Raw genomic sequence first — 216,865 nt, forward strand, 5'->3', positions numbered from 1 at the left:
TACAGTGCTGCCTACCTAGATCGTGGTCATCCCCTTTATAATGCACCCCGATATGCTCCAGGTGCACTCAGATTCTCTTCCGGCAGCAGTTCCTGGTGTGGCAGAAGTGCTAAAGTCCAGGGCTCCAGGATTTTTCAGACACCCCCTGACAGTGGCCATGGGCCCCCTCAGGGTTGAGTTTCCATGCTCCAAGCCCGTGAAGTAATTTTAGGGGGCTTCCCTCTTCTGTCCCAGCCGTCTGCCACAATGTCTATAGATATATACAGTATATATATATATATATATAGTGGACAATGGCCGGCCGTTCATCCCGGCCAACACTCCCATGCCACTAGATGGAGCCCTTCCGGCAGCATGGAGGTGCCCCAAATTCCAGCAGGGCATCATGGATATTGGAGTTTTCCTTCACAGCCCTGCTGGATACCATGGGGGCCGCAAGGGGATGCTGCAGGGAGGCTCAAAGACTTATATTTGTCCTATAACCCAGAAGTACATCCTAGTCACATGGACAGAGGAAATGACGTGCTTCCGGGAATCAAAAAGAAGAGTTTTAATCTAACCCAGAAGTGCTAGGAAATCACATGGACTGAGGGTTCAGAAGCACTTCCGGGTCATTGACTATAAAGGACTCTGGGAAATCCCAGACGGGTGAGCTGAGCTGGGTGGAAGGGTGGCAACGCGTCTGGGAGTGGTGGATTGTGTATTATTGATTATTGGTTAATGAGTATTATGGAAAGGAATATTTGTCCTAATAAATTAATAATTTGGACTTTTATCTGGTGTCTGACATCGGATCTGAGGGTTCAAGGGGACAACAGCACCTCTGTCACAATATATATATATATATATATATAAAGAAAGCAAAAACACTCATGCCTCTGTATGGGTTAATAGTCTACGTATTTTTCTGTTAATTTGCACCTTTCCCAGTAAAGTAATCATGTATCTCATGTAAGCTGTTACAATAATGTAGGATTTCAGGGCCACTGCTGCATGCCATTAAAGTCCCATATTTCTGCATTGAGAGTTGGGTCTGCGTATTTGGTGTTAAGTCAAACCCGTTCAGTGTAGTGGTTGGACTCTACAAAGGGTGCCAAGGTCTCCTCTCCTGTTTATGATTTTGAGAGTATCCAGTTTGAATCATTACAGTGTGCCGTTTACTATTTGGTGATGCTTTTCTTTTAGTTTCATTAGCTGGAATTAAAATTAGCATCTCCATATGTGAAGTTATAGTCACTTTTTGAAAAAAGATTGTACAGCAGGTGTTTTTTCTACAGGTAGTGACTGAGCGGCAATTTCACCTGAAGGAGTTCAAATACCTCAGGGTCTTGTTCAATAGTGAGGGTAGAGGTGATTTTGAGATTTACTGGAAAACTGGAGCAGCTGAATTTCTGTGACTGTTATATCAGATTGTGGTGGTGAAGTCTAAATTAGCCATAACAGCACATCCTGCCATCTGTTGAAAGAAGGTTGTAATATTGGACAGGTACACAGCGCTTACAACTATAATTACAAAAGAAGGATGAGAAGATGGAAAAATAACTTGTACCCTTACTTATTGTCACATATATGTGAGTAGGAGGAAGCTGAGTGGACCAAGTTGAGGCAAAAACCCTCCAGGCCAGGGGGTCGCAGGGTGCACTAATCCTACTTCTGTTATCTTTGCATGCCAGATATGGAAAAACCTACCAGACATACCATCAATGATGTCACATCCGGTTCCGGCATCATGAATGATGCCACATCCGGTTTTGGTGCCACGAATGATGTCATTTCTGGTTCTGGTACCACAGACGACGTCACTTCCACTTCCGGCTCCACGTATGACATCACTTCCAGTTTTGGCCTTTAAAGTCGCCCACATCCCAGCAGTTCAGTTCAGGACTCAAAACAGTGCACATGAGTACTCCTTCAAAACCCTTTTGTAGCCAGGGACAATATATAGGTGGCTGCCCAAAACCTTTTTGTGTGTGTCGAGGCTGTTCATTTCACAATATGTAACTTGCATGCTTAAACATTGTTGTATATATGTATATATGTGTAAGATTATATACTGTAACTATTTATTGAATTAAATAACATATTTACTCAAAATGTCGGCATGACCCAATGAGAGAAGACGCAGAAGCTGAGGGAATAATATGAGTTATGTGACTTTCTCAGGTAATTCAACTGCCACTGACAAAAGTATTTCTGACTAGATTTCCTAATGTGTCTGGGATGCGATAATCCTTTTTTTGTGTATTTATTTAATTGCTAACTGTTTATCCTCCGCCAAAGGATCAATTTGTGTCGGAAAAGACATTTAGGTGAACTTCAAACAATCAAAATTAAAAGAGAAAGTTCATACTTTTGAAAGAATGGTTTTCTGTGAGATAGCCTGATGCAAGTGATAGCATGATAACTATGGTAAGAAAATGAGATTCAGAGCTGGAAGAGCACTTTTGAGAAAACTCCCATCAGAAACAGATTAATGATTGAATCATTGTTGGGTAGTTATTTTTGTGTTTTTAAAAGTAAATGTTATACTGTATACCTAAACCTTTAAATAAGACATTTTACCAGTTAATGTACTGTATATGCTCTATAACTGGACATAAACCACTTAAGCAGCATCCTTTGCTGATACAAACAATAAAGTGCCTATGAATGAATTACATATACTATAAATATATACATATAAATTTATAGAGATTAATAAAAAAACAGGAGTCTAAGACTAAATTGTTGATACAATCAAGAGACAAAGTATTTTATTTTTATGAAAAACTCTACATTCTCCTGATTTAAAAGAGGAGCAATTTAAAGTTATTGTATACAAGAAGGTGCCATGCAAGGGACCAAACCATTACCAGGGTCCAAGGATGGTTCCCTGTCTAGTTAGGCATTGATGCTGAATTAAATAAGAGCCATAGGAATTTGAAAATGGATGGTAAGAATGGAAGGAAAAATATAAAAAATGTAAAAGATTGAAGGCTAAAGATAGTGATAACAATGGTGGAAGGCAGACAACCTATATATGGAGGCATTTAAAATAAAAAAAAAATATGTTTCTCCCTGAAAATATGAACTTCTACTTACTCCTAACATTTACTAATTTAGTCAAGAAACTGAAAGTAAGATGTACCTTATATATTTGCATATACTGTAAGTTGGGTCTTGAAATCAGAAAAATCGATCATAAAATCAGACTCCGACTTACACACCCATTCAAAAATACGACACTTAATTTTTTTTTTTACATCTTCCTCCTTCCTCCAATCTTGCACCAGTTTCTCAGACACATCAAATTTTGTTGCAGCAGCGCAATTACCAATTTATTTCGCAAATTCAACAGCTTTTCATTTTAAACCAGCTTCATATTTTCTTCTGATGGAACGCTCCATCGTAGATAAGAGATGCTCTTACAATAAAAGTGTATAAGGGTGTGAGATACAAAAAACATTAAAGAGTGTGGTCACGTAGGCACAATGCATAGAACAAAAGGCAGTGTGCTCCATGGTTACTCTCTCAGGTAGACGTTAGCATATCATAATCTCTTGGACCAATAGCGTGAGTTTTCCGCATTCGACTTATATGACCGACATTATAAAATACCAGAAATTATACAGTAAAATCAAGCCCCGACTTATCCGCGGGAGAACTTAAATGCGAGTATATATGGTACCTGTTTTTAACTATAAAGAGAAAGCTATTTAGGGATAATGTATAATATTTGTGGATTTGATTCTATATTATTTCACAATGTATTGTACTGTATTGTAAAATCTTCCATTGAGTGGCTTCAAGCAGTATCACTAAAGTGTTATTTACATGGAAATATTGTATGGCCCATTCCATACCAATTTTTTATAAAGGCTGAAGAAGTTGTCCTCTGCGACAAACAATCAGTTACTTGCAAAACTCTTGATGGTATATAAAAGAAGAAGAAATCTTTCATTTAGCTGTTGGTTTTCCTTTTTCCTGCTAGAGAAAGTAAGGAGTTGCAGATTGTCTGGTTGATATTCTTTAATGGTGTATATATGCCTCTTTATTTCTCCTTCCATTAAAAACGCCAACAATCCCAATCAACCCCCACACACTCACCCCTGTGGACACACTGTAACAACATTTGTTTTTAGCCTTGGGTGAACATAAGTAACAGGGAGTCCCAGAGGACATTTCCTATGGCTTTCTTTACACAACAGTTGCACAAGTTAGTTTGAGTTTAGTCAAGGAGCAATATAAACATCAGAAAACATCAGAAAAGAGATTTCCTGAAATTCCAGAAGAAGTTTCCAATCTATCAAGTAGCTTTGCCTTTCTGCTAAGTTCACACAATGCATTATGTAAATGGTTTTCTAGAAGATGGCAGCATTGACCATAATTATGAAAAATGCAAAAAATATTAATGTCATTATTAGGCACCATTCAAAAACAGAAACAAAAAAACAAATTAAATACATTTCTAATAAATGGATAGGGGGAAAAAATCAAATACAATAATGAAACAGATAAGACTAAGAAAGTCTAGTAAACAACACTGGTTCCCAAGTGTGCAATTATTAAAACCCAGCACATGACTCCAGTTCCCTTGGTACTTACTAAAGTAGTCTTCGTGGAGCCATTACAAAATTGAAGTCCTTGTTAAATAACAACTTGCACCAGGGCTCAGCTGCAGTTTGCAAGAAGGTGTGTGGAAGACTTTTAACCAATCCATAAAATGATTCAGTGGAGTGACCCTACATAACTTTGGTCTAAGACTGTTACAAGGAAACCCATTATTGATTACTACCCTAAAGATATGACTATGACCCAAGTCCGTTATTTTTGTTTATTTACCTGAGGAAAGTATTCAAAAATAGCCCTGTCTGGCTTGTCACCTTGGTTATGACATCTTGATGTGTTACATGCAATTGTTTGTCATATGCCTGTACACTGAAAAAAGTATAACCTCCATTCAACTTAGAATAATTAAGGTAATGATTCACACCACTTAATATTTTCAATCTGAACCAATATATTTCTTTTTTTTTCTTATTGAACCCACAATTTTTAACTTAAGGCAAATCATTTATAGTGATTGGGTATAATTCACATGTTTTATACTGAAGTAAATCTATTTTTTAAGTTGAGGCAAATCATTTAGAGTGATTGGGTGTAATTCACTTGTTTTATACTGAAGTAAATCTGTTTAAGTTGTTACAATTTAAAATGATTTATTGGTCGTAACCTGTTTTTATGCTATTAGAAATATTATGAACATAACACATTCCAATGCTATACTTTTTACATATTTTGTATTTAAAAATCTAGTGCAAATACACAAGCATTTTACAATGTAAATCTTAAATATACAACAAAAAAGTATTAAACATTTCTACAGCTTTCTTGAAAGTATGTTTTATTGCGAATTCTTATACTTAAGTAACCCTATTTCTCAACTGTTAATTTTACCAGAATTCCTCCGTTATAAAAGTCTCCTGCTGAAAATGAGCAGACCTGTATAGCCACGTCCACTCCACTCCACTCGGGAAACTGTTCTTTTTTGGCAGTTGGAAAGCCAGCGCGCTGGAAAGTTCAACCGGAAGAATATACAAGCGGCCCCTCAAACAAAGCACACGAACAACCTAAAACATTAGGTTAACTGAAATAGGATTTTTATGTTTATTCCCTTCACCATAACTTACTTTGGTTCAAACATTTTTTTTTACTTTCATTGAGCTATGAAACCAAATATTTCAAGCTACAAAACTAAATTACTAATCTTAAGTTGCTTGAAAGAGAAAATTTACGTTGAATGAACAACATCAGTGTTATACTTTTTTCAGTTATAGCTAAAACAATAAAAAACTGTTGGCTTTGCTTCAAAAAACATGAATTTTGCTAATGTAACACCCAAAACATGTATCAAAAGAAGTAAGCAAATCTTTAAAATGTGTAAATAAATTCCACTATTGATGACTCTAGCAAAATATACTGCATATATATGAGGGTAGGTCAATAATTATCCACACTTTTGTGAGCATTTTGTTCGGACTGGCTGTGCAGCTTTCCCTGTACTCATGTGGAAACATGGTGTGTGTGTGGTCACAGTAGTAAAGTTTCAATCTTGATCAGTTACTGTAGCTTCTTTTGTCTTCTAGTAGTAAACATTACTCTTCTACATACAGTATTTTACATTCACATTTACATGTATTTGCTTAGCTGATGCTTCTTCCAAAACGACTTGCAAAAGAGGTTCACATAATCGAGTAACATCAGTCTGGGGACAGTTTGGGAACAAGTGTTACAGAACAAGTTTACAAAATTGATTTCCACAAATGTAGAACAACAATACCCAGATTTACAAAACCTAACAGATATCACTTAGACAAAAATGTGTCAAACAAAAGAGTCTTCAAATGCTTCTTGAAAATATTGATGGAGTCACAGCTTCAAATGGAGGTGGGCAACTCGTTCTGCCAGTCAGGAGCTACACATGAAGAGTGCGTGGTCTGAGATTTGATACCACGCAGAGGTGGCATCATTATTTAAAAATATCTAGTTTTTTTTTTTTAAGAGCAGAAGTTGCACAATGATTACCCTTGATATGAACACAAGTTACATTGAGAATGTAAAATGTGGGAAGATAGAGAAATAAGGTTTATATTTATTACATCTACTGTCACATAAATTTCCTTAGAATTGTCGGTATCGTAAAGTAGAAGCCATATATAAACCAATCTTATATAATTTCTCTTATTTAAAAGGTAAATAAATACAATTTGTTTTTCTGCTTTCATTTCATGAAACAGTGACCAGTAACTTTCAGTTTCCTCAGTTAAGGCACAATACAGAAGTACATGATGTGACAAGCAAATATATTTTGAGTTTCTGTTCTGTACAAAAGGTGTGGTCATTGCAAGCTTTTGGTGATAGACTATAAATTTAGCTGTACATCTTATAAAAAGGAAAAGATGCATTCAGTTTGCATGTGAACGTGCTTATTGATGAGGTTTGTGGAGCTTTATCACTTACAAAAACAAAGGAAAATAAAATTTAATTAAAGCACCTCAAGTGGTAGGAAACCTTTTATTTTTTGGTAATTTGCATTCCATGATGTTCAAGTAGTTATTTCTTTTCTGTAGCTGTATTACTCATTGTCTTTGTTAGAGTTAACTTGGCTAGTAGTGTGATTACTTATAATAATGATGAAGAATTAACCATCCACTGAAGAAGCTAAATTAATTAAATTTCAAAAAGAGAATTCTGTTTTCAACAATGATATTTTTTTAAAAAACCTTTAAAAAACAAAATCTAAATAGAAAAAGTTTTGTAATTTTTACATTTTATTATTTAATGTTTACTATAATATTTTAAACCTCATATGTTCTGTTTTTTCCTATTAAGAAGCTGTAGTTTTAATGTGTATTAACAGTTTTTATTTTTTTGAAAAGTGTTAGTATCATTATACATATTCTTCAGTGCAGCATGTACAGTTAAGAATCATTTCCCCAGGCTGTTAGAGGTTTTCATTAGCTAATTACATTTATAACATATCCAAATAAAGCTTAGTTGCTGTCTAGCTGGTAATGCTGCAGAAACTTGAGCTGAACTAATTGCTTCCAAATCACAACTTGTATACTTAAAAGTGTTTTATGTGTTTTGATTCTCTTCACTGTGATTCACAGCCACTCCTGTTTTTTTATAAGCAGCAAAGCAGGCTTTCGAATTACAGCTCAATGCCATTTTATGCTTAGAGAATATATTTATCATATGCTGTTACCATTTGACAATTTAGGATTTGTTAATGGATGGTTCCTTGTAAATATATTTAAATGAATAAATAATTATTTGCACTTTTTTTACACTTTGTTTCTTCAATGCTTTTATATCATAGATCTGAAGGGACAACCGTAATGAATTTAAGAAAAATGAAACAATTAAAGGTTTAGAATCTCAGAAGGCAAATCCATTAAAATTTAAAAGATAATAGAAGTATGTTCAAGTAGCAGTAATAATTGGTTACTAGTTACGAAAGTGGCTGAACTGCCCCCCAGGATCGGAGCTTATCACCCATGATCTAACATCTGCAGGGTGAATATTAAGTCTCTTAAAGTCCAAAACTGCCACCTGCTGTTTAGTGCTAAATATTACTTTAATCATGTAAGTGTTCAAACCTTCAGGATAATGTGTAGCAAATAATCATCCTGCAGCAAAGCCATTTGTTATCTTAAAACATGATTACACAATATCAATTTATTCTTGATTATTCTTGATATAGAACAATATATCTTTAGTTTAATAACTCCGTGAATTGGTGGGCTGAAGAAGCATAAGGCTAAATTTATTTGTTTAATATTTCCACCGACTTTGCACAGATGAAAATAATTCCTGTGTGGACCAACATATACCTTCAGCTGTAAAACTGTTACAAAATCTTTGGTCTGTTTAAATAATTATTGTAACTAAAGGATTATTTTCGTTCCAAATGCCTTATTGTCCTAATTAATTTGATTGACTGGGCCATGAATGTGTGCAGTGAAGATCAGCTTAAAGACCAACCCAAGCCTAACTGAAGCACTCCACTGTGTGGAGTTCTCTTCCCATTCCCTCCCTTAAAATTTCTTCATTACTCTTTTAATGTGTTTCTGCAGACAGTATGGTTGGATGGACCCTTGCTCAAGTTTCTCTCATCACTGGGCAGAAAATGAGTAAACGTATACCATATAACTCTATAGTAAAATCCATTATGTATTAACTAAGTAAATTGTTCTCATATTTTTAGCACAGTATCTACTTTGCTTCTTAAATACTACATTTGCATCCCATGCAGCAGTGCTTCCCAACCTCGGTCCAGGGGGCAAACAGTGGCTGCAGGTTTTTGTTCCAATCACATTCATAATCAGAGTCAACACTGAGCTCATTTAATTAGCTGGATTAATTATAATTATTTTTCTTTTCTTCTACAGTCAGAAAAGCACAGCAGAATGATTTTTACATTTATAAGACATTTAGAAATATTTCTGCTTTTGCTAGAGATTTAAATGCTTAACTCTCTTTTGTTGATTCATTATATTTTGCTCTCTCTCTTTGCAGTTTTTCCCCTTCGTTGTATCTTATTAATTATAATTGAAAAAGAGCAGAGCAGACACGCAGGCAAACAACACTGAACAATCAAAGGCTGCAACTACTTTAGCGTCAGACCCACTTATTATTAAATAATGGATTAATTAAACAATTAGAACACCTAGAAAAATAGAATGACAATGAAGATGAAAATATTGTTAAAAAGAAAAAAATATATTATTCTCATATAACTGCTTGGTACATTTTAATATATATATATGTCTGTCTGGAAAGACACAGTTGTCTAAAACGGGTTGGTGTGAGAATACAACAGTAAGTGAATATATATATGTCTGTCTGGAAAGACACAGTTGTCTAAAAAGGGAGGGTTTGAGGACACAACAGAAAGTGAATGAAAAGATGGAACTCTGGAGAGAGCAACATATAATTGTCCGTGAGTGAAGAAGACGCATTTTTGTCTCGGATGTGAATTGCTGTATGTAGCGTGTAAAGCAGTTTGCTATGGTGCATGCGGTCGTGCGTCGTAACCGAAAACTCGGTTTTTAAAGACTGCTTACTTTATTGTGTTTTAACCTCAGTTGTAAAGGATTGTTTTAAGGATCCCATGGGATACCCCTCGCAAACCGTTTTACAAGCTGCATATGGCGATTCACCTCTGCGAGAAACATGCCTCTATTAACAGTCAACGTGGCTCGGAGGTGCATGTGGCCTCTATGATAGACGAATATAAATGACGCCGTTTTTTCTGTGTCATTGCATCCGAGTTGGTGGGCGTTGCTCTGCGAGTTATCGTCGTATCCAATGGTCTTGGAGTTGGTGGGCGTGGCTCCTTCCTGCGTGCGCCATAGGTGTCTTACTTGGTGGCTTAGTGAATCCACGCCCCTTCTGGCGTGCTTTCCATGGGTGTCTTGTCTTAGTGAATTATCTATACTAATAAAAGGCAAAGCCCTCACTGACTCACTGACTGACTGACTGACTCATCACTAATTCTCCAACTTCCCGTGTGGGTGGAAGGCTGAAATTTGGCAGGCTCATTCCTTACAGCTTCCTTACAAAAGTTGGGCAGGTTTCATTTCGAAATTCTACGCGTAATGGTCATAACTGGAAGGTATTTTTCTCCATTTACTGTAATGGAGTTCAGCCAGTTCCGTGGGGGGCGGAGTTTTGTGTGACATCATCACGCCTCCCACGTAATCACGTGAACTGACTGTCAACGCACTACGTAGAAAACCAGGAAGAGCTCCAAAACGCGCTGAAGAAAACATGCATTATATAATTGAGAAGGCAGCGAAACAATAAGAAGCGAGCGAGTGACATATACTACCATATTAATGAGTGCTGCTACTTCGGAAAGAAAGGTGTAAACCTAAACTTTAAATTAAGTTAATAGACAGGGTGCCGCTGGTGTTTCTCATGCCCACGGGTAATGCGGGATACAAGTTTAATGAGAGGACGCAGGATATAAATGAGAGTTTTGATAACTTTGTAACTAAGTTAAAATTGCAGGTGAAGGGGTGTGCTTATGCAAATTCCGAGACTGTGTTTGTGGGGGATTGACAGTTAACGCGGTTGGGGGAGTCACGTCATCATGTCCCCTCCCATTTACCTCATTTCGCTCCGAGCTGAGCTCCGCGGCTAACGGCGTCTTCCGAAGCAACTTCATCACACTCCCACCAAATACTCACAGAAAAATCCACAAGTTAATACACACGCTGTCTCTAGAGTTTCTCCAATGTATTCCTCGCGCCCCATTTATACCCTCTAATCTCCCATTTCAATTCAGATACCTCCAATTTCCAGTAAGGCTCAGCTGCGCGATGACAAATAAGAAGTCTAAAGGACAGACCCTACAAAACGATGCCATTGATTTCAGGCAAGATTGCTTTTCTCCTGGACAACTATACTTGCATTCTCAAAAGTGAGCTCGCAGCTTGTCATATTACAACCGAGTGCAGCCAGAAACTTTTAAGTACCGGTCTTAGATAACATTAAATTAAGCCGTAGACATCGCAACATCACACAAGATAGCAGCTCACGAGAACTTACTGAACGCAGTACGAGTGATCACTTCCATGCATCAAACCTGTTCAAAAAACGCATTACACAATTTACAAGGTGATGGCTTTCTATGGCGTTCGTTTATAAAGCAGCGGAGAGGCTGTGTGAAGGTAGCTACACAGAAAAAGCAGAGCGCCACACTCTGAATGTATTGCTGGCATCACCGTTATACCCTCTGATCTCCCATTTGAATTGAAATGCCTCAAATTTCCAGTAAGGCTTCGCAATGACAATTAATAAGTCTCAGGGGCACACCCTACAAAGGTGGCCATTGATTTGAGGCAACATTGCTTTCCTCCTGGACAAAACTATACGTTGCTTTCTCAAAAGTTATATATATATATATATATATACAATACTGTCAAATAAATGACCCACACACCATAGCGCAACATGAGAGGCTTCACCTTTAGCGCTGACGTCTTAGGTTCGATTCGCGAGAGTGGGTGCAGTGCGTGTGTACTGCCTGATGAGTGCAGAATTAGGGCGAAGCACGTGCCGCGTACTGTTTGCATTATTTGATAGTAAAACTATTTCAATATATTCAATATATATATATCAGCTTAATGATTCATTTTACTCTCGCAACCCCTGTTTGGGAAGAAGTATGAAAAAATATGAGGTTAACGCAGAAAACCAGATCACCAATTTAAGCTTTAGGAATCATAGATACTTTATTCGACATCAATGATTGTTTTGGTAAAGCCATACTCGGTGTAATCCTCCTTCCATGTTATAATATTTCCGCGACTAGCCAAGATTAAATGAATGAAAAAAAAGTAAGAGCGCTTTAGGTGACGCAGGCAGGCAGGTGACAGCTCAATAGCTCGAATTTGGATATATTACAGTAGGTTCTATTTAGTCGCCAGAAATATCTTTGGTAGGAATGGAAGTTGGATTTAGTCTTTAAATTTCTATGGTGAAGAAAAATTTCTGCAATGATGATTAAATTTAACTTTCATTCCTACTAAACATATTTCTGTCGACCAAATAAAAATTACTTATATTTAAAATTTAAATAGAACTTGAACAAATAATGATAGTTCATAATACCCACGCAGCACTAAGTGCACGTAAGATTACGAGTCATCCGTTTTAACAAGCAGCATATTGCACTGATACGAAATAGCCTGCCCATTTAATTATTTAGGAATGGATAGATAAATTAAGATTTTGTACAAATAATGTTTTAAATTTTTCTTCCTCAGTGGATTCTGGCACCCCCAGCAACAGCTCCTCGCACCCCAAAGGAGATATGTGTGTGTATATATTGTGGCTCCCGCCGGGGCGCCAGGAGGACGTGAGGAGGGCTTGTGCCTCCTCCAGACCGCCAGGGCGCCCGCCCTGGTTCTGTTGGGGGCCACGGGTTGAGGGCATGGAAGCCCTTCCCTGTAGGGGCCGTGGTCACCGCCAGGCGCTCGATGCCGGTTTATCCCGTCGCGGTTGCCGGTCGGGCAGGAGCCCGGCCGGGACGCCTTGGAGGACCGGAGGAGGGCAAGGGCCTCCTCCAGACAGAGTGGGGGCGGCCGTCCTGGTTAGACAGGGGCCTCGGTACAGGGCTTTGAAGCCCAGCCCTGTAGGGACCCGTGGCCACTGCCAGGCGGCGCCCGCGCCTAATATCCCGGAGCCTGGCACTTCCGCCACACCAGGAAGTGCCGGGGAAGACTTTGGTGGCGCTCGGAGAGCCGCCAGGAAAGCAGCCGACACTTCCGCCACGCTGGGGCGTATAAAGAGAAGAGGCCGGAAACACCTGGGGCTCACCTGGGGCATTATTTAGGGGCGCCTCCCTCCAGTCATTTGGTGGAAGTCGGGAGGAAGCAGACTCGGGATCCGGAGGTAAGTGCCCTGCCCTGCATTCATCGGCCCTCGGGTCGGTCTTACCTTCATTTCTACAGGGAGGGACGAACCGGATCCGCGCCCGTGGCAGGAGCACGAAGCGCCACGGGCTGTCGGCAGCGCGGCGACGGGCGCAGCAAAGAAGGCGGAAACGGAGCCGCTGCGGCTCAAGGAATCGCCGCAGTCACAACGCCGCTTAAGAGGCACGCCTCCGCACTCGGAGCAGGGGAGGCAAGATGGCCGCGGGCGGAGGTCCCCCCGCTGACAGGCATGGATTGGCCGGTGTGTCTTGCGTGCCGCCGATGATTGGATAGAGGCGGGCCCAAGGAACGCCAGTCTCGTGCCAAACCGAGACCCGATTGGGCCAGAGGGAGGGCCCAGAGGAGGCAGGCGCGCGCGGAGCTGATGGACAGGTAAGCCCACCGACGCCTGTCTCTCTCTTCCACCAGCGGCTCGGCGGTGTCGGAGGAGTCCCTTCGCCCGCCAAGCCGCTCTTTAGAGGAATTGCTGCGTGTTCGCCGCCAGTGTGAGCAGCTGCTGGAGATGGCGGTCGGCCGAGAGACACCGCGTGGGACGGAGGATCGGCGCGCGCTGGAACCGGAGGCAGGCAGAACACGGCGGGAGTGGTGAGTGTTGCCGCTCCCTGAGAGCAAGTGGGGGTTCACAACATGGCCGTGACTGTTTACAGGACGACCGGCCCGGTAGGCAACTTCCCAACAGCGGATGCGGCGGTGCAGACAGCTAGCGAGGCTGGGAGATCGAACACGCAAGGGCTGGTAGGATCGGGCTGCTGAGTGCCCTGGTCCTAGCGCCCTGCGCTTCAAGCCCGCAGCTGTCTCCTGTCGCTCTGCCTGGACGCAGACGGGCTGGATTTGAGTTTTGCTGTGCTCAGACCCAGACCGCCAGAGCGCCCAAGAGAAGAAGGAGGAATCGAAGGGTGAATGCCCATTCCTCCGATAGGGAGAGGCGCGGGCGCTGCGCGCTGCTCGAGAAGGGCCGCCCTCTGGATGGACAGAGGAGATCCCCTGGGCGGCTGGGCGAGCTGCCTGGCGAGCGGTGCCGAGGCCGACGAGCCGGACGGGCATGGAACCTGCGGCGGAGGACTTCAGCAGGCAAGTTGGGGCTGTCGGAGGGGGGCAGGAGCACGGTCGAGCACGGAGACCGACGGGCGCCGGGTGAGTGTCCTGGCTGTGCTTCTGGCCCTCTGTTCCTTTATTTTACAGGCCCAAGCCCCGACGAGCGCTGAGGCCGACGCCGACAGGGACCTGCCGCCTGAACGGGCCTCCGCGGGAGGGCTCCACGCCGGGAGGACTACGTGACTTCGCTGGGGAACAGCGGGCGTAGAGCGGCGCAGACCACAGGGGACGCTATGCCGGGCGAGGGTGCGAAGACAGATGTCCCAGGGTGCCGTGTTGGGCCCTGGGGACATAGTAGGACCCTCGCTGGGGACGTGCTGCCCTTTCGGTTGTGCCGCTCGGACCCACGTGTCCTCGCTAGCGGTGGGGGCACTGTGGCGCCTCGGCCGGACGCCAGGAGGACGGGAGGAGGGCTTGTGCCTCCTCCAGACCGCGAGGGGCGCCCGTCCTGGTTCTGTTAGGGCCACGGGTTCAGGCATGGAAGCCCTTCCCTGTAGGGGCCCGTGGTCACCGCCAGGCGGCGCCTCGATGCCGGGTTTATCCCGGCGGTTGCCGGTCGGGCAGGAGCCCGCCGGGACGCTTGAGGACCGGAGGAGGGCGAAGTGCCTCCTCCAGACAGAGTGGGGCGCCCGTCCTGGTTAGACAGGGGCCTGGGTACAGGGCTTTGAAGCCCAGCCCTGTAGGGACCCGGGCACCGCCAGGCGGCGCCGTGCCTAATTATCCCGGAGCCTGGCACTTCCGCCACACCAGGAAGTGCCGGGGAAGACTTTGGTGGCTCCGAGAGCCGCCAGGAAAGCAGCCGACACTCCGCCACGCCTGGGGCGTGGCTAAAGAGAAGAGGCCGGAAACACCTGGGGCTCATCCGGGCATTATTTAAGGGCCTCCCTCCAGTCATTTGGTGGAAGTCGGGAGGAAGCAGACTGAGCTGGAGAGCGAGGACAGGAGGCGGCCAGGACAAAGGCACAGAGACTGTGGGCCCTGGACTTTGGGGAAATCGGTGCAGAGGCACTGGGGTTGCGTGGAGTGCACTGAACCTGTAAATAGTGTAAATAAACAGTGTGTGGAGCAAAATATGCTGTCCGTCTGTCTGTGCCGGGGCCAGGTTTCACAACACATATATATACACATACATATATATATACAGTATATATATATAGAGAGAGATATAGATATAGATATACATATATAGATAGATATAGATATAGATATACATATATAGATAGATAGATATAGGTGTATGTAAATGTGTGTCTGTATATATGTAGATATGTGTGTGTGTATATATATATATATATATATATATATGCCAGCAACACTCATGACAATGACAAAACAATTACATTGTCAATCATGTTACATTATTATTAAAATGTTTCCTTTTCTTTTTCATTACTTCTTTAACACACTACTTCTCTGCTGCAAAGCGCGGGTATTTTGCTATATATGCATATGTATATATGTGTATATGTATATATATATGTATATGTATATATATGCATATATATGTATATATACTGTATATATGTATGTGTGTGTGTCTGTGTATGTGTGTGTGTCTGTGTCTATATATATGACAGCAACACTCATATCAGTGACAAAACAATTACATTAACAATCATCTTACGTTATTTTTAAAATGTTTCCTTTTCTTTTTTCATAACTTCTTTAACACACTACTTCTCCGCTGCGAAGCGCGGGTATTCTGCTAGTATATATATAGATACTGGAAAATGAGCAGGCGTATAATTGTTCTGTAGTGGGCAAAAATCCTTTTGGTTTAACGTTGGAGGGTTGTATCAGAAATAGTGGTTCACACACGTGTAATGCTTAACTATCTTTTCTTTATTTAACATCCGCACCAATAACTAATACTTCCGTTTTCCTCCTACAACACGCCACATCCGCTTCTGCACAGACATCACACGTACGTTTGGTGCTTTTGTGATTAAAGTCATATATGAAGAATGTTTAAAACTTTATAATATACTTTGAATTATATTTGGATGTTGTATGGGTTTTGGTATTTGTTACTGTGTATATATTTTGTTTTATTTTTGTTTCAAATTTTAATGAAGTGTAAAAAAAAAATATGGATATGTTATAAATGTAATTAGCTAATGAAAACCTCTAACAGCCTGGGGAAATTATTCTTAACTGTACATGCTGCACTGAAGAATATGTATAAAGTATACTAGCACTTTTCAAAAAAATAAAAATTAATATACAGTAAAACTACAGCTTCTTAATAGAAAAAAACTGAACATATGAGGTTTAAAATATTATAGGAAACATTAAATAATAAAATGTAAAAATTACAAAACTTAAATATATGTAAAAAATAAATGGAACATTTACTGGTCTCTTTCTATTTAGGATTATATATATATATTTTTTTTTTACACAAGTGCAACATATGGTCACATTTTGACGTTTTTTTTTTCTTTTTTCCCCTCAAATTGACTAAATAGCTATACGAAATGTTTTATTTATTTTTTTTTTTTATTCATGAAGTAGACTAAAACGATCACCATTTCAACTGTGGCGATTCATACACAAATTAAGAAGAATAGTGTGGTGAGACAGGTGTTCGTGCAGTGACGCTACCATTATTTAGAAAGAATTTGAAATGGAGTCAAAGAGAGGGAATGGGAAAGAGTGGGAAATAAAGAAAAAAAAAATCTTGAAAAATAGGCTGAAAGATGCATAAAAGTAACAGGTTTGACATTGCAAGGAGGCAGTTATTCTGAGCAGGCAACAGGTACAAAGATTGACAGTACAGTATGTAGAATTGTAGGTAGTTTGAAATTGATATTTTTTGTTGTTATTATAAAATATTGTACTTATTATAGTGTTTACATTTATGAAGTATTGTTCCACACTTTATCAGAGGTTGTCTTCAAACTAAAATGTAAGAGTAAAATGTATGTATAAAAGCTGAATCTACTGTCTCCTCATTCACAAAAAATCCAAGACAAAATAGTGTATACTGTATTGTGTGGCCTGGGTTAGCTTCCCAGTCCAGCCCTGAATACAAAACAAAAGCAATGCACTCTTTCATAATCAAAAAGCACTGAATTACATTTTTATTGTTATAAGTTAACATTTAAGACAGTACAGTCATTTTTTTGGAGCATTCTTATTTAGTAGAGGTTTAAAGGTGTGACATGACCTATCTGCTGTTGGGCACAAGAAGTAATCCATTACTATACGGGACATCAAGCCATCTTCGAGGGACATTCATGCCCATACCTTCTGACATTCATACTGGGCTCTTACTCAATCTAAGATTCTGAATTTGGACTTTAAAACCAGAGGTATCCCAGAGAAAGCAGTAATTAGTCTGAGATTCAATATTAACTGCTGTTAACAATCTACACACTATTGTACGTACTTCACTTTCTGGTATCTTTCCAGATATGAAATAATATGGCTATTGCTATTCTAGTAAATTGTGTCTTTGATGAGCAACTATTATGGCAAAAACACCCCCAGTCAAATGTTTTTCCACTTTTTCTTCAAATGTAATCAGTTGAAATGAATGACCTAAAATGATGAAAAGGTAAGCAGTAAACTGCCAGAGGTTTAAATTTCAAGTTTATTTAGTATAAACTGAAAAAAGTAAATTTCAAAATATTACAAAATGGGCCCTCATCAGGTAACATCTAATAGGTTACAACCTATTCTATGTTCTGCAGCAATTAAAATAAATTAAACCTTGTAAGTAGAAGCAAACAATTTGCACAGGTGTCCCAACATCTACTGATTACTTAACTTAACATACACACGTACCGGTCCCGGTACATAACGACGATTGGACGACGTCACAATCATGTCACAGCCATGTGTGCATGCCCCTCTGTCATGCACCTCGACATACTACACATCAAATGAAAATTCAGAGTCTCGACTTTCCAATGATATAAACCATTTTGACACACAACAACCACAGCACTGACACTAAATCCTTTTTTACAGAGAAGTAAATACTTTTAAGAGCTGACTTTTCCTACCTTTGACTACCTTTGAAGGCTCTCTGCAAGTCAAACATCAATATTTCCGAGCAATATTGATCTCATTCTGTCCGTAAGGCTGCAGGGAATATAATCCAGTAAAACGATTAGGTCCAAAACACACGATAGATCCTCAAAGGGACAAAAACTCCAGAAAATGTTTTTTAACTCGAGACTAGCTCCGACATTTTTTTTCATTTCTATTGGTCATATCAGACGTAATTTGTTTCTGTCGGCAATAACCATGCTAAAGCATGTTACACGGAAGTGTTAGCTTCTGATTGACACCTAAGTTGGCCAATTACGATGGGTCTGGGGGGTGACTGGCACCTCGTATAGCCAACGAGTGTCACAGACAGCTGAACGATGACGCACAACTCCAAACCCTGGTAGTATCTACCAGTTTGATTGGACGCTGTGAGTGACACTCCAAACTTACAGCCAATGAGCAGCTGAGCATGCCGATATGTAACTTGCCATACCAACTTGTAAACAAAACCGATCGGAGCTGCGCGAAGCTGGCATTTGTGCCAGTCTGCAGACTTGGTGCGTGGTTGTTTATTGTGATTTCACCTAGTTTTTTCGCATTTTAAATATGGATAAAAGTACAGATAAACGTAAATACACTCTCGATTAAGTAATAGAGGCATGTACGCGGTGTGACAGTGATCAGTGACCAGGATATGTCTGAGGCAGAGAGCGACATGTGACACGCCCTTGTGCTTTCTGCCTGCTAACGATTGCTACAATCAGTGGCACGTGGAAAAACGCTGAGCTGTATTGTAACAGTTTGTAAAAAAATGTATATAGTTTGTGTGCATTTTATTAAAAAAAATAAAAAATAAAATATATATATTTTTTTGGCCCATAAGACTTGTTTTATATTGAAATGTGTATTTTTAATTGTTTTTATTATGGAATATGAATTTCCATAACTAATAGAGTGACACTGTATGTAGATATAGATTCCTTTAGGTGTAAGCTTTCAGTAGAGCCCTTATTGATATATGTGGGTTGAAGCATTCAAAAGTTATTACACTTTTTCCATACGTTCCAAAATGTGGATAATAGATAAACCATAGGTCCCTCTAAAAAGCACCTGGACATGCCCACATAATAACTGGTGTAAAAATGACATTTTTACAGGTATTCTTTTCAAATTTGAAATGTGAGTAGTCAACAAGTTATTCTGTTGGTACATAGTGTGTTTCTGTCCTCACCTACCTACTGCAGCTATAGAGGCCTTTATTTTCACAAAAAAACTTAGGCGAGAACAAAACAATTCATTTTTTTTGTGAGTTCTAATGTGCATAACCTTTGATCAGTCACACCTACAGTGATTCTGACTACTAAGGGTGAAACTAGAGAATGTTACCTTTACAAAGAGACCAAACATGTGTTTATACTCCAGATAGTTCAATAACAGCAATGATTCTAATTTGGAGAGGTCAAATTACAAGCGATTTAGCAAAAATGACCCCGCTTGATAAGGGGTAACCCTGTGCAAATTCTTTGGCAAACAGTCGTAAATCAGAATTTTTGTTAGTTAATGTAATATACAGTATTAAGTGTTTATCAATCAGAAATAACCTGTAGTATAATAAAATATGAATTTTTACCAAATCAATGCATAGGTTGCAGTGATGTCCTTCTGGTTTCTCTTGGTTTCCTCTTGGTTTCTGAATGGTAGCCTTCTTTTGTGACAATGAGGGTCCGGCTCCACGCTCCCTCTTGCAATTTGGGAGCCTCTCCAACCCAACACTGTTGTTAACGTAATTGGATGAGCTGTGCAATGAAGACAAATCAAATTGAGCAAGGGGATGGTGTAAATGTGCAGAAGTGTAAATCCAAACAGTGTCCAAAGTGCAGTGCTTCAAAATAGTCAAAAAATAAATAATCCATAAAAACTAGGTAAATAACAGTTGAGGTTAAAATAAAAATCAAAGCCATTAAGACCATGGCAGAAAACTGTCCTTTATAAAAACCTGGTGCCTTCTCAGTTCACCTGGCGGCTATTAATGTGATGATTATGGCTTTGCTATGTATTATGCCCTGACTTTCAAGAAATGAATGAAAAATATATGTTAAAAATATTTTTTTACTATAAAGGCAATCTTTATATTTCATTGAGTCTTATTCTTCATTATGTAATAAACACATCTTTTATAAATATTAAAATACTAATAATCTTTAATTCAATGATGATATATTATGTTAAACTTAATCATTTTCATTAAGACTCAAATCTTATAAACTGTGTTTATAAATCCTGGGTAGTGTTTAAGGGGGCTGGGACACCACTTAATTCACTATGTTCCTAAAATAAATCTCCAATAAAGGATACTTTTTACTCAACAGTTTTTGTAAAGCCATGGCTACTGTAAAAAAGCTAAATCTCAATGAAAATCATAAATAAATCCATCTTACCCTAAGCAACCTGTATGTCTCTTATCCTTACAAGAAACAGAGATATTTTCTGTATGACTTCAATTATGTATTAGTTTACTGTTTCAAATTCTGCTTTAGAGAGGCCACTTTAACTTGTATATTTTCCTTTTTTTACATGTCAGGTTGCTGCTCCTATTTGCAAACTGTTCCTCAGTAGTCAGTTGGAGCTATTAAAGTGGCCAGAGGTGCGTGTGTCTTTTTGGCCCTAGCATATGTCTGAATGGGCTTCCTGTAAAAACTAATGCAGTGGTCACACGTCTCACACAGCACTGGTATAAAATATTTTATAAACAAGAATTTCTCTGTGATAAAGTAAATAACAATTAAAAACACACTTTCAAAGAGTTTGCCCAATCCCAAAACGCTCCTGAATGTTACATCCTACAGACATTTTCTAACTTGTTTATAAAATAAGAAGTTACTGCACTTATATTGCCACAAACATAAATGATACTTTTATACATTTTTGTAATTTCAGCATTTAAACAGGCTAATGTAAGTGAGATTTAGTTTTGTATTGTATATTTAAATGATGTAAAATCCACAATATTTCACTTGGGATATAATGTAAATATGTAACAGTATATAATAATATATATTTTTTGTTTCCTTTGGTCCCCCATTCTAAATGTTAAACTCTTCCGATTTTATAAATGTGTATATAAATTCTGTTTCTTTTTAAATGTATTTGTTTCTGACTTACTAAGTCTCTTTTCATGATTTTAGGAGGAGGTAGGAGTGCCAAAGAATTTTCTAAAACAATGGATCCAAACGACATCAAGAAAATGTTTGAACAGTTGATAAGTGCACAACAGGAAGAGGCAGAGCGACAGAATACAAGGGATACTCATCACATGAAAGAAATTGAAAAGTTGACTGGCCTGTTGCAAACTATTTTACCAAAGATGACCCCACAGGATGACCCCGAGGCCTTCCTGAAAACATTTGAGCGAGTGGCACGGCACTACAATTGGCCTGAAGAGACATGGTGCCCAAGATTAGCTCCACTTCTATGTGGTGAAGCCCAGTTGGCCTATGCTGGTTTGGATGATTCTCATGCAAGGTCATATTCTCAAGTCAAAGAAGCCATTCTTCATTGCTACAGGTCAACATCTGACATATATAGACAGCAGTTTCGTTCACTGAAGTTGCATCCTGGTGAGTCACCCCGCTTTGCTGCTTTGAAGCTAAAGGATTTAGCAATCCAGTGGCTTAAGCCCATAGAAGCAGAAAAAATGAAGTTACTAGACAAGATTGTATTGGAACAATTTGTGACTATATTACCAAAAGAAACCCAGGTCCAGTTACACATGCTGCAGCCTGAAGACCTTGAAGCAGCAATCACATTTGCAGAGTCATTTCCCACTTCCAGCAAAGATATTTCAGAGTTAACCATTGAGGTCCCCATGAGCTCAACGCCCTTACCTAATGATAATAATACTCTGTTTACTGGGAAGAAAATTGCTTGTAATGGAAACACCACACCTAGTCCCTCAGAGAAAGCTCAAGAAGTTTCTCAGATTCATTCTAATGAAGTTTTAAACTTCACAACTGCTGAAGAAGTTGATACCCACTTTAAAGTCCCATTTCAACAGACAGGTAAGTCAGTTATGAAAGTTAATCATTTCATCAATTACATTCTGTTAAGGTGGGCATTTAAACGACTACACCTTATATCACTGTATCAAAAATAGAGAGGAAATAATGGGAGACATCAAAAAGAAGGCAATAAAAGAAATTGTAGATATTTTCATTTTCTGCAACTTTTATTTGAAATATTTTGTAACATCTGGGGTCTGAAACACTGAAACTACATTCATTGATATATATTAAATAGGGCACTAGCCTTATGAGTGCCAAATATGACTGTGTTTGATTTGTTCAAGACTAATGTGTGTCACAAATACTCTGACACAAATTCAAGTACATCCAGACAGACATTACACTAGAAATGGCCAAAGTGAAAAATTTAACCTGGTCATGATCCTTTATTTTATAGTATTTATGGAGAAAGTTAAAAAATAATACATTAGTATCAGTATGAAGCTCTGTAGTATAATATAACAAAAACAAACCTGGTTATTCCACTTCAGGGTTGCAGTGGTCCAGAGAGTGTCCTGAAAACATTGAGAACAAGACAGGCACCAACCCTGGACCGGATGTCTATCTATCACAAAGCTAGCTCACACACAACCATACTCATAATAGCATGGATTCAATTTAAGAAAATTTGAAGAAAATCAGAATTTGATTTCTGCTATGCAATCAATAAGTGAGGTGGATGGAAAGGAGGTTTCCTAGTGAGATAGAGCTGGGTGTCATTAGCATAACAGTGGAAGCTACTGTTATATTTATGAAATATATTTTCAAGGGGAAGGACATAAATAATGAAAATGAGGGGTCCCAGCAGACCTGGGACACACCTGAAGTAACAGCGGTGGGTTGGGATGTGAAAGTTTTAAGCTGAACAGACTGACTGCGGCCTGAGAGGTAGGACCTGAACCAGTCTAGTGGAGTGTGGGTAATGCAATCGAAGATAATCTATTGAGAAGAGTAGTGTGACAAATAGTGTCAAAGGCTGCTCTCAGATCATGAGGATAAGAATAGTAATTAAACCAGAATCAGCTGCCATAAGGAGGTCATTAGTAATTTTTATACAGAGAAGATGGGCTAAAGAAAAGCTTTCATGATTTTGCTATAGATAAAACAAATTATATTTTGAAATCCTGTACATGTTTAGGGGCAGAATCAGCTATATTGCTAGTTACTGCTCCTTGGTACAAAAAAATATCTATCACTGAACTTGACCATCATGACTTTATTAAGAGGTGTTCATTAGTGTTTGCAGTCTTTTAAGTCATTAGAGCACCCTTTCTTTTTAAGGTGCTGGAAGCCTGCATTTGTTACAACTAGACTGTCATAGTGCAAAGGTTTACTAACGATTCTCAGTTCTTTTTTAAATTCCATATTATACCAAAATACCTACTGTGGCATCCAGTCTTCATTTTTAGGCAACCTGGCAATTATACTCAGGAGTTTTCTATAGAATTTTGTTTTGACTTCCTTGTCTGCATCTAAAATTCCTTCATACATAGCAGTGACACTAATTATGAAACATTTAACTTTGGATGGAGGCATGCCAGTCTATGTGACATTGGTTCTCATACTAATAATTATTTGTGAACTGCCTAGTTCATTGCAGAAGCTATGTTACATCTTCCAGAGTTGGGAGAAGAGCTGCTGTAATGAAGCCAACAGTTCCTAACGAGTCCAGGTATTTTTATACCTTTTACTTAGGATCTGTTGATTCTGATTTCTGAAATGCACACTTCATCAGTACAGTAGTTGTAAAGCAGGGGTGCCCAATGCGTTGATCGCGATCGACCGGTAGATCGCAAAGGTAGCTGCATTCAAAAAAAATTTTTAAACGTTAGTCTATCATATATCTTCCCTATGGCATTTGCCAATTGATTGACATCCAGGGCAGCCAGTCTGAGATCTCTTTTCTTCTAACACACTGCACATCCCGCACGCACGATCAAACGCGTGAGATCCTACAAACCACCGGCTGTGATCTACTGTAGTTAGCCTTCCAATTTAAATCGACTAAAGAAGGGATTTAAAAAAAATGTTTGGGAAGGGTATGAGCTGGATGTGGAATTGGAAGAGGATTTTTTTCTCACAATGTCACAATCGAAGTGCGTTTGTCTGATCTGTCAACCTATCATTGCTATTCCAAAGAAGGGAAATGTGAAAAGGCATTTTCGAACTGTTCATAAAAAACTACGAAACTGACGTCCTTCCAAAAAGCGATCTGAGAAAGAGAAAGGAGAGGGAAGTAAAATCGGAGTTAATCGGACAGCCGTCATTTTTCACTCGGGTGAATTCAAAAGCTCCTTGACTGCATTATTCGGCTCTACTTATTTATGCGAGTCAGTTTTTTCCCACATGAAGATTAGTAAATCCAAATACTGTAGTGACCATAAATGTATTGAATTGTTATTGTGTTATTGTGCCATAAAGGTTATTCAGTTATGCAAGGTACAACAACATACATTTTATGTATAAAGTATACTCAGTGTATATATACAGTATATAATGTAGGTAGATCATTTCGACCTAGTCATTTTAAAAGTAGCTCGCAAGCCGAAAAAGTGTGGGCATCCCTGTTGTAAAGGGTTTTGGCTATTAGGCATCACATGCTTGGATGTATAGATGTTTGCACATTCCCACTAGCAACAATAAATTCATTTTTTCTGTTGAGTATATCAGGTTAGCTTAGTAACCAACTGAACTACTGGTAAGAAAGGGCAAGAAGTGTTGCTGAGGACACCATAACTTGAGATTAAATTGAGGAGGATGTATTTATGGTGAAAATTCATATGCACTTTGGGTTCAAGGCATGTCCCCATATCAACCAGTATTTTTCAAGTTTACTTCCTTGGCCTATCGATAGATCATCCATCATTCTATAGATCGTTATCCCTTCTATTGATCATAGGAATACATCCACAGGGCAGTAGCAGCATGGCAGTAGCATTAAAGTGAGTCACATTTGTACTGTAAAGCACTGTGGAACTTTGTAGCAAATTAGATTTTCAGCCATGAGACCACCATACTCAGATGAAAGCTGATATTGCCATCCAGAACTGTTTATTTGTGTGGTTAAACTGAGATTACTTAACATGCATTTAAAGGATTCTTTTTTAAAAATTGAAAAGTTCAATGTAGGGTGCTGGGTCTTTATATATATTATAAACTAAGACGTCTACCATTTTAATTATAATAGGTAAAAAGAAACTTCATGAAGATAGATCATTTACATTAAACAAAAGACGTCGGCTTTTTGACAACGATGAAGAGCTGACGGCCTGTAAGTATGTGAATAAAATAAATAAAACATTGTTTTTTTATGCTAACAATATTAAACAATTATTATGAAATAAATTATTTAATCAGGAAAATGCATTATTAAAAAAAGCTCTAAGCTGCTGTGGCTGGCTGGGGCCCTTACCCAGCCAGGACGCCTTGATAGTGGAAGGGGGACCGGGTAAGAGAGTTTATTCAGGACTTTATCTCCCCCAGAACACTAGAGGGCAGCCCCCAGGCTTGCAGTGGGGCAATGGGTTTGGAGCATAGAAGCTCATCCCTGCTGGGGCCCGTGGCCATTTGCAGAGTCCTGTTTGGCAGCACTTCCATATGTGGTGGGAGAAGCTCTTTGGACACCTGGAGTGTCCTAAAAAAAGGAGCCAGCTGCTACTACTCGAGGAGCCAGAGTCAGGAGGAGGTGGACGAAGCTTGCTGGAAAAGGAATGGAGGCAGAAAGAGAGAGAGAGAGAGAAAATAAGACAAGGAAAGAACTGTGAATTGTATTTTAGTGCACTGTGCTGTGCTCTGCGGAGCGAGAAAAAAGCATATTCCCACTGTAATAAATAAAAGTGTGTTGTGCTACACTTGTGTCTCTGCCTGTCTGTGTCGGGTTAGGGCAGCTGTATGCTTCCCGGTGGTGCACACTGTAAATAATCCTAAATAAAATTATTTTTTCTAGATTATGATACGGAACATGAATCAAGAAATATTATATCACAGATATATAATAAACTGGAACCTTTGTCATGTATTGGGAAGAAAGAGACTGACTTTTTAAAAGAGTTAAAGTATGCTTATTTTATTTTTACTGAACTAATTATTTTTTGCTTTGCAATTCTTTAAATATATTTTCAACATAAAGAACTGTATTTTAAACATATTTGTTGTATTACTCTAAATTGTAAAGAATTATTTTAATACAATACTTTAATAAGTAAGCATTCTATCATTGTTACAGGCACTTCTTTTAAAAAATCTAATATATCAAAGGTATTTGTTTAAAATCATAGCATTCATTCTTTTGCCACTTGACTTGTGTTCTAAAGGGAGGAATTACTTTATAAATAATAAGAAAGGCACACATGTTCTTGCAGTTTCATGAGTCCAAATATGAAAACAAATTCTGACAATGAACTGAATATGTCCATTTTTCAGTCCAAGCGTGCAAGTACTGCATTTTAAGATTACGCATACTGTACATTGTGAAAAGGTGTATCCATGTAGTTTAAAGAAGAAAAAATAAAAGCAAAACTTTTCTTTGTAAGATTTAGCCATTTTAAAAAGTTCCAGCTGTGAATTTCACCTCACTGCTCATCTCCCCCCATGGCAACCTTTCTTCACCTTGAACATTATTGAGTGATGGTGCCCAGATGTGAATTGTTGCCTCTGTTCTGCAGACCCTTAGACAGTAATTACTGAAAAGGTCTCACATTTACAATTGCTCGTTCATAATGAGAGCATTGACAAATCTGAAAAAACAAAACACTGAAGCTTCAGCTATTTCAGTCATAGAACTCAGAAAGCATCTGCAGCTGGGGACTGATTGTGGATACAATGCGATTGCTACAAGATTCTGTATTAACATGGGACAGAACCAGATGCCGTCTTTCCAAATGCTATAAAGTTGGTTTAAAACTACTATCAATCACAGCTCCAAACTACTTCATTATATTCTAGGGTTAATTAGATGTCTTTGAGATAAAGTTACTAATTACTTTTACTTTCTCAAAAAAGTTATCCTAAATTGTTTTTTTTCATTTACCATATTCTCAGCAAAACCAATTCAGCTTGCACTGTAAAATTCAATAACTGATTGGTGGTCACCGATGGAAAATGTCGAAACTCTGCCCATGACAGCCACTGCGAGCAGACAAGCACACAGGAAGTGTATGCTTGCCTCAAGAAAAGTATACCAAGAAACTGTGATAAAATGTATTACTTTCTGGGTGCTTTTGTTCCCGAGTCATAAGCATGCATGTTCAGGTCTGCCATCAGGGTGACTCAGGTACTCACAAAGGGGCTTTTGTATATGACATAAAAAACTATTAGTAGCAGTAAATTCCAAAGTTTTCAACGACAGGTATTCACAGAAAGCGCTTTCTGGCACCCATCCCTACCCTATTTCTTTCATGCTTTTACCTGTGCCCTCAATAATCATTTCAAAAATGCAAGAACGACTAGGTATTTTTTTTTTTTTAATTACAAAAAATGCTTCACTTTAGAACACACTCTCATGTGGCAATTAATATTTACCCAGACTGTGAAGAAATAACTGACTAGAAAAATACTAAAATCACCCTTTAAGTGAATCTTGCTAGACATCTGGTTTATTGTACTTGATACTCAAATTAAAAATGCTGGTGTGACCAAAGCAGAGGATGTCATTTTTAGCTGCTAATTTAATAATTATATATTTTTTTTTATCTTTATTTTCTAACTTTGACTAAGTCAACAGCCTTTCTTTATTCTTTAATGTCAACATTACCATTATTTCTTACCTTATTTATTTAAAAAATATGCCAAATACTCAATTTTCCATTTGGGTTCTTTCTCATTTCATCATCTCTCTATAAACTTATTCTTCAGCTTTTCACTTGATATCAGTTTATGTCAGGTGTGGCAGTACAAATCTAAGGAATATTAAAGTCGAGTATCGTACATTTATATCTTCCTGTCATTATACACAACCATTGGAAAGATAAAGACCACAGACTTGGAATTTTTATGACAAAACTAGTGGACATTAATTGAAGTCAAGCTTTTTCTTTTAAGAGGAAGTTTACTTTCTTAAATAAATAATTAATTTATAAAAGCATGCTTAAAGTATTTACTTGTTTTTTCCTTTTACAGAGACAAGGTCTTGAACTTGAAAGAAAGGCATATTCATGAGGAAGTCTTCATTGGAATATTTGGCATGACAGGAACAGGAAAGAGCTCACTAATAAATGCTCTTCTAAATGAAATTAATTTGCTGCCCACTTCATCATCGAAAGCCTGCACCTCCTGCATTGTCCAAGTACAGGCTCATGAAAACAATGCCTTAACGTACAGAGCTGAGATCGAGTTCATAAGCAAAGAGGTTTACAGAATATATTACATTTTACAATTACATAAAATCTTCATAACCTCAAAATAAGTTCACAACCCTATACTGACATGCAGATCATTCTTTCGAAGTTCTTAGAATCCATGTTTCTATAGAAGTCCAAATTTGTATAAAAAAATCACTACATGGGTATTTTTTTAATATTACTCATATTAACCAGATAATTGTACATTACAGGTTTTATGTCTGTGTAGATTTTTTCAGGGTTGTGTGTTAGCGTTGCCTATTATAGGCAGACATAAATTTATATTTAGTCAGAATAAGCTGAAATTTCAGTTAAAGAAGATTCAGAAAAAAATGAATGAATCTGTACTATTAATATTAGTAGTAATATTGTAGAAGTATTTTCATGTCTACAGAGAACATAAAAGCAATTTGAATATGATGTTTAAGATGAGTATGAGGTAAAGGTATAGAATGTAATCTTTTACCTCTAGGTATTTCTAGGCATATGCTTAACATTTTAGTATAATTCAAGACATTTCAAACCTGCTTAAATAAAACATTCACATCCATTTATATTCTCTATGTATATGAAAAGATTAGCCAAATCATTCTAACTTTTCAAGCAACACCCATTTTCTTCGTCATTTAGTATACATCTATATATCAGTTCTTTTCATCTTCATTAGCAAAATGCAATAATGATACTCTCATGTCATTACAACCAATTTAACATGAATATGTTAAAAAAAAAACATTATATACATCTGCTCCGCCAAAAACAGTAGTGGTTGAGATTTTATTAGTAGTTGACAAAGCCATGATGGTGGTGCAACGGAAGCGCGGCTATTTCACAGTAGGGAAATTGTGAGTTTGTGTGTTTGTGTCCTGAGTCCTCCCTGTGTGAAATATTGTAGAAATGTTTTTTTTTTTTCATTTAACAAAAATTTCCACAGTGCATTGATAGCGAGCAAAGCAAACTATCGGGGTGGGGCCACCATAGGAAGCCAGAAGGGCACACCCCTAGTGTGTATGTATATATACAGTTAGGTCCATAAATATTTGGACAGAGACAACTTTTTTCTAATTTTGGTTCTGTACATTACCACAATGAATTTTAATTGAAACAACTCAGATGCAGTTGAACTGCAGACTTTCAGCTTTGATTCAGTGGGTTGAACAAAAAGATTGCATAAAAATATGAGGGAACTAAAGTATTTTTTAACAAAATCCCTTTATTTTCAGGGGCTCAAAAGTAATTAGACAAATTAAATAACCTGGAAATAAAATGTTCATTTCTAATACTTGGTTGAAAACCCTTTGCTGGCAATGACAGCCTGAAGTCTTGAACTCATGGACATCACCAGATGCTGGGTTTCCTCCTTTTTAATGCTCTGCCAGGCCTTTACTGCAGCGGCTTTCAGTTGATCGTTGTTTGTAGGCCTTTCTGTCCGAAGTTTAGTCTTCAACAAGTGAAATGCATGCTCAATTGGGTTAAGATCAGGTGACTGACTTGGCCATTCAAGAATTTTCCACTTCTTTGCTTTAATAAACTCCTGGGTTGCTTTGGCTGTATGTTTTGGGTCATTGTCCATCTGTATCATGAAACGCCGCCCAATCAATTTGACTGTATTTAGCTTAATTTGAGCAGACAGTATGTCTCTGAACACCTCAGAATTCATTCGGCTGCTTCTGTCCTGTGTCACATCATCAATAAACACTGGTGTCCCAGTGCCACTGGCAGCCATGCACACCTAAGCCATCACACTGCCTCCACCATGTTTTACAGATGATGTGGTATGCTTTGGATAATAAGCTCTTCCTCACCTTCTCCATACTTTTTTCTTGCCATCATGCTGGTAGAGGTTGATCTTGGTTTCATCTGTCCAAGGAATGTTTTTCCAGAACTGTGCTGGCTTTTTCTAGATGTTCTTTAGCAAAGTCCAATCTAGCCTTTCTATTCTTGAGGCTTATGAGTGGCTTGCACCTTGCAGTGCACCCTCTGTATTTACTTTCATGCAGTCTTCTCTTTATGATAGACTTGGACATCAATACGCCTACCCCCTGGAGAGTGCTGTTCACTTGGTAGGCTGTTGTGAAGGAGTTTCTCTTCACCATGGAAATGATTCTACGATCATCCACCACTGTTGTCTTCCATGGACGTCCATGTCTTTTTGTGTTGCTGAGTTCACCAGTGCTTGCTTTCTTTCTCAGGATGTACCAAACTGTAGATTTTGCCACTCGTAATATTGTAGCAATTTCTCGGATGGGCTTTTTCTGTTTTCACAGCTTAAGGATGGTTTCTTTCACCTGCATGGAGAGCTCCTTTGACCGCATGTTGTCTGTTTACAGCAAAACCTTCCACATGCAAGCACCACACCTCAAATCAACTCCAGGCCTTTTATCTGCTTAATTAATAATGACGTAACGACAGACTTGCCCACACCTGCTCATGAAATAGCCTTTGAGTCAATTGTCCAATTACTTTTGATCCCCTGAAATGAAGGGATTGTGTTTAAAAATGCTTTAGTTACCTCACATTTTTATGCAATTGTTTTCTTCACCCCACTGAATTAAAGCTGAAAGTCTGCACTTCAGCTGCATCTGAGTTGTTTCATTTAAAATTCATTGTGGTAATGTACAAAACTAAAATTAGAAAAAAGTTGTCTCTGTCCACTGTATATATCATCTGTTTAAAAGTCCTTATATCTATCTCAGGGACAGTTTTATATGACATATTGATTCTGTGATAGAAAGAGCCCTGTGAATCTGGTATTATGTTTGTTATTGATAATTTTTGCAATGCTAAAATTACAACTTTATATGTACAAATACACAGAAAGAAAGAGAAACAGGCAGACATAGAAGGGTGAATGTTATACCCAACATGAAGAACAAGATCCTCACTTATTTTGGATGTATAGCATGGTGCAATGGTCCGGGTTGGCTCCACCCTCCCTGGTTGCTCTCTGGGAGTCTCTTTAACCCAACACCAACAATAGTCATAGACCAGTGTGAGCCAGGCAAATAAGGACATAAACATTCAGCAAGGGGCTGCTGTAAAAGTGGTAAGGTGCTTTTTTAAAAACCAAACGGTGTTCAAAAGTGCATTGCTTCCAAACAAGTCCATAATATTAGTGCCAAAGTTGGAGGTTAAAATAAATCTGAATGAATAATCCATTAAAATGAAGGTAAAATCCAAGGCAGGAAACAGTTTCAAAAACTCACCATCTCCTCTGCTTACTCTGGATGGGACCCAGAGAAGAAGTCCTTCTGACAGGCACAAGCCAACCTTTTAAAACTAGAATTTCCAAGGCCTATGAAAAAACTTGTAATTCCAACCCACCTTAAATCCTTTCGCACCTCTCCATCAGCGTCTTTTGTTTTGCAAATTTGTTGATCAACACACGCAGCCACAGCTCAACTCTGGCAAAAAGTTCTCCCATATCAAGTCTTGTTTATCTGGGTGTGAGGTGCCAGGAGTTGTATAGGGTAAATAATTTATCATTATTTGGAACACATGCATTTCATGTGTGTTCTGTATCCACGACGATTTGGGTAAATGTAGAATGACAGGAAATATGAGAAATATAAGAAATGTTGACTACATAGCTAAAACAGAAATGTTTTCATGTTATAATAATAATGACCTAATTTTGACATAAAGTGTATAATGTGTGAAGACTGAAGTCCAAATATCAAATAAACACTTTCACAAAAGGTACACATATAACATAACAAGTGTGCTTTTATTCAAGAATATAACCAAAGAAAAAGAAATTGGGTTAGGGTACAATACTGGCATAACTGCTTGGGTGGTCCAGCGGTAAGAACTGCTGACTTATAATCAAGAGGTCACGGGTTCGATTCTGTCCTCTTATTGTTGTTATTATTATACAATTAAAACATACATTTGATTTGAGTCTGTAACAGCCGGTGTAAATTTATGGAATTTCTAAAGGTTAGCTTTTTTTATTATTATTCAGTTTAATTCTCTCAGTCACGTTCACGCTCCCCCCGATCTGACATTGCTGTTTTCAAATAAAGATGTGCTATAACAGAGGGAGACATGACTAGACCAACAAATGAGCTCATTCTCCTGGAGCTGTAAAGAGTTAATGCTGATCACTGTGCTCAAAAAACCACCCATTGTCTAACAATACCTTTTGTTGTTTTTATATGTTATGTTGGAATTCCACCATGGATTCTTTTTATATCTTTCTTATTATGAATTTCAGGAATGGGACGAAGAGCTGAAAGAGTTTTTGGAGAGCTGCAAAGATGACAATAATCATGATAATGATGATAGTGACAATGGAGAGGACAGTGAAATTGAAAATGCAAAAGAAAAAATTACTGCTGTTTATGGAAAAGATGGACTAACCAAAAGTTTATCTGAATTGACTAATAAGAAAATTCATGATTCTCTGAAGTCAAAGTTCATATCTAAATCGGTAAGCTTTTCAATTTTTTTGATTAGGAGCACTAAAATTACTGAAAATATTTGTAATTTAGTCTTGTCTGTTTGTCAGTAATGGACGCTTGAGTCAAACATTTCACTTATTATACATTCTAATAGTTGTGAAGTTTCCTATGGCAAAGTGCAGAATATTTTGCTAAAGAGGTCAACAGAATTTTTGACAGTGTATGGGATGCCACAAGGTGATGCAGACATGGCAGAGAAAGTCATCTGACCAGATATGGACCCTGATTTGCCTGTTGCAACAGTTTTGTAGGAGGAGCAAGTACCAAGACTGATAGTGAAGACTCATTGCATTAATTTTGCAAAACAAACCTAGGGATTTCTTTATCATTGTCATCTACATCTTCAGTGCCATGTATTTTCAAAACTTCAATAAGATTTTAGTGTAATGCATAGCATCTGAGCTTCCAGAGGTCCTACAATCATTAGCTGCAGACAAAAAAAGTTTTGTGAAATATGATACATAAAAATTACCTAAAATAATTCAAATATTTAAAAGCAAATGAGTGCAGTTTTCTTTATTACAGTCTATTTGGTACACTATCTTCACTTGAAAGTCCTTGCCGTGCTTTAGTAGGATGTGTTTATTCCTTACCTTGGGCCATCTATTTGCACAAATCTGACTTTTCCTTGCTGTGTAAACAGAAAATAAACACATAGAATCCCCTTACTCGGTCTGAATCAATGATTTATGTGGATGTTAAGAACAAATCATTAATATTGAAAACATTTTGTTCATGTAACTCTCAGATATATGGCAATTAGCAAAACAAATCTGTGATAAAGAAATCTAAAATATAGGATGTTGAGTATAGGGTGGATATTTAAATCACAACAAAAACTGGCTACATTTAGCTGATGCGGTTAATTTCACTTTGGAGGATTCTTTATGCCCCTGGTAGGGCCACCCAAAGCAAACTCGTCCTAGGTGAGGGATGAGACAAAGAGCAGTTCAACAAACCTCTGATGAAGAATAAAAACCTTGGACGACGTTTTCCCTTGCCCGACGCGGGTCACCGGGGCCCCCCTCTGGAGCCAGGCCTGGAGGTGGGGCTCGATGGCGAGCACCTGGTGGCCGGGCCTGCACCCATGGGGCTCGGCCGGGCACAGCCCGAAGAGGTAACGTGGGACCTCCTCCCCATGGGCTCACCACCTATGGGAGGGGCCAAGGAGGTTGGGTGCAGTGTGAGTTGGGTGGTGGCCGAAGGCAGGGACCTTGGCGGTCTGATCCTCGACTACATAAACTGGCTCTTGGGACGTGGAATGTCACCTCTCTGAAGGGGAAGGAGCCTGAGCTAGTGCGCAAGGTCGAGAGGTTCCAGCTAGATATAGTCGGACTCACCTCGACGCACAGCTTGGACTCTGGAACCAATCTCCTTGAGAGGGGCTGGATTCTCTACCACTCTGGAGTTGCCCCTGGTGAGAGGCGCCGAGCAGGTGTGGGCATACTTATTGCCCCCCGACTCGGAGCGTGTGCATTGGGGTTTACCCCAGTGAACGAGAGGGTGGCCTCCCTCCGCCTTCGGGTGGGGGGAAGGGTCCTGACTGTTGTTTGTGCGTATGCTCACGTGGGCAGTGACAGTGAGACCTGAAAGGGCGTGATTGGGAGGAATGGCCCCCCGATCTGAACCCGAGCGGTGTTTTGTTATTGGACTTCTGTGCTCGTCACGGATTGTCCATAACGAACACCATGTTCAAGCATAAGGGTGTTCATATGTGCACTTGGCACCAGGACACCCTAGGCCTCAGGTCGATGATCGACTTTGTGGTCGTGTTGTTGGACTTGCGGCCATATGTCTTGGACACTCGGGTGAAGAGAGGGGCGGAGCTGTCAACTGATCACCACCTGGTGGTGAGTTGGCTTCGATGGTGGGGGAAGATGCCGGTCAGACCTGGTAGGCCCAAACGTGTTGTGAGGGTCTGCTGGGAACGGCTGGCAGAGTCCCCTGTCAGAAGTAGCTTCAACTCCCACCTCCAGCAGAACTTCAACCACGTCCCGAGGGAGGTGGGGACATTGAGTCGAATGGGCCATGTTCCGTGCCTCTATTGTTGAGGCGGCTGACGGAGCTGTGGCCGCAAGGTGGTGGTGCCTGTCGTGGCGGCAATCCCGAACCCGTTGGTGGACACCGCGGTGAGGATGCCGTCAAGCTGAAGAAGGAATCCTGTAGGACTTTTGTCCTGTGGGTCTCTGGAGGCAGCTGATAGGTACCAGCAGGCCAAGCGGCAGCGGCTTCGGTTGTTGCTGAGGCAAAAACTCGGGCATGGGAGGAATTTGGAGAGGCCATGGAGAGCGACTTTGGACGGCTTCGAGGAGATTCTGGTCCACCGTCCGGCGTCTCAGGAGGGGGAAGCAGTGCAGTGTCAACACCGTATATGGTGGGGATGGTGCGCTGCTGACCTCACTTCGGACGTTATGGGTCCGTGGGAGGAGTACTTCGAAGACCTCCTCAATCCCACTAACATGCCTTCCAATGAGGAAGCAGAGCCTGGGGACTCTGAGGTGGGCTCTCCCATCTCTGGGACTGAAGTCACCGAGGTGGTCAAAAAACTCCTTGGTGGCAGGGCCCGGGGTGGATGAGATACGCCTGGAGTTCCTTAAGGCTCTGGATGTTGTAGGACTGTCTTGGTTGACACGTCTCTGCAACATCGCATGGACATCGGGGACAGTGCCTCTGGATTGGCAGACCGGGTGGTGGTCCCCTCTTTAAAAGGGGACCGGAGGGTGTGTTCCAACTATAGAGGGATCACACTCCTCAGCCTCCCTGGAAAAGTCTATTCGGGGTTCTGGAGAGGAGGGTCCGTCGGATAGTCAAAACCTCGGATTCAGGAGGAACAGTGTGGTTTTCGTCCTGGTCGCGGAACAGTGGACCAGCTCTTCACCCTTAGCAGAGTCCTGGAGGGTGCATGGGAGTTTGCCCAACCAGTCTACATGTGTTTTGTGGACTTGGAAAAGGCGTTCGACCTTGTCCCTCAGGGAATCCTGTGGGGGGTGCTCCGGGAGTACCGGACCACCTGATAAGAGCTGTTCGGTCTCTGTACAACCGGTGTCAGAGCTTGGTCCGCATTGCCGGCAGTAAGTCGAGCCCGTTTCCAGTGAGAGTTGGACTCCGCCAGGGCTGCCCTTTGTCACCGATTCTGTTCATAACTTTTATGGACAGAATTTCTAGGCGCAGCCAGGGTGTTGAAGGGGTCCGGTTTGGTGGACTCAGGATTGGGTCACTGCTTTTTGCAGATGATGTTGTCCTGTTTGCTTCATCAGGCCGTGATCTTCAGCTCTCTCTGGATCGGTTCACAGCTGAGTGTGAAGCAGCTGGGATGAGAATCAGCACCTCCAAATCCGAGACCATGGTCCTCAGCCGGAAAAGGGTGGAGTGCCCTCTCAGGGTTGGGGGAGAGATCCTGCCCCAAGTGGAGGAGTTCAAGTATCTCGGGTCTTGTTCACGAGTGAGGGAAGAATGGAGCGTGAGATCGACAGGCGGATCGGTGCGGCATCCGCAGTGATGCGGGCTCTGCATTGGTCTGTCGTGGTGAAAAAGGAGCTGAGCCGTAAGGCAAAGCTCTCAATTTACCAGTCGATCTACACTCCTACCCTCACCTATGGTCATGAGCTATGGGTAGTGACCGAAAGAACGAGATCACAAATACAAGCGGCTGAAATGAGTTTCCTCCGCAGGGTGTCTGGGCTTTCCCTTAAAGATAGGGTGAGAAGCTCAGTCATCCGGGAGGGGCTCAGAGTAGAGTCGCTGCTCCTCTGCATCGAGAGTAGTCTGATCAGGATGCCTCCTGGATGCCTCCCTGGTGAGGTGTTCCGGGCACGTCCAACTGGGAGGAGGCCCCGGGGAAGACCCAGGATACGCTGGAGGGACTATGTCTCCTGGCTGGCCTGGGAAGGCCTTGGGATTCTCCCGGAAGAGCTGGAAGAAGTGGCCGGGGAGAGGGAAGTCTGGGCCTCTCTGCTTAAGCTGCTGCCCCTGCGACCCGACCTCGGATAAGCGGAAGAGGATGGATGGATGGATGGATGGATTCTCCTGTGCAGGTAGAAACTCATGGATGTTACAGAAAAGAATCACATCTGAATAAATATATGCTGTGTGGGAAAGAAACCAATGTTATCTTTTATATGTCAGAGGTCAAGTACTTTCTGTAAGTATTACATAAATGCCAAGTATAGAAAACAGAGAGGCTATAATTAGTTTTTCACACACACACACAAACATTTTGCTTCAAAAGTTTATAAACTGAAAATGAGAATCAGGAAAAGCCAGAAGAGTACAAAAGTTCAGGGTATGTTAACTTGCAGATACACTAAAATCTTAATTGGGAAATACTTGAGTCAAAGACAGACACATAAAAATAAATGCCCTTTGCCTTTTGATATTCTCTACTTTATCATTATATTTTAAACCAGTGTCCTTTTAAAAAAGGGCCATCCTTGATATATTTATCGTGACATTTTTGAACTATCAATTACTGCGTTTTCGCTGATCCAGTGTCCATTTGAATATGACACGCTGACATGGTCCATAGGCGGTCTGCACATCATTCTCTTATTCTCTGTGAGGGTTTCCTTCTAAATCCCAGAGCTGTGCAGGTAAAGTTAACTGGTGATTTATAACTAGTCTACAGGGTGTGTGTGTGTGTGTAAGTGGGCACTAAAATGGAAAGGCCTCCTGTCCAGGACTGGTCCTTGACTTGTACTCAATGCTGTCATGATTGGCTAAGGTCTCCCATGACCCTGAATTGAGTAACTGTGATTTAAAAATGCTATGTTATTTCTGAGATATAGTATTTACATGGTTATGTTTAATTGAAATGAATAAATCTAAAATGTGTTTAATCGTGTTTATTAACTTAATGCAGGCTTCACAGCTGTCTAAAGAGATAAAGTCCTACATAAGGAGTGATTTAGATGAAGAAACTCTCTGTTCTTACTGGCCTCTGGTGAAACTTATTAAAATTTATGTGCCAAAAACCTGTGGCCTACCAAATAAATTAGTACTGGTTGATCTTCCAGGAAATGGAGATTCGAATAAAGAGAGAAATAAAATGTGGAAGGAGGTATGCATCCTGCTTAGCTTATATCTTTAAAGTGTAAAATATTTTGTCTGAAAATCATAAATATTGCAACTGTAAAAAACAAATCAGCACTTATTTTTATTCCTCAAATAGTATATTACCAGGTGTTCTTGTATTTGGATTGTTGCGGATATTAAAAGAGCTGAATCTGACAGCAATGTGTTAGAAATCCTGAACACAGGACTAGCAGGTATTGCTGGTGGAGGAAGATGTCAAAACATAACCATCATCTGCACCAAAACCGATGATACTGGCATCCCAAGGTGATTTAGGATTTTAGTGTTAAAGTATTACTTTAAACTCTTGTTTTGAGTTTAACTAAACTAATGTTTCATTTCATTCCTAGTGATGGAAATGCAGGAGAAGCAGTGAGTATCCTTTTATTTTAAAAGCATTTAGCATATTTATGTAGTTTAAAAGACATTGTATGTCATTTTTGAATTGGCAAATCATTCGTTCAATATTTGAAGTGGAGTAACATTAAAGCATGGAATTACTAGTACTAGTATTAGAATTAAGACTTACTAGTACTATTATCATTGCTTAAAATTGTGTTCCTTTGTCAAATTTTAAATAAACATTTTGCTTAATCATACAAAATTTTTTAACCTATTTAAAAATATTTGTTTACAGGATCCAGAAGATGAAAATAAAGTGCTGAATAGAAAAATAAATGAAAGAAATAAGAAAGCCAAAATGAAGATTGATAGGAAATATAAGAAAAAAGTAGAAGTAAGAGTTTCCATTTTATTTTTGTTACAGTTACCAAATATGTAATAATGCCTCATAACCTATTTAGTCAATACAACAGAACAATTTCTTTTTCGTTTTGCAAATCCCTGTATTTATAAAAATATGTTTGCATTAAGTTTAAGTTCCATAGCTTGGGTTTCTCAAACAAATAGGAGGCTAATAGTGGAGATTAGCCCAGTTTTGAATAAGAAAGCAACAGCACAGAAGAAGGAGCAGGTCCTGCCTCTGGGCATGTAGATAGGAATGACATGTGCTATGGTGTCTCCCTCAGGGAGATTGGAGCAGTATAGTTTAGAAATCTTTTTGCCACATTATAGGTATTGTATTTTTATCCATATTAAGTCTACTTGTTGATGATGCAAAAGCTCAGTTTTCAATTTTGCATAAAAACTCCCTTACATATTGCCAATAATTCTGCAGAAAAACAGATATCAGTGTCAAAATGCATGTAGATTTGTTTTAAAAACATAAAAATTCTATTGTAGTAGATCTAATGTTGATACTGTAAAGAAGTTGTCTGAACAATTTTGTTAGGTCCTTTTAGGCTTTAGTCAATAGTTTTATCGTAGAACTACAGTACACATAAATTAAGATAACTGTGAGCCCATACTAAACACCACGCTTCTGTAGTTAAGGTGGTAACTATATTTATTTGTAAGAAAATACATTATATTTAATGCAGTAACGGTGGCCTCTGGACGCTTAGAGTATTCAAAGCAGTAAAGCTGCTTTCTTGAAATGGCTGACTGGTGCAAAAGCAGATCAGGTTTTGCACAATTATATTAAACACCTGGCAAGTGTATAATTGCTTTGACAGATCTAAAATATGTCTTCAAACCAAATGAAAACACAACAGAAGGACCTAAACTCAGTGTCAGCAGAATGCTAAAATTAAACAAATTACTAAATTTCTTTTTCTTCTTTGACTATTTTTTGAGAGTTTTGCCTATCCCAATAAGCAGTAATGTTCAGACAGTGAAGTAATTCTGCACCGACTGCAATGGGTGGCAGCAGTTTAGAATGGAAAGGTAATCAGGAGAAATCACAAAATCAAAATAACAAGCCAAGGTTTGTAACCAAGAAGATAATATTAAAGAAAACAAAACTCAGAATGTGAACCAGAAATCATTTGGGGACAGTGTGGGAATTCATTCCAGAATACATTAACAAGAATGAACGCTAAAATACTTTTGTATGAAGAATCCACATGTGAACAATGTCATGCAATAATTAATAGAAAAGGTTTCAAAAAGACAGCAAGCACCCGTAACAAAACAATATGACTCAATAGCCTTCAGCATTGTTAATACTGCATTGAAATTAGAAAAAAAAGTAACCAATAAATTCATTAGTCCAAAACCCTGGAAATGATTTTCAAAAAAATAAAAGAGAGCAAGGGATAGTCAAAAGAAATCAGAATCACAAGGCAGTAATTTTTCCTGGACATAATCAAATTTTCTAGATATTTTCTCTGGGTAATCTCTCAGTTAGCATAATTTTGCAATTGAAAACATCATTCTAGAGATTGAAAGTTCTAACATCTTTATTTTTATATTTGCTGCAATGCTGTTTTGTTTTTCACGGACGTCACCATTTTGTTGCTTAGTTGCAACCAAGCAACAAGAGATTGCTAGAAGTGTGTCTCCATAAGGTGGTCCATACTGAATCATAAGCACAGCACTTTATAAGCTAGATCCACAAACTCATCCACTGTCCAAGTTGGTGAATATCAAAAGTTTTATTGTGCTGCCTCTGTAGTTGATTTTCTTTGGCTATTACTTTTTGGATTGTTTCTGTCTACAAGTTTGCCTTCTCTCTAGTTTTGATGAAAATATTATTTGTTTTTCTTGGTTTTGACCTTAGCCTGTATGAATACATTCATTTCCCAGTCCTTCTCAGCCTGAGCCTGCTTGTCTTGTCATTGGCAGCACGCATACCATATATAAAATAGTGCCTATGTCATCACATGCTAATAAATACATGCTCAAGGAATGGTGAAGCACACATTATAGCAATAGTGTTTTATTGCCTAAATTTTGTGACACTTCCCGAAAGCATTCCAGTCTGAGCATGTGGAATTATAAGCAAAGCAGTAATATGGAAAGGATACAAAGAAATTGTCAAATGCTATAGAATCCTAGCTGTCATTATTTGTCAGACATGGAGAACAAAACTGTCCTAAAACCTTGGCCACACAACAGTGCTACTGTACTGTCTAGTAATATAGTCTGTATATCTATTATTAACAAGACCTTGAGAAAAGATTTGGTCAAAAAACTAGCAAAGATCTAACACTGGAAATCAAGGAACCAATTATCAAAGTTAATAACAATAACCAAAAAATTGTAGTCAAAAAGAAATACTACCAGAAGACAATCACACAGTCAAAATGAAAGTCACATGTATTACTATGTTTGAATACAGTCTGATAGGTTGGAAATTAACTTGACGACCTTTATACCATTTTGCAAGGTGACATAAGTAATTGTATACTCCCACAGGATTATGAGAAGGATTAAAATAGTGTTCTTCTTTTGGCTGCTCAAGATCCCAAAATAGTGACGCCCAATTGAAAAAAAATGGCTGTTGAAAATGACAATAACAAATTAACAACTTCTAAGGAAAGCACAAAACAAATAATAGAATTTAAACTCTTGGGAACAGAAACATCCAAGACAATGTGATTTCAAATTTAATCCATCAGTTAAAACTCAGGAAAAATTAAAGATCACAATTTATAAAAGGTACATCTATACTAATAAAAGGCAAAGCCCACACTGACTGACTGACTCACTCACTGACTCATCACTAATTCTTCAACTTCCCGTGTAGGTAGAAGGCTGAAATTTGGCAGGCTCATTCCTTATAGCTTACTTACAAAACTTAGTCAGGTTTCATTTTATAATTCTACGCGTAACAGTCATAACTGGAACCTACTTATGTACATATATACGGCCATAGCCTGCAGCTCGGTTGCCGTGTGAGGCGGAGTTGCGTCCCTCATCATCACGCCTCCCACGTAATTGAGTGCCTGCCCATATAAGGCCGTCCGTCAGCAGCAATCCAATAGAAACACTCTGCCGCTAAATATTTGCGGGTGAAGGACTGTGCTTATGCAAACGAAGATGAGATGGTCAGGGTGGTGTTTGGTACAAACTCAGCGAAAGTGAGATTGAAACTCTTAAGTGCCGGGTCTTAGCTAACATTAAATAAAGCCGTGGACATCGCACGAGATAGCACAAGCACAGCTGAGAAACTTCGATGCATGTAGTCCGAGCAGCTCACGTGAACTGACTGTGAATGCAGTATGCAGAGAACAACGAAGAGCTCCAAAGAGCGCTGAATAAAAAACGCATTACACAATTGAGAAGGCAGCAAAAGAATATGAAGCGAGTGATGCATACAAGCATATTCATAAGTGCAGCTACTGCGGAAACAAAGCACGGTGTAAACCGTAAGTTTAAATTAAGTTTATAGACACACTGCCGCTGGCGTTTGTCATGCCTACGACGAATACTATATTCGCGAGATACAAGTTTAATGAGAAGGGTATAAACGAGACTTTGGATCACTTTGTAACGGAGTTAAAATTGCTGTAACAGAGTTAAACTTGCTGGTGAAGGACTGTGCTTATGCAAACGAATAGGAAAGCAAGGTGTAAAGCTTAACTTTAAATTAAGTTCATAGACACGCTGCCGCTGGTGTTTGTCATGCCTAAGACGAATACGATATTCGCGAGATACAAGTTTAATGAGAGGACGTGTTTGGCACAAACTCAGCAAAAGTGCGACAGAAACTTTTAAGTGCCGGGTCTGAGCTAACATTAAATAATTGCTGGTGAAGGACTGTGCTTATGCAAACGAATAGAAAGCAAATGTTACGTTATTTTTAAAATGTTTCCTTTTCTTTTTCATAACTTCTTTAACACACTTCTTCTTCGCTGCGAAGCGCGGGTATTTTGCTAGTATTACATAAAGCATGAATGTTCTAAATGGCAAATACCAAAATGATGACCAGGAAAAGGATATTTTTGAAGGAGATGGAAGTAAAAAAATTGTCTAAAACAGGGGTGGGCAAAGTCATTCCTGGAGGGCCGCAGTGGCTGCAGGTTTTTGTTCCAGCCCAGTTGCTTATTAAGAAGCATTTATTGCTCAAGTAATTCTTCTGCTTCATTTTAGTTGCCTCACTCATTAGGATTTTGAACCCTTTTTGCTTATTTTAGTCTTAAACAGCTGTTCTCTTGGTTTTTAATGGCTTTTTATTAGTTAAGATTCAAATGACAAAAGAAAGCAGCATTTCTCCATTTTGCTTGTTTCAATTTACACCTGTGTGTATTGTGCACTATTTGGCTTAATTAAATACTTAGGAGGACAGTGAAGAGAAAAAAGTGAAAGATAGAATATTATTCATACATTTTAGACTTCATATCATTTAGATGATATCATTAGAAAGAAATACAAATCTAGGATATGAGAATGGCCTGACATGGCAGAGTTAAAACACTAACAAGCCATGAAATTGAATTATTGGCAAGGGTTGTTTTCTAATTAAGCAACTGGGTTGTTGCAAAAACTTGCAGCCACTGCGGCCCTCCAGGACTGATTTTGCCCACCCCTGCTATAAAATCATGTCTAGTAACAGTGAACACCATTGCCACCAAAAATATGGCTGCAACTGTGAAAACAGGGTTACAAAAATAAAAAAATATGCTAGAAAATATCAAACAAAATTCTGCTTTGACAATATTTTAATAATATTTGAAAAACGAATCATAAGCGTTAACAACCGTGAATAAAAAAATATTTTTTAAAAGTAAATAAAGACAATAATAAAGCTCAAAAAAACTTAGTTCACAAATGCAAATATACAAAACAAATCCAATAAATACTAAGAAATTCCAAAAATAATAAGCAAGAATAATGGATTTAAATGTTAAACATGCAGACGGAGAAAACAAATGACCAAAGCACGACCAAAGCAAGAATCAAAATAAACAAATAAATAAATTAAAGAGTAGTTTAAAAATAGAAAAATGCACAAAACACAATTCCAAAAGTATAGTCAAAAGAATGTAACAAACATAAAAGCTGAGCAAATAAAACATAAAGGGTAAGAAGAGCAGTATATGTAAAACACACTAAAGAACAGTAAGGTGAGTAACCTGTTAACCTGGTTTCTTAAAAACTCCCGTTTATATGTGTGAGTCCCCTTAAACTTTTCCTTTGGCAAAATGGTCTGATGTCATAGAAATATGATATAAAAGATTAAACATCATCAATGACCGCCATGAATCTGAAAGCAAACATGGAGCCCATGTCTCTTGAGCAGTGTAGGGAATGTTATCTTCAAAAGTAACTTAGTTACATTACTCATTACTTACAAGTATGCTACACAGTATAGTTACCTATTATAAAATACAATGCATTCCGAACAGGGTGTGTTTTATTCATTACCTAATCTTCTTTTGATATGAAAAATTGTACATCTGACTGGCCAGCATCTATTATTTAATCCTAGGCTCATAAATCTTCATGAAACGGAGCTGAAACACAGCCAAATGTGATAATTTTTTTGTGTTTTATAAATACCTGTACTCCTTCATGTGCTATGATGTAAATCATGTTCAGCTGCTTTTTATATCCTTAAGCTTCTGTGTGCATGCAACACTCTCTTTCCTGCATGGCTGTGAGACTGGGAGATTTCAAAGATGTGGCATACCAGTATGTATGCTTCGTGCCTTATACCCAAGTGCTGCTGTTATAATAATAACACATGTATTTTAACTTCAATAAGATAAGAATTGTGTTTTGTTACTTACTACTTTAAAAAGTAATTAGACTACTTAATGCATGTTACTTTAAACCTGTTACCCCACTGCCCCCAAAATTGCGCTTCTGAGATTAGCACTGTATGTTCAACTCACTAACATAAATTTAACAATTTCTTAAATACTGAGACAGATTGTTTCATCCAGAGGAAGGAATAATGTGATCGCCAAAGTATATGTCTCAAGAAATGTATCTTTGTGGGCACTGTGGCTGCTGGAAGTGTGTGTGAAGGTAACACATACGCAGGCTAATAGAGTGCAACAGAAATGTGCAAAATATAAAATCCATAACTGTAACCTGGTTAAGGGTTTACATGGTCAAATAACTGGGTTACTCATGGAGAAATCTACATTTGTTAAATTGGCTTCTCAAAGATTAATGTCCTGGCTTCTCTAGCCTGAATAAGAGTTTTCATTGCATTTTAGAATCTGTATTTCTGTGAGTAACCATTCTATTAAAATGCATGTAAATGCATTACTAATACAGTGTGAATACAGTGCTGTAAAGTACATACTGTAAATACCACACTTGGTTAAGCTTTTATCACTTCAAACACAAACAAAATTCTCATTTATAAAAATCAACTGTCAAAAATTTAAAATGATCAATTACAACAGTACTTTCAGTTATTATATCAAATTGTGGGGTACTGCACTCAATATGTAATCTGTATATGTAACAAAATATGAACAGTGGTTGCAAGTAGCCAAAGCAGAACTTCCAGGCATTTCTGTAAATGTCTGACCTGACAGAATCTTAATTATGTTTGAACAGATCTATATGCTCTCAAGTATGTGTCCATTAAACTGCTATGATGTGACTTCAAAAAATTTTAGAATACCACAAAGTGAAATCTCAAAGCAAACATTTAGTTCAAGCATCAAGTAAATACAGTAGCTAACGAAGACTTGTATTCTTTATATTCTGTACCAAGTGTAGGCCTTACTGTAGTGAAGTTTGACATTTTTCGGGGTTCAAGTTTAACTTTATTGTCAAACCACACACAGCAATGCAAAGCAGAAAGAAATTGTGCCACCCAGCCCTATTATCTGTAAGAACAGCCAACAAAAATAAAAAAAAAGAGTAACATCAAGAATATTAAACAGATAATCACCAAAATGCATACATAATCACATACATACACCCTAAACAGAAGTTAATATGCACAGACATGTTATACAGTATATTACCCTGTATTAACAGAATAGCACCATACTGTATGTAAGAGTCTAACTGCTTGTGAGGTTAAACGTTTATGAAATCTGCCAGTTCTGGGCAATATACTTTGGTACTTCTTGCCAGATGGCAGAAGCACAAACAGTACATTGTGGGGGTGACTGTGCTCACTGATAATGTTGGTGGCCCTGGTTTTGCAGCATTTGTTATAGAGTTCCTCAATGGGAGGGAGAGACTTTTAATTCCAGCTTGGGATTTGTTAATATGAGTATATTGAACATAGTGTTATCGCACAAAATGTTAAACCCCAGTTTACACAACTATATGCCTAATATTACCTCATCCAATGTTTAAAAGGGGTCATAAACTGATGAACCCATTTGAATAGAATGATAATTTCCATGCTTGTCTAACAAACTTTTCTGTGTGACTTTCAATAAATTATTTTGTAAAAGAATACCCTCTTTAAACATTTCAATAAAGCTTGTAGTGGCCTTAAAAGAGAAATCTTTTTAAAATAATTATTTTATATGATTTACAGTATATACATTCTGTAATTTAAATTCTATACACACATACATATACACACTTACCCTTTAATTTATAAGTTATTTGTTTAATATTGTATTTTCAGACATTTCTAATGGGTTCTGAGGAGCATGGTGTCGAGAATACCCTGAAGGTATTTACAGTGAGTTCTAAGGAGTACTGGAATATCACACTAAAAAAAAAAAGTAGCCTTACAATTGACGAAACTGGTAAGATTTTCATCTTATAATCGTAAGTTTTTAAATATGCATTTAATCTCAGTTAATACTAACTTATGCCCAGTCTAGCTCATTATCTAGCTCATTATCATAATAAATCCTGGATAAAAAATACAGACTCTTCACACTTAGTTGATGCACTGGGAATGAACTGAGCAACGACAAGTTGTGTGGCAGCAATGTTATAACCACTTTGTTACCATCCTCACATTCTTCTTCTTATTAATAATAATAATAGTTAAATCTCTTTCTCGCAGGACGTATAACATTGCTCGTGGTGTGAAGGGGGGCAGCGAATGAACGCACTCTAAGGAGAAGCGGTTGGATCATCTGCTGGCTTGTTTCTGCTGCTGCTGGCGAGATCCGTATTCTGCTTGTCGCGCTGCGTGTTGATCATTTCAAAGCCTGTACAACAGCTGGTCACTTCGTGTCTCTGCTGCTCGTGTTGTGAGGGGGAGGTTTGGCTGAACGCATGCTAAGGAGTAGCAGTTGGATCATCTGCTGGCTTGCTGCTGCATGTTCTGCTTGTTGCTTGTTGTTTTAAGAGCTGGGAGCACATGATGTCTGTCTGCTAAAAGCATTCCAACAACTGCTAGGTTAGATTTCGGTGAACTTGTGTTAAATGTTGTCCCATTGCCTCGTCTCGCGGGACATCAGATTGTCTTCTGAGAAGATTTGAGATCACGTCTCGTCTCCCTAGTCTCCCTTCCAAGATTTTTTTTATAATAGGTGGCTGAACGCACGCTAAGGAGAAGCAGTTGGATCATCTGCTGGCTTGTTGCTGCTGCTGGTGAACTGCATATTCTGCTTGCCGCGCTCACATTGATCATTTAAAAGCCTGTACAGCAGCTATCCTTTTGCAACTTCGCATCTCTGCCGCTTGCGTTGTGAAGGGTGGTGGGGTTTGGCCGAATGCATGCTAAGAAGTAGCAGTCGGATCATCTGCTGGCTTGCTGCTGCTGGCGAGGTGCATGTTCTGATTCTTGCTTATCATTGTTTTAAGAGCTGGGAACACATGAAGCGTGTCTGCCAAAAGCATTCCAACAACTGCTAGGTTAGATGCCTGTGAACTTGTTTTAAATGTTGTCTTGCTGTCTTGTCTCGCGTGACGTTAAAGTATCTCTCACGGGACGTCAAATTGTCTTCCTAGAAGATCTGAGAAGATCACGTCTCGTCTCCCTAGTCTCCCTTCCAAGATTTTTTTTTATAATAGAGAGATAATAATATTATATTTGGCTGATGCATTTGTCCAATGTGATTTATTAAGTTCAGTATACATTCCAATTGTCACACAGTAAGGCAGAGACAGGAATTGAACCAGCAACTTTGTAGTTCACTGGCCAGTACAGTAAGTGCAGTCCAGTAAGTCACTAAAACAAACTTGCTAAACAATTTATATGTATTATTGACAATGTTATCATTCATGACTTTCTTTTCTCTTATACTTAACAGAACTCCCATCATTAAAGGGGTATTTGAGGGAGATCTATATCAGCCAAACAAAGAAAACAGTGGAAAATTATATTTCTGAGGTGTCTGGAATTATATCCTTTCTTAATGTCACTAAAGAATATGTTGGAGATAAGGTACATGATTTTATTTTTCTTGAGAGACATTCTTAAATTACCTGGATTCCCAGTTAGACAGAGCAAATGAATTACTTTCTTTTGTTTTATCTTGTTATATAGGATGGCCTCTAAGTAGCCTGTAGATGCAGGATTAATATAGAAAGGAGTAATAATAACAAGAGTAAACGGTAGCATTGTCATCAATGTTAAATCCTGACTGAAAAACTCAATCTTGTGAGAGGATCAGCATGATAGAATACTTATGCTATAGTTTTTATACTTCATTCTGTGCTTAAAAAGAGAACTGACATGTGTGACCTTCCAACTTATCAATTAATAAAAAGTCAAGGATAAGCAGACATATTACATATGAAAAAGGTTTTTTAACCCATAACATGTCATGTCATTAAGTGTGCACATAAATTATCTATTAAATTTTTCATGTTTCAGAAGTGCAATATATTTTGAAAACTTACCCATTGTAACCACAACAGGGTGCCACTACGCCCCAAAGCTCGAATACAATATCACCCAGAACAACTCTGGGTTTAAAATAATAGATTTTTATTTTCAACAACCTCTTTTTCTAGAGCACACAGCCCCAAACTCCACAATATCACTTTATAAATTCCTTCCTCTCCTTCCACTGCTCCTGGTGAATTTCGCCCACTGCCTCGTCACTCTGACTCTCTGATGTGAAGCAGTGCATTTCTTTTCTAGTTAGACCTGTGAATGCTTCCAGTGTCACTGCACTACATGTCAGGAGCACTTCCAGGATATGTGGAAACTGGTGTTGTCCTGCCCTGGCAGTGCCCTCTGATGGCACTCAAGGGCTGCACTTCCACTCTCTAATTCCCATGCAACCCTGCAGGTGTCCTGACTGGGATCAGCCTAGAGGAGCACTACCACTTTCTATTTGGAGGTATGAACTGCTCCTAATATCCATGTTCACCCAGTTCATTCACTATTTCTTGATCCCAGCCAGGACAAAGATTACAAGGCGTTCCAGTCGGGTTGTGCCTCCACTCCTGCAGTTTTTCCATTATGGCTTTCTGGCCAGGAAAGAAGTCATTCTCGATCCTGGCTGGGATGCCCCTCCATCTCCATGGCATTTATACTATGTACATATAGAGAATGTTTCAGGGTCAAAGTTAACAGGCCCTTTTTTAGAAAGTTTTTTTTCCCTGTTTTTTATCTATCAATTTTCCAGAGTCAATTAATAGATATATAGGGTGCACAGCAAGTATGCAGGACAAGGCTCATTTGCATACGCACACATGTTTAATAAAACTGAACAATTACAAGTTACCATTTAACTAGTACACATCAGTGGGGTAGAAAAAGAAAATTAGAGACATGAGGGAAAAATGGCAAAGACACAAAAAGCGCCACACAGGCAATGACTTGGAATGGGATTTGAAAACAAACTTCCATTTAAAATATTTCAGAATTTTAGTCTGATTGCAAATTTTTCTTTGTGATTTTATTGGCTTTTTTATTTTATTTTCAGAATAATGAGAATACATCTCTCTACATAAACTTGACCAAAAAACTTAAATATGAAATCCATACCTTGGATGTTTTCTTTGGCAAAATTCTACAAACTCTGGAGACGGAACTGAAAAATGGTGTGGATAAAGCTGAAAAGGATTGTCTAAAAAATCTCAACTCACTTTTAAAACCTGTAAGTAAATACATTATTAATATTTTAGCAGTATATATCTCTAAATTTGGCAAAAGGACAGCACATTGTGTAATTGGGCATTTAAGTTCATCTATGTTTTGTATATCTGACTTATTATTTGACTACAAGGGATAGTTAGGGAATGCAATTTATAGATCTGCTTTGGAAACCTCAAAGTTTGGAAGAGATACAAGAAGAATGGAGTATCAACTTTAGGGACTGTTATACTGAGCTTATAAAGAGAATCAAGGGATCTTAGGATAAAGTACAGGACATCAGGCTCAAACTCCCTCCCTCCCTCCATTAAAGCAGCTCATGAGATATCAGGGTAAGGAAGGTGGCTGCCTGGGTCCAGACAGTTTTGGTCACACATAAGGCTATACAGCATATCCAAGGTTTCCATGATTTTTAACCTTTTAATGGTTGAAGAACATTAACAGATGCTGTGTGGGCTTGGACCACCAGGAGCAGCAGTTAGACATCTATTTTGGATAACTTCACAATAGGGAGAGGGGTCTGCCTAGAATGCTTATTTATTCTGGTTACTGGGCAGGGTGGTCAAAACTTAGAAGGTAAATATATGTGAAGCAGAAGGAAGTATTGGCAGGGTTTTACCAAGAATATGGACGGATATTTCCTCAATAAAATAGATAATAACGCTTCCTTGTTAGTCATGTCTGAATGGGGAGTTAGATCTTCTTAACAGGGCAAAATCACTATAAATCATTTATTCAAAATGTATAATGTTGCTTATAACATTCTCTAAACAAATTAAAGTGCCTACATTGCCTTGGCAGGAAAAGATGAACTTCAGTGGCTATCATCAGACCATTAAGGCTTTGTGCAAAAATTCTGGAAGCTTTCGTTCATCCAGAGGAGATTTCATTGATCTCAACAATAAACTGACTTCTCCCATTTATGCAACCGTGAATAACACCATCAAAAGCACTTTCCAGTAAGTTTATTCTCAATTGTCTACTCAATTATGTACTTTGTTATTTAGTAGGAAATGTTAATCCTATTACCTATTAATGGACTAAATATTCAGATTAGTTTAATAAATTTTGTTTTTTTGGTCATAGTGCTGCACAATATTATTTTTATTTTTTATTATGGATAGGATTAGAAATGAGTACATTAGAGGGTCAGCTCAACTTGGACGGTTGGGAGTCAAAGTCAGAGAGGTGAGATTGCGCTGGTTTGGACATGTGCAGAGGAGGGATGCTGAGAAAATTGGGAAAAGGATGTTAAGGTTAGAGCTGCCAGGTAAGAGGAAAAGAAGAAGGCCTAAGAGGAGGTTTATGGATGTGATGAGAGAGAACATGCAGGTGGTGGGTGTAACAGAGCAAGATGCAGAGGACAGGAAGAGATGGAAAAAGATCACCGCTGTGGCAACCCCTAACGGGAGAAAAAAAGAAGAATTATTATTTGTCTGATGCTTTCATATAAGGTGACTTACAACATCTGAGATATGATCTATTATATTTTTTTGCTTTTCCAATTGGAGCACAAGCAGGTAAGGTGACTCACTTAAGGTCGCATGGTATCAGTAGTGAGATTTGAACCCACAACCTGACTGTTTGATGTCCAAAGTCTAAAACCACTATGCTATACAAATGAGTAACAAAGAGATAGTATTTGAACACATAAAATACTATGATACAAATATATAATTAATGCCTACCTGACACTGGAGGAGCAAAAAGTAAAAGATGTTTTCTGAATGTTTCAGAACAAAGTAAATTCTAGAGGACTTCTGTTGCAGTTTTTTCTGCAATGGGCTGGCATTCCTTCTTATGTCCATTGCTACCTGGGTAGACTCCATTGAAAGACCCTGAATTTTATCAAGTGCGTCTGATTATGTTATGTAGTATTGCAGTTATAATGTTGTGTATCATGTTTTATTTTTTATTTTTTTGTTTTAATTTTGTCTACTTTAACTTTTTTATATATCTGTTTAAAGACATCACTGGAAGAAAGTTTATTCTGTAATCATGCATTTACGATTTTCAACAACTAATACCTTGCTTGACCTGTTAATGGCGCAATAAATGATTATGACATAATATTTTTTTCAAAATGTAAATATTGAGCTATATTCACAAAAAGCTGCTTAATTTCTCATACTACATCTTTGTGGAAGGTTTTTCATTTTTATACATACTCTGCCGTCATAGAACTTTTGCTCTCCTGCAAAAAACCTAAAGGATGACCAATAGCTTGCTGCTGTCTGTTCTTCTGAGCAAAAACTATAAAGGGTTAAACCCAATTGCAAAGGACATATGCATCATTCTTAGCCTAACGTTATTGCAGATACAATTTTGAAATCACAAGTACTACTGCTTTATGATGGTGATTTTTAAATTTCAAATTGACTAATATGCATAATTCATATCTGTAGGTTCAATGCTTGTACCAAAAGAAATATAAAAGGAAGCCTGACCTTGCTTCAATCAAACTTCCTAGAATATGAGGCATTCAAATCAAAGAAAACTGCCCAGTCTTACAGGCTGATATACATTAAAACTGAAGTATGTATGACTTTCTCAGTTATGCTAATAAGGTTATGAATTAAATATTTTAAAAATAAATAACATTTACAGCCACACAAAACTGAACTGTGCTTAATGCTGTGCTCACAAGTGTTTCATTTTGTCTTGATAGTGATCTTGCTTATTATTTATTTAATCCACATATTCGAGATCTCTCTATAAATTATTCATTCAACAAATTTCATTTTAGCATTTTGCATTTATTTTGTTCCATAAATATGTTAATTTAGCAGTTGTTTTAGCTGGAATATATTTTCACAAAAGGATATATGATGAACCACTTAAATAATGTCGCTTCTTTACTGAAGTCAGTTCTTTTTGAACATGCATTTATTTAAAACATAGTATTCCTTAAGCATGTCTGATTCGGAATGTTCCTGTTTTGGTCTGTTGTACATACTGCGTCCTGAAAGTTATTGTCGTCTTATCTCTTTCAGTCATACAAATGCTATCCCACCACCCTCCAAAGTCCAGTTTAATTTAAGCTTAGAACAGGAAAGGTCACAGATCTTAATCACACTGTTTGGGTGACTTCATTCATGACTGGTTTTAAGTTCAAAATCAACACATAAAATAAAACCAACCTTGGTGGGTGGCCTAAGCTCTACCTGCACTGGAGTTACAGCATGTTAAATATGTCATGTGTGGTGCAATAAGCTCACCAGGTGTAATACAAAGTTATTGTACATTGGAAATATGTCCAAGTGCATAGCATTTGTGCCACACTGCTACTTCTCTCATTTTCAATAATCCTTCATCCTTCATTCTCTCTCTACTCTGATACATCATTCATATCTGTTATACTTCTTTTGTATCTTTTTCCCATACAACAGGGGTGTATTAGTTTGTTCCTGTGGGTGTGCAAGTGGGTACAGGTTTTTGGTTCCAAATTAATTTCACTACTAGAAGCTAATTATTGCTTCTGGAGAAATTAGGGCTTGTGCATCATTTTAGGCTTCATTTTAGGTAAACCAGTTGTTCTTTTTGTTTTAAGCATTTACTGTTTTAATTACTTATTGTTTTCTTAAGTAGCTGCAAATTAGCAAAGAGATGCAAATCACAAAGAATCAGTTCACTATCTAACATGGTCCCATTGTCACCTGCATGTGTTCATTATGAAATTTCTGTTATAATAAAAAATTAGGAAGGAGAAGAACAGCAAAAAAAAGTGTCAGTGTTAGTAATCTGCCCTGGATGACAAATCATTTTGGATAATATCAGTGTTGTGCAAAAATATGCAAGATAAAAATAACTTGACACAACAGAATGAAAACCCTACGAAGCTATAAAATTAAATAGATTCAATTGTCAGCATGGATTGACACATTTCTCTCAAATGTTTCTTTAACCTTATTCCAGATTTTGGAATGTAAAGACTTCAATTATTCATTTTTTTGTTATAGATTTGTGTTATGGCATATTATAAATTAATTATCATTCATTTTTATTTGAATGCATTGCCATCTTTTTTTCTGCTGTGGGTGCCGCTATTTTGTGCAAGTAAGTGACTTCAGGTTGTTAGGTGAACCTGAGTTCAAGTTCAGTGACATCACATGATCAGTTTTAGCTGATTATTCACTACATTCATTATCTGAGTTTGATCATTTCTTGCACTAAAAGTGTTTCAGGTTTTGAATTAAATGGCTATGGATTTACAGTCAACCCTCGTTTATCGCGGTTAATCCGTTCCAGACTCTGCCGCGATAAATGAATTTCCGCGAAGTAGAAACCATATGTTTGTATGGTTATTTTTATATATTTTAAGCCCTTATAAACTCTCCCACACTGTTAACATTATTAGAGCCCTCTAGACATGAAATAACACCCTTTAGTCAAACGTTTAAACTGTGCTTCATTACAAGACAGAGATGGCAGTTCTTTCTCACAATTAAAAGAATGCAAACATATCTTATCTTCAAAGGAGCACCGTGAAGAGCAGATAATGTCAGAGAGAGCACTCGCTAAGGAAAGCAAACAATCAAAAAATCAATACGTACTTTTAAGTATACAGAAGCACCGCGATAAAGCGGCATTTTGTAGAGGAGCGTCCTATCTTCTAGGCAAACAGCCACTGTGTAAACAGCCCCCTCTGCTCACACCCCCTCCGTCAGGCAGAGAGAGTCAGAGAGAAGCAAACAAAACAAGCGCCACGCGGGAAGCATATCTTTTAGCATTGAGGAGTTTTAGTTAATATGTAATACATGCTCTGATTGGGTAGCTTCTAAGCCATCCGCCAATAGCGTCCTTTGTATGAAATCAACTGGGCAATCAAACGGAGGAAGCATGTAACCTAAATTAAAAGACTCATTGTCCGCAGAAAGCGGCGAACCAGCGAAAAATCCGTGATATATATTTAGATGTGCTTACATTTAAAATCCGCGATAGAGTGAAGCCGCGAAAGTCGAAGCGCGATATAGCGAGGGATTACTGTACAACTGTTTCTCAATTGTGACTGTTGTCTATGTTTCAGGTTTAGATGTTTCTTATGCTTGATTTCCTGGTTTTCACAAAGTTCATTTACTGACTTCTGATTAATCTTCTGCCCCATTTTTAAATTTTTCTCCATGTTCTACAATTTTTCATCTCTTGACAGAACAGAATTTCTCATGTGTTCATTTCATAACAAACATACCACACAGCTCCACAATTAAATTATACTGCTCCTAAGAATGCATCTTGTCTTCTCTCCAGAAGACACACAGATACTGTAGTAGACCTAATGTGCCCCATAATACTTAATAAAGCATTAGTATAATAAAACCACAGATGTCACCTAATATTAGCCTAATATCTTCCTTCCATAGCACATTTGCCCATGAACGTTTTTCTGTTCACTTCAAACAGTGTACCAGTGACCACTCTATGGATGTTCCAGTCCAAAGCAGAGCAATCATATAGTACGTCTGCCCCATCATATTCTAAACTTAACAAAAAATATAATAAGCTGCCAAAGCATATATCATTCTATCAGAATTCAATTTCTATTGAGCTAAGGCAGCAGTAAGCAGAGATATATGACCCTGTGTGCACATCAGACATTCAAATGATAAAGATGATAAACTAATAAAGAAAGGCAGACAACAGCTGAACGTCTCTACTTGCCTATAGAGAACAGAAGGGCAGACTCTCATCTCCATCTTTATATATAGTATATGTGAAAACAAATCAGGTCTGAATAACAGTACATCTAAATATCACCTGTGTGTATGAGGTTGTTCTTAAAGAGAAAAACTGCTTATTTTTCTCAGTTGTATGCATTGTCCTTCAGACACTTTAATTAAATTATCACTCTAAGAATTATAGTGGAAGCTCTAACAAACAATATTAATAGAATGTTGGGTAATATTAGTTATAATGAATCATTTATGATATTATGAATTGTTTTCCTTGTGTTCTGCTTATAGTTAAGAAGAGTATTGGTGTTATTGGAAAAAAAAATTCTCCACAGAAAAATAATTATATACAATAGTATCATGCAGTCCATTCTGGAGGTAATGGAACCAGTTTATAAAGGTAATGATTTAAGTTGTCTCTGAAGTAAAGCCAAATTGTATAAAATAATGCTTTCTGCATATTACAATTTCATAAGCTGTGTATAAGTTGAGATAGTTTCTTTAAGGATGTTAAAATGGGCATTGCGGGTAAACATGACTAAAAACTTTTAGCCAGGACTCAGGTTTGAGTATTGCCTGAGCCTTTTGAGGATCATGCACAGCATCATTCTTTTTATACTTTGTGATTTACAAATTTGGATACCTATATCACAACAGTTATTTTCAAATGCAAAAACTAAAAACTATACTGTAGCTGCTGGTAAAGAAGAAAATTTAAAAGGAAATGTTTTCAGATCTTGCATGTTACATTTTAGAAGTTAAAAATGGATCACTTCCATCTCTCAGAGTGCAATGTTACATTACACAACTTTTCCAGCAATTTTCAGTTGTAGACTTATAATCTAAGCAAGTCTAAGGACAGTCATGTACTTTAACATCTTAGCAAATCAGTCCAGCCATTCTGTGGTACCTTTGATTTTGTCTTAAGTCATAAGAATGGGCTTTTGAGCAAGAGAGCTGACAACCATCGATCACTCACCCAGAAGTACAATGTAGCTATGAGCAAAAGCCAAAGTGGGTGTTTTGGACTTGACACACAGGAAAGAGGCTCATCTGTGTGGAGTAGCGTGTTTTATGTACCACCACAGAATGAAAAAAAGAAACAAGAGGGCACTGAATGCAGCTAAACTTGCAAGACATAAAATAAATTAGGCCTTGGAATAAACAGTGCATTTGATGTACAGTTCTGAAAATAAATAAATTAAGTTGTATTACAGTATGTGGTATAAATCTCTCATCCCTAACCTGATGGCTACTTTTTGAAAGTTTGCTTTTTTATTTAGCAACTTTTAATTTTAGAACATTAACTCAAAGTAAAGCAAAGAATGTTTAACATCTATCCATCTATCACAACCTGCAATACAAGATCAGGAGGATCAGAGGCTGGCTCGGAATCATAGGCTGTAAGGCAGGAATCTCTCTCTGTAGGCTTTTAAGATAACCTCACATGCACATTTTAGAAACATGGGCGGAAAACCAGAATATAAAGAGAAAAGTCGGTGCAGACTTAGGAAAAGATGTAATCTTAACACAGATGCCAATAGCATCAGTATTTGAATCTAGTGTTCTTGACGTGTGAGGCTGTAGTGTTAACCAGTGCGCTCACATACCAGTCGTACTACATGAATAGTAAGTGTAAATCATAGCACAAGACAAGACATATGCAGATTTAAAAGCATTTGCTGAAACACTTGTTTGAATGGCTGGGCATGGGACTATAAATATAACAAAGTGCTGTACACTATATTAGCGCAAAGGTTGTGGACACTTGAACATCACACCTCTATGGGCTTGTTGGACATCTCATTCCAAAACCATGGATTTGAATTTGGAGTTTGCCCCCCACACTTTGTGGCTATAACAGCCTCCACTTTTCTAGGAAGGCTGTGTCTGTGAGAATGTGTCCATTTAGCCAAAAGAGCATTTGTAAGGTTAACAACTGATGTCAGATGAGAAAACTTCACAATCAGTGTTCTAATCCATCCCAAAAGTATTCAAGAGAGTTCAGGTCAGGGTTCTTCACAGGTCACTCCTGCTCCTCTACACCAAATTCATCAAACCATGTCTGTTGGGACCTGATTTTGTGCACAGGGCACAGTCATGCAGGAGTAGAAAAGGGCCTTCCACAAACTGTTGCCACAAAGCTGAAGTGCACAAGTGTCTCAAATGTTTTTGTATGCTGTAGCATTAACAGTATCTTCCACTGGAACCAAGGGGCCTAGCTGAAACCCTGAAGCACAGCCCCAAATATTTTTCCCTGCTCCACCAAACTTTACAGTTGGAACTCTGCAGTACAGAAGGTAGTGTTCTCCTTGCATCTGTTGAACTCAGACATATCCATCAGACTGCCAGATAGACCAATAATAGCAAGCTTTATACCAGTCCTGCCGACACTTGGCATTACGCATAGCAATCTTAGGCTTGAGTGCAGCTGCCTGGCCATAGTAACCCATCTTACCGAAGCTCCCAACACACAGTTTTTGTGCTGATGTTGCTTCCAGAGGTAGCTTGGAATTCTGTTGTGAGTGATGCCAGAGGGGATAGGTAATTTTATGTGCTATGCACTTCAGTGTGGTCTTCACTTTTGCATGGTCTACCACTTTGTGGCTCAGCTGTTGTTGATCCTTAACACTTCCACTTCACAATAACAGCACTTACAGTTGACCAGAGCAGATCTAGCAGAGTAGAAATTATAGTGTATACAGCAGGCACTACGTGTATGTGGGATTAATCTAAAGCCACAACCTTAAGGCACCCTAAAAGGTCACATTTTTAAAATACATTATTTATTTATTTATTTTTAATTTTATTACAATCCATACAAAGCAATCAAGTTTTTACAAAAACAAAAATTAAGTTAAGAACAGATCAAATACATTATTAATTATATTGTATTCATTATAAAGAGCAAAGAAAATTAGGAAAAAGAATTTCACTGAAGCTGAGATTAAAATTTTTATCAAAAGTGAAAAATGACTAAGAAATTATTATTAAATGGCTTAAAGACAAATAATATTAATTTATTTTTATAAAGTGTTTATTTAAAACATTACAACCATACTAGATTGCTACAGGTGTCAGTTGCTGGAAAGTTGTGAGAGTTTTCATGAATATCTATCTATTCATTTGCTGAACCCAGTTATTCCAAGCAGTGACGTACACAAAGGGGTGGCCACTGTGGCTCCAGCCCAAGTCCAAATATATGGTGCCATGCTCTGTTAAAGTGAATGAAACTGTGCCTCGGTGAACCCTGCAATGGACTGGTATCTTGGCCTGCATTGGTTCTTGGAACCCGTGCAGATTTTGAATTTTTTCTCCAGCCGTTTGGAGTTTTTTTTTTTTGTTTTTTCTGTCCTCCCTGGCCATCAGACCTTACTTTTATTCTATGTTAATTAATGTTCCCTAATTTTAATTATTTATTGTCTTTTTTTCTCTTTCTTCATCATGTAAAGCACTTTGAGCTACATTGTTTGTATGAAAATGTGCTTTATAAATAAATGTTGTTGTTGCTTGTGATAGGCTTCACAGTATTTGTGAGTCTGTGCAGGAAGAGCAGTTAAGGGGATGGAGTATAGCAATCATGTATATTCCGCTTTCATTCCTATAAATTAAAATATACTCACCTAATCTTTTTTTTAAGATGCCAGTAAAGTACAAGGCCCAAATTCAATGAATAAAATTCAGAAAATGTTTGAAGAAAAACTGAAAGAATGCCAAAGTACCATGTTCAAAGAAGCAATGAAAAACATGCTGGCTGAGTTTAAAGACCTAAACGTGAGTGAAATTTCAGTTTTTATTTTGTCTCAAGGAGCAAATGATATAAATTAGCGCAGGTAAGTACTTTGATCTAAAAATGTCTTTGGATCAACTGGGGCAACAAGCATGAAAAATGGTAAGACATCAGTCGTCCTAAAATAAAGGCCATCAAAATATCAAATAATCTTACGTGGCAAAATTAACAGCATATCCACTGAACTAAAACAACATTTGTTTATTTTGAATAGCTTCAAACATTAGAGTAATTTAGGGTGATCTACACATACTAAAAGAAATAGTACAATTGCAAAAATAAAAAAGAAAGAAAAAATATAAATTGAATAATCTGATGATTCATGTATGCATTGTTTATAATGTCAAATGTTAGTATCGACTTTAATAACATATACTATGATCAGATGGCTAGAGAGGAGAAGAAGAAAAAAAAAAACTCCAGTTGGTTGTGAGTACTGAAGAAAAAAGATGCAAGTGCCCATATTTAACAAGTGTCTCAGAGCAGAACTGTCCAATTGGCTCAAAGAGCTCAGAGTGACGCAAATGTAGCCCTACTTATCAGTTTTTCTAATTTAGAAAACTACTCCTAACTTAATTAGGACGTAGGAGACATCATGAGCTGTTCTAACTCACTTGGTGCTGCCAGCAGATGGCATTCAGACACGGATCGACATTCACATTCCAGGAAAGACAGAATATTTTGAAAACACTGGACAACACTGTACTCATAAAAAATATTGATTTGACAGAGATGTAATAATATTTGTAACAAATCTTGTGTGTCACATGATCACTCCATTTACATGAAGAAGCCTTGGGCTGTCAGCCAATATGAAACTATTGGTAACATTACTTTTATTGATTATGGGCAAAATGTAGCTTTGCAATAGCAATGATTTGAGTATATCACAACTAGTGCTGGGTAAGTTACTTTTAAAAAGTAATATATCAAATGTTATATGTTACTTAAAAACAGTAATAAAAATATTCCAAAAATGTTAGTAGTAGTAGTGTGTTATGTTTAATATTATATTACTTTTATTTATTCACAAATAAATATGAAGCTTTCAAAAACAGGCAGTAAGCACATCCTTCAAAATAATATATCAGGCTTGTAAACATATCTGGAGCTGAATATGTACTCACAAGACAAACACACAATAGTAATTATATCTTTTTTCAATATAATAACAACAAAGCAATACATAAATAAAATATATTTTAGGTATTGGTCTTAAATGAACATTGATGAACTCTGGCACACAAAGTTGTCCATTTTGATATATTAAACATAACAAAATTTTTGAGATCTATTAGGACTGTTTTTCTACTCTGAAAAGCTTAATAAACATGGATACTGATATTTCAAGGCCAAAACACTACCAAGCCCCACTAGGTCTTTCTACAATTCTACATGGGACAACTTTACTATATACATATAATGAAAAGTCATAAAAGATTGAATATAATGGGTGTCATTATAGCTGTGCTGTCCTTCATCCATTCCAGTACCGATCTTTCTATGCCTATAAATGGAACTTTGTTAGAAATAATTCATAGAAATCAGAGTGTTTGTGAGCAAAAACAGTAACTTTAACATTAATTATATTAGTAAAAATGTTTTAGTATATTGGTAAGTATAGTAGTTAAATACTTACCAAAGTTTTTATTTATAATTATTATTTAATCCCTTAAGACTGATGTCATAAAAACTCTAGAAGATAAAATGGAAGCATCCATGAGGCTGGCACTGGCACAGTTTCCAGAGGGATTGCATTTACCAGGTAACACATAATGATTCTTTTTTCAATATTTTTACTGTATGTATGTAGAATCATCTCATAAAAGGGAAACCCTACCCCCTAACCATTTCTACAAACACTAAGCCTAACTCTAATTTTTAAAAACAGACTTACACTAGAGAAATTTACAGTCACCATTTATCAAAACATGCAAAGTTGTGTTTTAAACTAAGGAAAGGATCCTATAATTACATATAATCAAGTAATGGTGGACAGTAGCCAAGGCTTTATAGTCTGTATGAGAGGTCATGTTGCCATTTACTCGTACTTTATATTCTTCCCTTTTCTTAGATTCCACAAAGGAACTGGAGCAGATGAAGGCACTTTGTGATACTATAAACCTTCAGATTTTTAACTGAAAGTTCAACTGACATACAGTACATATAGGTGCAATTCCTAATTTATTGTTTTAGATACTAGCAGGTTTTATTTTATTTCAATGCATTAATATTTTATTTTGGATACCCATAAATTTCATAAACAGTGTGTAAACTTCTTAAAAATATAATTTGTTATGAAAGTCTCAAAAGAGTCTAACAGAAAAATGACACAGCATTAGGTTTTATTGTTAACCTTTTTACCTAAATATATTATAACACAGTTGTTTTGATCTATATTGTCGATTTTTACTCATGATTTTGCTGAAAGTCTTGTGTTTCTTAATTGTATTTTTAAATTAATGCAATATAAATGTGAAAATTAATTTAGTTTTTATTTTATAACACTTTACAAAAATCAGTGTGGCTGATTTGCTTAAATTGTGTTCATTAGCCACAGCATTTAGAGATATTTCAGATGAGTTTAGACTATCTTATGATAAACTATCTGTTATTTCCTGTATTAAAATCTGTTCAATTATAAGAATTTTAATGCTCTCTCTATAACTCAATGGGAAAACAGTATCTTATATTATCTAAAGCTAGAAAAAGTTTAATTTTCTTTGTGTGGAACTGGGTTTAGTTTCTTTACATTTCACCAGAGAGGTGACATTCCACGTCCCAAGAGCCAACTTCTGTAGCCGAGGATCGGACCGCCAAGGTCCCCGCCTTTGGCCACCACCCAACTCACACTGTACCCAACCTCTTTGGCCCCTCCCATAGGTGGTAAGCCCATGAGAAGGGGGACCCACGTTGCCTCTTCGGGCTGTGCCCTGCCGAACCCCATGGGTCCAGGCCCAGCCACCAGGTGCCTGCCATCGAGCCCCACCTCAAGGCCTGGCTCCAGATGGGGGCCCCGGTGACCCGCGTCTGGGCGAGGGAAAACGCCGTCCAAATTTTTTCTTCGTCATAAGAGGTCTATTGAAGCACTCTTTGTCTCTCAGTCATCCGGGAGGGGCTCAGAGTAGAGCCGCTGCTCCTCCGCATCGAGAGGAGTCAGATGAGGTGGCTCGGGCATCTGATCAGGATGCCTCCTGGACGCCTCCCTGGTGAGGTGTTCCGGGCATGTCCAACCAGGAGAAGACCCCAGGGAAGACCCAGGACATGCTGGAGGGACTATGTCTCCTGGTTGGCCTGGGAATGCCTTGAGATTCTCCCGGAAGAGCTCGAAGAAGTGGCCAGGGAGAGGGAAGTCTGGGCCTCTCTGCTCAAGCTGCTGCCCCCGCAACCCGAACTCGGATGAGCAGAAGAGGATGGATGGATGGATGGATACATTTCACCAAAAATCATTAATGTTTTTCAACAATACGTCTGTTTGGCTCCTGAATTAGCTCTTCGTTCTCAGTTAGGATGCAGGTTTTAAAGAGGTTAATGTTTTTAAACTTATTAATAAAACTGTTATTTGTTTCTCTAATATATATTTTAAGTTTCTTAATTTTGTTTCACTGAAACTTACACTTGATTGTCATATCATAACACTTCTTTTGTAATACATATCTTTGGAACAAATAAAATATTATGTATTCATTAATCATGTGCAGTAAATATCAACATTTCAGTGATCAGTCAAAATTACATTTTTCATACCTCTGTGTTGCATATTTAATGTGTGGTAAACACATTAAGCTCATCCATTGTTTGTAAAACTCCATTAGAATCAAAAGCTGGTTTCACTCTTATAATACCATGAATAAGAAATGGGGAAAATGTCTGGAAATTACTTGTGAGCACCAGGGAGTTATTTTTCTCTTGGTGATTTTCTTATATATTTTCCACATTTATTTTATTCTATTGTACATTTATATTATTGAATTAATTTTTGACCACAAAAACTCCCTCGGAAATCCTACACCAGCATGCTCAAATGGAGATTGAATTCAAAGTTTGATCCATAGATCCAGCAGGAGCAATGCTATTATGCCTTGACTGTGGAGCATTAGTCAAATTGTTTCTCTTTGCACAGATCTTTCAAGGATTGTGTGAGTTTACCAGTCCTGTAAAAAGGTGCTTAATCGACTGAAACAAAGCTTATCACGGTGCAACCTATAGTATCTTTTGGAAGGTGATGAAGGAGTATGAGATGCTCAGGAAACAGCTTTGTACTAATCAGTGATTTGGATTTGAAGAATGGAAGTTGTGTTGAGATTTTCAAATTGGTAAAATATGGGTGTGGCACTCTGTCAGGCCTACATTATGGCTGTTCTGCTCTTCAGATTTTAGTAGGTAGAATATCAAGATGAAATTGGACTTGTTGAGTAATTCCTTGGACTATTGTGCAGTGTCATCAACTAAGGGAACACACCAGTTCTAGAAAAAATGTTAGGGTACCACCTGGATCACCCCTTTTATTTTTTGCTAACTCTGAACACCTTCAACAGTCACTCAATGGCATTTAGAAAAATAACAAAAAATAAAATAAAGCAAAGTAAAGAGCCAGCTTCAAGGCTCTGTAGAGAAATCAATACTCAGTCGGAGCCACCATTCTGCGGTCTGCTGTGTCCCAGAATTAAACGATACATACCAGGAACGCCTTATCTTTATAGTGGACGGATCAGAAGGGGTAGAGTCAGTTGTCATCAAGGCTTTGGAAAAAAACAGATGACACCATAAGCAACAATACTCCCTCATATTCTGGAATGGAGTGCTTACTTCTGATGAGCCCAGAAGGTAAATCTCAGATGGGCATGCATGGCAACAGGTAGGTATCGTTATAAGTACTGAGTAGTGACCAAAAATACTAGTGCACAAGAGTGTCCAAAAATGAGGTTTATGCTCTTGGCTCATGGGCTCACTTCCTGTGATAGGGTGAGGAGCTCAACTATACAGGAGCACCTTAAAATATAACTTTTAGGTGTTTGACCTTTTAGACCAAACAGTTAATATTGCTGTTGCAGCAAATACTCAGTAAATATAGAAGAGTCTTGAGCCATTGTTATATATGATCTCAAAAACATGGCCATCCTTTATTTACACCTGCTGGTGGAGTCCCATATGCTCTTGTTAAGGCAGTATGGTAAGCTAAAGAAATGAAACAGAGCAGTGTTTTTTCATTTAGGTGTCTTTACATAACGCATTTGAATATATTGTCATTTTCATCAATCAGCATACAGATAAACAGTATACTCCAGAAACACACCTTTGAAGTAAGTATTATATAGAGTCAGTCAGTCATTGCCCAGCCCACTATATCCTAACACAGGGGTTTGCTGGAGCCAATCCCAGTCACCACAGGGCGCAAGGTAGGAGCAAACCCCGGGCAGGGCGCCAGCACACCACAGGGCACACACACCCACACACCAAGCACACACTAGGGACAATTTAGGATCACCAATGCACCTAACCTGCATGTCTTTGGACTATGGGAGGAAACCAGAGTACCCGGAGGAAACCCCCGTAAACATGCAAACTTAGATCTCCTTACTGCGAGGCAGCAGCGCTACCACTGCGCCACCATGCCGCCCTTATATACAGTCCCAAATAGTTAATCATTAAAAGTTATGGGAATACCAATTAAAAAAAAATCTGATTTCATACATGTTATCATAGAAAAAAAGCTGCAAGGTTAAATGTTATACATAATATTTATTTCTTTATATTTAAATGTGCTGGTATAAATGTGAGAATACCCTAGTTAAAAAGGCTGGCAGTGTCAAGAACCTTTTCTCTTACAATACCCACTATGCAAATGTATTATTGAGGTATAATTGAGATTACCAGATCAGTCCACTCTCGCACGTTAAGAATTAACACACACACAGACACACACACCCCCAGAGATCCTATCACACAATTACTTATGAGTGCTGCGTAACTGCAAGTCACTCCTTAGTATTCTATGTAGGATTCAATATACATAAATATGTATCACTGAGGCCTACAATGCCTATCACTTCTCAGTACTCCACACAGGGATTCACTGTCTCTGGCACTAACAATGTAAGGGTGTTCAGAGACTCATGAAGGCTCAAACACCTTTTGGTTATTACCAGCTAATGGTGTGTTACTTCTGCTGCATTTGCTCTTCCTACTGAGGTATGACCTCTCAGCCTTGATTAACCTGTAGGGTTGAGCAAATGGGGACTTTCCCCTGCACAGATTGCTCTACTATTTGCTTTCTTACTTCAACCTCTCTAAATATAAAGACAAAATATATAAATGTAAAAGCAACATAATATTTGTTAAAGTATAATAATATCAATAGTAGAAAGTATAACGGAAAAAACAGCAAAATCTGGATATATGGTCTTCGAAAGTTTGCTGAAAATCTGCAATGTCAAGTGTGGATATTGTCCTAGGTGGCTTTATGATTCAGCTATCAACATGATGCTAAGTTATGTTCTCTGACATGGTCTCTCTCTTTCTGTTTTTGAAGTGTCTCAGTGTCCCTATGTCATCGTTCTTAGTCCCTCGGACTGCTTTTATATATGTCAAAAATCACATGTGGGCTCTGCAACATGTGACATTGAACACATATGATTGGCTAGCTGTCCTTATGATTGATGGCTCTACTCAAAAGCTTTGATCCTGCAAATATCTGTTCTGCACAATCTCTTACTGTCTTTGGTCATTTCACCATTAAGTTATAAAACCTTTCTGAAAAAGTTTTAAGTTAAAAATTTTTGCAAGTTAGTTACATTTCCATAAGGGTCTTGTAGATTCCTTAGTAAATTAGTTCATCATGTTTCATTTAAGCAAAATTGAAAACTTAATATAAGCAAGCAGTCTTCTGTTTCAAAAAAATGAAGAATTTATTCTAGCATGTCACAGAAGGGGCGGCATGGTGGCGCAGTGGTAGTGCTGCTGCCTCGCAGTTAGGAGACCCGGGTTCGCTTCCCGGGTCCTCCCTGTGTGGAGTTTGCATGCTCTCACCCTTTTCTGCGTGGGTTTCCTCTCACGATCCAAACACATGCAGGTTAGGTGGATTGGCAATTCTAAATTGGCCCTAGTGTGTGCTTGGTGTGTGGGTGTGTTTGTGTGTGTCCTGCAGTGGGTTGGCACCCTGCCCAGGATTGGTCCCAACAGACCCCCGTGACCCTGTGTACAGATTCAGCAGGTTAGAAAATGGATGGATGTCACAGAAGATGTACCAAGCTCAGTGCACTGGGAAAAGACTCGGACAGCTTCAGACATCCTAAAATAATGGTGTGCCTTGTGTGGTTTTGGAACTTCTATAAACTCATAGGAGAAGATGTAAACTGTTATTAAAGATAAAATGGTCTGTTCACTTCATCAATATACAACTGTTACCAACAAAAGTGTAATGAAAAGACAGAAGGAACACATAAAGCTCAGCAAAATTACTTCAGGTCTTAATCTGTTCAAATCCATAACACATATGCCTTTTACCATCTCATCAGAAAACAAATGAAACTTTATTTCTACATTAAGACTTTGTGTTGAGCTAGGTTATATGGATGGTTCATTGGTGAAAATCTTCATTATGGTGGACTCTAATGGTGTTTCTAAGTTTATTTGATCTAGATGAGGTGCTTGACTTTATTACCCAGTTCTTTTATCAGTCAAATGTGAACTATGTTGAACCATTACCTCAGATCCTCAAATGAGTGTCTCCTTAGATTTCCAAGAGCAAAACTTAAAAGAAGTGGTGAAGCGGCCTTCTCCTGTTATGCACCTAAAATCTGAAATAGCCTGCCAATAGGAATTTGCCAAGCTAATACAGTGGAGCACTTTAACACACTGCTGAAAACACATTACTTTAACATGGCCTTCTCATAACTTCACTTTAATTTAATCCTGAAACTCTGTATATTCAATTCATTATAATAACTATTCATGGTGGCTCTAAAATCCGTACTAACCTCTACTCTCTCTTCTGTTTCTTTTTTCGGTTTCTTTGTGGTGGCGGCCTATGCCACCACCACCTATATAAAGCATCATGGTGTTCCTACATTGATGGACTAAAAGTCTACATGACCATCATCATCAAGTCCTTCCATGAGAACCCTAAATACAAAGAGGACTGTTTCACTTATGTTAGGTAGAATGCCCAGAGGGGACTGGGTGGTCTCATGGTCTGGAATCCCTGGAGATTTTATTTTTTTTCTCCAGCCATCTGGAGTTGTTTTTTTTTTTTTTGTTTTTTTTGCTTTTTCTGTCCTCCCTGGACATTGGACCTTACTCTTATTCTAGAAATGGGTCTTAAAATTTACTTATTCATCATTTGCATAAGCTAGTTGAAGTGATCTGTGATTGGCCAACTCTTGCAATGATTTACCTATCTAACTACCTTTTCTTTGGTTAATGGAGAGTGTGGACATCTTTATTTCAGGCCTGTGCTCAGTGGGAGAAATCCCACATATCAGGACCACTTTTCACAAACATCTGTTCAACAGTGAACAGACAATCTCAGACAAGGAAATCTATCACATATCAAACTGACAAGAATAAGTTCATACACAAAATTGCAACCTAGTAAACACCAAGATGCAATGTTGAGTAGATGTGGCTGGACTACGGGCGGTAAACTAGTAGAAAGCCGCTTCTCAAATGGGACTTCTGCAGGTCGGTGGCACTTATAGGGGAAAACTAAACAGCAAGCAGATTGGCAAGCCAAGAAAGGTGAAAAAAATGAAAACACAGCAGGAAGAGATGGGTCTAAAAATTCACTAAAGGCAACTCATTTGCATAAGCTAATTAAAGTGATTTGTGATTGGTTGACTACTTTTTAAAGTTATTTGATTGGTCGGCAGTGGGAGTCATCTAAAGTGATCTGTGACTGGTATTGATTTTCCTGTCTGACTACCTCGCTAGCTACCTTTTCCTTACTTAATGGAGAGTAGGGACATCTTTATTTAGAACTACTCCTGGAAGCTCTGCAATACCAGGATCGCTTCTCACGAATGAAACTTTTCCAGGCTGGTGGCACTCATAGGGGGAAAAAACAGCAAACGAGCCAGAAAGCCAGCAAAAGTGGTTGAAAGAAAAATAAAAAGAAAGACAAGATTAAGAAACTCTTAAATATTCACTAAAGGCATCACCTCATTTGCATAAGCCAATCTAAATGAAATGTGATTGGCTGCCTATTGTTTAAAGTTATGATTGGTCGGCAATGGGAATCATGTAGAGTGATCTGTAACTGGCCAACGCTGGCATTGATTTCCCTATATGACCACCTCGCTAGCTACCTTTCCCGTACTTAATGGAGAGTGGGGATGTCTTTATTTTAAACCACTCCTGGAAGCTCTGCAATACCAGGACCAGGCCTTGGCTCAGTGAAGTAAACCCAACATAGCAGGATCAGCATTCCCAAACATCTGCTTAATATTCAGCAGACAAGGAAGTCCATTAGCTATCAAACTGACAGGAACAAGACCGCCTATAAAATTGAAACCCGGTAAACACCAAGAGGCAATGTTGGTTAGATGAAGTTGGACTGCGGGGGGGATAACTCCTATGAAATTGCTTCTTGTGAATGGGACTTCTACAGGTCAGTGACAATTATAGGGGAAAAAAAAAACAGTAAGCCGACCACAAAGCCAATGTATATACTACATATAAAATTATACTCAGGGTGCTGTGTTTCCATGTTACTTTGTTACCATCATTTTCAAGCCATGTTAATATAAAAAAGCAAGATTATTATTTTCTATTTGTAAGCAGAACAACTTCTGGATATCTTCTGGATGAGATTCACCAGGTTTTAATACAAATCCATCTGAGGGATTGTTATTTTTTGACTTTGAATTTAATCAGTCTTTAACAATGTTCTTAAAGCTTAGTGGTACAGTCATGTTTTTGTGTCAATTGTTTAATTTTATTTTGCCATTTCTATCTGTTCTATTATACTTTGGTTGGAAGGTGGTTAAATATTGTTGTTGTTTTTTGAAAATGAAACACTACAAACACAAGCTGCTTCTTCAATCAGGCAAGGGTGGCCTACTCAAGTACCGGCTGAGGTGGCGCCATTCCATCGTGTCAAGGATGAACTCACTTGCTGGAATGAAAGCTGTGTTGCTCGTGGTCTCTGCACAGTAGTTCCAAGGTCTCTCCAGGCACGAGTCCTGGCTATGGCACATGAGGGCCATTTGGGTATTGTCCGTGTTAAGCAGCGATTCGCAACCTTGTGTGGTGGCCAGGGATTGATGCTGATATTGAAGCTCTGGTCAAGGAATGCCCTGCTTGCCTTCTTAGCGGTAAAAAAAAGCGTTTTCTTATTGTGGCATATGACTTACACTCTTATATGAATTTACAACTTTTTGATGAGTAAAGGAATTAGCCACCACGCACAGCATTCTACCACCCTCAGCCAATGGGGGTAGAGCGTCTAAATAAAACTTTAAAAATTGCACTTCTCCAGACACTTCTTCACTACAGAGCTACACAGCACTCAACTACAGGCAGTTCATCAGGGTGTGGAGGCCACATCGAGAACATAAGTTGAAATCTTTTGGTCTTCTCCTTTACAAGTAATAAGCCAACTAGGACCTGCCACATTTTGTCTGGCTGATGGTTCCCGATGGCATGCAAGCCGCCTCCAAAGGTAACCTCTGACTGAAACCATCTCCAGACCACGCGTCAGAACTCGGCCAGCCAGATTGTCATTACTCCAAATAGAATGAATTATTCCTATACAGTGTGAAAACGGTTCCAATGTATCCTCAAGTACCTTTTAGTGATAATGGAAAACTTCCATTGTGTTTGATGAATTATCAATTGGTTTATTTAAATAATACCATTATGTTCCTCTGCTTCTGAATCTTTCAATACCAATGACCCATTAGAACATCAGAACAATTTTGAAAAGAGCAGGCCATTCAGCCTAACAAAGCTCCCAATTCTATTTACCTATTTTTCCAAAATAACATTATGTTGAGTTTTAACTCTCCACCATTCTACATGGTAATTTATTCCATGTGTCTACAATTATCTTTATGAAGAAAAACTTTGTAACGTTTGTGTGAAGTGTATACTGAGCTTTCATCTGTGTTCCTGTGCTCTTGTTGAAAGTAAGTAACTGACAAGTGATCCACTGCTCTTAGTTCCTCTCATAATTTTATTATCTTCAATCATGTCTTCTTTAATCCATTTTACTTAACTGAAAAGGTTCAACTCTTTCAATCTACCTTGCAGTCCTGACTCAGCCTAGGTGCTCTTCTCTGGGCTTTTCTTATATTTAATATGTATATATTGTGACAGACAGCCGGTAGCCTTGCTCAGTCGGAACGGGGGAGAGGAAATATCCATAACAATACCTTCCCCAGGACACGAGAGGGCAGCCTCCCTGGATTGCATCAGGGCCACCGGATTGGAGCTTGGAAGCTCAGCCCTATTGGGGCCTGTGGCTTTGACAGTCCCAGAGCCATGGACTGCAGCACTTCCACCCAACCCGGAAGTGCTACCAGAAGAAGATCCAGCAACATGTGCAGTACTTCCGGGGACCCTTACAGCACTTCTGCCACACTCGGGAGTGCTGCCGAAAGAAGATCAGAGTGCATCTGGAGCACTTCCTGATGCACTATGAAAGAGGCTGCCTCACTCCATTCGGAGTCAGAAGGTGGAGGACAGAGTTTGTGTGGAGGAGTATAGGCGGTAGGGAAAAGAGAGATATATATATGATGGTCCTGACTCAGCCTAGGTGCTCTTCTCTGGGCTTTCCCTATATTTAATAAGTATATATTGCGACAGACGGCCAGTAGCCTTGCTCAGTCGGAATGGGGGAGAGGACATATCCACAACAATACCTCCCCCTTAACCATGCACTATGAAAGAGGCTGCCTCACTCCATTCGGAGTCGGGAGGTGGAGCACAGAGTTTGTGTGGAGGAGTATAGGTGGTAAAGAAAAGAGAGAAAAAAGAAAGAGAGAGAAAAGGAAAGAAACTGAGCTTATTGTTGGTGATTTGTGCACTGAAGAAAATAAAAGGGCATATTTTGCACTTGTGTCTCTGTGTCTGTGTGTGACTAGGGCTGATTTTTCCACAATATTTTTTCTAATGTGGAGACCGGAATTACAGAAATAACTCATAATTCTTTCTGATAAGATGTACTTTCAAGTTCCAAGTTTTAACTTCTGTCCCCCTTTTTGTTTTCAAATCTATCATTTCTACTTCCTACGTCTAATATCTTTGATTTATTTACATTAAGTTACATCTGCCACAAATCTGCTAATGCCTCTATTCTGTCCCTTTGGATTGATTCTACTTCTCTGCTTTTCCCAATAGTTTAGTAACATAAAAGATGTAACCAGAATATTTTTTATATTCTTATCCAGATTATTGACTGTAAATATATTAAAAAGACAAAGGGACACATAATGGCAAAGTGAAGACAAGTTTTCAGGTATGTTTGCAAATCTATGAAAATTCAAAAACTGAAATCTCTCATTCATATAAGTATTCAGAACCTGTAATAATCCAGATTGTGGTCAGGTTCATCTTGTTTGCTTTAGGTATGAGATGTGTCTAAAACTTGATTGGAGTTCTCCTGTGGAAAGTTGAATTGATTGGACATCATTTAGAAAGCACACACCTATTATGAAAGAACACACAAAACAAAGTGAAAGGTTTGGGGATCCACTCTGAATACTTGAAAAAAAAGTTTTGGTAAGTATGTAGCTCAAAACAGAACTGAAGAAAAAATGAAAGATAGCTGCCACATATAGCTGGTAAACATGAAGTGACGTAATGGGATGATGGAATTCTGGGACCTGGAAATTACATCAGGTGGAGGTGGAATCTTGAGGACCAGGGGCCTCATGTACGCCCGTTTCCCCACTCACATCGCAATCTATAAAAACTAAACTGTGGCATAAAGCCACGCACATTTTCATGCCAGCTCGATCCCTGGCATACATAAGTTCTCTTCTCGGTTTTGCAAACTGCCGGCACCCAGAATCAAAGTAGTGCTATTGTTCCTGTGTGGTTTCCCTTTATTTTTTAGATTCACATCCCTGAAGTGGCTTTATCAAATGCACTGAAGTAAACTGCATATTGTTTATTAGTTTATGGCATCTGATTGTAATTAACCTGTAACAATATAATGGTCCACGGAATGGCCAAACTATACCAAATACTATAGCTGCTTTTAGCATTGTCACTGTCAGTGCACCACTCAGAGTATTTAACCCAAAGAAATTTAAGTGTGGAATCACAGCTGTACAGCGGTTGATCGGATTATTGGTATACAGCATCTAGCACACACTGTCTCAGCCATGCGCACAGTCATTTTAAACCTCTCCCATACAGTAAAGCAAATGCTTCAGTGCCTTTTCTGTAGGGACCTTACGCTTCAGAAACAGTTCCATCCCAAGAGGTCTAAATGCACCCATCCATCAAGTGTTCCTGGTAGAACAGTTTGTACTTACAAGTACAATCACCTAACTGTAAACTTGTGACACAGTTACAATATTGCACAACCTGAGCCACCTGAGCATGATTACTCATTTTTAAGATGAAATGCAGTAAATAATGTTTATTACATTATACAGATAAGTTTAAAACTTCATTAAAATAATGTACATTGTTAATAATTAAACATGTGTGGACATGGTGGACAGCAGTAACGACAAGCCAGCGGCCCGTTCAGGGATTGTTCCTGCCTCGCACTGTATGCTTGCTGGGACTGGCGCAATCCTGGATGGATAGATGGATGGTGTAATTAAACATGTACTACGGAGATATTTCGATGTTCCTTAAACGTTTTGAAGAATCAGCAGTCTAAGCTTACAGATAGTTTTGCATCTATTACAGAGTTGACATGGCCACCAGGCCTGAGCATTTTCAATTGGTTTTCATTCTTTCTTTCTTTCTTTCCTAGGTCACGAAGCGGAAGCGGAAGCAGAAGTAGAAGCAGACAATGGCCGACAGTGAGATGAATCGCGTTGCTGTCGTCGTCGAAGAACTCCAGGCACTCGACAAACACATTCAGAAACTCCTGCCCAGACGAAGGTACCTCAGAGACTTGAAGGCTCGGCTGCAGGATAAACCATCCTCGACATCTGAAGTCGACGTAACATCAACCCCACCTCATGCCGCTCAATTCCAAGGGCAAGTAAGCTTCACCCCCGCGCCTCGTAGGAGCAACGACAACGCCGATGAAGACCTCGGCAGGTTACAGCTATGCAGGCGGGAGTTCAAGGCTAGAACACCTCCATTGGCACAGATGAGCATCCCAATCCAAAACCGATTCGACCCTCTCCGCGTCCCCAGTTTGCCTTCAACCGATTGTACGAAACCTCAATATCACATGCCCTAATCGAAAATCTTTTGTTCTTTGTTTTCCCGGTGCTCGAGTCCGAGATGTGATGAGACAGGCGCCGACCATCTACGAGGAGCACAAGAGGGCAGTTGGATCCATTATTTTACACGCCGGCATAAACGACATAAGGCACTGACAGTCGGAGGTTCTCAAGGCTGACTTCGTAGCCCCAGTTAAAGACATGAAGGAGAGGACCCCATCGACAAAAATTTTCATCTCGGGTCCACTACCTCTCGTCAGACGATCAAATGAATACTACAGTCGTCTGCTGGGTTTAAAGAACTGGCTGAGAGGCTTCTGCGAGACTCAAGACATCGGGTTTATTGACAACTGGGACCTTTTTTGGGAAAGGCCGCGCTTCTTCAAGCGGGATGGACTGCATCCGAATAGATTTGGCGCCGGGTCCTCTCGAAAACATCGCTAAGGTAATTCGTCTATCTTGACTGTCTACTTCTACTTAACCCCTTCCGTAATGCTACTGCTTTGATAGGACATAATGGCTTAACAGAGTCTTCCGTTAAAGTGCACAACATTAATAATCTAATAACAAATCTTAATGCACGTAAAAATCTAGGCAGTATGGCATAAACACCAATAATTTAATTGAAATTACTACTTTAGATCAACAATGCATTAAAACTATAAAACAGATTGTAGATTACATAAAAATACACACAGAGCGTTAACAAAAATAACTTATTTTTGTTCCAATACCAATAACGCATAAATTCAGCTCTGCCCTCAGAAACATTAAATATGGCACTATTAAATGTTAGAGCTTTAACTAACAAGACATTTCTTATAAACGATCTTATTAGTGATAGAAACATTGATTTTATTGCACTAAATGAAACATGGCTTAACTCAGATGGCGGCTGTTTTAATCAATCTGCCTCGGATTACAGTTTTACTCGTGCAGACCGCCAGGGAAAAAGGGGGTTGGCAAACATTTACTCGAGCGTTAAAATGTAAAGATGTTAGTTTTGGTAAATTTAAGTCCTTTGAGTATCTCGCCGTTGTTATTCATAGAGATTCTCACGTCCTAGTATTATCCGTGTATAGACCTCCTAAATATAACGTCTTTCTTGAGGAATTCTCTGACTTAATGTCAATTTTAATTACAAACTATGACACACTCTTAATAGTCGGCGACTTTAACTTTCATATCGACAATCAGTGTGACCAAAAAGTAAAAGAATTCATGAACCTCCTGGACTCTTTTGATTTGAGACAGCTCGTTAATCAGCCTACACATAAAGCAGGTCATACGTTAGACTTAGTGATTACTAAAGGACTTAAAGTTGATATAAAGCAGGTCATTGATATCGGTCTATCAGACCATTTCCTTCTACTTTTTAATATAGAAATAATGATAGAAAACATCCATGAGAAGCATATTGTTAAAAAATGCTTCTTTGACTCAGCAGCAGCTTTAAAACTTACAAACACTCTAAGCAATCAGTCCGTTTATAGTGCCAACTATAATAGCGAGGATAATGTAAATAGTAAAGTGGAAAACTTTAATTCTAAAGTAAGAGCTGCTGTTGACATAGTTGCACCTGAAAAGACAGTTAAAAATCTTCTAGCATTGTTATTCCATGGAAGACCCAAAGAGTGTCTGATTTAAAGAGAACATGTCGTAGAGCTGAGCGTAAATGGAGGAAAACTAAACTAACTATCCATTATGAGATATTGAAGGTTAAAATAACAGAATACAATAACACTGTCCGTCTTGAGAGGCTGCTATTTCTCTAATTATAAATAACAATGCTAGTAATCCCAGAGTCTTATTTTCAACAATTGATCGTCTGTTAAACCCAGGTAACACAAAGGAATGCCCCAGAATACTTCCAGTGAAACCTGTGAGAACATTGCTGTATTTTTCAATCAAAAAATTAATGATATTAGAGATAACATAGTATATCTCCCCAACACTGCAGAACCTCCAAAGCCCGGTACTCCGTTATAAACAAATTAAATGCTTTCACCAGGATAGATTTACCTGAATTACATAGTATAATCTCTCAACTGAAACCCTCCACCTGCGTCCTTGACCCAATACCAACAGGTTTTTCAAAGAAGTATCAGGCTGCTAATTGACAATATTCTGACATAGTAAATTCATCATTAGATACGGGGGTCTTTCCAGACTGTCTTAAGACTGCTGTAGTTAAACCCCTGCTCAAGAAAAATAATCTTGACCCCTCTGCTTTGAAAATTTTAGACCCATCTCTAACCTGCCTTCTTAAGTAAAATTCTAGAGAAGGCAGTCATTATGCAGTTAAATGACCACCTCAATAAACATGCTATTCTTGATAAATTTCAGTCAGGTTTCAGAACAAATCACAGCACAGAAACTGCACTTGTTAAAGTAGTAAATGACTTGCGGGTAAATGCAGACAGAGGCCATTTATCTGTTCTCATCCTCTTAGATCTGAGTGCTGCATTTGACACCATTGATCACAATATTCTTAGAAATCGCCTTAGTCAATGGGTGGGCCTCTCTGGCAGTGTCTTAAATTGGTTTGAATCCTACCTGGCAGGAGAAAATTCTTTGTGAGTTGTGGTAATCACAATCTCAAAGACACATGATATCCATATGGTGTTCCACAAGGCTCTATCCTGGGTCGCTGCTCTTCTCAATCTACATGCTTCCGTTAGGTCAGATTATCTCAGGTTACAACGTGAGCTACCACAGCTATGCTGATGACACACAGCTGTACTTATCAATAGCACCTGATGACTCCGACTCTTTCGATTCACTAACACAATGTCTTACTGGTATTTCTGAATGGATGAATAGTAATTTTCTCAAACTAAATAAAGAGAAAACTGAAATTTTAGTAATTGGCAATAATGGATTCAATGAGGTTATCAGAAATAAACTTGATGCATTAGGATTAAAAGTTAAGACGGAAGTAAAAACTTAGGGGTAACTGTTGACTGTAATCTGAATTTTAAATCATATTCATCAGACCACTAGGACAGCATTTTTCACTTAAGAAACATAGCAAAAGTTAGACCTCTTATATCATTGAAAGATGCGGAGAAATTAATTCACGCTTTTGTTTTCAGTAGACTAGATTACTGTAACACACGCCTCTCAGGACTACCCAAAAAAGACATAAATCACTTGCAACAAGTGCAGAATGCAGCTGCTAGAATCCTAACTAGGAAAAGAAAATCCGAACACATTTCTCCAGTTTTGATGTCACTACACTGGTTACCTGTGTCATTCAGGATTGACTTTAAAATACTGCTTATGGTTTATAAAGCCTTAAATAATCTCGCTCCATCTTATATATCGGAATGTCTGACACTTATATTCCAAATCGTAACCTTAGATCCTCAAATGAGTGTCTCCTTAGAATTCCAAAAGCTAAACTTAAAAGAAGTGGTGAGGCAGCCTTCTGCTGTTATGCACCTAAAATCTGGAATAGCCTCCATCCATCCATTATCTAAACCGCTGAATCCGAATAGGGTCACGGGGGTCTGCTGGAGCCAATCCCAGCCAACACAGGGCACAAGGCAGGAAACAATCCTGGGCAAGGTGCCAACCCACCGCAGGACACACACAAACTTACCCACACACCAAGCACACACTAGGGCCAATTTAGAATTGCCAATCCACCTAACCTGCATGTCTTTGGATTGTGGGAGGAAACCGGAGCGCCGGAGGAAACCCACGCAGACACGGGGAGAACATGCAAACTCCACGCAGGGAGGACCCGGGAAGCGAACCCAGGTCTCCTTACTGCGAGGCAGCAGCGCTACCACTGCGCCACCGTGCCGCCCTCTGGAATAGCCTGCCAATAGGAATTCGCCAGGCAAATACAGTAGAGCACTTTAAAAAACTGCTGAAAACACATTACTTTAACATGGCTTTCTCCTAACTTCACTTTAACTTAATCCTGATACTCTGTATGTTCAATTCATCATAATAACTATTCATGGTGGCTCTAAAATCCGTACTGACCCTACTCTCTCTTCTGTTTCTTTTTCCGGCCTGCGCCACCACCACCTACTCAAAGCATCATGATGCTCCAACATTGATGGACTGAAAGCCAGAAGTCTACGTGACCATCATCATCAAGTCCTTCCATGAGAACCCTAAATAGAAAGAGGACTGTTTCATTTATGTTAGGTAGATTGCCCAGAGGGGACTGGGTGGTCTCGTGGTCTGGAATTCCTGCAGATTTTATTTTTTTTCTCCAGCCGTCTGGAGTTTTTTTTTGTTTTTTCTGTCCACCCTGGCCATCGGACCTTACGTATTCTATGTTAATTAATGTTGACTTATTTTTATTTTTTATTGTGTCTTCTATTTTTCTATTCTTCATTTTGTAAAGCACTTTGAGCTACCTTTTTTTGTATGATAATGTGCTATATAAATAAATGTTGTTGTTGTTGTAGCTGATCGTGTGGCGATTGGTTACTTGGAAAAAGAAAAAAAAGGATAGGAATTTGGGGTTAGTATGTTTGAGAGAGACAGTACTGCTGCAATAAATTATTTCATTGAAGGTTGCACACGGTGCAGTAAGCATCTTGTGAGAGACAAGAGCAATCTCTGGATGGGGCACCAGCTCGTCACTATCACTGCACCTTGTCTCCTGTGACAGATGGTCGGGATCCATGCCTGGTCGGGACGCCCCTTCACCACATCTGCCAGGGGATCAAGGATAGGAAGCCCAGTATCTACACCTGGATGCTAGATGGCAGCCTCCCTGGGTTGCAGTGGTGCCTCGGACTCCCACAGGGCTTCATGGGTGTTGGAGTTCTGTGCAACTCTGTGGGGTTCCGCAGGCTGCCAGGGTGTGCTGCAGCAGGAGCTGCTGGCCCCTTTTGGGAACTGTTATCGTCTTACCCAATAAAAAGGAGCCAGCGAACTTCACTCAGTGGCCAGAGTCGGGTGGAGGAGGACACAGTTGCTTGGGAGGAGTGGTGGTGCCAAGGAGAAGAAAGTGCTTTTGCTTTACTGGTGTGCTTAGTGCTTGGGACTGTGTTGTGCCTGTAGGGTTCACAGGGAAGACGTACACCACAGGTGAAGAAAATTAAAGTTTTTGTGTCCAATCTGTGTTTTTGTCAGGCGCTATATAGCGTCCACTTACACTCCATGTTTAATACATGTTTTAATTCCTATCATTATGAAAATGATATAAAGTATTCATCTTAATATTTAAATTGTTCAGAGCTGTATTATCATGAATGTAATGTATTCTGTGTCCTGTCTGTGGAAGAGAAAACCCGTTTAAGACACACGTAGTAATTCACACACAAAGACTACATAGAAGAACGTATACAATACAAAGCATTTAACGTTCTACTTTAGTTACAATGGGATTTGAGAAACTAGTAAATTAAATGATTTTAAGATTAAGTTTTTGACGTTCTGCTATAATGATAAAATAGACTATGTGACTAAAGTGGACATTTGAGATTAAAGTTGATATTTGGACATTTTTTTCAACAGTGTCTCTACTTTGTTTTTCTTTTCTCTGTAATCTAATATGCTTTCATATGACACTCAGACGGTTGGCTACGACTCACCTTTTCATGGCAATTTTAATATCTGACCACTTCTTTTTTATTTTGGGCTCTTTGCGACTTTCTGAATAAGAACTGTTGAGTTTCTCTGCCACTCTTTCACTCAATCAACTTCCTTTTGTTGTTTATATCACTACTTAAACCAACAAATAGTACGTTTTTCCTTGCATCTACTTGGTATTCGCTGAAATTCTTCTTTTTCCCCATGCTTTTGCCATTGTCTTTTCACAGAACGCAAAACATAAGGGGCTATTTATATTGATTGGCATATTCAAAGAGGTGTAATTTTGGAAGGAGTGTGGGATGGGCGGCAGGCGCATGCATGAGCGTTACATTTCACGCAGACCGGGATTTATGTAGAGGAAGAACGTGGAAGTTGGTGTACACACAGATTTATGCATCTGGATTTTTTTGTGCATACGTACATTTCCGCTTTTATCTGTATGCTATGTTTTAGTGTCAGTTCTACACACGGCGTTATGCATGAGGCCCCAGAAGAGGAAGTGATGTTGGTTAACTTCGGAGAACCGGAAGTGGCTTTAAGGCAAGGTCTGCAGGGAACGAGAAGAAAGAGTTAGTGGGCAGTGCTAACCCCTGGCAAGAACATACAGGCCATAAACTGTCTCCCAAGTGCATGTGTGTGACACTATGTATATGAGGTCCCTCAATTTATGCTACATGTCAGGACAAAAAACAAACCAAGAAGTCCAAGGAACTCCCTGCAGGAGAAATCAGGGCAAAGAGATAAAACCATTTCTAAAGCTTTGAGTATTACTAGGAGCACAGTGACCTCAATAATTGATAAATTGAAGAAGTTTGGGACCACCAGGACTGTCCAGCCAAAACTGACTAAGGGCCTTGGTCAGGTAGGTAACCAAGAATCTAATAGTCACTCTAACAGAACTACAGAAGTCCTCTCCTGAGATGGATGAACCTGTCAGAAGGATGACCAGCATTACATCAGTCAGGCATTTGTGGTAGATTGGCAAAATCCTGTTTGATGTTTTCCAAACAACAGTGAAAGCAGAGGTTCTGAAACTGTGGATGGGATTATCAGCTCTTCAAAAAAAAGCCCAGCACCTGTAGTGAATGTGGGTCACAGGCTGGCCCCCCATGCTCTTCCTGCATTGTAGAAACTGCAAAGGAGCTTGCTCTTAAATAGTTTTTAACACATTTATCATCATTGCCCAAACCCTCCCTTCCCGCATTTTGATGTAATCAGAGTATAACAAAACACCCTCCACTAAATAGTGTGAAAAGGTTAAGAAATACTGACAAGGACTTTGAGTGCTTTAAGATGAGATACACATCTGAAAAGGCAAAAACTTAACTCTTTGGCAGACCTCCTGGCACTATGTCTATTGAAGACAAGGCTCTTCTCATCACCTGACTAATACAGTCCCTATTCTGGTGATGCATAGTGGTGGTAGGATCATACTATGGAGCTACTTCTTTGCAAGAGGGACAGGGAGACTAGTCAGAATTGAGGTTAGGATGAATTCAGTCAAATAAAAAGAGGTCCTTGAACAAAACCTGCTCTTCAGTGCATGCAATCTTAGACTGGAGCGGTTGTTCACCTTTCAGCATGACAATAACCTGAAACATACAGCCAAGACAATGCTGTGGTGGCTTTGGGACAAGTGTCTGAGTGTTTCTGAGTGGTCCAGCCAAAGCCCAGGCTTAAACCCCATAGAACATCTATGGAGAGACCTAAAGATAGCAGTTTGCAGACCCTTCCCATCCCAGGATCTGCCAGGAAGAATTGGATAAACTGCCCGAATCAACGTGTGCAAAGCTTACAGACACTGATCCATCCATCCATTATCCAACCCGCTCTATCCTAATTATAGTGTCATGGGGGTCTGCTGGAGCCAATCCCAGCCAACACAGGGCGCAAAGCAGGAAAAAAACCCTAGACAGGGCACCAACCCACCGCAGGGTGCACACACACATACACACTAGGGACAATTTAGAGTAGCCAATCCACCTAACCTGCATGTCTTTGGACTGTGAGAGGAAACCGGAGGAAACCCACACAGACACGGGGAGAACATGCAAACTCCATGCAGGAAGGACCCAGGAAGCGAACCGGGTCTCCTAACTGTGAGGCAGCAGTGCTACCCACTGCACCACTGTTCCACCCCACTGATCCAAGAATCTGCCAAAAAGGCATTTACAAAATACTGAATCAAGGGTCTGAATTCTACTATAAATGTGGGATTTAACTTTGAAATTGAATGAATTTCCAAACCTTTCTAAAGATGTATTTTCATTTTGGCATTATGGGTTATTCAGTGTACAGTATATTAATGAAAAAATGGCATATTTATTCATTTAAAATGAAATCTATAACAAATTAAAGTGCGTAGAAAGTGAAGGTTCTGAATACTTTCTGATTCTACTGTATATGGTGAGTTTTTCCTTACATCCATGGACAAATTTTCAGAACCAACATAATCCAATTTTTGGGTCGTAAGAAGCTGAAGACTGTACTTGCAGTATGGACTTCAAGGCAAAAACCGACCCTGCAGAAGGCACCTGCCGTGACTGGGTTTATGCTATTAGTTAGTTAGTATACCTTTATTGTGGATGAGGAATCTCTTATTTTTATTATTTTCTTGAATTCTGTAGCGATTCAGATGTCATACTGCACGCCAGTATAGGTCCTCAGTCACCACCATTTTGTGATCCTGTTGTTAGGTCCACTTCATTATGCTTCTAGAAATTCGGCCTTTGAGGTCATGACTCATGCTTAATTGATGCAACAGGATGAAAAGACAACTGGGAAGGCATTTCCTTATCCAATCTGTGATACCAAAATTCTCAAAAAATCCTAGTGCAAATCTTCTTGTGAGTTTTGACCTCCTGCTTGCTCTCTCGACCACATATCTTGTCTCTCGTTTTGGCTTTGGTTACCTTTTTACTGTCGTGCCCATTTTGTTTTCCTGCACGCATCTTCAGATCACCAGCCTACTGTAGGGCCCACTCCTGCATTCACACTCACCTAGAAAAGGAAAAATCTTCATACACATGGAAATTACGTGCAAATTGCACACAATCAGTGATAGAGTCAAAGTATGAAGCAGAGCTGAAAAGCACAAGCACAAAGTAATAAACTGCTGTGTCATCCTGGTGAGGATTAAAAGTGAGTAACATTTAAGGTAGAATAACCAAAATATGTTTTCAAGATCTACATACACTAGTTGTTTAGCAAAACTTCTTATGAACATGTGGGTTATCCTGAATCCAATTCTATATAAAACTTTTTTGAGGCTTCCTTAATCCAATGAAGAGTCCTAGGGCGATGGCCTATCTTGGAAGAATTAGGCACAAAACAAATAATAACCCCGGATGGGGTGCCATCAGAGAGCCCACTGAACCTCAGAGCCACATTAATGCTAGTTTTGGGAATATGAGAGAAAAACAGGAGTAGCTCTTGGACAATCCATAAATACACTGTTAAAGTAACACTCGCACAACCAGGACTCAAGCCCACATGGTGCTAACCATCAGGCAACCAAATGCATTGCCTTTCCATTAGTATTTAGAGTCTGGAAATCCACAGTTCCAAGGGCTTGTATGTGAGATCTTTATTGGCCAAACTGCTTATTTCTTTAGACAGGAGCAGATAAGTAATGATGAGCTGTAGATTTGTCACATGTAAAAAGCCAACTTTTTTTGAGAGGTTACCTTCATATGATATTTTAATAACGCCTATGAAAGTCATACTCAAGAATAAAGGCAAAATAGCCGACTCAAAGTAAATACAGTAAACAGCAGTATACAGTAATATTGACATATTGAAAGTGATATTAGCAATAATCCATCTCAATACTGAAAACCACAGTTTTGGAAGACTAATAGTCATTAAAGAATTGGGTGCATACTAAAAATAATTCAAAATATACAGTGGAATCATTTATTTGCTGTGTCCACAGAAAGCTAGCACTGTCACCCAGTGTGTCTTGACACTCAGACGGGCTGTTGCTGATATTGGGCTTCAGTAGCAGTAAAAAAGTCCTCAAGAACGCTTTTCAGGTATTCAAAAGTAGGCCGATCCTCTGGCAGCTCTTTCCAGCAGCGCTTCATGATGTCATAAAGCTCTTCTGGACAGTTTTCAGGGATGGGCATCCGATATCCACGCTCCAGATTTTGGATCACCTCTGGATTGGTCATCCCTTAGAAAAGCAGTGATAAAGCAAAAGTGAGAAACATGCAAACATTTAAACAAAGAAAAATACAAATATTAGCAAATGCCTGTAGAATCCTGTCTTATGAATTGACTGTTAGTTTCTTTCCAAAAATATGTATTATAATTACTATTATTATTAAAAAGTGTTTCTTGTTTTCAACAGATACTAGTTTTTATTTTGGTTTATCACACCATTCTCTGTAAACTTTAGATCTATCTATCTATCTATCTATCTATCTATCTATCTATCTATCTATCTATCTATCTATCTATCTATCTATCTATCTATCTGTCTATCTATCTATCTACTGTATAATAATAATAATGAATAATTCTTTACATTTATACAGCACTTTTCTCACTATTCAGCACTCTCTTGTACATAAATACATGTAGTAAAATGTAATGTGGTTGTTGTCATGAGGAATTACATTACAGAATTAATGTTAATGTCCTCAGTATCTTTGACTTTGGCTGAAGGTTGACACAGTCAGTTATCTCATAGAAGTAGAGATGGCTGCCACCTTGTGTCTCACTTCATCACCATTACTTGTTTGCACTTGGTTTCGTGTTGTGCTTCTTCATCTACTTGACTAATGTCTATGCAGTCTCTGCTGTACTAGCCAATTAGCCTTCGATTTTTATTTTTTTTCTTGTGAAGAAAGTAGGATCATCTTTTGCCATGGCAGGGCTTCAGCCCACATGAAGAACCTGTTGGTGGAGATTGGACTTTACTACTGGTTACCACTGCCAAGTGTTTGGCGATAGAGTGTGAGATTATTAAAAATGGGATGGTCTAACACTTGGTGTTCTGGCATATAGCCCACCTCTAGGTCTCAACAGCTGCATTTACAGCCATGTGAAAAAGTAAGTACACCCCATGAATTTTATTTTCTTTTTGTGGACATTTCAAGATTTAATTTTTATTTAAGATAAATTAACAGCTATGCTGCTTCTGTCAATGGAGAATGAAATCACACCCTTGCCTCTAATAGCTTGCATTGTCCTCTTAGGCAGAAAAAACCTCAAGTAGATATTTCCTATAACTATCTACCAGTCCCTGATATTGACTGGAAGAAAGTTTGGAAGAAAGTACCTACTCTCCTGGGAAGTAAACTTACAATCTCCTTACTGCAAAGCAGCAGCACTACCACTGCACCCCCTCTATCTATCTATCTATCTATCTATCTATCTATCTATCTATCTATCTATCTATCTATCTATCTATCTATCTATGTGACTGTTAGACACATTCAATAATGACGTTTTAATGAGGAAATTGCTTTCGGCTACTCTGGGTCATGGATAAAGATACCTGGGTATGGTATTCGGCCATAGGTAACGATTTCAGTCAGCAGTATTCCAAATGACCAGACATCTGACTTGATGGAGAAGGTGCCAAAATTGATTGCCTCTGGTGCCGTCCATTTGATCGGAAACTTAGCCCCTGAAAGAAAAACATCGCAAAGTTATTGTTTATAGACAAGACTCATGTGTGCAGACTTTAATGTACACAAAAACAATGCAGTGAGAGCATAATTCGGCTCTGGCAAGTATATTTTTTAGGGAGACCAGGATAGAAAATTCATTTCCAAAATGATTTCCCAAAATTTGCTGCATTTGATTGGTGCTTCTTCCAGTCCTGCTGGGATTGACTGTGAATGTGCACTGTATTTAAGACCTCATTATGAAACAGATACAGAAGATGGATAATTAGTTTGCTGCAAATAACTGACACCCAGTTCAGATTTGGTTCTTGCTTTGCACCCGATTCCAATGGGATGATCTCTCACTCCTCTAAGCCTATCAATGAATAAATCAGGTTACAAATGAATAGAAGTATTTAATTTTACCAGTGATGACAATGTTTTAAGGAGCATGGGAGGTATTTTACAAAATCAAATATGTTGGGTCGTGACTCATTTTTAAAGGTTAAAGCTCTGCGGCCTCACGGGTTAGTGGTCTGTCTGGATTTAATTCTGACTCTGTCAATTTCAGCATGGAGTTTATACTTTCTCCTCATGTCTATTTTTTTCCTTTTGGTTATCTGCTTTTCCAACTGCATTTCAAAGACGTACAGGCTGGCTTAGCGAATCACCCCAAACTGACCCTGTGAATAAATGCATGAGTGCACTCCATGATGAATTGGTTCCTACTAGGATTAGTTTTAGCTCTCTGTGACCCTGTATGGAACTAAAAATGTGTTAATATAATGCAGCCTTAAGCCATATGATTTCTACTTGCAAGGCAGACATGTTAAGACCAACAAAAAAAACAGAACACTTACAGTATTTTGTCTCTCTCTAACCTCTTCTATTTTTCTTCTATTCCTTCTAACACTCATGAAAAGTGACAAAGACATACAACAAACACTTTGTCTTTTTCATAAAGATGCAAATATTCTGAAGACTAACTGTTTAGACACTGGCCCCATCAGCATTTTTCCTTAGAAACACTTTGTACACAAGGGGGCGCTGTATGGCAAGCATGAAGCACATAATCACCCTGCACAGCTTTATGAATTGCTTTGAATGGCCAAAAGACGACAGCCACCATCATCATAATGAAACACTGCTTTAGGATATCACATTCATTCAGATAGATCACATTTTTGCTTTTTGGTTTGACTTAAACAAGAAGCCCTGAGAAGAAAGCACAAGCTCAGCAAAATGAACAAAGGATGTCACCCCTTATTTTAATTAGAAGTCACTGCTTCCTCAAGCCCCTTCAAGATCTGATCCTGGCAAAGACCGAGCACACAGACACTGGCCTAGGCTGACATATTTCACATAACGACCCCTTAAGTCATCCATTGTCCTTATCAAGAGTGTACTTGCAGGCTGCGCTAGCAGGTGCATCAGTCATATGCAGAAGCAGAAGTCCCCCAGAGCAGCACAGCAGCTACAGCACGAAAAAGCGTCAGTTGGCTGGAAAGTGTGCAGCCACCGGCGTGTGCAGACAATGCGGTAGGCTGTGGTTTGTCACAGGATTGCAAACGCTTTCCCAGCTCTGCTTCAGGCTTCCGGCTCCTTTTAACCACCTGCATCTTTCAGCTGAGGGCAAATCTCTTAGCCTTCAGTCACTGAAACTAAGGTTCACCGCATGCACACGCAAAACACACACACACACACACACACACAAACACACTGAAGCATTTATGCTTCAGGAACTTTCCTCAACCTTCATAAGTTTCAAATCACCCTCCATTATAATAATAATTTCATGTTTGTGCTCTTCATGCCTCTCTTGCTTAGATACTTGTGAAATCTGCACAGTTACTGCAAACGCCCATTACTGGGGGGCTGCAGTTGGTCTTCAGATTTTAGTATTCAGAACCAAAGAGGAAATGAATTCTGAACAATGGTTTAAAACCTTAAGAAATGCATCCCTTGACTGACTTCTAAGTCTTTCTCAATTTCTTTGACCTGAAAGGAGCGTCACGCCAGAAGCCGGGTTTAATTTACCATTTAATTTGAAACATACATACTCAAACTTTAAAACAGAGGTTTTCAAAGTGTTGTGGTCTGCAGACGTTAGCCAAGTTGTCCAGAAGATGACAGTTATGGTGTCCAAGCAACGTGGCATTGAAATCACTTGTACTGTATATGGCTGTTTGTTATGTACAGTATGAAAAAGTATTTATCTATAACAATCAGACTATTGCTCATCTTCTGTGCTCTTAAATGAACTTCCCTCTGTTAGGTCCTTGAAGAGGTCTAAAACTACTGACATGGAGAAACCATTTCAGACTTTCTTAAATTAAATATCAAAGTTCACTTCAGTTCCACTGCTTCCTTCTCCATTGCTGTTTTCTTTTATCGATTGGATCCTCTCTTTATCAGCTCTTCTTCAAACTGAGTCTCTCCATAGTTCATTCAGTCTCCATCACTATTCAGGTGTCTCTTTTCAGTTCATCTTGATGTCAGCCTGGACACCCCAGTTCTGCCAAAGTCAATCCCTGGCGACACAAACCATTAGTGCTGCCAGGGCTGCTTGCTGATACACGGAGTCCTGACTGAGTGGGAATTATGGGTAATTGTCTGAAATCTTAGCTTTGAAATGTACAGAAATATATGTAGTAAAATATAATGTGGTTGTTGTCATGAGGAATTACACTACAGAATTAATGTTAATGTTGTCCTCTGTATCTTTGACTTTGGCAGAAGGTTCCACAGCCTGAAACAGTTAATAATCACATAGAAGTAGAGATGGCTGCCACCTTGTGTCTACTTCACCACCATTAATTGTTTGCACTTGGTTTCGTGTTGTGCTTCTTCAACTACGTAACTAATGTCTGTGCAGACTCTACTGTACTAGCCAGTTAGCCTTTGATTTTTATTTTTTTTTCTTGTGAAGAAAGTAGGATCATCTTTTGCCATGGCAGGCCTTCAGCCCAAATGAAGAACCTGTTGGTGGAGATTGGACTTTACTGCTGGTTACCGCTGCCAAGTGTTTGGCGCTAGAGTGTGAGATTATTAAAAAATAGGGAGGTCTAACACTTGGTGTTCTGGCATATAGCCCGCATCTCAGCCTAAAAAGTTTTTATTTACAACCATGTGAAAAAGTCTTTTTGTGGACATTTCAAGATTTGATCTTTATCTAAGATAAATGAACAGCTATGCCACTTCTGTCTATGGAGAAAGGAAGCGCACCCTTGACTAATAGCTAGTATTGTCCCCTTTGGCAAAAATAACCTCAAGTATGTATTTATTATAACTGTCTACCAGCCCCTGATATCGACTGGAAGAAAGTTTTTCCCATTCCTCTGTGCAGAGTGCTTTCAATTGTAAGATGTTTAAGGGGTGGCTTGTGTGCACAGCCCATTTCAAATCCAACCCCTGCATCTCAATGCGATTCAGAACCAGGCTTTAACTTGGTCATTCCTGAAGCCTTTATTTCTTTCTTTCAACCATTTGTTTTTGGAGGTGTTTAGTGTCATTGGTATGTAATGAAGTCTATTTTCATTGTGCTTTGGTCTTCTGACAGATGGTCTCACATAATGCCCAAGCACCCCCTGGTACAATGAAGATGCAGCAAAGCGGCCTAAAACTGTAACATTTCCAGCCCAATGCTTTACAGTTGGTATCTTGGTATTCTGGTCAAATGCTGTTTTTGTGGCTAAGTAACTTTACCTTTGCCTCCCCTGTCCAGAATTCTCAGTCTTTGCCTAGGTGTTCATGGGCAAACTTTAGTCCTGCCCTGATGTTCTTTATGGACAGGAAAGTTTTCCTCCTGGAACATCCTCCCATGTAGAGTTAAATTGTGCATCCTCTTTCTGAGGGTAGATTCACACACTTTGGCATCAACAGTGGTAACATCTACTTGTTGGTCCCAAGGTGAAATTCTGAAGTTCAGAGAGACTTCTTTCAACATCTTGTGTTCTGCTCTTGGGTTGAACTTACTGGGGTGGCCCAATCTAAATAAGCTGGCAATTGTGCTGTAATATCTGAATTAGATTTATTGTATGTACTCAATGACACCCCATATAACCCACCAAAAAGAAAGCAAGCATACCAGCCTAGAATGTATACAACCACATTTTAGCCAGCAATAATCCCATTAGGCACACATTTAATTTGTCCAGAGAGTGAACTGGATCCACTTCAAAGATTTAATATAGTTGTCTTCAAAGAGGTCAAATTCTGAAAACTGGATCAACATATACAGGAAATGTGGGTCAACATTTCTGGAGGTCAAGTGTCAGCAGCTAGGAGCGTTGTTAGTAACAGTAGGCTTCACAGAGACCCAAAATGTCAGAAGACACGAGAAACAAAATTATGAAAACCATGCCAAATTAAAACCAAAAACAGAAATTAATTTGGCATGTTTTTAAACCTTAGGCTATCAAGAAAAAATAAAAATAATTGAAAAACCAAACATAAAATAGTAACAGTAAATCACAACAAAAGGTACTGGAGTCATCCATCCATCCATCCATCCTCTTCCGCTTATCCGAGGTCGGGTCACAGGGGTAGCAGCTTGAGCTTGAGCTTGACTTCTTCTAGCTCTTCCGGGAGAATCCCAAGTCGTTCCCAGGCCAGCTGAGAGACATAGACCCTCCAGTGTGTCCTGGGTCTTCCCTGGAGCCTCCTCACGGTTGGACGTGCCCGGAACACCTCACCAGGGAGGCGTCCAGGAGGCATCCTGATCAGATGCCCGAGCCACCTCATCTGACTTCTCTCAATGCGGAGGAGCTTCTCACCCTATCTTTAAGGGAAAGCCCAGACACCCTGCGGAGGAAACTCATTTCAGCCGGTTGTATTCGCGATCTCGTTCTTTCGGTCACTGCCCATAGCTCATGACCATAGGTGAGGGTAGGAATGTAGATCGACTGGTAAATTGAGAGCTTTGCCTTATGGCTCAGCTCCTTTTTCACCACGACAGACCGATGCAGAGCCAGCATCACTGCGGGTGCCGCACCGATCCGCCTGTCGATCTCACGCTCCATTCTTCCCTCACTTGTGAACAAGACCCCGAGATACTTAAACTCCTCCACTAGGGGCAGGATCTCTCCCCCAACCCTGAGAGGGCACTCCACCCTTTTCTGGCTGAGGACCATGGTCTCGGATTTGGCGGTGCTGATTCCCATCCCATCTGCTTCATACTCAGCTGTGAACTGATTCAGAGAGAGCTGAAGATCACGGCCTGATGAAGCAAACAGGACAACATCATCTGCAAAAAGCAGTTACCCAATCCTGAGTCCACCAAACTGGACCCCCTCAACACCCTGGCTGCACCTAGGAATTCTGTCCATAAAAGTTATGAACAGAATTGGTGACAAAAGGGCAGCCCTGGTGGAGTCCAACTCTCACTGGAAATGGGTTCACTGGAAATGCCTTCAGGTGGGGGGATGGGTCCTGACTGTTGTTTGTGCAAATGCGCCGACCAGCAGTTTGGAGTACCCACCTTTTTTGGAGTCCCTGGAGGGGGTGCTAGAGGGCATACCTTCTGGGGACTCTCTCGTACTGCCGGGAGACTTCAGTACTCACGTGGGCAATGACGGAGGAGGATGCCGGTTAGGCTGGGTACACCCAAACGTGTTGTGAGGGTCTGCTGGGAGCTTCTGGCAGGGTCCCCTGTCAGAAGTAGTTTCAACTCCCACCTCTGGCAGAATTTCAACCACGTTGAACATTGAGTCCGAATGGGCCATGTTCTGTGCCTCTATTGTTGAGGCGGCTGACCAGAGCTCTGACTGTAAGGTGGTCGTTGCCTGTCATGGCGGCAATCCCCGGACCTGTTGGTGGACACCGGCGGTGAAGGATGCTGTCAAGCTGAAGAAGGAGTCCTATAGGACCCTTTTGTCCTATGGGACTCTGGAGGCAGCTAATAGGTACCGACAGGCCAAGGGGAATGCGGCTTCGGTGGTTGCTGAGGCAAAAACTCGAGCATGGGAGGAGTTTGGGGAGGCCATGGAGAATGACTTTCGGACGGCTTTGAGGAGATTGTGGTCCACCGTCCGGCGTCTCAGGAGGGGGAAGCAGTGCAGTGTCAGCACCGTATATGGTGGGGATGGTGCGCTGCTGACCTCGACTCGGGACGTTGTGGGTCGGTGGGGGGAGTACTTCGAAGACCTCCTCAATCCCACTAACATGCCTTCCAATGAGGAAGCAGAGCCTGAGGACTCTGAGGTGGGCTCCCCCATCTCTGGGGCTGAGGTCAACAAGATGGTTAAAAAAACTCCTTGGTGGCAGGACCCCGGGGGTGGATAAGATACGCCTGGAGTTCCTCAAGGCTCTGGATGTTGTAGGACTGTCTTGGTTGTCATGTCTCTGCAACATCGCATGGACATCGGGGACAGTGCCTCTGGATTAGCAGACTGGGGTGGTGGTCCCCCTCTTTAAAAAGGGGGACCGGAGGGTGTGTTCTAACTACAGAGGGATCACACTCCTCAGCCTCCCTGGAAAAGTCTACTGGAGTCATGTTTTGTATTATTTTTGTGGACTTAAAAAATAAAATGATTATTTCTTACATAGCTTCCTTTTGGACACTTGCTCATCTAGATCTGCCTCCTAACTTAGAAAGTCTTAGAAGTCCCAAGATTTGAGATTTTCTCAATAGCTCAACCTCAATGGGCCACTGCAAGTGTGTGCCTGCCACTGTCAGATGCACTTTGGTCCATCATGAAAAACAGGTTGTGGTGCAGACCCCCATAATCATTAACCAATAATAAAGTCAAGTACAGATATGTTGTAAAAATGAAAAATATTTATTTTAATCCAGTAAAGTTAAAAAAAAACAGAGCCAAAAAATAAATTAATGTTCAAGAGCATGAATAAAATTAAAAGGTACCTGCAAAGGTATCCCAAAGCAAGTACAAGATAATTAATAAAAGAAGCGGAGGGAAAGCAGGAGTGAGAAAAGGCAAAGCCAAAACCCAGTACTGACACATGCTCTTAAACTTTAGCTCATATCAAAATTCAAAATTAGCTTTTTAGGTGTAAAATCTTTGCCTCTTATTAACTCCATATTTTTTAACTTGTATGGCTGAATGTTGTCAAAGTTAAAATATCCTGTGCTTTTATTTCAAGTGTAAGTAAGATAAAACTTACACACTGAACATGTTTGCATGTTTAAATGCAAACATACATTAAGAAAATATCCATTTAAAGAAATTAGCCTTCATATCATATGCTGAGTATTTATAACCAGTAATGGCACACTGCACGAAAACGTGCAGTGAATACAATTGACTTGAGCGTTCACAGTTTTCGTACTCTTTGTACGTTTACCATTCATTTGTTCAGAGGTTGAAGCACTTGCTGCTTCCTGAGCAGTTCTTCTTTTCTCCACCCTAATGGCCCGCTTCTTCTCTTCTTTTGTCGGCAACTTTTTGCGTTAAAATTGATTATATCAGTGTTTATATTGCAATTAGAGCTTAGTACATTTTTCTCATTTTTTTCACCGGCACTTGAGGCAAATTGAAGACTTAAGAATGATTTAAGATATGAAGAGGTAAGGGAAGTGATGGCGAAAGTGGTAGGGAATAACAATGGCGCCCATACGCATGCACCGCACGGCCACCCTGCTAGTCGCTGCCTAGAGTTGATTCTACAATAAAATAAAAAGAGGAATAACCTTGGAGATCTCCCCAAAAAGCGAAAGTAGACGTCACATAGTATATATGTATCAAATTTCAGGTCAATAGGTCAAACGGTTTGCGAGCTACAGGTGATTTAAAATCCTGGACAGACAAACAAACAGCCACGGTGGCATATTATATATAAAAATTGCTTATTCTTTACCCCTGGCTACACCTCAGTTGAGGAACAATCCAAATAAACAGCTGTTTTAAAGGGTTGAATAAATCTGGGCCCGACATCTATTAGGATTGCAAATGAAAATTCAAAATGTTCAGCTGGACCGATTCTGTTTTATAAGTTCAGCTTTAGTTAATATTTATTATCACTTTCATCAGAAAAGATTGCATTGAAAAGGTTCCAAAGCATGCCTCCAAATGTTTAGATACAGGCCATGTCACATAAGACAACTTTTCCAGCAGTTTTCAGTCATTGCCTTCACTTACATAATCTTAATGAGTCGGAGGCAGCCAGCAGGATGTTCCAGTACAATACATATAAAGCGGTGATGAGAAATAAAGAATGCCAATGTTTTGGACCACAAAAACAGAAGGGAAGCTTGTCTGTATGATGTCTCATACTTTACATACCACAAAGGAACAGAAAAAAGTCAAAAAGATGAAATGCCTGTTAACTCTTCGCACAGCACCGTCTTCATCAGGCAGTCACGCAATGTGACATCAGCTTAACTATGAGCGACACAGTTAGGTCAGTAATACAATTTTCATAATTTTGGCTGTGTGCACCACCACAATGGATTTGAAATGAAGCAATCAAGATGTGATTGAAGTGTAGACTTGCAGTTTTAATTTAGGTCATTTAACAAAAATAGTGTATGAGCCATTTAGAAAAGACAGCCATTTTTATAATGTTCAAACACATTTTCAAGAACTCAAAAGTATCTGGGCAAACTAGCATAATCATAAATATAATAATTATTTTATATACTTGGTTGAGAAACCTTTACATTCAATGAAAGCCTTAAATCTGGAACCCATGGCCATCTCCAAGTGCTGGGCATCCATCCTAGTGATGCTTTGCCAGGCCTTTACTGCAGCTGTCTTAATGTGCTGCTTGTTTGTTGGACTTTTTGCCTTCAGTTTTGTCTTTAGTAAGTGAAGTGGATGTCCAATTGGGTTGAGGACAGTCGATTGACTTTGTTTTTGAAGAATATTCCACTTCAATACCTTGAAAAGCACTTGGTTTGCTTTCGCAGTATGTTTTGGCTCATTGTCCATCTGTACTGTGAAGCGTCGTCCTATCAGTTTTGCAACATTTGTCTGGATCTTGGCAGATAGTATAACCCTTTACGCTTCATCCTGCTACTACTGCCAGCAGTCATATCATCAATAAACACCAATGACTTACTTCCATTGGCAGACATGCATGTCCATACCATTACACTGCCTCCACCATGTTTCACAGATGATGTGATATTAATTGGAGTTGTTCCTTTTCTTCTCTATGCTTTTCTCTATCCATCATTATAGTACACATTCATCTTTCTTTCATTTGTTCAAAGAAAACTGTTCCAAAACTGAACTTTTTAAAAATATTTTCTGGAAAAATCTAATTTATACTTTCTATGCTTCAGGATTACCAGCGGTTTGCAGCTTGGGGTAAACCCTCTGCCTTTACCTTCAAGAAGTCTTCTCTTGATTGTACACTTTGACAATGATAGGTCAACCTCCTGGATTGTGTTCTTGGTTTGGTTAAATGTCATGAATTGTTTTTTCTTCACCAAGGAAAGAATTCTGTGATCATCTGGCACAGTTGTCGTCCATGGTTGTTTAGACCTTCTGGTATTGTTGAGCTCACCAGTACGTGCCATCTCTTTCAGAATGTACCAAATGGTTGATCTGATCACTTCTGGTGTTTCTGCTCGCTCTCTAAATGGTTTATTTTACTTTATCTGACTAATGATGTCCTATATGTTTACTTGTATGGTCAGCTCTTTGGACCTCAGAGTTGACAGCAACAGCTTCCAAATAAAAATTCCACTCTTGGAATCAATTCCAGACCCTCTACCTGCTTAATAGTTAATGAAAGATGAAATAATGAGGGACCAACTCCCACCTGGCTATGGAACAGCTTGTCAGACAATTGTCCAAATATTTTAGAGACCCTGAAAATGCATAAAAGTGAGTATCATTCCTAAATGGCCCATACAATATTTCTATTATACCCTTTGAATTAATGCTGAAAACCTACACTTCAATCAAATAATTATCTCTCTATTTCAAATACATTGTGGTAGTGTATAGTGCTAAAATTATGAAACTTGTGTCACTGCCCAAATACTTATGGACCTGACTGTATGTAAGTGCAGAACAAATGTATTGTAACAATGCATTCAATTCTCAAACCTGCTTCATCCAGTTAAGTGACCAGGTGCCATATATGCCAGCATCACTGACCTTACAGCAGGAAACAGCTGTGGACAAGGCGCTAGTCTATTGCAGAACCCACTCACATATATCTGTGGAATTACCAATTAAACTAATCAGTATATTTTTTGGGATTTGAAAGGAAAACGTGAGCAAGTCGAGGGAAATCCATACAGACATAGGGATAATATTCAGACTTCATAAGAACAATATCTGTAGCACTACTGTGCCATCCGTGAATTGTGTTATATAAAAATAAATGACCCAGACATCATCATTATATGTTCCACTGTGCATAAGAACAGAGCAAAAATGGAGTTTATTTTGAATTCAAAGGTAACCTAAATTGCACATTTTTGGGAGTGAAAACCTGCACAGACACAGTAAGAACACTTTTAACATACCTTCTCTCGCCGTGTATTCATTGTCTTCAATTAGTCGGGCCAGCCCAAAGTCAGCTATTTTGCAGATTAAGTCTTCAGAGACTAGAATGTTGGCAGCCCTCAAGTCTCTATGAATGTAGTTTTTTGCCTCGATAAATGCCATTCCTTCTGCAATCTGGAAAGACAACAAGGACATTGGAGTCAGTGACTTCCTCCAGAATGCTACTTGCTTAGACACAAGAAGAGTATATCTTGGAAACTCTTCGTACACTGGTTTTTTAACAATACATGACTGAAGTTAGTAAAAGTGTTATTTAACACTCAGTGCTAATGTCCTTGCTAAGCAGTGTAATGGCTAACGCCCTGACATTTAAACCATGAATTTGATTTCTACCTCCTCCTCAATATGTGACCCTGAGCAGGTCACTTTCACCGGCTTGTATTCTAACTATAAAATAATACTTGAAACCCTTTTTGGAATATTGTGATTCATAAGTGATCATGGATATTTGCATCAGCCAAACATACGATAACAGTCTAAACTAGTAAAACAAAATCAAAAACAAAAGAAGTGAAATGTACAGTAAAAGTGTTCATAATTATTCCTTCTCTGAGTTTTGGTCAAAGTAGAAAAATAAATATTTGGACTTCGCATTTTGCATAGGTGAACCAACAGTTACCACCCAAATCCTACATTTTTTACTGGAGGTACAAAAAGGAATTACACAAGGATGACAAATCACAGCACCAATCGCACTGCCTCAGCTTTAGGTGTTCTAGACAGTCTGGCTCTCTTGTGACCTCTTACTCTGCTCTAATAGCCACTTTTCCTCATACTTCAAGTTCAAATACCTTAGCAGGAAGCAGCCATTTACACACCTTTCTTTGGTTACCTGCAGGGAGAGTCTAAGATTACTGGCAATTCCGTTTCCCTGTAGTCTCTGGATATTTGAAACATTTAATTCCCTAAATAATCTTAAATGGCTACTGGCACCAGAGCACATTCCGATCTAACTAAACAAATCTTACTAGGAAAACATCTACAAGAGGCTTTATACTGAGGCAAGTTGCCATAGCCAATCATTTCCAGGCCTGGAAGATTCAGCTTTATGGTGCCAGTTACTGAGAAACTACGACTCTTCTTGGTCTAACTCCTCACCCTGCAGCTCTCTTCTGAACTAAAACTTATCTGAGGTGTGATTAGGGACCAAAGATGTGTAAGTCCATAACAGCAGGTAATTTAATGTCCCTTAATGGGAAAGCTTATCCTAATGAAGAGCACAATGACAACATGCCACCCTGTCTTCAACAACGTTTTCTGATTACTACAGTGAATTTGCAGAAGCTCCAACGTGAGTCTAGATATTGTTCCCCAAATCTCTCGTGTTTGTTTCTGGTCTTCTGCCAGCTTGTGTTAGGTTCACAAGGCACATGTTGGTAGGACTGTCAAAATCTAATGACTAGTGATAAGCAAAATGTTTTACATGGCCTTGAATTCCCAGCAAAACTCAGTGTTTTGTTTTCCATAAAAACTGGCAAAAAATATGGTATTTCACTTTTGGCCAAATCTGTTCCTGTCTGTAGGTGTTCAAATGTATTAATGGCCTTTGCGTTTGCCTGTCATTTAGCAATAATTAAACATCAATATCGGAAAAAAAATCACCCATTTGCTGTCATGTGTAGAAATTTTGTTGAGTCGTTGGCCATGTACCTGGTGGTATCATCTTGCTGATCTCAATCCTAAAAATGCCTTGGAAACGGAAAAGAAACTTGACGCTCTACAGCACATGGGACATGCATACTATCAAGATCATCTGCAGGAATCAAGAAACAGGAAAGTGTGGTTGCTAGGTAATGTGGGAAGGTGCAAGTGCCATTCTGAATACAGTAGTAAAGAATTTTACTGTTCGTGTGGAACATAAACAGCATGTCCCAATTTTAAAAAACACACTACATATTTTCATAATAACGTGAACAAAGGCATAAACAGACCTGTTTTGACTGGTATGCCTTAGATTAGATGTGTTATGGAGCGGCAGAAAAGAACACAGGTAAATCCTGAAGTGTGAACAAGGTTTCAGGGAGCGGTCTTATTTATTTCTTCTTCTTCTTTCAGCTGCTTCCATTAGGGTTTGCCACATAGTTTTATCCGTTTCCATATCTTCCTGTCCTCTGCATCTTGCTCTGTTATACACATCACCTGCATGTCCTTTCTCACTACATCTCTTAGGCCTTCATCTTTTTCTTTTGCCTGGCAGCACTATTCTTAGCATCCTTTTCCCAATAAACCCAGCATCTCTCCTCTGCACATGTCCAAACCAATGCAATCTCGCCTTTCTGACTTTGTCTCCAAACCGTCCAACCTGAGCAGACCCTCTAATGTACTCATCTCTAATCTTGTCCATTCTTGTCACACCCAATGCAAATCTTAACATCTTTAACTCTTCCACCTATAGCTCTGTCTTCTGCTTTTTGGTCAGTGCCACCGTCTTCAACCCATATAACATAGCTGGTCTCAGTACCGTCCTGTAGACCTTCCCTTTCACTCTTGCTGATACCCATCTGTCAGAAATCACTCCTGACCGTCTTCTCCAACCATTCCACCCTGCCTGCACTCTCTTTTTCACCTCTCTTCCACAATCCCTGTTACTCTGTACTGTTGATTCCAAGTATTTAAACTCATTCATCTTTGTCAGCTCTACTCCTTGCATCCTCACCATTCCACTGACTTCCCTGTCAGTTGCACACATGTATTCTGTCTTGTTCCTACTGACCTTCATTCCTCTACTCTCTACAGCATATCTCCACCTCTCCAGCGTCTTCTCAACCTGCTCCCTACTGCAGATCACAATGTCATCAGCAAACATCACAGCCGATCTCTCATGTAATCCCACCTCCACATTGAATGTATCCGTCATTTCTACCGCAGACCTCACCACTGTCACACTTCCCTTGTACATGTCCTGTACAACTCTTACATACTTGTCTGCCACTCCCGACTTACTCATAAAATTCCACAACTCCTCTCGAGACACCCTGTAATATGCTTTCTCCAGGTCCATAAAGACTCAATGCAACTCCTTCTGGCCTTCTCTATACTTCTCCATCAACACCCTCAGAGCAAACATCACATCTGGTGCTCTACCTTGGCATGAAACCACACTGCTGCTCACTAATCATATCCTCCTTTCTTAACCTATCTTCCAGTGCTCTTTTCCATAACTACATGCTGTTGCTCATCAGTTTTATCCACCTGTTACTACAGCTCTGCACATCCTCTGTATTCTTATTATTTATTTCACACCCAATAAAACCTAATTCATGTAATCTGAAATAACCTACAAGCATGCCTTTACTGCCCTGCCTGTGAGATTCATTTCCTCCATCTCCCACTTGGTGTACCTCTTCATCCAACCATTCGCTGCCTTTTACTCCACATGCCCAAGCAACCTTAGACTTGTTCTCCTAAGCAGAACACCTATCACCTCCACATCAAGCCTCTCTCTTTACTCAGAATTCACTTTCCTATCACTTCCTATCACGGTGCTCCCCACATCCATCTGCCAGATCTCGCTCTCATAGAGCATACTACTTCTCACACAGCTTTCATTAATTTTACTCTTCAATGACAGATAGGCTCTTGCAGAAGTCAGAATGGAGGACACCCATGCTATCAATGCAATTGCTCTCTTCCAACTGGAGTTAAAATATCACTTAAGTAGTAGGACTTCCCTACTTTCTCTTAAACAACGCTATTACTGATATCTAAGTTCTACAAGCAGAAGTTGAAGCGGAATTTCCTAAATACCAATTGTAAAATTTGACAAGTTGGTTTTCCATATTAATGACGTGAAAAAACTACTTTATGGTTTTAAGCAACTTCATGAAGAGAACTCCACCTGATTAAGAAGTAGGTCATTGTAGGAACACCTGTCAGAGGTTATTTTTAGATACTGGCAAGCAAGTCTACATATTTTTGATATACTCCATCTGGAAGTGAATAAAATAGCAACTTATGCTCATCTACAGAACCCAATTTCAATTTTTGTGGTTCATTAAATGTAATTCATCTAGCTGGTTGTCTTCTTCCAAATCAGTACTAGTGATGATTATTTTGAATATAATATGTAATGCTGTGTAATACAGTGATTTAGTGGTTAGCTATGCCACCATTCAGGACTAGGGTGTAATTCCTTTCTGGTCATATTCTGTTTGAAGTTTGGATGCTTTCTACATTGTTATGTGAACTGCCACCCTCCCACATCTGAAAGATGCACAGTTTAGGTTAGACTCCTAAACACCAATGGTCCTAAAGTGACTCTTTAGAGCAGTGCTACAGGGAAACTATTTTTTCACATGAAAGTTCTAGAAAGAACCTTTATTTATTTAGATGCATTGCAGGCTCTATTAAAAAAACATGAATAAGTGAGATCAGATTTGTGTTTCTCATTTTAATTAGGCCTCTTGTTGTGTACAGTCACACAGGCTAAGTCGCTACTAGGCAGCCTACTACAGTGGTTCTCAACCTGTGGGGCGAGCCCCCCTAGGGGGGTGCGAAATAACAAAAAGGGGGGCGCGAAGATGTGAAAAAAAGAAAACAAGAATCAAAAATATGAAAAAAAAACAGCTGTTGAAACCAAAACAAATTAACTTAAAACTACATTCTGATACTAGAACAATAGAGTTAGATAAATGTTGATAAAAGTTAAGTAGGTATAATAAAATATGCATCTACATTTCAAAAAAATGTTAGGGGGGGAGGCGCGATTAAAGCTGTTATGAAAACTCGGTTTGCAAATACTTAAAGGTTGAGAAACGCTGGCCTACTACACATTATTTCTGCTTTACACACATATTAGAAACCATTTCAAAGCTGAGGGAACAAATTTCATATACAAAGACCAATATCCACAATTAAATAGTACTTCATTAGGCCATGGTTCAACAAGGGAACCCAAAACCAAGTAATGAGCCATTTTGCAACTATTATTTTTAATAGTAAACTGGCACCTCTCCATTTTGCTGCCATGGCCAAGTGAGCCCTGTAATGAACTGGTGTCTCTTCCTGAGCTGTATTCTAGCCTGGGCTTTCCACTACTGACTCCCCTTGACATTAAAATAGACAGAGCAGCATCAGAAAATGAGTCAAATCAAGTTGGGGAGCATGCACTGGTACAGTGCGTTGCTGCACCCACTACATGACGAAACAACTTGGGATCCCGGTTGGTAATCCCCCAGGCAGATACTCGGTGCAATCCCACCCTCCAGAAATGACCCTCTGTCTGCTGAAGCCAGGTGTTACATGGGTGACCCCTTGGCCTGGTCCAGCCACTCAGGTTCCCAACAGTGAGGATCTTATGAGCTGGATCACCCTCGGGGAAACGCGCAACATGGCTGTAGTGCTGTAACTGATGCTCCCTCACAATGCAGGTAATGTGCCTCATTCGGGACTCCATGAGCAACCGCTCATTCGACACAAAGTCAAACCAATGGTACCCAAGGATTTTCCTGGACAGACACAGTATCAAAGGAGTCCAGTCTTCATCTCAGGTCACTAGATAGCGTCCATGTCTTGTCTCGCAACCATATAACAAGAAAGGAAGCACCACGACTCTAAAGACTTGGACCTTCGTCCTTTTGCATAGGTATCACGCCACACCCCTTTCCAGCGACCTCATGACCCCCCCATGCTGTCCCAAACCATCTGCGGGCTTCATAGGAAGTGTCACCAGAGACATGAATGTCACTGCCAAGGTAAGTAAACCTCTCGACAAGGTTGACACTCTCTCTGCAAACAGACACACCGCTGATGGCTGTACCCAAGAAGTCATTAAAGGCCCAAGCCCAGACTCGCAAACCCAGACACTCAGACTCCTTGCTCAGTCTCTCGAGCACCCCGATTAGAGACTCCATTGACTCTGCGAAGATCACGTCATCGTCAGCAAAATCAAGATCCGTGAATCTTTCTTCACCAACAGATGCCTCACAGCTGCTGGACCCCATTACCTTGCCCAACACCCAGTGCATGCAAGCATTGAACAGAGTAGGAGCAAGAACACACCCCTGACGAACCCCAGAATCAACTGGGAAAAACACAGAGGTTCTGCCTCCACTCTGCACAGCACTCACAGTACCACTGTACAGGCCGGCCATGATATCCAGCAATTTTGAGGGGATCCCGCGAACCCTCAGGATGTTCCACAGGGCAGCTCAATCAACTGAGTTGAACGCTTTATGAAAATCGACAAAGGCTGCAAAGAAACTCTGCCGATATTCACGTTTGCGCTCCATGAGAACCCTCAGTGCCAGGATGTGGTTGATGGTAGACTTCTTAGGCATAAAACCGGACTATTCCATTCGCTGGTAGGTAAGCAAGTGATCACGGATCCTATTGAGGACGACCCTCAGTCGAGCAGTGTTATCCCCCTGTATTTGCTGCAACCCAGGCGATCACCCTTCCCTTTCCAGATAGGGAGAACAAGTCCCATTTTCCAGTCAGTTGGGACGAGGATGATGCCATTCTCCCAATTGGAAGCAAAGATTGCTTGCAATGCCAGGAGGACAGCCTGGAGAAGTACACTCCGGTTACCACAGATCCCTGCAGCCTTTCCTCCCCTCATCTGGTTCACCACCTCTGCAATCTCACTAAGATTGGGTGGTTCACAGCTAATTGGAGGATCAGCCTCAAGGACTGTGGACCCAGAGAAATCCAACATCGTAGCCTGAGGATCAGCTTTGAACAACTACTCAAAGTAGCCAGCCCAGTGGGTCACAACTGAAAATGAGTGGATGGATTAATATTTAAAAGTGCTACGGTGGCACTCGCTTCCCAGGTCCTCCCTGCATGGAGTTTGCATGTTTTCCCCATGTCTGCGTGGGTTTCCTCCAGGTACTCCAGTTTTCTCCCACAGTCCAAAGACATGCAGGTTAGGTGCATTGGTGATCCTAAATTGTCCCTAGTGTGTGCTTGGTGTTTGTGTGCCCTGCAGTGTGCTGGTGCCCTGCCTAGGGTTTGTTTCCTGCCTTGCACCCTGGGAATGACTCCAGCGGATTCCTGTGACCCTGTAGTTAGGATATAGCGGTTGGATAATGGATGGATGGATGTATAAACTGACACCTATTTCAATACAATATGAATAATCAAGCTCTGCTTTGAGCTATAAATTGAGAAATCAATTGCATGTTGAAATTTTCCATGCCTTAATCACCTACGACAGCATTTTTACTAGTAAATGTTCAAGGGGGCCTCCATCCTAGTGTGGTTTATCGGAATAAATACCACCTACATATTGTATTTTTTTCTAAATGCTTTGTCTTTCCGCTGTAGACGCCATTCTTTAAATGCTACTGATTATGCACTAACGGCTCATAGTGCTCCTTCCTGATGCAGAATATTGAGAGGAACTCCACCCCATCAGCTACACAAATATTTAACAGGAAGAGCTGTCATTTAATTTATTAATTACCATCTTTGGACAGTTGTTAAGAAACAAGTTACTGTACTAGAAATTAGTATTGAGATCATCCCTTCACGTTAATGATAATTTGTTTTATGTTTTGCACTTTGTGTTTTATTAGGACTGGTCTGTAATTTCAAACAACTTCACTGAGACCTATGGGTTATCACTGCTGCCTCACAGATCCAGAATTGCATTGTTTCATTCATCTTCTGCTTCACATCTCTAGATAAGCAGCAGCAGGTCCAAGACAGAACCATCCCTGCACCTTCAGAGTTGCTGACTGAAATACTGACCCTGTCACTGTCTGCCCACATCTGTGTGACTGTTCTGGAGTCTCTGCATATTCCAAACATGTCTTGTGAAGGTTAACTAGTGATTCTAAACTGGGCCTTTGTGAGTGGTGGAGTCCTGTGATGAGCTTGACTGCACCAGATGTTTTAGGACACCCAAGAAAAAAATATTTTAGAAGTTAGTTATTTAGGCAGTATGTGCTCATGTTCTTACGAAACACTATATAACAGAATAAATGCAAATATTGATAAATAAAAAGTATCAATAATATGCTTTTGAAACATGTTATAATTTTGTGGTCCCCATTTTAATGAAGTTTGGAACACAGCTGTGTATCTTTTTAAGTAGACCTATGGTAAATTATTGATTTGATATAGTCTTCTTTTAGGTTTGGCAGCTTTCTGTTCTTTGTCCTTTACAGGGGATCCCACACAGCTTAATTTATGTTGGCACGGGGGCTCTGAGATGGTCAATGTAATACCATGAATATGCTGTCTGCAGACTGCCACTCCAAGTTGGTCTTAATTGTTTTTGCAATGTGCACAACATGGTGAATCAAACTTTTTTTCCTAACAGTCTTCATTCCATCAGCCTTCATCAAGTTCTCTCTCTGACTCTGCCACTCCACAACATTGATATTGTTGTTTTTAAACCATAGCTGTGTAGATATGTCTTTAACGTTTGACATTGGAGCGTACCTACCTTCCATTTGGCCAGAGATACCTTGCCAACTTTATACATTTTTGGGAAAGAGATCACAGTTATATCCTCACCCCTGATAGCAAAACCAAAAATATTGTATATCGAAGTCCTCGGATGCAAAAGCTAGCAATATAAATTCTTCTCAATACAAGTTATTACAATTTTTTTCTTTTTTAGTTATTTTTTAAAGTTTGCCCTGTTTCACTACTATGCGGGTGGTGCGAGCTTGTATTATATATATGTATGTGCATAAAGAGAGACAGAGTGTGTGTGAATGTCGTAATAAATGGACTGGATGGAGAGTGATGCCTTACCAAACTGGGAGGCCATAATGAATAGACCACATGGACATAAGAGCAACCCAGCCAGGATGGCTCTTACTTCTAATCCCAGTCAGTGAGAATTAATAATGGTTGGACTGTGAGAGTCTATGTACCAGGGACAGTTCCCAGCAGGTGAAAATGGCCCTCAGTTTGGACACTCGCAGGCTTACCAGAAGAACCTGGAATTACACTGCACCTAACCTCAATCAAGGAGCTGGAGTCAGAAGCAGCGGAAAACATAAAGAAAAAGAATTATATTGATTTGTATTGTGTTTTCTGGAAAGAGCAATATCTGACAAGGTACTATATAAATAACATTCCTCTTCTGAACCTGGGACTGTGTTGGCGCTGTTGTGTCTGGAGTTTGGCGCTCAGTGTTGCCTCCTAGAGGTCACTATTTATGCGTATTCAATGCATTTACAGTACTGCTATTTTTGCATTTATCGCGCGTTCCATTAATCTTTTAAGCATAAGTGTGCTTTATAAGAATCAACTGGATTACAGGGTAATTCCAGGCTGGCAAAGAGGCACATATCAAACCCTCAACAGCTGCTGTAGTGGTTTTTTCATTTGTATCAGTTTTTAAAAGGTTAACAAACAGTAAGCTTCATTTTTTGAGGTTATACATTTCCCCATAAATGTCTTCTTAACTTTACTAACAAAGCATTACATGTCTTTAGATCATATCTGCTCTGCTTTAAGACACACCCTGTTTAAAATACACCTATTGTGCATCAATCTGGAATTTTCAGCATTTTTTACTTTTAAAGCCATTGTTACTTCTTTGTGCAGTACCTTTAAGATAAAATACACCCAAGTTTTCACACAAGAAAAGCCAACGATCACATTGTGTATAATGTTATCAGATGTTATCTGTGGCTGGTTAAGGGTAGCACAACATACAGGAAGCTGTCAAGATGACATTTTCATGGTTAGACGTTTCTCTGCTAAGGTTTACTGAGTTTTAAAAGACAGAAAGCCTGTTAAAAGGAAAAAAGATCAGCAGTGACACCTGTAGACTGTGACCCATTTTACATTTAAACAAGCGCTAACAGAATTTTGTTCAAAGCTGCCTGTGGCATGGTAACATACAATATGTGCGGCTGTGTTACATTTGAACAGGTAAATGCTTTTATTTTCTGCCCTAAACTAAAATTTCCATGATTTGCTGCTTCATACTCTGATATATATCCATCCATCTTCCAATTTTTCTAGAAAATATAATGTATAATTATTTTGTAATTATATTATTTCATAATTATGTAATACAGTAATTGTTTATTCCTTATTATAGTGATGCATGCTTCATACACAGACAGCCATTGTCTTTGCTGGCAGGGCAGATTGCAGTTTTATGCACAAGACTCTTTTAAAAAAGGCCTTTAACTCTGCTTCAGTTGGAACCATTTCAGGCTTATTTATATTTTTTTTATCATTTGTATTTGTATCTTGGCACCCCTACCCTTTATCGCTGTTCACTCTTTCTGTTACAATGTCTAATTGGAAGCATATTTTAAAGCATTTCCATTGTTATTTATCAAAGATTTTCTCTTGACCATCAGCATCAAACATTAGACCAGAGAAACATGATCTGTTTCTTCCATTGCATTTGTTTCATTCTGTATTGGGTTTTGCACATCAGTTTATTCACAATTAGTGGCATTATGGCTTTATGCCCAGGACAACAATATTTAAAATGTTTCATCCATTCATGTTAAAAAATGCAGTTATTTACCATGATCTTTTTTTTTTTATTTCAAATCAATATGCAACAATATCACTGCAATATGGAAGCCAAAATACTTTCCAATTCTAGCAATTTACACCCAAAATTAGGTCCTAGTGATACTAGACATAATTTCAGCACATCTACATAATTCATTCTTCAACCAATCAAATTTAAAAATTTAATTGAAAAAAAGTGTTTGCTGTAATTGACAGTCCTAAAACTGAGACAAGACTACCATTGACCAGTTCTGACTGTGACTACCCAATATCCACTATAAACTCACAAATATTATCACTATACTCAATAAATTGGGAAAATCCTAAATATTTCGATTAAACATAAGAGCTTTTAGCTACAGAGTTGTGGCACGATCTGTCTGATTATATAACTGATGTTCCTTGGGTGTAGGCTTTTAAATCAGGAAGAAGACTTATGACTTTAGTCTAGCATACCCTGACTAGAGCTGCTGATTAGCTGTGCATATTGCATCTATTTTTTTACAAAAATTATAAGTAATACAATAATTATGAACTGTTACTAACCCTGCTCCTATTTTTGTTTCTTTTCTGTGTTTCCTGCTCTGGTACTTTCTGTACTCCAGTTCCAGGTTGTTTTCCTGCCAATGGGAAATACACCTGAGATACTGGGAGTCTTGAAATAAAAGGATGGAAAGAATTTGTTGTCAAATCAGAAGGCCCAGCAAAGACTTTACTGTTGAATGTCCGGGATGGGTTCATTGAGCAGTTGGCAGATGTCCCCTGGATTGTAACTGTGTCTAACAATGATTGTTATCACTGACTGTGGGCCCCCCAGTGGCTTTTTCTCCAGGGATGCTGGTAAGGTTCAATAATAATGTTAATTGACACATATTGTTAGGTTTTACTTATTACTCACTTTGTGTTTAAAAAAGTTTGTTTGTTTATGTGTATGCGATATGTATAAAAGTAATTTGGAAGGTGTTAAGCACATTGTACCTATGGACTTGTTACAGGCATTCTGAGCTTGCGATCATTGAAAAATGCTACACAAAAATAAAATGAATTGGACTGAATTAGTAATGGTCATTAAAAAAGAAATAAAATAGGCTTATTTTGTCACCGGTATATAAACCAAAGTTGCCAAAAATGTGTAGAGAATGATTTTTGGTATACTGTGTGGGATAAGAATGGACATCCCGGGCTAAGGAAGAGCACATGTTATTAACTGGACAGAAAGCCAAGAGGAATGTTGTACAGACAACTCTGTGCCCAGCTGGTATAAAATAATGGCTGGACTAGTGGAAGCCGGAACTTTGGAGCGGTTTCATCCCCCATGTGCTAGGTGCCAGTGGTCCTCGTATGAGAACCCATTTCAGACACCTGCAGGGGTGCTAAGGAATGGAGTCTGGAAGTGCATTTTAGGGCTCACTTGGAATCAGTAGTGGGATCTGAAGGGGGAGGACAACTCTACTTTGTTTATGGCCCAGAAGTGCTTCATAGAGGAGACAGAGTGGCACCAGAAGCATTCCCGGGTCCACTGAGTTTTGTCCGCTGCCTCCTGACTCTGACTCTGACTCTGACTCTGTGGCAGCGGGCAAAACTCAGTGGAGGAGGGGAAGGAGGAAGAATTGGAAATTATTAAATAATTACTGCATACATGTGACTTACTGTTGAGAGAGGAATGTTTAAAGTGCCTGGAAGGAGAATATAAATCCATTATTTTATTCTATTAACATGTGCTGTATTACTAGTTCTGTTGTTTGGGGCTCTCTGGCACTGTTATGTGGTCACAACTGTATTAATCCTGCAGCTTTGAAGGTGATAGTGCAGGGTCAGCCATTATAGAGCACCCCTGGAGCAAATTGTCAGATTAAGGGCCTAGTTCAAGGGCTCAGCGGAGTAGGATCCCTTCTGGCAGTAACAAGATTTGAAGTGGCAACCTTCCAGACACCAGCTTCAGTGCCACCTCTCTTTAGAGTGGAATACTAACACCCTTGACTTCAGTATTCAGTATTTCTGAAATGAACTGAGAAGTGCCAAACATATTATTGGCAAATGCTCAGATTATATACACAGGACATTCATTTACTGAACCCTCTTATTCTAAATGTAAGGTTTTAGAGAAGCTATCCCAGCAGAATTGATCAGTATCCAAACATGGACATGTTGCCAGTCTGTTACTGGGCATACAAACTCCCAATGGGGGAATCTGCCTAGTTGGGATTTTGGAATGCGCAAAGCTAAACTTTCAGCAAAAAGCCTACAAACTCAGTCTCCCAAAGCAGAAATGTGCACCACTATGGATTAAGATGTAAAATGGATTAAGAGGTAAGATTAGCTTCTAATAATGAAACTTGCTACAACCAAAGATTCCAACCTTTCACAAGAAATGACAGACTTTGCTTGGGCTATGCGGAGGAGATTTCAGTGTTTTGATTGTTTGTGATTCCTTTCAGTGAATATTCTGTCATGACATGTTCATAAAATATTGAAGATCTATATTGACTTTAATCAAGCTGCTTTCTTATATTTTAACAGAATATTAATAATTCAGTTTTGCAAAGCACAGATAATACAATGACAGTTTACCTGGGATGCCATGTCAATGAGGATATTGATTGTTAATTTGGATCCTTCACTTGTTTTCAGAAAATCAACAAGACTGCCTGCAAATGAGTAAAAAATCAAACCAGTCAATCACCAGATCAGGCAAAGCAGACAACACCAATTTGACTGTAAAATTAACAGCAGGAATGTAGGTGGGTCATTTGCAATTTGCGACATTTTAGCAGTATATACAGATCTTCCTTATCTAACTTGGCAAAGTCTCCATTGCTGTAAACCAGGGCCCAGACAGTTGTGCTGGCTTTTAAAATAGCAATAATAAACTGTTGAAGGAAATAACCAACCGGTATCTCCTAAGATAAACAGTCAAAAAAAAGAAAATCATAATGACAGTAATACCCATACAAAATACCACCGCACCCCAACCCACCAACAAAATGTACTCTTATAACAACGTTAAAACTTACACTGCCGGAGGAAAATGTGCCCTTTGTTTAAACATTTCATTGATTTTCACATCTAATGTCAATGAAGAAACAGTAGGATCATTAAAATTCAGAGAGTATATTAAAAAGCAATTTAGTATGCCATGACTAAGGCATAATTTAAAGTCAGCATGTCATAACGTAGCAATGTAAGCTTCCCAGAAGCTGCACACTTGACACAAATTTTGGTAACTGTGAGATGCTACCAACCATACAAATAAAGCAGTGTATTTCTATTTTCAGAAGAACTTTCATTCTTCACATAGACGCTACATATTCAAAATAATCCTGTAGGTGGTGAGAAAATGCTGTGCCCAGGGGTACAATTTGGCGTGCTATTTCATGATTTTTTTTTTTTAAGCACTGAGTCAATTTTACATGACAGGCAAATCCTCAGCCAAGGAGTATTGTTACTTTTTTCCTTAATAGTTATTTTCTCAGTAAGTGCTGTAAAAAGAAGCAATAAAAACAAAGCCAAAGAAAAACCCAGTTCCTTCCTACAGGGAGCTTCTATACAAGAGATGGAAAACTTCGTTGTAGTGCCTAGAGGGGAGAGACGTGCCCTCATAGCTCTTTCCTGAGTCAACTTTGCACACATATTTGGACATTTTCACTGGAGAAAATTCACACAGGGAACAACTGCACCAGGACATAACTCTTGGGACTTGTTTTTCTGTGTATATATATCACATATTATATATATATATATATATATATAAATCCAATTTAGTGTTGGCAGGTCTGGGTCTATCTATGCACATACAAACATATCATACACACACAAACACACACACACATTTAGTGGATACTTTATTAAGTACACTTATCTAATATTGAGTAACAGAGTGATGTGGTCAAAATGCATAGAGAATGTTATTACCGGTCAAAAAGAGAATCCTCAAAACATAAAATGCTAATCAAAAATTAGAGGCAAATGGTAAAGTTCAAGTTGGAATCGCAAATTTCATTAAGTTATCCCCATCTCAGCAATGTTACACATCCCAAAATGATGGAACCCACAATAAATTAACAACTTTTAAAGGAAGAATTCAAAAACAAAATAAATTTCAAAGTGAATTGTGGAAGTGAATTATTGCCTCAAGTGGAAGAGTTTAAGTACCTCTGGGTCTTGTTCATGAGTGAGGGGAAAAGGGATGGTTAGATCTACAGATAGTTTGGGCAGCAAGCGCAGAATTGCAGTCATTATACCAATCCTTAGTGGGGAAGAAGGGACTGAACCAGAAGCAAAGCATCTCCCAATTTACTAGTCGATCTATGTCCCTACACTCACCTATTGCCATGAGAATGACTAAAAGAATGAGATTGCAGGTACAAGTGGCCAAAATTAGCTGTCTCTGCAGTGGGGCAGGGATCTCCCTTAGAGATAGAGTGAGAAGCATAGACTTCTGGGAAAGCTTCGGAGTAGAGCTGCTGACCCTCCAGATCAAAAGGAGCCAATTGAAGTGGGTTTTGGCATTTTATGTGGAGGCCTTCTGTATGTCTTCTGGTGGAGGTTTTATGAGCATGACAAGCTTGTAGGAGACCCCAGGAATGATTCAGGGCTCTCTGAGTCATATGAAAATGACATGTAATCATGAACAGACTTTTTCCCTTGGCAGTGTTCTAATATTTTGTTTACAGCCACTTTTGTTTGTACAAGAACACTGAAAGTCTAATGAGAAGATGCGTACATAATTGTTATCATACTTAGTGATCGCCCACTCCAGAGGCTTATTATCCAATAAAAAATTGATAAAGGCTATTCAAGCCCTATGATTAATGTGTGTGTGTGGCTGTATATACAAAAATCATCCTGTACTAATTTATAAATCCTCTGCACATATAAGGATCTTCCACGTACCGGACAGGATGAGCTGTGGTGGGTTACTTGATCTGACTGGGTCCAGCCTGTCATTAGTCAGGTTATCTAGCCTTTAATGTCATGTATGGCCCCTACAATTTGCTGGAATGACGTAAAAACATCACCAAATTATTTGTGAATGTCTTTCACTTCTGTTTGCAGACTGCGATTATCATGATAGACATGTTGCATCTCGGGGTTGCTTACATTAGGAGGATCTGAGTTTTTGTACTGACAGGAAAAGGTGGCAATTAAAAACTTTATAAAGACAACCGGGAAAAAATTGTAGTTGGGTTAGGGTTAGGGAATCATCAGAATACAAAATGCTAATCAAAAATTGGAGTCAAATAGTAAAGGTCAATGTCACCAAAACACAAACCACAATCTCAGATAATGTGCAATGCATGTGGTGACAGTTATATGGTCACGTTAGTAACATTATCTGTCATGCATTCCCTATCTAACATGGAATACTCTATTTAACCATGGCAAGAACCATGCTACATATCCTGAAATGCTGGAATCCATGACAAAAACAAAATGGCCATGAAATTGACAATAAATAGGAAAACATTGAAGAACAAAATTCAGAGTTAAATTGAAATCCTTGGGTTTGAAATCCCCCAACAAGATTTATTAAGGATTTGTATCTCTAATCTGGGAATCACAAAAAAATTAATAAAGATTCCATTCACAACTGTAGGACCTTTTGTTACCTCAATAACTACCTAAATTCTTCAAGACACTGGGGGATTGTGATCCATGTTAACTAAATAGCATATTGCAGTTCCTGCAGATTATTAAAATAAACACTTTATGAATATATTTATGTATAGAGTCACAGATGAACCTACATCCTTGGGCAGGACATGCCTCACTTGTTTACTACTACAATCACTTATACTACCTCAGTCTTTCACTATCACACTCACTTGCTACCTAAATTATTCCCAAACCACAGGCACTCACTACCTCACTCGTTCACAAGCACACTCACTCATTACCTCACTGATTTACTACCACAATCACTTGCTGCCTCACTTGTTTACTACCACATTTGCTCGCTACCACACTCACTTGCCACCTCAATCCTACAACATTTGCTAATTGCTTCAATTGTTTACTACCACATTTGCTTTACTACCACACTCACTTGCTGTCTCACTGATTTACTACCACACTCACTCACTTCCTCACCCGCTTGCTACTACACAAGTTCACTACTTCACCCACTCGTTACCACGCTTGCTCACTACTACACTCACTGACTACCTCACTCATTCACAACCACACTTATTCGTTACCTCAATCATTTGCAAACAACACTTACTCGGTACCTGACTCATTTACAACCACATTGACTCATTGCTTCAATCATTTACAATCACACTCACTCACTACCTCACTCTTAATACCACACTCACTTGTTTCCTCAGTCATTCGCAAAACAGACTCAATCACTATCTTGCTTATTTACTACCACACTTGCTCGCTACCTCACTGATTTACTACCACACTCAGTCACTGCTTCACTCATTTACTACCACCCTTGCTCACTGTGTCGCTTGTTTTATTAACACACTCACTCACTACTTCACTTGTTCGCAACCACACTCATTCGCTACCTCACACCGTCATTGACAAACAAACACAGCACAGCTTCTTCTCACCCTCTTCCTGTTTACCGATCCAGATGAAGCACACAGTAGCCCCACTTATTATTAACACACAGCTCACATAAAAGTCCATACACAAATACATCACCGTTAACACAGTATTACACCGACACAATATTACATTTCCTATTTCTTTTCACTTGCACAGTCTTTAGAAGTTGTCCCCTAATGCTTAGCATACCAGTAAAATGGTTTCCTATGGTGAAAGGAGAGTTTTATCATGTATACTGAAACAACCTGTGTATCACCTACTACTACCCCTGCAGATTTTATTTTTTCTCCAGCCGTCTGGAGTTTTTTTTTTTTCTGTCCTCCCTAGCCATCAGACCTTACTTTTGTGTTAATTAGTGTTCTCTTATTTTAATTCTTACTTTGTCTTTTTTTTTTCTCTTTCTTCATCATGTAAAGCACTTTGAGCTACATTATGTGTATGATAATGTGCTATATAAATAAATGTTATTGTTGTTGTACTACCGCAAACGTCAAGAGAGCTCTGGCAGGCACTCAGCAGCAACAGTAAACTGCATAAAGGGCACCTGCTTGAGAGGAACAAGCCTCACTCAGATAACTAGAGAATTAAAATAGAACAACCACCATGTTGGGGTTTATAATTGTGATGTACACAGTAGAAAGGTCCTATATCAAGTATTTGTGTGCTTGTGTATTTAGTTTCTTTGAAATTCCTTTTATAAGCAATTATGACTTTAACAGCAAACAAAAGAGAGATTACTAATCAGCTGAGTCCACAGAAATGCCAACAATTCCAAGGACTATTATTTTCAGAATAAAAAACGAGCACATCATTGATGGTCTGCTGTTAAAGCTGATAGTGAGTGAGGTCAGCAATTTCTCAGTCAATGATATCTGAGTTTTTCATAGTGCTGGACAACATGCATGCGTTGGCCATAATTGTGGGCTTTGTTTGGTTTGAAGGGCTGACCAGAGTCTTCCTGGTTGTTTTTACAGCCTTGTCTGTGGTCTGGAGCTGGCGGTTACTGTTTGTCACCAGCGCTTTAATGTTAAGTGGACTGTCTGTCCTACTTTAAATGATTACTTGGAGGGCCAGCAGGGGTTAGGAAGCAAACGGGCAGAAAGTTAACAACAAGTCCTCTTTTTTTGTGCAGCAGTTTGGGTGGATTCTTCCTTTGTTCCTGTCTTGAAAGTCATAATGAAGGAAATGTGAGTCAAAGGTGTAAGGATTCTCTCCAGCATGTGGAGGGATAAGCTGGGCAGCTGCAGATTACCATGGCAACGGCTTCTGTTCTGCAATGTTTATTCTGCAGCTCATTTTGACTCTGGGACACATTACTGGAAGCACTACACTTTAAGGTTGTCTTACTGCATTTCAAGAATTCAACAGCTAGTGACCATTACGAAAGCTGGTGCTAAATAACCTTGAAATATCGGAGCAAACTGTGTAGTTTTATAAGTGTTGGCACTGATGTGTAAAGAAAGCAGCTTGTGGCCCTGCTAAGCCACTCTCCCCATCCATCTACCATGAAAAGGGAGAAAAAACTAGACGAAGGTGTCTTTCTATACCCAGAAACAGTCATCCATCAATATCAAACCAAGTAGTTAACAAATTCTGAGAAGTTAAAACTGCTAAGGACAGAATTCCTTCATTTGTATCCTGTTGTAGTCTGTAATATTAAAGCAATCTGTAGTTACTTATTCACCATCATGCTATTTATTAATTTGCCACATGAAATTACATTCGGAAGTAAGCCATACTTATATTAGCTAAATTGCTCTTGCATTTAATGGAGCTAATAGGTACCTGTGCCCTAATGTGAAAAATAACTTGAAAAATTTCTAAATACGTCCCATCCAGCCCTATGCTATTCTGCTTATTATCCTACCTTTGCTTCTCCAATTCTGTTTTTAAGCTGTTATGTTCTGCCATATTTTGTGACAGCAGACAAATGTGTGCTTAAAGCTGTATGATTATTTTTTTGCTTCTTTTCACCTATTACTTTCTATGTTGTAAATCTGAACGGCTTGCAGAGAGAGATTCACTCAAAGTGGCAGTGTTGTAATAAACACAGCATGGTACTTTATACAAATCACAATAAATTAAACTGAACTGATTACGCAGCATGGTAGTTTTAATAAAAGCGTTACAGTTTTGAGAGAAATACATGGGGAAAACATGCAAACTCCAAGCAGACCCTGGCACTGTGAGGCAGGAAAGACAGCTCCATGGTGCCACTATGCTTAAACATCTCCAACTGCTGAACCACATTATCATTGCAGCAGGCAATATCTTTGTGAAATAAAAGAATAAGCTTCCCTATAGAGAGGAGAGCCTTCCAGAAGGACAACCATCTCTGCAGCAATCCACCAATCGGGCCTGTATGGTAGAGTGGCCAGACGGAAGCCACTCCTTAGTAAAAGGCACATGGCAGCCCGCCTGAAGTTTGCCAAAAGGCACCTGAAGGACTCTCAGACCATGAGAAACAAAATTCTTTGGTCTGATGTGACAAAGATGAACTCTTTGGTGTGAATGCCAGACATCGCGTTTGGAGGAAACCAGGCACCGCTCATCACCAGGCCAATACCATCCCTACAGTAAAGCTCTGTGGTGGCAGCATCATGCTGTGGTCACTTCACTGGGATGTCATTCCAAGTCATTGTGTGGAACAGACAAGGGCTTTCCCCAAAGCGGCAGGAACTGGGAAACTAGTCAGGATAAAGGGAAAGATGACTGCAGCAATATACAGAGACATCCTGGACGAAAACCTGCTTCAGAGCGCTCTTGAGCTCAGACTGGGGCGACGGTTCATCTTTCAGCAGGACAACGACCCTAAGCACACAGCCAAGATATCAAAGGAGTGGCTTCAAGACAACTCTGTGAATGTTCTTGAGTGGCCCAGCCAGAGCCCAGACATGAATCCGATTGAACATCTCTGGAGAGATCTTAAAATGGCTGTGCACCGACGCTTCCCATCCAACCTGATGGAGCTTGAGAGGTGCTGCAAAGAGGAATGGGCGAAACTGGCCAAGGATAGGTGTGCCAAGCTTGTGGCATCATATTCAAAAAGACTTGAGGCTGTAATTGCTGCCAAAGGTGTATCGACAATGTATTGAGCAAAGGCTGTGAATACTTATGTACATGTGATTACAGTTTTTTTATTTTTAATAAATTTGCAAAAACCTCAAGTAAACTTTTTTCATGTTGTCATTATGGGGTGTTGTCTGTAGAATTCTGAGGAAAAAAATGAATTTAATCCATTTTGGAATAAGGCTGTAACATACTGTAACAAAATGTGGAAAAAGTGATGCGCTGTGAATACTTTCTGGATGCACTGTATATGTTTTTATGCTCTACCACCAGATGGCTGAGCTGTTCTTGTTTCTAGACTCTTCCACTACACAATAATGGCAGTTACAGTAGACCAGGACAAATCTAGCTGTGCAGAATACATACTGAGCTGTGGCAAAGATGGCGTCCAATGGCAGTCCCTGAGCTGTTCAGTATGACCCCTTCTACTGCCAATGTTTTTTAAAAGAGACTGTATGGATATGTTCTTGATTTTAGAACCTGTTAACAAGAGGTTAAGATACCTGAACTCAGTAATGTGGAGGGGTGTTCACATACTTTTGGCCATATAGTGTACTTACTTACCGACCAAGTAAAATTGTTTTGTAAAGTAACAGATATAACTTAGCGCTTCAGCCTCCTCAATCCTCAAAGAAAAGTTTGTTCTTGGAAATGGGTCTCTTAGACTTAACTTTACACAAAGACTGGGGTGGATATTTGCTTATAATGGTTAATTTATGGCTTGACTGGGTTTTTATATTGGCTAATGGCTTCTGATTTGTGAGATTGCGGAACAGCTCAATTGAAGCAATCTTTTGTATTTGACAGTTTAGTGTGTCTTAAAAATGTACACCAATAGAGCCAAAAATTGCCCTTGTCACATAAACAGACTCACCGTTTGCCATAAACTCTGTGACAATAAAGATGGGCTCCTGCGTGACCACAGCATAGAGGCGCACCAACTTCGGGTGCTGAAGATTTTTCATTAGGTTGGCTTCCTCCAGGAACGCGGCTGTAGACATCGTGCCAGTCTTCAGGCTCTTGATGGCTACTTTCCGGTCATTATTGTATATGCCTGAAGAAAATAAAACAGGACTGATGAATACAAGCCAAGTTCAAGGTGCAAATGTCTTAGAGCTGAGGTGGCTGTGTGAAGCTATATTACTATAGAAAGGAAGAGAATGACTGTGAGATCTAGAATAAATATATCAAATCAAAAGAGTTTGTTTAGGAAAGATTGTGGTCCCAGGCTAGTTTTATTTGGCTGAAACTGAATAAGTGCATTGTTTTTGTAAGTACGAAAAAATAAACATGCCTGAGATTGGAAGGCTAAGAAACAAGATGACTGTAACCACAATGGGATAGAGTAGAGCACAGTGATAGAAGCTAGCAAAGGCTTATCCTTCTCTAAATGGCAAAGCCAACTGACAACATAAGTCAATAAGTGCATGGTAATTCAATTCTAATTCTTGTTAAAATTGGGTGCCGCAGTGGTGTAGCCTCATACATATATCCACCAGGGTTCAAATATCACACTTGGTCATTGTCTTTAACTCTTAGATGTTCTGCAATGTTCCATGTGGATGTTAGGTTCATTGGTAACTGAATTAATCCTGGCATCAGTAAGCATGTACATTTGTGGGCAGTGATGGATTTATGCCCTGTCCTGGACTGGTTTTGGCCTTGCACCCAGTGCTGCTTGGGGCCTCTTGTCACCCTGGATTAAGTTAAGCAGACATGAGAATATTTATAAAATCTAGTACATCACAAAAATAAGAATGCCAGATTGGTGTTAAACTGCTAAAAAAATGACATTTTTTATTTTGTGCTTTATGGGACTACACGCAAGAAAGACTTTATAAAGCACGTTCAATTTTCAGTGCAAAGTATCCCTGTCAAAAGAACAGTCCCTTTGTGCTTAGTGGTGACACATGCAGCAAAGATCTCATGAAATGATGCTGCAAAAATCATTTGGACAAACAGGCAAGGAGATCCTTGAAATCTGTTAGATACTTGAAACCTCAGTTAGAATATTTTATCATTTACAGTACTTTTTCCCCCAAGACAAATTTAACAATAGCTTAATATTTAAATATTTTTTTAATATTTAAATCAACAAGGCTCTAATATTGAACATTTTAGCTAATCACCCACCACATACTCTATGGCTGAGCTTGCTTCTTCTGTAGTTCAAATTAGGAGGAATTTATAACACTAGAAGGGTTAATATGATTTTTTGTTTTAATTTGTTGGTGGTACCAGGTTTGATGCTACTTCCTCAAAGTTCAATGACCTGCGTTCAGCTCTTGGGATGGTGCCTGTCTGTGTAGGGATGGCAGGCTCCCTGTATCCTTGTGCATTTTTTTGGGATGCTCTGGTTCCTTTCACAGAGGGGCTGTCTTTCCTGGCATCTCAAATTTGGAATGATGTGAGTGTGCATTAAGGTGTGATGAGTTAAACTGGCATCCCATCCAGAGTTGGTTCCTTAAATTACTACAAAGATAGGAACCCTGCACCCTGAAATGAAGAGACAGATAGATTGCTTGGCAAAACCATGTCCTTAGGTAACACTTACTACCAGCAAGAAGTTTTCTTTTCTGAACCTCTCCAGCAAGCATATCCAAAACACACACCTATGAGTGATTGACGGTGTGTGGATGTGCATGTGTGACAATACTCTCTCATAGAATGCCACACCATCTATGGCTACTGTATGTCTGCTGCTAGGGCAGGCTCTGTCTTTCCCCACACGCTTGAACTGGAACAAACAGGTTTGAGGAAAGATGAATGGATGATTTGCTCCCCTTTGATACTTCTACACTAACTTGCTTGGACAGAGAAGCTAAAATCAAGACCTTCACCTTTTGTCTGATCAGAGTATCATCAACAATGTATGGCCCCAATTTCCTTTTGACTTTGGTTTTGCAAATAACCACTGAGGCGAGAAATATTTCACCATGTGTATCTAAGATCTAAGTCAAAGGTCTATTTCTAAAAATAAAAGCTATATATAAACACAAGACAGGCGCTCCTTCCTTGATTTCCTTCTCATTGTATGCATTATCCACACAATTGCTTTATTTATAGCTCAAATAGAGTTCTCCATTGTTATGTGGTTGAATCGTTTTACATAAATATGAAGCCCTCGGTGTAACCTAGTATGATGGATTAGAAGGTTGCGTTTCCTTCTCAAGAGCACATAAAATGTGCACTCAGGCACAGAAATCGAACTCTGAAAGTAACATCAGACTAAGAGCAAATCTAAGCGTAGGCTCTGAGTACGTAGAATAATGTGTATTAATGCCAGGGGAGGCACGGGTAGGGCAAAAGGTCAACCTTACAAGCTGGCAGAGTACTAGAGGGAAGAATGAATATGGGGAAATTGTTGTGCTGGTGGTAAAGTACGTTTGATGCTGGGCAAGTGGTAAAACCGCAACAGGAGACCAAAAAAGAGCCCTGGTGACAAAGAGGGCATTCTTTCTGCTTTTTTTTTTTAGATTCTCCTGTGTTTCCCACTCTTGTGCATTTTGTTGTTTAATAAATCATTAGCACAGTTTAGGGGTAGGCTGGCTGCATGTGTTGGTATGTGTGGATGTTTGTATGTTAGCATGCCCTGTGATAGACTGGTGCCCTGTCCAGATCTAGTGCCTGCCCTCGATTCTGCCAGGGTAGGCTCTTAATTAAATAAAGTCAGTTTGAGAATTTTATGTTATGTTATGTTCAGCCTCAATGGTTTCAAATCCAGTCCATGACTGCTGAATATTATTCTAACCAAATTCATAATTATCATTTTTACTTTTAATCAGTCTCAATAGTTATCTGGTCTGCAAATATTTATAAGAAATCATAAATATTTGCATCCATTACTGTAGCTTTATGTAGTTTTCTACATAATTGTGGCTTATCTGTAAAGTCTGCCTTCTTAATTGTATCCAAATGCTAACAAATAGCAATGTGCGGTACAGATCTTGTTACAAAAACTGAATGCAAATAGGGAGAAAAAAATATTTCGCTGCCATTTTTTACTTGTCTGATTGTTATGCAACATTTCAAACAGCAGATCCCTGAATATGGCACTAAAATGTTTGCACTCCTTTAGCATTTGGTGTTTTCAGCATTTTGATACAAGGGGTGTGAAGGACAGCCGGGTCCCATGCCCGGTAGGGACGCCTCTGCTGCTTATGTTCCGGGGAGCCGCCATGGAAGTCCAATACCTCCCCGACGCTTGGTGGCAGCCTCCCTGGCGTCGGTGACTCCCCAACCACCCGCAGGGCTCCATGGGAGATGGAGTCCTCCACAGCTTGGTTGGGGCCCGGCGTGGCCGCTTAGGGGAGCTGCCTGCTTCCACAGCCCGGCTGGACGAAGCTTTCAGCCCCACCGGAGGTGCAATCGGGACCAGGTGGTTAATCACCTGGAATGCTTCCGGGTGGGCTATAAAAGGGCCCAGCCACCACCACTCGGCGAGCCAGAGTTGGGAGGAAGAAGGAGACGAAGCTTGCCTGGGAGGAGTGGTGGAGAATTGTGAGTTTGTGTTTTGGGACTGTGTTGGGCCTGTGGGACACGGGAAGGCGTGCCCACGGCTGAAGAAAATAAAACCTGTGTGTTTTGTACACGTTGCCTCTGCGTGGTCTGTGCCGGGTCGGGCGCTATATAGCGCCTTTCACATCTGGCGTAGTCGGCAGGATTCCGGCCGCCCATTTGGACGGGACCTGCATAAAAATTGTGTGTAACGGCCCGGCACAACACCTGGGGCACGTAGCTCAGCGCAGGAGCGCACACCGCATCGCAGTGCCGAGCGCGCCCCGAGACAGAGAGCGTGCTCTATTGTGAGTACAGCGCTGAGAGCGGCCTTTGACTGCAGCAGGCACGCTCCCGGGACGGAGCGCCACCGAGGCGAAGAGCGAGGCACGCGCTGCATGACTTGCCGGCGGACACGCGCAGCACAGCGCTGAGAGAACGCTGTCGCAGCTGCAAGCAAGCCAGCCAGCGCAGCACAGCACAGCGCAACTCAGGCCGCCAAAGATCTCCTACAGGCACCGCGCCATGGGGAAAAAGAAAGCCGGGCGGACACAGAAGCCAGCCTCCAGACGCCGGCATGCCAGCCCGCTCCACGGGTCACAACCGGAGGTAGGTGACGGGCTCAAGAGGGAAGGGCCACGGGAAGGGTTTTCCGCGTTTGCGTCAGCCTACCTCCTGACCCCGAGGGACGAACCACCTGTTGGTGGGCAGATGGCCTCTGTTTGTGGCGTGACGGTGCAGAGAGCGACGGGGAGAGCGAGGCTGGGCTGTGTCTTCCCTTCGGGCCGGCCAGTCAGCCGGAGGAGGAGAACCCGGAGGAGTTTCCCGATGCGGTGACTCAGCTAGAGGAGCAGGAGCTCCTCCAAACAGGTAAAGGGGAGTGTGTCAGCCGCCCGCCGAGGACAGTTCGCAGGCGGGGTGACGGACCTTCTCCCGAGCCTCTCGGACTCCCAAACGGACTGCGGAGGGTCCGCAGGGTCTTTTGGCTCGCGGTCGGTGGGAGGAAACAAGGGGACTTCAAGTCCAGCGCCGACCGAACGCATTAACTTTTCTTGGGCTGTAGAGGAGTTGAAACATGTTCTCCTTCCTCTGCAGTCCTTAGTTAAGGTTTTTCAGGTCCTGCAGGAGACGAAGGAGGACTTGGACTGGAAGATCGGCGCCCCGATGGCGGCCGTTGTTAAATGGCTGGAGAGACGGGGCGCCAGCCTCCTGCCTGCAGGACACAGCGGTTCAGGTAGGTGAAGCCTGGGCCATAGAGGAAAAGGGGCAGAGCGCAACGGCTACGGATATGATCAGTGCTGCTTGCCAGGTCGCCCCGCCCACTACACAAGACGCCGCCGTGTGGACCGATACTGTGGCAGAGGAACATGTGGAGAGGCAGCTGGTGGATGTCGGCTGCCAAACAACCCCGCCCCTCTGCCTGCACCGGTCTCGGTCGCCTAAAGGGGTGCAGGCGGCACAGGGTCTCCTTCTTCCCATAAGGGGACCCAGACCGTCAGTGCACCCCAGAGGAAGAGGAGGACCCGGACAAAGAGGTCGGGGACTCCTGACAAGGTGCAGCGTAAGCCCGTTAGTGTGGCACTGCAGGAGGGCTACGCTGCGGGGCTAACACGCCACCAGCCCTCCCGAGTGGGCGAGGGGCAGGAGTTTCCTGCCTGCTTCCGCTCCCGCAAGGGTCGAGCTGGAGGGGTCGGTTGTGCTTTTCTTGTGGTCACGCTGGTCATGTCTGGAGGGTTTGTCCAAGGAGGACGTCCGAGTGGCAGGGACGTCGGGGCAGCACCCCCAGACCTGTTCATTATGTTTTTACAGGGCGCAGCCGTGGAGCCAAGGATGCCGACTCCCTGTCCTGGAGAGGACCGCCCTGCGGGCAGGCCGATGATCCCCACAAGCCTCATCTGAGGGAGGGAACTGTGAAGGACAGCCGGGTCCCATGCCCGGTAGGGACGCCTCTGCTGCTTATGTTCCGGGGGAGCCGCCATGGGAAGTCCAATACCTCCCCCGGGACGCTTGGTGGCAGCCTCCCTGGCCGTCGGTCACTCCCCAACCACCCGCAGGGCTCCATGGGAGATGGAGTCCTCCACAGCTTGGTTGGGGCCCAGCGTGGCCGCTAGGGGAGCTGCCTGCTTCCCACAGCCCGGCTGGACGAGCTTTCAGCCCCACCCGGAGGTGCAATCGGGACCAGGTGGTTAATCACCTGAAATGCTTCCGGTGGGCTATAAAGGCCCAGCCACCACCACTCGCGAGCCAGAGTTGGGAGGAAGAAGGAGACGAAGCTTGCCTGGGAGGAGTGGTGGAGAATTGTGAGTTTGTGTTTTGGGACTGTGTTTGGGACTGTGTTGGGCCTGTGGGACACGGGAAGGCGTGTGCCCACGGCTGAAGAAAATAAAACCTGTGTGTTTTGTACACGTTGCCTCTGCGTGGTCTGTGCGGGTCGGGGCTATATAGCGCCTTTCACAGGGTAAACTCTATAGAACAAGGTTAATTAAAAAGAAAATGACAATGGACAATTAAGTATTTAAAGTCCAGGCAAAGGTAAATATATTTTAGGATTTTTTAGAATAAGAGAATAGAAAAGGATGGCTCACCAAACAATGAGATAAATTAAATTGTGAAATTGGTGAGAACAAACACTCACAGCCACAGAAATGTCCTGGGCCTGAACTTGGGAGTCACGCTCTACACAACAAACACATAAAGGTGCAGCTCATTAAAATAGCTTTCCATTAAAAACAGCAAAAGTTGTACCTATAATTTAATTATGATTAAATAATAATAATAACAAACAATACATTTAAAAATAAAATGTTTAGGTGAAGAGGGGATCGCTGGTGCTGCCACATCAGAGCGCCAGTGTCCTGTTTCCTAACGTGGGCCTGGGTGCTGCCATTGTAGAGTTTGAAAGTTCTTCTCACGCTATGTGTTTTTTTTTTCTTTACTTTCCCCTTTCACATATGTAAGATTAACTCTTAACTCTAAACTGACCCTGAGTAAATGTAGACGTCTAAGTGAGTATACTATAAAGGAATAATTTTGAGGTAACAATAGTTAAGTATTTTGGTTTGCAGTGCACATTGAAATATATAAGCATTTGTTTTAGAAATGTCATGAAGAGAACTACTGAAATGGTTAAGTGAATAAAAGACAAGAATGTACTAGGAGAAAGGTTGACGTAATACACAAAATGTACAAGCAGATGATTAAGAGATGTCCAGTAAACAACAAGACTGGACAGTTGTAACAATGCTTAGAGATTTCAAGGGTAAATGCTGAACTCAGGAGAAATGAGAAGAACAACAGTCTAGTGGAATAGACTTTTAATTAGATAAGTTGAATGAAGTCAATGAACCAATCAGAAAAAATGTATGCATCAATTAGCACTGTTACGTAAATTCAGTTATTCTAAACAATGGACTTCTGCCCTTGTATTGTTGACCATTCTGATCATTCTGTACCAGACTACTGTGATGAATGCTCTCTCTTCAGGAATTGCTGATGAGTAAATAAAGGATGCAATGGACAAGTTTCCTCCTGCCTGGTTTCTGTCTCAAAGAGGTTTTATTAAACGTTTCCTAGTACAGGATAAGTTTCTTTCTTTAATTAATATGTTAATTTCTTCCACAGTATCCCATGATGGATTGGAGCCACATCGAGGTTTGGTTCCCACTTTATATCTAATAGTGGTTCCCCCTGACCCTAAACTGATAAAAATGGGTCGTAAAGTGATGGAAATTTTCTCCATATTATTACATCTTAGAAAATAATAAAAGCAGGGCAGGTACACCTTCATCCATTGTCTATTACATATTATAAATTATAGCGTTTTGTCAGAGCCTTACCCTGACTGCACTGAACACAAAGCAGGAATCAGCTATGGTTGGGGCAGCAGTTCATCAGAGGTCATTTTCATGGCTACACTCACTCCAGGCCAGCATTGATTCACCAGTCAACCCAACCTGCACACCTTCTGGATGTGGGAGGAAACTGGAGGTCCACTAGAAAACTGACACAGACCCAGGCAGACCAACCATGCAATAAATGCTACTGTGTATCATCCTGTGCCATTTTAAACAGTGACTTAGGATTCCAAAATCATTGCATTCTGATAAAACAATTGAATTTCAATAAGATGGTAATATGAAAATTCAAGATACAGAAATCAGTAGAATAGAAGACAACGTAGTGCATAAAGCAAACTGAAAAAGTAATGGTTGCCTTTCTTGTACAATGTCAGTAACTCATAACTGAACCACCTTGTGTAAAAGACCACAAAGCTGAAGCAGATGCTCTGATAAGGAGATGCATTTGTGGAGTGATCACCAAGGCATGCTGAACGCTCTATATGTGTTTCCTTCTTTTCTGTTTCCTGGAATCATAGCGGGTTAAGCACAAAAACTTTTTGTCATTATCATTTTAAAATGAGGGCAGAGGTTGATTCATACTCTTTTAATATGCAGCCAGCCACCTACCCATCCAGACTTCTCCAAACTGACCAGCCCCCAGTTTTGTCTCAAGCTTCAGCGTCTCTCTGGGAATTTCCCACTCATCCTGCCACCAAGGTTTCTGTGGCATCCGTGTCTGGCAGTGCTTGGTCAAGCGTGTGCAGAGGCCTTCCGCATTTCCTGCCACAAAAAATAAAATTCATAAGTCATGCTTGTCTGTTCAAACACTTACAGAACACTGCACCATGCTACAATAATTATACAAAATCACAATGCCAGGCATGTGGAGTAAGCAAAGAAACAAACAAACTGTTCAGTTAAGTTCATTTGCTACACAGTGACAGAATGAAAGGCACTGCCTGACGTCTTAGACAGACGTGATTAAGACATGGTCACATCTGCCTCCACCTTTCTTTTAATCAAAGTCATAAAACGCTGGCACCGAGATTATCAAACGCACGTCACAAACAGAAGTGAGGATGACACTTACGTGTGTAATGCTGCACCAGGTCTCGCAGAGTACTGAAGGAAATCCGTGGGGTGATGTAGTAGCCTCCAGAATCTAGGTTACGTATCTTGTAGTGCTTGACGTGATCTCCTTGGTTGCTGTCAAAGTCCCTTATAGACAGCGAGTAAGAACCTGAAGTGTGTAACAAATTTAAGTAAAAACCTTCTCAAAGTAGATAACATGTTTTATGCTGTGATGCACATACCACAAGTAGTAGTGAATAATGATGCTTCAGCCTTTGACGCCATAGACTAATAGTTTTAATGCACAGGTTACATCTTGCCTGTAGAATGGGCTTGAGTTCCCTTGAAAGCCTGCATATTATAATCTTTCTAGTTAGCCAATAAAAGTTGTCAGTTTCCTTAACTTCTCACTACACAGGTTAGAAACGCTAGGCAGATGAGTGAAACAATGCAAAACATAAATGTAAATGTGGCTTTAATACCAAGTGCCTAAGGGGTTTAGGGTTTGAATCAGAATGGTCCATTCAGTGGACACACTCTTTTAGAGTGACAGAGGGAAAGCAAACAAATCTGGTTAAGACACCAATGCACCGTAAGGCACTCTCACTCACTATGTAGCAGTTGAGTCTGAGAGGAGACTAGAACACCAGAAAAAGATAAATGGATATTGAGAGAACATTAAAACTCTATGAAGGCAGTGGAGTGGCTAGGAGAGCTGTGAAGCTAAGAAGCAGAAGCACCATCAGTTGTGCCACCACCCCTCCAGATTTATGTTCATTTGCTACAATAAGTTCAATGAAACAATTGTAATGGAGTGGCAATGGTAAAAAACTTTTCTTTCACCTTTAAAAGTACAGTTGAAGAAGGGGACTGCAGTTAAATCATGATCTACTATCACCACCTTTGAGGTACTGCCCCCCTTGGGTACAAAAGCAACATTTCCAACAGTCCTAACCAGGCTATCCCTTTGAGTCCAGAATGGTTTTCATCAAATGGCAGCACAATGGTTATCAAGAGCTACCTCATTCTTCCAAAGTCCAGGACTGTGTGAAGTTTTCTCATTTTCTGAATGTCTGTGCAAGTGCTTCTCCAGGCACAATACAATCACACAAGTAGTGCTGCAATGGGCTTTAACAGGCCCTGCCTTTTTAACAGCCCAGGGTCTTGACTCTCTAAGAAGACAATTAAAAATTCCCCAAACAAACCCTTGTAGGGAAAAAAAATGGAAGAATCCTTGGGAAAGGCAGTTCAAAGAGAGACCCCTTTTCAGGTAGGATGGGCCAGGCAGTGGGTGTCAAAAAAAAAAGGGGGTAAATACAATCCACAGAACAGAACTCAAGTAATCCTCAATACAATATAATAATGCAATTGAAATATTACAAGTACAGAGCAGAATTCTAAAGTAGATAATATCACATAATACATTTTGGATTTGTTCAGGTACTCTCCCCACGTCTCTATGTATGTACAGTATGTATCTTGTGACTAACTGGCGTCGCATAAATGTCTGGCTCCAGCTTTACGCCCAGTGTTACTGGCATAGGCTCTGTTCCACTGATGACCCTTGATATTTTTGAAATCAATGAATGGATGAATGGATACTTCATAGGTCAGTCTGCTGGCTACCATGTGAGTTAAGAATTGATTGCCGTTTGCCTGCCAGGTGTTAAGAGTGTAAACTGTTTAGAAAATTGAAGGCACACTCAACTCCTGGGATGCTTAAGTACCCTTTGTTTCTCTTTTGACTGCATGTGATCTATGGAAAATGAACATGAGGAATTTACATTAAAATGTTACTTTGTTAATAATATAAATCTAGTTAAATTGATAGAATGAATCAATAGTGTCCAAATTATTTTTTTTACTTGTGTCTACGGTACAAACCCATACTCAGTCAGATATTGTGATTTGTTTCAAGAGAAGGAAATGCTCAGCAGCTTGTCATAGATAGCATATTTACCAGGGGTTGTCTCACTCTCTCTGATAAGGAAGGAGCCTGCTGCATTTCCTGGAGCCAGAAGTAACCTTTGTGCTTCAAGCCGGCTGATATCTCGGAAAAACCATCTGAAAGAGAGCAACAACAACAGATGAGCGATCAGTGACACAGACGAGGCCAGCTTTGTTTTCAGTTTTCATTAGTGACTGGAAAGAGTTGACTGCTTTGCTCTTCATCTGAGGAGGTACTTGTTAACATTACTGTAAAGACTTATGACTTTCATAAATGAAAACATTTTTTGACATGTTGTGATCAAATTGACTTACGGTTCTGTTTCCATGGTGTCCATCTTTACGATGAAGTTATATGGGACATAACCCGTCTTTCCAGTTGCCAGAGACTGTGCCAAAAGCCATTCCCCTTCATTTCTGTGAACAAACAGTTTAAGATTCTCAACAATGGGGTCCATTAAAAGGAGGAGGTGATGAAACAACATGAACAAAGGATTTGTCATACAAAATATATTTCTAACACAGTTATCTGTATGTACTATATGTAAACATGCATTGTGCTGGTCTTTTTTAAATTAGCTTGGATCCTACTTCAATCATTAGCATTTTCAAAATCTAAAAAAATAGAGTTGAAGCTTTGAAGAAAAGGCTATTGCTGCATTCCTCCGAAGGGCTTGTCAAAAACACCACTGACTCCACTGACATTGGCATCTCACATTTTTATGTGGAACGAAATATTTGACATGACAGCTCAAAAGCTGAAACTGAATAGGAGTTGCTTCCTAAAGTTATGCAAACTTTAACATGGTTAGTGATGTGAGACCGATTGATGAGAAATGACAGAGAGAAACGCAGCAAGCAGGATGTGGTTCTTACCACGTGGCTCTGTCTTGCCCAGATTTTCAACTTAGACCCTTGTGTTAGGCTATCAGGAGAGTCTAAATTGACTCCATGTAGGTGAGTTTAGGTGGTGTTGGCACAGCCCCATGCATATTTCCTGTCTTGTATCTGGTGCTGCATTGCTCTGGACGTTGAGCTATATTATTAAGCCATTATATCAATAATACTAAAGAATTAATAAAGGTTTGTAAGGGTTTAGTACTCAATACTTTGATAAGACTGCTTATTTATACAACCTATTATTAACTTATTTCTATCATTTACAGTATTTTACTGACAGTTCAAATAAAATCTAATCTTCTATCCATCTTAATTCATTGCTTCAATTAAACTAGAATTACATAAAGTCACAACAGTTTTTCATGTCCTTTCATAGCCACTTCCAGCACTGTAAGTCTGATGTTTCATTGGAAAGCAGAAACGTCAGAGCGCCAAGAGACTGATGCGTATTGCTGCCCACTGCAAAATGTTTACATGTGCATAAAGAGGAAACCACCGGCTTATCGCAAACAATGTCTTTATTGCTATTATAAAATGATAAAGGGTTTAAAAGGGATTCATTCTCGCTAGTCAGACGTTCTATTTATATTTGGCCTTCAGCCTTGGGATGTTTCGTTTGTGTACTCTGATATCTCTGCCACAGGAGACAAACTTGTTTTATGGCCTCGTCAACATATTTTGGGCTTGAATTCAGAGCCCAAATTTAGTTAAGATGTTGAGGTACTAATTCTGATGAACAATATATTAAAAATGTATATTATTATTAGATATGTATTTCTGCATTTAGCTACTATTTACATTTAAACTTAACAGCATAGTGATTCAGTGGTTAAAACTGCTGTCCTCACTGCCCTAAGAACCGGGGTTAAAATTTCATACTGGCTGCTGCTACAGCTACTATATCAATACTCACATGTAAATTTTGAATAGCATTATCAGACTGCTGCCTTTGTTTTTCATTTCATATAACTTTTCTTGTCATCTTGTAAAGCGCTTTAAGCTACATTGCTTGTACAAAAATGTGTTATATAAATAAATGTTGTTGTTGCAGTAGTTTATCAGTGATATCTTTAATACCAGCTATGCTAACTTACAAAGAGAACAGTTTAAAACTACAGAAAATCAGCCCAAAGGATTGTGACAAAGTAAAAAAAATGGTCAACTAGTTGTAATGTTAACTTGAATTTACAAATTCAGCCAACACGTGACCAAGACATGCCTCAAACTGCGCTTTAATTTTCATCCAGATGGGTGGATGAGAGAGAGAGCCCTCCAATTATAACAAAATAGCAGTTATATGAGTGGTGTCAGGTAGAATTAACAGATCAAGCTAGCAGTCATTACTTTCAAATTTTGCTATTGTATGTTGAACCTTTGCACTAAAATTATATTAATTAATTTTTCTCCACATTAAGCAAAGCTCAATACCCCATAATGACAAAGCAAAACAGGATTTTAGAAATTTTTTGAAAGTAAATTAAAAAATAAAAATAAACTAAACTACCACAGTGACACAAGTATTTCAACCGTGTACTCAATACTTCACTAAAGCACATTTAGCAATGATTCCAGCCTGGAGTCTTCTTGGGTGTGATGTGACAAGCTTCATATATCTGGATTTGGAGATTTTCTACCATTCTTCTCTGCAGATCTTCTCAAGCTCTGTCAGGTTGGATAGAGATCATTGGTGGACAGCTATTTTCCAGTTTTTCCAGTGATGTTCGATTAGATTTAAGTCTGAGTGCTGGCTGGGAAACTCAAGACAAATTCCCAGAGTTGTTCCTAAGCTACTCCTGTGTTGATTTTGCTTTGTGCCTAGGGTCATTTTCATGTTGAACCTTTGGCCCAGACTTAGGTTCAGAGCTCTCTGGAGCAGATTTTTAATTAAAGATATCTCTGTCCTTTGCTCCATTTAGCTTTCCCTCAATCCTGATGACTGAAAAACAACCCCACAGTATGATGTTGCCACCACCATGCTTCACTGTTGGAACGATATTGCTCAAGTAATAGTGTTGAATGGTTTCCTCCAGACATGACACTCTTGTTTCATTAGAACCTTGTTTCCCACAGTCTGAGAGGCTTTTAGGTGCCTTTTTTGAAAACTCCAAGCAGGTCTCCATGTTTCTTTTAATGAGGAGAGGCTTTTGTGTGTCCACTCTGTCATCTGGGGATCAGTGAAGTGCTGCAGTTGTAGTTGTCCTTCTGGGAACGTTTCACATCTCTTTCCAAGGCCACATCTCTAACAGTTGCTGAGTTTAGCTAGGTGGCTGGCTCTAGGAAGAATCATGGTTAGTTATTCCTTCTGCCTCATGGCTTGAGTTTTGCTCAACTGTGGGACAGGTATGTGCCCTGCCCAATCATGTGAAATCAATTGAATTGACCACAGGTGGACTCCAAACAAGATGTAGAAACATCTCAACAATGATTAATAGATTGGGAAACCTAAATTCAAGTGCTATAGAAAAAGGTCTGAATATTTGTGTTATTGGGATATTTTTTATTTTTAACAATTTTGCAAAAATTTCTAAAATCCTGCTTTTGCTTGGTCATTATGTGGAATTGAGTGTTGCTTGATGTGGGGAAAAAATGATTTAAATGATTCTATGAAAGACAGAAACATAAAATATGAAAGAATTGAAATACTTTCTGAATCCACTTTAACTACTATTTATGTACAGGGCATCCGGAAAGTATTCACAGCACATCACTTTTTCCACATTTTGTTATGTTACAGTTTTATTCCAAAATGGATTAAATTCATTTTTTTCCTCAGAATTTTACACACAACACCCCATAATGACAACATGAAAAAAGTTTACTTGAGGTTTTTGCAAATTTATTAAAAATAAATGTACATAAGTATTCACAGCCTTTGCCATGAAGCCCAAAATTGAGCTCAGGTGCATCCTGTTTCCCCTGATCATCCTTGAGATGTTTCTGCAGCTGAATTGGAGTCCACCTGTGGTAAATTCAGTTGATTGGACATGATTTGGAAAAGCACACACCTGTCTATATAAGGTCCCACAGTTCACAGTTCATGTCAGAGCACAAACCAGCATGAAGTCAAAGATATTGTCTGTAGACCTCCGAGACAGGATTGTCTTGAGGCACAAATCTGGGGAAGGTTACAGAAAAATTTCTGCTTTGAAGGTCCCAATGAGCACAGTGGCCTCCATCATCCTTAAGTGGAAGAAGTTCGAAACCACCAGGACACTTCCTAGAGCTGGCCAGCTATCTAAACTGAGCGACTGGGGGAGAAGACCCTTAGTCAGGGAGGTGACCAATAACCCGATGGTCACACTGTCAGAGCTCCAGAGGTCCTCTGTGGAGAGAGGACCACCTTCCAGAAGGACAACCATCTCTGCAGCAATCCACCAATCAGGCCTGTATGGTAGAGTGGCCAAATGGAAGCCACTCCTTAGTAAAAGGCACATGGCAGCCCATCTGGAGTTTGCCTAAAGGCACCTGAAGGACTCTCAGACCATGAGAAACAAAATTCTCTGGTCTGATGAGACAAAGATTTAACTCTTTGGTGTGAATGCCAGGCATCACATTTGGAGGAAACCAGGCACTGCTCATCACCAGGCCAATACCACCCCTACAGTGAAGCATGGTGGTGGCAGCCTCATGCTGTGGGGATGTTTTTCAGCAGCATAAACTGGGAGACTAGTCAGGATAAAGGGAAAGATGACTGCAGCAATGTACAGAGACATCCTGGATGAAAACCTGCTCCAGAGCGCTCTTGACCTCAGACTGGGGAGACAGTTCATCTTTCAGCAGGACAACGACCCTAAGCACACAGCCAAGATATCAAAGGAGTGACTTCAGGACAACTCTGTGAATGTCCTTGAGTGGCCCAGCCAGAGCCCAGACTTGAATCCGTTTGAACATTTCTGGAGAGATCTTAAAATGGCTCTGCACCGACGCTTCCCATCCAACCTGATGGATCTTGAGAGGTGCTGCAAAGAGGAATGGGTGAAACTGGCCAAGGATAGGTGTGCCAAGCTTGTGGCATCATATTCAAAAAGATTTGAGGCTGTAATTGCTGTCAAAGGTGCATCAACAAAGTATTGAGCAAAGGCTGTGAATACTTATGTACATGTGATTTCTCAGTTTTTTTATTTTTAATAAATTTGCAAAAACCTCAAGCAAACTTTTTTCATGTTGTCATTATGGGGTGTTGTCTGTAGAATTCTGAGGAAAAAAATGAATTTAATCCATTTTGGAATAAAGCTGTAACATAACAAAATGTGGAAAAAGTGATGCGCTGTGAATACTTTGTGGATGCACTGTATGTTGTAGTTATTGCAAGGACATAAACAAAATTTCAAAATATCCAGAGAAAAATTAGAAATAAAGAACAAGTATATATTATAATGTTGTTTGCTGAAAACAGATGAATACCAGACCTTTAAAATTTTGGACATAAGCGTCTGCAGGCTTTACGCCCAAGGAACCATGTAACTATTCTAGAACATTTCAGTAATTATGTATCACTCACATGCTGATCTTTCTGATCATAAAATAGGTCATCACGATAGCAATTGAAGGGAAGAATTCATAATTAATTGCATAAATTACAGGATTTGAGAGTTTATCTAGAGTGCCTCTTTTGCCTGGACGATTTCGCTCAAAAACTAATCAGCACATCGTCATCTCATAACAGGCTTAAGTTTTGAGTTTGGTATTTTTTCCGCTCAGCCGTATTAGCTCTACACTGTCCCCAAGAAACTGTGACACACAGACACACACACGCAAACAGACACACTCATCATTGAGATATCAATGTTTTCAGTATTAAGGGACGCTAAAACATTGAGATCCATCGAAATTTTTGACAAATCTAAAACTTTAGCTCCTCCCCCATAGATAAAATCAAAAAGAACAAAAACATTACTTGACAACGTTTTGAGGTGGGCAATTAGGCAAACTGCCAAACCTGACTTCTAAAAACATTTAACCAGTTTTATGGGGGTAAAACAAAGCAAAAAGCAAAAGGACTGAGACATGAATAATCAGAAGGATGCATTGTGGTATGCGGATGCAACAAGAGTGCAGTGTGACATATTGATGCATTATGTCCTCAGAAAGTGCAGTCAAGTTAGTTCATCTTTTTTTTTATTGTTACACAAAATGGAAAATTGGCAATGTGAACAGATATGAATGACTGACTTGTAACAGCATCCATTTATGACTTACTTGCTGAGTATTTTCATCTTATCTCCTTTTTGAAAACCAAGGTCTTCACTGTGTGTTGGTTCATAGCTGTAAATGGCAACAACCAGATTATCTGGAACATAAAACAGAAATGAATGACAGATTTTGCCTGGGATTTATACACACTATTGAATCTAAAAAATGAATAGCCATTTTGTGAAAGTGCACTATTGATCCCCATTCACTAACTTTTTCTAACTGGATTTTACACAAGTAAGTCAAAGTAAGAAGCTTTCAGTTTGTGTCACCTCTGTCATTATCCATCTTAGCAGGTAAATCCCCTAATAAGATTCAATTGTGTGCTATCGAGTAGCTTTATCAGCGCCATTCATTTCAGAGAAGGATAATCTGATCTAAACAAACCAACATTTTCCAGTAATTAATTTCCTAGGTTACATGCTACTCTTTACTCACTTACTTCTCCATTTTACCTTTTCAATAATGCAAGTGCCATGTTAACTGCTTAAATCTGCAATATACAGAAATTACCTTATAGAAGGTACACATTTCATGTGCTTTACATTTAAATACAAAATTTTACCATCATGGTCTTTCAGGTTGGGTTCTTTTACTTGCTCATGAAAGATTTCACTATGCTTTTCAAATCTTGATAAGTATGTAAAAGGATGTGGTGCTGGTGTCTGTGCAAAGGGTCAACTAAGCACTAAATAATTGCAGAGTAACTTACCAGGGTGAGGGGATGTAGGCGGTGAGCGTGAATCATAGGTCACCAGCACATCTGTCACATCTGGAGGCACAGAGTACTTCAAGAAGAAGAAAACACAAAAATCAAAACTCAGAAATTCTTTATGACTGGAAAGGGAGCTGTCATAATAAAAATCCATACTTGATAAAGCACTTTACTATGAAGGCATGAACCCACAGAATCCAAACTCAAAAATGTATTTTTCATTCGTTAGAGCTCAAACTGAGGAATCCAAAAACCAATTTTATTACCGAGCATTAGTGATTACAGTCATTCAGGATGTCCTTAGTAACCATGACATGCAGTCTAGCAACTCAATAACTTAGAATGAAAAATAAACTTGTGATGCACTTAAAATTTAAATTGAAAAAAAAATGTAAGTATTTCCAGGGCAATAACATACAATCTAATAAACTGACAAAATTCATCTAAAAAAAAAAAATTAAGTGGTAGCCCAAATCAGTGACCCAACATTTGCGCGATAGACATATGAACGCCGACAAAATCGCGAAAGTTTAAAGCATATATCCATCCATTCATTTTCCAACCCGCTGAATCCAGATACAAGGTCACAGGGGTCTGCTGGAGCCAATCCCAGCCAACACAGGGCACAAGGCAGGAACCAATCCTGGGCAGGGTGCCAACCTACTGCAGGACACACACAAACACACACTAGTGCCAATTTAGAATCACCAATCCACCTAACCTGCATGTCTTTGGATTGTGGGAGGAAACCGACGCAGACACGGGGAGAACATGCAAACTCCATGCAGGGAGGACCTGGGAAGCGAACCCGGGTCTCCTAACTGCGAGGCAGCAGCGCTACCACTGCGCCACCGTGCCGCCATTAAAGCATATATAATAATGTTTATTTTAGAAGTCAATATTATGAGACACGGCACGCAGACAGTCTTTAAGATTACACCCTGCATATGTAGGAAGAATTGCAGAAAGACGTCTTGATAGTTGAGCATATTTACTCTTGCTGGCTGCCTGACTGCTGGTAATTCCGCTTTGTATAGGACGCGTTACCCTCGACTGAGTTATTTGTTCGCGGCATGCCATCAGCAGTTATAACAGTTATAACCTAGCACATAATGTGTACATATTGCGCACGTACGCATTCCACTCTATTGGCCTCTCTTGTGATTTTGTCGTGGCGATTTTGTCGGCGCGCATTTGTCGAAAACCAGTTAGCGAGTTTGTCGGCGCGCATTTGTCGAAAACCAGTTAGCGAGTTTGTCAGCGCTCATTTGTCCGTCACAGTTTTGTCGGCGCTCATATGTCTATCGCGTTTTTGTCGGTGAACCGCCCAAATCACTACATAAATGAGCAGTGCAAAGCAGAACCAGCAGTGTGAAAGTGCAGGAATGCAATACACAAGATAGATGCACAGGAGAAGCCATGGAAGATTGACACAGAATTGAAAGGTTTTTGCTGTGAAATGACCCTTAAGGGGGCAATATTCCTTGCTTTCCACCCCAACAAAACTTTTAAAAATCTCACTTTTAGCATGTTTTGAATTTTGCAACTGAAAAATTTCATATAAAATGAATTTATGAGGCAATTTCACAAAACTGTAAGCGAAAGTAAACTCCACTGTTTGCTAATTGTCTTATTCTCCTTTTGGCTGCTCCCATTTAAGGGTTGCCACATTGGATCATCCGTGGTTGTCTAACCCTGTCTTTTACATCATTTTCTGCCACATGGACTGTATTCATGTCTTCCCTTACCATATCCATAAACCAACTCTTTGGTCTTCCTCTTTTCCTCTTGCCTGGCAGTTCCATCCTCAAAATTATTTTCCCAATGTACTCCTCATCTCTCCTGTGCATGCACCCAAACCGTCTTAATCTAGCCTATCTCACTTGGACACCAAACTGCCATATCTGTGTTGTCTCTCGAATATACTCATTCCTAATCCTGTTTACCCTCTGAGTGAAAATCATAACTTCTTTATCTCTGCCACTCTGGCTCTGCCTCCTGTTTTCGTCAGTGCCACCATCTCCAAACCATGCAACGTAGCTGGTCTAACTACTGTTTTATAGGCCTTCTCTTTAACTCTTGCAGTTACTCTTCTATCACAAATCACTCCTGTCACTCTTCTCCACCCAGTCCACCCTGCCTGTACTCACTTTTTCACCTCTTTGCTGCACTCTCCGTTGCTTTGGACTGTTGAAACCAAGTTTTTTAATTTGTCTATCTTCACCACTTCTGCTCCTTGCAGTCGCACCCTTCCATTATCTTTCCTCTCATTCACGCACATGTGCACCATTTTACACCTACTGACTTTCATTCCCCTTCTCTCTAGTGTGTATCTCCTCCTCTCCAGATTCATCTCCACTTACTGTCTTCTCTCACTACAGATCACAATGTCATCTGCAAACATAGTTTACGGAGACTCCGATCTGACCTCGCCTATCAACCTGTCCATCACTATTGCAAATAGGAATGGGTAAAGAGCTGATCCTTGATGTAATCCCACTCTCACCCTGAACTAGGCTGCCATTCCTACTGCACACCTCACTGCAGTCATACTGTCCTTATACACATCCTGCACCATCCTCACATATCTTTTTGTTACTCCTGAATTCCTCAAACAGTGCCATAGCTCCTCTCTTGGCACCCTATCATACGCTTTCTTTCAGTCCACTAGCATGTAATGCAATTCCTTCTGACCTCCGTACCTCTCCATCAACAATCTTAAGACATACATCATATCTCTAGTACTCTTTTCTGACTTAAAACCATATTGCTGCTCACAGATCACTTCCTCTCCTGTCAGCCTAGCATCCATCACTCTTTCCCATATCTTCATGGTGTGGCTGATCATCTTTTTACCTCTGTAGTTACTGCAGCTCTGACTATCTCCTTTATTCTTGAAAATCAGTACTAATCTACTATGTTTCGTCTCCACTCTTCAGGCATCTTCTAACTATTCAAAATTTTGTTACCCAATCTAGTTAGAATCTCTCCTGCCATCTCAGCTAAACATCTGCATTTCTTCACTGATATTTTATCCAGGCTCACTGCTGTTCCACTTTTTATCCTCTTCATAGCTTCCCTAACTTCAACCTTGCTGATTCCTCGGTACTTCATGATTTACTATCTCCACTTCATCCAACCTACACTATCTCTTATTTTCTATATTTATAAATTCTTCAAAGTACTCTTTCCACTTTTTCAACACACGCTTGTCAGCAAATTTCTATCTGGATCTTTTTTGACCTTTCAGCATGTCTTTCCTCACTTGGTCTGTTTGGCCATTCGGTACAAGTGCTTTTCTCCTTCCATTGTTTCCAACTTCTCATATAGCTCGACAAACACCTTTTCCTTAGCCTTCACCAGCTCTCTCTCTTCACCTTGAGGTGCATCTTTTTATACATCTGTCTGCTTTCATCATCTCTCTCTAGTTATTCCAATTCTTTTTACTAGCCTGTTCCTCTTTATGCTTTCCTGTACTTTCTCATTCCACCACCAAGTCTCTTTGTTGTCCTTCCTCAGTCTAGATGTCACACCAAGCACCTTCTTAGCGCTCTCCCTTACCACTTCAGCTGTGCTATTCCAATCATTTATCTTGTCCTCACCACCACCCAGCACCTGACTCACTTCCTCTATGAATTTTGCACAATAGTCTTCCTCTTTCAGCTTCCACCACCTCATTCTTGGTTCCATTCTCACTCTCTTCCTCTTCTTCACCTCAAACTCTTTCCTGCCTACCACCAATCGATGCTATGTAGCTACACTATGCCCTGTCACCACTTTATAGTCTGAAATTTCTTTTACATTGCATCCCCTATATAGGACATAGTCCACCTTTGTGCACTTCCACTCTTATACATTGCCCTGTGATCCTCCTTCTTTTTAAAATATGTATTCGCCATTGCCATTTCCATCCTTCTGGCAAATTCAACCACTATCTTCCCTTCAATATTTCTCTCATTTCTTTCATTTCAACTGTGGCAGTAGGGGGCAGTAGTGCACCCTTGAACCCTCAGGTACAACTCCAGACACCAGGTAAAAGTCGAAGACCCTTTATTTATCTTTTCCTCAGTGCACCAAGCACCTTCCACACTACTCATTCAAACCACTATCAATACTATAACAATAAACACTCCTCCTCGCCCAGACACTTGCTCCTCTACCTCCCAGCTCAGCTCAGTGTCTGGACTGAGGCACCGTCCTTTTATAGCCCCTGACCCGGAGGTGTTCCTGTCCCAGCAGTCCACAGTTCCTTATTCCTTCCGGGTCAGGGCAATCAGTCTTTCACATTACCCCGGGAGCACGCCATTCCTTCCCGTCACGTGACTGTGACGTACTCCCGGGTCATAGGGCACAACAGATCCCACAAGTCCCCCCACAGCGACTCCTGGTGGTCCCCAAGGTATCCAGCAGGGCTGTGTATAAACACTACAGAGTCCATAAGGCCCTGCCGGACCTCGGGGCATGATCGTGCTGTCGGGAGAGCTCCTCCTGTCGGCCTGGGGGTGCGGACCGGCCTGGGAAGCCGGCAGTCTTCCACACAACATAATGCCACACCTGTCCATCACCTCCTCATCACCATTGTTCCCTTCGCCAACGTGTCCATTAAGGTTGCTCCGATCACCGCTCTTTCTTCATTCTTTCACCATTTCATCTAATTCACTTTCTCTTCCATCTCACATCCCACTTACAAATCAAATGCACTGGTGACATCTAACAATACCCTTTTTATTTCCAACTTTTTCCTCATCACACTGTCAGACATTATATTCCCCACCAAAACACTCTTAACATACTCTTCCTTTGTAATTACACCTACCCCATTTGTCTTTCCATCCACACCATGATAGAACAGTTTGCACCCACCTCCAATGTTTCTGGCCTTACTCCCTTTCTACTTGGCCTCCTGTACACACAATACATCTACCTTTCTCCACTTTATCATATTGGCCAACTCTCTCCCTTTGACATTCATAGTGCCAACATTCAAAGTTCCGACTTTGAACTCCGCACACTTCTCTTTCTTCCTCTTCCATTGCCTTTGAACCTGATTTCCCCCTCTTGTTCTCCTTATCCTTCTTCACCCAGCAGTAGCATAGTTTCTACCAATACCTTGCTGAAAAGCTGCATCGATGGCGGTCATTGGTAACCCAGGCCTTGACTAATCTGGAATGGATATTCTCTTTCTCACCCGCATGATTGATCTGGCACAGGTTTTATGTTAGATGCCCTTCCTGATGCAACCCTCCCCATTATATTTGGGCTCGTGTGGTCCTGGTGGCTGGATTCGCTCATTACTAAGTGTAAACCTTGAAAAACATAAACAATTTATCCAACAGATTCAGTACATATTCAATGATGGGTATGGATTACTAATATAGACAGCCAAGTCATTAGCATAAAAATGCTTTTTTCAAATCCTTCATTAATATTTCCCTTAATCCTTAGCTGTTTCTGGAAGAGAATAGCAAAGGGTTTGACGGTAATTGCAGAAAGCATCAGTGTTAATGGGAAGCTGTGTCTGGTTCCATTACCTAAATCAAAGTTTATATTGTTTATACAAACAGGCTACTAGGCTGGAGTATCATAATTTCATTCACGCACATTCGTTTGATCCGATTCCAGACTTGTGTTGGAAAGGGTCAGATATCACCAGTCAGCTCTATTAAAAAACTTTTTCTCTATTCACTTCTGGTGTTTGGATGCTGCACAGGTATATACAGTATATTACATTAAGCAATCACTGAAACTTTGACAATGCATATGCCACAACAGATAACAAAAAATATCAGTTTGATCGTGTGATGTTATAGGAGAGAGCACTAGCTTTTGCCCAAAACCTCCCCTGAGATTTTAATATTATTGTTCTGTAGAGAGATCGGTCTAGTAGGATCCACATACTCTTTACAAGTTTGTATTCTTCTTTAGAATAAACCTAACTCATCTGGGTTCCTTCAACATACAGTAGCTTACTTGTATATTAATGGAGCTAATTAAAAAGAAGACTATTTATAAAATTCCACTGGATAGCCATCTAGGCCTGTGGTTTTCCCACTTTGTAAGAAATGTAGACCTTTTGAATTTCGGAGAGTCTGAGTGGTTCAACCAGCACCTCTGAGCACATTATGTTAAACTGGACCATTTCTATTTTATCAAAAAAATCACTGGGATAAGCATCACTTTCACTACACTCCAGTGTATTTAAAGTCATAATATTATTTAAATATATTAATCATTTTTCTGTGTGGCTAAATTTGGTCCAAACACCTTTGTTAATCTCTATGGTCATATTCTAAATTTTACTCCACGTCCATAATGAGAATGCCATAATTAAAAAAAATACTTCCTCATTTTCTCATGTGGTCAAAGAAATGTAATGTTGTATTCAGTGACAAAGTTTATTTATAGAGCACAGCCCTGGGCAATTTTTAATATTGCTAAGTTTTAGAAACCTTGCTAATTAGATTTATAACCCAACCTATGAGATGATTTGTACACTTAAGTCAATTTGTGTGTAACAGTGATACTCTGGTGTGAACAAGGAATATTATCTCAAATATGGATTGAACAACCTCCATGAATCTGACAGACTATAATCCTTAATAAAATGTGACATTTTTGAGACACTTTAATATATTGCAGTTACAGGTGTTGATGATCTGTCTCAGGCAGGGAGGGTGTAATGCACAATTCAGATCTCCTTACATCATAAGCTTATGAGAACACATGTTGATAATTACTAGAAGAACTTTGACCATAAATCTTTTATCAACCAAAACTGATGCAGAGCAAGAACAATATTCAATATATAAGGTTTATATTGCTCTTCTTCTATTTAAAGTTTCCTCCTATTTTCAACATATCCATTTCTTACTGAGTTTTTTCCATTAAAGAGTCTCATGGAACCAGTAAGAATCTGGCAGCATAACAATCAAAATAAGTGCCAGCCCTGTATTGGACACCAATATAATGAAAAGCACATTCATGCAGAAAATCATAAGCACTCGTATCAGACTAATCACACACTTCTTTGGAGTATGGGAGAAAACCATGAGAAAGGCAAAACAGGCACAGGTCAGATATGCAAGTTATTAAGTTCTGTCTAGGCACTGTAGTAAGAGAGGTCTGTAGCAATGCACAGTTTTAAATTAATAAAATAGAGCGCTCAGAGTGCAGGCAGGTGCAAATGCACATGGACGCACACACGAGTGGCATAGAGGTATTGATTGGGAGTTTGCTAGCCAGGCATTCTCTTGTGCTGTGGCCAAAAAATTGGGTGGGAGGGGTCAGAAGAGAAAGAAAGAAAGAAAGAAAGAAAGAAAGAAAGAAAGAAAGAAAGAAAGAAAGAAAGAAAGAAAGAAAGAAAGAAAATCAAAGGTTAAATTGAACAAAAGTGAATGGTAAAGAGAAAGCATTTTCATGGAGAAGGCAGTGTCATTGAGGAGAGGAAGTAGGTGATTGGAAAAATGGCCAAGAGGTATGCACAGCCAGCACTTGAGGGGCAGGGGTTGCCCTTGCTGAGTACACTAGATAGCAGGAGCGACTTACTCCATTGGACATGTCTAGGCTAAAGTTCAAGGAAAGGTGGTGGGAGACGGGAGCGAGGCTCAGAGCAGCACTCTGCTGAGATAGTGGCAGGGATCTGTACCTGTTAAGGTTGAGTGCGCGGAGAACCCTAAAGGTTAAGTAGAGGAGGTATTTGTTTAGAGTGGTAGCACCATGATTTAAAGGATTTTAACAAATGGATTAATTGCTATTAACCTTGTTTTGTAAATTAATGTATTGCTAATTTATTAGACATTTTAACCTCCACAGAAATTCCATTTTTTTAATCTTGTATTATTTATTTATATGGGTTGGAGATGGTGGCACTGGCCAGAAAGCAGGAGACAGAGCTGGAGGTAGCAGAGTTAAAGATGCTAATATTTGCACTGGGTGTGACGAGGATGGATAGGATTAGAAATGAGTACATTAGAGGGTCAGCTCAAGTTGGACGGTTGGGAGACAAAGTCAGAGAGGCAAGATTGTGTTGGTTTGGACATGTACAGAGGAGAGATGCTGGGTATATTGGGAGAAGGGTGCTAAGGATAGAGCTGCCAGGCAAGAGGAAAAGAGGAAGGCCTAAGAGAAGGTTTATGGATGTGATGAGAGAGGACATGCAGGTGATGGGTGTAACAGAAAAAGATGCAGAGGACAGAAAGATATGGAAGAAGATGATCCACTGTGGCGACCCCTAAGGGAGCAGCCCAAAGAATAAGATTATTTATTTATGTGTTTGTTTGTTTATTACAATTTATGAAGCAACTTAACCGTTTTCACTCAGTTTGGATCTGTGAATAGAAAGGACTACTTGCACCTTATCCTGCTGTTATGTGTCCTCATGGCCTGGCTCATCCTCAGGTCATGACTATCGACAGTCGCTGGTTCTAAGAGTATGGCAGCTGCAACCATCACAAGCATATGAAATCTGACCGATGCCAAACAGGATTAATAAGTCAATTTATTTTTTTAGGCCTCTTATTACAGTCCAGAGCTGAAACATCTCTCAAAGGAGTTGTAGTCAGAGCAGGAGTCCACCCTGGGCAGAGCACCAATACATCACAGGACACAATAAACTTGCTAAATATTAAAAACAAGAAGGAGCAAAGAAAATATGCAAACTGCTTACAGGCAGCAACCAGATTGGGGAAACCCTGCCCTAATTTACAAGTGGGGAAATGAGACAGAATATGCCAGAATGCTTCTGTTCCTAATGAATAACTTTTTACGCCGAAGATATTTGGCAGATATTTGAACAGTAAATTTCAGTACTTTTTCTGTACGTTTGCAATTACTAGGCCAAATAAAAGTAGAAAACAAAAAGGACAATTCTTTCAGTTGTAAAATTTAAAGCCAACTGCAGTTGTTATGTAATGAACTTTAAGAAATTTTGGTTCTGCACTTTAGTGTAAATTCATGAAGTCAGCCCTTATCTAAACAGCCTTCATGCCACACCTTCTCTGACAACAGTTTTCGGAGAGCCACAACTGATCGAAGTGTTGCTCCCAGCTGAACCTCACCACCAGTCACTTCTTTGTTTTTACTTATTCTTTTTACAGTGTTTAGATGTAAAACCAAAAGCCATTAACACATTTGGTTGATTGAAATTTCCAATACAACCTCTGTCTATGACTCACACTAAAGCCTTTGGGAGCCAAGGGTCAGGCTGGGGGGCTTAGCTATATTTAAGTCAATAACAAAAGGAAACCCACTCCTAAAATGTGCCTTGGCCCCCTCGCTTATGATGTCATCTGTTTAAAAAGTACAAAATCCCATTATTTATGGTCTTGGCACCTTGTGTGTTTTCTGGCATGTAAGCTACTAATCTCAATTTGCAAACAAACTTATAAGACTTTAACTCCTTACTGATCAGGGTGTTCACTTTCTGAGCTCATAGGCAGATGTGATGAAATGCGGAGCTTGTAAGTATTTGCTCAACTTCACAGATGATTTTGGCTTGTTTCTGCTATGTAACATGGTGTTTAACATTTTGAGCCTTTTCGGCCTCCTGTGCAGGGTGGCATAGTGGATAAGGAACTGAACTCTAAACCACAAAGGTGCTGTTTCAGTTCTGGCTTCCAAAATATTAGAAGACCCTTAATGTGATTTTGCAGGCACTAAAAATGTATCCTAATTTGTAAAGTGCCTTGGCATAGTACAGACTATAAAATATTGCTATATAAAAAAAATGAAGTCAGTTTGTTTCTGTCTATTTAGCTCTTGTTGCTCAGCTACTGATTAATCTGGATGTATTTCTTAAGAATAAACAGAACAATGTTGAGAAGACATCATTCAGTCCAGAATAGCTCTTCAACGGTGGCTATTAGCATTTTTCAAAACATTACTGACTGAAGGAGAGAACAATGATGGCAGACTCACGGCTCCAGAGTCCTGTGTGCAGTTTGCATGCTCTCCTAGTGTGGTTTCCCACCACATCCCAAACACATGCATCTTACATTAGCAGTGTCCTGCAAGTGCACATGAGAGGCAGCTTAAGGGCTCTACTGATGGCAATTACCCTTCTCTCTTTCTCCATCTGCAGAACAGAAGATTGACAGCCATTCCACCACTGACGTCACTTCTGTTATCCGCCCTCCTGGACCCGCCTCTTCCTGCCCTGAACCCATATGACTGGAAGCTCAGCCATTTTAAAATTAGTTCTACACTGAGCATCTGCAGCTTGTTGTGTGTATTTCATATTTATAAATACTCTAATTATACTGGGTTACCAGGGTGTTGCCCAATCTGTTTGACGGAGTTTTGTCTCCTCTTTACAACAATCAATTTTAGATTTCTTCTACAGTACATGAGTTTATGTGCCTTGTGATGGACTGGTTCCTTTCCTGGGTTGATTCCTGCCTTGCTTCCAGAGCTGTCAGATTTGGCTGCACCCTTCAAAAACCTGTACTGGATTAAGAAGGTAAAGAAAACAGCTGGATAGAAGAATACCAACTTAATGATTCTCAAGGTACACCTTTCTATAGCTGCACAAAGCAACAGCAGTCACTATGTGGATTCAGCTCTGCGTGTGAAAACGTGTTTCGTGTGAGAAGTATCCATATCTCACTTACAAATCTGCCACATGGAAGAGTGCACTGTGAGGAAACAGCTAACATCAATATGTTTCCTCCATAATTGAAAGTTTTTGCCCTTGGCCCACTGTAAGTCTCTCATTGCGCAGCATAATAAAGATCTCTGCCTTTTATCCTGTCCGCTTAATTCATACACATGAATCCTGGAAAACGTCTGGTAACTCATCTAAAGGTCTGCACTAAAAGCTTTTATTTCATTGCGTTAACAAAGCCATGAGATTTGGATTCTGTGCAAAATACTCCCCAGTGGTCATGCAGGGAATTTTTCTTCTTTGGTAGCTGTTCATATTTTTATATGGGGTCGTACAGGGAATACTTTAGCTATTCAAAGTGTGGTCATATGCAGCTGGATTGCCTATGTCAGATGTTAGTGTCTGGCCCCTTAGCACAAGACTTCTACTGTCATTTCATTAGTCTTCAGCCATGCTTCTTAATATTTTGTCATAATTTCTAAAACATCTCATGTTACAGATTAAAATGAATGCTGCCTAATCACATATGTTAGGTTTTACCCTTGTCGTGAGGCACTTGCATGGCTGTCTTCATATAACAAAGTTGTTGATGGTTCTTTTTGTTCATGTTTACATAGTATAACACATAGCATTCTTTAACCCGCTAAACCCAAACAAGGGTCATAGGAGATCAGAGGCCACCCCACAAAGCATCAGACACAAGACAGCAAAAAGCAATGTATGGAGCACCAATCCATCCCAGGGACCACTCATCCTCAGGTCCTCTCTCACACTAACATTGGGCCAACCTGGAGTCACCAACTAACCTGCCAAGCAGGGCTTTGCGTATGTGGGAGGAAAACTGGAGTAACAACAGAAAAAAAGAGGAACACAAGCACAAAGCATACAGACAGTTACCCAGCAAAGGATTCAATCTCATGTTGCTGAAACTGTGAGGCAGCAGTAGTAATCACTGTGCACCTCCTAGACAAGTAATGCAAATAGGTAAATATGCAGCATCAGTATCTTCATTTTAAATAAAACTTACTGCATGTCATTAGAAATTCTTGGTTCAATTGCAGGCTACACTGTTCAGAAAAGGACACTTCCATTCACTCGTTCTGTACCTGCTTCATCATATTGATGGTCTTAGTGAAGCAGAGTGCAAATCCGTGAAGTAAATCACTTTGAACAGGTTCTGGTAAAAAATCAAATCTCCCCAAAATACCAACAAAGCTTATAGCCGTTTTATTAGAGAACTAATGTGTTTCCATACCCTGATTTTTTTTACATTACTGGACTGTAAAGATCAACAGTCAACACTGACAACATCAGTTAACAGCTATGAATGGGATGCCAGTCCATAATGCTTAAGGGGACTCTCTCTTAAAATGGCTCACCTTGAGCTTGAGCGTTCTCTCATAGTGCTCCTCAACTCTGGAATTCTCTTTCCTCTGATATCCATCAACTAGACTCAATAACACATTTTAAAACTGCCCTCAAAATTGATCTCTTCAATCTGGCATACCAATTATGTATTTAACACATTTAACACATTTGATGTTTGCTACTACCTCTGTACCTTATTGCTATTTGTTTTTATTGTCCTTTTTTGTTTTTATACAGGGAGAGTCACTCAAAAGAGGTCCTGAATATTCTGTAATAACTCTCGTTAGGACAAAGCAATCTGAATGAAACAATGTGCAATGAGGTCCTCAGTATATGGACCTTCGAACAAGCTGGGGTGCCCCTGCGTCGGAGTGATGAGGTAGGCACCGAACAGCCATGGCAACGTTTAACCTCCGTTTGCAACTTCTCTGTGCTTACCACCCATACCCCATCACTCAGTCACTCGACTTCTCATCAGGATGGTGGTGTACAGTATTGAGCAGCATGTTTTCATGGTGTGAACCTACTGGGTCACCAATTCATTTAACCCTGTAAGACCCAAATATAGAAAAAAATGAGCAAAAAATTTTTTGACCTCTCAGATATTGTTTTAGTAGGCCTCTGATGTAGGAATTAAAGATTTTTCGCATTTTTTATTTTCTAGTAAGTTTTTAGGGAAATGTTGTAATATTGCAACGTTGGGCCTAGTTGTGAGCAGAATTTCTGTATTTGTACTCACTTTGCCTGAACTGGTATACAGAACATTTAAGCATTCATTTGCAGGGTTGTTCACTTATTTAGCCCCATAGCAGTATATATCATAAGTAATAATCACACAACAATCATATTTTTTTATGAATAAGCATTTATTAATAACATTTTTTGGAAATAATTATTTGGTCACATTCAGTGTGGTTTGAATGAAGTCTGTGTTTATTTGCAGTGATAGTCCCTAAGACAGTTCTTTTCATCTGAGAAGCACAGACGAACATTGCACTTGCTACACAGTGTGTTTGTGTATCCATTATTGCAGTGTCTGCAGCGCCCTCTCTTTGTCTTTACTGGGAAATGTGCAATCATGTCTTTGCGTACATCCAGTGGGGGGTGGTCCGATGACCTCTTGGCTGGGGGACTCACATCTGATGAGGATGGTCTCTTCTGAGGATCCAAAGGGCTCCCTGATGTCACTGTCTTCCCTGAAGATGGTCGCCCTCTCTTGGGTAATGTGTTGTGTGTGTTCACCAGGATGAGAGAGGATGCAAGTTGTGCCTGAAACTGTCTCCTGTTCAGTATCTCTTTCTTAGTCATCTTCAGAGCTTTACAGTCCCGCTTGTAAAGGAGCCAGCCGTTAATTACAGCAAGGATGATGGTGTGCCAGAAGATGTAAATGTACCAGCGGTGAGATTTCATGGGAAACTTGTACTTGGCAGCAAATGAGTCCAACAAATCCACACCCCCCATGTGTTTGTTGTAGGTACCAACAATGTAAGGCCTCTCAACATCAATGATGGTTTTAATGGCTTTGTCCCACCGCTGAATTTTCTGCACAGGTTCTGGTCCAGCAAAGGATGACACAAGTGTGACCGCTCTGTTGTCATACCATTTGACAGCACAAATGTTGTGGTTCCCCTCCACTCGGACATCAAAGCTTCCTCTCCCCTTTTTCTTCAAGCTCTTCTCATCTTCAAGGTTGCAGTTGGGTAGACGTACCTGCCTCGCTGTTCCCACATAATGAATTCCACGCTCAAGGAGCTTGACCACCAGTGGGACACAGGGTAGTAGACCATGTATCAAGGGTAGAGAGCTAAGTATTATCCATCAAAGTATAACCATTTCAATGCAAATGCTGATCAAAATTACACTACATTCAAACAATGCTGTCTAATTGGCCTATTATAGTCTACTTATCATACTAAAAGGGACACATGCATCCCCCCCAGAGCACTAACAGGTTCACATTCAAGACCATTCACACCTGTCCCTAAACAATGCAACAGGCTACCACTCTGACCCAACGTTGTAGAATTACAACATAGACATAATAAGCTCTAAATCAAATTTGATCAATGTTTTCTAAAATAACTAAATATGTATATGTTCTAGACATTGTAATAAACGCACAAAAAAATATTTTTGAGATTTTACTTACTTAATTCTTGACAAATCCAGGCGTGCAAAAACAGGAGATCAGCTCAATGCGAAGTTTGCAAGTAGAGTAAGTTCACGGCAAGATGACCAGACCTATAAACACTTTTTCCATCCAATAGCATCATGAGTACAAACAATATGACCCATTAAATATGTAAATGTGGTTTTGAGAAAAAAAAAAACATTTGCTGGCCTTTTTTTAGAATTGTTAAAAGTGATGTTGTAATTCTGCAACAGTGGGCTTTACAGGGTTAAGCAATGTCAGAATCAACTGGATGATTGTGAGTTAACGGAAGGTTACTTCCAGCAAGATGGAGCAACGTGTCACACATCTGCAAGGAGCATGGCAGAAATTGAGTCCATCTTCAGCAACAGGGTAATTTCAAAGGGGCTTTGGCCACCACGATCATTGGATCTGACACCACCAGACTTCTTCCTTTTGGGTAGGCTCAAAGGAACAATCTATCAGAACAAGCCTCACACTGTGGAAGATTTGAAGGAAAACATCCAACGTGAAATTGCTGTTATTCCCCCCAAGATGCTTGCTGATATGTTCAGGAACATGGAGCGCTGCTTTGAAATGTGTCTGGCAGAAAACAGAAACCACTTCCAGCTTCGCATGTAATACAATCAATTACATATACGTCAAGGTATACAGTGTATTTTTGTGGTTCTGATTGCTTCATCCTAACAGGAGTTACAACAGAATATTCGGGGCCTCTTTCAAGTGAATCTCCCTGTATCTAATTACTGTTGTTTAATTTCATTGTAAGGTGACCTAGAGTGTTGAGAAAGGCGCCTATTAAATAAAATATATTATTATTATTATTATTATTTTTATTAGTAAGTAACCCGATATGCCAGTCTTTGGAATATGGAAGGAAACAAGAGAAATGAGAAGAACTGAAATACTATGTATAGATATATGGATTAGGTACAGCTAGTGTGTCACTGCTTGTGTGGAGTTTGCACTCTTCCCTCATATTTGTTTTCTTTTTTTTATTTTCCTCATGGCCCTCCGGTTTCTTCCCAAGTTTCCAAGATGTGCTGGTTAGGATAAATAGTGACTCTAAACTTCATTTAGAAGTTCATTCACTTTGGCGTATGATGGATTCAGCTACTCAGTGCTGGCCCTCTGCCACTCTGTATTCTCATAAGAGAGTTTACAAATGGAGTGAAAGCACATTTAAGACTTTCCTAAAAAGGCCAGTGATCCATCAATTCTAGCCTTACATTACATGCTTCTAAGTAATGCTTTAAGAGTATGGAAAGTACAAAGCTGAAAAAAATTCACATCTAATATTAGAGCCCAGAATTTAGATTGCCAAAGAATCCTTGGAGATGACCAATCAGTTTAAAAGCAAAATTGTTAATTTGGGTGATAGACCTTCATAACTTGCTTCTATTTATCAGCAGTATTTGAGAGATTGTTAGTAAATGTTACCTTAGGTGATATTTTGATAGCCTTGTTTTGAAAGTTTCACTCTCCCTCGGCAGCCTGCCTCTCCTGAGGGAGTGCTGTTTTAATGTTCTTAGGTTGACACTGTGGCCTTAAGGCTAGGACATTGAACTTTAAACCACAAGACTGCTTGTTCATTTCTCACCTTTGACTTTCTGTGTGAACCTCATTTCACTTACCATTGATCTAATTAAATATATACAAGTGCACGAATCTGCAAACAATTTTAAAACCATCCTAATCATGCAAGTCACCTTCAGTAAGAGAATCAGACAAATAACGAGTACTTGCAAGAATGTCCTCACCTCATATTTGCTTTCAGGTGCAATTGGGCAGTTGCAATGTTCACAATACTCATCAATATTTTCAATCCAGTCATCATACTCTGAACTGCAGTTACAGCCCATGGTCACTATAAAAAGGAAACAGGACAAGAACAGCATTCTTTAGAGTAAAGAAATTATAGGCAAACATTCTTAAGTCATGCAATGAAGCATTAAACATAAAATCATTTTTCATGTAAAGAAACAAATCACAAAGGTATATACAGAAAACATCAGCTGTCTCTCCAGTACGTCGCTAACACATCCAATTCAAGGTCACTGGGAGCCTGTGTATTTCTCCCAGGAGAAACAAGTTGGGGAACAACCCTGGATGAGGTGTCCGATTAACAATACTAGTTATAACAGGGAATGAGATTGCTGCAGAGCCCCCATATTTAACATGACATCTGCAAGACATTTATTACCATGCTGTATAAATCTCCAAGGCCAGAGCTAGACAGAGCTCCATTCTCAGCCCCTCTTTTACCTGTAATTTACCTCTGACCTGATTTATTGGTGTATGTTGCTATATAATGTGAAAAAACATGGGAGAAGCAGGAGAAATGCAGGTAGCTCAGCTCATTGTTTTGCTCAAGCATTGTGATCATTTGCTTCCTTTATTAAGTCGCCGTCAAGCTCTTCTCATGTCTGGTGTTTGCCTGCCTATTTGTACTAAATGAGTATCTGCCTCTTTGAATTACAATCTCATCTAGCACTCTGGTAGGCTGTGTTTATTTAGCTGTGTATGATCTTCTGCCTGCTTTGACGATACTTTCTGAGAGTATGAACTCGAAATAAAATAACCTTTGTTTTCTTATCTTTTTATAAAATCTTATAAGGCTTGTGATGATCTGCCTGTTGTGCTCAATGGGGGCACAGTTTCACTCTTTATCATCAGAGTTTGTTTTGTTTTTTGCTTCACCTAAGGGTGGAGTGGTGGCCCTGAAGCTATGGATCAGTGCCAGCAATCGGAAGGTTGCCAGTTCAAATGCCAGAAGTGACTCTGCTCTGTTTGACCCTTGAGCAAGGCCCTTAACTTGTAATTGCTCTGTCGTGGGTATGACATTAATCTGTATCCAGCTCTGCAAGCAGCTCCTCCAACTTACAGGGAAAACTTGGGGGTTGGTGGCAGGATTGTCACTCCGGCCACCATCAAAAACCTCGACTGTTCCAGTGTGGTGCTGAAGTGTCACCCGCTTGGGTCCCAATCCATGTGGTTTGTCGTGTGGTGGGTGCAGCAATGCACTATCAGTGCATGCTCAAATCCTCCTCCTCCTCCTCTAAGGACCTGTGGTTGAATGTGTGCAATAAGATAGTCACAGTCACCAAAGGTGCCACTGACACTTGACAAGGCCATAATGGTGGTTTTGGGTTGGCATCATTGAGTGCTGAATGTGTTTTTTACTGTAATGTTAACTAAGTAAGGTAACAGACATTTTCAGTGTTACTCTTTGCCATGATACACCTTCCTGCTTTGTTTTTCACATACAGTTCAAGTTGGAGTTTGGGAAGAAACACTAGGTCCCTGTTGATTTTCTGCTTGACCACACAAAAATACAATTAAAGTTTAGCCTTTTGCTTTTTTGTCGCACAGTTCTGGATTCACAATTACTCTAGGTTCTCTACCAGTATTATTTGGAGTAACACCTGAATGGACATCATGTTTTATTTTCCATTATGCTTCTCATCTTCTCTTACTCAACTGGAACAATCATAACTCTCCTCCTATAACTAATTTTACTTAGACTTTAAAAAAATATCAACTGTTTATATAATAAAATGAGACAAGAGGTCAATGTTACATCATAGCTTAGTGATCTCTAGTAACAAAGTTATCTCCAAATTGTTGTACTGGAAGCTACCACACTGAAGGATATTGACCTTAAATTTTCCATAGGGAAGCTTATCATTCTGCACATGAATGTAGCCTGGTGGGGCATACTTTGTTTTGTTATGTAATGTTTCATAACAGTTGAATTGTGGGACTCAGAGGCAGTCTGGGCATAGTCTATTGTGTTACCTTTCTGATATTCTGTTATCACTGTAATTAATTGTTATTAAGAAGCAAAACAAAACTGGACATAAAATCAGTGCATAATTCTTAAAAATAGAGGTCTTAACTCACAGATCTTGTTAATTTTTTTTAACACGCAATAAAAACATATATCCTTATTTACTGTGGTTTAGCAGTGATTTGTTGCCTGGGACAGTGCAGCATATTGATGTCAAGGATATGCATTTCATTGCACTCTCTGCACATGACTGTATTGACTCTAGAATTCTATAAAACTGTCATTTGTAACTACATTCTCAAGTGATTTAGACTTAAGAAGAAAAGCTGAATATGATGCAAATATTCAGAATTTTATACATGTGGTATATGTTTTCAAATTTGGGATCTAAATCATTCCCAATCCTTTAATAGCAATATTTAGAATGATATTAGACAAGAGAGCATTATGGAATGAAAAATCTTATGATATCTTAGGCTACTTTGATTTCATGAAGACTCATTTTTCTTAACTGGGCAAATGCTAACCCACCTCCCCTAACTTAATCGGAAAGAGATATATTATGTCAAACTTCAAAAAATGTAAGTATGTCAAATATTCTAATATTTTTCTTTAATACAGAAAGAATTCATTAATTCCATTCACTAAACCTATTCTACTGCCAATGTATGAGAAATCACTTCAGACGGGGTCCTCTTATCACAAAGAGTAGCTCTCTGAATTGACTGGGCCAGAAGGTCGAGTATTCAGCTTGATTGAATTTGTTTGGAGCACCATGTCTGTATGACTGCATTGATTGTAACTTTTACTGATCTGTACTTTACCTGGTTGTTCTGTTAATGGAAAAGAATTTGAAGAACTGCCAGTTGGGTGTTTCTAATTGGTTAGATGTTTCAGTTGGATTGATTGTGCACTCATTAACAGAACCGTTAATGTGTAGTTTTGGATTTAGCCTTTGCATTTCAATTTAATGTCTGCCTTTGAAGTTATTAGGCATAATCCAACAAGATGATCAGAGACATAAGCAGAAAAGAAAAGCAGGTAATATGGATTCTAAAAGCAAAAACAAAGAAATCATTCATAGTTGCAATGTAGAAACTTTGTGGCACTCATTCCTAGATAAATGGTGCCTACATCCATACTTGCTGCTTAAAACACACACTTGTACTTGCTTCAACAAAAAATAGGGAAAAAAATCATAATTAACTGTTTCTCCTATTTCAAAGACCACCCCTCCATACTGTAATCGAGTTAAAATAAAATAGATTCATGATACAGCAGAATTCCAGACACAACAGACAAGGATAAACTTCTGTAGTGAAAAGAACTTACTGTAGCCAATTAACATCACATCACTTCGAATGTAAAGTACAGAAAAGGTTAATATCATGGTCTGGGGAATACATGGAAACCTCTGAACTGACATATTCAGTTTCATTAATGACAGGATGACTTCACCAAAGTCCACATAAACATCTTGTCTGCCTACACACAGGAAAACACAGACTGAATCATTGGCCTACGTAACACCGTGCAATAAGACAGTGACGCAAAACATGCTGCCAAATTGACTGGTCGTGGTGGAGAAGAGAATAGCCAAATCTTCTAATCTGAGTCAAATCAATTATGTATTTTACTTCTTGAGAAAGAGTCTGAAGTTTAATATTTCCAAAATAACTGAAATTAGAGATAGCAAAGGTTTGGCAAAGTATCTCAAAAGAACAATCAGTGAGTATCAGTGGTTTACAAGCTTGGTGAAGTTATTGGATGCAAACAATTTACCACTAAATCAAATTTACTATTAAGTTAAACTCATCCTAATATTTCTAATAGTGGAAGTATAAATGGTGCCATTATTATAAGATATAATTGAAGAAATACCCATATAAAGAAGGTGGCTTTGTGTATTAATACCCACTTTATCATATCAAATCCTAGTTACTTCAGTTTATAGCAAAAATAGGAAAGTGGATATTTCAGTACTTATACATGACACCGTAGATGTAACATTATAAAAACTATTCTTGTTCTGAGTTTTTCATTTCTAGTTTTCTTTTTTTTCTTACATCTTGTGCTTTGGAGGTTTTTAAAATATTATATTAAAATATTATTTAAAATATAGCTGTATGCATATCACAATATTTAATAGAATATTTAATAAATGGTGTAACAGACAGGTAATCAATTATCTTATATACTCGCGGATAAGTTCTCTAGAGGATCAGTTGGAGCTTGGTTTTACCATATAATTTCTGTTATTTTATGTCAGTCATATAAGTCGAATGCGGAAAACTCACGCCATTGGTCCAAGAGATTATGATATGCTAACGCCCACCAGAGAGAGTAACCATGGAGCACACTGCCTTTTTTTCTATGTGGGTGTGGCAATGTACTGTAGCAGCACGTGTTCCTAACCTCTCTCTCTCTCTCTATTGTGCCTACGTGACCACATGGTAATACCCAGACTATTCTGAAGCAACATTTGCATTGATTTATGTTTTTTGTACCACACCCTCATACACCTTTATCAAAAGAGCATCCCTTATCTACGATTGAGCATTTGATCAGAAGAAAATATGAAGCTGGTTTTAAATTAAATGTCGTTGAAGTAGCAAAAGAAATTGGTAAGTGCGCTGCTGCAACAAAATTTGATATGTCTGAGAAACTGATGCGAGACTGGAGGCAAGAAGATGTAAAAAAAAAATTATGTGTCACATTTTTGAACGGGTGTATAAGTCGGGGTCTGATTTTATGATTGATTTTTCAGGTTTCAAGACCCAACTTATACGTGAGTATATACGGTAAATCATATAACAAAAGGTGAAAAATTAATTAGAAAAGTTACCATTTGATACAGATGGAGGAAGGAGTCTTCAGAACATGCTGTTCATTTTGGTGACTATGATTAGGTTTTCAGTTTATATGTTAGACATGTCGGTGTCATGGCAGCACTACATGAAGGGTTTCTGCCGCACAACTCTTCAACTTAATTTTTCACCCAAGTATTCATAATAGATGAAACAAGTGAACTGCCCCATGCAGAAGTAAAAACAAACTGTGTGATGGTAGATTTTTAAAACAAAAAGGTCAGATGTGCTTCAAGCCCTCAATACGTTGAGATCTTACCAATCGTATTGAAAAAAATGAAAGACATCATCTATAAACCTTTACTAGGCATATTTGAGCAGTCACTTCAGAAAGGAGAAGTACCTGAGGATTGTAAAGCTGAAAATGTGACTCTTATTTCAGTCTTACTTCTGAGCCATGCAAAATTATAGAAATTATAATAAGAAATAACTTATAAAAGTACCTAAATGAAAATAATATACTAAATAAAGGCCAGCATGGGCTTATGAGAGGAAGATCCTGCCAAATCAATCTTTTACATTTTTCTGAAGAAGCTACTGGAATTGTTGACAAAAACAAAGCATATGACATAATTTACCTAGACTTTCAAAAAGCCTTTGATACAGTCCCACTCCAAAGATTAATTCTGAAACTAAAAGCTGTAGGCATCAGAGGTAACCTACAAAACTGGATCTGTAGTTGGTTAACCAGCAAAGGATAACAGGAGAATGCTCCATGGAGTGAAGTCATCAGTTGAGTCCTTCAGTGTCTGTCCATGGACCATTCTTTTCACTGATTTATATTAATTACATTCCTTCTGGTATAATTAGTAAACTTCTGAAATTTGTAGATGAAACTCAAAATAAAGAGATGGCAGACACAGATGAGGCAAAAGAAAGAATTTTAAAAGACCTGGACAAGCTTCAGATCTGGGCAAACACTTGAAACATGCAGTTAGTTGTAGAAAAGTGCAAAGTGCTACACATGGACAAAAGGAACATCAGTTATAAATACAAAATGAGAAACACTGACTGCCCTACGGGCGGCACGGTGGCGCAGTGGTAGCGCTGCGGCCTCGCAGTTAGGAGACCTGGGTTCGCTTCCCGGGTCTTCCCAGCGTGGAGTTTGCATGTTCTCCCCGTGTCTGCGTGGGTTTCCTCCGGGCACTTCGGTTTCCTCCCAGAGTCCAAAGACATGCCGGTTACGTGGATTGGCGATTCCAAATTGGCCCTAGTGTGTGCTTGGTGTTTGTGTGTGTCCTGCAGTGGGTTGGCACCCTGCTCAGGGTTGGTTCCTGCCTTGTGCCCTGTGTTGGCTGGGATTGGCTCCAGCAGACCCCTGTGACCCTGTATTCGGATTCAGCGGGTTAGAAAATGGATGGATGGATGGACTGTCCTACAGGAAGCACTATCTGAAAAGGATTTAGGGGTTTATGTTAACACATCATTTCCATTGACTAAGCAATGTAAAGAAGAAATTAAAAGCGCAAAAAATGTTATCATACAAAGCTGTTGAATATAAAGCAAGGAACATTATGCTTTGACTATATAATGCACTAGTAAGACCACATCTGGGGTATTGTGTACAGTTCTGGTCACCATGGTACAAGAAAGACATAGCAGTACTAGACGATGGGTAGAGGAAAGCAACCAAGTGCATCCTATGACTTAAGGCCATGTCCTACCTTGACAGACTCAGACTCTGACACACAACCTGTTTAGTCTCGAGCAGAGGAGACTGCATGGGGGCCTAATACAGGTCTTCAAAATCTTCAAAGGCATTGATAAAGTAAATCCAGGAGAACTGCTTCAGCTTAAGAGTGAACCACATACTTGAAGACAACAGCGAAAATTAATGGGAAGTGCATTTAAGACTGAAGTTCCAAAGAACTTCTTAAGCAAAGGCTTGTGGGAATCTGGAACAAATTATCAAGACATGTTGATGAAACCTTGACAACCTTTAAGAAGAATCTGGATGGGATTTTGAGACAGCTTAGCTGTTAGCTAAACAGGCAAGCTTGATGGACTGAATGGTTTCCTCTTGTTTGTCAAATGTATTATGTTCTTATGTTTAACTCAGGTACATTCATGCTCCATGTTTCTTGAGATTTTCTTGTTAATTTCTTTCCACATTATGAACACCAGTTGCTAATTTAACGAACAATTATGAAATTGCTGCCATCCCCTTTCTTGTCTCCATGTCACTGTGGTTCTTGCTTTGCACCCATTGCTGCCAAAATAATTTCTGGTCTCCGTAACCCCGAACTGGGTAACTGTAATGCTAAAAATGGAAATAGCAACTTGGTGAATATATGAAAAAAATGAATGCTTATTCTGCAAAATAAAAGACAAAACGGTCTGTGGCTCAAACTAGAAAGTCAAACAAAACCAATTTACCAAATCCCAGAGGTTAATTAAAAAATCAAAGTCAAAGAACAACAACAATAAAGGAATTACTTTAAATGTATTAAAGCACCACTTTTATTTATTTTTGAATCCAAAATCTTGGATGACAGGAGCAGCACATTGCTGTCTCATCAACAACATATTGACGTGACACTTCCACATGGAGGCCATAAAACACATTACTAACAACAATAAAGTCACCCAGCCTGAAAAATATAACAAAAGGACAGTTCCTATGATAACTAAAATGCCAGCGAAAACATAAATAAACTAAAGAGGAAAATAATTCTATTTTGAAAATGATCAAATTTTATAAAATAATGGTTAAAACTGAAACCTAGGTTGTATCTAACCCCAAAAACCATGACAATGACTACAGTAAAAGACTGAATGATCATAAGTTAATGATAAACTGCTGCGTGTTAGAGTGGCTTATGCTGTTGCTTCACAGCACCAGAGTTTGTGAGGATAATGCATGCTACCCCATTAGCCATGTTCTGTTTTGTCCAGCTTCTCTGTTTTTACTTCAACATCACAATGATGTTCCTGTAAGGTGGACTGCAGACTCTAAATGTGAGTGATTACTCCCTGTGTTGGGCTAGCGCTCTGTCTAAGGTGAAAGGTTATGGTTTTGTACTTGATGATGCCTGGATATTCTCTAACTCCCCGTGATTCTGAGTTGATTATGTCAGTACAGATAATGGGGATGCACCTCTTTATGCTGTTCATTTTTGGGAAATTAGGACACTGCTTAAAATATATATTTACTTTGGTGACTTATAACAATTTACAATGAACCTAGATAAAACGGAATTGTCCATCTTTACACAAATGAATTTTCTGAAATTGCAAACGGAAAGAAGATGCAACCACTATGCAGATACTGCCCCTGGTTGTTCTATGCCACCATGGTACCCCTAAACTTAAATATGTAATGCAAATAAAGAAGCCTCAAGAGAAACCTTCTTGGAATCAGGAAAGGCCTGTTCGGACATCCTCAGGGCTTTATTTATATGATATTTGCAAATCAACCACTTCAACTACAGGGATGCAGAGAGGTGGTGCCTATCAGAAGTACAGTCGGCCCTCGTTTATCGTGGTTAATCAGTTCCAGACTCTATTGCGATAAATGAATTTCCGCAAAGTAGGATTCTTTATTTATAAATCGAATATTTTCACAGTTAGAGCATAGAAAACCTGTTTACGACCCTCTAAATACATTTTTTAACATTATTAGAGCCCTCTAGACAAGAAATAACACTCTTTAATCACCATTATACTTGTATTACCCAATATATTAGACAAAATAAGAAATATTAGACGTTACAAATATCATATTATTATTGTACATTTAATTACACACACACACAGTTCTTACACACAACTACTAACCTATGAAAATAGTGCAACTTGTTCGATGATGAAGCGATAAAGATGAAGAGATGTACTGCACAGCAAAGAAGAGCAAGGTTACTGCTCCTCTGAAGGCACGACCTCAGTAGGAGAGCCTTCAGGTGGTGCAGTATCTTCAGCAGGTGCATCGTCGTCTTCTTCCGCTGAAGGAGTACTAGGAGTAGGCAATGGGAGTCTGGGTGCGTGGCTGAAAAACATTGCGATAGGCAGTTGCTGGCACTGTCTTTTCATATGCGTGAGGAGGCTTTTGTAGGGTATTGCCATCTTTAATCATATCCAAGAGTTTCACCTTCTCCTGGATGGTAAGCATCTTCCTCTGGCATTTAGTTTCATCGTCAGAAGGCTTAGAAGAAGCAGCACGTTCAGGAGCCATCATGGGGCTTAGATAAAAGTTCTCAGAAATTGCAAACACAAGAGCAAAGATGCTTCCAATGCGTAGCGATGTAGAAGCGTGTATGAGAGAAACAAACTTGCATGAGGCTGAGCCAATCAGTGGCCAGGATAGGAAGAGGATAGGATAGCCAATCAGTGAACAGCACGCTCTGATTGGCTTGGTTTCACCACATCCGAGTTTTTGAAAAAAAGTTATTGCCCACACACAAGGAGTGGTCGAGCAGTTGTACCTGGCGTTGAAGGATTTGCAGGGGTGCTCGAATACATAGACCTACAGTCAATACGTACAGTAATTTTAATTTTAATTGTAATACAGGGGTGTATAATTGACACAGACAACCAAGCGTGCACTGTATCATTTTCACTGTCTTGATCAACTTTTTAATGAATATATTTGAAAAAACAGCGATAGAGTGAAGCTGCGAAAGTCGGAGCACAAAAAGGCGAGGGACAACTGTACAGGGTTGCAGAATTGGGTGTAAAGTAGAAAATAAACCTAGACAGGGCACCAGGCCCGTCCAAGGACACCATTCATGCATATACCCACATGGGGCCAATTTAGAAATTTCACTTCGCCTAACACTTACTTCTTTGGGATGAGAGAAAAAAAAATGGAATACCCGGGGGAAAACCTAACCAGGCAAAGGGAAACAATTTATTTCCACACTGAGGTAAAATAAAACCTGTTGACTGAGGGTAGAAATAAAGAGATTGAGAACAAAGATTGCATTTCTTGGACCAAAACTACATATTTTAAGAAAATCAGAGATAACATATCTTATGTAAACAGAAGCATGTACTGTGTTGACATTTATTTAGAACTATAATTTATGTAAATGCAACTTTGTTCTGCTTGTTTCTTTCTGAGATGAACTTTGCTTTTGTTTGTTGCAACAAAATTTCAGTATTACACAAAATGGCACTGTATTCAATATGTTGGCCTGTTGGCCCAACCTAATTTGTATTAAATATAAGTACATACTGTCGTGGAAAGGAAAATCAATCAGTTTGTATGACAGAATGATTGTGACATCTTAAAATATTGATTTTATATTTCTGCATTATTTTTGTAATCGATTCATGTATAATTTATAATCCTATCTTGGTTAATATTGATTTTGACTTTTTTTGAATTGCTTTTTTTATTTAGCCCATGCACTTAATCACAAATGTATTGTGTGATACATCAAAGTACAAATCACAATGGATACCTAATACAATCAAAAATACCAAATACAAAAAGAGTGGGAATGAAATGCTTCACTTAGTTGATTTATCCAATTACAGCTGGCTTTTTGTATTAAAGCCAAACTGCAGGGAGACACAGCAAACATAGTTATACTCATGTACATTTTTAGTGCTTGTCATAAAAGAGCTGACTCTGATAAACACTCTGCCTTATAGTAAAGATAAAGTTGTGTTCCTCAGCTGTGGAAGATTCTCGAGTCGCCCTCCTTTCACATCAAAACATATCAGGTGTAAGTATGCAGTACTTGCTGAATTTATTGTTCTACTCCATTTTTTCACTCTATATCCTGGTAATTGTTAACTGTCTCTAGGACAGAGGCACAGTTAAACACAGAAATATGAAGTGCATCCTAGCTTCTACTTTTCATGGTTTACTACCCAAACACTCACAAGCACACCTAAACCCACTTCTGAGAGGTAAAGAATTAGACAACAATTTGCTGGCCTGAGGATTCAGAGAGAGGAGTGACATGGTAGAAGGAGAGCTGCAAGATGACCAACAGATACTCAGAAAATGCATCACTGCTCAGTTCTAAACAATCTCTCCAACTTCTGGTATTGTGTTTTCAACAGATATATCTATTTTTGGGTAAGCATGAGCTAACTGGGAAATTACGTTTTTGTCCACTTTTCTATTGTTAGAGCAAGTGCAGAGGTAAAAGTGTTAAACTGCAAGAGCACTTTTAGCCTTGAAAAAAACTATTTTGGTGCATGTGAATATCCAGGACCAATAGACCTGTAAATATATTCTTGTAGAAAGAGCAGAACAATTGTCTCCTAACTGGAAAATGTCTGATACATGCACCACTGGATAGAGCACTCGATGGTCCTTCTGCTACATGACCCAAATAGATCACCCTAGACGTATGTATTTTATTACAATTTTGTTTTCTATGGCAGCAGAAAGTGGAGCGTTGTTCCATGCTTGGCAGACATACAAGTAAGAATTTTACGGTACTCTGTACATGTGACAGTACTACCACTACTACTATTACTATAAGGTTGATTCAGCTTACAAATTATTATTATGATTGTCATCTTCTATAAAACTAAAACTGAATTAAACAAACTATGTTCTAATCCTGCCCATCCATGTAGAAGATGGTCATTCTCAGTTTCCACCCACTTTACAAATATGTGAAGGTGAGGCTGATTGGCAACAGCTCTAGTGAACATGGGAGTGAGTGTGAATCTGCTCATAATGGACTCATGTCCCATCCAAGGTTGGTTCTTTTTTTGTCCCAGTGCTGCCAAGAAAATATTATGCTCCCATCACTGGTTTAAAACTGGTTTTTCTTCTTAGTTTGCAAGAGACTTAAAGAATTTTACTATTTGAGTTTAAGAAGAAATATAAAGGTAATGATAACTTTTCTATTTTGAATATTATGGAAGGTAGGGGGAGTAGTCTGGGCAGCAACAATTAAAGAGCTGCATCCAAAATGTACAGTACAGACTTTCTGGGGATTCATTTCAATAATTGGCTAGTGGGTTTTATTTCCAGGTTTTAATTGTAAATCTGAGGCTCACCTCAGTGTTGTGCATGAAAATAAAGGACTTCAATACAATAAACAGGGCGGCACGGTGGCGCAGTGGTAGTGCTGCTGCCTCGCAGTTAGGAGACCCGGGTTCGCTTCCCAGGTCCTCCCTGCGTGGAGTTTGCATGTTCTCCCCGTGTCTGCGTGGGTTTCCTCCAGGAGCTCCGGTTTCCTCCCACAATCCAAAGACATGCAGGTTGGGTGGACTGGCGATTCTAAATTGGCCCTAGTGTGTGCTTGGTGTGTGGGTGTGTTTGTGTGTGTCCTGTGGTGGGTTGGCACCCTGCCCAGGATTGGTTCCTGCCTTGTGCCCTGTGTTGGCTGGGATTGGCTCCAGCAGACCCCCGTGACCCTGTATTCGGATTCAGTGGGTTAGAAAATGGATGGATGGATGGAATACAATAAACTCCATGATGGATTAATAAAGGGTAACCATTCATGCATTCATTTACTAGATGACCTAGCAATACATAAGGGTAATATTCCTGTAATTCAAATTACAACTGAATTTGCACAGTTAAATTATATATATGTGTGTAAATATATATATATATATATATATATATATGTATATATCTATAATAATAAAAGGCAAATCACTGACTGACTGACTCATCACTAATTCTCCAACTTCCCATGTGGGTGGAAGGCTGAAATTTTGCAGGCTCATTCCTTACAGCTTACTTACAAAAGTTGGGCAGGTTTCATTTCGAAATTCTATGCGTAATGGTCATAACTGGAAGCTATTTTTCTCCATATAACTGTAATGGAGTTGAGCTGGAATGGCGTGGGGACGGAGTTTCGTGTGACATCATCACGCCTCCCACGTAATCACGTGAACTGACTGTCAACGCATACGTAGAAAACCAGGAAGACCTCCAAAAGCGCTGAAGAAAACATGCATTATATAATTGAGAAGGCAGCGAAACAATAAGAAGCGGCGAGTGACACATACTACCATATTCATGCCTGCAGCTACTTCGGAAACAAAGCACGGTGTAAACCTAATCTTTAAATTAAGTTCATAGACAGGCTGCCGCTGGCATTTGTCATGCCCACAGCTAATGCGGGATACAAGTTTAATGAGAGGACACAGGGTATAAACGACAGTTTTGATCACTTTGTAACTAAGTTAAAATTGCTGGTGAAGGTGTGCTTATGCAAATTCGAGAGACTGTGTTTGTGGGGGATTGACAGTTAAGGCGGGTGGGGGAGTCACGTCATCATCTCCCCTCCCATTCACCTCATTTCGCTCTGAGCTGAGCTCCGCGGCTAACGCCGTCTTCCGAAGCAACTTCGTCAGACTGCCACCAAATACTCACAGAAAAATCCACAAGTTAATACACACGCTGTCTCTAGAGTTTCTACACACTGAATCCTCCAGGCACTACTTACAAAAGGTTACATTGACAATCGTGTTACGTTATTTTTAAAATCTTTCCTTTTCTTAGCACAAGCACAGCTGAGAAGCTTCGATGCATGTGCTCCATAACGTTAAAAATAATGCATTTAATCACACTTTGCATTACAAGCAAAGGGGAGCTTTTGTCAATGCATGATTTCCTGGTACACCGATTACATTGATCAGCGCATCCCGATTCATTTTACCCTCGCACCACCTTAGTTTGAGAAGAAGTATGAAAAATATGAGGTTAACACAGAAAAACAGATCACCAATTCAAGCTTTATGAATAATCGATTTGCCATCAATAATTGTTTTGGTAAAGCCATACCTCCTCCTTCCATTTTATAATTTTTCGCCACTAGCCATGATTAAATGAAAGGTAAAAAGTAAGAGTGAAGCGAGGGTGACTTATTTAGGCAGGCATATATATGACAGCAACACTCATGACAATGTCAATCATGTTACGTTATTATTAAAATGTTTCCTTTTCTTTTCATTACTTCTTTAACACACTACTTCTCCGCTCAGGCGCGGGTATTTTGCTATATATATATATATGAATGACCTCCAAAAGCGCTGAGACTTTTGATATCATGAACGTGTCTGCAAAACTGGGGTCTCCTGCCCAGCGAAAGTCGAGCAGCCGACGCGCGCGCATAGCTGTGCCGGCCTTTGAGACGCTGACTGCGCTTCTGCCTTAAGTCAAAGTGAGCAATTTTAATTTTTTTCATCCCCCCCCTGAGCTATAGCCCAGACAAACACGGGACCCCTTTTCTACATTGCAGCAAACTAATATTAAGGCGATTCGCACTTTCTTTTGCACGTATACAATTATGAGGTTGTCAGCTCGGATTATGAAGACATGCACAGGAGTGGAGGACTGACAGTGCCATCACAGCCAATAATGGCAGGGATGTCTCACCAGTCTACACAAGACCCACGCGACTGTCCCAAAAGGCTCATAGCGTCAGCGAACACATCTCTCTATACTATATAAAAGAAAAAGGCAACTTTCCTTTCTTTTCACCTTTTTCCTTTTATCCCAAACCAAAGCCTTTCTCTCTTAACACTGCAGAGGACACAAAACTAATTTTCTTTAATTGCTGGTAATGCCGGTAAGGCACATTACCAGAGGCACAAATTTGGACGTTCACATAGAAAATGTAATTTCTATACCACAGCCGTCGTGTAGCCTTTCAAAAGGGATCTACTACCGAGATGATCCATATACATTTTAGCTGCTGTTAGTACTACTTACCTGTTGTGTTACACAGTCTTTAAAATGTAGTTTACCACAACCACTCCAGTAGTGCTCAATGTACCTGTACTTCTTAAAACGTTAATGTTTTACTGTTTAATAACTTATAGACTATATTTTATTATTTTTCCCTTGCACTCAGTGACCAAAGCTATACACACACATATAGACACATACATATATATACACATATATATACCTGTGTGTATGTTTGTATGTATGTGTATATATATATATATATATATATATATATATATATATATATATATATATATATAAACTGCTCAAAAAATTAAAGGAACACTTTGAAAACACATCAGATCTCAATGGGAAAAAGAAATCCTCCTGGATATCTATACTGATATAGACTGGGTAATGTGTTAGGAACGAAAGGATGCCACATCGTTTGATGGAAATGAAAATGATCAACCTAAAGAGCCCTGAATTCAAAGACGCCCCAAAAATCAGAGTGAAAAAATGATGTGGCAGGCTAGTCCATTTTGCCAAAATTTATTTGCAGCAACTCAAAATTGTGCGCAGCATTTTGTATGGCCCCTGTGTTCTTGTATACATGCCTGACAACATCGGTGCATGCTTCTAATGAGATGACAGATGGTGTTGTGGGGGATCTCCTCCCAGATCTGGACCAGGGCATCACTGAGCTCCTGGACAGTCTGAGGTGCAACCTGGTGGCATTGGATGGACCAAAACATAATGTTCCAGAGGTGTTCTATTGGATTTAGGTCAGGAAAGTGTGGTGGCCAGTCAATGGTATCAATTCCTTCATCCTCCAGGAACTGCCTGCATACTCTCACCACATGAGGCCAGGAATTGTCGTGCACCAGGAGCCACTGTACCAGCATAGGGTCTGACAATGGGTCCAAGGATTTCATCCTGATACCTAATGGCAGCCAAGGTGCCTTTGTCAAGCCTGTAGCGGTCTGTGTGACCCTCCATGGATATGCCTCCCCAGACAATCATTAACCCACCACCAAACTGCTCATGCTGAATGATGTTACAGGCAGCATAATGTTCTCCATGGTTTCTCCAGACCCTTTCACTTCTGTCACATGCTCAGGGTGAACCTGCTCTCATCTGTACAAAGCACAGGGCCCCAGTGGTGCATCTGCCAATTCTGGTATTCTATGGCGAATGCCAATCGAGCTGCATGCTGCTGGGCAGTGAGCTCAGGGCCCATTAGAGGACATGGGGCCCTTGGGTCACCCTCATGAAGTCTTTCTGGTTGTTTGGTCAGAGACATTCACACCAGTGGCCTGCTGGAGGTCATTTTATAGGGCTCTGGCAGTGCTCATCCTGTTCCTCCTTGCCCAAAGGAGCAGATACTGGTCCTGCTGATGGGTTATGGACCTTCTATGGCCCTCTCCAGCTCTCCTAGAGTAACTGCTTGTCTCCTAGAATCTCCTCCATGCCCTTGAGACTGTGCAGGGAGACACAGCAAACCTTCTGGCAATGACACGTATTGATGTGCCATCCTGGAGAAGTTGGACTACCTGTGCAACCTCTGTAGGGTCCAGGTATCGCCTCATGCTACCAGTAGTGACACTGACTGTAGCCAAATGCAAAACTAGTGAAGAAACAGTCAGAAAAGATGAGAAGGGAAAAATGTCAGTGGCCTCCACCTGTTAAACCATTCCTGTTTTGGGGATCATCTCATTGTTAATTTCACTAACCACAGCAGCTGAAACTGATTAACAACCCCCTCTGCTACTTAACTGACCAGATTAATATCCCATAAGTTTCATTGACTTTATGCTATACTCTAATTAAAAGTGTTCCTTTAATTCTTTTGAGCAGTATATATATACAGTGGGATGCAAAAGTTTGGGCAACCTTGTTAATAGTCATTATTTTCCTGTATAAATCGTTGGTTGTTACGATAAAAATGTCAGTTAAATATATCATATAGGAGACACACACAGTGATATTTGAGAAGTGAAATGAAGTTTATTGGATTTACAGAAAGTGTGCAATAATTGTTCAAACAAAATCAGGCAGGTGCATAAATTTGGGCACTGTTGTCATTTTATTGATTCCAAAACTTTTAGAACTAATTATTGGAACTCAAATTGGCTTGGTAAGCTCAGTGACCCTGACCTACATACACAGGTGAATCCTATAATGAGAAAGAGTATTTAAGGGGTCAATTGTAAGTTTCCCTCCTCCTTTAATTTTCTCTGAAGAGTAGCAACATGGGGGTCACAAAACAACTCTCAAATGACCTGAAGACAAAGATTGTTCACCATCATAGTTTAGGAGAAGGATACAGAAAGCTGTCCCAGAGATTTAAGCTGTCTGTTTCCACAGTTAGGAACATATTGAGGAAATGGAAGACCACAGGCTCAGTTCAAGTTAAGGCTCGAAGTGGCAGACCAAGAAAGATTTCAGATAGACAGAAGCGGCGAATGGTGAGAACAGTCAGAGTCAACCCACAGACCAGCACCAAGACCTACAACATCATCTTGCAGCAGATGGAGTCACTGTGCATCGTTCAACCATTGCGCACTTTACACAAGGAGATGCTGTATGCAGAGTGATGCAGAGGAAGCCTTTTCTCCGCCCACAGCACAAACAGAGGCGCTTGAGGTATGCTCAAGCACATTTGGACAAGCCAGCTTCATTTTGGAATAAGGTGCTGTGGACTGATGAAACTAAAATTGAGTTATTTGGGCATAACAAGGGCGTTATGCATGGAGGAAAAAGAACACAGCATTCCAAGAAAAACACCTGCTACCTACAGTAAAATATGGTGGTGGTTCCATCATGCTGTGGGGCTGTGTGGCCAGTGCAGGGACTGGGAATCTTGTCAAAGTTGAGGGACGCATGGATTCCACTCAGTATCAGCAGATTCTGGAGACCAATGTCCAGGAATCAGTGACAAAGCTGAAGCTGCGTCGGGGCTGGATCTTTCAACAAGACAACGACCCGAAACACTGCTCAAAATCCACTAAGGCATTCATGCAGAGGAACAAGTACAACGTTCTGGAATGGCCATCTCAGTCCCCAGACCTGAATATAATTGAAAATCTGTGGTGTGAGTTAAAGAGAGCTGTCCATGCTCGGAAGCCATCAAACCTGAATGAACTAGAGATGTTTTGTAAAGAGGAATGGTCCAAAATACCTTCAACCACAATCCAGACTCTCATTGGAACCTACAGGAAGCGTTTAGAGGCTGTAATTTCTGCAAAAGCGGATCTACTAAATATTGATTTCATTTCTTTTTGTGGTGCCCAAATTTATGCACCTGCCTGATTTTGTTTGAACAATTATTGCACACTTTCTGTAAATCCAATAAACTTCATTTCACTTCTCAAATATCACTGTGTGTGTCTCCTATATGATATATTTAACTGAAATTGTCGTGCACCAGGAGCCACTGTACCAGCATAGGGTCTGACAATGGGTCCAAGGATTTCATCCTGATACCTAATGGCAGCCAAGGTGCCTTTGTCAAGCCTGTAGCGGTCTGTGTGACCCTCCATGGATATGCCTCCCCAGACAATCATTAACCCACCACCAAACTGCTCATGCTGAATGATGTTACAGGCAGCATAATGTTCTCCATGGTTTCTCCAGACCCTTTCACTTCTGTCACATGCTCAGTGTGAACCTGCTCCCATCTGTAAAAAGCACAGGGCACCAGTGGTGCATCTGCCAATTCTGGTATTCTATGGCGAATGCCAATCGAGCTGCATGCTGCTGGGCAGTGAGCTCAGGGCCCATTAGAGGACATGGGGCCCTTGGGTCACCCTCATGAAGTCTTTCTGGTTGTTTGGTCAGAGACATTCACACCAGTGGCCTGCTGGAGGTCATTTTATAGGGCTCTGGCAGTGCTCATCCTGTTCTTCCTTGCCCAAAGGAGCAGATACTGGTCCTGCTGATGGGTTATGGACCTTCTATGGCCCTCTCCAGCTCTCCTAGAGTAACTGCTTGTCTCCTAGAATCTCCTCCATGCCCTTGAGACTGTGCAGGGAGACACAGCAAACCTTCTGGCAATGACACGTATTGATGTGCCATCCTGAGAAGTTGGACTACCTGTGCAACCTCTGTAGGGTCCAGGTATCACCTCATGCTACCAGTAGTGACACTGACTGTAGCCAAATGCAAAACTAGTGAAGAAACAGTCAGAAAAGATGAGAAGGGAAAATGTCAGTGGCCTCCACCTGTTAAACCATTCCTGTTTTGGGGATCATCTCATTGTTAATTTCACTAACCACAGCAGCTGAAACTGATTAACAACCCCCTCTGCTACTTAACTGACCAGATTAATATCCCATAAGTTTCATTGACTTTATGCTATACTCTAATTAAAAAGTGTTCCTTTAATTCTTTTGAGCAGTATATATATACAGTGGGATGCAAAAGTTTGGGCAACCTTGTTAATAGTCATTATTTTCCTATATAAATCGTTGGTTGTTACAATAAAAATGTCAGTTAAATATATCATATAGGAGACACACACAGTGATATTTGAGAAGTGAAATGAAGTTTATTGGATTTACAGAAAGTGTGCAATAATTGTTCAAACAAAATCAGGCAGGTGCATAAATTTGGGCACTGTTGTCATTTTATTGATTCCAAAACTTTTAGAACTAATTATTGGAACTCAAATTGGCTTGGTAAGCTCAGTGACCCCTGACCTACATACACAGGTGAATCCTATAATGAGAAAGAGAATTTAAGGGGGTCAATTGTAAGTTTCCCTCCTCCTTTAATTTTCTCTGAAGAGTAGCAACATGGGGGTCACAAAACAACTCTCAAATGACCTGAAGACAAAGATTGTTCACCATCATAGTTTAGGGAAGGATACAGAAAGCTGTCCCAGAGATTTAAGCTGTCTGTTTCCACAGTTAGGAACATATTGAGGAAATGGAAGACCACAGGCTCAGTTCAAGTTAAGGCTCAAGTGGCAGACCAAGAAAGATTTCAGATAGACAGAAGCGACGAATGGTGAGAACAGTCAGAGTCAACCCACAGACCAGCACCAAAGACCTACAACATCATCTTGCAGCAGATGGAGTCACTGTGCATCGTTCAACCATTTTGCGCACTTTACACAAGGAGATGCTGTATGCGAGAGTGATGCAGAGGAAGCCTTTTCTCCGCCCACAGCACAAACAGAGCCGCTTGAGGTATGCTCAAGCACATTTGGACAAGCCAGCTTCATTTTGGAATAAGGTGCTGTGGACTGATGAAACTAAAATTGAGTTATTTGGGCATAACAAGGGCGTTATGCATGGAGGAAAAAGAACACAGCATTCCAAGAAAAACACCTGCTACCTACAGTAAAATATGGTGGTGGTTCCATCATGCTGTGGGGCTGTGTGGCCAGTGCAGGGACTGGGAATCTTGTCAAAGTTGAGGGACGCATGGATTCCACTCAGTATCAGCAGATTCTGGAGACCAATGTCCAGGAATCAGTGACAAAGCTGAAGCTGCGGGGCTGGATCTTTCAACAAGACAACGACCGAAACACTGCTCAAAATCCACTAAGGCATTCATGCAGAGGAACAAGTACAACGTTCTGGAATGGCCATCTCAGTCCCCAGACCTGAATATAATTGAAAATCTGTGGTGTGAGTTAAAGAGAGCTGTCCATGCTCGGAAGCCATCAAACCTGAATGAACTAGAGATGTTTTGTAAAGAGGAATGGTCCAAAATACCTTCAACCACAATCCAGACTCTCATTGGAACCTACAGGAAGCGTTTAGAGGCTGTAATTTCTGCAAAAGGCGGATCTACTAAATATTGATTTCATTTCTTTTTGTGGTGCCCAAATTTATGCACCTGCCTGATTTTGTTTGAACAATTATTGCACACTTTCTGTAAATCCAATAAACTTCATTTCACTTCTCAAATATCACTGTGTGTGTCTCCTATATGATATATTTAACTGACATTTTTTATTGTAACAACCAACGATTTATACAGGAAAATAATGACTATTAACAAGGTTGCCCAAACTTTTGCATCCCACTGTATATATATACTGCTCAAAAGAATTAAAGGAACACTTTTTAATCAGAGTATAGCATAAAGTCAATGAAACGTATGGGATATTAATCTGGTCAGTTAAGTAGCAGAGGGGGTTGTTAATCAGTTTCAGCTGCTGTGGTGTTAATGAAATTAACAACAGATGCACTAGAGGGGCAACAATGAGATGACCCCCAAAACAGGAATGGTTTAACAGGTGGAGGCCACTGACATTTTTCCCTCCTCATCTTTTCTGACTGTTTCTTCACTAGTTTTGCATTTGGCTACAGTCAGTGTCACTACTGGTAGCATGAGGCGATACCTGGACCCTACAGAGGTTGCACAGGTAGTCCAACTTCTCCAGGATGGCACATCAATACGTGTCATTGCCAGAAGGTTTGCTGTGTCTCCCTGCACAGTCTCAAGGGCATGGAGGAGATTCTAGGAGACAAGCAGTTACTCTAGGAGAGCTGGAGAGGGCCATAGAAGGTCCATAACCCATCAGCAGGACCAGTATCTGCTCCTTTGGGCAAGGAGGAACAGGATGAGCACTGCCAGAGCCCTACAAAATGACCTCCAGCAGGCCACTGGTGTGAATGTCTCTGACCAAACAACCAGAAAGACTTCATGAGGGTGACCCAAGGGCCCCATGTCCTCTAATGGGCCCTGAGCTCACTGCCCAGCAGCATGCAGCTCGATTGGCATTCGCCATAGAATACCAGAATTGGCAGATGCACCACTGGTGCCCTGTGCTTTTTACAGATGGGAGCAGGTTCACACTGAGCATGTGACAGAAGTGAAAGGGTCTGGAGAAACCATGGAGAACATTATGCTGCCTGTAACGTCATTCAGCATGAGCAGTTTGGTGGTGGGTTAATGATTGTCTGGGGAGGCATATCCATGGAGGGTCACACAGACCGCTACAGGCTTGACAAAGGCACCTTGGCTGCCATTAGGTATCAGGATGAAATCCTTGGACCCATTGTCAAACCCTATGCTGGTACAGTGGCTCCTGGTGCACGACAATTCCTGGCCTCATGTGGTGAGAGTATGCAGACAGTTCCTGGAGGATGAAGGAATCGATACCATTGACTGGCCACCACACTTTCCTGACCTAAATCCAATAGAACACCTCTGGGACATTATGTTTTGGTCCATCCAATGCCACCAGGTTGCACCTCAGACTGTCCAGGAGCTCAGTGATGCCCTGGTCCAGATCTGGGAGGAGATCCCCCACAACACCATCTGTCATCTCATTAGAAGCATGCACCGATGTTTGTCAGGCATGTATACAAGAACACAGGGGCTATACAAAATGCTGCGTACAATTTTGAGTTGCTGCAATTAAATTTTGGCAAAATGGACTAGCCTGCCACATAATTTTTCACTCTGATTTTTGGGGCGTCTTTGAATTTAGGGCTCTGTAGGTTGATCATTTTCATTTCCATCAAACGATGTGGCATCCTTTCATTCCTAACACATTACCCAGTCTATATCAGTATAGATATCCAGGAGGATTTCTTTTTCCCATTGAGATCTGATGTGTTTTCAAAGTGTTCCTTTAATTTTTTGAGCAGTTTTTTATATATATATATATATATATATATATATATATATATATATATATATATATATATATATATATATATATATATATGTAGACTCAAACCCATTATGACAGCAGCAATCCAAGCTGTGAGAAAACAGTAAACAGGAGGCGTGTCAGACGTCGTGGTACATTTTGTGATGCAGCTAGACGAAAACAACATTGAGATGCTGCCGCCAAATACACAAAACAATTACTTTGACAATCATGTTACATTATTTTTAAAATGTTTCCTTTTCTTTTCATAACTTCTTTAACACATGACATCGCTACGAAGCGGGTATTTTGCTATATATATATATATACTGTATATGACAGCAACACTCATAACAGTCAAAAAACAATTACTTTGACAATCATGTTATGTTTTTTTTAAAATGTTTCCTTTTCTTTTTCATACCTTCTTTAACACACTATCTCCGCTGAACGGGTATTTACTAGTGTATATATATATATATATATATATATATATAGACAGATGGCCGGGGCTCATTCCTGGCCGGGACGCCCCTTCACCACATCTGCCAGAGGGACAAGAGTGGGAAGCTCAGTATCTCCTCCTGGTCGCTAGATGGCAGCCTCCCTGGGTTGCAGCGATGCCTCGGACTCACCTAGGGCTTCATGGGGGTTGGAGTTCTGTGCAGCTCTGTGGGGTTCCGCAGGCGCTGCCAGGGAGTGCTGCAACAGGGGCGTCTGGCCCCTTTTAGGCTCTGGTTTCGCCACACCCGGAAGTGCAGCCGGATGTCGGCAATCAACCACCTGGAGCACTTCCGGGTACCCAATAAAAGGGAGCTAACGACCACCACTCAGTGGCCAGAGAAAGGTGGAAGGAGGACAAAGCTTGCTGAGGAGGAGTGGTGGTGGAAGAGAGGAGAATAAGTGCTTGGTGTTACTGAACTGTGCTTGGTACTGTGTTGTGGCTGGAGGGTTCGCGGGGAATGTGCCCTCCAGCTGAAGAATAAATAAACAGTTCATTTATTTTATCCGTGCCTTTCGTGTGATTCTGTGTCAGATTGGGTGCAATATAGCATCTTTCTTACAATATATATATGTGTCTGTGTGTATATGTATATATAAGAGGGGAGCCAAGCTAAAGTTAGAAAATGGAACAAATCTTAACAAAACTTATAATGTAATTTCTCAATGTAGTCTCCACCCTTCTCAATACACTTACGCCACCTGCCTGGAAGTGCCGGGATTCCAGCAGAATAAAAGGTTTTGTCTTGTCCTCGCAACCACTCGTGCACCCAAGTTATTGTTGAACACTACATGCCAAGGGGTACTACAGTCACGACTGAAAGTTACTGTGACTTGCTGGAGACCAATGTGAAGCCTGCTATTTGATTCAAGTGGTGGGGACTGCTGTGTCAAGGAGCCCGTTTGCTGCAGAAGACAATGCCCACCTGCCCACACACTGCTAAGAATACCAAGGCTTATCTGGAGAAACTGAAGTTTTGAGGTATTGCCACATCCTCCTTATTTGCCAGATTTGGCACCGTGTGATTTCTACCTTTTTGGACCGCTAAAAAATCATCTGGGTGGTCGTTGATTCAAGACAGATGATGAAGTGAAGAAAGCAGTGCACGAGTGGTTGCAAGGACAAGACCAAACCTTTTATTCTTCTGGAATCCAGGCACTTCTGGGCAGATGGCACAAGTGCATTGAAAAGCGTGGAGACTACATTGAGAAATGACATTATCAGTTTTGTTAAGGTTCATTCCATTTTCTAATAAATCCCATTTTCTAAGTTTAGCTTGACTCCCCCTTGTATATGTGTGTGTGCGTGTGTGTGCGTGCGTGTGTGATGGTGTATTGTGAGGGACGGCTGGGAGCCTGGCCCATTCGTTATGCCCTCAGCTGGGAAAGACCAGGACAGATGGTATACATAGGACATTATATATATATATATATATATATATATGTGTGTGTGTGTGTGTGTGTATATGACAGGTAATAGAATAAATGTAAAAATATTTGATATCCCTTGCCTTATTTGTACTTTCAGACAAAAGGCGTTACATGTTAGTGTCCCAATGTTAGCATATTTTTACAATTAGTTTGATAATTGAAAAGCTAATTACACAAACTGTGCTTTTAACCCTTACAAATTTATTGTAACACACATTTGCCTCTTTTACAACAATCAATCCATTATTTCATGTATCTCATTTCATATCCATATTTTCATGAAACAGCTCAAAATGTTATTATCCTTCAACCACAGGATGCATCAAAAGATCAGTACACAATGGCCAAATAACTATTCAAGAAGTGACCTAAAAGTGTCACATAACTGAGACGGCAAGGGCTCCTGTCGTGGTAGTTGCTACCTTTCAATGATGGTCCTGAATCTTTTTTTACTTTAAACGAGCCTGATTTTTACCCATAGTAATGGTCGATTTACCATTTTTCCCAGTTTTCTCTCGTTGTGCGACTGGAAAGCCACCAGTCTGTTGTCTTGTAACATGTTATATGTCACTAACATGTTTAAATGCAGTGAACAAGTTGTCTTTTCTATTAAAATACATAAATGCAGGAAGAAATCTGTGCGTGTATTAATCCAGTTAAAAATCAAGAAAGCTTGAGCCTGTCCTAGCAGTACAGGGAGAAAGCAGTAGACAGGAGACACGTTCATCACAAAGGAATCACAATCACACGCTAGCAGAATCACCAGTTAACATAACTCACAAATTTGGAGATGCAAAGGGAAAACTGCAATACATGAAGAAGAATGTATGTAGGCACAGAATAACATGCAGATTCCATAAAGGCAGTGACCAGTTGTGGATTTGAACCAGTAAGGCTGGACCCATGAGGCAGCAGCATTAGCCACTGTGCCTCTTACTTGGGTGTCATACTTGAAATAAGTCAGAGATGCAGATACAATAACGAGATAAAATAACAAGATGCTTCTGTTTAAAATCTTAAAATCTGGTCTGGAGGCGTGAAAGAGCTACTCAGTATTAGGCTTGGTTAACCCTGTGTCCAATCATGCTAGTACACATTTTATTTTCCACAGTTGCACAATAAACCTTCAAGTGCACAGAGCAACAACTATTAAAGGGCTAATATCTTTAAATGTATTTTTAAAAATAACGACACAATACATAACTGAAAATATGTTCACTGAAAAAAAACAATAGTTAAAGGACACACAGTCAGTACAAATTTATCTAGCTAAACTGGAGGTGAGCATTATGCAAATAATGCACAATTTGAATGTTGTGCCCACTTAAATATGCAGCATTCATGAAACTGGAAAAAGTGACAAGAGGCAAAATTTTCTGTAACAGCGTATTATTTTTCCGATGTTAAGACTTGACACATGAATTTACTACAGATACTCATCCATTTTCTGAACCTATACTTAGTCGATAAAACTTTAGGTAAAATTGCATCCATTATTCATTTAATGTTATGTAATAAGACCTTAACAATGGCTTCTTTGGTCCAAAGCATCAGTAAAGTGGTTATTCATTTGTGTATTGTGGCCCACTTAAATAACTTCACTTTGTAATGGTCAGCAGTGTTTTAAGTGAGACATGTTTCTCTTGATATTGCATACTTCAATATTTGGCCTGTGAATCCTTCATATTCATAAGTAATTTTACCTGCATATTAAACGCCACACTGCACAGTGATGAATGACCTATTTACTGATGCTGTCTAAGTGTCATTACCACCAAAAGGAATGTGCATGCAAATGTCACACACATGAAGACTGGACATGGAGTATCAAAAAGGACACTGGATCTGTGAGGCAGCTTTACAAGCCACTTCATCACCAGATCGCCAGATGAATAATTAGACTTGTATTACTAGTTAAATTGGATTGTAGATTTTCACTTAAAGAACAACTGAATTAAAGAACATGCTATTTTTATAATAAAAATTAATATGACTGGCCAGGCTGGCGCAGTGGTAGCAGGTCCCAGGTCCTTCCTACATGGAGTTTGCATGTTCTCCCCGTGTCTGCACGGGTTTCCTCCCACAGTCCAAAGACATGCGGGTTAAGTGCATTGGCAATCCTGAATTGTCCCTGGTGTGTGCTTGGTGTGTGGTTGTGTGTGTGCGCCCTGCGGTGGGCTGGAACCCTGCCCGGGGTTTGTTTCCTGCCTTACACCCTGTGTTCGCTGGGATTGGCTCCAGCAGACCCCCGTGACCTGGTAGTCAGGATATAGCGGGTTGGATAATGGATGGATGGATGGATGGAATATAACTGGTGGAAAAGTAGTGTTGTTGTGGAAGGGGGTAGCAACATGTATGAAAAAGAAGAAGAAAACATAACTGAAATTACACAAGGTATTATGATTAGACAAGCCAAATCCTACATATATTAGTGTTATTGATGCATTGTGTAAATGTCTGGTCCATGTAATATGAAACTAAAACAAAACAAGAGTGCCAGATATAACGTTATTTTTTTTTTTACATAAAATGTATGGCTCCACTATTATTCTTAAGTGCCTTGACTTAATAATATGTGTAATTTCCTTCTTAGGTAGGGTACAGTATATACTGTAAGGATAATAACATCAAAAGGTGCATTATTTTCTTCAATTGTAAGTTCTCACTTTAAAAATACCTTTAAAACATTTTTTTTTTCTCAAAAGTAACTGATCATTGGGTAACATCGGCAATTCTCAGCTCCTCAGTCCCAGTCTGAGTAGGATTTGCATCTTTCTGTCTTTCTGTTGGTGTTCTGCAGATACTCCAGTATTTCTCCTGCATCGTAATGTTTAAACTCCATAATGGAGTGGACACTGACAACTGCAGATGCGGCCATGAACGCGACGCACACCCTGTTCTCTTTATACAGTAGTAAAATCGTTTGTGTGCGGCACTGCGTTGATGCAGAATCATTCCACACATGTGCACTGGCCTTCACCTCGAGCACGTCCATGTTTTGTGGTCTAGTGACAAGACTATGTGGACATAAAAATCTCCTGGCACACCATTACAGACATGCATGTCCACACAAAATGACTATTGACAAAATCTACATTACACAGCACCTCATGGCCACACAGATGCACTAAATATAAATAGATGTCTGGGTCTGTTTGACTGACGATTCTAAACTGGTCAAATATAAGGATGTCTATACAAGAGTGTCCTGTATATGGACTGACGCCCTTTCAAGTGTTTGTTCCTGCCTTGTACCTGACACCACTTGTATAACCTACACCTCCTAACAATCAGATGGACTGAGAAGGTTCAGAAAATAGATGGATGATTGTGCAGAATTTATTACAAAGTTCTTCTATCATTCTTCCAGCTTTCACTGTAAGAACATATTGAGTGACTTATCTTAGCTGTGCTCGAATAGTAAAAATATAAAGGAAAAGTACCACACTTAAATGGCATCTTGGGATGGATTGTGTAATAGAAAGGCACTATATAAAGTAAAGGATGTTTGTATGATTTGTTGAATTGCAGTGTATTTATTAAGCACATCATTCCTTATACCTTTCCACCCTTTTTTTTATACCATTTTACAGTGAAGCAACATTTCAGTTTATAAATTTACAATTCATTTTATACCAATAGGGAACAGCTCTGGACAGTTGGGTGCAGCATTACAACTTCAAAAACAAGTAAGAAAATGTATACGTGGCATATCATTCAGGTGCGTTCAAGAGACTTGGTAAGCTGGTTTGAAAGTTGTGGCATTTTTAAATTTTTAAGTCACTAAATCAATGAGCTTGTTATCACAATTTTGTTTATTACATATTTTTGTAACAATGAACAGATTAAAAAATAATAGTAATAATAGAATGTAATTGCATTTATTAATAGAGTATATGAAATATACTTTTTATAACCAGTTTACAATATTATGAGGCCGAAAGTACTTTCATAGACAGCAGATTCCAACTAAAGTGATGAAAAGATTCATGTATGATTGTTAGGAGTTGGATGTGGAGGCTCTGCGGATACTTTTAGTTCAAATTTCTTAAACATTAAATGTTTCAAAGAAATACCCGAATGATTATTTCAAATACGTGCTGAAGTCTCAAGCTAAAATTGTTGGCTGCATCCAAACATGACAGATAACAGATCATTGTGGCACTTTGCTGATGAATAATAGTGTCGGAAAACTATTGATTCATGGTAATCTTTAAGTAAAGCAGCCGTGGGGTTATATTTACTGTAGCAAAAATACTGAGTACATGTTTAGTCACTGTATCATAAAGTATCACTAAGAAGTCTTTCATATATTTCTACATAAGTTAAGTTGCTTTTATTAGTGAATTTTGCAGACATGAATATCATGTCACTTACTTTCTTCTATTTCAAGAAATAGGAGATTAGCTACTATGACTAAGGATTGCTGAAGAGATGAGCGCAGAATGGGTTTGAGGCAGATTGTTAGCATATTATGAGACCTACCCGTACATTCTCGTACAGTTTGTTGCAGTACTTATTTGTATGGTGATGAATAAATAAACAATGTAATTATTACCATACTGCAGAAATAAGGAATATCCTAATTAGCAAATTGAATAAATAAATACACATCTAATGTTGTACCAGTCTTATATGATAACACTGGGTCATCCAGCTCCGCCTACATCTAACCCAACCCATCCAGTATCCTGCAGTGAGGTGCACTTATTTTGCAAGCCTGGCTGCTGGTGTTTCACTGTCTTCCCTTCAGCAGAGACTGTTGAATGAGTAAAAGAAATACATACAGTATATATACGAGGAGGAGTCAAGCTAAAGTTAGAGAATGGGATTAATTATAAAATGGAACAAACCTTAACCAAACTAATAATGCCATTTCTCAATGTCGTCTCCACCCTTCTCGATGCACTTGCGCCACCTGCCTGGAAGTGCCTGGATTCCAGCAGAATAAAAGGTTTTGCCTCGTTAATTTTAATTGTAATTATTTATGTATGTATTTATTTAATGATCGATAGATTGGATGTATTATCTGTCCTGTGAGTCAGTATCCATTTGTATATGTTTCTGCTGCTGTATGCATCTGAAGTTCCCCATAGGATTAATAAAGTTTATCTAATCTTATCTAATCTAACCTAATATAATATAATCTATACCATGGGTATATATTTATTTAAAAAAAAAACATTTTATATTTAAAGCTTTTAAAAAATCTTTTTTTACACAAAACAACAAAATGAAAGAAGCTAACAATGCTTAATGGAAACAGCCAACCAGTTTCCAAACCCGTTTCTTCCATTGCTGGCTTCCTAGGAGTAAGAAGCTCACATTAGTTACATGAAGCAGGGCACAGCCATATCTGGCCACACTCAACACTCCAATGCTGGCTCAATTTATCCAATATCCCTTACCTGTACTTTTGTGAATTGCGGGCAGATACTGGAGTCATGCGAGAAAACCCTTATGGACATTGTAACAATGTGAAAACTCCACAGAATCACTTAACAGAGTGAGAAGTGAGCCCAGGGTCATAAGTCAGTGAAACAGAAATTTAGAGCTTTTGTGCCAAGATTAGTCTAACAATAAAAGTATTGCAAAGGCTATAAATAATGATTCATGTAATAGAAATTGGGTATTTTACCTTAAAAAATTGCTGTTCAGCATTGCACTTTTAGGGTGGTTGAGATGTTTAAAATATCGAGTTAATGTTTATGGCCTACATTTTAAGTTTAGTGACTGAGTGCATTTTTATATGTGTGTCATTCATAGTACATAGCAGACCAGACGTGAACAGCACACAGCAGCAGAATGAAATGTCACAGAGAGCCCAACTCGGTTGAATGACCAGTACCTGAGTGCCAGAGCAGGACATACAAAACAAATTTTGCAGTATAAAGTCCAATATTTTTATCCATGAGGACACTTTTCCTCACGATAATGCAGTATATACATCAAACATAAATAGTAATTTTACAGATTTTTAAAATAAGGCAATTTATTTCTGTCTTGTTGAGATTACAGGGGTTGAAAAATGCACACTTTCAAAGCTGGTGAAATTCACCATGATCAGAATGTGGCACCTGATTATGTGGCCAAATAAAAAGAAAAAAAGAATTTGAGGCATTAGAGACCACTACATTTTCTTTTACAAATGTCCTTATGGTTATCTGATTGGTATGTAATCAACTACAGCCTGCAGAATGTTCGATATTTGTTTCAAACTAGTGGGTGTCTACTCAAATCAAAAGAAGTCAAAGGTGAGAAAAAGTTACGTGTGTTAACAATCCTCACGGGCATTTACGGCAAGCCTCTCCATTGCCCAACGTTTGAAAATATTAAAACATTGTCCATTTCTTTGGCAAAGCATAAAATGATTAGCAATTAACATTTTAATAATATTTGCATCTTTATACAGTTCATTTATGAAAGTGAAAACAATTAAAAAAAAACGTTATTTAGACACATCGTGCCTTAGTATTCGATACTTCTAGAACTGTTGATCAGAATTCAAAGCGAAAAATAAAATGACGCAATGTATCTTTATAATGTATTCACTAATTCTTAACAGACATTAATTTTGTCATCACTGGATATCAAACTTACAACAGCCCCCCTTCAACAGTTTGTAGATGCGTAAAGGCCTGATTGAGTAAATCCGATAATGAACTTACAGTACAATGCAACACAGTTCTGTCGTTCATGGCATCCTGGACCTCCTTCATGCTCCAAAAACCTATAAAAGTTTGTCTTGTGGGCTCATTTTCTGAATTTCATACTACTCAAGCAGTTTCTTCAGAAATATAGAAGATGGTTCTAAGTTCTGCAGAGGTTCTAGATTTTGTTTACCTCAAGCTTTCCTTTAACAATGTTTTTAACGACTTTGCACACTTTCTATAGAATAACAGTGCTAAAATAAATGTTATTATTTCATTATTAGCTGTAAAGTCATCTTAATTTGATTAATTTCTTTATTTTCAATTTAATAAAAAGACAAAAGGTTTACATGGCTAATTAAAGAAATCGTTTTGAGATATTAGATTCATTTCTATATGGCGACCTGGTGTGACTCAAAGTGTCGAATGTGTCGAATGTGTCCAAGATGATGTAAAAATGATTGAATATTTAAGGGTTTTTTTTATGTCAGGAGCTCTCATATCTGAGATGACTTAAAGGTCTTTTGTGTCAAATTGTGCAATAGTTTAATTTCCTGCATGTCATAGCAAATTATGCAACATTTTGTCAGTTGTTTCAGCCTAGCCGACATATTTTAGTTTCATAGTAAAACCTGCATAGTGAATTATGATACTCAAATGGCTCATAAAATAAATAATTACATGAGGAATATTTGCTTGCAACTGAGTGTTCATTTTCAAGCATAAATTCTGTGAACTTTTTTTGGAGCAACAAAAGAATTTAGTTTGTGTTAAATGCTTTAGATTCTTACAGTTGTTTTGTGAACACAGTATCCACTCATACAATAAAATCCTGATGTCAAATCATTATTAGTTTAGGATTAGTGGTCACTTTACATTCACCTTTTCATAAATAATCCAGCACAACGCTGTTACCGTGTTGTTTAATTTTTCATACACTGTTTTTTTTCTTTGAAACCTGTTATAGCTACTGATGCCCCATCCAGGGTTGGCCCTCGGCTAGTATTTAATGATGCCAGGACAGCGTCCAACACCCTGCCACCCTGCCACCCTGGAATGGTAAAGTAAATAAAAAATGGATAGACCCGGGTTATATGATTAGGGGGTTAAAATTCAAAACACTACCAGCACAAGTATGATTGTAAAGTGTGTTTAAATAAACTCTAGATTTAACTTAAATAGCGGACAAAGTTGATTTATTTTATAACCTGCTAAGCTGTAAAAGACATAGCGGAAAAACATAATTAGACTTGTCAGCTCTGTATATTCACCATACTGGGCTCAAGCATAGCATTTGCTCAATTCGGAGACTCAAATCGTTCATGTGTCTCTGTGATGGCTGTCACAGACTAACAACACCACAGTTCGAAAATAAGATCTAAACCATGAAGAAGAACTTTGCTGTTTTCAGAGATACAGCTATAGCCTCCTCCATTATATAATGTCAAGACCGTTGATGACATAGTATAATGTTGTTTATTCTGCCTGTCTGAATTACCATGTTATGTACAATGCCAATTCACCTGGTAGTCCAGTTTATAGGCTATTGGCTGATGTATAGGTGGTAGTACAGTCATCCTGGGACCACACCCATGACCACCGCCAATGCACAGTTTGAATGTATATAAACATGTATTAAAAACTCGTTTGAATCAATTACAATATACTGGTGTCTATTTGATACCTAACTCCTTTGGAACTCGATCAAGCTGACATTGACTGGCTTCAGTAATCATGTGCACAAACAGCAGTGGATGGAGGAAAGGGGGCCACCCTACCATTCAAATACAGACCAGTACTTCCATTTTGAAAAAATAAGCAATTTAAAGAGAATCGTCTGAGTAAGCTTCACTCTTAAGATGCTTCCAGACATTCTTCTGTGTTCTTCCAAAAATACTCCTTTCAAAGTAATTTCTGGCAAGTGTTTTTATTAAATTATTTTTAAATATGAAAACATCAATCAAGTCACCTCTCTGTATTTGCTTTTCTGTTGAAACAAAAATGCAGTCAAAAACCTGATAGCTCAAACACTTAATCCCTGGGTTAAATCCATTTGCTTTCTTTGCCAATGTTTTTAATCAATGCCTTGCACACATAAGCTTAAATAATTAAAAAAAAGATAAAATTACATTGAGAAATCCTAGTTCCTTGTGTTCATACTGTTCATTAAAGATGTGACTTGAGTTGTTTTTTAAATTTTTTCAAATCCTAATTCATGTCGAAATTTGAACTTCATCTGCAGATGAGATGTCCAGAATTAAAAGAGCAGATGTTTACACTTATTCACATATTCAAGAATTTCTGGTTCGAGAAACCAAAACTGTTTCTTGCTCAATCAATTGCCTATGGAAGTAAATATCTGTCTGTCTGGCAGCCTCGAATTCGATTCAGCAGGTTTGATAACTGATGGACGGATGTCAGGCTGTCACCACTTTGACTGGTTGTCTGTTATATTGGTAATGTTCAATCCATGGAAATATTTCAGTTCTTTATTAATATCTATGGGCTTCATTAAATGAAAATTCACTTATTAACATACATTTAAAAATATGCATCAGCTACAAGGATATAAAAAATATAAAAAATGCATACTATAACCAACAAAAGACTTCTAAAATAACCAAGGAACAAAACAGAAGTTAAACAATACATCATATATGTAGCAATATGTAGGCTATGCAGATGAAACATCTTGTCTTACCTTCTTGTCTTTTCAGCATGGGAATACTACTTTTTTTTTCATATGTGAAGCAATAGTTTCACAAAAAGTAAGATTACCACTAAACAAACAGTGAAGAACAATGATGATGTGTCTAGTCTAATAGGAGAACTAAAAATGGTGGAACTCCTTAGAGAATATGTTTGACCTCTTTGGTAAGTCGATTTGGATCAAAGTGTCTGCTAAGTGAATAAATGCAATAAATGTAAAATATTGACCAGGCACCAAGTTGATCTTCATTGGTTTAATTTCCAGTGGTAGCTCTCGTGTCATTCAGAAGATGAAAAAGTACCTATATATTCATTTAGTAAACTCCATTAATCCTATTCAAGGGTCAAAGGGAGCTGCCACCAATTCCAGCAGCGTCAGAGGTGATGCAGCATTCTGACTGTTTGGTTCTTTTCAAGCCAACAAAATATTAAATGCATATGATAATAATGTTAATCACTTTTGTGCCATTTGTGATTTTCTTTCTCCGTTTAAAAGAAAAAATAATAGATTTTATGTAGATTTCTATCCTTTCATTAACTTGTAAAAAAAGTTTAAAAATCTTACCTTACTTATGTTGCTTCTGACCGTGACAAGACTACATTCCAAATTGACCAAAAGGCAAATCGGTCTTACTTGTTCTCATTCTGAGCAAACTGTGTAGTTCAGCCAGTGCATTAAAGATGAACACTTTGTAAGTGGGTCAGTTTATCATCATAAGCCTAAGAGGAGTTGTTTCTAGCCTCCTGTAAAAATCGATATCCAGCCTGATGTGATCTAAGAACACCTTGGGTAGTCACTCATATATCACAAGCACATTGTCAAGACCTGACTTCCTGTCAATGGCAAGAAACTCTAGCATGAAGGCAGGGGCTGGCCTCCAGGATCTCTTGCGCGGTGCAGCTGTTGTTTTCTTATTTGACGTTAGCCTCTTTCAGATTGGGAGAGATATGTCTTTTTTATGAGGCTTTTAGAAGTTTCTTTCTTTTTCTGCAGTTCATTTAAAACCTTAGGAAAGAAGACTCTCTAAGCATTTTCATTTAAATGTAAAAGTTTTTTGAATAGCTTGAGTGGTGACTCAAAAAACACCCTGGGTTGTTAGGTACTCTTTCATCATGTACAAGCAATTTTTCATCCCACCTCTATTTTCTGACAAACTTACCTGGGTCAAGATCATCAAGTCTATCCTGGCTGCATCAGGCCTAAGGTAAGAACCAGCAATGGACAGGACAGCAGAACACATTCAGTCACACTAAGCCAATGTACACTTGCTACTCAACAGGGATGGAGGAGACAAAACGGGCTGACAGACAAAGGGGTAAGCATGCAAACTTCACCCAAGTGGTGCCCAGCCTGAGACTCAAACCCGAGATTCTGGAGCTGCTAATTAATGCATCACAGCAGGAGTAAAGAAATGTTGCCAATATGAAGGGTTATGTCCACTCTGATTCCTTTTTATGTATATGTACGCGTTATAAATATCTAATAAGGAAGCCCCATGGGGGACCTGGAAACTTTCATAGACTTGTTTTTGTTGAAAGAACACTTTTGTGAATTGAAAACCAGTGCTGGTGTGTATATGCAGCATTTTCTTTACGTTAAAATTTTAAACGACTAAAGTTACGTCCACAATACTACTGCTTCTGAAAATGCCAGACTAGTGTTTCAATGTGGACTTGTGAAAATATAGACTTTTAAAAATGCAAATTTCTCTTTGGTTTTGTTCCTACTTTCTTTTTTGAACTTTATGATGCTTGCTTTTTTTTTCTATTAATTAGTTTGACTGTGACTATGAAGTCGTTTGTTGTATACATTTGACTCGATTATTTGCAATGTTATTTTCTTCAAATAAAACAATGAAAAAAAGCATTGAGTTCTGATTGGTTTGTGCTTATTATGTGTCCGTGTTCTGATTGGATCATCCTCAGTACGATATCTCATTCCCTGACTGGTCACCCTTCATAGAAGAGAATTGTTTTCCCACATGGCAGAAACCGAAGAGGTGCTTCCCATGGTGCTTACTGTGTACTTTACTTGTATGCATCTAAATTGTGTTTTGAACTGTTTGAATGCTGCATACATGCACAAAAGACAAATAATTAATAGTTTTATAAAATAAGATGGCTGGAGGCATTACCATTCCGTGCAAGGATTTTCCCGCCAATGCACGCAAGCCCAGTGCAGGTGAATGTCTGTATCATGCAAGTTTTTGTTTGCTTTAATGTAGACAGAGAAACGTTCATAAACAATGTGAAAATGCTAGTATGGACAAAGATTGTTTTAGCTTAAAAATGTAAATTTTAAATGAAAATGTAGCAGTGTGGACATAGCCGAAAGGTCATTTAGCCATCATGGGTAAAACTGGGGGTCAAGCTAATAAGGCTGGCTGCCTGGAGTCACATTATTCAATTCTAAGTCAAATTCTTCAAAATTCAATAATATTAGTGTGTTTCAAAATTCAATAAAGTAATTTTACAAAAAAAAAGAATATTTATATGCTTGTAATTTGTATGTCTCTTTCTAATATTTACAGCTCTTTCCTATTGACTGGCTCCAGAAATAACTCTTAGCAACAAATAGCTTAAAAATTACCTGCATTAAATGAGCGGCCCTGTGCTTTTAGCCTGTTGTCTTCTGAACCTTCTTTGTGCAGACATGATTGTAAGGAGCCAGGTTCGAAATAATCAGCATTGCAGATCACGTTCAGATTTTAGTGTAGAGCAGTGGTTCCCAACCTTTTTTTGGCCATGCCCAATCCTAGGCCTCTCTAAAATAATGATGTCCCCCACTGTAACATATACCTTATTCTTATTAATACCTATTCAAATATTGAACTCCTACTCATGTAGATGAAGCCCATAATGTCATTAATTTGGTCTAAACAAGCTTCCAAAGAACATGGAAACAAAAGAAGGAAAGGATAGTTGAAGAACTGACAAAGAAATCACTAAGAAATTGTTAAGAACAAATAATATAATATGAAGTAATATGAAAATACAGCAAATACAGTTTTGACAACATATAATAAGAGGCATGATATTCATAAATATAAAATAATTTAATGACAGCTTTTTCTGTAAAATTTTGATCATTTTATAGTTTTGCTATATTGCTAAATTTTATAATCATTGTTACAATTCATGTTATTTTAATGGTAAAAACAATTTCTAAGTAGAAAAACCCAAGTTGCTTGTAAAATCATAAATTGAAGGGTTCTTCACCATCCCTTCTATGTTTATATAAATATAGAAATTTCTCTGTAAAAAATAAAAATAAAAATTATTTGTTTATTTTTTTATTGTATCATTTTTATCAGTGAATTTCTGTTTTTTCATTTTATAAATTGTTTAACATACCTAAATTCTCAAATTGCCCCCCCTAAAAAATCAAAATGACCCTCAGTGGGTGTGCGCCCCACATTGGGAATCACTGGTGTAGAGGTTAAAATACTGTATAATCTGTCAGCTATCATTTACAAGGGCAATTTTGCTGAAGGCAATTTCTGTTAAAGCACCTGTATGACAGATATCATCTGTGGCAAGACTGCCAACCAGGAAGACAAAAATTTTCATCATCTATGGCGCTACATTAGATTTCAATAACAGGCGCTTTCTTTAAATCTTGGCAGACTGTGACCTGGCGACCAAGACAGCTGGCATTTAGTTACCAAAGCTGCTACTTCACAAACTTCCTGTGATTCACTGTGTATCCTTAAGAAAGCCACATAACCTGCCCTGTGCTGCAAAGGAAACAAATGTGTCTAAATAATTACATTAGAGTTGTGCATTCGTAAGACTCCTTGGATGATGTTTCCTAAGGCAATACAAAAACTAAAATCTGCTAGATTACATAAGTGGTGTGAAGTGGAGTGCTGTTTTGCTAATGTCAAAAGGATAAGTAAAACTGAGTTAAGAATGTAATGGCTAACAGTATGTGGTTGATTGTTACTCGCAGGTCTAGGTGTGACATCTGATGGCATCAACGATTATGAAGCTTACAAAGCTTTTGGTTAGGAAGGCTTAAATCTCCCATATATCCTCAGAGACATCAATCAAGTGGCAACTGTATTTTGTTTTGCAAGCAGTCTGACTAATAACTCATGGGTTAGGCCATAAAACATAATGCCACACATTCAGTCCCACTATATGTGACCCTGCTTTGGCTACCATTGTAAAATGACTGAGAAGTTATTACTGTATATATGTGTAAAAAACTTTGGAAAAAAAAATCCTTGTCATTTTGTTTAAGTTGAATCTTTTTTGTTGTTGTAGACTTTGGAATTCTGTAAAGCAAGCAAGCACAGCTTGTAAAACATGTAATGCAGCTCTACAACATCAATGGCTACACACAGTAATGAATATTTAGGTACAGGTATATAAAAATGGGTGGCATGGTGACACAGTGGATTGCCCTGCCACCTTCAGATCAAGAATCCTGAGTTCAAATTTTGTGCACAGCTGTTCCCCAGTCTCCCCAATTCTTCACACATTTGTAAAGGGGTGCTGGTGAAATTAACCAGGAGTTATAAATTGGGCCTGTGTGAATGTGAGTAAATGGTGCCAGGATGAGCCTCCTCAACCACAACCCTAAATGTAATAAATTGGTCTGATAAAGTCATGTTATGAGCCAGACAGACAGATAGCTAGAGAGATTACAGAAGACTGTAAATGTGCTGCAGAAAGCCTTAAAACACTGCACATATGCAGAATGTAATTAAAATTATATTACCCTGGAGGAGTAATGATATCTACCCTTCACTAACCTGTGGAGCGCTGCACAAAACACAAACGGATGTAACGAGTATTCACTTCGTGAACAGCACATAAATGTTGGTGAGTTTACTGAATATATTGCCTTTCCCTCAGAGCCTTGTAGGAACAGAAACCTCATCTTTTATGTTACAAAGTTAAAGCTCCTTCACTCATTTTCTAAAAACTGCATACCATAGCTCTTCAGAAAGTACTTTTTCATTATTTACTCAAAACATTTTAGAAAGGCTTTGTTTTCATCATTATGATATGTTTACATTGTCTAAAAAGGTGAATAAAGGTACATATGAAATAAAGTACTATCTATCTATCTATCTATCTATCTATCTATCTATCTATCTATCTATCTAAATCACAAATAACAATATTTATATAGAGGAAAACTCATAAAAGCAAGAAAAATGAAAACATATCTGCACTCCAGGCTGAGGTACAATTTTCCCCTAATTCACTTGTTTTGACACCATTATTTTAATGGTGTCACAATGAAGGAAAATAAAAAGAAGCCTTTCTCTCCATTAACTATCTTTTCTTATTGTTTGCAGTTACTCTGTAAAGCTAAACAAAACCACATAACTCTTTGTTGCGGCATTGATGCTGAACTGCTACACCCTAACAGGAAGCAATGAGCCGGAAAAAAGAAAATACCACTGGTGAAAAGTAGACTGAAAAAGAAGAAAAGATTCAGTGCACATTTATGATCTTGTTCAATTGTTCTTCACACTACACTATATTTAGTGTGCCTGTGTCATACCCTCCAGCTAAACTCCTCAAAGACACTGAAGATAAAAAGGTTACAAAAGACAATATAGGCTCTAAAATACTTCTGTGTGGAGTACTAAGTTTATACCATATACTATATACAGTATATATAGTGTCCAGGTGCAGAAAGACAGAATGGACACGTAGAAAAAGTCGGGACACCAACCAGGTGGCTCCGTTTAGTTACTGGCATTTAATACAAACACAGTTTCAAAAAATCAAACAAACAAAACAAAACAAATCGCCACTTGGGCCCAAGACAATGCTTAGGAAGTTGCTTGTAACGAAAAGGTGAATCGCTCGTTCTTGGGAAAATGATGACTTCTTCTGGATAGTTCTTCCATCCCCTCATTGGGAAATTTCTCATATCTGCAGGGAGAGAATGAGAAGAGAACATCAGCGACAGTGCTCCCTCTTGCCCTGGCAGGTTGTTACAACCCTCGTTTGAGCCCGTGATGATGTCCTCTAACATGACCTCCCCCTCACCTTGGACCTAGTGGGACAGGCAGATCTGGCCATGAGGTTGTGGGCCCAGGAGAGGACATCAGCGAGGCATGGAGGGATCCCCATTGGTTTAGAACCTTGTATTTGTGGGGTTATTAGCTAAGGATGTACCATGTCCTGGGAATTGAGTCACGATGGGAACAGAGGGAAAAGTGTAGGAGGGGTGTGGTCGGTTACCAGAGTGAACTCTCTGCACAGGAGGTGAGCACCTCCTAGTCAATTATTGTGTATTTTGTCTCCCAGTCTTTCAGTTTCCGGCGGAGATACATGTTAAACTCCATTGATGACCTGGCTCAGTACAGCTCCAAGGCAAGAGTCTGAAACGTCACTCTGGAGAAAAAATGGTAGAGAAAAGTCAGGTGAAAACATAAGGGCCACTTTTAGGCCATAAAATGTGGCTTCCACTAAGGGGGAACACGTCACTGTGTAGGGTGGTTTCTTCTTTGTCAGTACTGAGAGAGGTGTGGGCCTCTCTGAGAAGCAGGGAACAAAACAAAAAAAATTATATATCAATGAACCAATCTTTTTATTCCTTACAGCCCCTCATAGTATATACAGTATATACATAGGCTTTAATATGGAGTTGGCCCACCCTTTACAGCTATAACAGCTTCAACTGTTCTGGGAAGGCCTTCCACAAGGTTTAGCAGTGTGTTTATGGGAATTTTTCACCATTCTTCCAGGAGGGCATTTGTGAGATCAGGCACTGATGTTGGACGTGAAGACCTGGCTCGCAATCTAATTCATCCCAAAGGTGTTCTGTTGGGTTGAGGTCAGGGCTCTGTGCAGGTCAGTCAAGTTCCTCCACACCAAAACTCGCTCATCCATTTCTTTATAGACCTTGCATTGTGCACTGGTGCGCAGTCATATTGGAACAAGAAGGGGCCATCCCCAAACTGTTCCCACAAAGGCTGGAGCATAAAATTGTCCTAAATGCTTTGTATGCTGAAGCATTAAGAGTTCCTTTCACTGGAACAAAGGGGCCAAGCCCAACCCCTGAAAAACAACCCCACACCATAATCCCCCCTCCACCAAACTTTACACTTGGCACAATGCAGTCAGGCAAGTACCATTCTCCTGGCATATATATATACGTAAGTAGTGGGTATGTGTGTATTGTGATCCTTATGTTGCTCCTGCAGATTCTAAAATCAAGGAGACACAGCATTAAGGAATGGAGCTTCTTACAAGAAGTTGAATGTTCATCTAGAGAAGAACAAACCACTGCCGGGCCCAGAATACCAAGCCATGTTTTGGATCCAACTACGAATGCCACTTTTAAAATATCATTTGACCCAATAGTAGATGTCTAGCCACTTAGGTGTTAGGTTTTATAAGTAATTAGCTTTCCTTTCTCAATGCTATCCTTTCTCTGTTCAGTCTTTGTTGAATTATTTTTTACCATTTTATTTATGTTTTTGTTTTGGAGTAATTATAACACACTGTACAGTTCAAATATTATGCTGCTACCTATTTAACATTGGACAGCAAGTCATTCAACCTGGGGCATCACTGACTAACAGAACAAAGAAAATACACCTTGGCAGCAGGCATAGCTTTACATAAATATATATACAATTGTTTGGGACCAATATGACCTTGTTTAGAACCTCCTGCCATTAGTTATAATAGAATAGTGGAGTGGTACACAATGAGCCTTCGCTGTTAAAGCCATTTATAAGAATGGTTTTAGTGTGACTGTTGCACAAAGAGAATTTCAGCATCATTACCATTTAGGACGTCATGATCATGTCCCATCTGCTCATTCAATTACAACATGGGTGCGTAATTTTGAAGAAATGGGTTCAGCCTTAAAAAGAAGTCCCCAGGTGAAGCCACTTCTCATACTGCCAGACAATCAATGGCAGCTATTCAACGATTGTTTGGAAGCACTTCCAATGTCACAGTGTCTTCACACAATGGTGACATTCCTTAGCCTCTGAGATCTTCAGACCTCACTGTTTGTGATTTTTTTTTTTTGTGGGGACATCTGAAGAGCGAAGAGTACTGTACATGTCCTGCAACCATTGCTGAACTAAAAAGGAGGACTGAAGAGGAAATCGCTGGCATACCTCTTAACATGTCACATCAAGCAATGCAGAATTTCCACAACAGGCTGTCAGAATGTGTACAGAGAAACAACAACTTCATGATGTTTTCTTCAAAACATAAAATTCATAAATCATTAATTGCATACCCTGTACAATACATGTCATCATTAAATGTATTTTGTAATGTGTTTATTTGTGCATTGAATGTCATTTGAAAATTTCCAGTTTACCTGTGCCACCCTGTGTATATATATATATATATATATATATATATATATATATATATATATATATATATATATATATATAAAGTATATACAGTGTATATAAATATATATATAGTTATTTATTCACCTTATACAATTTCTTGTATTAGGAATTTATTTTTCACAAACCCCCTTGTGGTCAAAGGTTAGTGGCCTTGTTCGAGGGCCCAAAAGAGTAGGATCCCTTTTGGCAGTAATTGGATTCGAACCAGCAACCTTCTCGATCCCAGCACAGATCCTTAGCCTTAAAAATTCTTCTCACAAAAAAAGTTAAGAAATGGAAATAAAACAGCTTTCATTTCTATGGAGGTTGTACAGAAAGTTTTTAATGTAAGTAATTTATTTCATTTTTCTAGAGTGATCCGGTTTAGTTCTTCTTTTTCAACATAATGTCTTCGAGCTTCAACAAGACACCCAAGTATGTACAATATGTGTTTATTGTATTAATATGAATCCTGCACACAAAGCTACTTCTAACTTAGTCATTACTTCAAAACCTCTTTCCATGGATGAGGCAGGGCTATTTTTTCATATTATTCTTAGAAACATGGAACATTTTATGTATTTGTTTACATTTTACATTTCAGGAGTCACATTCATGTCATATCTCTACAATCAGTCTGTGTTAGGCAATTTTCCCAGTGATGCCTGGTTTATATGAGATTATAAAGTCAAATAAACTTAAAAAAATATTGCCTGCCTAGCTTCTCGAGAATTTAACCATTTAGTTGTGTTAAGGTAAATGAAGTTTATATGATCTCTGCAAATTCTTCTTCTTCCTCTTCATCTTTTCTCACTTCTATGTGGGTTGATGTGCTTGATATATTCTCCACACAGCTTGCTCCTGCACCTCCTCCTCAATCAAACCCATTTTCTTTACATTTTCTTTTACTTTATCCGTCCACCTCTGCTTTGGAATCCCTCACTTTCTCTTCCCCTGTTCTTCCATTCTAATCTTACTTTTGCCTACATATTCCTTGTTTCTCCTCATCACATGTTCATAAAACTTCAACCTCCTTTCCTGTACTTTCTTAGATATCTGTCTCAATATTGTTGTACCTCTGATTGTTTTATTTTTTATTCTGTCCTTCTTTGTAATTTCACATATCCATCTTACCATTCTCACTTCATCTATATCCAGCTTCTTCTCCTGTACTCTCTTTACTACCTCTGTCTCAGCTCCAAACATCATTGCTGTTCTTACAATGGTCTTAAAAGCCCTACCTTTACCCTTCACTTTAATTGTCCACACAATACTCCTGATAAATTCTTCCAATTGTTCCATCCACACTTCACTCTATGGATTATCTCTGCATTTAATTTTCCATCTCAGGCTACTACTGGTCCTAGATATTTAAATGTATGCACTCTTTTCAATTACTCTCCCTGCAGGCCAACATCTGAACCATGATCATCATTAAACCTCATAAATTCTGCCTTCCTCCTATTTATCTTCAACCCTGTATCTTCCAAAACTTTTCTCTATTCTTTCAACACTCTTTTGACTTCCTCTTTTCTTGTGCTACACAACACAGTATTGCCAGAAAAAACCTAACATCAGGGGACTGGAGTCAGAGATTTATGATCTCTGTAAATTACAAAGAGCATTGTACTACTCATCCATCCATTTTCCAACCCACTGAATCCAAACACAGGGGTCTGCTGGAGGCAATCCCAGCCAACACAGGGCACGAACCAATCCTGGGCAGGGTGCCAACCCACCACAGGGCCAATTTAGAATCACCAATCCACCATGTCTTTGGACTGTTGGAGGAAACCGGAGCACCTGCAGGAAGCCCACGCAGACACAGGGAGAACATGCAAACTCCACGCAGGGAGGACCCAGGAAGTGAACCCAGGTCTCCTAACTGCAAGATAGCAGCACTACCACTGCACCACCGTGCCACCCTTGCTCATCATTCTTCTCATGCTAACTTCATACCACAAAGTTCCCAATGTCCCACATCATAATTCTGTTTTGTACATTTTTCACAAGAGTAAACTTTTCCAATGTTTGTAAATAATTTGAGATGAGGCAGAACCAACCCCATTACTTTTAGCATCTACTTCCACTTCTAATTGTAAGGATGGTTTTGGATGACATAAATTTGAACCTAACATTTAAGATGTCATTAGACACTCAAAACTTTGCTGGGTTTTGGAATTCCAAATAGATTTATAATGATTGTTCATTTTAGTTCATTTTAGGAAAATAATAGAGAAATAACAGAGCTAAAATTTTGACAAATCAGTAATAATAATTAGAGAACTCAAAACAACACTGAACCTGTTTAAGACTGTCAAGAAGCTTCTTGTTAAAACTGTAGCTACTTTAGTTTTGTCCCTGTGTTAGAAATTTTATATCCTAAAAAATGACCCAAGATTTAGAAAGATTCACCTTTCTTGAATTAAACCAAAACTTGGTGGTCTCCAAAGCTTTTGCAAAATATCATATGCACAGCTAATATGTGAATTTAATCTATTAGAAAACTCAAACTATCATTAGTAGACCAGTGTTTCCTAAACTATAGCATGCACTTTGCCTGTACATGGAGCTGTGAATTACAATAGTACTAAAAGAGATATAAATGGTTTGTGGGATGCCTTGTGATAGTTCACCACTTGCAAGGGGAGAAAATCCTCCCAGGCAATGATGTTGATGATTCTCCAAGGGGGACCTCCTCTGGCCCCAGGACACCATTCAGCGGTAATTCTCTCAAGGGGACCTGGGCATCGCTTGGTGGCAATGCTCCAAGGGGCACTCCAGCCCCCAAACCTTCCTAGATGATGATTGCGGTCAGTTCCACAAGGATGTTGGATCCCATCAATGATGCTCTGTGGCAATTGTGGGTTGCAACAATATGCAAAAGGCAAAACTGGGTCATGACAAAAAAAGTTTAAGAACCACCGGTAGAGACCACTACTCATAAAATCCATGAAAAGTATCATTAACAAAATTCTGAAACACTGCTGGTATGTTGGCAAACCCATAGGGCATTACTCAGTATTCATAGTGCCAAGTACCAAATGCAGTTTTTGGCTTAATTTGAATTTTAAAATTGTCTTGAAGGTATTGTCTGCAGCTTGTGACTCTCTCCAGGAAAACACATACAAGTTTAATTTAGGTGGTCAATCCAGGCAATCATTCAATGGCACAATCATAGTCTGTGGAGGGAGTTCTTCAGATCTCTTTTAACTAAAGTTGTCAATGAAACGTTCACAGTAACTGGATACAGTACAGACCAAAAATAGAATATGATAGCAGGATGAACTTTGGATAGACAGTGAGAAAAACAAAAAGAGCTTCATGATTCTACAGGGTTTTCCAGATCCAATTATGCAATTTTCATTATGCTATAACTTATTAAGTTTATTACATAGAAAATCACCCAAAAAATCCCGGACCATCGAGAAGTGTGCAAACTGACGACATGAAGAATCATCTTCACACCGAACTGGAATCGTCCCCACATAAATCAAAGTCATCCAGACGATCTGGATCTGCATAATTAGATCTGGACCACCCTGTATTTACCTTGAAATCCACCTAATTTGGGGATTATATTTTCTCAGGCAGTGGGTTTTGTATGACAAAAAATATATTTTTGTCATGGAATGCTGCTATTTGCAAATGAACTGAATCTGTTATGAATTCCAAAAGCCTAGAAAAAAGTGGGATTTTTCATCAATACATAATACAAGAAGCTTAAATTTTAATGGAACGTTTTTTTATCTTGAGTTATTTGACTACAGGTTAGGTGGATTGGTGTTTCTAAATTGGCCCTAGTGTGTGCTTGGTGTGTGGGTGCGTTTGTGTGTGTCCTGCGGTGGGTTGGCACCCTGCCCAGGACTGGATCCTGCCTTGTGCCCTGTGTTGGCTGGGATTGGCTCCAGCAGAACCCCGTGACCCTGTGTTCGGATTCAGCGGGTTGGAAAATGGATGGATGGATGGATGGATGGAACTGACAAAGTTTACAGCAGCTCTGAATCGACTAAGGTAGATAAATTAGCAGAATGAACGTTGGCTGGAAAAGTCACTGAATACTCAGAAATGTTTGACTACAAGTGCCTGCTATACCAACCCTAATGTAAGATGAGTATTTCAGCTTTTCTGGGGCCTACAGCCATTTGCAACTACATATCCTGAACCACCACAATAGAAACATATTTTTTCCTGGATGTGTCCTATGTTCTTTTAAACTAAGACTCATTTTCACAACTCCCCAAGTTCAGGTGCTTCTTTTAACTCATCTTGTACTCTGCTAGATGTTCTCCTTACCTATTTAGAGTCAGTTTCTTCTTCAGAAATGTTTGTGTTACCTTTCAAAGCTAGACTAAGGACTGTCCAGAGTCCCCAACATCATGATTGTTGAGTCTGTTCTTTGTTTCAGGACAGTGTGGTCCAGATCTAATTATGCAGATCCAGATCATCTGGATGACTTTGATTTATGTGAGGAAGATTCCAGTTCGGCACAAAGACAGTTGTTCATGTCGTCAGTTCGTACACTTCTTGATGGTCCAGGATTTTTCGAGTGATTTTCTATGTAATAAACTTAATAAGATATAGCGTAATGAAAATTGCATAATTAGATCTGGACCACCCTAGAGAACGATGCTTTATAAAGAACTTAATGTAACCTCCTCCTAAGCCTATATGTTCAGCTATAGTTTTAAAGGTTATTATTAGTGTTGATCAGCAAACTTCGCCAAAGCATTATTTACAGTGAATTTGCTGCGTTCGCATTCGCCCATTTTTGTCAAATTGTTTATTGATAATTTGTCCGAGAATTTTTTCCCCAGCACCCCATAATGCTTTTTGTGGCCAGCACAACATCCCCCAGAGCTGTAATAGCCAATATTGGTGGCTGGGACCACCCCCTGACAATATAATGCTGATCAACTGCATTACGGATTCTTTGGGACTTAGACAGTAGTAGAACAGTAAATAATACAGGTTCTCAAAATTTTATTTTTATCAAACATATACAGCATAAATAATGAGTTATCTGTGCTTGTTGCCAAATGTGCAGGTCAATCTATGGGTCAGTATAAGAGAAGGACGTGCATGGCCTATGCACGTATAATTAGCCAAGTGGAGATAAAAAACAAACCTTGAAGGAGCCTGATGCCCTCCTTCCCTCCAAAAACAGGAGACTCAGTGAAATAATAATAATAATAATAATAATAATAATAACAAGATTTATTACTGATTAAAAGACATTTCTGGAAGAAAAAGTGCAAAGCATCAGCACAGACAGTTTGGAAAACTTTCCACTCGACTTCAAACAACAGAACGAAGCAGCGGCTTCTATCATAGCACACAACTTTGAATTTTCTGCCTATAAAACACTTATGTATTTTTCAGACTTTTGACTAAAATTTCAGCATTTCTGCTTTGTTTTGATGAAATCTATGATTGCTCGTCTTGTACTGTGTTTTTTCTTCTTTGATCTCTTGGAAATACGGTGAAGCAGTGGTTGGCACTACTGCCACACAGCTCAGGTCACCTTTTTGGCCACAATAATCGGTCCAGTAGAATTGGCAGATGTTTCCCTAGTTATCGGGGACACTTCAAAGATGATTGCACCATTATAATCCAATTCAAATCTAGTTCAGTTAGTCCTTCCCCATTGACTGCAATGCATGTTGCCTAGTTTGACAATATCTGCAAACACTTCTGTGATTTCCCCAAATTTGAGGCAAATGAACACTGTGGAGTTCACTCATCGGTACTTATTATTTTTTTATGTATTGATTTACTGCCCAGGTTAGACTCCAATAGAAGATCAAATCTTAGCATTTTTTATTTTTCTAGTGGTCATGGCTGTATGGTTTATATCATGCACTGACTATTTATGATGGAGGTGTATTCTGTATGCATGTATACATGTATGTGTGGTACTGTGTCTCTCCGGAAAAACCTTGGGTACCGTTGGTTTGACTTTGTGTCGAATGAGCGGTTGCTCATGGAGTCCCGAATGAGGCACATTACCTGCATTGTGAGGGAGCGTCAGTTACGGCACTACGGCCATGTGGCTCATTTTCCAGAGGATGATCCAGCTTGTAAGATCCTCATTGTTGGGGGCCCGAGTGGCTGGACCAGGCCAAGGGGTCACCCACGTAACACCTGGCTATGGCAGATAGAAAGTCATTTCTGGAGGGTTGGACTGGACCGTGTGTCTGTCTGGGGGGTTGCCAACCGGGATCCCGAGTTGTTTCGTCATGTAATGGGTGCGGCAACGCACTGTACCAGTGCATGCTCTCCGACTTGACTTGAGTTGTGTATGCTGAACATCCTACCTATAATGGATACATGGTCATTTTTTTTATTTTTTTGATTAGGAAAATTGTCTTTGTTACTCTGGCTCCTGAATTTAGCTCTGATCCCTTTCTCTGATTGTCTCGTAACCATTTTGGCTACTTGTCTGACTTTGTTAGATTTATCAGTTTTGACTGCTGCTAGAATTTTGTCTGTGTGTTTTACCTTATCATAGAAAGTCCACTTCGATCTACTGATCTAGTCATTTCTCATTAACATCTTTCTGTTTCAGGCTACTTTTCAGTCTGTTCCTTGTAGATATACCATTTTGTATTTTGTGTTTTTTACAGATTTCCACATTTTCTTGTTGAGAACCTTGGCTGCCATCATGGTGATTATTTTTAACAGCAAATCATGCTAGTCACGTGTGCCTGGAATTTGATATCATGTGGATGTGATTCTGATGTCATCACACAGGTACTTAAGATTATCAGCATGCTATAATGTAATCAGTACCCAAGCTTTGGATAAAAATCAAAACCAACAGCCATACTGGCCAAGTTAGATTGAGGAAGGAAATTGGATAGATTTAGAATTTTGGCTTTGTTTTTCTCAGATTTAACTTTTGTTTTGTGTTTAAATTTTGATGATTGGTCAATTAAGGTGGAACAGTGGCGCAGTGGTAGCGCTGTTGCCTTGCAGTAAGAAGACCTAGGTTCACTTCCTGGGTCCTCCCTGCGTGGAGGTTGCATGTTCTCCCCGTGTCTGCGTGGGTGTACTCTGGTTTCCTTCCACAGTCCAAAGACATGCAGGTTAGGTGCATTGGCGATCCTAAATTGTCCTGTGGTGGGCTGGTGCCCTGCCCGGGGTTTGTTCCTGCCTTGCACTCTGTGGTGGCTAGGATGTGGCTTCAGCAGACCTCCGTGACCCTGAGTTAAGATATAGCGGGTTGGATAATGACTGATTGATCAATTAATTTGCTGCTAAACTCTGAATACTCATAGACTTTCCTTTTGGATCTCCCTTTAAACTCTTCTTTTTATTTCCCTAACCTAGGAGTAAACCATTACCAACAAAGTACATTTATATTCATGTGGAGACTCTAGAAGAGACTCTTTTCATTATGAAATTTCCCTATTCTCAGTTAAGTTAAATGTTATTTTAAACATCAAGAGTACTCCTGCAGGTCCCTCCATGACACCTATCATACTGTATATTGTTCCATCTTCTTTCTGATTCATTTGGTCAAGTACAGGTACATTAAACACAGATCAGGAAATCACACTTTCTTTTTGTGAGTCATACAGACCTGGTGATTTGCATTAGGAACATATACAGCATGTTTACTTAGATCTTTCCTGTTTTATCTGGTTTAAGTTCATGTTCAAGTTTGTCATCCACAGTATAATGTGATTCCTACTTTCATGTCTCACAAAAACCACAGACCCGAGTATGCTACCAATAGCAGACAAAATATGCAAAATTTCACATTAAATACATCAGACAAAAGATCTATACTATGTGTATATATATATATATATATAAATATATATATATAGTCACGCATGCGCGACTAGGAGGCCGGGGAAGGACCTTAAAACACATCGAGAGACATTAGCTGGCGGGGAATGGCGGGTACTAACCTTTTTCCTTTGTTTTCCAGAAGTAAAGACACTCCGCCATGAGCCACTATACTGCAGTGCGTCTACTTCCGCCCTTCCTCCGCCATCTTCCCTGACATCACCAGTCCCGGCATCCCTCACGCCTCCTTCCCAGCATTCCTCCACTTCCAGCTCCTCCCATATAAAATGGCTGCCGACGCCTAGTATGGCGTCGCGCAGATGCAATTGTTTTGTTTTTTCTGTCTGACCGTTTTTCTTTATTAGGAGCTGGATTGTAGACAATATACTGGGCGGAAAACCCCAAACCTTTCTTCTGTTTGGCTCTAAGTTTGTTACAATATATATACAGTATATATATACATATATATATATATATAGATATATAGATATAGATATATAAACTCCTCAAAAAAATTAAAGGAACACTTTTTAATCAGAGTATAGCATCAAGTCATTGAAACTTCTGGGATTTTGATCTGGTCAGTTAAGTAGCAGAGGGGGTTGTTAATCAATTTCAGCTGCTTGTGTTAATGAAATTAACAACAGATGCACTAGAGGGGCAACAATGAGATGACCCCCAAATCAGGAATGGTTTAACAGGTGGAGGCCACTGACATTTTTCCCTCCTCATCTTTTCTGACTGTTTTTCACTAGTTTTGCATTTGGCTACAGTCAGTGTCACTACTGATAGCATGAGGCAATACCTGGACCCTACAGAGGTTGCACAGGTAGTCCAACTTCTCCAGGTTGGCACATCAATACGTGCCATTGCCGGAAGGTTTGCTATGTCTCCCAGCACAGTCTCAATGGCATGACGGAGATTCCAGGAGACAGGCAGTTACTCTAGGAGAGCTGGACAGGGCTGTAGAAGGTCCTTAACCCATCAGCAGGACCGGTATCTGCTCCTTTGGGCAAAGAGGAACAGGATGAGCACTGCCAGAGCCCTACAAAATTACCTCCAGCAGGCCACTGGTGTGAATGTCTCTGACCAGACAGACTTCATGAGGGTGACCTGAGAACCCAACGTCCTCTAGTGGTCCCTGTGCTCACTACCCGGCACTGTGGAGCTCGATTGGCATTTGCCGTAGAATACCAGAATTGGCGGGTCCACCACTGGCATCCTGTACTTTTCACAGATGAGAGCAGGTTCACCCTGAGCACATGACGAGAAAGGGCCTAGAGAATCCATGAAGGACATTATGCTCCCTGTAACATCATTCAGCATGACTGTTTTGGTGGTGGGTCAGTGATGGTCTGGGGAGGCATATCCATGGAGGGATGCACATACCTCTACAGGCCAGACAACGGCACCTTGACTGCCATTAGGTATCAGGATGAAATCCTTGAACCCATTGTCAGACCCTATGCTGGTGCAGTGGGTCATGGATTCCTCCTGGTGCACTACAATGCCTGGCCTCATGTGGCGAGAGTATGCAGGCAGTTCCTGGAGGATGAAGGAATTGATACCATTGACTGGCCCCCACACTCACTTACCTGACCTAAATCCAATAGAACAATTTTGGTCCATCTGACACTGCCAGGTTGCACCTCAGACTGTCCAGGAGCTCAGTGATGCCCTGTTCCAGATCTTGGAGGAGATCCCCAGGACATCATCCGTCGTCTCATTAGGACATTGTCAGGCATGCATACAAGCACGTGGGGGCCATAAAAACTACTAAGTACGATTTGGAGTTGCTGCAATGAAATTTCAGCAAAATGGACAAGCCTGCCGCATCATTTTTTTACTTTGATTTTTGGGTGTCTCTGAATTCAGCCCTCTGTAGGTTCATAACTTTCATTTCCATCAAATGATGTGGCATCCCTTTGTTCTTAACACATTACCTAGTCCATATCCATATAGATATATCCAGCAAGTTTTTCTTCCCATTGTGATCTGATGTGTTTTGAAAATGTTCCTTTAACTTTTTTGAGCAGTTTTATATATATATATATATATATATATATATATATATATATATATATATATATATATATATATATATATATATATACTGTGGCATCTGGCTGGGGCTGGAGCCCGGCCGGGACACCCAGGAGGAGGGCTTGTGCCTCCTCCAGACCATGGGGTCCGCCCTGGTTATGTTGGGGGCCTCAGGTAAAGGGCTTGGAAGCCCAGCCCTGTAGGGACACGTGGCACCGTGCCTGAATATCCTGGAGCCCAGCACTTCCGCCACACCAGGAAGTGCTGGGGAAGACGACAGGGACACCCGGACAGCTTCCGGTGCGCAGCGGCACTTCCGCCACACTGGGGCATGTCTGTGGAGGAGTGCCGGGAAGCAGCTGGAGCCCATCCTGGTTCCTATTTAAGGGGCCGCCTCTCTTCAGTCGATGGCGGAAGTCATGTGGAAGAGAGACGGAGCTGAAGAGAGGACTGGAGGTGGCCAGGAGAGAGGCATTGTGACTGTGTGGCCTGGACGTTTGGGGAACGGTGCAAGAGGCACTGGGAGTGCATGTGACTAACATCAGTATTGTAAATATTAGTGTAAATAAACAGTGTGTGGTGAAATTAGCATGTCCGTCTGTCTGTGTCCGGGTTCAAGTCCACAATATATATATATACTGTATATACAGTATATATCTATACTAATAAAAGGCAAAGCCCTCACTGACTGACTCACTCACTCACTCACTCACTCACTCACTGACTGACTCATCACTAATTCTCCAACTTCCCATGTAGGTGGAAGGCTGAAATTTGGCAGGTTCATTCCATGCAGCTTACTTACAAAAGTTAGGCAGGTTTTATTTTGAAATTCTATGCGTAACGGTCATAACTGGAACCTACTTTTGTTCATATACTGTATATGGCCATAGCCTGCAACTCGGTTGAGTCTCGCATCATCACGCCTCCCACGTAATTGAGTGCCTGCCGATATAAGGTAAATATTCGCCGGTGAAGGACTGTGCTTAGCATTTTCATAAGTGCAGCTACTGTGGAAGCCCTCCCTCAGCGAAAGTGCGAGAGAAACTTTTAAGTGCCATATCTGAGCTAAAATTAAATAAAGCCATGGACATCGCAAGATCACACAAGATATTTTTGAGATAGAAGTTTAATGAGAAGATGCAGGGTATAAAGCTCGATGCTAAAGACCTGGGAAGTCATGGAGAACATGGAAAGATGAGTTCACATTATACACAAAACCTGCAATGCTAGAGGCAAAGGAAAACACTGTCAGATTATTCCGTTATTGGAGAGAGTGGCAGAGAATTGTGTCATGCGCTGACCAGTGATGTAAGACCTGATGAGTTAACCATGAGCTTGAGAGGTGGGCCATCAGGGCCTGCAAGGCCTTCTCTGCTGGCCTAAAAATATCTGAATCACAAACTGATGTTAATTATATTTTGTCCATGAATACTTATTAAATAATTCCATATAGTCTGTCCACTTCCTTTCATAGCTTTTCCGATGGTTGTGCTGCTTCCAGACATGTATTTTCGTATTAAATCATTTAACCAATCACATTTCAGCCATCATTTGTTGCCAGGCAGAGAGACCTTCACAATCCATTCTGCAGGCCCTCTAAAACAGAATAAATGTCGATTAAACTGTTGCTTCAACCAATCAGATTTTGAGTTGGTGTCAGTAGGGCCCTCTAGCAGGCGTACAGCAACGTCACCGTATTCAGACCCATTGATTGGATAGAAGCCGATATGAGGAACTTTACGAGGCCACTGACGCACCGCAGGCGCTCCGCGAAAGATCCGTGCACTACGCCAACTCCATGGCAGGATTCTGGACAATATTATTTGCCAGACACAGACCAGATTTCAAGACGAAAAACTGATGTTTGTCACGCTCCTTGACCCCAGAAGTTTGGGAATACAAGAAAAATTTCCTGCATGCAGCCTTCTCCAGTTTAACACAAGAGCCACAGAGCAGTTTTGATCTGTCTCGGATAAAAACAGAACTGACTGTAATGTATGCCATGGATGATTTTGCAGGGAAAATCTCCCACCGATCTCCTTGACTTCCTTCATCAGAAAAATCTGAATGAGAGCATGGGGCAGCTGTACACATTCGTATATTTGGTGGTGACCATTCCGTGTACACTGCTTCTGTCAAGTGGACATTTTCAGCCCTAAAGCGAATTAAAACTTATGCCAGAAATACAACAGGGCAGGTTCGACTTTCAGCATTAGCTTCGATGGCGATAGAAAGGGACTTTTGATGGAACTGAAGCACGCATAATCTGTACGACAGAGTAATTGAACTGTTTTTGAGGAAAGCAAGGAGGATGGATTTTGTTTACAAATAATCTGAATTTTGGTGAGTAAAATGTTGCGATTTTCCTAAATAATATTGCAAGTTTATGAGTTATTATTGATGTTTTTATGTGCATCACGACTGTAGCTGCAGTAGAAAGGAACTTGTTCACCCCTGGTTTGTCTATTCAATAAAGGCATTTATTGTGGCTACAGGAGTTATCTATCTGCGATGCAGCAGCTCTTCATACTGTATTTCTGCATATTAAGATGGTTTTTATAACCATAAATTAGTTTTTGAGGGGCGGGTTGATTTAGATGGAGCACTACTGAAGGCCTAGGTGTGAAATGCATGGTCCGCCACTGGACCAGATGATACGTAAATGTGATGAACATTACAACCGGAAAATAAACAAAACTGTAGTGAGGTTCTGATTATACTTCTCCCAGTGCGTCTCTCTAAATCCTCTGTGCGGGAACATTATCATAAGGCTTAACAATCTTATTGTTACACCTTCTACGTGCACTGAACCGTCCTTATTACGAAGTCTTCCTTGCTTTATCGCTGGCTGCTTCTTTCCATTCACCTTCCTAGCTCTTTATTTAAACAGTTTTCCTTCTCACTTTTCCACTCCTTCGCTGTCTTCTCCCTTTTCATTAAAAATACACACCTCCTTGTCTTTTTACAGTCAGCTCCCCTTACGTCACACCATGGCATGTTTAGCACAAGTTAATACCGGGAATGCCTGTTAAACATCTTACATTCATGAGTAGCGATTTGCGTAGTGAACACTTCGATGAATGAAACCTGTTATCTTTACAACGGTTGACAAACACGGAATGTAACTTCATAACAACACGTCCTCCAAATACGAACCTGATTGAAAGAAATAATGATAATCAAATCCTTCATGACAGCAACACTCATAACAGTGACAAAACAATTATATTGACAATCAGGTTATGTTATTTTTAAAATGTTTCCTTTTCTTTTTATAACTTCTTTACCACACTACTTCTCCACTGCGAAGCGCGGGTATTTTGCTATATATGTATAAATAAAAATCCTGGAAAGGAAACTTCCAGGGCGACGATACGTGATCTTCTCAGAAGTTCTCGGAAGACATTTCAAAGATACGCAAGACCAAAAAACTGGCCACGGAGCGTCTTGCGGGGACCGTAAACATGAGACTTGGTGCCAAGAGATTGTCCCAGGGCCTTCTTGCGGGGACGTGGAACATGAGATTCTTGAAAGACACGCCCTTCTTATCAAATAAGAGCATAGCCAGCGGTAGCACACAGAGAAAGAAGAAAGAGCAGTGAGGAGAAAAGAGACCTTTGGGAGAGAAAAAGGGCAGATAAAAAATTATGAAAGCAGTGGGATTATGAAGGCTGAAACAAATGATGGCGCGATAAACATGCAGAGAAAGGTACAGAATATGGAAGCAGTAAAATTTGAAAGTATTGTAGCGTTCCAGCCAAGTTGAAGTCTTTTTTGTTTTAAGTCACTGTTAGGTCAGATTGATGGAGGGCAGAATACAGCACGGAAGACTGATAGTGGGGTACTGATTGATGCGGTGGGGGGCGGGTGCTAGAAAGTTGTGTTTGGGGTTACGAAGACGGCGATTGTTCAAGTAGAACTTTTGTGACACTTTATTACGTCAGTCGCTACAGTATCAAAAAAGATAGTAGAGATCACATTAGTGTAAAGGTAATTAATCATCAGAACCAGGTGTGACTGAAAAAACAGCAGGACAAATCGAGGTCAGAAATAAAAGGAAAAGAGTGGAAAACAAAGTCTTTTTGCCTTCGCATCATTCAATGCATAAAATGTGGATTTTCGCAATAATGGATCATACTCTATGAGAATCTGTGCTCCCGCACCAGTCAAAGCAACTACATGTTTCATTTCAAAGATTACACAATTCGGTCAGGTGTATGTTTATGATCACGGAGAAGCGATGTAAATTTTAACAGGCGACAAGAAAGGTAATTTATATATTCCACGAATAACAATAGACACCAAGGGAGTTCGTGATACGACATTCATATTAAAATGTTTACAGTTTACCATGAGAATAGCTTTTGCTATGACAATTAGCAAATCACAGGAATAAACATTAGAAAAAGTCAGATTATTTATTAGAGAAACAGAAACAATATTCACTCACTGGCAGTTATACGTTGCGTTGTCACAATGCGTCTCCAAAGTTGGAATCAAAATTCAACATGATATAGAAGAAAAGGTAATTCCAAAGTATTGTTTTTAATGAAGCTTTAAAGTAAAAGCAGTAAACTTTTAAAGTATTGTAGCGTCCCAGCCAAGTTCAAGCCTTTTTTGTTTTAATTGACTGTTACATCTGTTACGTTGAGGGAGGGCGCAGTACAGTACAGAAAACTGATAACAGGGCATTGATTGATGCGGTAAGGGGGTGCGAGACCCAAAGAAGGAGGGGTTGGAGAGGGTGCTAGAAAGTTGTGTTTGGGGTTATGAATTCATTATTGTTCAAGTGGAACTTTTCTGACGCTTTATTACGTGAGTCGCTACAGTATCAAAACAAAAGATAGTAAAGATCGCATTAGCGCAAACAAAAGGTAATTAATCATCAGAACCAGATGTAATTGAAAAAATAGTAGGACAAAGCAACGTCAGAAATAAAACGCAAAGAGAACAAAACAAAGTCTTTTCGCCTTCACATCATTCAATGCACAAAATGTAGATTTACACAATTATGGACCATATGCTATGAGTTTCTGTGGTCCCACAACAGTTAAAGCAACGATTCCAAAGAAGAAAAAAAGCTTTTAAAATTGTATATCCGATTAAACAAACACAGGGGTTGGCATGCGAAGCGAGCAGAGGGCTGAGCCCTCTAGTATATATATATATATAGTCATACACATGCGCATGAGAGACAGCTTAGGGCAGGGGTGGGAAAAGTCAGTCCTGGAGGGCCACAGTGGCTGCAGGTTTTTGTTACAAACCAGTTGCTTAATTAGAAAATAATCCTTGCCAAAAATTACATTTTACAGCTTGTTAGTTCTTTAAATCTACTATGTCAAGTCATTCTCATATCCTAGATTATTTTTTCCTTTCTAAAGATGTCATCCAAATGATTTAAAGTCTAAAACAGATGAGTAATTCTCAGTCCTTCGCATTTTTTTCTCTTCATTTTCCTTACAAGTGTTTAATTAAACCAAGTAGTTCATGATAAATACACACAGGTTCAAAATGAAATAAACTAAAAGGAGAAATGCTGATTTCTTTTGTCATTTACATCTTATTGTTAGTAAGGAGCAATTAAAAACTGAGAATACAGCTGTTTAAGACTAAGCGAAATGGGTTCAAATCTTAACAAGTGAGACCACTAAAATGAAGCAGAACTGTTACTTGAATAATAAGTGTTTCTTATTAAGCAAATGAGTTGGAACAAAAACCTGCAGCTACTGTGGCCCTCCAGGAATGACTTTGCCCGCCCTTGGCTTAAGGGCTTTGGTAATAGTACATTAGTTGCCCACTGGACCAGGAGTTGGCACTGTTTGCTAGTGCCTTCTCTCTTCTTTCCTCGTTAGTGCAGAACGGAAGACAGACAGACATTTTTCACCTTCCTGGACCTGCCCCTTCCTCTATGAAATTCTTAGTTATTATATAATTTTTATAAATTGATACAGTATACACTTAAATTATACTTAAATTAGTTTGTAACAATGAATAATCCAAACATATTTAAAAGGACTGAAGGGAACTAGAGGGTTAACTAAGCATGGCTTAACACTTGAGCATGTGAGGTCTGCCTCATCTTAGTGGAGCCACCAACATAATTACTGATGTTAAAATAAAGCAATGAGTACTGAACACCCCCATAAAAAGCAAGGACAAAGTAGTGAAAAAGCCCAAACACCCCTACTGTCCATGGGAAAACCTGTAGAACACCCCTTTTAACAAATAATAATGGAAGAATCGACGTATATGTGAAATTACTGGTGGCTATAGCTGATTGGTTAAAATAAGAGAATTCTGCAAATTCAGAGTCAAATGACGTGATGCATTACATTAAGTAACGTTAATGGAAAAGTATAAAAGGGAATGACTTGTTTAATTAACTGCTCACTCTATGGACTGAGATATTTGTGCATATCTATGTGCAAATAAAGAATCGCTCTGCATTCTCATGTGATCTCCTTGCATGATTTCTTTGAAAATAGAGGAACATTTTTTCCACAACACCAGCAGTTCGGCCATAGTTCTATTCTGAACCGCAGTCTGAAAAGATTGTATATACAGAGTTGGTCCTCTGCTCCACAGACAAGATGGATCTAAAGTTCAACTATTGGATATAGTCTCCATTTGAGTATTTTAAATGTTAGTTATTTAGTATCTGAATTCATTTTTCACCATTTTGGGCTTTTTTTCACACTTTTGATTTTTTTCTTGGCTGCAGCAATACTGCTGATGGTAATGACACATGTTACAAGTGATGTTATGGCAAGCACTATTTTTAAGATGGTGAAGCAGATATCAAAGTTTTGGGTAAAAGTCTCAGAAAAACAAATCTTTACTCATGCATTTGATTATTTTGGGAAATTGTTCTTTAGGCACCTTGTGCTGTGATTGGGAGTCACAATCATGGTGAAAAGACCACAAAAAAGCATAGCAGGATCTTCACCAGCCTACCCAGAAAAGGCCCATCCAAATCCATCTTACCACAACTGTTAACTGCTGGTTTCTGGCCTAGCAGACTTCAAAAATAGGAGTGTCTTAAATGTTCAAAATGTAAGAAAATGAATGAAACAGCTACACAAGAAGGAGGATGACCATAAACCACTGGCTTGTGCACAAAGCCGCAACTAAAGATTCTTTATAAATGGAAGATTTACTTATCAAAATAGAGAAAAATGGCAGGAATGTTCAAAGAGAGCAATAAAGAAGTGGCCTAAAAGGCTGTCCCAAGCAAACCAGTCCCAAAATGTAAGCCAAGATTAAAATCCAAGGACAGACCAGAATTATACTGTTCTGTATGATAAAAACCAGTAAACTCACAAAAACACAACTCTTACATATGACTCCAAAAAACTTTAGAATTCGAATACTGCTTCTCATTATTGACTGGAAATAACATTTTGACAGCAGGGTGGTCCCACCTCCTGAGACATCACACACAAAATACAGGAAATGGAGACACATTTAAGGGGACCAAACAAAAATAGCACATGATAAGTGAAACTAAGAGAAATAACATAAAAAACATGAAAAAAATGTTTCATATTTAACAAAAATGACAAAGTATATCTAATCTAATCTAATAATCCTATCTAAATTTAAACTAATACATAACAGCTAGGAACTTTTCTGTCAGATTTTTGATTTTGATTGAGTAAATAACTTTTTTTAATTGGTTTCTCTCAATTTGGTGGACTATTGACTCCTGCTTTTCCTCTGAAAATTGTTTTGAGTTTTGTGTTCATGTACCAGTTTACATGACCTCACCACAGTGACCTCTGCCACATATGTGGGCTCAGCGTCAACCACTGATTCTGTACTGTCTCCTCTCCTCCACTGAAATTATTTAGAATTTCATCAAAGTACATCCTCCACTGCTCAACGATATACCCAGTTTGAGATAATGTATTAAATAGCCAAAGGAAGGGAAACTGTGAAATACCCTGGACAGAATGCAACTTTTAATTATTTAATGTACTTTATGAGTTAGATTAAAGGCAAAGCAAATTCTCTAAGAAAAGAACACATCATGAACAGAACGTCAAAATTCATAATGTAAAAACATATATGTTAAACTTAAAAAGTGGAAAAAAAAAGAAACAAAAAAAGTACAAAAAGCAAAATAATGCAGCAATTAATCAAAAGGTAAAAACACCAATACATAAAAGCAAAATATCAAAACCAGAACATATATTAGCAAAAAAAATAGAAAATCCTAAGTCCAGAAGAGAAATGACTGAACATAAGTGTAAGCCAGTGCCTCCGCACTAGCACAAAGTCTTCTTCCAACTTACATATGTCTGAGCGGTCCCAAAGCTGCAGCATCAGGAGGCCCCACCACCCCAGGCTCAACACACACATGAAAAGGAATCGAACAAATAATATGGTTTCTTTTAAATTTTTTCTGATCTCATTGTGCATCTTTTTAATTATCTTCTTTTGTTGTAAGGGTTTTGAATCATGCAGAATTTAATTTGCACTTTGAAGGCATTTTTGAAATAATTAAACGTTTATTTTCATGTCTTTTCTCTATGCTATCTTGTGAATTTTGTGTTGTCCGATTGCCATGGTTACCAACTGACAGTGTGTGTGATCATCAATGTAGGGTTAAAAAAGGTCATCACTGTGCATTTCCAGGTCATCATCCAAGATTTCAATAATAATAAATTACATTTAGTGCTATTAGTGTTGTTTATTTGTTTTTGTTTTTTTATAGTTTCCTGAGGAGTTTTGGGACTTCTTGATGGTTGTTTTGGGGTTTCTGTGGTTCAGGAATCTGTTTAAGCCATTTATTTTGTCCTAATGAAATTAATTCTGGCCATCTCCCAGAAGAATGTTTGAGTGGCATCAATGGCGTGACCCTTTAAAAATGTTGCTTATGTGCCATTTGGGAATCTGTGTTTTGGATAAAACTAAAAGGCTTAACGTGCGCTTCTCCATATTTTTGTTTTGGGTTTTCTGACATACTTTCATGTTTATGATTCTGATTCTTGTCTAACATTTCTGGCATGTTGAAGGATGGTTTGTCTCTCTGGTTTTGACACCAGTGCGTACTCTTTATTTTCTTTTGATCTATATATTTTTTTTTTTATATTTTTTGATCTTTATTGTCTCGCTACGAATATTGGTTTCTGTTTTGGTTTTTGTATGATTTATTGTCTACAAGCTATTGCTTGGGTTGTGACTTTATTTTCATCTTACTTTCCCCTTTTAGAATGAAATAGTTCCTTTCCACTTAAGACATAGCAAAAATCACCTAAACAGAAATATAAAACAAATGCACAAACATAAATGCACAAAATACTTAATAAAGAATAATAATATGCAAAAGAGGAAGACAAAACATTTTAGAAACATTAATTGCAAAATAATAGAGAGAATAATAAATTAATGAAATAAAACTAAAAGATCATAGAACCAGGGATGAGAACCTGGTACACAATAACGCCCACCGCTCTCTTCACCTGAGTATCCAGAACATATGGCCTCTAATCAGACTACAAGATGTTAAGTCTATCACTGACAAAACCCAATGCACTCTGTTACCAGGCGCACTTATGAGCAACCTTGTGTTTGAACATGGTGTTCGTTATGGACAATTCATGGCTTGCACAGAAATCTAGAAACAGCTCACTACTCAGGCAGACTGTTTCTCCCCATCTTGCCCTTTCAGGTGTTTCTGTAATTCTCTACATCCATCACTGGAAACAGAGAGTCAGAAGATGGTATAATTTCAAGCACTCAACTCAATGTCTCAAAAATGTCATTGTTTAGTGCATACATGGTGTCACACACGTGCACATGGGAGGCATCTAAAGGGCTCAGAAGAAGGTAGTTCAATACCAGGCCATGGGGTGGTAGAGTGCAATAATCCTTTTCTATTTCTTTCCCTGAAGACCAAACACAGGAAATTCTGCCCGGATCATACAACACCATTTCCAGTTCCAGATTTGACAATGATACTTCCAGACTTGATGATGTCACTTCCGGTTCCAGACCTGATGTAATCACTTCTGGTTCCGGACCCATCAACATCACTTGTAGTTCCAGTCCCGATGACATCACTTCCCTGGACTGACCTTAAAAACAGCCATCTTCCTTCTGTTACTCAGTTTGGTTTTAAACTCGAATCTGTAAAGAATCTTGTATCTAATTGCCTACTTTTTTGCAGCCTCACTCATGTAAGGTTGTCTCAAACTTTTTTCTGGTGTCAAAGGCATATTCTTCCACAATTTGAAACAACAAAATGTTCCTCTTCGCAACTCAAAGTGAACATCTCCTCTACCAGAATAAACTCCAATTGTATAGCTTTCAGACAGGGGCTTCTGAGTATCTGCCCATATCTCAACTAGAAAAACTCCAGGGCTGATTAAAAAGTTAGGTTCCAGAGTCAATACTGTGTGTCCAGTATTTTAAATATATTATTTTTTTTAATTTCTGCAAAATCTCCATTTTATTTCCCTCCAGAGAACTAATATTCCTGATCTCAAGATCTAGTTTATATTGTCAGTTCTAGCATTCCTAGATCAGCCCGTCACCCAACTGGCATTGCACCTGGCCCATAACCTTTGCCATCTGGGCAGTAAGCCCTCATGGTGGATTCATCCAGATTTTTTGTGGGTTGAAGTCAACCAGTTCACAAAGGTCAGCAGGCACCAGTAAATGCTAGCTCTTATGCCTCACTAAAAGAAGTGAGTCAGAATCCCTTTTCTCTGCACAGTAATCTCCAATGTTTTATTTATTTGTGAAGGTCAAATTATAAATTGTTCTTTGTGTAGTTTATTCCATTATACTGATTTTTCCATGTGTAACTCTATCAAGAGCAGATATCTCCAGATGACATAAATCTAACAAACATTCATATGACTGGCTCACTTCCCCATGTCAGGTCCACAGTCTTAGGAGGTAAGTTATGCTATCAATTTTTTGATTTATATTTTAATAAAAATGTTTGTGTTTTTCTCTAGGGCTTCTAATTTACCTTCTATAACCTAAATACTTTTACAATGGCATCACCATAGTTATATATAAATGTATCAGAAAATATGGCCCGATCTTCATCTGAGCTGTTATAGTGAACAAAAACTGTCTGGTTTACCTAATAGCATACAAATGATTGCATTGTTCTTGTACATATTGAATATTACATCGTTCAGATATTCACAGTTTAGGATGAAAAAAGTCTGTGAACACCTAGATTGATGACTTCAACAAAAACTTATTGGAGTGAGGATTTATCAAATCTGCATTCCAATTAATGAAACAAAATTAGAGGTGTGGTGCAGAGAAATGTTGAACTATAAAATGGTTTGCTAGTCACAAGAAGCATTTGCTGACGTGAAGCATGCATTGCCAAACAAGAGGTCTTAGAAGATCTATGATCAAGGATTTCCATTAAGCTGGAAAGAGTTACAAAGTAATATCAATAGTTTAGATATTTGTCAGTCCAGAGTAAGACAAACTATAAATTGAGATGATTTAGTACTATAGCTACTCTCCCTAAAAGTAGGTGTTCAGCCAAGATGACTCAAATGGCACAATGAAGGATAGGTGAGGTAAAAAATACTCTAGAGTAACAACTAAAGGATTTAAGGAATTCATGGAACAAGTTAACATCTCTGTTCACGACTCTCCCATACGCAAAACACTGAACGGGCACGGTGTCGATGGCAGAACAAAAAGGAGGAAGCTGCTGATCTCCACACATGAAGTTTATCAAAGATTATCTTCTCACTCTACAATGCTACTGGGAAAATGTTTTGTGGACTGATGAACTAAGGATAAATTGATGTGGAAGAATATGCAGCAGTACATTCAGCGTAAAAAAGACACAGCATTCCAAAAAGCAAATGTAAACCCAATGATGAAATATGGTGGAGGGAGCATTTTTGGAGCAATTTGGAACTGCTTTGCTTAGTTGGGACAGCTTGCCATCATCGAAGGGCAAAATAATTCTCTTGTTTATCAAGGTATCTCACAATATTATGTTAGAATGGTTTTTCACCTTCTGAAGTTCAGTAGCAGTTTGGTGATGCAGCAAAGCGATAATCCTAACCATGCAGAATGGCTTCAAAAAAAAGAAAATCTGCCTTTTGGAGTGGCAGTCAGAGCCCACAAATTAACCCAATGGAGATACTGTGGAATAACCTCAAGGGATCCATTCACGTTAGACATCCTAAGAATATGGCTGAGCTGAAACAGTTTAGTAACAAAGAATGGTCCAAAATTCCTCTTGAATGTTGTGCAGGTCTGATCCGAAGCTACTGGAGGTACTTGCTTGAGGTTATTCTGTTTTGACCAGTTATTAAATCCAGGGGTTTTCTTACTTTTGGCACAGCATACTGTAAATGTTTGATGGGTGTGTTAAACAAATACACCAAAGGTTATAATTATTTGTGTGTTATTAGTGTAAGCATATTGCGTTTCTCTATACTTGTGACTTAGATGAAGATCAAATTACATTTTAGGACTAGTTAATGCAGAAAACCAGGTAATTCCAAAAAGTTCACATACTTTTTTTTGTCACTATATGCTACAAAGGTCATTCAGAAATGGCCTGTATGAGTGTGGGTGTTGGTCTCGCAATGTGGTGGTACCCAATCGGTGCTGGTTCCTGCCTTCCATCAAGGATGCCAAGATAGGCTCCTGCCCCTGTAACTCTGCTTTACATTAAACAGTCAAGTCAAGTCAAGTTGAGAAGCATGCACTGGTACAGTGCGTTGCCGCACCAACTACACGACAAAACAACTCGGGATCCCATTTGGCAACCCCCCAGACAGACACGCGGTCTAGTCCCACCCTCCGGAAATGACCCTCTATCTGCCGCAGCCAGGTGTTACGTGGGCGACCCCTCGGCCTGGTCCAGCCACTCAGGTCCCTGAGAATGAGAATCTTATAAGTCGGATCACCCTCGGGGAAACGCGCCAAAATGCTGTAGTGTCGTAACTGACGCTCCCTCACAATGCAGGTAATGTGCCTCATTCAGGGCTCCAAAAGCAACCCCTCAAATGACACAAAGTCAAACCAATGGTACCCAAGGATTTTCTGGAGAGGCACAGTACCAAAGGAGTCCAGTCTTCGTCTCAGGTAACATATAGCAAGACAGGAAGCACCAGGACTCTAAAGACTTGGACCTCTGTCATTTTGCATAGATATTGGGAGCGCCACACACCCCTTTCCATCGACCTCACGACCCCCCATGCTCTCCCAATCCGTCTACTGACTTCATAGGAAGAGTCACCAGAGACAAGAATGTCACTGCCAAGGTAAGTAAACCTCTCGACAAGGTCGACACTCTCTCTGCAAACAGACACACTGCTGATGGCTGTGCCCAAGAGGTCATTAAAGGCCTGGATCTTACATTAAACAGGTTTGAGGTTTAATTGTCAATTGCAATTAAAATTTGATTTTCCGATCATTTACAATATTTTCTGATACCCACTACAAGTCAGGAGCTAATACAGAACAGGGCACTAGTCCATCACAAGACAGACTCGTGCACTCTCCTATAGTCACTCACTCTGGCCCAGTCACCTTAACAGCACGTCTTTGGCAGGAGACTCCAGAATAGACAAGGAAAATGCACATTCCATAGAGAAGACGCATTGGGTGGCAATCAAAGTGGGCTCCTAATGGCAGCATTGCCCACTTAGCAACAATGCCACCAATTTTTTCAACATGTTTATCCAGTATAAGGAAGCAGCATGAGAGACATTGTTCCTGGATCGAACTTGACACTAAAAGCTCAGGCCACATTCAGTAACTGAAGGCCAGCCAACCTAACCACGTATTGTTGGACTGGAAAGAAACCAAAGGACAAATGTGATCTGAAGGTCACGTGATCAAGTTAAGCAAGTGCAAACTTCACAGCCATTAGTCTGTCGTGTTCTCCTGCTACAGACTATACCGGGGTAGGCAACGTCAGTCCTGTTGGGCCGAAGTGGCTGCAGGTTTTTGTTCCAACCCACTTTCTTACTGAGAAGTCAATTATTGCTGATGATGCATTTATTGCTCAAGTGACATTTTGATGCTTCATTTTAATGGTCTCGCTTGTTAAGGTTTCCCACCCTTAATTGCTTATTTCAGTCTTAAACAGCTATGAAACAGCTGTTCAACCAGTTGTGCCATCATGTTGTTCACTCTAATTCGTGCTTGATTTAGGCAAAACATCGATCTCATAAAATTTAAAGTCTCCCTTTAAAGAAAGGAAAATCCATTTTTTAAATAAATACAACTAGGATAAAGTAAGGAATAATCATTCTGCTTTATTTCTGCTTTCACCCAGAGAGAGAGAAGTTAATTTATAAAGAGCTCCTGAGGTTAAAGCTATTGTCTGTTTTCACGTTTAACAGCATATTTATTCCTGATTGCATCAGTAAAATTCTTTACCTATGACATGTCTGGCAGATATTAATCCATGCTTATAGAATTTCATTTCTGTAAAATGAATGTTAAGGATCTGTGAAAACAACATTATTCTAGCACCCTGCATGAGAAAAAGTGGCGACTCTAATATTCACCTGGCATCCGAGACCACAACAGCAACCCATCGCAAACAGGAGGGAAGCGTGCTGTGTCTTGTACTGCTAATCATTCCAGGGAGTAAAATGTAAAGTAAACTATAATATGGGAGTGAAAAGAAACCTGAGACTTCCTGACTGAAGGAAAAGGAGAATATTGCTTTGTTAACCTTTACAAAAGAAATGCCTTTAAGTTGTACAAAATGAACGTGGAGGATTGGGCTGAGACAAAGTGTTGGAAGTAACACTCGGGTTGGTTTTCACCTTCTTTCTTTCTTTCTTTCTTTCTTTCTTTCTTTCTTATTAAAAAAATCTTATTTAGCCTTAATGGCAAAATATATGCTGCTTTCCAAATATTACCTTTCTTCCTGTTATTTTTTACACCTTTAAACACAAAAGAATATGCTAAAAGAAACATGCATGAGCGTTTTATTAGCACATTAATCCAGTATGTTGTAATTCTTATTTGTGATTAAACATCAAAATTAAAATAAAAAGAGGAATGACATGGTTTTGCATTATACTGTGTTGTGATGTCTCTTAGTCTTTCTGAAAACGGATTGCTGCCAGTACTCACAGCACATACAACAACTGCTGCTGTGGACTTCAGTAGCAAATCATCACAAAGCATCACAAATCCAAAAGACTGGGTTCAAAACCTGGATTGACTGATGATTATGGAGGGTCAGAATGTTCCATCCCTTGTTCACATTGGGTTTTTCCTCCGTACTCTGGTTTTCCACACACTACCCAAAGACGGGTGGTATACATTTACTGGTGACTCTAAACTCTAAGTCCTCAAGCAGCTTGTTTAACTTGAGACTAAACAGGTTTAACTCCCTGAGGATGTCGAAGTAGGACATGCTTTTAGTCCTGGCATGCACTTGGTTGCACTCCCTTGCATAGCTTCAAGTGCCACTATGTCTTTCTTTGCAGCATGGTGATCACAACTACTCACAGCACTTCAGATGTGGTCTCAATTGTGCAGTATATAATTTAAGCATAATGTTTCTTGAGACTACACAAACAAATACATGAACACAATGGTCAATGGTCCATCCACTCACTGTCAAACATGTGTCCTTCAGTACAGGGTAGTGAGGGCCAAACCATTTTTTGGCAGTGTTGTCTTACAGCCAGGGTTTATTCATTGGGTCGTTTTCATTGTTAATTTTCTTATGCTTATTTATTTAGTATTTGTGTCATGTATCTTTAAATGCTCATCCATTCCTTGTGTTTTTTGGGTAGAACCACAGGAGGTAGGACCACCCTGATGTCACTGCTGCTGGGCCCTCGCTCCTTCTTTATACTGAGGTCAGAGAGAGGGTCTCAGCTGAGTTCATTGCCTTCATTCAGAGATTTTTTGTTAATTATGGATTTATAAAGATTTATCTAAGA

The 216,865-nt window shown here is 39.5% G+C and overlaps 2 protein-coding genes across 2 annotated transcripts; one reads left to right on the forward strand and one right to left on the reverse strand.

Annotated features, from left to right (window-relative positions):
• Positions 1 to 38,690: 38,690 nt before the first annotated feature.
• LOC120518164 (nuclear GTPase SLIP-GC-like) lies at positions 38,691 to 62,081 on the forward strand. The gene is made up of 10 exons (XM_039740798.1): positions 38,691 to 38,748; positions 46,408 to 46,531; positions 47,993 to 48,126; positions 49,619 to 49,792; positions 50,590 to 50,747; positions 52,194 to 52,323; positions 55,749 to 55,857; positions 59,098 to 59,231; positions 60,925 to 61,012; positions 61,322 to 62,081. Exons 1-10 carry the CDS (start codon positions 38,713 to 38,715, stop codon positions 61,387 to 61,389), a joined length of 1,155 nt encoding a protein of 384 aa, XP_039596732.1. The 5' UTR covers positions 38,691 to 38,712; the 3' UTR covers positions 61,390 to 62,081.
• Positions 62,082 to 82,848: 20,767 nt separating this feature from the next.
• On the reverse strand, positions 82,849 to 183,578 carry lck (LCK proto-oncogene, Src family tyrosine kinase). The gene is made up of 13 exons (XM_039739969.1): positions 183,338 to 183,578; positions 149,375 to 149,481; positions 133,492 to 133,567; positions 132,786 to 132,876; positions 127,002 to 127,103; positions 126,700 to 126,803; positions 124,759 to 124,908; positions 124,296 to 124,448; positions 116,207 to 116,386; positions 108,274 to 108,350; positions 95,223 to 95,376; positions 84,670 to 84,801; positions 82,849 to 83,340 (listed from the first exon to the last, which is right to left on the reverse strand). The coding sequence occupies exons 2-13, from the start codon at positions 149,474 to 149,476 to the stop codon at positions 83,135 to 83,137; spliced, it is 1,527 nt and encodes a 508-aa protein (XP_039595903.1). The 5' UTR covers positions 149,477 to 149,481; positions 183,338 to 183,578; the 3' UTR covers positions 82,849 to 83,134.
• Between the last annotated feature and the right edge of the window lie 33,287 nt (positions 183,579 to 216,865).

The sequence above is a fragment of the Polypterus senegalus genome, chromosome 17, assembly GCF_016835505.1.
Source record: "Polypterus senegalus isolate Bchr_013 chromosome 17, ASM1683550v1, whole genome shotgun sequence".
NCBI lineage: Eukaryota > Metazoa > Chordata > Cladistia > Polypteriformes > Polypteridae > Polypterus > Polypterus senegalus.

What these genes read in the sequence shown, in the direction of transcription:
- LOC120518164 (XM_039740798.1), top strand. Translation starts at nt 38,713, where the DNA reads ATGAAGATTGATAGGAAATATAAGAAAAAAGTAGAA. An exon ending in AATATAAGAAAAAAGTAGAA is followed by an intron (nt 38,749 to 46,407) that starts GTAAGAGTTTCC and finishes TTGTATTTTCAG; the next exon opens with ACATTTCTAATGGGTTCTGA. An exon ending in CTGAGTTTAAAGACCTAAAC is followed by an intron (nt 59,232 to 60,924) that starts GTGAGTGAAATT and finishes TAATCCCTTAAG; the next exon opens with ACTGATGTCATAAAAACTCT.
- lck (XM_039739969.1), bottom strand. Translation starts at nt 149,476, where the DNA reads ATGGGCTGTAACTGCAGTTCAGAGTATGATGACTGGATTGAAAATATT. An exon ending in GACACCATGGAAACAGAACC is followed by an intron (nt 126,804 to 127,001) that starts GTAAGTCAATTT and finishes GCTCTCTTTCAG; the next exon opens with ATGGTTTTTCCGAGATATCA. An exon ending in CCTGGTGCAGCATTACACAC is followed by an intron (nt 124,449 to 124,758) that starts GTAAGTGTCATC and finishes TTTTTGTGGCAG; the next exon opens with GAAATGCGGAAGGCCTCTGC.